At 35.4% G+C, this 242,776-nt stretch overlaps 13 protein-coding genes, 1 long non-coding RNA gene and 1 other non-coding gene across 24 annotated transcripts; 12 read left to right on the plus strand and 3 right to left on the minus strand.

Moving 5' to 3' along the window:
* Nucleotides 1-16,499: 16,499 nt before the first annotated feature.
* On the plus strand, nt 16,500-18,645 carry LOC132203298 (BTB/POZ domain-containing protein 3-like). Its single transcript, XM_059630964.1, has 5 exons — nt 16,500-16,675; nt 16,802-16,958; nt 17,149-17,288; nt 17,346-17,547; nt 17,603-18,645. The coding sequence occupies exons 1-5, from the start codon at nt 16,650-16,652 to the stop codon at nt 18,467-18,469; spliced, it is 1,392 nt and encodes a 463-aa protein (XP_059486947.1). The 5' UTR covers nt 16,500-16,649; the 3' UTR covers nt 18,470-18,645.
* Nucleotides 18,646-19,428: 783 nt separating this feature from the next.
* LOC132203117 (kelch-like protein 41a) lies at nt 19,429-23,379 on the plus strand. 2 transcript variants are annotated; one of them, XM_059630619.1, is made up of 5 exons: nt 19,429-19,660; nt 20,159-20,312; nt 21,205-21,353; nt 21,434-21,635; nt 21,698-23,379. In XM_059630619.1, the coding sequence occupies exons 2-5, from the start codon at nt 20,169-20,171 to the stop codon at nt 22,562-22,564; spliced, it is 1,362 nt and encodes a 453-aa protein (XP_059486602.1). In that variant the 5' UTR covers nt 19,429-19,660; nt 20,159-20,168; the 3' UTR covers nt 22,565-23,379. The 2 variants fall into 2 exon arrangements, with proteins under 2 accessions (XP_059486602.1, XP_059486601.1); XM_059630618.1 differs by having other exon boundaries at nt 19,430-19,660; nt 20,152-20,312; nt 21,698-23,378.
* On the minus strand, nt 22,850-26,836 carry LOC132203119 (acyl-CoA Delta-9 desaturase-like). The gene is made up of 6 exons (XM_059630620.1): nt 26,612-26,836; nt 24,663-24,952; nt 24,478-24,608; nt 24,219-24,424; nt 23,738-23,923; nt 22,850-23,647 (listed from the first exon to the last, which is right to left on the minus strand). Exons 1-6 carry the CDS (start codon nt 26,656-26,658, stop codon nt 23,329-23,331), a joined length of 1,179 nt encoding a protein of 392 aa, XP_059486603.1. The 5' UTR covers nt 26,659-26,836; the 3' UTR covers nt 22,850-23,328.
* A 22,049-nt stretch (nt 26,837-48,885) lies between these two features.
* LOC132203116 (BTB/POZ domain-containing protein 2-like) lies at nt 48,886-51,727 on the plus strand. 3 transcript variants are annotated; one of them, XM_059630615.1, is made up of 5 exons: nt 48,886-49,124; nt 49,548-49,697; nt 49,873-50,021; nt 50,097-50,298; nt 50,364-51,727. In XM_059630615.1, exons 1-5 carry the CDS (start codon nt 49,083-49,085, stop codon nt 51,195-51,197), a joined length of 1,377 nt encoding a protein of 458 aa, XP_059486598.1. In that variant the 5' UTR covers nt 48,886-49,082; the 3' UTR covers nt 51,198-51,727. The 3 variants fall into 3 exon arrangements, with proteins under 3 accessions (XP_059486598.1, XP_059486600.1, XP_059486599.1); XM_059630617.1 differs by having other exon boundaries at nt 48,887-49,114; nt 50,364-51,726; XM_059630616.1 differs by having other exon boundaries at nt 48,887-49,118; nt 50,364-51,725.
* Nucleotides 51,728-52,326: 599 nt separating this feature from the next.
* Nucleotides 52,327-55,093, plus strand: LOC132203236 (BTB/POZ domain-containing protein 1-like). Its single transcript, XM_059630861.1, has 5 exons — nt 52,327-52,580; nt 52,972-53,187; nt 53,387-53,535; nt 53,658-53,859; nt 53,921-55,093. The coding sequence occupies exons 1-5, from the start codon at nt 52,578-52,580 to the stop codon at nt 54,737-54,739; spliced, it is 1,389 nt and encodes a 462-aa protein (XP_059486844.1). The 5' UTR covers nt 52,327-52,577; the 3' UTR covers nt 54,740-55,093.
* Nucleotides 55,094-57,584: 2,491 nt separating this feature from the next.
* LOC132203191 (cholecystokinin receptor type A-like) lies at nt 57,585-224,128 on the plus strand. Of its 5 annotated transcripts, XM_059630775.1 has the most exons (7): nt 57,585-57,780; nt 109,738-109,799; nt 196,913-197,190; nt 197,757-197,903; nt 198,031-198,182; nt 198,237-198,441; nt 198,508-199,523. In XM_059630775.1, exons 4-7 carry the CDS (start codon nt 197,769-197,771, stop codon nt 199,411-199,413), a joined length of 1,398 nt encoding a protein of 465 aa, XP_059486758.1. In that variant the 5' UTR covers nt 57,585-57,780; nt 109,738-109,799; nt 196,913-197,190; nt 197,757-197,768; the 3' UTR covers nt 199,414-199,523. The 5 variants fall into 5 exon arrangements, with proteins under 5 accessions (XP_059486758.1, XP_059486757.1, XP_059486760.1 ...); XM_059630774.1 differs by lacking the exons at nt 196,913-197,190; nt 197,757-197,903; nt 198,031-198,182; nt 198,237-198,441; nt 198,508-199,523 and adding exons at nt 212,157-212,545; nt 217,378-217,575; nt 220,016-220,192; nt 222,042-224,128; XM_059630777.1 differs by lacking the exon at nt 109,738-109,799.
* LOC132203248 (achaete-scute homolog 1b-like) lies at nt 66,049-68,711 on the minus strand. The gene is made up of 3 exons (XM_059630883.1): nt 67,867-68,711; nt 66,954-67,180; nt 66,049-66,853 (listed from the first exon to the last, which is right to left on the minus strand). Exon 1 carries the CDS (start codon nt 68,645-68,647, stop codon nt 67,871-67,873), a length of 777 nt encoding a protein of 258 aa, XP_059486866.1. The 5' UTR covers nt 68,648-68,711; the 3' UTR covers nt 66,049-66,853; nt 66,954-67,180; nt 67,867-67,870.
* Nucleotides 112,292-112,741, plus strand: LOC132203605 (uncharacterized). The gene is made up of 3 exons (XR_009442451.1): nt 112,292-112,366; nt 112,429-112,490; nt 112,546-112,741. It is a non-coding gene; the product is annotated as an uncharacterized LOC132203605 (long non-coding RNA).
* Nucleotides 130,010-133,346, minus strand: LOC132203443 (uncharacterized). The gene is made up of 18 exons (XM_059631245.1): nt 133,132-133,346; nt 133,031-133,082; nt 132,819-132,976; nt 132,726-132,759; nt 132,609-132,673; nt 132,473-132,560; nt 132,318-132,420; nt 132,138-132,267; nt 132,004-132,057; nt 131,927-131,948; nt 131,799-131,863; nt 131,638-131,740; nt 131,361-131,581; nt 131,234-131,293; nt 131,153-131,183; nt 130,587-130,663; nt 130,410-130,518; nt 130,010-130,344 (listed from the first exon to the last, which is right to left on the minus strand). The coding sequence occupies exons 1-18, from the start codon at nt 133,180-133,182 to the stop codon at nt 130,061-130,063; spliced, it is 1,707 nt and encodes a 568-aa protein (XP_059487228.1). The 5' UTR covers nt 133,183-133,346; the 3' UTR covers nt 130,010-130,060.
* On the plus strand, nt 148,292-148,373 carry Trnal-aag (transfer RNA leucine (anticodon AAG)). The gene has a single exon. It is a non-coding gene; the product is annotated as a tRNA-Leu (tRNA).
* Nucleotides 152,506-154,860, plus strand: LOC132203750 (uncharacterized). The gene is made up of 12 exons (XM_059631747.1): nt 152,506-152,525; nt 153,358-153,382; nt 153,431-153,464; nt 153,519-153,583; nt 153,635-153,725; nt 153,778-153,880; nt 153,931-154,060; nt 154,116-154,166; nt 154,225-154,246; nt 154,312-154,376; nt 154,436-154,538; nt 154,610-154,860. Exons 1-12 carry the CDS (start codon nt 152,506-152,508, stop codon nt 154,858-154,860), a joined length of 960 nt encoding a protein of 319 aa, XP_059487730.1.
* LOC132203496 (uncharacterized) lies at nt 154,902-155,752 on the plus strand. 2 transcript variants are annotated; one of them, XR_009442442.1, is made up of 5 exons: nt 154,902-154,957; nt 155,008-155,032; nt 155,128-155,207; nt 155,262-155,370; nt 155,428-155,752. XR_009442442.1 is itself a non-coding variant. In XM_059631307.1 (4 exons), exons 1-4 carry the CDS (start codon nt 154,993-154,995, stop codon nt 155,709-155,711), a joined length of 513 nt encoding a protein of 170 aa, XP_059487290.1. In that variant the 5' UTR covers nt 154,907-154,992; the 3' UTR covers nt 155,712-155,752. The 2 variants fall into 2 exon arrangements, 1 of the variants encoding a protein (XP_059487290.1); XM_059631307.1 differs by having other exon boundaries at nt 154,907-155,032.
* On the plus strand, nt 200,377-202,927 carry LOC132203287 (uncharacterized). Its single transcript, XM_059630948.1, has 6 exons — nt 200,377-200,503; nt 200,563-200,681; nt 201,229-201,384; nt 201,529-201,683; nt 201,734-201,932; nt 202,001-202,927. Exons 3-6 carry the CDS (start codon nt 201,247-201,249, stop codon nt 202,835-202,837), a joined length of 1,329 nt encoding a protein of 442 aa, XP_059486931.1. The 5' UTR covers nt 200,377-200,503; nt 200,563-200,681; nt 201,229-201,246; the 3' UTR covers nt 202,838-202,927.
* LOC132203357 (uncharacterized) lies at nt 204,702-207,150 on the plus strand. 2 transcript variants are annotated; one of them, XM_059631074.1, is made up of 5 exons: nt 204,702-204,918; nt 205,347-205,480; nt 205,634-205,782; nt 205,833-206,031; nt 206,087-207,150. In XM_059631074.1, the coding sequence occupies exons 2-5, from the start codon at nt 205,349-205,351 to the stop codon at nt 206,543-206,545; spliced, it is 939 nt and encodes a 312-aa protein (XP_059487057.1). In that variant the 5' UTR covers nt 204,702-204,918; nt 205,347-205,348; the 3' UTR covers nt 206,546-207,150. The 2 variants fall into 2 exon arrangements, with proteins under 2 accessions (XP_059487057.1, XP_059487056.1); XM_059631073.1 differs by having other exon boundaries at nt 204,705-204,918; nt 205,340-205,480; nt 206,087-207,148.
* LOC132203124 (BTB/POZ domain-containing protein 8-like) lies at nt 207,666-210,505 on the plus strand. The gene is made up of 5 exons (XM_059630638.1): nt 207,666-208,007; nt 208,666-208,812; nt 209,152-209,300; nt 209,360-209,558; nt 209,627-210,505. Exons 2-5 carry the CDS (start codon nt 208,672-208,674, stop codon nt 210,470-210,472), a joined length of 1,335 nt encoding a protein of 444 aa, XP_059486621.1. The 5' UTR covers nt 207,666-208,007; nt 208,666-208,671; the 3' UTR covers nt 210,473-210,505.
* Nucleotides 224,129-242,776: the final 18,648 nt, after the last annotated feature.

Here is a 242,776-nt window from a genome sequence, read left to right on the forward strand (position 1 = left end):
ATTTTTGTTCAACTATAAAATTATTCGTTATTAATAAAAATAAAATAGCAAATTTTATAAGTTAGTATCAAATGAAGCAAGTTTTTAAATTCTATTTTTATTTTTATTTTTTTTTTTTTTTGGAGATGAAGCAAAAATGAAAGATTTTATTCTGCAAATCGAGTAAACTTGCAAAAAATTTCCTTTCATAATGATTGGCATTTTAATGCTTTTCGCTTCCATCTTGTGCCTCTCAGAATAATTTAAGGAATTTAATCATATTTGAATCGCATTTAGGTGATCTCGTTTTAGACATTTTTATCTTTTATTTGTATAAAAATCCAGATGAGTCCGGCGAGGAATAAGTTTAAGTAGCAAATCGTGTATAAAAATTCGCGAATAATCTTGTTTGTCGCCCAAACATTTGGAACTAAATTGGCTTTTAGGATTACAAAATTCCTTCTGCCTCACAGGACGCGCGCTATATCAAGTTTTTTCGCGAGATTTGAGAGATCTGCCGATAACGTGCCGTGTCGTCCACCGGTCTAGCCAGAAACGTCAAGAGGATTTAGGGGGCAATAAAGTAAGCCCCCGGTGTCACATCATTGTAGTAAAACGAAAATAAATAAATGTATTCAAAACCAAGTCGAGAGTGAATAAATAATTCAAATTCACGTCTCTGCCGCTCTATTCACACCATATTCGCTCATGCGAATTTTTTCCACGTTATAACAACAAGACGCGGATTTATCAGCAGCCGAATTAGATTTGAACTCGCGGGTATATTTTGTAAGGAAGAAAAAACTCTGAAAAGCAGTCAGTCGGACGTTGAAAATCGAATCCAGCAGTGTGCGCTGGCTGGCAACGACGGGGGGCCGCTAATACTTCTGCTTGATTAGCCGTCCAAGATTAATTAGACGCAGTCAAATTTTAATTGTGTGAGTGCTGCGCAGATTATTTTATTGCTTGTAAACCGAGTGTAGCTCTAATATATTTAATTAGGTGGACGAAGGTTGAATAATTTGCGGCCACACAATGTGAAAATTATTATCATTCTTGGCTAACATTGAAAAATTAAAAGTTATGTGTATTACATTTTTTTTTTTTAATCAGATTTAATGATTCCGTCGATTTTTTCTAATGCTGTGAAGCGATGAAAACTATGACTATTGCCAAAGGAAAATTGGCAAACAATGAGATTTTTCATAATAAATAAAAATTCTACAAAATTGAAATAAAATTAAGGATATTTGAATTTCTGACGACACTGATATTTTTAAATTTTGCTAAATACTAACTTCAATTATAATTTCAACTGCCAATTTACAACATAAAATAAGCACCCACATCCATAGGCAAAAAATAATTCATATTTTAATTTTAAATTTGAATATATCTAAACACCCTGAAATGATAAGGGTTCAGTCGGCGCGCATGAATGGGACCAGTGACAGAAATTTAACGAACATAAATATATCAGGATTATTTAAAATACCATTCCTAGACGGAATCAATTGTTATGGAAATTAGCAGAAATCGAGCGAGATTCCCCGCTGCTCCTCTAATATTTACTTAAAAGCAAACTATATGCGGTACCAACCCATTCCGCTCTTGAATATTTATTTATTTTTCCGCTCCAGAAGCATAAATTGTATATAAATCGCTATCAAAAATTTCACTCTGCGACTTTTGTCGGCGCAAAGAAAAAATATGAGAGAGATTTTATCTGATAGGCCGCGGCAAAGTGCGCATAAATAAATAACAAATAAGCGCACAGCTATGCCAACCTGCAATATTGAATTCGCGTACGTACAAGCAAGTTGTATTGTAAAAAAAATACGTAATATACGCAGCAGAGTTTTTGTGATATAATATCTCGCGCCGACACACGGCAGCCGAGGTAGAATAGGGTTGAAAAATCTGAGGGGGTGCACTGGATTGTAGATAATTCCGGCGACGAGAGCAGCTGCAACGGACAAAAAGCCCTCGCGGCTCCCTCCCACCTCCCCCTTTTATATCAAATGATAAGAATTTATTGTGTGGAGGTATACACGGAGAGTGAAAAAAAAAATGAATAGAACTCGCGTTGAATTCCCCTGCCTATGCGTCTCGCCGCTGGACCAAAGCGTCGGTTGGGCTGCGAGTCGGCAGGGCGCGCCACTCAAGTCGTGTGCCCGTCGCGTGCCCATCCATGCACTTGGATTGAAATAAAATAATATGCACTCGGCACACGTTTTGCATATTAGCTGCACCGGCGACGCGTCCTTTGTTTGTCGCGATGCAGTAAGGATTTGCCACCAGCTGGGTGATCGGCGCAAAATTAACGTGCAGATTGGCACTTTATGCAAATTGGCGGTGCCGGAGATTGCGTACCTGCATTAGCATATAAGTAAAATTTTGGGATTATATTAATTTTTTAAAGTGTTTTTAATATTTTAACTGTTAATAATTGTAAATTTTTTATGTATATTTAGTGGTATAGTTGAATTTTAATCAGAATTTGTCAACGCATAAGTCTAAATATTGTTTTTTTTTTTCAAATTAGAGATAAACTGGGAAATTTAAAGGCTTCTTTATTGTTCTGTGCGAAGTTTTACAGCCAAAATGGAATACTTAATTTTTAAATATTATTCGAATAAGCACATTAACAAATATTTTATTCCCCAACTCAAAAAATTTATTTTTGTAGGTCTTAGTTTTCTTATCACCGATATATCCGATATATGTTATAATTTATTTTCTTTTTGCCATTATTTGGATGAGTTCATGCATAGTTGCCCTGATTCAAACCCAATTAAAATTACTTTAGACTAAAAATGATAGGATATTGATTTCTTTTCAATACAAAAATAAAATACTAAAACACAGGAAACGCTGTCACTCGGACCAGAAATCCATAATTTATTCGTTTTTACAATTTCTTGCTTATCATTATCATCATTATCATTAAAACGTGTAATAACCTCATTATTTTCCTCTTGCCTGAAATATTTTAATCTATTTCTCGGCGTGATGAAGGACGACGGATCTTTAACTATGACAACAACTCAGGTAAATCAAGCTTCATTTCACTTTTGCAATTTGTGTTCACAATCTAGTCACTCAACTATGAATTTTAATTGATTTTGGTAATGTAAAATTATTTAATAAAAACAACTCCTTTTCTTAAACTACATTATATTTATATTGCATAATAATTTAATAAAAAATGAAAATTAATTATACTTTCAACTATAACAAAAAGTCAAAATTTATTTTTAAATGAAAAACGTATATGATTTCAATTGTGTATGTATGGAATTTTTAATTTGTTTAATTGTACTCTTTAGAGTAAGAACGCGGGCAACTACTTAGCCTGGTTTTAATCATTAAGGTGTACAATATTGATTATAATGTCATTATTCCGAGTTTCACCCACTTGGAACAGACAAAAAAAGGGTCCGTCTGCAATGATTACTGATTAGGAACAGAACAAGGAGGCGCGGATTCAAAGAAACATGAAAAAATTGAATCAAGATCCACCCCTGCGATGGTTGAGTGAGCGAGCGGCCTTCTCTTATTATCAAAACAAGGCTACAGTATAAATAGTATCAATCTAAGGGCGGCGCACACACAATGGGATAAATACATTAAGGCGCGCGGGAGAGAACAAAGAGACGCACAGATCGTGTAAGAGATGCATGTATGAGAAAGAGAAATAAAGAAATATAAGAAAAGTAAGGGTGAATCTGAGACGAGATGAAAAACGAACCGCAACCAGCAGTCTGGTGCTCCCTGATGCTTGGAAAGGATTGATGCGTGTATTATAAACAGTCCGGTCGAGGGAAGTGTTTAAACAAAATAAGTTTATGATAAGGCAAACAGCGTTAACCATATATGCATAAATAATCCAAGAGCAGAAAATAATTTTTATTTTTAATATTTTCATTTATCTATATAGCTAGGCACAGAAAGGCTCCCTTAGTTTTTTATTATTATTTAATTGATATATCTGATATATTAAGAAAAATGTATTGTTTGTTTTTTAATTTGTGAGCATTTGTAATTTAGATAAAATAATAATAAATGTTATATTCCAATTAAATTTAAAACATTTTTGTACTGCCCTCACCAAGTTAAGGTCTTAAGTGTGCTGTTCATTTTTTTAGGCGCCCAACAAGCAAAGCACCCCTGCTTGAGAGATGATGATTGTGATTGCACCCAACCCTCGGAATAAAAGTGAATCTGATGCGCCTCGGGACACACCAGTCTCAGCAGGCACTATATCAGACAAAGCCGCCTTTCCTTACATTCTAAAACACATGTGTATCACACTCACTGGTGGAATGGGCGGGTATCCGCGCACAGATAGATCTCGTGAAATTCGGAATTTATTTATTCGTATGTGTGCCGTCGGCGGGGCAGACAATGGACTCTGTCAGCAGACGGCTGATTTTATATTGTGGCAAATGAGATTAAATATTTGACAGTTTTTGTCTTTCTCAAGGCAGCTGCTGTCACCTCTCTCACTCAAGTTTTTGAATGAAGGAACAATTGGCCTACAGATTTTGGATCTCTCCGACGTGACGGGCCGACAATTATGCTCGAAAAACAATTTCAAGCGTGTGCGGCGGGAGTAAAAAATTGGAGGAAAAATACTCGTGCGTTTTTGTCGCTTTAGTGCTCAAAATAAGTTAAATCTCTCTCTCGCATGAGCTACGCAATTACCGTAGATTATTTCATTGATGAACTTTTCGTGGAATTTCTTAAAGAGCAATTAGAAGACTGTTGGGAAGATTTTGACGGCCGTCTTGTCATTTTATTAGTCGGCAAACTTATATTCAAACGATATAATTTTCTCTCTACAACGACCTAATTTCCAAGAGTTGTAATTTATAATAACACATTTTCCTTGCATTTTTTTGCGATCATATAGCAATATATTCAAATGGTCAGGTTTGTATCTGCCTTGAGAACTTCACACAAAATATATTTTCAGCCGCAATTATCACCTTTGAAAATTAAAAGTTCGTGTTTATAGGTGAAGCGGACAAGGTGTCTGTCATGCAATGGCCTTTTTAGATGCCTATAATCTATAATACAGGGAAACTGGAGCCATCAATGAGATGAAAAAATTCAAATTGTCTCTGGTTGTTGAAGTTATTGAGTTCAGATCAAAGGAGCAATAATGTAAAATTCCTGCCCAGTTTATTAAAGCGTCAATTAGCTCGTTAAACAAACAACACATCTGCAATTATCTAAACGCGAATTTAATTTTTTCCTTTGACGTACATTTAATTGTTCTTTTTCGGCGCAAAGATTTTGTGTTTTTCTTATTCAAACAAAAACGAAAGTTACATATAATGACCAAATTTTTGTTCTAAAGTAAATTGCAGGTCTAATTTGAGAGCAAAAAGAGCACAGGATATTATACGTGCTTATTTTTGGGTACTTTTCCTTGAAACAAAGTCTGCTTTTCGGCACTGTAAACAGACATGGTTCAAGGACGGTTTTGGAAAAAAATTAAACCGCCAGCGTGCTACGAAGAGTCGTAGAGAGAGATAATAAAAAGCAAAACAATTTGTCATTGAATATCACGTGGAAGTCATCATAAGTCACTATATATATCAAAGCATCACTTTTTGTTCGCAGATTTCTTGCGCATTAGGTTAGCAGTCTGACTGCTTGTTTGTTTTGTTGATTAGGAGCAAAAAGCCGGCGCCTCGAGAAATGATACTTTTTGCGCAAACGATCATTACTATTTGTGTGAATACAAGAAGTGCCAGAGGTCGTTAGGAAAACACACACATTCAAAGTGCTATGGGTGCTAATTGGGCTTGGCACGTTTGGTACACAATTTGGGCGCAAAGAGGAGCTTGTTAAAGTGGTATTATCTGAGAAATAAAGAAGACCATTAAACCGCGGCGGCGTACTTTTTATTGCCAAAATTGAATGTCCTTTTATTTGCCCTCATTTATGAAGTATATTTTATTGTTCAAAGCAATTAAATCTTTGACGCACTTAAAATATATAAAAAGCCTAGGAATAAATAATTACAGGGCAGGCTAAAGGTTTTATTGTGGAAATTTTGATGATTAATATAAAAATACTGAATAATGTTGAATTAAAATTATCAAATCGTCAAAAATGTGACTTTATGTATACAATAATAAATAATAAGACATAAGAATAAAAAAAAATCAAAATAAAAATGTTTGAATTTTTTTTGCCAAAATCGAAGTTATTGAGTAGGCACAATTTTCAAGGCACTGCAATAAGAAATTTAAAAAAATAATGATAAAAATTAAGATGTCTTCAAATGTTCAACATGTTCAATTTTCAATTTGAATTATGTTCAGCCTTCGACTCTCGCAGTTTTTGAAAATTATTTTCTCGTCCAATAAAATGCGATTATTTTAGCAGTGTATTTTATATAGATGCCATGTGACAAGATTATCGTACAACTCATAATATAAAAAAAGAAATTAGTTATCATTTTTTTTAATACGTTTAGTTTTAATTTTATCAAGGTCAACACATGTTGAATTTAAAATTAAATTTCTTTTGATTATAATATCAACCTATATATTTCATTTTTCATTCTTGAGCACCACTTAAAATTAGAAGGAACATAAATATCTGCCCACCTTATTTCAACTTTGTGTGTCACTGGTCGAGCGCCGCTTTTAATAAACAGCCAATTTGTGTTTGTGTATAGCAGAGAGATATCATAATATTCTCTAAAATATTATATACCAGACAGGATTATTAATAATAACACTTTGGCCAAAATAAAGACGATGTAGACATTTGGCCGCGGTTTTACTCTCTCAAGGTTAATTATCTGCTGCGAGTGAGTGTATAATCTAGGTTAGTAGTTATTTCGCTTACATAGTGCCGTAATGAAAGAGTCTCTCAAAGACTCGCCGCGAAAACAGATTTGGCAAATTGTTTTTTATATGTTTACTCAGGCCATGTTTACATAGCAGGGGCGTCGATAAAAAGTGTATAGGAAGCCAATCGAGAGAGCGAAATTACCATGCTGATAAATAGCAAAGGTGTACAACATTGTAATTTGCAATTAGGCCAAACTTGGCCGTAAGCTTTTTTTACAAATGTAATTGAAAGTGGCCAATTCCGTCTGCAGCTGAGAAGCTTATGTTTGTGCTTATCGAGTTGCGATAAGGAGAGCTGCTTTTTTCGTTTTCTTTCTTTGGTGGGCGCGTGGCTTTTTATCAACAAGAAAAGCTCGGCGCAAGTTCTCCCGTGGGGCAGGTGGGTCAGAAGCGAGGAAGATTCACCTGGACATCACAAGGGGTTTATCAACCTTCAGATATCTCTCGGTTGAAATTGGGATGAGCAGCGGCGGCATCTGCGCCGATAGCGAGACGGGAAAAATATATAAAACAAGATTCAATAAGGTACTCCCGAAGTAATGTTATTACTAACACGAGTCTCCACTCAAATCGGCCCAATAAATTTCTCTAGTGCAATTTAGATAAACCACAAAACAAACTGAAGAATAACTCAATCCGCGTCCAGATAATGATATTCCATAGAGCAGTGTGTTTCTTTCGCTCCAATGAAGATTGACTGGTGAAATAAATTTGTTTTTCCCCCAACGGAGGAGAATATTGATTTAAAAAGAGGAGAAGTTTAGATAAAATAGGATAGGTCTACAGTGATAGATAGGTTCGCAATAAAATTTATTGTATATTTCCAAGCTCGGATCCTTTTCAGGCCTCTCTCCAATTTATTTTCCTGCTTATCCAAACAGAATTTGCATTGAAATAGACGCAGCAAGAAAGAGATAAGCATGTCACATTAAAAACAAGAACCCCTTTCGTATATAATATTTGATAAGTATTATTTTTTCGCACGCAGCCAGTTTTTGCTTTGCTAAGTCTTTTTGATGTGTGTGCTTTTGGCCGAGTGATCTCTACTCGTCGTGGGTAAAACGCAATTTTTCCATTCACGGCCGGATTTCTGCTTGCGTCTCATTTAATTTCGGCGGTGCCGCGCCTTTATTCGAGTTGACACCTAAATTGAGTCTCATTAAACTGGTAAAAAGAGCGGCATCTATCACTGACAGCGAGCAGCGACGGGTGAAAAATTATCGCGCCAAATATATGTATTAACGCACAGCCATTAAAATTGATTAAGAAAAATATTCACAGTTCTTGTGTGTGTTCTCGGTAACATGGAAAGGATTAAAAAGCTATTCAAACGAAATATAAAAATTGCCGATTCAAAATTTAAACGCTTTTATTTAAGCACACACGCCACGCTGGTCGTTTTTGTCAAAAATTTAGTGATGAAAAGACAGAGATGATGACACGTCAAGACGAAGAAAAGGATGAGTGTGATGCGTGTTGATGCAAATAACTCACAGAAGCGGAGAAAGGGCCCTATATTCTCGGACTGTCAAAATTTGATGACCGTGTCCACAAAGCTTCCGCAGGAACAAGTTTATGAATGTAAGATTGATGGGAAAAAATTACGCATTGGCCGATTGACGGCAGGAATGCGAATTTTCAAAATATTTTTCGTACCAACTCAAGAATTTTCCTCGAAATTTTTACATAAATTATCTAAAAATAAGAAAATTATATAAAAAAGTTGCATCTTTTATTTTACTCAATGTGATTTTTCCCTAAAAAAAAGTTAATCAATCTGAATAAAACAATCTCAGAATCCAAATTAATTTAACTATCTTAAGACATTATATCCTGGGTCTGAATTATATGATCTAGGTCCATTTAACAAAAACACACAATCCGCTATCTTTTTCATAATAAATATTTTTTCCTACTCCGCCCTCGCGCAGACCGCAACTTTATTCCCAAATACAAATTTCAGGGTAAATATTTATTTTACATCTCAAGAGAGAGAAAACTGTCTGGCAAGATAGTCTAGACACGCGTCAGGTCGGAATCTTAAATAAACTTTTAATGGATGTGTGATTATCACGTGCATACACAGGTGAGGGGGAGGAATAAGAAATAAGGAGAAAAAGGTGCCGCGCGGCCTGTACCAGAGACCCAGCCTAATACCCCCGGTGCAATATAATTTATTGCTACCTCAGAGGGTAATAGTTTTGGTGTGAAGGCGTTACTTTCCACATCAGCCGCGCGCTCCTCATAATTGATATCACCTCTGAGTGTGTTTTCTTGCGGGCAGAAACCCTTTTGTTCTACAAAACAGCTAAAACGAATAATATATTGGGGTAGGCGTAATTAATTCAGGGACGGAGAGAACGTAAAGTTGAGCTGGATTTTCAATTTCTAACTATGTGTGTGTGAGCATGTATAAATTTTTACATTTTTAAGGGTAACTTCATCAAAAATTTTGCAAAAAAAGTCATGACGTTATAACTCTGTTTTATGTACAAAGCAGGATAATCTATAATCTAGGATTATTAAATTTAAATTAAATCAGCCATCAAAGTGGCTGATGTCAGTATATTTAATCAAAAACCTTGTAAAACCCTCACCAAATTTCATAGTAAAAGAAAATATTATAATGTTTAAAAATTTAACCAAATGTTTAAGGACCATTTATTATAATTTTTAATAACTTAAATTGCTCTCCTCAAAATAAACATAATTAATTAGAAATGTGCATCATTAAAAAAGCTTTCACTACAATTTTTTTTTTTATTATTATATGGTTTCGTAAAATAAAATTTGTTCTTAACAAATTAGAATAAATAAATTTGAGAGAAAAATTTGAAATGTTATTTCTTGCAGGTGCGCTTCTTGACCGTGGTTAATAGTTAATAGTCTGCGGCCGTGGGGTTGGTGGGCTGGCTGCCTGGCCCGCTTTTATTTCGTCTTCCACCCCGCGGTTCTGATCTGCATCTCATCTTCCTGCGATGCTAATGATAATAAAAGCAGCCCGCCGAGGGACTTTCTTTTTCTCTCTAGCTCCAAAAAGGCCAGCTCAGACATCCATCATTAAAAAATTCTCCTTTCTGCACCTCATCAACCCTTTTACGCGCCTCTTTATACATTCAACCGCGCATTATTCTCCATCCCTCTATAAATTTCCAGGGCCGCTTGTGACAAAAAATAAATAATTAGGCGCTCTTCTTTCCTTGTCAACCGTCATGTTGGACAAAATCTAAAATTCCACCCTGCCGCTTTTCTGCATTGAGGGTAAAATCTATAAATCTCAGGAAACCAAGCTGATGAATTAACCAAAGGTATCGTGCTGTTTCTCATTTTTTCCTCCACTTCTGCGCCAAAGGATAAAATTCGGTCTTATTAAAAATAATGATAGTGCTGCCGTCCGACACACTCGTCATAATTAATGTAAATCGCATTTGAATGTTGCACGGAGCCTTGGAAACGTAATAATTATTATAATGCCACAGGTAAGACAATATCTCATTAGGAGCGGCTAAATGCAGACAAAAAACGTCTTAAACGTGCAGACCGTTTTTCAGACGTTGCAACCCTTATTATTAGATGCAATCCAACCCCTTCATGTAATCACGGTAATTAATAGGAAGTCCGAGAACTGAGTTATGACTGAGGGAGAGCAGAAGAGATTTCGGCGCCAGGTAAAGAGAGAGAAAAAAAACGGAGCGCGGCACTCTCACTTTTATAAATTAACCAACCCTTTTGCTTTTGAATGCCAGCACGATATTAGGAATATTATTTTTATTCAAAATTGTGGCGGCAAAAAATGTATCCTCCTGATCCAATTAACGCCCTGTAATTTTTGAATGAGCTTGGTTCTCGTCGAAAAATGCACATCATGCTTGGCGATCATTAATTTTCTTTTAACTGGGTAATATTACAAGTCGGTCTGAAGGACGCTCGCCTGATTAAGTAATTCTTTAATCAAATTTGTGCGTCTCAGCCACGGGAAGGCCCGCGTGAATTCACTCCATGCACGTGTCTGAATATATTAAAAGTCGGCAGCCACTTTGAACGCTCAATTTTAATACTGTGCATGCATAATGTAATAAAAATACAATTTAATCTTCGTAGTTATATATAATTGCAGCATTTAAAACTCTACTGTGTTCAAAAGGTGCAGATAGTGCACAAAACACCAATTTCAAATTAATAGTAATTTAGAAAGTAACAAGTTTTGTTACTTCTTGCTGGTTTACAAACTGTTAATATATGTTTTAAGTTTTCACTTTTGTATGCTGACTTTGAAAATTTGCAATTAAAATTTAAAATTGGTCTTTTCTTGCAAATTAAAAATAAAAATTAGACATTTAGTTTTTTTCGTTCATTTTACATTTTTGATTAATTAAGATAATACCAATTTACTCGACTGTTTATAAATTTATAAACAAATTTTGGAAAGGCAAATTACTGGCAGAAAAAACTTTAGAAATTATGCGCTCAAAAAGGACCTTGAAGAGTAATCGCGATTACGTTATATTTTTAGGCACTGCTAACCTTTTCAGGAGTAATTTTTTTCTCAAATGTTCACCTCTTTGCTTTTTTCTAAATGCTGAAAGTAGCAAAAAGAATTAATTTATAGTTCCCATAAATTTTCGAGCTGGTCTTGACGCCGCCGACTGCTATATACGTTATCGACGCGGACAGGGGAATATCGTCGCTGTAGGTAATTTCAATAATTTGTGTCCGGCTGTGGAGAAAAGTCTGAAAAAAGTAAGTGGCCTCTCGCGCGCGCATTATTACCCCGCCATAAATCAGCCAACAGCCTTGGGACAGCGCCGAGATGGAATTCTCCTATGCGTGCATGCGTAAGTTAAAAAAATCAGATTAAAATATATAGGCACCCATCCCTGATTGCATCTTCGATTATAATTATATTGATCCCCGACTTGAAAAAAAAACATAGAAAAGGGATGAGAGGAGAAAATCTCGGAACTCCCTCTCTTCTATGTTATTGGATAAATAGAAAGTGCGCGGAAAGGTGCGGATTTTTTAATTAAACAAAAAGGTGTTGCGATCATAATCAGCAAACAAGGGTTGAAAATCAATTATCCGTTCCCAAAGATTTGTTTTGGCGACGGCAGGGGGTTTGGCGAAATTGAGTTTGGTCTGTTTCTTTTTTTATAATATGTAGTACGTGGCGGCAGGCCCGTTCTATCTTTGGCTTGGGTTTGGCCCGTGGGCAAAGGCACGCGCCTTCCAGTAACGTGTGCCTCCAACCCAAAGGTGCTGCCGCTGGTCCTTCTCTCCGGCAGCACAATATTAACTCGAACGGCTCGAATATATTTTTTTCTTACGAATTTATCTAAATAAGAAGAGATATTTGAAGGCCAACCGCTAATTCGTCTTTGATGTTTTAATGAAGCTCCTTTTAACACGGCTGATTTTTTAACTTACGAGCGTAAGGACTGCAAAAATAAGAAGTACTTATATCAGCCAATTGCCAATTGGATATCGTTGGAGGAAAATTCTCTTCTCTTTATTTACTGCTTAAAAATGGCTTTATTTGCTATTGGTGTATTGACATAATTTTGTGGGAGCTATGAGAGGATTACAATATAGCGAGTGCGAAAGAATATTTATAAATTAGTTACAATTTAAGGATATTGTGTTAGTATTTAAAAAAAATCATATTTGGTAAATATAAAGTTTAAGAGGTAATAATGAAAATAATGCATTTAAATTTTTTGTTACATTTATAATAAATTGAAGTAAAAAAATTGAAAAATTAATTTTTGCCTTTCATTTTTATTATAACAGATTATTAAATATAATACATATTTTTTGTATAACTACGTTTAATTTTTTTACTTTCTTTATTGTAACTTATTTATTTACTTAAAACAATGATTGTAGTGATTGATATATCTATTTTAAATAATAAAGAATAAATATCAAACTATCATATTATGTTGTTCACATAAATTAAGAATTATTATGAATTGATCATACTGATCCTTGTTTTTGCATTATAAATTAATCCATTTAATTTTAATTTTTAAATTTAATTTTAAATCATTTTTAAGACAATAATAATATTTATTGATAAATCTTTGTAAAAGGGGTTATTTAATTTCAGAATCAATATTTATTATTGTTTGGATGGGCCTCACAGCGAGAGCCAAGGGCTCTTCCCTACAACATTATATCCAATTTTTGCAATATCATATTTTCAATTTACTCTCCGCATCCCATTTTTTTCTCTCTCTCTCTCTCACATCTATCTATCACACGTGCGAGCTCGAATCTATCTACAAAGTGGATTTTTTGCGGTCAACCATCAATAACACAATTTTTGACACCTCGCGCAGCAAGGAGTGCGCGCGATTGCCAACAATAAAGGCGTCAGTCGGTTAGTTTTAAGGCGAACTAGTGCCCAGTAATGGGTGCTATCTCACCGCGCCGGAGATATAAAAACTCGCACAATCGATTCTGCGCTGAGCCTCTCCTTTGGACATAAATTAGTATTTTGCCAGAGAGTTGAAATAAAAAGAGAGGCGCTCGCTCAAACGAGCAGCCAATAGGTGGTAAAATTGATAGCAATCAGTTTCAATAGCAAGGTCGCATCCCGGCGCACGTTTTATAATAACATTATATCAAAGGCGAGATTTACTCTCTCGCGCGTTCGAATCTCCACTTTTATTTATAACACATTCGTAATTTTCTCTCATCTTAGCGCGATATTACGAGTTGATAAAATTAATATCGCCGCTGCCGCTCTTTGCAATAAACCTTCCTTGCTATAAAACAGATAAAGCAAGTAGTGGCCTAGGATGAAATTCCTTTGCTAAGGTACACACTAATTATTAGACCGTAATTAAAACATTTGCGGCTTCCTCTAATTTAGCAAATTTTAATTTCAGGTGCCACATAAATTTTGCAAGCTTTCAGCAAGTAATTTGTAATAAGTATCTAGAGATGCGTGTACGATAAAGCAGAAGATTTATTTTTGTGTTATTAAACTTTAATTTGGTTTAAAGAGTAGAACCACCAATTATTTTTTTCAGATAAATTATTTACAAGTTGCGCCATAAGGATTAGAATTTTAAAATATGTCAATTTTATTTGTTAATTTTTGAAAAAATTTAATTTGGAGTTAAAAATAATGCCAAAAATCGAAATCAATTGAAATGTGAAAATTTCACATTATGTTATACATAGAGTATCAACTAAAAATTGGCCTGTTTATTTTTATATAGATTTTTATATAGAAAATTGAATTCCAGGCTACGAAGAAAGGAACAGTAAAAGTACAAAAATGCAGTTTTCATTCATTCTTCTCATAGAAATTTCTTATTAATTTAACAAAATTTGAATTGTAAATTCTCGTATTTCGCTCCGTTTCTTCACGCTGAAACTTGTTCTCCACGCCGTGGACCAACATCTCACAATGCCGCGAGTCGGATTTTCACATGCAACCGCCCAAGTTAATCACACGTCAATTTTATTCTTTAAACTCTCGGAGCAGTGCGATAAAGATCCATGCACGAGAGAGAATGAGCCAGATTATTACCACACGAGATTCATAATAAGAATAAATAATACATTTTCTATCTCTCACGCGCATCACTTATACTTATTTTCTGAGTCCAGTATTAAAGAAGAAGTGCGTATCCATATCATGCTACCTGTTGGTTCTCTCGCGCGGTAGCAGATCAAAATCAGCGCACAATTTCGACCGTCCGACCGGCAGCGAGTTTGCTTCTGGTTATGTGAACAACGAAACTGTAATTTATTCAAATTCCATTGTGTGTTGTTTGGTCAGAGATTTATATACATGAAGGAAAAGAAGGAGGCTTTAAAGGATGAGAGAGAGATGCCCGAAAATTATGTTTATGAGGTGGCGCTGGTTGTTTTTTTAGCACTCGGCCAGGCCCGTTGCCTACCAAGAAGTGATTATTTATTCAAAGCAGACACTCGAGACGGCCATTCAGTAATTCAAAACAGATTCCTCTCTTGCAACAAATTAACAGAGTGTGGTATTTAATGAAAAATGAAACATGCAGAAAGTTTCTCAATTCTTTAAAATGGTTGTAAAATGAATTTTTTTTTACCCACTCAAAAAATTTCAGTTCAGTGGCTTTTACACAAAACATTATATTTAAATCTGCCAATTTTTTTTCAATAAATCATAGTTTATATGGCTGAAGCCCGGAGCCAAAATATAGAGCAGAATTAATTGTTTTTTCTTTGACCCAAAAACTAAATACTCAAATTGGCGATGAAATCATATTGCAAAGTCAAACATGAAAATCAAAAACCTTTTTAGCAAAAAAATGGAGTTGAAAATTTTTAGTATTATTTATCTATTTCAAGGATGGAACTTTTCCTAACGACGTTTATTTTTTGCAAATAAAAATCTTTTGATGTTTCCTCATCATTGCGTGTGGTGCTCTTTTGATCAGAAAAACAATGCAAGAGCAGAAAAAATTTCGGAGCAGCACCGCAAATTATTACTTTCAGAGAGACGATCCCATCTCAAATACGGCAGCTGAGAGGGCATTTATATTAGTTATTGATGTGCTCTATTGTATTTATGCTTCCCGATCCTACATAAAAAAATTAAAAAAAACACACTTGAAACGATAGATGGATAATAAGCTACGCATAAGAAATCAAACGAAAAACAAAATTTGCAACTTTTTTTCTAATTAAAAAGAAAAAAATTAATGAAAAAAAATGGAAAACGTTGCATTAAATAGAATAATCAAGCAGGACGGATTTCAGACAAGAAAATAAATTCCTCTTGGTCTACAGCCAGATTCCGCTTATGTATAACTTTGTAAAATGGAAATAATGAGGTCTCAGCGTGGTGTTTTCATCCCGAGCCAATGCGGGGAATAAAAAGTAAGAGTTATTTGTGAAGCTCGAATTAAAATTCCTGGACGATGACTTTTAATTAAACAAGGCAACATTTTGTGCACGTGGATAATTTTTTACAGACCACAAATTTGACGCGTTTCAAGAGGTCTCTTAAATTTTATATTATATATAACTACTATTTTTCCACAAAATTGGGATAATTATGCAACCGAGATTAAAATCACCCTTTACCGACGTCACAACTATGTCCGTGGAATGTAAAATCTATGAAAAAACTCGTAATGACGCCGGGCACATTAGTCTGTGTATATAAAGGAAAATATCAGCAGAAGGAACTCTCTGGAGTGGCCTACATTGTTGACTAAAATAGTGCATTCAATTTCAATCGAATATTTGTGCACATTTTTGCATCAGTGAAAATATCAATTTTAAAAATTCTTTTTTGAAAATAATACAATTTTGTATGCTCTTTCTAACTTTTTCAATTAAATACGTGTAGAAGTAATAAAAAATAGAATCATAAAAATGGTAAAATATCATTATAACTATACATCGCTATACATAATAAGTAATTTAGATAAAATTAGATGATAAAATGTGTACTTACAGTAACATCCTATCTCCTCTCTGCTGCTCGCTGCTGCACATTTCAATTCAAACTTCAACACGCTTCAAAATTCAAAATTAAAAAATTGTCCAAAATGAACTGTTCCGCCCTCAAGAATTCCTGCTTGCAGCGCCATAATATGTAGTAACAATTAATTAACCCAACAGGCATTGAACTGAACTAAACAACAGGCGTCGGCCCCACCCCTTTCTTTTCTCATCCGTCGCCTGGAAGATTTTGGTGCAAATTCACAATCCACGTATTATTTCTGCGATTACTGAGGAGTCTCTGGAGTCTTCGGTGTAAACGTGCCACCGTTTTTTGAGTAGATCATCAAGATGCTTCCCAACAATCAAATAAGCAGGTAAATTCAGTTGTTGTAAAGCGCGGACAACTGCGAACAACACGTGTGTTTTGCACGTGTTTCATTTTTAATTTGAATAGTGTTGAATTAAAACGCATGAATAAATTTGCGTGACCACTTTTTCAGGAAAAGAAAATCAGATGCAGAAAACAATGCAGATCCACTGCACACTCACTTCTGGCCATCGAGGATGGGCGAAAGACTGAAGGACGAACTTACCCTGTACACCGAGGGCTATTTTTATGACTGCACATTTGAAGTTGGCTGTAAAATGTCTACAAAGGTACATAATTGTAATACACTTTTAAAAATTAACAAATATATTAACTGTTCATATATAGTGTTCAATATCATATTCCCTATTGCCCTGCCACAAAAATATTTATTATTTTATATTGAATTTCATCATTAATGTTATTTTTGCAACACATTTGTAATCCATATTCAAATTAAAATATTTAATTTTTTTAAAGGTCTTCAAATGTCACAAAGTGACACTTGCTCGAGCGAGCCCTGTTCTTGGTCAAATGCTGTATGGCAACGAGTCCAATGGCAAAGATGATCCCATTCAGTTGAAACATATACAGCCTGAAGTATTTGATTTGGTCATGAGGTTTGTTGTAAAAGCTTAAGAAAAATAGGACATATTTTTGAATCAAAAAAATTTCAGATACATTTATGGTGGCGAAACTGACTTCAAAGATATGAAAACTGCTTGCAAGATCTACATGATTTCTCATGAGTGGCTGATGAATGACTTGACAAAAGCTGCTGCAAATTTTTTGCAGAATCCAAGTCCTGAGGACGTCATTACTGTGCATGAATTTTTTAAATCGATGAATGACAACTCGTATTGCAAAGCACTTCTTCAGGTATAATTTTCTATAATTTTTATCTTTTGGAAATTGAACCCATTTAATTTTGCAGATTGTTGCCTCTAAAACAAGTGCTGTTTTGAAGTCCAACGCTTGGTTGAAATCTTCTGCCTCTACAGTTTTGGAAATCTTTCAAATGGATCATCTTAATGTTAAGTACGAGATGGAGCTTTTTGAGGCTTTGTACTTGTGGGGATCTGCTGGTGGTATGAAGGAGAACGGGATTGAGGCAGAAGAAATCAAAGCTAAGACCGTCAAGGATGCTCTTCAACTAATCCGTTTCATGACCATGGATGTAGTTGAATTTGGAGAGCTGTGCAAATCTGAGGGTGCCAAAATGCTGACCGAAGACGAAAAGGTGAAAGTCTTCATGAGCATCAGCTTGGCTGATCAAAAACTCTTGCCAGAAAATTTTGCCTCTTCTCGATTTTACCACAAAGTAGACCGAAACAACGTGTTGCTGCGTACCTTTGTCAATACTACGGACAAAATCGTTCATAAGCAAGTGCTCTTAAACAGCAAAAGCAAGAAATCGGTTTTCACATTTGCATGCAAGGAAAATAGCTATTACCTGGGAGGTGTTTCCCTGGAATGCTTAAGCCACAAATCTGATGTTGAACTGATTTGCTATGTGACCTGTGCTCATTCACCAAAGATTCTCACTTCTTTTCACTTCAAAGGCGAGTATGCAATGTATGATTACAAGTGGCTCACTTTCCCACATGAGGTACATATCAAGGCAAACGTCTTTTACACCATTTCTGTTGAATACCTTCATAAAAATCCTGTCAAATCCTCCTCCTCATCTCATAGCTGCCAAACTTTGCAATTGACGGATAATTTGCAATTTTTCATGCCCGAGACAAATTTTTCTGTGGCTGACATCAGTGGATTCCTCTTGTATGTGAGCCCAGAATAAATTGGAACAGTGACAGTTTCAAGACTACCTAGCAGAGAAAAGTGGCCAAAATAAAATTTGATATGAATGATTATAATTATGCCTAAAAACAATAAGGTTCTAAATGCCTCGAGAATAGTGTAAATAATTTTTTAATAAAACTGCAAGAGGATCAAATAAAATGTACATGCACATTATTTCTCTAATTGCAGAACTCTATCGACCAAGTAGTGAACATTCAAAATTTTTTCCTCGAAATAAGTCATAATTTCTGAAAAATTTAAAACGCACAAAAATCAAGAAGCATTAAATGAATAAACAGTTCACACAATTAGGATTTAATTATAATTATATCAAAAATAATAATCATGATCCTTGCACATTTGCTGATTTTTATTCAAATTTTTTAGCCATGAAGAGAAAAAGTTTTAATAACTATGTAAATTTTCAACCATGAAAGAGCTAAATTGTGCATATGTCCCGAGTTTCCAACCCATATGCTCGACTTTGACCTTTTTGCACATCTGAATTTTCAGATTCATTGTCTATGTCTATTATAAGATTATATTAAAAACCTGGATTTATTTGCCGCTGCCACAACAATTAAACAAACCTCCTTGAACAAACCTTGCACTGTGACCTGCCGCGCCGCCAATCAGAGCGCAGCAGGCAGTGAACTCCTTGCAAGCACCTGAGCGCCTCGCCCAATCACATGCATTCTCGCACCGACGACCGACACCAACAAGACCGACACCTTGTTGACCGACACATTGACTTAGCGTGCACCGCAACCAAACCGCAACACTCGCGAGCAAAAACCCTCGTCTGAACCCAACTTATGGGTTCGAATTTCAATTCCACAACATCCTGAATGTACAACACACGCCTACTTCAATACATATACAACTAAAAAGAATCTTCTGGAGTTTAATTTAATTATTATTTTCCCTTTTGTGTTGGCCAGCCTGGCCCATACACCCACCCACAAGAAGGACAACAAAAGTACAACACCCTATTACACACCCATAGCAAGACAAAAGTTAATTGTTTTGGTTGGATGGATTTCGAATTTTTAGGATGAAAACATTCCTTATCTGTGGTTCTCAACTATCTTAAGTGTAGAAATTAATTGTAGCTTGTAGGTATATGTATGTACCAGTGTTAAAAGCCTCTCTCTGTCAAAAACAAGACCGTTCGGATCTTGTACACGAGGTATGTATGTATAATTATGTAGTATACTCAAATCTCAAACGACGTCGTGTGCAGGACCTCGATTTTTAAACGACAAATATTTAAGGACAATGTTTGCCACCTCGGTCTCGAACGGCCTTCGAGACCGTTCGAGGTCATCGTTTGACACCTTCGGCTTCGGGGCCGTTCAAAACCGTCAGAGGCCGATCGAGGTAGTTCGAGACCGAGAGATGCAACAGGTGCCCCTAAATATTTGTGATAAAAAAGGCTTCTAAATTCTAAAGGAAAAGGGCGACAGTTAAGAAACGTCTAGTCGGTCTAGTTAAATTGCATTTAAATTATTTCATTTATATTTTTGTGTTTGCACTGCACTGAATATAGATTAAAAACTCGTGAATTTTTTTGCCAATTACATACTTTTATGGATTTTTTTTTTGCTATCGCGAAACATAGTGTGATCTGGCGTTGCCATTATGCATATATATAGTAAATTAAATATATGAACTACATAGTATATAGGAACAAAACCATGGCTACGGAAGGCAAACCTGATCCGGATCCAGCCTCAACTGATTTGTGGCCATCAAGAATAAAGGAAGAGTTAGCTTTATTGTATGCTGAGGGCTACTTTTACGACTGCACATTTGAAGCAGGTGGTGGAACTACATCCAAGGTTAATTTTAAATTTAGCTTGACTTGAAATCCTGGAAAATATTCTCTAACCCTGGCCCTTCTGCACATTTATGATTAACTATTTAAAAAATTTTGAACCTTGTCCAATCTTGCATCGTAAATTGGATTTTTATTTAGGAAATATGTATAAAGATTTTTTTAAAGAAATTTCACGATTGGAGTTTGATCCATGGGGCTTGAATTTAAAATCGGCTCTTCCTCGCGGTGGGTTATTTGAGTATAAATAGTATAATTCGTATAATTGTTCTTATTTTGTAGGAAAACCATTTTGTCCTGCCTTACATGTTTTGGTCCTAGAGACAGAGAGAGTATATGGGGGAGACGAACGCTACGCCCCCTTTTGAGTTGGCTGGCAAGGAATACATGGGAAAGATAGGACGCGACCGCAGCGCCGACCTGGTGGAATTCATTTCAAAGCTCAAATCCGCTCTATCATTTTTCATGTATTCCTTGCCAGCTAACTCAAAAGGGGGCGTAGCATTCGTCTCCCCCATTATACTCTCTCTATTTGGTCCCTAGGGATAGCTGTTTTAACAACTCGAAAATACCCTCAGAGGAAAAGCCGATTTTAACTGTAAACAGGAAGATAACATGAGAGTTTAAATATTTTTTTTTTTTTCATAATTGTAAATTATATAATTTTATTTAAACCTCATTACTGCAATCTTTGTTACATTATAAAAGAAAAAAATAAAACCATGAGAGTACAATAAAAATAATGTTTTTTGCAACAACGTATACATATATTATTGATATTATTGAAATGAAAATCATTACGTGATTATGTTTTTTGTTTGTTGAGTTCAGTTGAGTTAATCCTATATTTTTGATAAAATAAAATATTTTTAATCGTTTTTAACGTATACTTTTAGGTCTTCAAGTGCCACAAATTGATGCTGGCAAGAGCGAGTCCTTTTTTTGCAAAAATGCTGTATGGGTACTTCAGTGAGTCGTTCAGAGACAAAGATGACCCCATTCAAATCAGCCATGTTCAACCTGAGATCTTTGATCTGGTGATGAAGTGTGTTTAATAAATATTTTTTAATTTTTAACTATGTAAGGTAATCGCCTTAGTGGTCTACTCCATAATTAATATTACAGATATATTTACGGTGGTGAAACTGACTTCAAAGATGTGGAATCAGCCTGCAAAGTCTATGTAATTTCTCACGAGTGGCTGATGAACGACTTAATGAAAGCTGCCAAGGATTTTTTTAAAACGCCCAGTCCTGGAGATGTCATCAGCGTGCATGAAATGTACAAATCCTTGAACGATAAGTCGCACTCTACATCGCTTCTTGCTGTACGTTTTTAATAGTGATAAATTAAATTTGTAATAAAATTTATTTTCATTTTTCTCTACAGGAAATTGCCTCTAATGCGAGTGCTGTTCTAAAGTCAACTGCTTGGTTGAAATCGTCTGCATCTACGGTGCATGAAATTTTTCAAATGAAGCATCTGAAGATTGATTCTGAAAAAGAACTATTTGAAGCTTTGTATGCTTGGGGAGCTGCTGGTTGTAACAAGCAGAATGAGGAGAAAATCTATGTGGAAGAAATCAGAGCTAAGACAAGGGATGCTCTGAAACTAATCCGCTTCATGACAATGGATGCAGATGAATTTGGAGAACTTTGCAAATCTGACTGTGCCAAAATGATGACCGACGAAGATAAGGTGAAAGTTTTCATGAGCATAAACTTGGCAGACAAAAGCCTCTTGCCTAGTGAATTTGCAGCCGTGCAGTACTTTAGAAAATTAGAAAGCAAAGAATTGCACAAGTTTACTATAGTTAATGTTAGTTCAGGCACTTACAGTGCAATTCAATTGAGCTGCAGCAGCACTAAATCAGATTTCATATTTGCATGCCAAAATAGCAACTATTACTTAGAAGGTGTTCGCCTCGAATGCTTACTCCAAGGATCAGATGTAGACCTCATTTGCAATGTTACTGGTGCTCACTCACCAAGAGTACTTTCTTCTATTTCTTTAAGAGGACAGTTTCAAATAAAGGGTTCGAAATGGTTAACTTTCCCACAACCAGTGCATCTTAAAGCAAATGTCTTTTACACCATATCTGTTCAATATTTACAAACGAATCTTGTAAACTCCATCTCATCCAAATGGGGTCAAAGGTTAGTTTGGAATAGCTGCGACTTAAACCTGTTACTGCCAAATTTAAATAATGTTCTGGTAGACTTCAGTGGATTGGCTGCTTTCAGGTGCCCAAAATAGTTTGTATCAAATCTCTTGGCAAATAAAGAGTAAAAAAAAAAATCAAATTTTATGCTAACTATAGTATTAGTAGCTGAAGAAACATATGAAGCAATGAGAATTAAACAGTGCAGGGCCAGACTGGGGCTCTGCGGCCCATCAGGCGATATCATTAAGGGAGAGGGTCCAGTTCGGCAGTACATTTTACATCACAAGACTTTATGTTCAATTTTGCCACAGCCCATAATTATACTGACTGCCCCACCATCCGCAGTCTAGGCCCGGGATGATGAATAACATATTTAAAAAAAAAATTCAGAAATGTTCTACTCATCATCCTTTTCCTAACTTAATCTTATAATAATTCAAATTTAAAACAAAATCAATATCACCTTCACTAAAATGCCTTGCATTGTTGAAGAAACTATAAGTGCAGCAAAAATGAAAAAATAATGCAGAAATTTATTTTCAATTGGATGGATATTGATGCCTCAAAACTGCTTGGCCTTTTTATTGAAACAGGCGTATTACAACATTTAATTCCGCGCTCAAGTTTATTATATGTTATGAAAGTAATCAAATTATTATATAATATCAATGACTTCGATCACTAAAAGAATCCAGCCAGCAGACCCTGTATTTTTAGGCGAATCTTTTCTATTCGAGAACCACCTTGAACTTTTTACATACAAAAATCAATTAAAAAATCTCAACACAAAGTATGGTTTGGCGCAAATAAATTATGTTCCCATGTACATGCATTCAAATAAAAAACTTCAAGCAGCTCATTTGTCTTTGCTGTTCAACTCGACAGTGGTGTTTTTCTGCTCCTCTGTCATGTCTCTGTCGCCCCATCCCCACAGGTAGTGGGTGCCATCGCCGGTTCTGAGCACACGCTTCTTGACCACATCACTTGGCACGGTCTTCATGTCGTAAGCCCATCCAATTTTACCAAAGAAGTCGATGAACGCCGTTGTGGCGTTCAACCTGTAGTTGCCGAGTTCAGCAGTTTTGTAATCCCAGGGAAAGACGTGGTGATAGTTGTGCCAACCTTCACCCATCGCCAAAGCAGCCACAGAGAAGTTCTCGGAAGGATTAATGCTCCTGAATAGAGATAAAAATAAATAATAATTTTTATTTTTATTAATCTACCAGGAAATCAAAATAATAGAATGTAAAAGAAAAAAAACTCACTTGTCGTAGGGCTTGTTGCCAAACATGTGGGCAAAGCTGTTGACCATCCATGTCACATTCAGGGTGATAGTGTATCGGAAAAGGGTTGCGCCGAACCACGAAACGGTCCAAGATTCATTCCACATGAAGACAGGAATCAAGGTGGGAATAATGAAGCAGAACAGTGGCATGAGATACAAGTAGTATCTGGAACAAACAAAAATTATTGATTATAATTTTGTTCAGATTCAGAATAAAGTTAGTGTTAAATTTTAAAAGATTTTAGCAGATTTTAGATTGCGGTTTTTAAAATCTGATTTTTCATATTATATAATCAATATATTTATATCAAAAATCAAGTTTTATCCAATATAAAAAATACTATGCAGATAATTCCCTTTTAAAGAAAAAAAAAACTAATACCTAAAATATCATTAAAAAAAATTAAAATCAGTTTTATATTTCAATAAATCTCAAATATTATATAATTTAATACACATACTTCTTCTGGAACATGACAATTTTGTCTTCCTCAAGGTCCTTCAAGCTGATTCCACTGCCCTTTTCAATCACCAAGGGGTGCTTGCGGCAGACGAGCCAGCCAACGTGGGAAAAGAAAAATCCACGCTTGGCGTTGTGAGGATCAGCATCAGTCTCACTGTACTTGTGGTGCACACGGTGGTCGCGAGCCCACTCATAAATGTGATTCTAAAGATTTTCTTAATAAATTGGAACAAGAGAAGGAAAATTTTTCAAAATACTTGAAAGGCAATTGTGTTGAAAATCATGAGAATAATTCTCAGAGGCCACTTTGCCTTGTAGCCGCGGTGAGCCCAAAGTCGATGAGCTCCAGCTGTAATGCCAAGAGCACCAGCTTGGTACATAAGGACAGCTGTAAAAATTAAGTTAATATTTGCATGGAAATTTATTTTAATTTTTTACTTACTAAACAAAACGGTGGCAAGTTTTGCTGAAGTGCAGAGCAAGTATAGCCCGTAGGGAGCAACCAAGTGCAAATAGCCAAGCAGAAAGACGTTGCGCCAACGGATAATGACGCGGTATGGTTTTGTGGTCGCCACCTTCTCCGAGGTCACAGCGTTGTCCTCGACGGGATTTTTGATTTTGAGTGCGGACACCATGTCCTGGTCTTCTTCCTCGTAAAGGACGCCGGTGGGGCCATCAGGCTCTGTGGCAGGGCGTGGTGTGATTGTGTCTGGGCCAAGGGAAGCAATGACGCTGAAAGCAATGACGAGTTCCAATATTACAAAAATTTGCTTAGAAATCATTTTAAATTATTTAAATAATAAAAAAGTATAAAGATGTTGAGCGTGCTCATTTTTTTTTCTTTATATAAAATTGCACATTCATTATATTATATAATAGGCCATGCCACCCTGGGTAGATGGTGACGGCGACCTTTGACCCAAGGTTATCAAAGTTCAGGAAATTATATAATTGAAATATTGCTGTATAATGAGGATTATTTTGTCATATCATTTGTAACTTTTAAATCTCATCTATCGCACCGTCTCAGAAACAAAGCAATCAGGCAGCATTAAGTATTTACATATTGACCTAGGTTTTTAAGGAGCATCGAAAATCGCTCAATCAACGAATTTTTTTTTAATCAACCAACATTATTTCTCATAAGTTAAAAAAATACTGTACAAATTAAACGTATTTCAATTAAATATTTTTTCTGTGCCTAATTTTCTTTCAAATCGTATTTAAAAATAATAAAAACAAAATTAAATAAAAATCAATTTCTATCAGTATAGCAAACAGGTATGCAATTGATTGAGCAGAAAAATTGATTTGGTGTCATTATGTATTCAGCTGAACTGTGACCGTGCGCATTAATGTAAGGAGCAGACTCTCAAAGCATGCACAGCCATGCACAAACGGTGCTCTAAGCACATGTAATTTGACCTCAATGACCTACGACTCCTATACGAGTCACCCTAAAATGTAAGAAATCTCATTGGCACTCATTGCGAAAGAGAGGCTTGTACCGAATTAGAGCAGCTAGCGGCTCTGGAAGCTTCTTAACAGTCCATGCCGAATAAACTACAAGCGAGTCCACTGCGTTTTAAATTGATCGAATGTTCCAGAACGTTCTTTCCAATCCAGAGATTATTTAATTCGCATTGCTTGTAGGTATGACCTTTGAACCGATGCTCACGTTATATGGTGCAAACTGAGAGATTAATCAATAAATCTTGTACAAAGTCTGAAAATTTACGCCACTAATCGCGTGTCACACCCATGCTCAGATTGCTCAGTCTGATAATACTAGATTATATTGCATAATAAAAAAATGCAATATATAGTTATTTATCTATAGATACAAAATTTCGTTTGCGTGTTAATGATAAAAAAATTCAATAATGATAAAATGTGATTAATTTCATATAAGAAATATTTCTCTCATAATAAAAGCAAGATACTGAAGAGATGTGAAAATTAAATTATTTACCAATATTTCTACATAAAAATAGCATTTTTTGGCAGTTCTTAACAACGAAATTATTGCATGATTGAAAAGGAATCCACTTTTTTAATTTTTATTGGGAAATTGTTAATTATTTTCATTATAATATTATTTTTATTTCCTAGTAGTCCAGAAACTAGTTTTATTACTTTTAAAATTAATCCACTGGAAAATATTAAAACAACTTTTGAGACCCCAAATAAAAATCCAAATTCAAAGATCTCAAACTTGTATCAGAAATTGCAAAATTTTCTCAAAACAGTTAATGTGGATTGCTCATTATTTGGTTTTTAGTACATAACTTACATAAATCAGTCAATTAAAAAAATAGCAAAAGTAACCCATTAACATTGAACGAACAAAAGAAGATTTGTAAATTAAGATAAGCTATTTGTATGTCTCACCTTTCAACCTTGTTGCACAGCTTCTGCAAATCTTCGATGCTGGCCATGATTTTTCCTCCAGAGGTGTTTTCAGCAATCAAATAGCAACTCGGTATGGGCGACTAATTATATTTTTGCAATATAAAGCCGGTCGCTCATGCCACTATCGATGCAGCACCAAGTGCAGATGCAGAAGTGAAGATCGATGAGATGCAGAGCACGCGAGTTGAAAGAAGAGAGAAGCGCGCGGGTCGCAGACGATATCGACTACCCGTGGTGCTGACACGGCGTCACGTGACGCTCCTCCGCACCGGCATTCATTGGCGAAAACGCAACGCACCACGATCACCACATGAGCAGCGACCAAACCAGCTCTCGCTCCCTTTGGTCCCCGCACTGTGGGGCTGCATGTTGCCAAGTAGTGGCTGCTGCAATTAAAAATAAAACTTATGCAAGACAAGGTCATTGACTGCCTCGTAACCACTTTTTTGCACCGCGCCAAAAAGAATAAGTGCAATTTTTTTTTAAATTTTTGTATCCATACCAATACCAAATCTACACAAAATTTCTTTCTACATTTTATTGATTAATTTCTCGGAGATTTTTTTCATTACCGATTTAGAGATTAAGTTTATAATGACCAGCGCCAATTGAATAGTGCATGTTTATTTTACTTTTTTTAATGCTCCATTTTGCTGATTAAAATGTTTTTCGAAGCTCTTTCAGTGACTTATTGAGAATAATAAGTTGAACGTCTTGTTGTTAGGTAAAGTGGCCAGGGTCAATATCAATACGTCAAGGTCTGTGCGTTCTGCACAGCTGCAAAGTGTGTGATGAGATCGGGTGATCGCATCACCCACTTATCTCGTGCGCGCGGCAGTCACTGCAAATAACAGTGGCTCCGGCGATGACGTAATAGTAACTTGCATTGTCTTTCCTTTGTTATTATGTAGAAATATAATAACATTATAGTCGATACTTGTTTTTATTGTTGAAACTTGATTGGATTTTGCGTAAAAGATCTATGCTTGAGCAATAGGAGAGAAAAAAATGAAAAAGAAACATGAAAAGAAAATTTCAATTGCTTAATTCATCAACGTCAATATTTTCATTTTGAAAGTGTTATAGTTTGATAAGTTCACAATTTAATCACACATTGGCAATTTTTTATATTTTTGTCTAATTTAAATATTTTCAACTTTTAACTTTTGTAACCTCATTGTGTAAATATAATAATTTAAAATTCAATTTTAGAAAATTTTCAGCAAATTGTTTTAAATCATTTTTTACCAAATTAAATATAACAAAATAAGATAATTAACTAATTGTAAGTAAGGAAATTGTTTACTGGGCTACAGCTTGTTGATGTTCAATAACTGTCTTTAGTGGATTACTTTTTTTAAGAACATTATTTTTTAAATGTTTTAATTTTTAAATATAGTTGAAAGCATTAAAACGAATGTAAAATATAATCACATGTGCTGAGATGCCAGATTTATTACTATTTGAAAAAAAAATGCTTTCCCAACAGTACTTTCCTTGTTCTGTGGTTTTTTTTCTAAATTTGGCTAGACAGGAAAAGCCAAAAAAGAAGTCATCAATTCCAACAGTTATAGATATCAACCGCACGAAAAAGGTACCGACAGCTCACACTTAACTAACAAAATCGCGCAAGGAAAAGTATTCGTGGCTAATTTTTTATTATACTCTCCGATGCCGCCGAGTGTAATTATTATTAGACTGTCCTAATTAGTTCAGTGAACCCAACACTAGTTTTTTAATCCCAAGAAATCATCTGCGAAATTAATTTGTCCAAATTTAATAATAAGATGTGGAGAAAATGAAGCGTGTACCTGTTGAAACGAGAAAAATAATTGAATCACAAAAACAGGCGCTTTATTTTTGCAAACAGGCATTAATCTTAAAGTTGGTTTTTGTCTGGGCGTAATTACTCCGGCAAATACATACGTTCACGGAGAGATGAAGCAGCAAAGCAATTACTGGCTTCAAGTATACGCGGCAAAAAGAAGTTGCGCCAAAAAAGCCTATAAGGGCTCATCACCAAACAATACATCATGTTCGTATTCACATTAACCACATCACAGGCCCGGCAAGGTCGGAGCGCGGCTTCCAACGTAAGATCTTCTCCAACGTTATTGTGATAATTCACGTGCCCTGCCGCCCGACGAGATCGAGTATTTTGAAATCAGTGGTCCATGGCAAAGTGTGAATAATGCCGAGCAATTGAATTTTGCGGTCCGTCTGCCCAATATACACTCCCGCGTGCGCAGACCGCAGGCTTTGATTTTCACGTCGAAGAAGCAAATTCACACAATACCATCTCACACGTGATCAAATAACAAAAAGAGAGGATAATTTGTTTTGCTCTGGTTGCGCCACACACGTCTCAAATTATTGTATACAATTTTCTCCCTGATGCTTCATATCACTCTCTGTCGGAGCCAATTTGCGTCAGTTTGCGAAATTGACAATTATTTGCAAATGCGTTTGCAAAAGTGCAGTTATACGCAAAGCCCACTGATAAAAAATGCATGGCTTGATCACAATAGTTTTGGTAAAAATAATTTTTATCACAACTGTATGATCTCACCAATTTTTTGCCATTAATTATCTTTTCATTCTGCGCATACAAAAAAAAAACGATTATAATATAATATACCATTGATGAGAACAGAAAATTTCAATTTATACATTCCCCATTTCACCTATTGAGCTTTTGGCTTCATCCGCCATCGAGTACAACAATCAAACAATGCCACACATGACTTTATTTACAAGGTCCCTTGCCTTAATTTACAAGTGATTTAAATAGATTGAAATTAAATTTAAACTAATAATTATTTTTTTTAGATAGAGTCGTGTGGATTTTAAAGATTTACAAACACTCTTGACGCACCACCGACTAAGTTTGTAAAATACTGAAATTGTGATAACTTAGCCTAATTTTTTTGTTTTGCTTGAAATCATACAGTAATAATTAATTTCAAACTGAATATCAAGGTTCGCGCATCAGAACAATTGAAAATTTTTTCGATTGTTGTTTGAGCTCTCTGATTGGGTGCATGTAAAGTTGCACCCAATCAGAGCGCTCGGCAACAATCAAAATTTTCTAGTGCGCGAACCTTGCTGAATATATAATTGCGGTAATTGCGTTGGTTTAATTTTTCCCTCTTTATTTAAAAGCTAAACCAGAGCGTACAATTACTTTTAAGGTTATAATCTTTCACAAATTATATCACTCATATATAAATGATTCAATTTTTATTTTATGCAGGTGGTGCTGTTATATTTCCCCAGTTCATGGAAACCAGAAATAAACGATGTAGTTAATCGTCAATAAATTTCCTCAATCCTTGGGCTAAACCGCAAAGACAAATATCTCAGGCCGGCTGGAGAAGCAATTTTTTTTGCCGGGGAGTTAAAACTGTACGCACATCTCTAGTTAAAACAACCAGTTTTATTCTTTCATTCTCTTTATTCGGCAAAGAGAAAAGCCATTCCGTTAAATCTCTGCCCATTCCGGGTAATGGAGAGTGAAAAAGAAAAAGACGTGTTTTCGGGCGCAAATTAACATATTCATCAGGTGCGCGCGGTGGTCGTGTGTCAGGGCGTGCTCCTGCGCCGCCGACCGACTCCTCTCTTCTCAATAGATATGTGTTCACTAGCTCTTTTTAGACCTCGCAGTCGGCACTCACTCCTTCCCAATGCGCTCATTATTCTTTTTTCCTCTATTTGATCGCTGCCAAAGACGAGCAGAGCACCTGCTCGGCACTCGCCCGCCGCACGGCGCGCAAGCCCACATTACTTTTGGTGCCTCCTTAAAAATAAAGCAGCGTACAAAAGAGTACTGAAGTATTTCACTAAAAAAAATTAGACCTCCCCATTAAGACTTTAATAAAATTGAGGGACAAACTTTCAGGAGCTTCAAGGTCTTGAAAATTTTCATATACCTTTCAAAACTAATTTTGAAGCTTGTGCAAATAAGTTGCAGACCAGGTATCAAGCAAATTTCTCTTTTCGTTTTCTCGTTTTTAAAATTTTTTGTTAATATTTTTACTCTCTGTTATTTTGTTGGAAAATCTCTCATTAATCATATTAATTTATTCAAAAAATTAATACATTTTAAAATGAAGAACGGGCGGGAGTGTGCTGGATTGTATATTGAACGAATAACGAATCATTCTCAGCATTGTATGTTCATGGCGGCGACTGCTGTCTTTTGCTTTGCCGTCTTTTATGATTGTGTGTATTGTGAATATGTGTCTATCCGAACATACGCATGGAGCCAAAGCGGCAGGTGCCACGAGAAAGAGAGACGGTGCGCCACTGCAGACACACTCTCGCGCAGGATGCTCCTTTTTATCTCAGCCCAAGTGAGTGAGAGGAAAACAAAGCCACGTGCGGATGACGCGGTGTCCACGCGCAAGCAACCATTGAATATGTTTTTAAATGCTTTTAATTTTAATGCGATACTTTCAAACTGCGAGACATCAAATGCGAACTAGAAAATTGAAATTTATTACTGTCTATTACATTTTTGCTATTTTTTTAATTTTTGTTGCCTCAGAGGAAAAAGCATCAATTTTAATTAAAATGCTTAAATAGTAATAATAAAAAAGCAACTAGATTCTATTATAGGCTGCAATCCTTATTTCAGACAAAAGGATGATTGCTTTTGATGGACAAAAGTAGTGTATTTTTGTCAATGATGCATTTATCATCATTATTAATTTTTTTTTTATAACAAATAAAGAAGAACTCGGACAGACTATAGTTCATCTTAATTTCACTCACTCCTCCATTGTTGGCTTAATTTTTATGAACAGCAAGTTTCCAATTTTTTAAATTTTGAATGTATACCAAACTAAACTTTTCTTTAACATTTTACGTAATATGTGATTTACTTGCAAGTTTCTCTCGAACCTTGATGACCGGTCGAGAGGAAGAATCTCAGCGGTAAAAAGTGGCCGGAAGTGTCAAGGTAGGACATATTTATTTTAAAATATTATAACTTTACTCTGATTTTTCAACATTATTTTTCTTGATCTCAAGGTTCACGTGCGAGCCATGCATCATCCACGGCCGACTTGCAATGCGCTTTGCTTGAATTGAAATCTCCTGCGCGCATTCCACGCACAAATAAAATCATCCGTCTCATCGAACGCACTTGAATTTACTCTGTTGAGCGTGCGAAATCGCGCTCTCGAAATGGCACCGACACAAAGGCAGAAATATCACGGCTCATAAGCTCTACGATTTGATTTCTTTTCTTCGATTTCAAGATTTCTTCCAAAGAGCCGAGTGCAGTTTAAAGGTCAAGAAAACACTTCTATTTTTTCTTCGCAGATCTCTAGAAAAAGGACCTACCGATGGCACCTCCTCTATTATATATATTTTATTATTTATATTCCTCTCTCGATCTATTCCTGGTAAAACGTTTCAACTCTCTGCCATTCTCATTCAGGTGTTGATGAATGGAAGTGCACAGAGAGAGGAAAATCTATGAAATTCGGAGCCTCACGCCTGCTCCTGCGTTTACAATGGCTCGCAATTACGCGCACCCCTGGCTGTGCGAGAGGAGCTTGGGACAAAAAGGGGACTCCTGCGGGGACACGGCAGTCGGTGCCACTGACGGACAATTGAAGATGCATTCCGCTCAATATATATATAAATAAAATGAATAAAATAAAATAAAAAAATGTAATGCGGGAGGCGTGAATGGTGTGGACCAAAAATCCTCTTGTGCCATTCTTGCTGACGCTGACAATGCGCTCTCATTTTCGTCGTTGAGGTTAGTTAGGGTTTGTTGTTTATTTTTTGTTGGTCCTGATCTACGACCCATGCAATACAAGAGATTTTGCAGTAAGTAATGAATGGGATCGAAGATTTGTACTGTCTTCAAACGTTTGCTGTTGGTGGCCCTATATAAAAAAGCATGTAATAATAGCTATAACAAATGCATGTTTCACAGTAAAGAAAAATCATAAAATTAAAAAAGTTATAAAATATTTAAAAATTTTGATAATAACTTATTGCAGAATGTTGCAGAAGTTTTTTTTTATCTATTTGAACTTTTAAATTATGTAATTTGCGGTAATTTGTAAATATTTAATTTTCATAACCTATAACAGGCTCTGGCTGAAACCAAACAGTGAAATGCCAAAAAGAGCAAAATTTTTTCTTTCAAATAATCAAGTCTATTTTTATCCTTATTGTAAAGATGTACTTGAGAGCAACAATAAAAAAATAATTGTAACTTGATTTTCATAAAAAAAACTAAAATTTAAAATTTACTTGTCATAAGTTCAATAGTTAATGCCTTTGTTGTTCCGCTAATCAAATTTTTAAATAACAGTCCTTTTAAACTTGAAGGTCCAGCGGTTTAAATTCCACCTCTGGAAATCAAAGAACGCATCAATGTAGCTGCTTGTGAGGCCCCTTGCCAAACGCAAAAAATCGCCCTGACCATACAGCCATATAAGTTGAAAAGCTAAACTACAGAAAAATAGACTGCTCATTCACTTTGGTCATCTTTTCTCTTTCTTTCAAAGCCAGAGAAAATTGTGACCCAACCTTAGGCGAAAGACGCTAGGTTGTCTTTGCTCAATGGAGCATGACCATAGAGAAAATCTCGGGGCATTGCCAGCGCATTCTTTATGGTTTCGCGGACAATGAGGGAGCTAATAAAACAGTACAATGGGGACTTCTTGCGTTGTATATTTTTCAAGAAAGAAAATTTCCCTCTTTCCGAAAAAGCCAGCGCAGCACCTTTCCAGGTGGTAAACAATGCTAGCAAAGTACACAAGAAGTACACGGGGCCTCACGCCGTCTTTTCAACCCCGCGAGAGATGAAAAGGGCAGCTCTTCTGTCCTCATCAGGGTAGCATTGTGCACTTCTGGCGCCCGCCAGTCTCGCTTAATGTGATTTTAAGTGACTCTCCACGGGGCAAGAACAAATTTATGGCTCGAGATTCAATTCAGAAAACACACAAGAATGATGGACTCGGCTTTTTTGTCATTCGCTTCAAGAATAAGAACTTTTATTGAGGAAAATAAATCAAGAAAAGCGCGCGTGCAGTACCTCTCTCGGAGCTCCAAATTTTTACAGCGGTAGGTCTTTTTTATTGTAATAAAATTAGTTTTGGTTTTTGAGTGTATATTTTTCGAGGAAGGTGAATCGAATTGGTGGCATTTTCATGTACCCTCCTCTCCTCCCGCGCCTCCTCCATTAATGAAAGCAAAAAATTAAGAAGCCAGTTGAAGGTCTATATTTGAGAGTTTGCCGCCGCCTCATTAGACAATTGGCCCGGCAGCAGATTCAAGCACCTGATTAGAGTAGCATGAGCCTGGGCGCGCGGCTCTAATATAGGACGACGATCATCAGATCGCAGAGATCGGCGAGATGATACGTAGACTCATGGGTGTGGCGCACTATTTTGTAAAAAAAAAAATTAAGGAAGACAACGAGATGAGGCTGCGGTTTAGGGTTATAGGTCACTTTTATGGGGGCTGCGCTCGTGCTTATTAGGGATTATGTAATAACAAGGGTGGCGCGCCGCGCAATCAGTGGCCGACAAAATATAAATTAAGCCATCCGAAATTGGGAAATTGCTTTTATTAGGGGTCCAAATGAGGCTGTAAAAAGTGTGTGCTTGGATTTGAGTTTAAAATAGCTATATGCCTATAACGAGGTTCTTGTTTTGGTTTATTAGATCTAAAGGATTCCATTCACAAATTACCAATTATTCCATAATGAATAAAATTTTACTAAATTTTGTTATTTAAATTCTCACTGTATGTTATAAACTTAAGCTCTTATGAACGTTTTTTTTTGTTGTTATCAATTAAAAACCAAAAATATAATATTTAGTAATAAAAAAGTCGAGAAAAAAAGTGAAGTAAATACTAAATTATGCATTTTTAATTGACTGCTTATGCCGTTTACGTATTGGTTTTAATTGTTTTAATTACTACAAACTCAGCAGATAAGTTTAAGAGTTAATTTACCCAGGAAATAACTATCTGTGGCCTTCATGATGATGTCAAACTGATTGAATTTAAATAGATACAATTAATATATTTTTTAATCTTCAAAAATTCACTGGAAGCTTTATAAAAAAATTACAAAGTATATACTATCACTATTATATCGGTCTTAAAGTCTGGTAATTAACTTTAACACGTAGCTCTCCTTTTAAAAAAAGGTTTAAGCGAAATTGTGAATCTCCTGCCTCTCCTCTAAAATAGAGGTCCAGGCCAAATTAATTAATAATTCAGAAAGGCCTTGCCGACTGCGCAAGAAGCCCGCTTTTCGCAGCCATAAATCAAGTCGCTCTCGGCCCGCCAGTTTATTTGCCATATCCTCAGTAAAGTAATTATTTACACTTTTAATTTCCATGCACGCCACACGGAGAAATAAATATAACGTAACTCTCGGGCTTTGTTAAATATAAATCGCGCGACTAGAACACTTTTGTTTTGTTTTCTCGGTTTGATTCTCGAGGGCATGTTATTGAAAAGTAATTCCCTCTATTTATTATTTGCACGCGCAGTTCCATACCAATGGGAATAAATATATAAATTGGCACCTTGGAGCTAGCGGACGTATTTGCAAGAGGGTATTTTAATGATGAATGTGAGCAACGCCGCGCTTTGAATTTGCTTATTGTGAGATGGAAGATAATTTAAATATTAGTTTTGCACCGCTCCACTCCGCCATGCGAAATGGGATTTGCACGCCGGATAAAAAGAAACATATTTTATTGTGTGTGATCGTATTCGGCGCAGTGCAGCGTGCCAATTTATTGTTTGGTGATTTATTTGCGTTCGCACGTGCAGTACCAATAAAATAATGGCTTTATTATTTGCAAGGCCAGCACTTCAAGAACAATCAAATATGTTTTCCCTATAAGAAGTTTTAAGACGAAATTCAGTCAAAATTGTTCCAACATTATTTGTTCTTACTAACAAAAAATTAAAATTAATGAAATTATTAATATGATTTAAATGATAAATAAATATTACTTTTTATCCTCTCAAGAATATGTAACAAATTTTTCTAAACCTTTATAAATGAAGAGATTGATTCCTAAAGCAATCCTTTTATCACAGTAAAAGACGCCACGCCTAACTTTAAAAAGTTTATTATGATGTTTTCTAGCTGCCGAAATATTTTCGAACCCCAATCCCTGCTTTCCAAATCAGCGCAGTAGCCTATCTTTCTTGCATCACTGCGGCAGCTCCGTTTTTTTTTTTTTTTTAGAGGCAGAGAGTCATTTAGGACGAGATGAAATGGGGATTGGGAACCTTGCACAGCAGAGAGAGGAAGAAATAAAAGCGATAGGGTTTGGTATTATTACGAAGGAATTAAAAGATTGCCGCCGCTTCTGCATTTCGGACCGCGAGCGAGGGATTGAGTTATGACTGGGCGGTCGTGTAAGGGGTTGGAATTAATGTCAGATTTCTGAGCAGACGATCGAGAGAGCGGTGCTCAGGCGCAGCTAGACGAAATTCGTTCTGCATCATTGGAATTTATTAATACCGAATGGAATCAAATGCTCGGAATGAGAGGTTTTTGTTCTTCTAATTTTACTTATGTTAAGGAAAATCAGGGTTGCGTGAAAGAATTTTAAGGGCAGAGGGGATCTATACAAATTTAACAGTTATAACCCAATGACTATTGTCAACAGCTGTTATAGTTAAAAAAATATTAGTCTACTCATTAATTAATTATAAAATCAAATGACTTCAATTAGAAAAAAGGAAAAAAATGTAGTCATCTTTTGAAATAATTTTTATTAAAAAAGGAGCTGATTTTTATCTCCTATTTTGATATAAATATTGTAGTGATCATTGTTGGAATACAATTATAACAGAACATTATCTTCATTTTTAAAATTTAATTTTATTAGATGAAAGCTGCAGGATAAAAATGTAAAAAGCTGCAAGATTGCTTTTTCTAAAATCAAAGAAATAAAATTTAATAGATTAAACCCTTCATCATCGCGTTAGACGTATGAGCGCCATGTTAAAAAAATAAACTATTTTTTAATCCTGCAGAGCTGCAGAGAAAATATATATAGGAATAATTTTGTCAAATTAGCAGATTAATTTTTATTTTATTTTATAGGTTTTGTATTAGAGATAATTAGAAAATAAGAATAGGAAATGAACACGATTAGATTTGCATCAGAATTTAAGTTACTCTTCTGGGCTGACGCTTTAGCAGCATATCAATAATTCTCTCAGGGAGTCTTCTACGGACAGGCGTATAGCACCATAAATAAACCCGCAGCAACCGTGCAGCAGAAGCGGCAGCTTGGTAAATTTCCTATACATTCTAATATCGCGGGTGCTGCCGAGAGATTTATGTCGTGGCGAGCGACGTGGCGGAAAAACAATTGAGTTTAATAAGATGTATTTACCGCAGCACATCTCGGCGCGAGTGATTATCCCGTGCGTGATTTATGCGGCGAAATTCATTCGGCGTTGATTGGCTCTCGAATGGGAATTTTCGGCGCAGCAATATATTTATCGGGGAGGTGTGAAAATCATAGACCACCGGGGGCCAAGTGAATCCATAAATATTGCCGCTCGTTTGCTACTCGCTTGTGTGTATGGAGAAAGAAAGGGTCTAGGGTGCTAACAAGGCGTCATAAATATGGCCAGCGTGATTAGAGCCTCAAATGAAAAGGCCGACGCAACAACAACCCACCTCATTATGCAAAGCTATTTTTTACCATTTTTATAACATGCGCCATTCGATTGTACGCATTCGTTTATCTCGCGCCGCGGCTTTTATTGTAACGTGTAATTTACCCCGGCCGAGGAAGATGATTTCTGATATCCTGCGCCAGACGTGCACGTGGTGCGATCGTAAATATCTTCAGAGATAAAGAGCTGATAAAATTATTTGTGTCAAATTATCTGGTGAAATATTGGCAGTGTATCGATTTTGATCACATTAATTTGCATAATTCTCCACATATTTCAGAATTATTTCAATAAAAAATTTAACACCCAGAGGCATGTTTTCCTTCTTCTTCCCTCTGATTGTGCTTGTGTGGGTTTTTCGATTTGAAACGCGTTCGTTAGTTGTCAAAATATTAATGAGCGCCCACCAGACCATGTTCAATGCACAAAAGTAATCGTTTTGATGAATCGACGCCGAAATTACACTTCTTCTATTTGAATGGACCCGACCCTTTTGTGTGACCATGTTAATATTTTAAACGTTGTCTGCTGGCAAATCAATAGAGGCGCGTCTCTCTTTCATAAAGAAATGAGAAGAGCCAGCAACTCACAATGGACCTAAAGGGCGGCTCATTAAGCCAATAATAAATGAAGCATTTGTTATCAAAAGCGCTCGATGCGCGCGTATTCTTTTTTCGAATTAAAGTTTATCAAGACCCAAGAGGAGAGTGTTATGTATATGTGTGATGACGAGTAACGAAAGCTTGAATAGGCCAAAACAAACGATAGTTACACGGTGATGAACGTCCAGACGGATTCATGTGTTATGGTGAAGGTGTCTGTTTTCGTTCAGGCTTACATAATGTAAGTAGTTAAATTTTCATGCTTGTATGATAAATCAAATAAAGTTTATATTATAAAATCAGTTAATTTATTGAACATTATTTTATTAAATTATTTAGTCGTACAATCAACAATTTCAATAACTAGCAACCCCATGAAGGAAGAGTTAAACTTTTGAATTCAGGATACAGATGACAAGATCACTTCAAACAAGAGTATAAAATAATCGAAGAATATTTTAATTTTTTCTTAATCAAAAAGATTTTTTGTTTTTATCGAAAACAATTAAGAAATCGTGAAAACTTTTTTCTACAAAGGTAAATAAATATGAACAAAAAACTTTATTTTCCGTAAACAAAAAAATTAAAAAAAAAAATAATCAAAATTATTGTACATTTCTTAATTTTTAATTATATAGATATTTTTTTTAAATTTAGTAAAGCATTTTTCTTCTGAAAAATATAGCTTTTTCAACATCATTATACGATATTTAAAATGAAATATTGAATTTTGCAATAATAACGGAATCTGAGGTAATGACCATAATGGTACAGCGTCTTGTCCCTCTGAATTATTTATCACGAGACCAGCGCGCATAATGACTCTTCACTTTTGATGAAGGCACGCATCTCAATTGAAATCTTTCCTAATATCCTGATGCACAACTCGCCGCGGCGTGTGTGTTAAACACATAATAATCATTCTTCTGATGCAGCAGACGAAATTTTAGGGCACTCGGCAGGTCGGACGCTTTATTAATTTTCAAATATAGCCGCGGTGATCGGAGAATATTATCATTTAATAAATAACATCCTCTAAGATGGGTTCAAAGTGATTTTTGTTAATAGTCAGAGCCGCAGCCGAGTCTGTGATTATTTAAAACGCTGCATTTATGGAGAGGCACAGGAAGCCCAATATACTATTTGAATTGGGCTGATGGATTTTTATTCAGCACAACCAACAACCATAAGGAAAAAGGGGCTCATCTTGGGGATCATCTGTATGTTATTAGATGCCGGTAAATGGAAAAGCCTTAACCTAATTAAAGATTTCTGTTTAGTCACTTCCATGAGCATAAAAAGTTGCCCTTTGTGCGTGGTCAGGATTTTTTTCAATTTCGTCAAGGCGTAAAACTAATAAAGTTTAATTAACTTGATAAACGATCAATATATTAAAAATATTATATCCGGAAACACTCGAAAGATGAGGAATGTTTTTTTATTGAATTTCTTGGAAGGCTCGCGTTTGAAAGTTGCAATTTGACTGCTTGAAAGGTGCAAAAGTGACAAATAACAGTCCGTTTGAAGAGATTTTGAAAGAGAGATAGGCGAGTCGACATAATGGGTTTTGGCGGTGATGGCAGGGTCCTGGCACAAATGAAGTTATATGGAGACGGAAATTTGAGGCAATTTCTACAATTTCCATCATCAACATCTGCTGTTTTCGTCTCTCCACAAAGAGATAATAACAATGCGGTCTCATCCCTTTGGCCAAATCTGTAGACGCTGCTGAATTTAGCCAACCATGAATTTTTAGATTTGCTGCCAAGTAGTTTTGTGTTCTTCTAATATCTGAGAGAGGAGGCAAAAACAAAGAGAATGACCGTTTGTATATGCGTATGTGACTGGAGGGCATCGTTTGGACAGAGATGGGGAAAGGAATCAAAAGAGGCCGTTTCGGGAGCGGCGCGTAGACATCAAGAGATTAAATTAATTATTTACGCTCCAGTGGCATATTATTTGTAAAATTGTAGGAGTGGCTGCGGACGAATTCGCAATAAAAAGGAAGCGAAGGAATAAAAAACTTAATGCAGATGCGAATTTGTTTTATAATCTTTTGACCGCCGAAGATTTCGATGGTAATAATGCCTTGGTTTTATGGTGCAAAATATTATTATTGATATATGACTCAATCAGCAACAGGCTTAATTTAAAATAAGTATTTATAGCAGTGAGCTGCAGTGCGGCGGAGGTTGGGTTCTTTCGCGAAATGGACTTTTAATTAACTTGTTGGAGAGAAAGAGAGAAACCGCTGAGAGGATTAAGCAGCAAATTAAGTGCTGCTGGTGGCGAGCTGATAATGCGCACGGGCCTTTTCACACGAACATCCTAAAGGTTCTTATATAGGTAGTCAAATTCTAAATATAAAATAAGGAGAGAATATTCCAATACCATGCTCTTATGCAAATAGGTTATTAAATTTTAAAAAAAAAAGAGAAAAATATTAATTGCACTAATTTAATGTTATGAAAATTTTATCTATTGCAATAGATTATTTTACATTAATTTTTTAGACGCTATGAACATTTTTTTTCATTAATTATTTGCAAATTTTTAAAATTCAGTGGCGGTTCTAATCGTTCCGAGATAATGTTTTCTTAATAAAATAATATTTATTGTAATAATGTCAAAAATATCTATAAATAAAGAATTATTATTTTAAATAATTGCTTTATAGCAACAATATTTTTTAAATAATGAAGGTAAATGAATAACAACCTATTTTAAAAAATAGCGGATGGCTGAAAGAAATAAGCAGTAACATTCAAAAATGTTTTAACTTTTTCATTGCAGGTTCAAAATGCCTTCAAAAATTTTTCTTCCTGTGAAAATTCACAAGTCATGGGTAAAAATCAATTTAGAGCGTGGAATTATGAATTGAAAGGCTGGGTCGGCGGACACATAAATCCCAAAATGATTCGCAGCTGACCACAAACGTGCGGAGAGATGACGCGTCGCCACTGCGATATTCAATGCATCGCCGCAAAACGTGCACACATTATTTATTTTATTTCCAACAATAGGCAAGGGCAGTTTGCTGATAAAATGAGAACGTTCATTTATTGAGGCTGAAAGAGCACAGCGTGCACATTACGATATTTATTGTCCCCGAGCGAGCAGCAGGGGGTGTTTTTCGGCGCAGCATCCTTTTTTATCTCTGCGGTCGCGTTTTATACAAGGACAGAAAAATGCAACGCAGATTTCCATTTTATGGATGGAGACACGATGACTGGCCACAAAACGGTTCAAAAAGTATACTAACGCCCAGTAATCTATAAATAAATGCGAGGCGCGCATTCATTGCACGTGCTCTGTGACTGCTGGACGTTGTATTTTTATTATCGTTTGTGTTGCATCTTTTGCTTTTTCAAAGGACCACACAAAATTCAGGGTCAGCGCCGAAATTGAATGATCATGCGATCAATGAGAGATACCAGTTTTCCGCACCACTTTGTGTGACGTGCGTCCGTGCCGTGCACTTTTCAGCCGAGAAACATGTTTTTGGCCGTGAAAAGGTCTTTTCAGTTGCAACCCTTCCTTTTTGCGCCGGACAGGCAAAAGCTCGCGCGCGGGCTGACCAGAGAGAGACTCGCAGCTTTTCAATTGAAAGTAAGAGTGATTTTGACAGGTGACACGCTGCGTTTGCGTCTCGCTTCTAAACATCTATGTATCTCTTTTCAGACTCTTGATCAAATCGCAATAATAACCGAAAAAATAACTCGCAGCTTTAGATGGACGCAGCTTCAATGTTGAATTGAGTATAAAAGAGGTAAAAAGAATGATTTTAAAACGAATTTTTGATATCGCATTTTTTTTATTATTATGTAGCTCCGGTTTATAATTGTTAATTGAAAACAAACTGATTCTTTTACGTCGCAGTGGCAGTTGTTAGGTGTAATATTTATTAAATAAATTAATTGTTATATAAAAAGTGAAGGTATAACAAGAAAATTTGAATCTATGTGATGTGCAAACTGGTGAAACATAAAACATCTTATGAAGAAGGCAAAACGCATTGGTTTTTAAATGTTAAAATACATATTTATATTATAATGCTTTTATCATTTTTTTTAAATGAATAATTGAATAATATGGGATTAAAATTAAATTGATAGCATAATATTCCATTTCAAGTGCTTTTAAAATTCATAAGTTAAATAAGGAAACGTCAACAATATGCAGTTAAAATGCAATGTATCTCTCATTTTTGTAAGTAGTTTTATTTAAATTTATTTCAATTGAATAAAAATATCAAATGAATAATTTTAGGCTTGCAAAATTTCGCACAATTGATTTACTAAAAAAAAAATAAAAAAAAAATGAAAAGTCTCCTGTAATTTCTGATTGTGAGTCACATTTCTGTCAAAGGAAAAATGCATTTGATAAATTTGGATGACCCCCTAGACGATCGAAGGGTCAAGAATCTTGTCATGCGGCGCCGAGCGCGTGCTGCTACAAATTTATTTTGACGCGGGATAAGAATCTTGTTTTCCGCGTGTCCCTCTTGGGTGTTGTGGTCATCGTGGACATAAAATAAATTGCGAGTCAACCCTCCGATCGCTTATGATTTTACTGCGTGCGTCAACGGCCCCAAAATAAAATGCAACTTGCCAGTATATAACTTTGACCTCCCATCAGGAGACGGTCAGTTTCGGGAGATACAATCGTGCAGGCGGGAGATTTGTCTCGACAACTTTTGAGGGTCGATTAACATCAGTAACATACTGGACCTACAGCGAAGAGTCAAAGAAAAAGTGCGCATCATTTGGACTGCGGTTTTGTTTTTGACTTTATGTATAAATTGCGATTCCTGCTCATGGTGGCGGAGGAAAAATTATTATCATTGCGCGAGCGTGCAACCAGTTTTTACTTGAAGAGTAATGAGAGACACCGGCGCGCACACTGAGTATAAATGTGTACTTAAGGAGCTCATGCAAAAGTAATGTGTTGGTACAAGGTATAAATGGAGCAGTAGTTTAAATAAAGTGATAAATCCCGTCAGTTTGCATAAGAGACGAAAAATATAGCCTTGCTATACAAATGAAAATAATTCAAACCTATTTGAAATTTTTCAGTCTCTCATTTAAATATTTCATCGCAATTTTGAAGAGGCGCATTGCTTAAAAATGTTATTTCAAAATTAATGTGGAAATTATGCGAGTTATATTTTTAACAGGCCAATCAAAGCACTCGTTTGTCATTAGCTATTCCTGCCTTAATTAATAAAAATTCCGCCCATGGTCAGGAATTTTCTAAAAGGCATTCGGCGCCCATCAGCAGGAGGCATTCGGAAAAGAGTGGCTGAAAAAAAACAGGTGGCAATTTATCAATTTATGCAAATTTCATTGCTTCATTCGTGGCTTCTGCTGAATATTATAATAAACCGCCTTAATGTGTCTGTAATATTAATGGGATGCAATTTAATCGGGTCAGTAACGAGGAGGCACCGTCCAACTTGATACCCAATCCATCTCCTGTGTGTGTAATTTTTTTCGCAGTTTTGGGCGGTGTGTGATATCCTTTGGGGAAAAAATTTAAAAATAAGAAGAAGCAACGCGAGAGAGGCTGAGTGCAAAAATGAAGAGGAAGGTGCTGGTTATCATAAGTGATGGCCGCGGGGTTGTGTGGATTATTTCTTTTCTGCAGAGAGATGGAGGTGAATTAAAGAGCCCGCGCGCTCCATCATCAAAAGAGAGCACGATTCTTTTTGTGCCGTGTGTGTATTTTGTGCAGCCTCCGGGAAAAAAACGACCATCCATTCTCATCAGCCGCGAGAAAAGCCAAGGACACTCTTAAGCGAAGGGACTGTATAACGAAACTATACCAAAATGAGAGAATAAGACGAGGAATAACGCGTGGGTTGGGACACAAATCTTTATCAATAATTTCATCTGAAGAAATTCTTACAATTGATCAGTTGGTCATCGCAGAAAATACAGTTAGATTGAAGAAAGAAATGCTTAAAATATAAAAATACGTAAGAAAATTTATCCAGATTTTTTACAAAAAACCTGCTGAAATAATAAAAAAAAGCATTGTTCTAGGTTAAAAAAAAAATAAAAAATGCACAGCAAATATTAAAAATTTCAATGGCATCTTAATTTTTTTAGTTGACGCAGTTTATTTTAAAATTTTATCGCCGCTTCAGTGAAAGACAACTTAAGCAGAATTTGCATAAATTTAAATATCAACCTATGTATTTATTTGTCACACGGAAATTAATAAACGCAGAATATGTGAAAAAAAAATATATATATAAAAAAAAACAAAAAAAAACTTTCTTTTGATAATTTTCTGATTCAAAACTTAGTGTTTTTATATAAATGAAATTAAAAACCGAATACTTCATACCGTTTATTATGTAATATCCAAATTTTGACCTTTTATCCATAATTCTGACCATATCATGGTTTTTAAATTAATTTTTAAACAGCTTAGCTTTTGCTCAGAGTGTCTTGACTTTCTCGTCTTTTCCATATATTTTTTTTTAAACATATAACTGTAAAAAATAAAGTCAGAAATGTATTCTCACTCCACACATACAAAATTGTCTTTTTCAGTGGCGAGCTGCAGGGAGCACTATTTTATAATCATTAAATTTGGAAATCCACGCACCCTTTAACTTTTATATTCAGGTGTGTTGAGACTTTTGAGAGGGCTGCTGTAATTTAGTGTCAAGGGTATAAAATCAACTTTTTATACATCGAAAGAGACGTAATTGTCGCGCCGGGGACGAGGGGAAAGAATGCGCGCGGCTCGCCGTTGTCTGCGGCAAGGTTATAGTTAGTTATTTTCATCTTTTGCAGCACAAAAATCGGAGAGAAACCCTTCGTTAAGTGGAAAGATAGATATTTTCAATGGGCTCGCGAGCGCGCGGTTTTTCTTCCAGGAAGATAGGAATTCCCCGATTTCGCCCTCTCGCTCCTGCAACTTTACCTTGGCTGATCATCTCGACTGATACACGCACTCGGGACTAATCACCAACATCTCGCTAATTAATAATTGCGCGACCACCTAGGAGTCCCGACGGGTTTGAAATAACTCGCCACCCCTCTTCCGCGTGCGGTCCATTGAGATGTTTCTGCGGGTTTATTGCCCAATCTTTTTTCTCGGCCTATGGAGTAAAGAAAAGTACTTGAGAAATTAGGCGGCAGGTCAAATTACATCATCGTAAAGAGGTTTTAATACTTTGAGGGTTTTCGGGTTAAGTCTTTAAATCATCTGGGAGAGAGATTGCAACAGGGCGGCGAATTAATTTGTAAAAGGGGTTCAAAGGCTATTACTTTCGAGGTGGGAAATGGAAACATTAAAAGTGCATTTTGTGCGGTAGGTCGGAAATTGTGGAAGCTGTGGAACCACGTAGCTGATTTGTAATATAAAAGTATTCAAAGCATTATGAAGCAAAATAATAAGAAAAATATTTAAAGTATTAGTAAAAATTTCCTAATTTTTCTCATAACGTTAAAATGAAGAAATTAATACTTTGAAGGCCGCATTGTAAGAACAATTTGATTATCAAATAGAATATTTTCAGAACTTAAAATAATGTTTTCAAGAAATTCAAACAATAATTTTTCTTTCCTTTCCTTTTCTTGATTAATTTGATATATTACGCTTCACAAATCTGACTTAAATTAAGGGATTTTAATACCGTTCAATGCATAAAGATGATCTGACTTTTTTGCAATTCATGCATGCACTACTGAGAGTTTAATTCGCTTAAATATCCGTCTGCCTTGAGGGTTTTTCTTGTCAACGAAGAACTGATTTGCAAATTATGCACGCCAGCACTGAAACAAGATGCGCGGCTCCCATTTAAATTGATAATTATTGCATGTTGATTTAATAAATTATAGAGTATCACGTATTCGCGCACTTGAAGGTTCAATAAAATAAATAAAAAGTATATACGAGCGAGCATAAGTGAGCATCTCATCAGATGCGCCTTAATGATAAACAATAAATTCTGCCCAGTCCGATGGCGGGCACTTTGTAATTAAGGGTATATATTTATTTTTAACATTATTTGAATCGCCTTATCTTTAATTGCTACCGAGACTACCAAGAGTGCAAATGTAACGAAGAGACTGACGTTTTGATTGATGCCCGTTCGGAATAAATCTGTGGGGAAAAAAGTAACCGAAAATAATTCGGCAAAAGGTTTTTTCATTACCACTCTCTTGCACGAAAAAGGTATAAAATTTTCCATGGATTTTTTTGCCTGCCACACAGGTGGAATTTTTGTGTACTTTTCTTGAAGGGTTGGTAAATATCATTAAGGTGTGACGAAATCGTGGAAAAAGGTGCGATTGTTTAAGGGCGCCGCGGCACGTAAAGGTAATTAAGCAGAGGTGCGCGGGCGGCGGCGCTTTTGAAGGGACCCCCTTCAAGACGCGTGACAACTCTGATCCATCCTTGGAAGCAAATCTTTTGTGACACCCCGCCGGTGTTAAAGGATAATTAATGATGTGGAGACGCTCATGCTCGCTCACTCAAATCGAGGCTCATTTTGATTGAAGAAGCGCGCCGAGCATGTTCGCTTATAATTTTTATTATTGATTGAAAAAGGGCTATACCGCGCGGCGTGCTAATTGAATTCCTTTCTAACAAAATCCCAAAATGTTCCCACCATCACAAATACAACACGTCAGCAAACAGGGTGACAATAGGATTGATGATCCCAAAGAAATTTTCACCAAAGTGCAGGAAAATAAAAAATATATCTATTTAAATTTAAAAAAAAATGGTCTTAAATTTGCAATATTATTTGAAAAATTATCCTAAAAAGTTTTAACTTTAACTAAAAATAAAACAATTTGAAGGCAAATGTAAATTCTTCCATTCTCAAAATGAATGCAAATCAGTTCTGCTTTACCCTACGATGCAATTCTCGAAACCAAATTAACATAGCAGGTAAGTGATTAAAAAGAGTGATAACTTTCTTACAATTGTGAAATTCTTTCATTATATTTTCATATTTTTAATAAAAAATTATTTTTATATAACTTTGGCAGGGAGTGATAATAAATTAAAATTAAACGTCCAGGCACTTCCTTTTTTCAATAATTTCATACGAAAATAAAAATCAAAACAAATTCATTCAGCCAGCCAGCTTTTAAAATGATATGTATAAATTATACTGTTATATTAAATTTGAGGTCCCAGCGTATCCACGTTATTTTGTGCCTGACGGAACAGAACCTAAGCTGCATCGCTGCATATAAACAATCATCATCATTTTCGTGAGGTCGGACCCAATTATTAAGTTTATTGGAGGCTGTTTGAAACAATTAATTCCAAATTAATCAAAATAATAAACGTTTCAGAGGCATCAACCGTCAGCCCAGCACGTGTCTTGGAAAATTTTTTAATAGAAAAAAAAATATCAAAAACGCTTCTCTGAAAGAGAGAAAAAGCTCATCTAAGCAGAGAGGGTCTCTCGACGTTAAATAGCCGCGGCCGATAATAGGCTACCGCTTTTTATAATATTTTCATATAAAAGAGATACACGGAGAGGCCGCGCGCAGCTCTAAACTATATAAAAGCCACCGAGTTTCTCATCGAAAATATGTGAGCAGCTCCTTAAACATAAGCATGTTATTAAAAGACGCCGGGCACGTGGCCGTCGTATGAAAACGCCGCGCGGCGTAATCTCTCTTGAAAAGAGTTAAGAACACAAACATAAAATATAGTCGAGTGTTAGAGATTTGAGCAAGGCTAACCGGAGCCTGAAGGAGCAGCCAAGAAAGTGAGCTCTTGGGATTTTTCCCCCGCGGCGAGTCACTCTTTGACTGCGCACCAAACAGCCTCAATTAAACACAATTAAGCTCCGAGAGAGGAATTTATTTTGGCACCGCAAAACGCAACTCGTATCATAGCTTATTTCTTCATTCATTAATGAAATCGTCGCCCATGCATTTGTATTTCTATGAATTCCGCGTGCTGGTAATAATTTTTGTTACATTTTATTTCCACCGCGACCCAAAGAGACAAAAACGAAGCATTATTATTTCATCTGGTGGCAATTAGGATGGCTTTTTGTGGTTGCCGCGCGTGGATCATCTCTCTGCCTTTTTTTTTAAGTAGGTTAGCAGGCGCGCTGGAAATGAGAGCGAAAGGATATTTGCAATTATGTAACACCGGTTTTTGTCGTGCGCCAAAATTGCGGTTTTGAATTTTATCTTTTATTTCTCTTTGGGCTATTAAAGCGTATTTTGATGTATCTTTTGTTTAATTTTGCTTCTCATGAATAAAAAATGTTATTTTAGTTTTTTAATCTTTATAAAAATATATAAAAATTAAAAACCATGTGAACGTCCATTGTAGGTCCATTATTTGAATATTTAGAATTAAGAACCGTTAAGAACCATGCAATAGCCCGCAATAGCCTATAACTTAATCTTTTCAGTAGATTTCCATCTTTTTCTTGGTGCAGGTGAATAGAAAAAAATCGGAAAAAATATTAGGTAAATACAGACTCTATAAAATGCTATAATAAAAAATTATAGGTTGATATATCCTAAATATTGTTAAAGTTTTTCTATTATAATTAAATATTATTGAAGTGCGTAAAAAAAAGTAGCTTGGGATTCAATTTCACCAGATCGGTGCAAGAAGTGCAGAGTTGCAGACAATATTGAGCACATATTGTACTTTATTGCGCTTTTGTATAGTCTGCTGGACTGCTGCTGGAGGCTGGAGGCAGCTAAGAGCCAGTATGGAATTTACTTCAGTATTGAAATTCTCGAAATTCTATTGAAGCCCAATGCTCCGCTCGCACAAACGAAACATAATGTAACAAAATTAATATACATGCGTGTACTTGCGTTGTGGTGCCATGATGAGTGATCGAATTCGACGAATTCCCACATTCCCCAGTCCCCACCCAATCCTTCACAATCCTTGCTGGCATGCAGTTTTCGCCAAATTTTTCATGTTGCTCTCTGCTCATTTATACATTACATACCTACTTTGCTGACTTTGCTCTGCGCACTTTCAGTTGCTGCAGCTGCAGTTGATTTTGGTCGCACTGATCTGGTCTGCTAGTGACGACCTCATTGTTTTACAGAGATAAAGAAACAATCGCACTGCGAATCGCACAGGACAACAGAGTTGGCGAGTCTGACGATGCTGGATGTTTGGATTGGATTAGAAAAATGAAAATAATCAGACATCAGAACATCATCGCGTATGTATGTGTACATAAGTTCCAAATTTTTCTATACATAACTGACAAAAAGTAAACTAATAATACTTAAATAATTATTAATATGTGTATTCTCTCTCTAACCACATTCATATTTTAGATAATTTAATTTAATTACGCCAAAAATGCCAGATGCGTGAGCGCTGTGTTAATTTAGAAATGTTTTATAAACCTGATTTTTTTCTGCGTAGATATGTAATCATTACAATTATATACCCAGCAACTAAGATATTATTTTTTAGGGAATGAAAATTTTAAGTAGATTTTTTAAAACCAAGAAAAATTAATCCAACACATTTAAATAATTTTTCGTGTAATATCATAATGTAAACTACTGCAATAATTATCCTCTTATTTTATCAATCATGCAAAATAATAATAAGGGAAAATTTTTTTTCTATTTGTGCAATTACAGGAAAAATCTTTGGACTCCGAAGTACTACAGATGGAAAAAGAAGAATTGAAGCGTACAGGAGATTGGTCCTCCGACCTTCTGCATCTCTACGAATCATTCTCCATGTATGACTGCACCTTTCGAGTGGGAATCTCTGCGACGACAAGCAAAGTTTGTTAATTGTGATCTCCTATTATATCTTCTATTTGACAGTTAAATTTTATCCAAATTAATTTAGTGATGAGAAACAATATATCTCTTAACATCAATTTAAATTTCTCATGAAATTATTATTATTTTAGTATTTTTGCTTTCATGATTGTCATGTTTACTTTATGTTTCTTAGATCTTCAAATGCCACAAACTGATTTTGGCTGTTGCTAGCAAGGTGTTTGAAACTATGTTCCATGGGAACTTTGCAGAGGCAAACAAAGGACCTGACGACGAAATCAAGATTGATGACACAGAACCAATGGCTTTTGATGCTGCTATGAGGTAACTATTAGCTGAAGTAAAAGAAGAACGTGCTGCTCATTTCATTAATTTAAAATTCAAATTAAATGTTGACAGATTTGTCTATGGCCGGAGAGTAGATTTTGTAAACGATTTGATTGCTGCTCAAGTGTACAAGTTTGCCAACATGTGGCAGATTCAAAACCTCATGGACGCTGCAGACTTGTACTTAAAGGAACCATCGCCTGGAAACGTTGCATTTGTGTACGAAATTTTCAAACAGGCAGGAAATCAGAAAGGCTTAGGAAGATGCATGGAGGTAATGTATTTTGTTGCATTCATTTCTTTGCCTTTATAAATAAATATTAATATTACACGTCTCAGGTGATGTCCGCAAACATTAAAGAAGTGCTGAGCAGCTCCCATTGGCAAAATGCATCCTTGGATTTGATTATGGATGTTTTGAGCCAGGGAGACCTCAACGTCGACAGTGAATGCGACTTGCTTGAAGGTCTTTATCGGTGGGGTGAAGCAAACACAAAGGACAGAATTGGGAAGCCTTCAGATGCCATGGTGAGAGAGGCCATCAAAAAACCTTTGGAGAAGATCCGCTTCCTCTCAATGGAACATCAAGAATTTGCTGCCTTTTGTTCAAAAAACAAAAACAATATTTTTACTGCTGAAGAAAAGTGGAACATTATTATGAGTATATCAATTAAATCTGCAGAAAATTTGCCTGAAAACTTCAGCAGTGAGATGCAACCTAGAGTGAATGTAAAAAAAGCAGTTTGGCTCGATTTGCTGACGTTTCATAGTGGATACAGGGGATTTGGGTATCCTGTACACCCTTCTTTTATAGATTTCAGTGTTAACAAAAATATCCATTTTTTTGGATTAAAGTTCATGTCATTTGCTCACTTTGATTGCAACTTTATGCCAGATTCTCAATTTGAAATAACCAATGAGGGAGAGAGAATTTGGGAAGGAACTACTAAAGATTATGATGTGAAACTCCAGTACTACAAAGCAAAGAAACCACCACTTCTTAAGGAGGGAGTTAGATATCAATTATCTGTGAAACACTCGTTTGCAAGCCTCCCAGATCAAACATTTTTTCATCAATCATTTTCTGAGTGGAGCATTAGCAAGGAAAGCCTGACTGTTACACTGCACAACAGGAACAGTAGTGCTGCTGTTGGCTTTCTGATTATTGGTTAGTATTATTGTGTTGCATGACTATTATACAAAATATGTGCAAAATAACCTATTAGATTACATTTTTAAGGTTATTGCACTTGGTGTTTCTCGGTGATTCTTGGAAAATAGCTTTGTGTTTTTATCTGGATCTTGCCGTTTCGTAAATATGAAGAATAAAGGCAAATCTCCCAAAATTTAATTTTCTTGTTTTTTAAAGTTAATAATAATAACTGGCACGATCATACCCATCATAGATTTCTTTTAGTTACAGTTACAATACAATAATTAGTTCCTGCCTTCTGCCAGCCTTAATGTCTTGTATATAGGAAAGTATAATAAATATTCCTGATTGTTATTTGTTTTAATCAATGAAGAAACATAAAAAATGAAGCATGGAATTAGTCAACAAATTATGATAATTCTTATGTTAGAAAAAAAATTTGTTTCGCGATTTAACGTGTTTCAAGGAAATATAATGTATAATTATGCGTCTAAATCCATACTCTCTGCATTTGCAACCAATAAACTACAATTTAGAATTCTCAATGCTCCTAATAAAAAAAAATTTGAAAGCGAATTTTAAATTGTGGTGTTTTTAATTTAGCGCTTAAAAATCCGAGAATATAAAACGTATTTTATTTTACGTAACACAAATTTTTTTTAATTATAATATGTCGTGAGCTAAATTAACATAAAATAATGAAAAAAATCGTGCTGAAGCTTAAAATTAATTTAAAATCCATTGATATTTTTCACACACGAACGTTAGCATAATATTTATGTATTTATACATTAATTAAGCAGTATAATATAATATTATATTGATATTATTGATAAATATTTTATCTATTATAATTTTAATTTCTGTTTGTATCGATCACATTTTGTGATACACTAGGGTACTGCTAGGCTATAGGGAAAAGACGAAAAGAGCAGAGACAACTAAAAGAGAACAAACGAATTGAATTCAATGTTGTAATGTGTAACTGTACGCCCTTCTTACGCCCAAAACATGCACAAACATGCTCAGACACCAGATACCATTCCGGCTTGAAACTTGAAATAATATGTATTAATTATAATTATGCTATAATTTATTGCCACCTTCACAGACAGGCGCTGCGATCGCGCCGCAACGTGTGTGTAATTGTGTTTTGTGTTGACATAATTCGGTTCTCACCTCGCTCTCACTAACTCTAACTCACTAGCACTACATAACATACTCATCTTCTCATCTTGCGGATCTTTCCTTGCCAACGCGTCACGCCGTCGGCCGCATTTTATCAGCCTGCTGCCGCCTGCATTCTTATTTGGCAAATTTTCGAGAGATTTTTTCAGTTTCAACTCTTCCCTCTTCATTCCAGTCCACTCACAATCAGTTCAGATCAGACGGATAAAAAAATGGTAAGAGTAGGAAGGAGACTGCTTTTTATTGTTATTACATAACTACTTTTTTGTCATCTCGATAAATCATAACCTCTTGATTTGTTCATGCATTTAAAATCGGATATCGGCTCCACCCTATTTGTCGGCTAGTTTCATCTTCAAAAATAAATAAGTTCTTAATTTGTATGGTATGTATTTCAGTAATTCAAAACGTGCAATAATACATAATTCTGATTCGTTTTATGTCGGTTTTTATGACCCTCTTTTTCTGGTACATCACCAAAAACATTTTTGCTGTTTATTATGTATTTGCACATATTCCCATTGCCAATTATATATTAGTTAATTATTTTGTGAAGTATTTATGTTAATGAAACATGATAATAATTATTTATGATAACGTTCTCAGCCAAAAACGCGTAGCAGGAGCAGCCACCATGAGTCAAATCCGAAACCAGCAGCCAGCAAGAAATCAAAACCTGCAGCGCTTGACAAAGAAGAATGGAAGCGCTCTGGAGATTTGCCCACAGACTATCTTCATTTGTTTGAATCCTCGTCCATGTACGACTGCACCTTCCGAGTGGAAGCTACACCAAAACCTACAAATAATGCATCTCACCTGAAGGTATAAAAATTTTAATTGACACCGATTAACACCTTAAAAACACTTAAAAATAAAATGAATTAATCATTATAGATACTTTTTTCTTACACACATAAAATTGATTAAACTCCACCAATATATTTAAAAAATTTATCAATTAGATTTGAATGATTTATTCCTTATTATTAATCCCCACATAATAATGCATGGTTTTCTCCAGGTCTTCAAATGCCACAAACTGGTCCTGTCTGTTGCAAGCAAAGTTTTTGAAGTTATGTTTCATGGAGAATTTGCAGAAGCAAGCAAAGGACCAGATGATAAAATTTTGATTGAGGACACACCACCCGCAGTTTTTGAAACTGCTATGAGGTACGTAGATTAAAAACAAAAACAAAATATTAAACTAAATTTTTAAAAGTTCAATAAACTTTCAGTTGTGTGTTATTAACTTAATTGGTTCCTAATTTGTTTGCATCTTTAAAAATCTTCAGGTTTGTGTATGGCCGAAAAACAGACTTCAAAAGTGAAGTGATTGCAGCTGAAGTGTATAAGTTTGCTGACAAGTGGCAAATTTGCAGCCTCAAGGATTCTGCAGACTTGTTCCTAAAGGATCTATCAACTGAAAATGTTGCCTTTGTGCATAAAATTTTCAAACAGGCTGGAAACAAGAAAGGCTTGGAGAGGTGCATGAAGGTGATTAAAATTTATCCTCCATTGTAGTTCAACCAATTTTTTTAATAATATAACATTCCAGGTTATTTCTGAGAACACACAAGAAGTGCTAAAAAGTTCCCATTGGAAAAATGCAACTTTGGACCTTGTCATAGATGTCTTGAGCCAGGAAGACCTCAGCATCGAGAATGAATGTGCCTTGCTCGAAGGTCTTTATCGGTGGGGTGAAGCAAACACGAAGGACAGAATTGAAAACCCATCAGATGCGATGGTGAGAGAGGCCATCAACAAACCTCTGGAGAAAATCCGATTCCTCTCTATGGAATATCAGGACTTTGCTAACTTCTGCTTGAAGAACAAAAACTGCATTTTGAGTGCTGAAGAGAAATTGAACATCATGATGAGCATTTCAACTGGATCAATGGAAAACTTGCCAAAGAACTTCAGCATTGAGAAGAAATCTAGAATTACTCTTAAGAATGCAACATGGCTGAATTTGCAGGCCAACTATTGGGGAGGCAATGCTGGCAACACCTGGTTGGAGTTCACAACAAACAAGAGAGTCAGATTTTTAGGATTTCAATTCATGTCATTTAATGCTTACTTAGGTGCTGGTTATCAGCCAAAAAATGTAGAATACGAGTTGACCAATGCACAGGGAGTAAAAATCTACAAAGGCACCACTAATGATTATGATGAGAATCTCAAGTTTTACAGAACAAAAGGAGCAATTTATCTTGATGCTGGTTTCAGGTACAAAATTTCTGTGAAACAGATGCAAGTAAATCAAAAATGCTTGTCACAATATTTCTCAAACTTGAGCATCACCAAAGACACATTAACAGTTCAATTGTTTGCCAATTACTCTGGTGCTGGAATTGGCACTTTGATTTTCTCTTAATTTTGCCATGCAACAGTTACTATTTATCTTAAAAGTACCTCTTTTACTCTTTGTGGCCAATTTGATAATGAATTAAAAGATTGGGGGTTATTCTATTTGGTATTCCCCCTCGTGGGGTTGCATTTCTTTTAGCACATGATTATCTCGGGAGGACTATTGAAAACAAAAGCCACCATTAAATTTTGGCACTCTAGATTTTCAAAGCAGCGTTTATAATTATAGCAGAACCATAAATTTACATTTTGATGCATTTGTCTTAAATCGTTTGATCATTTTTGCGGTTTAATTGAATAATGTGTTAATTATGATAACACGGCCACACTAATATTTCTACTAGGTTTATATGAAAATAATAAAATATCAATCAATAAATTATATGTGCTGTTCATATTCTTACTATCCATAAATATTTTATGAAATAATAATTCGAAGGATTTTGAAATGCAATTTCTATCTTAATTATCCACAAGTATAAACGATTTTCTACAACGAATTCATGATTATAACAAAATAGGTATGCCCTGGCATATCTATCTATATATTTATTTTATTATATAAGTTTTTTTTTATTACTTTGCAATATATTTCATAATTTAGATAAATTTAACGAAATTGCAGAGCAAAAGATATGAGAGCGACAGGAATACAATAAATAAATCCAGCTGATGATAATGGACTTGCACGGCTGTTCATATACAGAGCGGCGAGTAAAGATCATGCCTTAAATGGCATTATCCGTCATATATAAGCTGCATGTGCCCATGAGATAAAAAAATGCGGCGAATATATCGGTTAGTCTGCTCGCGAAGAAATTGTGAACAGGTTTGACTAGCCGCTTTCTTTTCCGGCAGACAATAAAAATCCGTGCCCAGACATAATGGAAAAGAAAATAAGGCCTAGAAAAATGGTTATTTAATAAATCGGATGTGCAAAAGTTGCCCCCTTTTGTGACACACCCGGCTAGACACCATTATTCTTTGACGCCGCGAAAAAGAGTTAAAGCCTCTCGAAGCGTAATAGGAAATGCAGCCAGGGGCTCTCTGGCGAGTCGCGCATTGTTGAAAATGCAACTTTTCAGAACAACAATGCGGCCGCCAAGAGGACTCTTGTAACTTGATGCATATAAGCAAGTCAAACAAAAAACATCAGATCCCTCTATATAATTTTGTGTTTCCTACCCCACTCATATATTTGTAACGAATTTCACAAGAGCCACTCCAGACCGCAATAATTATTTTCCAATTTGCAAACGTTCGAGCGCCAAATTGAATATCAACCGATATTATTCCCCCTCGGGAATACTAATTATCACTTCGACGCGACCTTGGGTGCCGAATATTTATAATAGGCACAGTACAAATTTTGATATTCCGAGCACGCAGTCGGGCTGCTTAATTTGCTATCTATTTAGTAATTAATTAGCCCACACGACGCCACACACACGGGCGCTCTTCTTATTAATTAAAATCGCCTCCAACCAAAACAGCTCGAGCACAAAAACCAGCAGCCGAGGTGCATCACTCTCGTTCTCCACAAGCAGTTTTATTTCTTTTTGGTGTATGTATAATAAATAAGTGGAGGAGCTGCGAGCTCGGCTGCACAAACACAGAAGCTTTCTCGCAGCATCTCTCGTTTGTCCAAACGACACACAACAGAAAAGCTGAACGGACAAGAAGTGAAATGGAAAATAAATTAATCAGAGAGACAGACCGCCGCCCAAGGTGATGTTTTATTGTTATTGCTTTGAAAAACCACAGCTAAATTGAGACATTATTTGACTTGAACTATTTTCAGGAAAATATCAGGCTCAATTAATGAGAACAGGTGCTCTTTGGAGGAACAAAATTAACAATTAGAGGACTACACTATTGTAATTAGAATATTTCAAGTTGATATGGAATAATCCATCGTTCGTTAATTGTGACGGCTCAGGGAGTTTTTATCTATGTCAGAAAAAACTGGCTTTGCGGCGGTTCATCCGTGTCATTTTGCATATCTACAAGTGCAAAAGATTGAGGGCTCAGAATTTTGACGAAAAAATAAATTATTATTGCCACACAGCCCATTTTTGAGTCGCCATCCGGCGTGCGCGCCACCCGCACCCCTGAGTATCACCACAAAGTGCCCCCAATTCTTGACCTTTGTTTGTAGCCACCGCCGCAAGCTGGATTTGATCTCGTCTTCTCGCGCGTCAGTCAAAAGAGTCTGTAATCACATTTAAAAAATTTATTATCAAGTTGGGCCTCGATTTTTATCAATATATTCAAATATTTTCTTTTGCCCAAATGAAAACGATGACTACACATAATGTGACATAATCATTTTATTCAAAGTTCACGTCGTAATCCGATTAATGTAAACAATATAAAGGGCAGTTTGGAAAATTAAGTTATTGATTCTTTTCAACAAAACATTTTTTGTTGCTTCTCAATGGCGGCCAATCGTCTTTTTGTATTGTCCTGTAAATAACCAAAATTGTCCTCCTGCGGATGCCGAATATTTTTCTACCCATAATTTTGCTGATATTAATATTACTAATAATTTAGCCAATTTAGCCATAATATAAATTTAATATTGATAAATTTTTTATCAAAAAAAAATTAAAATAATATCGGAATCTAGCGTACAAGTCATTTATTTGAATAAACACCCGATAATTAATAATTATTATCAATTATTAAAAGTTTTATTCAGAATGAACTGTCGGCTCCAGTAGCTCCATGGCCATTATTGATTGACGCACATCTTTTGAATATATCAGACTCAATAATCACACGATCACACTGCCATCTGCGGCCGGCAACTGGCAACTTCCAGTCGAATGTTTTGTTTTGATTGAGCCAGTGTATCAAAATGTGTCTTATTCATTCATTGAAATTAAATTGTGATCGTGTGGTGTGCTAAAGTTTGGCGTACAATGAGTGAACAGTGATTCGGGATATATTTTTCATGGGTTCAGTTCAAGCTCGAGGACTTCAAGTGCGAAATCGCGACGCCCGATGGCCCGACCAAACTCTCGGAGATCATGTGCGCTCGAGAATGTAAGTTCACTTTAGTTTGTTTTAATTTTAAATAGTTTTAACTCTGGGACAAATATTTTTGTATAAAAATTATTTTTAAATTCAAGAGTTATATAAACAAAATTTAAACATTATTTTTTTTTTCACCCTAAAAACGGAAATGTGTTTTTTTTACATTTTATACTTTTTTCCAATTTTGCATCACTAAAAATTAATTATACTTTAAAAACATTGAAAGAAATCATTCGATTTTTTTCCATTTATTTAAATATTGACAAAGCAGATATGTATGTAACAGAGACAAAGCAATATTGCCAAACAAGTTATCCAAACAAGCAGCTTATTATCACACAAGATACTATCTATGAAGCAAAATATATTTTTTCACAGATTCTGAGCCTCTTTAAATTTCCTTTCCAATAGCCATGAGCCTATATGATCTCAATTGAAGCTGGACAATGAGAGCATTAAGAGTCTCTAGTTGAATTAAAAGCAGAAGAGTAAATTCACTAACTGAAAAGAAGCACCAGTATGAATTAAATAGTGTCTGAATCGCAAAAAGATTGAGAATTCTCGCATCGTTCAGCGCGAATGATTTACTCCGCAAAAAAGCCGTCCAGGTTTTGAAAAAATGAAATTTCACGCTGCACCGAGTCCGAATGGCGCGGCGCGGCTGCCCATCTCCATATGATACGTAATGGTTTACCAAGTCGTCTCCAGTGGCTAAGTGGAGTATGCTCTTGCCCTCCATCCCGGAGATTGAGGGTTCGATTCCCACTCCAGGCGGATTTTTCTCGGGGGAACCTGAGTGATTTCTCATGCTGGGACTGCGAGTGAAGGGTTGAAAGTCGGCCGGGGGCCGCAGGATTTCGTGTTGAGAAGGGTGTTTGCATTGCACCCTAGTTGTACGCAAAAGCGTTTAATACAAAATCCTTTAATGGTTTACCAAACACTCGGTGCATCGGTTCGCGGAATTTGCATCGGAGCAACAATAAAAGCTCGTCTGAGCGCGAGTGTCTTTTTGTGCTCTACGTGGGGGCTATTCAGAAAACTATTTCACGTGCACATCCATCTCGCGGCCAGTTGGAATTATTAAACCAACCAACTGGGCCGACCGGCAAGAGTGACACGTGCACATCTCGCACAAAATTTTATTTACACCCATTAATTCTACTGTATGGCCTTATTATAGTTACCCCTTTTAGCACGCACATGCATCCATCCATTCACTCGCTCTTTCCGTCTAGATAATTACGATTGTGCAACTCGCTGGTAAAAAATTCAAAATTATATTGAAAGAGTTTGGCTCATTGCGAGTCAGAGATTAACAAACAAAAAAACACCCTCGCGTTACCAACCCTGTTATCGCCTCGGGTGTGCGTTTGGTGCTTTGTTCATAACTGCTGGATTAGCTTCGCTTTCATTTTTAATATAATGCAGTTTTTATTTTCGCCCGCGCGCTTTGCTATTTTTTGTATTAATAATGCGCTCAGAGCTTGCTCAGCTGTATAGGTGCTGGGCAGACTTGAACGTTAAGCACTGCACGTATGCAAATTTTACTGACACCGGGACGAATGACTTTAGTTATAGGGGGTGAAAAATTGCATAACTCCTCAACAAGACATAAAAATTTTCATAGATGCGGCCAAAAAATTTAATATTATCACCAATTTTTTTTTGCAATTTTTAGAAAATCTTATTTAATTTATTCCAAAACTCGGTTTTAATTTAAATCTACAAGTTAATATTCCAGCTGAAAAGTGTTGATTGGGTTACTCAATATATTTTTATTCATAATTATGTTTATCTACAAAATTATATTAATATTTCCTGAAAATTGAAAACAAATTTTTTTAAATTATATCAAGCGCCGTTAAGCTTAAAAATGGTAAAAAAATAAAAAAAATTAGAGATATTAGTATTTTCCAAGTTGTTAGGAAACAGTAAATTGTGTAGAAAATCTGTTTCCTAATATTTACGATTTGGGAGCAGACTAATGTTCTCAAAAGTTTCTATTTTAAATTTTTAAGCCTTTTGCTCATGCTCAAGTTTGAAGCTTGATGCCCCCGATAGCAAACCCGATCCGCCACCGCTTTCACTCTCGTTTTAGTTTTATCACTCCAATTCATCATGCATGTGCATATACCATAATCATTCGGCTTTATGCGTTCTATAGTTCCTTTTTTTATTCCATTACACTGCTCAAATAATATCAGACAGAGCAGAGAACTGACGCTACAAGTCCGACGCATAATGAGCCGGGGCAGCATCAAGTCAACTGCTGCACCCTTTTACGTCACCGAATGGAAAACCTCCCTCTTCAAAATTCACCCTCTCAATGCGCGCCGGGTCTATTATGCTGCCATAGGCAAAAGCGTGGTGATGCCGGCTTTGGCAAGAGGGAAACTCGTTTTATTTTGCGCTCGGTGAGGAGGCCTACCTAACCTGTACTTTCACAATAATCACCGTCATCATCATACACAGAGGGACGCGGCGAAATGCTTTGCCGCGAGTTAGGGGTCGCGTGTTTTCAGACCCCGTGCTTTTGGGGATCAGCACACTTTGGAGGGATGTGCTTGGTCGCGGGTTTATACAAATTTGAAACTGGGAAGCTGTTGAAATGATAGAAGATTTTAATTTCTATTTTTTACTCAAAATATTTAAATTTTTATGAATGTGCATTATTTTTTTTATTTTTTATTTTTAATATATTTGGGAATATTGGTACATAAATATAAGATAAATCAAATTCTTTCGTAAAATTAAAAAAATATCAACTTCAAATTTTCTCAAATTTACAGAATTTTTTATTTTTATTTATAATATCTTGTCGCACTATGTAGCTCAAAAAGCTTAAAGAGAAGGATTTAATTCACAATAATATACATAACTAGCATAACCACCAATTTTTTTAAAATAAATATTATTAATTATTAACTATTTTTTACCTAATGCTCACAGTTTTCTATGCGTGAGTTAAAATGATACATAACAGAATAAATAATTATGCATTTCATCTAGAAATTTTTTTAATGCAATATAAATAATAAAAGAGTAAATAAATTATTATTTATACAAAATTGATAAAAAAAACATGATATAAAAGTATTAATTTCTTAACTTTTTTTGCGAAATATATTTTTATTAAATTTTGAGCGTGTCCTCAGAGACTTGCATGGTAGTTAGAAGCGAGATTTCAACCCCCTGCTCGTTCGCCCGCTCTCTCCCGCTGAATAAAATTACTCCTCCTTTCTGACGCAGTAGCTTTTTTGAAAAGCGGCTCTACAAGCCGCGCCTGAGAGTAATCATGATAATAATAAAACCTCCTCTATACCACTATACTTTGCTGTATACCTTTTCCTCTCATCTCGTTTTATATTCTTATATTTTTTTTCACCAGCTCAGCATTTTATTATTTTCATACAAAACAACCCCACCCTCTCGGTCGTGCCGCCTTTGGACTTTTACTACGTACATTTGCCCCCCTCCCGATTTCATCTCGCGGAAGATCGCGCGACTCACGCGTGCCCCGCGATGCTCGGCTCTCTCGCGGCATCAAGCGGCGTGGTCCCCTCCGCCCGCTATTTATTCAGCCACGGCGTCGCGCACCTGAAGACCAACCTCGCGCACGCTGCAGCTGCGGAATTCGGATGACTTTCAACCTGACTTGCACGTGCTTTTATATGATTTCAGCGAGGGGATGCGTATGAAAAATGAATCTGGCTGATAAATTCTGATCAATCCTCAAGGGTATTTTCACCATTATTTGCTATTTCATATCAAATTGGATTTCAATAGCAGAAAAATTTAAGTTCTTTGTGCTGAATAAAAGTTAAACCTTTCGATATGTATATCTCTTGCCAACAAGGCATGCATGGAAATAAAAGGGAAAATAATTCGCTGTTTATAAATTAACAAAAGCGAGGCATTTTAATTTTTTTAATTTATTTTTATTTTCTTGAAAATTAAAAAGATTATTTTCATGCTTTTACTCATTTTAAAATATATTAGGTATAGTAATATTAAGTTAGATTTTTAAATGCCTTCCCTATGCAACTGCATGTATTGTTCTGATTAATTTACTTTGAAATTTAATTTTGAAAAATTAAAAAAAAATTGTACAATTCTTACATAATATAAATCAATATTTTTGCATGTTGATTTTTTTTTTTAGCGAAACAGTTTTTAAAGATCCAATATTCTCATAGATTTAATCTAAACAGTTTCATGAAGTTTTTTTTTTGTAGTATTGGCAACAATCTATTTCTTGGATTCCATTGAAGTGTCAGAAAATTTCAAATATTCGACCACATTGGCCCGATCAATGGTATCTCCACGATTGATCGACGCGATTTTTTTATTCAAAACTTTTTACATAAGAATCTCACACTCCACACGCGCACAGCGGCGTACCATCTCTCCTTCGGCTCTTTTATTGATAAGGTGGCAAAAGAATTTTATATACAAGGTGAAGACGACAACCAGCTTTTCTTTTCCTCGTTCTCTCTCATTCCTTTTTACAACGGGGACTATCAATAATAAAACGCGTTGCGCCGGGTCAGGGGATGAAGCAATAAAAAGACGCTCCTCTCTTTGTGCGAGCGCGTCGACTATTTTGATTCATCTAACTGTTCAACCGTGGATTTTGTCGCACTATACGAAAATCGGAAATATTTTTTCATTGTCCACGATTTTGTGTGGAAAAAAATCGGCGCATAAATCACGGGCGCATTATCTGCATTCCGTTGTTACGCGAATGAATCAATTATCGAGAACGGCAGCGCATCGGATGAAAAAACTCTGGTCAGCCAAAAGTAAGGGATGTGCTGCTGAAAAATGGAAATAAAAATGAATTACGATGTGGAAAGGGGAAATTCTGAAAAGAACCGAGTAGGGAACATTCATATTTTTTCTTTGCTTTATTGCAGCCATTGGAATCTCCAAGGCTATCATTTCTCCAATCCAATAGCGCGCGCAGTATCAAAAATTTCCAAAAGTCTTTTGCAACATTTGTCCTGATCAATTTGTAGGATTTAGAAGCGGAGATTTTCGTTAGAGATTTTGTATATAATTTTGTCTCCTTTTATAAAGTAGAGATGATTGATCCAAACTTCTGTGCCGGCTGACTTAATCTGTGAAAACAAATCAGTCTTTTTTACCAAACCGCCTTCTCTTTTGTGAAGAGCGATTTTTGTCCTCGAGCAGCAAAAATGAAACAAAGTATATAATAATATAATCCTGAAAGCAAGGAAAATCCCTTTTCGGACCTCCCCGTAGCCAAGGCACTCAATCCGAAATATAATAATTGTGTTCCTGTCGTTACGAAACCCTTTTTTATCTGCTCTCCAAGAAGTGCTGCGGGATGCATCATATTCTCTCTTATCGAGCCTCCAGATCTGGCCATCTATCTTTTTTACATTAATAGGTGATTCGGACTAGACGGAGAGCAAAAGTTATCTGCGGAGCACTCAACCGGAAATTTACCAGCACACACAGACAGACAGACAGAGTGCTGCTTTTATATTATTTGAGAGAGAAAAGGAGGTAAAATTAGTAGTGACATTTTTTCTGGGCAAAAACTGCGGCACTCGCGCGCGGCGTCTGATGAGATGCGCTCTGAGCTTTTATTACACGCTGCTTTGGCCTTCAACTTTTGCGGCACAACAACTTATTTTCCGTTTAAAAAGGGAAGTAGTGCTTCCACGCTATTGCATCATGTATATAAGTGTGCATGCATGGAAAAGAGCCGCGCTTATAAAAAGTACCGACGAGCTGCTTCTCCTTTTCAATTTGAGCTACTGCATCTCTTTTTACCTTGAGTGACGGCTAAAAAGAAGCTCAGCGTAAATAAATGAATAAGTAAGTGTGCAAAAGTATCGCTTTTTGTCTCCTTACTGCTTCATGTAGGACTTTTCAAATCCGTGTCTCCGCGCCGTTGAGCTGCTCCTGAGACTAAACGGGGTTTTGTTTGCGTTTCGTCAGGCCAAATGAATATTCGAGCCGGTGGGGATAAACGGATTTAAAGTCGTGCCGAATATTTCTTTGATTGCCATTTGTGACAGAGATCACTTACTTGGAGGAGCAAGAAGAATGAATGTTCATGTCGCTAATCAAAAGAAAACGCGGCACAGATGAGTAACACACCAACTTAACATTGATGACACTTCAGGTTTTAAAATTTGTCATAGTTCTCAGTTTTGAAATGGAACGGAGAAAAGGGGAAACCTCTCTTTGACTTAATCCAATTTGAATGAGGAAGAAATTCTCAATTCTGTCCATGCTGATGAAATTTTGTCTGACAAAAAAAAACAAAAAAAGTTTTATTTTAAGAAGCAATTCAGATTTTTCACTCAGGTGCACTTTGGAGTTCACAATATTTTCCAATAATATTTGTAGTATTTTTTTTCTTTTTAGTTTTGAAAATATTGTATCCGTTGAAAAATATAACTTTTAACATTTTTTATTACAAGAAAATGACTTAAGTTAACATTTAATTTTATATTTTATTTTAAATTTAAACTAAAGAGACTTTGAATTCAGTAATATTAACCATAAATATATAAAATTTAAACCAAACATTAAAGATGTGAATAGAAAATATGCCGCCATGATTTTTGCTGATTTTTGCTTTGAAATTCTCCATACTTAATTTTGTAATTTCAGTGGAATAAATTTTTTCAATTAATTGAAAGTGAAATAAACAATTAGCGAGGTGGCTTAGTACTGGTGATTGCCGTCGGGTCGCGTTTGCTGGAAGCTGCGTTTGCAGAAAGAGCAGATGTTTTTCACTCTCCGTCGTCGATCTCTCTCCTGTATTCTGGTGGCATTCGCTCGCCTGCGCGAATAAAATAATCATTATGAGCGACGCCGAAAGAATAAAGAGAAGAATCGCGCGGGCATGCACGCGCACAACATTTCTCCGCACCCTCGTTTTCATACATAGGGGGAGGCAATTCCGATCCACCCCACACTCGCGCACCATATTATAATACCTGCACGCAAAGAGCTATGAAAAGAAAGAAAGAGAGAAAAGTGTGCCTGCGTCGTTCAAATGATGCAGTCGAATAGAAAAAAGCCGGCCGGCGTTTTGTTTGCCGCTGGCAGCCGGGAGGAATATATAAAAAGTTCCAGTGCCCTATTCTAATTCCCGCTCTTGCATGCATAATTATTAGAGAGAAGCACAACAGGTCTGTTCAGCATACGTTATATTTTGCGTGTTATTACTTTACTTTGTGATCAATAATAAATTTCGGTCCAGCGGGCGGCTCGTTGTGCTCTCCACCTCTCGCCACCCCAACTCACGCTGCATAGCAACAGAGTCTATTTGCAGCAGCATGTGCGCGCCTCTGGAGCTAGAGCATTTATCAGGTTTCGCGGCACTCTGCAGCTTTTCTCGCGCACTGAACTCACTTCACAACAAAAACCCACTTTTTGTTCTTCTGGCCCAGACTCCGCACGCGTACACACGTGTCACTCAAAATTTCAATCAGCAGTTATAGAGAAAAGTTCATTAATTGTTTTACTCTCATTGAATATTTAAGCGATTTTAATTTTTGTGTTTATATTCAATGTTTATTAATTTTTTCTATTTTAAAACTCATTTCACTTGAATTTCAGTCTGATAATTTTAACTTCATGATTTACATTGAAAAGTTTGATCGGTTTAAATTTGATTGAAATCGTATGTTCTACTCAGGAAGCATTGATTCATGATTAAGACTTCATTCATCAAACTTGAATAATATTTCAATTTTATTTTACATGTAACCTAAATCTAACATCAATAAGACAAACTAACGCATAATCAGAATTATTCTTGCATAATTGGATATAAACGTTTAAATATTTAATATAAAAAAATGTTTGGAGCTAAAATATTATCAAAAATATAAAAACCATAATTTTTTAACAAAATTGTTTTTACTTCACATTTGCATCTATTTTTTATCCAATAAATATTTTACTTTATTATCAAAAAAATGTTTTGCGTTTCCTATTAGCAAAGTTATGCAACAGGCAATAGAGCTATGTCTATCGGGTTGCATAACTCGTCGCTTGTCAAGGTCAGGGCAGCGAGCTGCGCTCTTGCTTTTCTTTCACCACAGACCCACTTCCTCCTCTGCTGAATAGCGCCGTTTATTTTTTATGATATCGCCGGCACACGCAGCCTCGTCTTAAGAAAGGAGTCTGCCTGCTCATCTTTCCTCCAACTTCCCATTATCTTTTTACTTCAGAATTTCTTTTCAAAGGGTATTTGAGAGAAAGAGCGGAAGTTTCATTTTGATCAAATACAAACATGTATTTTCTTTTATTTGTCAATATATAGAATAAACATATAAAATACAATGTACACCATCAATAATAAACTGCGGATTTTAAACATCTTTTCCCTTCAACTTTCCTCTTTTTTGCGTTGATAAAAAGTACTTCACCTCCTCTACAAAATCGAGAAAGTTCCAAAAATACAATTTGAAGTGGGTCGCTTCAATTCCTTTAAATTCGTGTTTGTACAGGCAAATACAGAACCCACCGATTTTCAACTTAAACAATCGAGATCCTTTTGGAACGAGAACAATCATTGAGATTTAACGGTTTTCGAATTCAAACTTGGCAATGTTATTTAAGTAAGGCACCTTTGGGCGGTTTACAATTGTTTTAAATAGGGCAAAGGTGTTTTCAATGGCCTCTAATCACAAACAAACATTTTGAGCATCATCATTTTTTACAACAATCATTATTTTATAACATTAAATGAGATGTCTGTGTGGCTGATTTTGAGGAGTTATCAATTTAAGCCTAGTCGATATGCAGAGTATAAAATAAATTATAATATAAATACAGGGCAAAAATTTACACAAAAATAAATGAACGGGTGGCGCGCCGACGCGCTTCAGAGCAATGCAAAATTTGACTAGAAACAATTTTTCTGCGTATGGGCATATAAATGCTTTGAGAGGAGTCAAAGTCACCAATTTTGAATATTTACAGGAACAGGTATTTAAAAAAATGCGTACTTTGTTGATATGTTTTACTGTTCTTGGCTGAGATATGTAGGCGTTTCTGAGGTCACAAAGTTCACGGCTTTTTAAGGCACCTGAGAACAAACAAAACAAACACAAATGTTAATAAATGGTTCAAATTGAATACAGAAATTATTTACAAATTTATTTTTTCTTTCTAATTTTGAAACTTACCATTTTGATAAGATAACTGGTCGGCTGCAGCTCTTGAGCTATTTGGTGGTTGAGGCAGTGTGTTCCGCGGTGAGGTATGTGTTTTGAAAACTATGGGTTGGAGGTGATGAGATTGTGCTGGCTGATTCGGCGGTGGTATCACATGGAAATTTGCTACTGGAGTTGCCATCCTGCTGCGCAGAGATCGACTCGAAAGAAAGACTCCTCGGCCAAAATAGATCAAAATTCTGTAACAAAAACAGGACATGACGGATTTAGTATACATTTTCGGTAGACAGCTTTATCAGAGAGGTCATGACTGACAAAAGGTCGCGAGATGGGTGGGCGGTCAGCTCAAGAAAAAAAAATGGAATTTCCCTGCACTCCCTTGTGCAATAAACAACACCGGCGGATTTCTTCCGGGCCATTCAGTCTTCCCCTCACGCGCGAGCAGTTTCTTCTCTTTTTCTAATATAATGCCGCATTCTATTTACTTCCCTCAGAAAAGAGATCTTCACCCCAAGGAAGAGGAGAATTTTTTACAGGCAGGAATTTACTATTATTCGGTCCAACCTGTTTGCTGGCTGCGATTATACCTGCGTATACCGCGCGACAGAAGGGAAGCAGCAAAATTTTTAATGATCCGCTCGGTCCCGTTATCATCAGCCGAAATGTAATAAGATCGAAAGTGAGAATGAAATTACGAAACTATACGGCGGCAGGAAAAGAAACACAGAAAAAAAGAGTTCAAGGTTAGACTCGGTAGCCTCCAGTGCGTATTATGATAATGTGCTAAACACACGCGATGCCGGTCTAATAAAACCAGACGCTGGGTAAAAATTAAATTTTCAAACAAAACTCGCGAAAAATAAAATAGAAATTAAATATCAATTTCTAAATTTTGATACATATTGAATATAAAAAAGGTTTTTACCTGCTTATTGACTCTGTTGCCACCAGGAGATTGCGTCGAGGAGCTCCTCGTCCTCAGGACTCATGGGCTGGTAGTTGTCGTACGCCTGCACAGGGACGACCGTGGTGGTCGGCTCAGGGTACATGGGGTGGTAGGACGTTGTTTCCGACTCCTCGAAGGACGGTGTCGGCGACGAGGCGGGCTCGCTGGCGGCGCTGCACGGCGGCGACAGCGACGCCGGCTGCATCAGGTGGTGCATCAGGGGCTGCGGTTGGAACTGCTGCTGGTGGTAGGACGAGACGCTGCTGTGCTCGCTGGTGGTCGGACTAAAGGCCGGCGCGTAGTGCTGTGGGGCCTCAACTTCGGACGGCGCCGGCGACGCTGCCACCGGCAAGTCCTCCTTCTTCTCGTCCAGCATCATTTGCAGACTGCGGATGTACTCGACGGCGCAGCGCAGGGTCTCCACCTTGCTCATCTTCTTGTTGCGGGCCGTGAAGGGGATGTGCTGTCTGAGGGTGGAGAAGCCGTTGTTGACCTGCTTGACGCGATTGCGTTCGCGGGCGTTGCGTCGGGCCACGGACACCGGCTGTCCGGGCAGGTTTCCGTACGCCAACTGCTGCTGGAAGTTGATCTTGCGTTTGCAGCGCACCAGGTCGGACGACGCCGAACTGGAGGAGCTGCTGGACGCCGTGCTGGACGCGGACGACATGGGGCCGTGGCCGGACATCTTCGAGGGCGACGAGGTTGGGCTGGGGCCCAGGTGCGGGGCCAGGGCAAGAACCCGGTCGACCATGGCTGCCATTTGAATGTGTGCGAGTGTTTTGTTAGCGAGAGAGTAGGTTGAGGGCCGATGTGCACTGCTCGGTGCCAACTCCCGAAATGCTGCGCCGCTTGCCGCCGCTCCCCTACTTGTACCCTGGTGTTTGCGCCGAGGCCCCGCCTCTCCTCTACCTGCTTTGCAGCGCCGGCTGCAAGAAGTCTGTGAGCTCGCCGGCCGGCCGCTCGCCGCCGCTTGCTCCTGAGGAAGGGAGATCTATCCCGAAGCGCGTGCCTCGGACGTGAGGCGCATGGCTAAAAGTGGTAGACCTCTAAAGCGAGCAACACCTTGAGATGAGATTCTCGCTCGTAGCCCAGCCACCGAGCGCCGGCTGCGAAGATTTTGTTACAATTAATGTGTCGCCGGTGCGCAACATTTTCGTCAAACTGGTTTAATTGCGACAATGAGAGTGTCGGTGCGTGCCGCTTTTTGCCCACTGCCCACTTGCTCAATAAATCAATGAATTTCTCTTGCGATAAACATTATCACAATTAAAACGGAAATACCTGTACAGGACCAATTAATAAAATGTTACAAATAAGAGTGAAGGGAAAATTCCAAAAATCATAATAATAATATTTTACTTTTGAAAAGTGAAATGAAGTTTATTCTTTTTCTTAAAACCGTTATAATTTATTTCCCTAATCATTTAGGAGTTTTTAATTTAATCCCAGCAAGCTTGATTCAATTATTTGTACCTTCAATCATATAAAGCGTGCACAAAAAAAGTTTACATTTTAGCAATTATACTTTTATAACATTGAAGTTTAAAACGTAATTAACTTTGTACCGCAATACTACATAGCTTCCTTCTTTATATGCCGGCCGGCCGGCTGCTTCACTTTAGGCCGGCAGCAAAAAATTAAATCTCCTCTCGCTCATTCGAAGAACGCCTGCCACTTATGCAACTTGCTCGCCACGCGTGCTTCTCGTGTCTGCCGCTCTCTTTTCCTTTGTAATCTCCTCCAGACGGCGGCGGCGGCGGCTACTCGAGCTAAATGACAGAGCTCGGCACGTCATGCACGTTTTTATTGAATTATCTTTATTCGCTGCGCGAACAATTCAATTCCATTCTCGGTCATGTAAATACCCACCCACGCAATATTTTACACCTATACCAAGAGATGTAATCGGTTGTGTATAGCAGCGGATTGAAACAAACAAATGCGCCGCGGAGCAAATTGCTCTTTATTTATGTGAATCTTGCTGGAGTAAACGTGTTGTGAATGAACCTGTTCTCAACTCTCTTGCAGCAGTTGGAATTTAAAACAAAGCATTCATATCTCCAGCTCGGTGAAAATTTATTTGTAATGAAATTGCCGCTAAAGGGAACTAAAAACAAATTGTTATTTTTCTCAATCTGGTTTTTTTTATTATAACACTTTTTTTTGACAAAATGATAGCAACATTCAACACACAAATTGAAAGAAAAAATTAAGTTTCTGTCAGTTTCTCACCGGTTCTCTCTGTTGAATTTTACTTATTAAAGGTCTGACAAAGTTCTTTTAATTTTAAATGAAAAAAAAATGTATTACAACTTTTAATCATTTAAATTGTTGAAGTGATTCATTTGAACCTTCTCAACTAAAGCAGCTAAAGCAGGAAATATTAAATAATTTCACTAAAGATTGATATTTTATCAAAAATTAGAAGTAATGCTTAAGGATTTTTTAACAAATAAGCTCAAACTTCTTTTTACGTTTATAATAAGCTACAATTTTAGGTTAACAACATCTTGATTATTTCCATTGCTTGCTCAAATCTCCATACCATTGAATAATTATTTAATTTTTACTGCATGACGAAAAATAATTATAAATAATAATAAAGAACTTGCTCCATAATAAAACACACATTTTTCTCAAACTTATCGGCAACCAAATCAAAAATAAGAGGATGTTGCGTTTGCAACTCCAGTCGAATATTTGGCAATCTCGATTTAGAGAGCAGCACACTAACTTTGCATGGAAAATAATAATACACAATAATTCATTTGACCGAGCTCGGAGCGAGAGAGAGAAAGAGATGCTCTCGGACTGATGACGAAACCAGATTCATACTCGGCGTCGAAACGAGTTGCGGGTTTTCTTTTTGGAGCTGGCTAATATTATATCAAACTCGCATTTATACATGTATAGAGAGCGAAAGAAAGAAAGAAAGAGCGAAAAGAATGATGTATTGCTGCAGAGTGCCGGCCGGCGGAGTTTTGTTTCTGCGCCGAGAGAACAGATCGCGCCGCGAGAAATGTACGAACGTGTGTAGTAGTTAGACTGGTTTTTTAGAGGCTTTGAGGGAGTTTTGAAGAAGCGGCAGCTACAGCCAGCTCTCCTGCGTGCCAAACTTCTACCTTTTTGTGTATGTCACCCCGCTTTTTATATTACGTATTATGTACCCTTTAAATAAATTCAGCGTGTGTTGAAAGAAATGTATTTCCTCTGCGCTGTGCCATGAAAAGAAATTCTGCACAATGTGTCGCATTCATTCAATTGCATATCTACAGACATGCAAAAATTCTCTTTTGCTCTCATTATTATTTTTTTCTTCTAATTTTTATTCACTGCAGGCAATGCGCAGTGCGTGGTGCGCAGACTCAAATTAATATTATCTTTAAATTATAGGTCGGGGAAATCTATTTGAATGAGATTTATTTGATTTGGCGTTTCCTCCTTATATGTAACTCTTTCATTCTTCCTCTGTGGCTCTCACCGGTGTATTATTACGCAGACCATAATCTGCATGTCGCGATAAAATGTATTACATTTTTCAATGGTCAGCCACGGCGGCCAGCAAAGTTGGCGGATTAAGTAGTCGTTTTGCTTTTTGCTCTTCACCTATATCATTTTCGATTCATATGATGATGCGTATGCACGCAGAGTAATGGAAAAGATGAGCATAGTGAGTGACCCACATGTGAATCAAAGAGAGGAAGATTTTGTTTGTCTCTCACGACGACGACGAGTATTAGCGGTTGTCATGTGTGTGTACCTTTTCATTCATTGTATGGCTGCTGGAGACCCTTCAAAGAAAGGATTATGACATTTTATGACGCACTATAAAATCATTTCAAAAACGTATGCGTCTCCTCTGCTTTGATATATCTCTGTGTATGAATGGTGAATATTTCGATCTGCATTATACGCTGCGTGCGTTCCCATTACACTTTGTAAGCGCATGGGATTGCCAAAATGCTAATGTCAAACTGTGTTTGTTAGAATCCTGTTGCGGTTGGTTACAAAAAAGAAAAAATATGTACAATATATATATATAATAAAACATTTAAAATATATTAAAGTAGCTGAAAAATATATTAGTTTACGCTATAAGTAATCAAATATTTAAATTTATAAGTCATAGTAATTTTAATTTTAATTGCCATTTAAATATACACAATATTTTAGTTTAATTTTATCTTTTTAAAGCTATGGTATAAAAAAATTTAACTTCTGCCGAGTTCACTTGATTTAGTCTGCAAATAGTTATAAATAAATAAAAATTAGAAATATAATATAAAATAAAAATTAGGCTCAGGTTTTTTATTATGCATATATAGAAAGAAATGAATTTCTGGTTTTCCCTAGATCGCATTCAGAATTTGTTGATTATTTTTTTTATATCAATTTTTATATAATTACCATAACCCATAACCATATCAGATTTATTATTGTATGCCTACGATCTACAAAAATTAAAATGAAAAAAAAACGAGCCATTTGCCTATGAAAGGAAATAAGATTTCAACATAAAAATCCTTGTTCCCATGCTCTCAACTCTCTCCCACTGCATATTATTTACGTTGTCGCAATACATCATGTTTGGCTACTACCTCCAGCAGCAATGATCGTCGTTGTAATAAACAATCTTGTAATTCGCGAGCAAACACTCTCCGTGCTCGCTTCACACACAACGAGTCCCACAATATATCACGCCTTGGAGGAGTCGCGCCGATTAACAAGGAAAAGAGGTGCGGTGTGCACATTACACTTGGAGCGTGTTATTATATCTTGCCGTGCCAAGATGTGGGCGTATCAGCAGCACATTTATTCATCTCAACTCTTCTCTATGCTTCAAAATAAAGAACTTCTCTTGCCCTGTTAGTGCTGTTATTACTCATGTAGGCGCGTTATTACACGTTCAATTGGCCATTTGTTGCAAACAGTTACCTGCTTTTATCGCGTTATGGCTTCTGTGTATGAATGATTTATACGGAGATGTTATTTTTTATTTTTTGGCAGCGACCAAAAATATTAATTTTACTTTTTAGTGTAATTTTTATATAAAGAAAAAAATATGTTATTGCTGTATAATCTTAAAAATTGCAAAAAAAAAAAAAAAAAATGTTCCACAATGTACATTTTTTTTAAATTAACCAAATTGGAAGCTAAATGAAAGCTATTTTTTTTTTGCTGCAATTTCCATAATAGAAATATTTTTACAAGCAGAGAAAATAAAACCAATGCATTCAAATGAGTGAACGAAGGCATGTATGGAAAGTTCTTATCAGAAAGAACATTATTATTTTAAATATACATATTAAAATTTGTTCATTTTCTTTCATCTTGACCGGCTTTGCCAGAGATTCCGCGGTGATGCTGAATAAAACAAGAAGTGCGTGCGTGTCTTTGGCTTCCCGGTAATATTAAATTATGTCTGCAACGCGTACAAATACGCAAACTGGTATTTTAGGCAATGCATATATAAAAAGAACCTGTTATTCAAATAGATAAACGCGCAAAATTCTTCCCTAGCTCTCATTCATTTTTTGATTAAACGCATAGAAAGCGAGTTGTAGATGGATGTAAGGGTATAAGAAAAACTGAGTGAGAAAAGCAGGCTCTTGATTAAAAACGCCTGAGAAGAACTATTTAGAGGTATAAATAAAATGAAAAGACCGAGCTCCTCCTCTTTGTCTAATGGCCGTTTGCTAATTTTTTATTTCGTACTGCGTGGCTAAAAAGCGGACACATTACGCGAGCAGGACGCGTTTTTTAAAACGGCCTATGTGAGCGGCTTTCGGCATTATGTTTAATTCACACACATGTATGAAAAGGTCTCGTTGCCGCATTTTCCATATTCAAAAACGCTTGAATTTGCATATCAGCTCGACTGAATTTGAATAGTGAATTAATTTCACTTCGTTTCTCCCTTAAAAAATATTCACAAATCGGAACCTCTCGAGTTCCGAAACTGTTTTTAGAATTTTTTAAAAAAGGAACAGGATCCATTTCGGCAGAAATTATCACAACAATATCGGCCCAAATTAAACACCAGACTCGCTGAATTATTTATTTTTCAGACGTGCCTGTCTGGAAGTAATCCCGACGCATATAAAATTTTTATTAGAGTGCTGCCGCCGCTCGCTCTCTTTTCACTCGCTGTTGGGTCGAGGGTTCCTATACCATTGTGTGCGTGCAAAAGATTTCCTGATCACTCCCCTGACGCGCTTGATAGATTTTCGGCTGCAGCACAATTGAGAGAGAGAGAGAGAGACGCTGTCGCGAGTTGCGCCTCGCGATCGATCCCTAGGGAGACGTCGTTTTTCAATAACTTTTTTTTTGTATTCTTTGTTATTTTTTTTTTTACTTTGCAGTGCGTTGAAGGTCTGTCAAGGTAGCAAACAATAATTCATAAAAATACGAATCTTCACGTGTCGCCGGTGCGAAATCAAAAATTGGATAGAGAGGTGACAGCTCAATCGGAAAAATTATCGCGTGCTGATTGAATAATAATTTACGATTGGAGAGAGAAAGATAAACGATTGATGCCTGCTTACGAATAGTTATGCATGAATTATTGCTACTTGATTCTCGCTTGAGAAGTTTATTTAAATACAACAATTGTTTCTTTACATTTTAATGATAATTAATTTCCATCCTAATTGATCTTGGAGGTCAAATCATGATTAACAAGGAACGTTGCTTTTTATTCCTTATTGATAATATTTTCGTTTTATTTTTGTTTGACATTTATTTGTAATTTTTTAGATACTGTGGTCCTGCCTTGGTCATTTTTGATGATGCGATGCTAGCGGTTGAATCGTTGTATTTGACCTGTTTATTGAAAATATTATATTAAAACTGATTAAAACCTTCTAAAAATATATACTTTTTAAGAAAATATAATATACAAGGAAATTAAATTCTATTTTGAATTACTGCTATAAAATGTTATAAATTTCTATTGCGGTTATTAAATAAATCATATTATTCTTTTTAATTAAACATATTTTTATATGTTTTTAATTTATTTTTATAACATTTCTCCTAATAATTTCATATTGATGAATAATTATAAAAATGTATGCAATGTTTCATGATATTATTTAATACTGTACCAAAGAATTACAAATATCAAATGACGTATGACGTATAGTATGAGACAAACAACTGTTAACTGAATCTATGCCTTTATTTATGCTCAAACGTTTTCTTATGTTAAATTAAGAAAATTTGAGAAAAATATCAGTTATAATAGATATGCATTCTTGTCTCTTATGGCATCATATTTTTATTAATATCTGTTGCAGACCAAAAGAAAAGATATCACATAATTTTCATTGCAATTGCCTCTTTTATTCCAAGTGCATTTTTGACCCTTATAAAAAATATTAAAAATAATCATCCTTGCCTGCAAAAAATTTGAAAATTTCTTTTGCTTATAACAGCATGTCGAAGGAATGGAAAAATCGTTAAACTTGCAACTTACACGGTGTGCAACAACCGCTTAAAATTTTATTAATCAAGTCTGCGTTCATAATTTCGTCAGCAGCTCGTCTTCTCTTCAGCAGTTTAATTAGAATATCGCAGCTTGACATTAAAAAACCAACCAACTAGCTCATCTATCACATCTTTTGAGCAGTCAAGCAACTCTCAAAATCGTTTTTGCCACTCAGCGAAACCCACGGCGTTTTTTTCCGGCTCATCCGAAATTGAGTTTTTTTGGCTGCAGAAAAACACTTGAAGTGCATGCACATCCTTTTAAAAACTCGATTACGCTTCCTGAGTGCAAAAAAATCGAGGAAATATACTGCCGCGTTTACATTTTTTCTTTCGTTTCCACCAAAAAAGCTGCCGATTTATCATACGCATAAAAAGGGATGAGAGTATTTTTTTTTTCTTTCCTAGGATCGGAGAAAAAGTGCTGCTGGTTGGCTTGTGCCCCATTCAAACTACTTTTTGTCTCGCGCCAGGTAGAAAAAATTATAATAAATTCGGGTCTGGTAAAAACGCTCGGAGGCTTTTGAGAGAATCCCTCAATCCTTAACTACCAACCCTTATTAGACGGATTTCGACGAGAGCAGCCTCACCCAGAGCTCCTCTTCTTTTTTTCTCTCTCTCGGCGCTACCCCCATGCGATAACACTTTTTCTTTTTGTTGAGTTATTCGTTTTTTTCCATCAACCCGGCGGGGCCGCCGCCGCCGCCGCTGAATAGCTATTTTCTAAAGGCTATTGAAAAAAATCGGGAAGATCACGGTGATGGCTTGTTTTTATATGCTTGATCCATAATTCTTGTTGGAAATAATGCCGATCGTGCGCGGCGCAGTGTTTGTGTTTCTCCTCTTGTTTATGTCCCGAGTGCGGTTCCTTCCAATTTATACGCCGTGCAATTTGAATCTTTTCTTTCCTTTCAGCGCAGCACAAAACGCCAACGAATTTTTCGGAAGTGGAAAATCGAAATTTACCGCCTCCGTTATTCTTGTTGAACTGCAAACAATGCACATTTTTTCCTTAACAATGAAATGTATATGAAAATTAATTATGGGTCGGAAAGGGTGAGGGTATGTGGAAATCAGAAAATTTATATAATGCATATCATGAGCTATTAAAATTCTTTTCCTCTATTAATAACTGTAAACCTGCCAATTGTATACAAAATCTGGTATATTTAATTTGAATGCTTCAATCATTAAATTAAAAAAACTCATTGAATAAGATTTTGTTAAAAGCTGACATGTTTTCGTTTTCATTATTTAAATCATTAAAAATTTTAAATATTTTCTAGTACAATATTGAAGCTTTATAAATATATAAATGACGCTTTTTTTTTAATTCGCAATTTCGCATACATTTCACACTGTCCTTTTCTTTATCAAAGCAATTAATATTATTTCAAATGAAACGATCAATCATACCACGTTTTGGATTGAATTTTGATGTAGAGTGAAGGAATTGGTATAGTTAATCAAATTCTCTTGCCCTCGAAGATAAATAAACGACAACGACGCACGTGCTCGGCTCAAATTTAGCATAAACAGTGTAAATCTGCTGACTCACTCCGTATTCAATGAGAGTCTTTTCTTGAATGCGCGCAATTGTATATTATAATGAAAGGAAAATACTCGCCGCTAGCAGCACCAGCGAATTCAACGGGCGGTAGTCGCAAAAAAATTAAGCCGCTGAATATAATTTGGAATCGACGTCGAATCGGACGAGTTGTCAAGCCGAAGAGGTACTGTGTTGATTAGCGCGAGAATTTTTAAAAAGGCTTGGCAATTGACGGCTCGGTGAGATAAAAGTTTTTTGCACGAGGAGAAGCTTCCACTTTGGCAATAATCGCGCGCACAAGACTCGCTTTTGGCAGGTTTGAAATATTTGCCGGACACGTGCCTCGACAGCCATTTGGCAAAATAAAGTTGTTAATTCCTTTGAAGGTTATTTTTCTCCGTACTGCAAAAATATTTGGCTGGCGCCGCTGCGAGAGTTTATTGCGTTAGTCATATTAAGAGTCGTTTGATGCAAATCTCATTTCTTACAGTGTGAGAATAAGATAAGGAAATATAATGTAATTATGGAGCTTGCAATTATAAAAAGAACTTGGAGTTGCTAGCAAGTTTTCTTACATGTTTTTTGTCTGCCTGTACCAAAAATGTCTCCACAGATTCCAAGTTAAACCCTTGTTAAGGAAATTTATTCAGATAAATACATAAATATTTAAAAAATTAACATTTAAGTTTTTTAATCCTTTTTTTATATCTTGAATAAATTTTGACCGAAAAGTAAAAATGGTAAAAATTCATTTAGAAAATTGTAAATGATATTTCCATAACAAAATATAATCTTTTCTCCCAAAATCAGCAAACAAAAGAGATAATGCAAAGTGCCTAAAATTTAATTAATTAAAAAAATTTCAAATTTCAAAATTATAAATTGTATTTTAACTCGAAATAATTTATTAATCCAACGTAAAACTTTTATTAGAAATACATTACAATAGCCCAATTCACTCTTTCTTGGTATCTCTCCAAAGATAGGGCAGGTGTAGCAAAGGTTTGCACGCGCTTTTGAATCGTTATTTGACAGAGTTAGCAGAATACACGCGCGCCGAGTGTTTTTCTCGCATTTGAGATCGTGCCCGCAGATTTATTTAGCAGCGCCGGAATTATTAATGGCCAGACTCTCGCGCTTGGTTTATTTTTATTTTTCTTGCTTGCACGCGCTCGTGTCTCTGCTTGGCTATTTGCGCGCAAAGCACCAAAAATCCTTCCTGCGTAAACCGACTTGTTTATTATTGGCGCGTATCTTATGAGGAAGACGTACAAATACATGCATCACGTCGACAAGATGAAAAGCGAGCATAAATTAAAGAGGCTCGCGACTGCCACTTTAGAATGTTAATACGATCTTTAGCAATGAAAAACGAGACGGCACATTTCAAAATTCGTGGAAAAGCTTTGCTGCTTGTGAGGTATTGCGACTAAATTTGTCAACAGAATCTCGATAAATTACACAATTTAATTAACTTGAAATAATTTCCAGGTGCTGCTGCGGTCAATAAAAGCCAAATTTAAATTAGGACGGGGTGATTATTTTTGCACATTTGCAATTAATCCACCCATTAGCACGTGCGTCGGATTCAATTTCAGAAAAGCTGCAAAACAACTAAATAAATTCTCATTGGATTTTAACTTAAAACTCTTCTCCGCAACCTAAACCGGCGAATCACTGTCAGATTTTTCCGGCGCGTTTTGCATACGTACACCCAAATTTAATCTTACACACTCGAAATAATTACTACCTTCGATCCCGCAGTGCACGTACGATAAATTCATCGATTTACGAACAAGCCCCACCTGCTGCGCGTCTCTGACAGAATAAAAAAAAAATAAGTAGCGCCGAGCGGCGGTGAATATAATATTTGCATACGAACATTGAGAAATTTTATTACTCCTAAAAGGTGTGAATGAGCATTTTTTGCCGGCAGCACCCAGGAGATAATGTATTAAATTTATGTTTATTCCCATACATCAAAAGCGCGGCCCGAGTGAAAAGATTTGTCTGCTAATCCGCCGAAATTTGCGCTGGGGTGTAATAATAAAGTGCCATAGTCCAAACCTGATGGTTCGACTTATCAACGGGCGAGATTAGCACGACTTAATTTCGCAATTTAAATTTCAAACCGGCTGTCACTCGGCGATATAATGTGATTAATGGCCGAAATTTCCTCGTGCGCGCTAAACGCTGATAAAACTAATAAAAAGCACTTTTTCTTATATAATAAAAAAACTCCTAGGTTGTTCAAATAAATTCCGCGAAAAAGCAGCCCGGCGGTGCAGGTGGGGACGAGCCGAAAAAATAATTGCCGTGGATAATTCGGTTGTTACACTCGCGCGCACCGAATAAATTTTAATCAAATAAAGCGTGGCTGGTGATTATTTAATTGTGAGAGAAACTCTTCCCAGGAACCACCACATGCAAAAACGAGCGTCGCAGGGAGGCACCGAGTAATTTGTTTAAGCAGCACGCTGCGGTGTTAAATATAAGAATGGGACGGGATTCGTGGTCGCAGCGTCTCTGAATAATTGTGCTCTCCGTGTGCTGTTTGCCATTATGCCAAATTTTTCACGCGGCCACGCGCAAATCATTTATTATCCTCCGCGGTGGTTTTTCAAAAAGAGATGGAAGCGCTTTTGTTAGTTTTGTGTCTTCTACCTGCACCCACACGCTTGTTATTAAACTTTTAGAACCATCTGACAAATATTTATTTGGATTAAATTGAAAATTTAGTTTTCATTATTTTGTTTGCACTTTCATGCATAAAATTTAGAAATAGTAATACAAAATCAAAGTTTGTATGTAATTTGCTTGCAACTAAATAAATTAAATAGATACTTTGAAAACAAGCTTCATTGGTGTAATTAATTAACTTTAAGTTTGTAAACATTTTGATGTCCGTTGAAATATATCACACAAAAAATCGCCAAAATTTAAATATGAATTTCAATGCTTTTGAACTTTATTAAATTTAGGATTATTCGAGAATTTGATAGTGGCTCGCGCACGCACAGCAGGACGACAGAATGAATTGTTTGTTGGTGATAAAACACGTTCCCCCAAAAATAACGGCGATAAGCTGGGCGGAAAGTAAAAGCGTGCCTTTCTTTATTGTGCATGTGGGAGTCGCAACACCTGAATTATCTCTCTCTCTCTCTCTTTCCAGTTTGTGTGCAGTTCAACTCTAAAAACCTTGCTCGTGCGCTCTATCGCGTTTAATAAGGCACCCCCGGCCTGGTTTCCGGCACCGGAATTATGTTGATTATGCACAGAGCGCGCAGATAGGAAACACTACTTTTATATATGCGCCCCCGCAATGAGAAAACGTTCGCATGTAATAATTTCAGGAGACCGTGAACTCGCGGCGTTTCCTTCTATTTTTCGCGTTCGGCAATCAAGCGTTTTTTATTACGATTGGATACATTTGCCGCACCGGACGCGTGTGTTTCGCTTCTGCCATGCTTGGTGGGTTTCTGAGAGACGGCTTAGGGGTTGAATAATTACATCAACGACGAAACATGTTTTTATTTTGATCACACAAGACCTGCAAATTCTGTTATTTTGTTTTAAAACTGCAATAGAAAATAGTCTTCTATAGGGATTATCGGGATTATATGTCAATTAACATTTATACAAATATTTTTTTTTCATAATACAAAATTTTAATTAATAGATTTATATTATTTACGGATATAAAATGATGTATAGTAAGAAGTACAACAAAATTAAAAATATAAAATCTTAATTTTTGATTTTAATATTTTGAATCTTTATTATTATTTTTTTTTAATTTTTTCTTTTAAAATCGGTTTTTCTGCTAGCAGGTCTCAGGATTTAGATAAATTTCAAGGTGCGTTTTTATTACTTTGACGTTAAAATTTGAAAACAAATTTGGAATTTTCTATATTTTAAAGGAAATTTTTATAAACAATTTCGACTGCTTTTTTTATTTAGGTTTTAAAAATAAATCTCTTATATTCTTAAAGGTGATTAAATCGGCAGCACCTGAATTTTCATTATTATCCTGTACTTAGAACGCCCATGACTATTTACAAAAAAAGGTCGCTTTACTTTTTTGCATTATTCTCTTTCATGTCAGCGGCTGATGCAAGAGAGCTAGAATTATCATAAAATGATTTGAATAGTTTGGCTTTGAGGTACATAGAGAGGCGGAGGGCGAGAAGAGCAGCAACAAGTGCGCTCGCTCGCTTTGAGCATTATTACACTCACACAAAGTAATGCAGCATTATAATAATATGGGCATGCTGTGTGAGGTGGAGTATCCTGTGCAGATAAAGAGGTGTTGGCACCAGGTAAACATAACTCTGTGAACTTTTTGTCAACGAAAAATGGAAGAAGCAAGATTCAGGCTGAAATTAATTTCGCTCAAAAACTGTTTTATTTTGCGCATAAATTAGGCGGAATCTTTATATGTACTAAATTTAAGAATAATTAACGGGCGACCTCCTATTTACTCTTAAGAATAAAAAGCAGCAAACCTTTGTGCGTGTGCGATGTTGTTTATAATTATGATAATCGTCATTGTAATCACGTCATTTCTATAACATGCGTAAATATGAGGCACGTTCCGAGCGCAGAAGGCGCGACGGCAGCTGCCTCTGTCGCGGCTCCATTGCTTATTGCGAGCATGTCCGCCGAGTTTTATGTATCGTTGGTGCAACTTATACAAAACTGCCCGTATGCAAAGTAATTGGGTTGGCTTTTCCAAATTTGGAAACTTCTCAAACTGAAACATAGTCAAAGCGTCAAACTTAGCATTTATTTGAGATTTATTCATAGCCGCGAAACAACAATAACGTATAGTTTTAACTCTTTTTTAATTCTAATTTTTAAAATAATATTTTCAAATTAAAGCAGAGGCATAAATTAACTCTGCGGCTCGACTCAAACATGCGGAATAATTGAGGCGCATCAAAACTCCGCGTCTCTCTTCTCTCGGAGTTTGTTTGCTGATGGAGATTTCCAGGCGTTGAATTCCTTTCTCCTCTGCTGCGGTGATAAACCCATTCATTCATTCCTCCTTATGAAAGAAGTGCCGTGGCCGCCCACCGTCATTTGCACGCGCCGGGCGTGGCGCCCAGTGTGTGTTTTTCATATAACCGCACACCGGCTCATTATATTCAAGTGAGGAAACTAATCACAATTACACAACATTAGCATAAACGAATATTATATGTATGCTGGTTGAATGGTCGCAAAGCGTCACAGACACAAACTTCAATTATTTTAAAATTGCTTCAAAGAATAAAATGAAGTAAAATTACAGGTTCAAATGATTAGATCAATTAAGAAAATGAGATAATACTTCATTCTCAACAAAAATTTTTTTAATTAGAAGCGGATCGGATGAATTTTGGGATCTTTTGAAATTAGTTTTTTTTATTGCTCATTTTATATTATAATAAATTTATTTTTAATTAAAAATTTAAAACCAATTGATTTCCATAATTTTGGTATGTGTGTCTCCCATTTCGAATTATGTTCAAATTATTTTTATTTATTATTTGGTATTAAAATAACCGCAAAAAAATTATTTTAAAACATCAATAAATATAAAGAAAGAAGAAATTGAAATTCAACTAATTTTGTTTATTTAATATTATACTAAAAAATAAAAACCATAAAAATTTAATAATCATATAAACAGTGTAAACCAAGCGAAAATTACTAAATCAAATATTTTCACTAATCATTTCAAGTTATTGAGCGAACAGAATTACTGATATGAATGGACCAACTTTAAAATTTTCAGTTGCTTGCTTACTTTGTCGCACTAAAGCCGACGACGCCTCGTGCACGCGCCGCGCAGCTCTCTCGGAAAGCGCGAGAGAAAGATGAATGCACACAAGCAAATCAGTCGCGCTATTGGCAGGTGAAGATCAAAAACACCTTGCTTTTTCATGACAATGGGCAGCGCGAAAGAGACGAGAATAACAATTACCCGGTTTTTTGTTGTTTACTTATTTACATGGCATGTGCAGCAGCCATGCCCCACCTCCTCCTCCCCTGCCGCAGCCTCCACGCGACCAACGTGAACTTAAATTTGCGACGCGACACACGAAAATAGCCTCGAAAGGTGCAGATGCTCTAAACTTTATAACTGCACACGCACAATAAATGTGCACGCACGCTGAATACGCTAAGGTTTCCTCCGAGACACTTCTTGATAAAGATGCGGGTTTGATCATGGCTGTGGAGAGGATTAATAAATAATGAGAATGAAATTCGGCGCTTTGCCAATTATAAATTTAATGGACATTTTTGTCCACGCTTTTCCTTGTTAGTAGAAAAATCACTTCAGTGTAAATATCTAGCGTGTAAAATAAGATTGTTAATTGTTATTTTGGTCAGCGTGAAGGACATGCTGGTTGATCCTGCGCATATATAAGGGCCACCGAAAAACCTGCCTTTTCATATAAGACTGGACGGCGTCTTTGATGCAGGTTGTGATTTTGAAAATTGCTTTCAGTAATGTCAATTATTATGTGGGCACCTTAAATTGTTTAGGATAAATTATATTCTTAGAGAACAGCGCAAGGTATTTTTTTTAAGTAGTTTTCAAATCATGCCCCTGATTGTGAGCATTTCTTTGCCCATATAAATCATCAATATAAATTTCAAATTTTTACTAAAAAGAGAGTTATTATAAGAAACAATAAATATGTAAAAGGAACAATGTTAGTAATCCATAATATGCATAAATTTCAAGAAACTGCTATCAATTAACCAAAAGATACAAAATGTTTCAAAAATAGTTTAGGACACCAGTGGTGATTTAAATTATTTTAAATATCCAATCTGTAGAGAAAAAAGTTAAGATTGTGGAATTTTAAAAATAACAATTATATACAAATTGTACTGGGAGCTTTTGTGCATTACACTTTCTGTAATTTTTTTACCATGAATTTTTCTCTCCTTATTAAAAAGACCGTTTGCAAGTTCCAAACGCATTATATTTTTTTTTGTGCGAGTGTGTGATGGGAAAGTGACACGACTTGTATACAAAACATGATGCGTATATGTCATAATGAAGCAGCAGCTTATATTTTTTGCCAACACACATTCGATGTCAATTTCGCTCTCATTTGCGGGCCGCTGCTGAATATCGAATCAGCCCTGCTTTTTTGTGTGGCCCCCTGACAATGGAAGGTCTGCAAGTGGAGCGAACGAAACAACTGCGAAACAAACGTTTTATATATTCGGGAGTGCAGCAGGTATCAAAAGTGTCCGCGTGACATCAGAAACAGAAAAGGAACTTGTGAATAGCGCAACAAACTATACGCGGGCAGCAGCGTGATGATTAAAAAACGAACATCGGGAATTAAGAATGGTACAATCGGGTTTTTGCCTCCGCTGCCATTGTGCGTGCTTATTTATTGTCCTCTGTACGTTTCTGTCGCATTGTTGCTTTTCCAGGGGAAACTTTACTATACTGCCCCGCTAAAATGTTCAAATGGATTCTTCTCGGGGTTGCGAACTGGATTTTGTATTTTTTATATTTTATTTTATTGCTTTCCCATTGCATTGTTGTGCGATTGGAGCGTGTAAAAGGAAAATTAATAAGCTGAGATTTGGAGACAGTTTGAATTTTTTTCCATCAGTGAAAAGGGCAAGGGGGATTTAAAGGTTACTGTGCGGCTTTTCAGTTGGACGACCTTTGGAGTGCATTTTTAAAAGTTCTCAAGGGATTCTGCTCAAGAGATGGGGTTTCAATTTTGAATTTTCAAGTATAAATATTTATATTTTTGTGTAACTGGACCAGGCATTTGATCCAAATGTAAACTGTTTTTCTTTCCCACATTGACTGAAATTTCAGTTTTAGAGATAATTTTTTCATGAATTCTATAAGAAGACATCATTAACCCAAGCCATCTAGTTTATGATAAATCGGAAAATTCGATTCCCCTTTCGAATCACTTGAAAATTCATCATTCTAATAAGCTTGTTTCTCAATGCTTTCCCAAAAACAAATTTAAATAAGTATTTTTTTTTATTTATTTTTTTTTATTTTTAAGAAAAATCAAGCAAATTTTGGGAGTTGAATACTAACTTTAATAACTTTACAAAATTTTTTGAAGTATTTACTCTAATCTAATATTCACTTCTTTTGCTTCTTAATATTTGTTGTTGACTTAAGTTTGGCTCGTGTTTTCGTTGGCTTTTTATGAAGTGGAATGCGAGAATTCTTTTTTGGCACAAGCTGATCGGAATAAAAATTGACGTGAAATCGCCCCGATTTATCTCTTGCGCAAGGATCCACATTCTGGAGAGGTATAGGTCAAGAATTCGAGTTTTGCTCCGTCAAATGTTGGGAAAGGTTCTCTTTTCGAATGCTGGCAAAAGGCCGCAGACGCCGGGTGATTTTTTCTCGATCTGTCTGGGTCAGTTCAGAGGTCAGGCTTGTGCGCGGCGGCGTTACGCAGTTTGGATAATTCATACGGCGTCGGATGAATTTGGCTGTTCCCGCATCCAGTGAGATACGTGAGAAGCATCGACGCCGGCCACAATCAATGTCACCAACAATACCACACATTTGGCACCAAATCACACAAACAAACGCTACTCGTAATGCCCATTCTCGATCCTAATTTATTACACTTCTAACGCGCAAAATTCACAAGCAGCACGCGATAAGGATCTTTCTTTAACACACGAAGTTTGTGTATTTTTGGCGATCGCATAGATACATCAGGTAATTAGAATGCGAGGCGCGAAAATTAAGTTGCTTTTATTCAACGCTGGGATTTTGCATACGTGATTTTCGCCACGGAACTTCTCATTTTCCTGGAATTCACACCCTATATAAGATGATGGGTGCTGATTATGAATGAAGTCATTTGAAAAAAATCTTCGCAATTTTTTTTAAAGGAGCTTTCATGGATTTTTCAAATAATATTTTTATTAAATAATTTGTTTGATATAATTACAGTCTTTAAAGCCAGTATATTTTTCAAAGCGACTTTTTTTAGTCTACTTTCGATGTAAACTAGTTTATTTAATGAGTTAAATTTAAAAGTTAAAATAGAAGTTTTAAATGGATTTGTGGCAAAAATTAACGTAAAAAGATTTGAATCAAGAAGAATAATATGGTAATTAATTTATTAATTAAAAAATCTTATGTAATTGTACAATTAAAGCGCAGTTAATAAATTGTAGAACAATATTATTTAATTTCTGTATGTTTGTTCAAATTTTTACACGGGATTGTAAACGAAACAAAGAAAAATTCTAGACATGAAAATAAAAAATTAAAAAAACTTCCAACCGTCTGTTAAACAGTGAAAATTAAAAATGCGTTGAATTCAGTAGATTTAGAAATTTATTTATAAGCTTTTGATTTGTTCGCATTTGACATTCTTGGACGAATAAAAAAAATCGATGAACTAAAATTCGCAACCATGTATAAAAATTACTCTTAATTTTAATAAAAATCAAAGCAATTTGGGAGTGGAATTCGAGTTGTTTAGTCACCCATCTAATTGAGACACGAAGAATCATATATCGATTTTGAAAGCTGGTCAGGTGTCATCGCGATCGTCGTAAATTATTCAAATTTGGCAAAGCAGCCAGACGAAGATTATATTTGCCTCTGGCACTTGGCACCGGCGCACTCATACACGCATGAAAATTTAATTTACGTGCGTGCCAGGTGCGGAATTTCAATTTCGCATCTCCCACGATTCGTTCAGGATGTCGTCTGCTGCCTTTTTTCGCCACTTCTTGCGAAATAACGTCAGCCTTGATTAATTAAATGATAATTATACGATTGTCTTGATTTTCCTCTTCGTGTGCAACAAGGCCAAGAGAAAAATAAAACTCCTCCGTATTTTTATATAAATGTAAAAAAAAGTCCAAAGAGTTGTTTCATATTTTTGTGATTGATGAGTGCCACCGCCTGAGCGATTTTCTCATCAAGATAATATTCTAATGTAACAAAGGACCTAACACGAATTTCAGGCTCAGCTCGCGCGACGTGACTTGCTTCTTGATATATTCCAAGCCACCATGAGCGAGAGCGTGCAGCGTTTGGGCCTCAAAATTATTAGATTTTATCGCCGGGACTTGTTTAATGATCGATTTTCTATTAAAATATTAATACAAAGTGTGAATTTATATATTATGAAGGAGAGGGTATGCGTTAATTGGCATGCTCGCTGTCAAAGCGGTTTATCATCAAAATAAATATAATGTGAAATTTGGCGAGTTTTTTTCTCTGAAGTCCAAACAAGAGATACCTGCACATTCAATTAAGCAGCGGAATGAGGCGATAAAAAGTAACGACTTTGCGTCACAGGACGTGTATCTACGGAAAATCGATTTTCTTGTTGATTTTTCGCGATAAAGATATTGATCTGATAATAATCATTCAAGACTTTAATTCCAGACCAAAATATTGAAGAAATTGTTTCAAGGATAAGACGATAATTTATAATTAGTATAAGTAGTAATTGGAACGAAAATTGTTGCTCGAAAAATGGAAAAAAAATAATAGCCCCCATAAATCTGGCAAAAAATTTCAACTATGAAGAGTCTGCGTATGTTTCATGAATTAATATTTAATTCTTCATTTGAGAGCACTGTAAGTGATTTTTTTATATTTCTTTTTCTTTTCTTTTTTTTCAAATAATTTTTCACAATTAACACATAACAAACAATGCCAAATAAAATCCGTATAATTGCCTATTAAGTTTGTTAATTTGATACTCTTGTTATCTATTTTTTTTTTTAACTCAGAAGTTGAGTGTCAAATGAGTTTATAATACTAATTTTGAAGATGATTTCGCAGGAGCAATTTGCATCGGCGAAACAAGAAGCCCCGCCGCGCGAAAGGCATGTTATTTATACGCAATATTAAAATACAAAGGCGAAGGTTGCGTTTCTCGAAGCCAACAGCAGAGGAGCAGACGCGAAAGGGCTTTTTGCGTCAGACCGCTTATGTACTTCATGCTTCTTCATATAAACCATATGGTGCGAAGCAATGTCACGGCTGTCTGTGCATAATAATATCGCCCACCGCCTCATTTGTTCGCCTCCCCCGTGTAATTAGAATACCGACAAAAAATTCAGTTTTTGTATCCCGGCGGGTGCGCGCGCGTGCATGCATTTTTGAATTATCCACTCACTGGTGCCCACCGCCGCGAGTATAATTTTATTGAGCTGCAGTATCGGTTCACAGTGAACACGGCTGGGAAATTCTCGTGCTTTGCCCACCCACAAGGGGCACACGCTCAGCAAATCATAATTTTTACCTTAAACTCTATCTGTAACAATGATTTATTACGCAACACTAATATAATTTTTCTAATGGACACAACAAAATCAGGATGGAAAACATTGTTTAATTATTAATGATTGATTGTAATCAACCTTCACTCATAACATAATAATTATGTATAATTTTAATTTAAAACCATATGAATTCTCAAAATATAAAATATAATTCTGTTTCAAAACAAAAATTATAAGAAAAAATAGTAATTTCAAATAATAAAATATTAATAACATATTTAAAAAAAAATGAACTTAATTTCAACTGTACGAATATGAATATTATATTTAAGACATTTTTTTTTTAAATAAATAAAAAGATGAACCTTTGCTGCTCATGCTCATTTGGAAATTTAATAGCCATGTCAAATCACCTAATTTTGCGTTAAATTTGAACAAATCGCTCTAATCTGCATTTGTCACGCGCGTCGGAACAGCCGGCGAGTGAAGCGAGGGTGGGCGTGAAATACAAAATCTGCATCCTTGGCTGGACTTGCTCATCGGTGGCCTTTCCATTTCGAGTGCGGCGACAGATGGTGGACGATGTAATAAACGCCTCTACCATCCTCAAATACATATAAAGCGCATAGAGCGGCAGACTGGCGCTCTGCGTTGCTGGAGCACGATCAAAATTCTGTGGCGGCGCGTGTGCCGGAAAAAAATAATATTGCTGACGACGCGCATAATCCAACGGACCAGTACAGTATAGTTTATTCGGACACGACTCGTCTCTTAATGTAACCGCCACGCCAAACAATGAGTTGTAAAATGTGTGTGTATAAGGATGGACTTAAACAACAGTCTCTCCTTTAAGGCCATAGTGGTGATGAAAAATTTGAAGAATTAAGTCATAGTAATACGAATTTAATAATAAGAGTACAACAACAGTGAGAACAAGGCCATGTTACGTTAAAAAAATCTAATTATGAATCTATGGAAAATGGTTCAAAAATCCATTACTGGCTGGTTTTTTATTAGATTATTAATTTGTGACAAGAATAGGTCAAATATAGAGCTAATAAATTGCATATTATTAATATTATTTGCTGTAAATTTAAAATTCAAAGTTACAATTAATTATCTTCATTGTGGAAAAAATGACATGAAATAACAAATTTTAACATTTTTAATTATTAATCTGCATCTCCATTTTTCCTGAGACCAATTTAGGGAGAGTGTGTCAGTTTGATGTATGCCGCCGTGGAAGGGGTCAGAGTTCAAAAAATTAAGGAGGAAACGCTCAATTTCACGCAGCCCCGCATTCCCAGGCGTTGAAATTCCCCATACGCGCTCTCCCTTTTCCCTTTTTTATTTTTTTTTCAAACTCGGAAGTTGTGCGATTCGCTGCTCCATAAATCGCTGCAGCTGCCTGCACAAAATGTACAAATCCGTGGCCCAATTTAATTCATTGCGCGTGTGAATAAATTTGGCCCGGCTTGTGCGACGGAATTAATGATGTGGCTTTGGCACGGCGGGTGATTAATGGCGCACCCCCGACGCGGGGTGCTGCCGGACTGATTGAAATCTGATTTCCACCTGAAAGGCCGAGCAACAAATTTTATGCACGAGACCTCAATAATCTGATGGAAGGGTTGAATAAGGCAACATGTGCGGTCTGGCGAAGGTGTGAAGAATTCTCCTCTGATTCACTCGATTCCCTCCGTTCTACACCTGGTGTCTGTAAAAAGATGAGCTGCGCTAATTTCTATCGAAATTCCAATTCATTTAGCAAATTGTACAATTAATCAAATTGATTACGTGATTAGTAAAAAATTAAAAAAAAAGCACTGGCTTTCAGGAAAAAAACTATAACCTGAAGTTAAATATATAATTTCAAATATTTAGGTTGGTTTTTTTAATGATAATAAAATTTTTTTTTATTTGTTTTGCCTGCTTTGGTTCCCATGCAGTTAATTAAGGACACAAATTTTGTTCTATCGTCTATCATAAACATAACACCTTTATATGAAAGAAAGGCATCAATTGTTGTATTTATTTAAAGCACTATAATAGAATTTAAGGGGAAAAATGAATATTATGATCATTATGTTATATTCTATCGCTCTTCTTGATAAAATTACTGTTCGTAGAATGAAAAATTAACAAGAAAAGTGTTTTCCCATATTTTAATATATTAAACACCGTTCTATTTAAATTAAAGTAGATGAAACCTTCTACAAAATGTTTTTCAAATCCTTCAAATTTTAATGGAATACAATAAAACATACTCAATTTGTTTAAAATATGATGACAAAAGCATCATTTTCTAATTTTTAACTCACCCGAACGGAATAATTTCAGTCGTTCGGACCCTGTTTATAACTCAATAATATTTTCTAAACGGCTTGTTCAAAAATTTTGAAAATTTGTATTCGGATGCAAAATGACAATGCGCATCTAATGGCTATCTTGGATTTTTTGTCAGATTGCCCATTTTCAAGGGGCATAAAACTTTATATTTTGACCTTTGGCCAGGGTCAATGACCTTTGACCTAGAAACTTGCTGACCATTGAGAAAAGATACCTTGGTTCATTAACTCAATTTTCCTCTCAAGGAAATTAAAAAATCTTCACCCAAATTAATTTGGCAGCAGTTTTAATAAACCCTTAAGTATCTCCGGCGGCCATATTGAAATTTGACAAATATGAAATTTTTTAATTACTTGGGTATTTTTGGAACCAAAATACGAACTATCATGAAATTTATATGTAAAAATAAATTAATTCCAAGCGCTTAAAAATTAGCTTATCTTTCTCGGAAACGAGTAAAATGAAAAAAACCACGTTTTTTGACCTTCAATCAAACTTTTCTCAAAAATTTACGCGGTGACCCCCAATTTTCTGGTGCCAAATCTGTGGCAGGGTTATCAAGGAACATGTTGGTGGGTCACATACCTTTGGCAAAGTTAGTTTCATTTACTTAAAATGGGATTGAATGATTTTCATAAAAATTGTCCATAAGCGAACCATGTTAAATTCAAACGCGTTTTTCTCAAAAATTTATGGGGTGACCCACATTTTTCTGGTTATCAAAATGATCCTTATGGCCTAAACTATCAGTTTCTGTGGAGGATATTGCTGCCCTAAGGTGGTACCATCCTCTTTAAATGAAGTAAGATGGCAGTTTGTATTCATTTTTGGTAAATTTTTATGCAAATATATAATTCATTCAAAGTTTACAGCAGGCAAATTTTGGTCCGAACGTGCCACACTTTCATGATGTTGTACAGGTGGATGCTGGGGACCGCTCGTGCCAGCAATTTTGCTCCAAGTTCTTTGACTCTGCAAGTCTGTAGCATCACACGCGCGCAAACTAATTTGGATTTATGCAAAAGACCCAGCAGCCGGCGCTATTAGCCACTAGAGGAGTCGTCGCGACGCAGATCCCGCCAGAGAGAGCCTAATTGCCGCGTGCTGGTGCCCATATCGCTGAGCCCACCATAGGAATATTCATAAAAACAGAGGCAAAGGGTTGAGAGCCGCCACAGACTCTTAATAGCCACTTCTCTGCTCACATCATATGTGTGCCGCATAATGAAATAACACGCCTCTATCACTGCGGATAGTGTATTATGGTGGTGCACGCGTGGTCCACCGATAAAGAGTGCAGAGGAGAGGCGTGAAGATCGGATGATCTGAAAATTTAAAAATAATTTAACGAATTTAAAATAAAATCTGCAAGTATACTGGTATATGAAATTATTATTTACAACTAAAATGAGAAAGATCCAATACAACTTAAATCATAATTAAAAAAAAATTGACTAAAAATATTGTTCATTAGTTTTGATCACATTTTTGCAACCATTAAAAAATGAAATTTAAATTTTATCACAAAAATTCATCTTACAACCTTTTAAGTTTATATTTGATGACAAAGTTTGAATTTTTAAGCTTCTCTTCTTCATCTGTCAAGATATCCTTTTCTGACAAAGGTAGAGCAAGTGTTTTTTTTCTCTCTCTCTCTAATTGGTGACTGTGACCGGCTATATGGCTACTTTGTATGCTTTGGCGACCGCGCGGTGCCCGCATGATGTTCTCTGATGTGCATAGTGGAGGCACACTCATGACTAGTCCCTTTTCTCCGTCTCGCTGCTGCATAATTTTTGTCTAATCGTGCGGCGAGGTGATCAATGTGCGGCGCGCGCGTTGAAATTCTAAATACGCATTTCATTTCGGGTGGATGCTCCGTGGATGGGTCTCTGCGGAGCGATGGGGGCACCGAGCGATGCGGGTCGTCGCAAGGTCAGCTAATCTTGTCCTTTGGCGCACATCGCGCCTGATTGTTATATACACTTTGTTCTGTTGCGTGCGCCGCCGCGTTTTTATTATCGCACGCGAGCTGATATCAAATGTACATACATTTTAATGCAAAGAGAGGGTGTGGGGAAAGAGCGACGCATTTCCTACCCAGGCAAGTGCATGTGCAGCGCGCTCTTCTGATAAAAAAGCGTCAAATTGTAATATGCGTTAATGAGCACAATCAAAGCAACAGAAATAGGAAGTTACGTATTTTTTCGGCATGCACATCTGTATTTTTTAATTTAAAATTGGTAATTTCATTTTTCTAAATTCAAGTGTAACCGTAGATTTTTTTACTAAAATTTTAGAAATTAAACTATCCACCTTTTATTATTTTACTTGGTTCTTTAATTTAAGCGATATTTTGATAGGAAAGTGATTAAACTATTTGATATAAAAAAAATGACTAAAATTCTCTCAATCCTCCCATTTTAAATTTTAAATTATGCGAGTTATTTTGATCACCTATAAGTATATGAAAATTAACCTACCTCTCCAAAATGCAGTAATTTTTCAATTTTTTAAGCCCATTTATCAATTTTCAACTAACTCCCTATTTAGGGTTTTTTTTAAATTCATCTAATCAGACATTTTTTATTTAAGCAAAAAACCTAGCCGGAAATCTAATTAAATTTGAATTTTGAAAGTAGGTAAATCTGTATTGCTGATAAAAGCTAGCGCAGATTTCTCTCCCGCTCCCTTGATTTTTTCGCTTTTCTAGCTACGACGTGTCTCTCTTTGATGAGGCGTGGGTGTCTGTCTGCTTCCGGCGGGGGTGGAGTTGCTGTAAATACGAGAGAGATTAGGCGCACAAGACGCTTCTCTATAATACACGCATTTTATGTGCTGCTTTCGTCGGCCTTAGTATCGCTGGCAAACATTAAAGAGCTGTTTGTTAATATCGAAAAATAAATTTTATACTCACGCACGCTTAATGTGCTTGAGCACCGAAAAAGGGCCACGATCGGCACTACTTTGAGCTCGGCTGCGCTGTCACTCTCTCATCAAGCGCCTTTCAATTTACACAATCGCCCGTGACTATTACTCCCACACTTTTTATCTTTATGCGTTCTTTGCTTTCGGCTGACTGCCAGATAAACTCTTCCCATCGATTTGATAGTCCAATGTTTGTAAAGAGATAACAATTCGATATCAGTTGAGGTGAGGGTTGATTTTATAGCCAACAGTAATTTAACGAATTAAAAAGAAAAAACGTTGTGAACATTTTATGCTTTCATGTGTTAAAAATCGTACATAATTATTTTATTTTATAGCAAAATTTCAATAAAAGTAATATAATAACACAACTTTTATAAATAATTTAACAAATATTTCATAAATTATATTATTAATGATTTTACTTTAATTTCAAATTTATATTTTACAAAGAGTGTTTTAGAATTATTCATCTCAAAAATTTTTTTGTTAAAAACAGTTGAAATTATAAAAATTTGAAATTAGTAATACAATTTATAGATTATAATTAAAAATAGATATATAGCTATTTTCTAAAAATTATTTGTGATATAAAATCTGCTGATTGATGTGTCTCTTACTTGTTCTTGGTTATTACATTTATTTTAAAAATGCATTAATGCTGTTAATATTTTACCGTCATTTTTAATGCACCTGCAATGTATTGTGATGTGTTCCTTTTTCTCTATATGCACAATTTTTTGCTATTGATTTAAAATTTCTAATGAATACAGAGTAAATAAATAGTATAACAACAATTGTTGAATATAGATCTGATATTATATTTAGCATTTTATTGACACTATTAAAGTCAATTAGCACAATGAAATTTGTTTTTGTATAAGAGACTTAAACGACCGCACGAAACATTTTGCTCAATGAATAAGGCATTGAAGTCTCATTAGCCTCGCGATAAATGCGCTTGGTTAGATCGGAGACGCACATTGTGCCTTCAGATCCGAACTGGTCGCTCGATAAATAGGCAGCTAATCTATCAGTCCATCCATCTACCATTTTTCAGATCTGTCCGCTTTTTTCCCTCGGATGGTTACACGCTCTTCACACATCAAATGGTAATTTGTTTGAAGGACCAGCAGCAACGGGCCAGACTCGTCGATTTTTGTTTTGTGCGAGCCCTTTTATTTCGTCCGGTCCGCCGCGGCCGAGCAACAATGAGCGCGGCATGATTAATTATTATCGCGCCGCATCTCCAGCGGGCTCATTCTTTTATCGGGGATTATCCAGTGTAAAATCACATTTACATGCTAATGCGGCGTGCAATTTAACCGAGCAGCAACCCTTTCGGCGCCCTATCAACTATTATACATCAAGCTTTGCCGTATTACGTCACATAATATTTTTTCAGACGATAACAAATTCATTTTTTAATGGAAAATTCACACAAATTTTCAACAACAACAACAACACATTATCAAAATAATAGCAAGCGTTCTTTGTGTTGTATCAATTGAGGTGAATAATTATGGTCTTTAGCCTTTGTAAGTTAATTCTTGTGTTTACTTAAATATATAATTGCAACAAAATTTTGTAGTCATGCACCATTAATTAATGTTTCACAAATGAAAACAAATTAAAGGAAAGTAAAATTTAATTAAAAATAAAGAAGCCTCCAATTCTAATACTATCCAATTTAACCAATGCTGAAAGGTCAATTTTGTAATGAGTTGTAAACGACACTGATACTTTATATTAAAAAAATATATATTCCTTGAACTTTTTTTTATGTAACTGCTACATATAATTAATGTTGTTTTCATAAGTTCTTTGTTAAGGTGCATACTTAATTTGGCAAAAAATAAATAATTTAAAACATTTTATAAGATATATTTTGATATATTTAAATTACATTTTAAAATAAAATGAACTTAATTTTTAATAACCATAAAAATATGATTATGTAATTAATTATATTTTAATTATTAAAAAATGCAATGATAAAAAAGAAAATGTGAAATGACTTACTTGGCGATTTTGCAATAAAAAAAGACATAATATTCCAATGTTTCTGGCTTGATAAACACTTAATTTAAATTCTGAACTATTTTAAGACAATTATGCAAGCCTTTAACGCATTAAATGTGTTTATAGTTATTGTTTGCCCACTATAACAAGTTGTGACAAATTTATTGTAGAGCTTGAATATTTTTAATATCTCTATTTTCTCACCACTATGCCATGATACATTGTATAAATTTAGTGTAAAAAATATTCGCGCACTTTATTTCTCATTGTCACTGTGAGCCTCTAATTAATTTTTTTTTTCAAACCAGTCTCTAAATGACAAACCACACACTTTTTGGAACTATCTCAAACCAGGAGACGTTTTTCATACAAAATGTTACAAACTGATTCACATTGAAATTTCATTTTGTTGAAAGCAAGACAGTAGCACGCATTGGAAAAAAGATAATTAATTGCTGTTTGTGTTCGTTGAACAGTTGTGTGTTAACACAAAAACGCACAACACGTCTCTCATCCCTCCTTATGACTGGAAGCAAAACCAAAATGGGTGTGATGATGTGTATTAATGATGATCGGGGGTCAACTCCTATGATATGTGAAGTATCTTTTGAAAACCACCCGAGAGAGCCGGAGCAGCAACAAACCGAATTTAACTAGGTTTGAATCGGCGTTATTAACAGTTGATATTGTGCGCGTTGAAAAAAAGCAAAGCACTATACACTTTGTCCAACAGCAAGACTGTTAAAAAGACTACCTGGCTAATAATAAGAGAAGAGAGGACAGGCAGCAGCAGGACACAAGTGCTGCATGATGCACCAGAAAAAATGACTAATGATCTGATATTCACTTAACAAATGGCTCCACTTGAAATAAAAAAGCAGGCGTGCCAGGCATTTATAAATAACTCAAGCGCCGCGTGAGAACCAAACCGGAGCATCCCGACTTTTTGTTTCTTTCTTCTTGTGATGTATGTTGCATTTATTTTGTCAGACAAAATGCAGCACAAACACAAGAAGAGAGGTTGCCGAAGAGAAGAGGTGAAAATAATGCTGACAAATAAATTCATGTGTGCGGCCACGTACCTTTTATTTTTATTATATTTGACAGAAAAAGAAAATAAAACTGCCAGAGCTGCCACAGATATTCCTGCTTTCATGCTACGCCACTGAAGTTTTGTCATTTCCTTAATTTATATGATTTATAGATTTTTTCATCAATTTTCTAATTGTGATTTACAGAGCTCTTTTGCATTAAAATTTTTTTGCCATGTTTTTTTTTATAGTATTGAATGTGATAATATGAAATAGGAAATTTTAGAAGAATTTACGGGAATTAAAAATCATCATTAAAATAACAAAACTTTATTTTCGGTCATCATCTTTCCCTTTTTCCATTCCATTGTTCCTTTGAGTCGGTTTAGTATATTGTTGGGTTAATATCCATTTCACTCTGGCATCTGGCGTGCGGTCAGGAGCCGACGATGTCCATAAGTCAGGCGGAGAACAAGGGCCGCGCCGTGATGAAGAGCCTTACCCAGCACTTCATCATCCGAAAGTGATAATAACAAGGTTTTCCGCTGAATTACGGCGAAAGTGTTGGAAAAAGACGAGAAATTCAACAAATGAAATTCCCTCCCTCTCATCTCTGGCACATGTTGCATTCATCCCTGCTGCTCACGATGCTTTCCTTTTAATCTTTTCGAAAAGAAAAGCGGCTCGCGGATCTAATTACGTTTGTGGAAAGCTCACAACAGATGCGACGCTTTATCCAGGGCGTTTTCTCTTTCTTCCGCATACCCTCTGGAGCAAAAGTGAAAGAGGGGTGGTTTTGGGTGGCGCATTATGTGGGTCAGGTATTACATATGGTTTCGCGAGGAAAGTTCTCAAAAATTAGAAAAAAAGAGAGGTAATTAAATTTACAAAAATTTTCAGCCGTCTTCCTTCGAAGGCTCTTCATTCTGTTTTCATTTCCCACTGGACCACCTCAGAGAGAGACCTCGTCTCATCCTCTCTATCTCTTTTTCATTCTCTGTATGTGCCACTTCCATGTACTTTTCCTTTCATTCTCGCCGGCCAACAATGGGGAAAAAAAGAGTGAAATGTGACCTTTGTGGCTGCGCGCACATCCCTTTTTATTTCGTTAGTCAAGGCTGGTGATTCCAAATGTTTGCTGAATGAAACGCGCCTGATGCGGGCACGCGGAGGACACACACATGCAACCCCATCCTCCCTTTTCCGTCGGCCAAATATATAATAAAATAAATTTCGATTTTTCTCCGCGATGTCAACCAAATGTATAGATATAGAGGGGGAGTGAGGGCGAGGGTGCTTTGTATTTGCACGCGCAGGAAGCATGGATTGAAAAAATCAAACGTTTTCAAGAGCACCTGGAGTGCTCTGGCAATATTTACTCTCACTCAGGGTGCAGGTCATCCACATCAAGGTTTATGTACACACAGGATAGGAAAAGTTCTGTACGACTTCTAGATGTAAAATAATTATACTTTACGTTCATGAGCTATAAAAACTTAACCTTATAAAACGAAACACATCCATATATCCAAACAAAGATGCAAAAATGAAGAAATCAATTAAATTGACTCTTGTAAAAACACCGAAATTTCCTTTTTCAAGATATAAAGCCCACTTTCCACGTTTATAGCAAACCTTGAAATCAGTAAAAATATCAGTCCAATTTTTCTCAAAAGAGACGTGGATTTATTTTTGGCGAATAGAAAATTCCTCAAGATGCAAATCGAGACAAATTAATCCCGTGTAGCTTTTTAATGGCCAAAGAAAACACGATCTTGTGATAAATTTGAGTTTGGATTCCAATTTTGGTTCGTCGCGAACGTTTACAAACGGCTTCCAGATGAAATCAAATACTTTTAACGACCCAAAGGCGAGAAAAATGAATGCCACCGAAACAATCGAGCGTCCGATCTTCCCTCAACGATTTGTACCAATTTATTACAAAAGAACCGAGATTATCAGGCGTCCGCGAAATAAATGGCCCAAGTTTAATTTCCTTTTATTCCAGAGGGAAAAACAAAATCAGAGCGAGGAGATCTCTCGCCTTTTTCGACGTGGAAAAATCGCCGCACGCACACGCGCATTTATTTGCTTAATCACTTTGCTGCTCATGCTCAAACAAGGTGTCGTGATTGAGCATTCAATAAATGCACCGGGAACGAGGAAATCAGAGAGAGAACACCTTTACTTTTTATTTATTATTCCTATGGCTGCATCTCTGCACGGGCAGGTGCATCTCTCAAAGTGCATGTGCGGCACACACGCAGCCGCTCTCGATCGCTTTTCATCTTCCGCTGCAATATTTTATTTCTCTGTTTCCAGCACGCGTCGAGTTTTATTACGCTGCACTTTTCAGCAGAGAAAGAGAGCTCGACGCCTGCAACTCTAATCCTATCTCAATCCAGACAATCTGAACCAAGGTTGAAAAGCTCTTTTATTTTTTTTTTAACAAAAATTAAAAATCATTTTTTTTTGTTCAGTAAAAACAAAACATTTTTAAAAATGTAATTAGACTCAATGAGTTTTTTTCTAATCAGTTTTCCCAGGTCAAAAATCCACCTGTTTTCAAGAAAAAAAGGGAATACTTAAGTTTATTTAAATGTGAATCATTGAAGGAATCTCCCAAAGTTTTTTTTTAATAGAAATACTGTTAATTTTAATTCTACATTTCCCCAATAAATCTGATTCCGCTCCTCTTTCTGAAAACATTTTCTTTTATCATATTGCTGTTGTGTTGGAATTTTTTTTTTAATTTCCTGAAAAAAATTTAATTATATTATTATTTTTTTATTTGAATTTTCCAATTTTTAAATATTATACCAATCTTTGATTCATATCAGATGATTATAAACCAATTTCCAAAAGCAAACGGAAATTTCCTTTTAAAAATTACAATGGATCAATTTTATAGGACGAGGCACTCGAGAAGTATTTTGTAATCAATTTCCTGCTCCAAATCTAATCCTCGATCCGGAGCTTAAGCCTTTTTCTTGCTTCTAGATACGGCAGCAGCGGAACAAACATGTTTTCAAAAACGGAAACATAACGCCCTGGGCTGCAAGAGTTGAGAGAGCATTGATACAGTTTGGAATCATTACAACATCTCTCTCACTTTTTAGTCTCGGCGTGACTATTCAATGGTCCGCGCTCATCACGCTCGGCAGCAGCAGCGAGAAAACAGGGATTTGCTCCCACGAGAGAGATCTTTTGTTATTCTTCGCTGTCAATAAATTCTTTGTCGCTGCAACTTGGTCTTCTCTCTCATGGTATATATCAATGAAAAGACCGGCACGGAAAAAATAAGCGCCGAGAAAAGAGCAAATAATATAAAAACCCTTTTTCGCCCTCGCCGTTGATGCGGCGCAAATCCTTTCCCTCTTTCAAAAAACTCTGTTTTTCGCTCTTATAACACTCGAAAGAGCAAATGCCATTCAAAAAATTGCTGATGGATTTTGTTTGCTTCCTCATCTCCATTCATTGTCCCGTCAGACGTCTTTTTCAGTTCACGGAAATATATATGTGAGCAGGGAGCAGCGTGTCATTCACTTTTATTCACAGGAACTCATCACCGATCGAGTCTGATTGTGTTTGATAGGCGGACACAAATATATCAATCCCCGAAAGGAAGGATCAAAATGTGCAATTTTCTATACGTTGAGCGGGGGCCAGTTCAATTCAATTCATTCAATGCTGCGCTGGACTAAATCTAAAAATTGCGCACACATAAAATCCGGCGATTGGGGATTTGAACGCCCGAATACTTTCAATTATATGGCAAAATTATATTAGATAAGAAGTATAGAAAAAAGTTCCGAGGAAGGAAGGTTAAAAAATACTTATTTTATTTTGTAAGTTACTATTGCTGCTGAAAAAAAATATCATTTTCTAGTTTAAAATTGATTTCTTTTGCATAATATATTTTCTTCATTAATATATAATAAACCATTCAAACTTTAAAAATAATGGAGAAGTAAATATTTACTAAAAGTCTGTTCCGCGGGAGAGGAGCAACAAAGAATGTGTGATGAATCGCCGCCTCTGCCGTTTGACGCTTCTTCATCTTCTTTTGGTCCCGTGTGAAACAATGCGGGTGGGATTTATGAGACAGCTATAGGAACGCGACGATGCAGGCACGCACCAAAGCCCCTGATATCTACAGAAATGCCATCAAAACTATGAATAACGATCAAACACTTAAATTTTCCAACGGAAAATTTGTATAATTTTTCTCAAGCTTAGAGTTTTCATTTCCATTAATTTGAATATGATTTAAAACGTGAAATTTTATACTTTTCAAATTAATCTGCAAATCAATAGAGGCGGAATATAATAATTTTGATTCGCTTCGGTTTGGGGTGAATATTTTTTAGCACGTTCCAAACCCATGCATGCAGGTATATCCGAGGTGGCAGAATTAAAATAAAATATTCCACGCTCGGCTGCTGGTAGATGAGCTGATTAGAATCACAAATGATAAAAGAGGACATCACCGTTCGTGTCACATAACAAACCCGCGGGTCTCAACAATGCGTGTAAGTTTTTGAAATACATTTGAATATATACCTGCGGCAGTAGAATATATATTAGAAAAAAATACAAAACGTCTCAACGGGTTGATGCGAATAAGATAGGCGCGTGATGAATAGTTGGATTGAATGAAATCAGCACTTTTTGGCGAAATCGCTGTTTTTCCTGGAAACTCCCATTGTGTGTACAGAAAATTAATACGTTTATATACTTCCAGGGAGGTAATAAATATCCCCTGGGAAATGGTCGACGGCAGAGAGGAAATAAAGACGGGAAACCTGAGGCGAGTCTCTTTTTTATATAATTCGGGTCCAAGAAGACAAATAATTGAACAAGAAAAAACATCGGTGTTGGATTTCGTCGTCTCCACTTAATAAGAAGAGAGAAGCGGAGAGGAGCACTTAGATGGCAAACAGATCAACAAAAAGAGAACTGACCATCCAGTGTGGGTTTTTATTGAGGCGGCGCATGTGAGAGACACAGTCAAGGAAAAACTTGCACTTTTATATACATAATGCACTTCATCCTCTTCAATCAATGTCTCGTTCCTCCCAGCAAAAAACCGCACCTGAATGAAAAGAAAAGAGCATTCATATTTTCATGAACTTCGCGGTGTCTGACCGACGTGGAAAAAAAATAAAAACGCAAAAGATGATGGACTAGCCGCTTTTCATAACTTATTTTATTTTTTTCTTGACAGATTATATTCGTGAATCGTATATGTATTTCTTTAAGCCTGGCGGGAGACCAAAAGTGAAAAAATTGCGCGCCATATGGACCGCTGGATTATTTCGATGCGAAGGAGAAAAAAAATACCGACGCGCGCCGTTTTCGTCTTTTGTGCCGAAAAATGAAAATCTATCGATCAAATGGCGCTCTTTTCTCATTTTGCTTTCACTGTGCAGGCATTTTTTTTTCTGCTTTTCGAATCAACCCTCGTCATTCCACCCCCTACACACTCGAATCGTTTTCGAAAGCCGTGGAAAATCGGGTCTAATTACCATTGTGTTTTGAGAGCCACGCGCTTTTTAATAAAGAAAAATCAATATAATATCATACAGAGGAGAGATGGGGGTTCAGTAAAAAAAAAGATTGACGGAAAATGTCTACCTGGAATTAGGACACTTTTACCAACCACCCTTTTGTCAGAGTGAAACTTTCTATTTGCTCAGAAATAAGAGTTTTCGAAAGCAGAAGGTGTACGAAAGGGGATGAAATTTCTCAACTCAAAAGAGAATAAAAACGGAGAGCTGGATAGATGAGAGATAGATTTTATACTTTCAATTATTTTTTAAATTTTCCTCCTTCCTGCCAATTCTTTATTAATAAGGAAAATAAAAAAGGAAGTCAATAAATTTTTACTTTCTTTAACTGGTACCTGATTGAAAATCTTTGTTGAAGATGAATTGATATAGTAAGATAAAAATCAGGAAAAAATTATAACTCTGAGAAAGAAATTTCTCAATAACAGCAGATTCAAATTGTTTGAGCATTTCAGTTCTTAAAAAATAAAATTAATTTACAAATTCCTCATATATTATAGAACTATGCAACTTTGCATACCTATACCTCATTAATTCTATTGATATTCAATCATGATCGGTAGATCAATTAATTTAATCATCACTATAAAATATTTAATTGCAATTTTTTTTAAATTGTTCATTAGATTTAAATTGTCATTTTACATAATAATTCAACTTTTCAATCTTATTTAAAAAAGTTTTCTTCTCCTTTCTTTCTCATTGTGGCAATTCAACTGTGCCCTTGTCGTAAATTATAGAGTTTTTCTCTACTGTTTCTATTATGTCACTCTTATTCACGACCGGCTTGTTCTCAAGAGAGTGTGCGATATTCTCCACGCTCATTAATAAGAGCGGCGAAGAGACAAGCGAGCAAACTGTTGGCGAGATGTCACCCCGTGTTTGGTGAGAGACGCGTCCTTCGAGAATACGCACGCCTCTTAAGAGCACGGTAATTTGATACTGCGCGACCCGGCGACCGCCGTGCGCACAAAACACTTTGTCGCGTAATAAATGATCGCGCTGACTGACTGACTGATGATTCCTGCTCGCTCGCGGCGGTGCCTCTGCAATGCTGATTTTTTTAAGGATGATAAAATGTATAAAAATAGTATCACAATGCGGCGAGTTTCATCTGCGAAGTTTAAATATGGACGTAGCGCACCCAATATAAAATTATTATGTAATTCATTGCCAAGCTTCAACAGATATTATTTTACTTTATACAAAGAAATTTTTTTTAGCGTCATTATTTTATAATTTAAAATAGTTTTTTATATTATTTAAATTATTTAAAAAAAAAAAAATTTACATTATTTATATTTAAAATTTTATTTTTTTGAATTGCAATTACTTAAACAAATTAGTTCTAATAATAGAAAGAATATCAAGTAAAGTTTAAGTACAAAATATATACATTTATTTTAACAGGCTGAAAGTTTTATTAATGTATTATCATATCTTACCAAAATAAAATACTCTCATTGATTCCCAGTTTTTAATTATATGTTAGTAAATTTAATATTCAACATTTAAATTCGTGATACATGAATAAATATTTCCATATTTAAAAATCTATTTTCAATTGTGAGGAATTATTATATTACAAGAAATAAATTTTTAGGGGTTAATGATTGAAAATTTCTATAACGATAAAATGCTCTTTGTCAGAAGAACTTATTGAGACATATAAATTTTTACCACAAGAAAATTGATCACATAATACACCAAAAAATATTTTCATTCACCTTAGCGAAGCATCTCTTTCTATGTTTATTCGTATTCAACTCAATTTTAATTTCGTCAATTACCTCAAAAGCATTTTAAATTATATTTTTGCTTAACATTTTTTTCTGCGTAATCCAAAAATTATATTATGGAATACCTGAACTCTCATATTCTCAGAAAAAAAAAAAAAATCCCATTTTATTTTTATTTTTTATTAATTCCTCCCACTTAGTTTTAGTCGGACACAAGAAATCCTAGGTTTTAAAGTACCAGCAGACCGCAGGTCGCCTTTGGGGTCAGTTGTCCTTTATTTTTTCATTTTTTCTTTGCAACGAGGTTCGCCCGGTTTCAATCTTTTAATAAAATCTCTATTATGAATATGATATATATTATGTGGTTTGCATCTTTGCAGGAAACGATGTCAAAAGTTTGTAGATAATAATTTTTGTTAAAAAATTGGTCTACATGTAAATTTTCTTTAAAGCTTATATCACTTTTTTCCATAAATAATTCGAGCAAGTTAATATCTTTTATGTAATATTCGAAAAAAAAAATCAGCCATGCGAAAGACTTTTAAAAAACGAATGGCCATTGTCCACGTCAAAGTCTGCTTATATTGTTGTTTAGTCAACTGCTGTCTCGCATCAAGTTTCATGTTCGAGTCGACGCATTCAGAGTGACATTTGCCTGTGCAGCGAGTCTCAGCGACCCCTCCACATAATTGCGCTCATTATGCGCGTTTTCGCATCAAAAAGGATTTGGAAAACGGTCAAAACATACACAAGCCGATCTTGATTTCCAACAATGCGAGCGTAATTCAGCGAGGGTTCTTTTTTTCAGCGGAAAATTTTCGCAACACAGCAGCAGTCGCTCTCAAATATAGGGAGGCGCGCCTCTGCGAGATAGAATAAGAGGGTTGAGAATTAAAAGAGGTAAAAAGAGAGTCGAGAACCAGCTCGCCTTACAAATATTGCCGCACAAAAAGCGGAGCTTCGCAAATAAAAAATATGCAAAAATATTACGCAAACCAGTTCTTCTTTTGCATGCGCGCATAACGAGGAATGTATTATAAATAACACTGCACATGGAAGTAAAATGAGGCGAATCGAGTTTTCACACGGACATGCATGCGCTGAACTGTCAAAGATCCATCTCTGGCTACTGCATCGCTCGTCGTCTCGGAACCGCTAGTTAACAATAATGGAAAACGATGCTGCACGCCGAAGACCGCGCAATATTTTAATCCCTTACTTGACGAGTTATGAAGCTAAATATTATTATTGCTGCCGATAAACAAACCCAGCGTGCACATCATCATTTTCGCTGGAGATGCAAGGGTCGTGGAATAAAGACGGAAATTTTAAATTCTTCAGAAAAATTAAGACAAACAATTGGATATTAAGAACAATAATTAAATAATATAATTTAATTATTAGATTGAAATAAATAAAATTGATGAAAAAAAATTGAAAAAAGAATTGCGTTTTGATGGAAATAAATCACTACAAATATCGAGGACTCTCCAGAAGTCTATGCATAAGGGCTATTCATGTTGGCCTTTTTATTAATGAGCATATTGTCATAATCAGAACAAGTCTTTACAACAATGGTCAAAATTTGCAGGTATACTTAAATAATATTTAAAACCGTTGTTGTATTTACTAGAATTTTACATTGCCGCTCTGTTGCTTTTTAAGATTTGGTAGAGATGTGGAAATAAACCCAAATGTTCGAAATAAAAAAATTTGTATCTTTATATAAGTGGATGAAACGCTTAAAAAAAAAATATTTTTAATATAAAAGTGTTTTGAGTTTAGTGTTCCAATAATGTGGTGTTTTATGCGTTGCGTATTTAGCTCAAACTTTTATTTTTAAAGTGTAATTTTAACGTTCAAGAAATGTGACATTGAAAAATAATTTAGAATATAAGGTTTTATTTTCTGCTTTCTTTGGTTACTTTCAGAGTTCAACGCAAAATTTTACAGCAATAAAAAAAATGGAAACTTCAGTAATTAATAAAATTTTATCTTTAAAATTAGTGAAGAAGTTTTTTAAATTATAGTTTCTCTCGTTTTTCTATATAAGCAGCATAATTTCCAAAACCCCGTGTTCATTGTTGTCGTCCCGCTCATCATCATAATCGCCTTATTCAAAGCTCGCTGAATTCTCTGCTGCCGGCACACGTGGTGGTGCATCATCTTTTCTGAATGCACGTCATAGTAAAATGCAATATGCAGCGCGCTACATTTGACATGCATCATTCTCTCAATCGGGCGCGCACCATAGAGTGGCAGTTTGTTTGCAAATTGCTAATCTATTTGCAAATTAGATTTTTATGCTTGTGCATCAATGCGTGTCTATTTGCTAAGCCTCTGCACTGCAGCAGCTTTTCTTATGTACACTCTCGCATTCTGTTTATATCACGCGAGAGTCGCAAACTGCTCCACATAATAAACGAGCAGCATAATAAATTTAAATGTGTATAGCGCATGAGAAAATAATTTTGGCATACTGAAAAAGAAAAACGAGAGGCCGCGAGCCATAAGGGAAGGAAATCTTTCCAACGAATGTAATTCGTCAAGTGCGAGATGAACTTTTGATTTCGCAAGTTGAGAGCGACCACTTGGTGCGTGGGAGATTTGAATGAATGAACTTGAGCGAGTCAGGGAAGTCAGCACTTGAGGTCGGCGGATATGCTTCCTTGCCGCACGCGCTCTTTGACTTTCGATTTATGAAAAAAGCCTTTTGTCCGAGCAGTACTTTGGCGAACAAAATAAAGAGCTGCAATTTGTATTATAAGTGAAAAGAAACAATTGGTATTGCTTATTATCATAATTATAATGCGCAGAAATAAGTATTGATTAATGTTGAAGATTTTTAAAAGCTTTTTTTATTTAAATATATAAAAAATTTTACTTTTCGTCATTAGTTGTTTCATATTTATGCAATTTTTATTAATTCAATTGTTTGCTTGACTCTTTTTGCTATAAAAAGAAATCTTAATTTTTATATTTAATATTAAAATCTTAATGAATTTCATGCTCATATATTTTTAAAATGACCAGTACTTTTGGATGATCTTTTAAACCAGTCACCATGTTTGCATGGTAAGTCGTATTTCAATTAAAGCAAAGCAGTTCTTTAAAATCCGTTTGGAGCGTAAATTAGTTGGTAGGTGACAGTGGAGTGCGCACATTTCTGCAACAAAGACCGAAAGCCACAAAAGCGAAGGCCATCAAACTCCAATACGCATTTTACTATTTATTGGAACCAGTTCCGAGACTGTCTCTCGAACGAGCAACAGTGCAACTCACGCCTTTAGCAGCTCCAGCAGCACAATGTAAATACAGTGCAGCGGAGAACTCGTTCCCGCAATGAATTTTTATGGCACTCTCGCGGATGGAGATCGATAAATATAACTGGTGACAAAAGGAACAAAACTGGAAGGGCTAATCATAATAAAATGATGATAATGGCGCAGCGAGTGATATAAATTTCGAATCACAATGAGTGAAGAGGCTGTTGCAGACGTTTAAATACTGTTTTATTGCCTGCTCGCTATAGTCATGATGTGTATCCGAGAGAGCACCGCCGAATGGGGAACGTGCATATCAAATAAGCTCTATAAACCTAATATAATGTGTACGTGAAAGAGAGGAAGAGGCTCTCGCAGGAAAGTTGCACCGCGTTTATAAATTAGTTCGGTTGCTATCTTGAGAGTGACACCTCGTAAAGGGGCCTCTTAGAAATGCGGTCATATATTGAATTGATGATGTATGGAGTATTGTCATCAGTGAAATTGAATTATTAAATTTTTTTTCTTACACAATAATATTTTCTTGTTTTTTGTTTATATAATTGTAACACATATTAAAGAGAATAGTTAAAAATAAATTTATTGTCACCTATTTCAATTGCATTACTAATTTTAATTCATATCATTAATTTTTAAATTTATTGTTATGTATATTAATGTATGATATAATATCTATTTATCTGTAATATGTGTTTATATGTGATATGTAAATTTCAAACTTCAATTAATTGAAATAGGATGATTAAATATTTAATTAAAAATACAAAAAAATACATTTTAAAATAAAAACTTTGCACGCAACAATTTTTCACAATCATTTATCATGAATAGTGGCAGCAATAAGGGTGTTGGAGGCGAAAGTTTCCAAGGGCCCCGCGGCCTGAGCCCTCAGGGGCCTAAATATTCATAAAAAAAACGTGTATCAATAAATTTTCAATATGCGATTTCAGGCAAATTTATGCTTTTTTCTTTGTTCACAAGCTGCACTTCCTTTTTCAAAATATTGCTTACAAATTTCTCCATATTATATAATTGACCTTAGAGGGCTCTGAACGATAATTTTCATATTTATAATACCTTCTATGATGTTGGGGCCCCATTTACTGGAACGCGCTTGAAGTTGCGAGAGGAAGGAAAGTTGGAATTCCCATAATATATAATATAAACTTCAACTCTTCAGCCTCTTAGAGGAAAAGAGAGTAAAAATACTAAAGCTAACTAAAAAAAAACAATATTTCCCAATAAATAACAATAAATATAAAGAAAATATATTATTATCAAACTTTCCCGCCTTCTGCCACGCCCACATATACGCCCACATATACCTTGCAAGCGCAGGCGGAGCTCAGTTGACGGCCAGCCTAGCTGGAAGTCATCTTGGTTGTCCGCAGTGCCGCAGGAGTCGATGGTGTCCCGAAAGTCGGGTGACCCCCCGGATATTAAATCGTCGACATCCTTAACTGGGGGGCGTGACCGGGAACAAGGGGCCCTTCCGGAGGGCCCGGAGACGAGAGCGGGGCTCGTGTCAGCCCCTCCGCCACTCAGGACGACGGAAACCTGCCCTTTGCTAAGGAGGGTGAGACGGGTGGGTTGCGTCCGGGTCATCCTGGCACGTTGACCCTGCGCAGTCCGAGAAGGGCAAACCTCCTGGATCCTGGGGGCGGGGGACCCCCTCCTCTTTCGCCCCAAGCTCCTGGTTTAGGGTTAGGGCGCCTGAATGAGTGGCCTTCGGGCCGGGAAAGCGGTGGGTGATAGGAGCCCTTTCCTTAAATCAGGAGTTAAGGGCAGTGATTTAAATGTTGAAAGTTTTAAGTGCCTGGTGTGGATTTCTGATGAGTGCAGATTTAAGAGGTAAGAGCCTCATTTTTTGTGTGGTAAAGTAAGATTTTCCAATTTCACAAATTTCATCAAGAAGTAGTTTTTAGTTTTGACTTTTCACTTCAGATAATTAAAATCTTTGAATTTGAAGGGTTTTTACTAAAGATTTGATTTTTGGTGCAAATTTAGTTGGTTCAACCTTTATAACTTTTCCCAGTTTTCCTACCTACATGTAGCAATCTTAATGATAAGTATGATTTGAATTTAAAATAAGCGTTCCCGCCATGGGTTTTGTGAGCTGTTTTATTATTTAAGAATACAAAACAAATTTACATCCTGCCAGAGAGATTTCACAGAAAATTATTTTCAGTAACCATATGCAGGCAAAGTCTCCTGCGAAATAACAAATAACTCATTTTCAGAACTTTGTCTGATTTTTCTGCTGTTCATAAATTTTGGAGAAATCTAATACATAAAAAAAAATATTTTTCCACTCTAGCTGGAATAAAAAAAGAGCCCTTGTTAAGTTTTGTCTGTAACTAGCATTGGGGCTTTGATCGCAGCAATTAGGCTTCAACGCGCCAGAGAAGCGATGTAAAGTTGGCAACCCGCACAGCATACAAATTAGTCGTTGATGCACTGAAATCCTCTCGTCCACTGGGATTTTAAAATTACAGCTACATATTGAGCAGCAATTTTGCTTACTCAGGCGGAAAATCAAACTGCATGAATTCCCGTTTGACATTATATTTGACAATATAATGTCACGCGCACGGAAAATTCTACCTTTTGAATGATTGGTTTTTCTGTTCGCAGGCAAAAACCAAACGGCTGCCGCGGGCTGCTGCTATTTGCAAACACTCTCTTCTGTCACAGAGGTAAGCAAAAAAATTTGGTGCGGGAGAGCAAATATTATTGGAATAACAGCACGATGAAAAATCGACCCATTCAACAATGCTCACAGGGTCGAATAATAGACAATGGCAGACAAAAATATATGTGTGTAATTTTTTGTCGCGCTTCTACCTAAGTAAATATTTGAAAAAAAAAAATTGAACAGGATAAAACAAAGTCAAACAAGGCCTTGCTCCTGGTCGTCAGCAGGGGCCGCTCGATCTTTTTGATCAGTTCAATACCCAAATAAACTGAAAATTTCAATGATGCTCAATTTTTTTCGCAGGTCCCGTTAGCCTCTTTTGATATTTTCAGAACTGATTTGGACAGTATGACTAAATTAAAAAAAAAATCTTCACGGGTTAGTCCTATTCTTTACTTTGTAAATATGGATTATTTTAATTATTTGAGGAATAAATTTTCAACGTTTTTAAACCCTCCAGAAAATAGGATTTCGCCCGCAATTATGAAGAAATTCTTATTAAAACTTTACCGCAGGTTTTTCTCTCTAAAACGCATAATTATTTACTTTTTGCGACGGGATGTCTTTTAATGTTTATAATTTAAAAAAAAAAGAAAAATACATTAATTAATATATGCGGGAAATACATGAGATAAATATTACATCATTTTTGGAACACTGACAAAATGTCATTGGAAATGTTGACTTAATTTTCATGAGCAATGAATTTAAATGTAATCGCTCTGTATGCGAATAATTATTACACTGTTTTGAATGTTTATGCATACAAATTTTAGAAATATTTCAGCTTCTTTATAGTTTTCGTTAATTGAAAGCGACAGTTGGCATTGTAAATTTTAAATTAATTAATTATTTTGTAAACCTTCACAGGAATCCAAGCATAACAAGCATGGAAGAAAGGGAATTTATTTTTTGAATAATTTATTGCCACTCGACCTAGGGTGTGTCCTTTTTAGCAACCGTCATCACATTTTAATTATGGAGGCCATTAAACAATTAGAAAAAACGCGATCTCTTATTAGGGAGCGCGAGCGTCACTTTGGGTCGAGAGACGTGAGAGCGTTTCCTTAAGCAGGGCCTGTCAACGCAAGCAGACACAAAAGCGGCCGCCTCTCTCTGATTTACAATCAGCCACCGTCGATTAGAATATATTTATTTTTTGCCTACGCCGCGATAGCAATCAAAACAATAATTATCAGCAGGCGTCTATAGTTTCGCGATTAAAAAAATTATCGTCAGTCTCCGATCTAAATTGGCAGCGGTGCCATGCGAAAATCTATAGATCCCCCTCCGATCATCCATTCCATTTTAGGAAGCCGAATTTTAATCGCGCTTCTGATTTATTTGCCCGGCCGTTGATAAATCTGCCGCCGGTCGGCACCGCAGCATTGGATGCAAATATATAAATAAAAATTTATTTATTACAGATCAGCGGCGGCTGAATTTATTATTGCGATAATTGAAAAGAAGATGATTTCATCTGTGAGCGTGTTTTGACGCTAATTTCCTTTCTCTTTATTTCGGTCGGGACGGCGCGAAATTTGCATTGAATGCGCCTCTCTTCGTGACATCAACAGGAACAAACACGATAACAATATCATTTGCATTATATTCCTCCCTATTCAATATAGTTTTGTATGCGGCGACGGCGTGCGCCCCGAACTACTTTTCTTTGCTCTAATCGCGACAGCGCGTGAGAAACAGAGAAGAGTCCTCAAAGGACTTGTATGGAGTTCTGAGTTCTGAATCAAAAGCAATATGATGTATTCACTTCACTTGGAAAGTTTCTCTTCTATATACGATTCGATAAGCAAAATTAAATTGTCTTCACATAAGTTTGTACTCAATTTCTGAACTAAAAGAAGCTTTATTGCAGGATTGTTGTGACACAAAAGGCAATCTCTGCATGGCGTAGTATTATTTTTTTTTATAAAAAAAATTTTACAATAAGTGAAACAATGTGATGTAAAAATTAGACAAATGAAACAAAAATAAAAATAATTTAATATATATTAACAAAAAAGTTTTTCGCGAGGAGAGAAAGAAAATTTAAAAATTGTTTTTTTGAGAAATCTCTTTGAAGTGAGATTTAAATCCAAATTTAAATATCAAGAGCTTTTAAGAAAGTTTCACCATTGCTAATTTGATGTACATCAAGTATCTTTAAAAAAATTTATTTTTCTGACATCATAAAAGAAATTCTAAAATTTAATACGATTTTCCTTTTATTAATTTTAAGCGTTTTCAATCTTCAAAACTATATGAATTAATGTCTATTTTACTTTGTATACCTTTCCACTAAGCACTCAGCCTTAAAAATGCAGTTGTTAGGAAATTTTTCAGTGGAAAAGGACACAAATTACCTCACAATAATTATGCCCCCATACGAAGTAAAACACAGAAGACATTTTTTATAATCACCTGTTTCCTTTCACGTGACTAAACAATCTAGACCGACAAAAGTTTTCTTCATTTTGCGTTTCCAGTCTTTTCCTTACACCACTGCATTGCTGACCAGATTGAGCACCATGTTGCCTTTTCTAATAATGCTCGTCGCTCTCATGCCACGTACATAAATATTCTTCAAATGATATGAGAAAAATGCAAAATGATGCGTCTCTATATTGCAGCATCGTTAGCGACCTTCGGGGTGACTATCGGAGCTGATTGGGCCGGTCGATATTCCTATGTCGTAAGATTTCTATATCGTTACAATAATAAGTCAGTTTATTCAAACTCCTATAAAGGTCAATACTTTAAGCTTGTCTGGCATCGCGGATGGTGTCGAGGTGAGTTTACCGGCGCTGATTGTGAGTGCCAAAATGGTTATTTCCTCTAATGATTTTGAGTGAGTTAAAATATATAGTTTCATTAAATTGCAATTTAATTTTGTTCGTACGCAAAAATTTATTAAATGTTTTACGCAAATATTTTTTTTTGCAATAATGCGAAAAAAGCAGCAAAAATCTTGAAAAAGAAAATTGTTCTCTCTTAATTTTTTTTTAAGATATCGCGTGGCTGTCATTTTAAATATTTCTATGTAAGCAGTTATTGGTGAACCAAATTTAATTTCATATAACATATTTAATCACATTTTTCTCATCTTCATTAATTTCTTTTATGAGGAGACGATATATCTTTTACATTTCACATAATAAAACCATATTGTCTTTAAATTGTAGTTTAAGTGTATTATTTTTCCATTTTCAAGCAGCTGCTTCACCGTATAATACAACCTCTGCAAAGCTGCTGCGCAAAAACATCCATTAATATAGTGGTTACGAGTTAAGTGTGCTTCATCCACCCGAGCTGCTCCAGTTAGGAATGCGCGGGATACGCAGAAACGCAACGCGTGCGGTATGAAAACAGAAAATCAATATCAATAAAATAAACCAGCCGAGAGAGGGAGAAAATAATGAAAAATTGGTCTGCTATTTTCTAAATTGCAGAGGGATGAAAGAGAAGAAAAAGCGCCGCTTCCATCCTTCTTCTAATTGCAAAGAGAGAAGCAGCATTATTATTATCATTATAGACTCGCTCCCATACAGATCCTGGGCCGCGTCCTATAATAATCGCAGAACAAAAGCAGCCGGCGCAGCTTTGGCGCCTAATTTATAGCAGCACTCGCCGCCAAAATTTCAATTAAACTGATATTATGATATATTGCCTCCCTCTGGCTGATAAATCATCTGCAACCACTCAATGGTGCCACCCCAAATAATCGAGCTTTGATATAATTATTGCCGCGGCTGCTAATAATGACGAAAGTTTCGTGTTTGCTATCGCAATTTTAGACAGAATGCACAGTTATAGCGGCAAAAGGGATAATTCGGAAGCTCCACCAAAATTCCACCAGCATACGCAGAGGGAAACAAATGGTTTGCTTGATTGGGAATTGGGGATTGCTATAATAATGCCATAGTTTGAGGCAAATTGCAATCCAAACAAATAAATTTTCGAATGAGAGCTTATCCTGGAATATTATCGGTCGCAAGTTTTGCCAACTGAAACATTATTGCTGTTAATTTTACTATTGAAAATTAATGGTTTGGGGAGGGGGGCATTTTGTTTCAGCTTATTTATAAAATTTTATTTTTACAAAAATTAAAATTTTGTTATAGAGGCAGCTTTTTTTAACGAAGCATTAATATTTTTTTTCTTATTGTTAGTTAATTAAATTTGATTTATTTCAATTATTTGCTTCTATTTAATATCATCATACATATATTTGCACAGTTCAAACACATCTTGAACGTAGGAAATGTAAATTTATTAGAAAATAAGTTCATAAGTTGGTATGTATTAGCAAGCACACATTATTTTAATGTCACTTTAAATAAAACATTTAAATAACTATTATAATTTTGTTTGTTCAATAAAATAAGTTTAAAGTTACTTCTTAAAAAAAATATTTGTAGAAATCTTATATAAATTTTTAAATGATATTAAATATAAAAAATATATTTAAAAAATTAATTAAATAAACTTTAAAAACATTGAATAAATTAAATGTACAATGCAATATTATAAATTTACAACAAAACATAAGCAATAAAATTAGTTAAAGTTTATTAGAGCAATGACCCGTTTGTTCTGTTTACACTCTGAAGCTTGAAGCTGCTCTGATTTTCTTGGTGTTTTGTGGCGGAAATTTTTCATCGATCTGACACAACAAACCCAAGTGAAGAGAGCTGCACCTTCCGAAAAATGTATTATTTTTCTTCATACTCGGTTTCTCTTGAAAAAGCAACCCAAGGGGCTGTCTCTGCTATAATGGGTGCGGTGGTTTTTATTCATCTCTTCTCTCGTATATGTGTTTTCCGTAACACGGAGGCGGCGGCGTCGTATGCACGCTGCGGTTCGCCTTAACCTCAAAGTATCCTTTTTCATCTTCAAGGCACGCTCGTTAGAAAAATCATTAGACAGCAAAAGTGAGACACTTTTCGGGATTCTCGGGCACTAATTGATAAAACATAAAAAAGCGGTGTAAATTACGCGAAGGGACATTTTTTGCCCAAAACGAGTCGTGTGCTGCGGTCTCCTTTTTTTGCTGTTTTAAATACTCAAATTTCCAATAAAAAAGTGAAAACAATATTGAAAACGAAAGGGTTCAATGCCCTTCCTGGCGTGGACTAAAAAAATTAAAACTCGCCGATACACAATTGAAACATATTTTGAGGGAGCACAAAACACAAAAAAAAAAAAACTGCAACTCAACAATAAAAGTGAAGGAAGCAGATAATCAGCTGTAGGAAAAACGCCCAATATCAGCCATAGTGATAAGAAAAACCACCTCAATAAACCGGTTAAAACCAGCCAGTGCATAATTATGCAGTGGTGCCAGCCCAAAAAACATAATCTGGAACATACTAGATAAGTACGGTTTTTTTTTTAATTTTGTGACTTTTTCAACAAATAATGTGATAGCCTGCAAAAATTATTGCTTTTTAAAACACAATTTTTTATTCATAAAATTCCTTCGGTAAATTTCGTAATATAAATCATTTTCTAACCTTTTTCATCACCATTCAAGCAAAACTTTTATGTTATTTCACCCAACCGCTGGAATTTATTTTTCAGCTCCCAATGCATTGTCGGGGGCATTTTTCAGGCGCACGCCATCAATAACAGCAGCGCCGAGTCACCCATTCAAACAAAGTTGAGATTTATACTTTTTGTCACCCTTTTTCTCTGATGCAACCCTCTCACTTCTGCGATGAAAAATGTTGCGTCTCCTCCGCACAAAGCACTCTCCGCGCGGTGGAGGCAGCTGAAAAAGCTCTCTGGACAGAAAAATAAAATACCTGCTGCTCAACGTTTTTCCTCTTTCTGACGGGTCAGTCACCTCTTTGGCGCGCATCAGGCACGCGGTCAAAGAGGGTTGTTAACCCTCATGTGCCTTTTCTACTGGAAATACGATCTACCGGCATGATTATTATTTTACCCGAATGAAAAAAAGATGTTTTTCTGGCCGAAAATTGCTGGTTTTTGAGGCGAGACGCGGCCGTCGCGCGTGGGCGGCAGATGTGGACCGGCCGACAAAGGGGTGGTTGAACGCCAGATCGCCACCCCCGGGCAAACGGGAGGCAGTTGCGTTGGCCTTACATAATAGTAAACCTGTTTGTCAAGGGTGAAATCATGCACCTTGGATAGATTCAAGGCGAAGGTCGAGTTACCCTGCTTTTCTGCGGTAAACAGCGACCCTTTTATCTAATTTCTGGGGACATTTCTGCTTTGTTAAGACTAATTCAACTTGATTTTGTTGTGGTTGTTGCTGCGCTCTGAACTAGGCTTCAGAAATAAATTGGAAACATTAGGTAGACAAAAAAAAATAGTGGATTAAACATATTAAATTAAATTACAAGAAAAAATATTTTATATATTTTATTACATAGACAAAAGTAATTAATCTACATTTAAGTTATTATATTGGATTAAAATAGTAGATTGTATATTATTAAATTTCATGCATTTTTTTTCTCTCTAATGAAATTGATTAAAATTGGAGATCATAAGAGTGGCAAAAAAAATTTTCTTATAGGAAATCTTTAATATAATGAATGAAAAGTTAATTTTATATTTAATAATTAATTTTTTTTTTGAAAAAAAAAGTAAATTTTCTAACATTTATGTTAATTTTTTTAATCAAAAATGAAATAAAAGTAAGATGGGACCATAATTTATAAATAATTAAATTAATTTTGTTTTTTTAGTATTATGAAAATTATATGTCAGAGCTTATAGTAATAACATCATTTCCGCCATATTTTTATAAATGTTCACCACTTTTCCACTTTAAACCATGGCAAAAATATTCTGCAGGTGTGAATGTGAGCACGAGATTCAATAACACGTGCCCAATGCTATATGTTTTTTTATCTCTCTTGGGCCGCGTGTGACAAAGTATTATTCAAGCCGTTCTTCTTGAGAGATTATTTTCCGGGTGAGACGCAATGATGCATCACAATACCTTCAAATCCATCCCGCTCTTATTATTCAATCCCTGCTTTTCCTGGCTCACGCGTGTATTTCGGGGGAATGTAAAAAGCGTGCGCAGATCATTCACCCTTGGAATCTGTCAATTCTCATGTTTGCGCCGGTAAATAAATACAAGGAATACGATTTCGAAGCGGCACCCGTTGGCGAGGCAAATTGAAAATATAGAGAGGATATTCGAAAAGGGGTTTCCTCCTTTTCGCTACAGCAGATGTTGTTTTGAGGGATGTATAAACAACCCTCGGCCAAAGGGGCAACGAACTGACGGCATGACTGACTGAAAAATGCGGATATTTCTTCATCTGTATCAAGAAATCACAAAAATACGTTAGCGTTAATTTTTATTATTTGTAAAACATTAGGAAAATTGAAATTTGCTGCAAGTGCAAATTAATAAAATAGCGGGCATAAAAAGGTAATTTTAAATAAATTTATAAAAATTTATGATACACAGTACTGTGTTGCGCGAGTTGCGTATTAATGACGCGCATGGTAATTTTTAATATCTTTCCAATGGAAAAAAGTTCAAATAAAACAACTTATTGTTCATGAATATCAGATATTTTAACCTATTTCTCAGTCTATAATGATAGTATATTATCAATCAAATATTTTGTACATATTTAACAAAGAAATCTCCAATTTTTCAAAATTTCAATGTTCTGGCTTGAAAGTAAGTGGCTAAATAACATTTAGCAAATTTTCATGATCACTTTATTTTAAACTTTGTCTTCTCTCTCTATTATATTATATTTTATGTAATTTATCGGTCTGTCAGCCCGATCGGAAACGATATGGCCGGCAAAATAATAACAATGTTGTCAATCATACCTCACTTTTGTATAGAGATGTAATGTTGCATCGGGTAATTTGAAAAATAATAATACTTGCCGCCGATAACTACTGTTGGAAAACGATTTATCCTGGTCTTGGGGAGCGCACGATCAGTGGCCATTTGGGGCAATAAATAAATCGAGAGCCGACCATCAGCAGCAACAAAGGAGATCATTTATATCTTCATCGTCCGTTTCATTATTCATGCGCTCTGGTATCACAGAAACGAGGAACAGATTCCAGCCATGAGATAAAATTAAACCAATTCAGCTCCACATAATTCATATTTGCAACGGCAGCGCAGCAACGGAATTCCTCTGAGGCATATTTTACATTTCGTATATATAATAATCTATGTTGTACCTTATGGCTCTCTGCTGAAACAAAACGACGGGTCTAAACAACAGGTTGTTTGTTATAAATTAAACTATGGCCGCGAGGAAGGAAAACGAAACTAAACACCGGTGCGCAATCTAAAAAGCCGTCAAACGTTCCAGATTGTGCGTGTGGATTTTGCGTTTCAATTTGGTGTTTTCAACTGGGACAGCTTGTCATTTAGGTGCTGTATTATTAACATCAATTCCTCGTTTTGACAGAAAAAATTCATCAAAATTGATTGCATTTTTATTCTAGAAATTTAATTCAGAAATAAATAAATAAAAACAGCTAGGGATTTAGTTTAAAACATTTTAGACAAATTGAATTCATTTATTTTAAGTATTAAATAAAGTAAAGTAAACGCTGATAAACTTAAAAACGTTCAAGTTATTTTGGTGATCTGCATCCTTTTTATATGAAACAAGAATTTCAGTTGAATTTATTTAAATTTAATAATTCACATTTTTTTCTAAATTTTTTTTTATATTTCGCAAATTTAATTATAAACCCTAGCATCAGCTAAATTTTTGCATTAATCTGTTCAAAATTTGGATTAAAATAAACAAAGTAACAGTATAATCTTCCTTGTCGTTGAATATTGTTGTTCACTTCCCCAAGAAACAATGTTTTAGAAGGGTGGCAGGGTTGGTCTTGAAGAATAGGCACTGTGACAGGGATGAAATATTTTAAACAATTATTATGTAACAACCGAACAAAAACATTTACAAATACAGTTTTTTGAACCTTCAATAGGCATTAAATAACTTTGGTTTTTATATGTTCTATATTTCGTTTTTAAAACTTCAAATAAAAGTTTTCTTTAATATTCGCTTGCATCCAACTGGAAAAGTTTGAACTACAAAATTAAAAAGAAAGTATAATAGTTATTGAAATGAATTATAAATATATAAATAAATATGGTTAAATTTTAACAATATTAGTACACGTTGGATATTACTATAATTATTTTATGTATTTAAATATACTAAATAATTAAAAATTACTACTATGAAAATAACAATATTTTTAATTTCCTCTTTCTATCACTTTTCTCCCTCTCCCAATTTTGCCATCATACGCAGTCGTTTACAAAGAACTAGGCGTACGGGTGATTAATTCTCTGTTAGGTTTTCGCTTGAAATATTTTGAGCAAACACAAAGCTGCCAGATTAAACGCTCAATTTATGGCCGGCCTGTCTGGATTAAATAATTATGAAATATCATGCGTCTGATCTTGGCGTCGATTCATCATCGGAAGCAACCGCCGGCCTGTAAAAGAAATCCGGCCACGGGACCCTCCGTAGCGACACAAAAGTGGAAGCGTCGCGTCCCGCACTCTGAAAAACGAGTAAGACCTCTCTCTTGACGAAAGAAAGAAAGAAAGTGACCCCAGCCGAGCGTACATAAAATTATTTATAAATTATAAATGATTTTTCCCGCACGTCCAAGCGAGCAGGACCGTTAAATAAAATGGCCCATTGTCACCGCGAGGGGGCAGTATTAAAATTGCATTAGAGGGTAATTTTATTACAAGAGAGGATCCGCGTACGGGACACCATTTGAAATTCAACAGGAGCAGCTTTTGTTCGACTCTAATTTATTACATTGTGGCTTTATCTTTATGACCCCTGCTCAAATCAAACCTGTCTTTTCTCAAGAGTCTCCTTTTTAATTCGGCCGAAATTATTCATTAAACGAAAAAATTCAAGTTCCCTTCGTTCAGCAACCATATAATAAATTTTCTCAAAAGTCCGCTCTTATATTATTCCACAAAGTCCTATTTTTCCTTGAGATTTATCCCCGATAAAATAATTTTGTGCTCTATATGAATGTGCAAAATGAAGACGTCTCTATGCTGCTTTTATCTTCGGCACGATCACGCTTTGTTATTGACTCCTCGATCGCAGCACAACATTTGAATTTATAATCAGCCCCAGTTATATCGGCGTGCACTATGATTAATAATCCGCTAATCAGATTTCCGACTGAATAAACTTTGCTAACTATTTAGACAACAACTTTGAACAGCCCTTAAGGGAGTCTGTTTCTCACGTCTGCATAGTTCACTCCTTGGCAGTCAAATTAATTAATTAATCAGGACGCGACGAAATTCCAGAGATTTGGTAGTGATCCTAGAGAGATGTTTTGTTTGCTCCTATAAAACAAGGGCAAAAAAAGCGCGCCTCAACTTTCAACAGCTTCTTGGGTGGCTCAACAAGTGGGCGGAATTATAATCCGACACGTCACTCGCGTCTCAAAGTCACTCATTAACATTTTGATCTGTTTTTATTTGTTTCTTGATGGGAACTTTAATTGAAATGGTGCAAAAATGTGAGAGGATATTGGATTGCAAAGAACGGAGAAGATTTTGTTTAAAAATTTTTTTCATGCATTTTTAAATTTTTTTAAATTTTAGTAAGAATTTTGCTAAGACTTCCGAGATCGAAGAACACGTCGCTGTGAGCCTTGGTTGACTTCGTATTTTGTTCTTATCCCTTATTTTTTGTCCTTAACATATATTTTTTTAATATCTTGTAAATTTACATTTACCTACAAAAAATTCTTAAAATCGTGTTAATTCACCATTTGCGAAATCGAATACCATTGGTTCTTATGGCAGCCTTATCTTAGAATGATTGAATCTTTTCAATCCTAAGATATGTTGTAGTAGATGCAAAATAAAAAATATTGACGTTGGAAAAATCAAAATTGGTTCAGCGTGGGGCTGTAGTCAGGCGATCAAAGATTTGTAAAAACTCAAAAAATTGGCTTTGGTTGCCTACTTTACAAATCTTTGATCGCCTGACTACAGCCCCACGCTGAACCAATTTTGATTTTTCCAACGCCAATATTATTTATTTTTCATTTTGTACAACATGTCTTAGGATTGAAAAGATTCAATCATTCTAAGATGAAGCTATCATAAGAACCAATGTTATTTGATTTCGCAAATGGTGAATTGCAAATCTTAAGATGAGTAAAATACATATTTTAATATAATTTTAATATTTAAAATTGTGCTTAAAAAAATACCTTTTAAACTTCATATTAGAAAGTATTTAATGGCGCTATAATATTTACAAATGATTAATTACTTTAACAAATTTATACCAAAAATATTTTCTTTGCCACTTGACATAGGTTATCGTCATTTTCATGTTTTGAGTTTGGAGACGTCCTCTTGGTCCTAGAGAAGCAAAAATAAATTCTGCGTTACTTTCTCTGTGGCTTGGCATTATTATTTCCCCTTTTGGTATCACAGTGGACAGACCCAGGCAACGTGCACAACCTCATAATCCACCACTTTGCAGAATTTTCCTTGAGCCCTTTCAATGTGTCGCAACTAAAAAACGTTTGGTGGACAGCAGGGCTTGAGAAATAGAATTATATATTTTGCGGCGTCTGCGGACAAGCGAGCGGGTTGTTGTTGAAGTGCGCAAATAAAATATTACATTCGGCGGCGGCGGCAAAGTAATTTTCCGACCCATTGAGCCACAAAGAGAGCGGTGAGATTTCAAAATATTTAGTTGTGCGACGGAAAATCCGATAATGGCCGGCGCGAAACACGGTGCAATGAGCGATGACCAGTGCAGCCTCTCGTATGGTAATTCAATACGTCTTGCATTTGCATCTGATATCAGACGCTATACTTTTGTCCGCGCGCGGCCGCTTTTCAACTTGATATCAGGCTTATTCCTCTCGGCTGCTGTTTGAATGTTTGTGTAATATCTCTTGTGCTCTGATGGATATCTGTTTGTGTTTTGTATTATATTATACGCGCGCTCTTTCTTTCTCTGTATTACGAATCCGCTGGCTGCTGCTGGAGATAAGGGTTTGTTGTTTTGTTTGGACAATCACTTGATGCCAGACGTGTCCAGCCAGATCAGTTATTGGCTCTTATTTCATTCTTTTTTTGCAGCTCATTGTTGCAATCGTCAAGAAGTATTCAAGATTCAGTTTTTAGTTTATGGTATACATCGTTGGTATTATATCGGCTTGAGAATAAAAACAAGAATATATAATCCTTCACGTATGTACCGCTTTGCTAGTTTGATATGTATAAAAGAAGCTCTTCAATTTCCTCAATAATAATTATCAAATTATGATCATTAATAATTTGCTTGCATCATTCAATATAACAGAGGTTTCAGCAAATACATAAATATTTATGTTTTTTTTTCTATATATTTTCCGTAAAATGTAGTCCACCTTCCACTGCGATTTAGAACTATTTTAAAAATTATGTTTAAGTCGCTGATGAGTTTTTACATTGCTTTAATTATAATGGAGAAGCCGAGAAGGAAAATGATCAAGAAGAATTCTGATTTTTTTTTTAAATCTGAAATCAAAATTTAATTTATAGATTAACAGCAAATCAAGGAGATATACGAGCACAAAACTTTTTACGTAATTATTTTTCTGGGTTTTTAAAATGATATCTAAGATATACCGAATAAATTGAAAATTTATTAACATTCTATCTTCCATGTAATGAAGAGCTATTGAAACATGTTCTTAATTAAAATGATTGAGCTTGTTCATCAAATATCTATTTGTATATGCAAAACTTGAATTTTTTTTTTACAACAATGTGGTCTTACGATATTGATCGGTGCTTACTCATTTTTATAGTAATTTTTAATTCGACTTCTCTAAAGGAAACAATCCAACTATGCAAAATAAATTGATTAATGTAATAATTTTTGATAAAATAAATTAATTTACATTAATAAACCAAGAAGTAGAAATTAAATTTTTTTCTATATTTAATTATTCAGATTTTCTGTTTTCAAAAATTTGATTAAAAAAGGTAAAATTACACCTGTAATCAAACAACAATAAATAAGCCATGTCCATATTTCACAAAATGTTCATCGGCAAAATTTGCCCAGACTATCATAAAAAAACAAAGCCGAATGAAAAATTCGATTTCCCATTCAATTATCACAAATGAAAATAAAAGGGACCACATAAACCAACAACAGAGAGGATTTATGGCAATCAGGCATAAAAGCCTCATTCATTAGTCACGCCAAAAAACAATTTACCCTCTATTACGACCATCGCCCTAAATTCATTTATGTCGAGGTATACAAATGGTAGCAAAATTCTGTTGCATTAAAATTTCCAACCGGATTAATGCTCCACACCGCAAATATCTAGCCAGGCCGCTGTCAAAATTGTTGCTGATGAGTTGAAGCATCAATCACGCGGAGTTCATACCCTGCATGCATTACTATAAAAAAAAAGATAGAAAGATGCGCCGTTTAGAAGTTGAGCGTTTTCATGCTCGATTTCCAATAAATGAACATAATGAGAAGCAAATTTAAGCAGGCAGTCTGAATATAAATTGAAAACTGTTGCCGAAAGTAAATTTATGAACCGGAGCGGCACTTCTTCGAGACACAAAGGTCAGCAAAAAAATAACGCGCACTGCCTCGTATAATGTTCCACTTATTGGCCACCTCATGCATGCGAATATAAATACTTTTGTATTATGCGTGCGTAATCTATAATGTATGCAACCCCACATGCAGCGAGTTCGATAAAGCTCTACTCGCTGCATTGTTGCGGACGAAACCTTGAGTGGATCCCGCGAGCTCTTGAAATAAATATAATATAAAAAGTGTACTACACGCGCAGATAAGCGAGAGCAAAACCCTTCAGAGCGTAATAAAGGGCCTGTCAATCTGCGCGAACCGCTTCTTGGGAGGCGAACCAAAAGGGATAAATGTGCTACACTCTTGATACAATATCGTGTGTGCACACTTTTTGGCCGGTGGTGCGCCTTCTTCCTCACGGGCAGTGCGTCAAGTGACACGGCTAATTTATGCATCAATTTTCAACGGATAGGAAAGATTAATTCGAAAAAAAAACCATGCGGATTTAAAATTCTTTTATTTAATGACACGTGGAGTGTTTTGCATTAGGTGAATTTAATTTCGTCATTGAAATTTCTTTATAAATAAAGGAGTTTTCATTGTATATTATTTATTTCAGAGCTCTCCAATTATTTGATTCCAAATAATTTAATATAATTAGTCAAATTGCTGGATGGGATGATAATATAATTACATACCTCATAGCTCATATTCTAAGAGGGTGTTATAGTAAAAAAAAAATTACAAACAGACTGATCATTAACTTCAAATCTAACCAGGGCAATACGTCAAAAAAGTAAATTATTGCAAGAGAAATCTTCTACATTTCATATTGTTGGTTTCTAAATTGTTTAAATTTCAATACATTCTCTGAATAGCAAATTATCTTTTGTCGTAAAGAATAAAAAAAAACTGCTCATTTAACTTTCTTCAAACGCCACGATCTTCATAACCTTATATCGTGAGCAAGGAAATTGCCAGAAAAATCATCAAAATTTGATAAAGTATCTTACTCGAATACAAATAAATTATTGAATAATTGATCCTCTTGATGCTTTTGAGCACTGCCCCTTTGCGGTGCGCACTTGGTTTGTGCAAGAAGAATAACCGGATCATCCCCTTATTACGTTGGACTTCTCAAGTGCGGCCACATAAATCTTTCCCGACTACAGCTCTCGCTTGAATGTAGCAGCACACTCTAGGACGCGAAATACATTCATACAAACGTTATTTTATGGCCTATCGCAGCACCAAATTTCATACACCTCGATCTCTAATATCAAGTTTGCGTGTACGGCAAATGAATTGCGCGTTATCACGACGACACGACATCACATAAGGCAAAACGAACAAAATAGAAATCGACGTTTTTTCCAATACACCGGTGCGTCCAGTTATAAACTTTATTTCACCGCCCTTTTGAATAATAAAAACACAGAAGCTCACGCGCTGGAAAACGCCATGCTCGTTTCACAATCACGGCGTGAAATTGAGCTGTGGGAAAACGCCATTCTATGCCAATAAACAAAGAAGACAGACGTATACAGAAATGTTTACTTTCCACACGCCATGTAAGTGGAAAAATCTGCCGTTTTTGCGCCTTTTTGTCGTCACTTTGAAATAAAAACATCACAACTTCATTCAGCGTCACTCATCTGAATTTTGGACTGGGTAAAAAACCCAAGCTCACTTTCACTGTCATATTTTATTTCGAGCACAGACTTTTTAATATTGCGGACCGGCGCGACAGCAAAGAGATGCAGTGGGAAATGAAGAGATGTTTTTCTGCTTAGGCGCATTTTTGCCAGGCATTTTATAAATGTGTTGTGCTCCAAACGTCTTTCAGGGACCAAAATTTAATTTATAATGTAATTGAGAACTCCAACGCTTGTCCCGTCCTATATTAAACTTCAGTAGTGACATAATTATGCTTCAGTTTTTTCTGAGCTTATCCAAATTTGAATATAACTGTAAAAAAATAATTATATGTATGTAGATCAATTGGAACGCTTTATTCAATTTAGAGATATTGCAGTATGGCCGAAGAAAAATATATGTTGAAAATAGGTGAATATTGCTTTATTATAAGAGTGTAATTTGATTTTCTAATTTTTTTTTTAAATTTTATTTGTAATTTCATTTCACAATTTCAAGTCAAATTGTGGTATTCGTATTCTGTTTTAGTCGATTTACCTCATCAATAAATATATTTGAGTGAATTAGTCGGAAGAAAATAATTATCTTTTCGGGTTGGGATCATAACAGGAAAACTGAACACTCCTTCCGCCGCCTCTCTCGCAAAATAAACCTTTTCGTCTGCGACTGTGTCACCGTCGTCCGCAACGATTTTCTGATTTAAATGAAAAAGCACAGCAGCAATAAGAGAATCGTCTTCTCATTTCGCTTTCCACTCGGGTCACAAAAGACGCAATCTTCCGCAGAATTTTTGGAGAATTGCTGGAGGGCCTTTCATTTTTTATAAGTAGCGTCGTCGAGTTTGAGTAAATCCCCGCGAGCTTCACTATTATTTTTGCTTGTGCATTGTGATTTATTCAAGAGTAAACCGACTCCGTTCTGGCCTATTCACTCCATAAAAAAGAACTAGCCTCGTGTGGTTGGATAAAAAGCGGCCAGGTCTCCCGCTGCACGCCGTCCGGGATAATCTTCCATTATTCAAGGAGAAAAATTTATTTATTCCCTCGCTCTGGCTGCTGCTTTGTTTTCTCTGAGCGTTTTAGCAACTAGACCCTCTCTCCTGGAAAGCCTTTTTGTCTAGTTGCTTTGAGAAGGTCACGTCGCCGAGTCGTCACTCACATTTTGCAAAGGCGGCGTGACTTATTGTTGCTTGCCAAAGGGAAAATTCGCACCATTGATCTCAGCTTACGATGCGAGTAGTCCCGACCGGGATCAGCCAGCTTTTTCCAGGAAACGCGGTTTTGTTTTAAAGACATGTATTTTTATCTTTTTTTTTCAAGCAGGTAGCTCATTTAAATTTTATTTGGCAATTTATATAATTTTAATTGAAAACAAAATGGATTAAGATTTTATGATCTCTTTTTTTAAGATGAAGAATCGCTTTGATACACAAAATTATAACTCTATGAATCTTTCACCAAATTTTAGAAATTATGAAAATGCGAATTTTCATTAGATTAAAAGAGATTTTAAATTCTAACTAAAAATTTAGGTAATGAATATGTATTATTTAGAAATTCGCGATATAGTCCAACAAAATATATTGAAAAAGTAAAAAGAAAATTGTTTACAGTTTTCATTATTTTAAATCAAGATAACATGATTCGCAAAAATAAAAATAAAATCCTGTTATAACAGGGAATGAATATAAGAGAAATAAAAAAAATATTTCCTGCAGCGTGTGAGCGTGGAATTGTGTTTGCAATTGAGAAGTTTGAATCATTAAAAACAATGTTGCTATGTGAGCTCAATAATTGATTCTCATCAATCATAATACTTATTAGAAAACAAATTGAAGTAGCTCGATTTGATTTACATTTTAAATAGCAAACTGCATTGATTAAATCTTGAAAAAAAAAGTTTTTATCCAAAGAAATGAGTGTCAATATCAATAAGATCATTGAAATGGATTCAATAACTAATCTAATCACTCTGGTTATGTAATGAAAGCAAATTTTTTCTAATTTTAACCTCAATTAAAGACATTTTGTATAAAAATAAATTGTTAGTTAACCTTATATTTATATTTTTTGGAATTTACCAATAGACAACTACTAATTTGAAGAATTTTTTTACAAAAAAATTCCCACAAAAATCTTCAATCCTAACAAAATCTCGAGAGGTCAAACAGCGACCAACGAATTCAATGTAACAAAAGAAACACCCTGCTTCACCGCACGTAGACTCAATATCAATTTCTGCAAAAATAATATTTACTCTGGAAATTCGTTACAATTTCTTGGCCTACATTCACCGCCCATGTAAGCAAGGACCCTTCCTTTTTTCACGTCACCAGAATTCGGAATGAGCTGCGGAAAGCACAATGGGACCCCCGTTTTCTTTTCCATTGTGACATCAACCCTAAACGACTCTCCTATGCTTTCGCGCGTATAAATTAATAACTCGCCGATCTCTTCTTGCTCGCAACTTGTAGAACGAGCCGAATGATTAATTTCCGCTGCAATAAATTCCGAGTTGGGCTTTGCCAAGTATAATCGGTTCCGCCATGCTTTTTGTGCAGCATCTCTTTCTGCTGGATAGACGAGATTTATGACGATGCACCTCTTTTGTCCGCGACTCGCAGCCTCGCCGTACTTTGCACTCGAGCGAAAAAATAACTTCGAGCAGCATCTTTTCTATTTTCCCAACCCCGGCCGGATTTAATTCAAAGGCTGCAGAATTGCTTTCCGGTCTGTGTATGCAAATTGAATTATGCGCAAGAAGTACTGATAATTACAATGCGAATGTGTAAAGTGGTCCATAAATTAAATATGCGGTTATTTTTAAGTGAACGATTTTTTCAAATGGGCACGTGTGCCGCCCTGACCGGATTTTCTTCCACCGGCAGCTAGGGTGCGAATGACTGTGCAGAATAAATCGCAACAAATGCACGCCGCGGACAATGGCGTCCTTGACCAAGGGAATACTCGCTGCACGTGAAGTCCAGCGTAATAAATCGGAAATTAACGCTTGCAACCCGCTGCTCCGGCAGCTTCCCAAGCCATTATGTCGTGTCCATAGCACGTGCATCGTCCATTTTCAACTGGATGCTGACCGAGATATAAAAAAATATACACTCATGGAACTCTTTTCTGTAAATAAAATTGATGGGGCTTACAGTTTATTTAGAACAGTAAATTTAAAAAAAATGCTTATTGAGACTTTTTTACTGTTTTATTAAACGATTGAGTAATTGAAGTAAAATTGAAAATTAATTTCATGAATAAAAAAAGCATTCAGAATATAAACTGTAGAAACATTAACAAACACGATAATAATTTATCCATTGTGTGACTTAAAATTAACTATACAATAAAATAATAATCAAAGAGCTTTGGTTGAAGTAAAAAAATTGCAACCTTGCTAAATAATGTTCTTAATGCCTCTTTGTTCCCGATTTTTTCATTTCTCTTTCCCAGCATTATAAATCCTTGTTTTTGTTTAAAAAAAATTATGATGCAAAAGCAACCTTTTTGTATTCCCAAAGTGCACAGTCAAATTCCAATATTTTTCATCTATTGGAAAAACGTGTCTCAAAAGCAAATATCTATTTTTTTTTCTTTCATATTTGTATACTTCTGTTCTGACATTAAATTCTTGTACACGTGCGTGTTCACTAGATTTGATATTTTTACTTCGATTTTTGCATTGAACAATTAAATGTTATGTAAACGACGCAATCTCGACAGGCAATCCGGAAATTTAAATAAAACGGCGTCGCGTCTGTGGAAACAACGATTCATCGATTAAATTATAGATGAGCGGATTCCTGCTTATGAAAATCAACTACACAAAATTCTGGTTGCAGAATTTATGGCTTTGCGACCGCTGAAATGCTTTTCGAGTGCCGCTCGGCATATGAACTTCTTGGGACTTGAACTGGGTATTTATGTGGCAGCATGTGGGAACTATCGACTGTCGACGGACAATAAAATTTGCACGAGCTCCGACAACTTTTATATACAAAGGCGAGACCATGACTGAAGTGTGCTCTTTTTCAGCCAGAGGAACAGAAAATGGTGTGTGCTTCCAGCGCCGGAAAAAATTTATCACGATTTTGCTAATTAATTCGTTGCTGCTGCAATGATAAAGTATTATTTTGTACCAGTTTGGAAATTGCAAGATTTCCATGCAAAACAGGTACGTGAATTTTGTTATGTAAATTGCAAAGAAATTTGTGCGAGCTTTCCTCGTACTGACGTGATTTGGGCCGGGAAAAGCTGCTTTTCCGCCTTCTATTTGGCGAAACCCACTGTATCCCTGTTTACACTGCAACAACATACGGCTTTATTTTCCATAGCTTCCTCTTTAAATATAAATTCCGTCCTTGATTTCTCCTGTGAATTTCAATTTCTGCGAGTGCAGATATAAACTCAAGACTTTTAATAATACGCCTTCCCCTATGAAGACACCCAGCTGGAAATAAAATAAAGTTCAAGTAATATTTTCTTTATATTTTAATCAAATACTAATTTAATCGAGTTGTGCCAAGTGAAGAATGTTGTCACATGCATATTTTTACTGGAAATTCGTGTAAGTAAATTACAGTTTCAGTATAAATATATATTTATTAAGTTAACAAAACATTCATTACAGCTATTATGGGAAAAAATAATAAAATAATTATAATAGAGAGAAATAATGAGCTAAAAACTTATATATTCTTAACTCTTTCAATATAATTTTCTTTGTAATTTTTTTCCCTCTCATTGGCTTAATTAATAATTCTATTTGAAGTTTAAAGCTAAAGTGGTTTTAAGATAAAAAAAATATCGGGAAATAATAATTTATGGAGAACTGTGTATCAATATCGTTCAAGGGCATTTTCCATTCTAAAACGTCAAATATAAATTTTTGTTTCATCAGCTGATAAATCGAAATGGCTGCACGCACTGATGAACTTTGTGATTATGTATCTCGTAGATATTTGAGAAATTTCATTAAAATAGTCGATATATAATTTTCAAAAATTGATGATCTATTTTATTCCTAATGTATTACTTTCAAAGGTTGACAGACTTTCAGTCATAAAGTTAAACTCTGCTTTGCAGTTAGTTTTTGCAAAAGTAAACTCTTTCTTGGCAGAATCATAGTCGACGTAGACGCACTCCTTAGATGGGTCTGTCGACGGTTCTCCTTTTGCCCATTTAATGTAGGAGTCCTGGACCAACGGATTGTCCACGTAGTTGCACCACCTGAGCGAATTCACGCATCCTAGTGAAGTTGCCGAAACGTAAAATCTACTGTTGGTCATATTGTAAGCTGCAAAAATAACAAAGGGAAGAAAGGAAGTCTTAAATGATTTGATCGTTTATTTTAATGCAAACCTTTAAAAAGCTCTAAAACGCAATCTAGTTTTTCTTTCGTCTCAAAAGATATTAATTTGTAATTGTAAAAATCCCCGCATGCCCATTTTGCACTTTGGTAGTAAGAAAACTGGAATATGCAGAAAATAAAATAAACCATATTTATTACTGTTTCAAATGACGGCAGTGACAACTTACCTTATTACCAGAACCCAAACAAACAGTAAATTCTTTTTTGCATCCTTTCAAAAGCGCGCAACCTAATCTGTAGAAAGCTGGAATCCAATTATCATACAATAAGAAATAACCAATTTTGAAAACAAAAATCTATTCGGGATCTCAAGGTCCCTTCTTTAGATACCAAGTTGTATCTCCGACTGACTCCAAATTTTAATCATGTTTCGAAATTTAACTCCCTAATTTTTTATTCAAAATTTTAAAAATCTCAGGTTTTATTCAAAAAGTTGTCGCAGCTTTCCATGGCCACACAAAAACTGGATTTAAGCTCTCTCATCAAGCTCTAAAGTTTTCTGTTTGCCATTAATAATTTGTGCACCAAAGATCAAAGTGTAAGGTTTGATTTTCAAATAAAAAAACAAACTCAATCATACCTTGACCAAAATTAGAATTTAAGATAGCGACATTAAATTGTACCAAAATGATAGTTTGAATTTTTTTTAAAAAAAAAATATATCTTTCGAAGTCCATAGGATTGTATGTTTATAATACAGCACAAAATTTTTGTGTGCAAATGTAAAACTTACACTTTCCTTTATTATCCGCGTTTGACTTGGCCTGAAAAATGAAATTAAATTGCGGAAAAAAAATTCCATTTTTGTAAAAACTTCAGTTTTGCATCCAACAGGGAAACACGACGAACTTTTACACAGTGATGGGATGGGTCGCTGCATATAAAGAGCGCATTACTATTAACACTGTGCTATAGTAGCGAATGCATCTTTGGGAACTTGCCTTGCAAAGCGCCCTTTTCGTCCCCAAGCCATCCTCGAATTCCCAAGAGAGAGAAACATTGGGGGTTGCCATCGGTTTGACTCCAACAAACGGATTCGTCGATTTCCATGGAAGGTAACTTTGGTCAACAATTTCTGGATTTCCTGAGCACCAAACAAAAGTGTTTGGGCACGTGGTGAGGCGAGCGGAAGTCCAATATGAGGCGCCCGTCATGTTCCGTTCTACAATAGTTTGGTTGTATTGAAAATCGTGGCATCGGAATGAATAAAAATGGTACTGGCTGATTCGTTGGCAAAACATGTCATTTCTTCGACGGACATAAAACTTGCCACCTCCATATTTCTAAGGCAGCAGAACGTTTGCGAAGCCTTCAAAGAGTACTGTAATAATAATTAACATACTTTTAAATTCAAGAGGATCAATATTTTATAGCTGAACCTTGGATACTTTGGGGAAAAAGTACTCAAAGCCACACATTTGAACTAATTCCCCATCACTTTGCACTAAGAGAAAAGTAATAAATTAGCTAATATTTATGTTATAGCAGAAGTTTTTTAAATTCTCACCAAATCCAAATTTATCGCCAGGCTTTTCAATAATTAAGATTTTCATTTTGTTTTATAATGAAATAGGGCAATTTTACCTCCTCAGAACAGTCAACTTTTGTACAGTTTGCATCACAGTCTTCCGCAGCCCTCTAAATAAATTTAAAAAATTAATAAAAAATAAATGATCTATTAAAATTCAAATCATTAATAAATCCATAAATTTTAAAACCTCAGTAGCGCAATTTCCATTCAAGCATTTGGAGCTGCATTTGTTCAAATGACAAATTTCTGGTAAGGTGCAGACAAAGTTGTTTTCACTGGAACAGCTCTCATTTTTTATTACGACAGTATTGTTTTGTCTGTAGTTGATGATTAAATATTTTTTCTATCCATTGTTTAAATCCCTTACTTGTGAAAAATAGTGCATACAATTCCAGGAGTTTTGAATTGCGGATCGGACTTATTTTTTGCTATCTGCACATAGGTCGCCCATACTTTGATATCAGTTAAACCTGCGAAGACCAATTTTAAAATTTTAAATTGTACACAAAGCAGTGAAGAAACCATTTGTGATTTTGTCAATCATAGTTTCATTGATGCCGAAATTTAGACCTTGCCTAACACAAAATCTTTCAGCCATGTACTTGTTCGCCTGGATTTTTTAAATAATTAATTTTTCAAATCAAATTTTTTTACCGACCTTTACAAAAAGTGGGAAATAAAATAGAGGCACATCACCGGCCTGATTTAATTCCAATCCCCTAACTGAAAAAAGTTTACATGTTGTAGTCAAAATTCGACAAACTGTTTCACTTACTTTTTGATTTGCAAAATGAAGCAACATACCTCATCTTTGAAAATGTGATTAAAAACTTTGCAAAACACTAATTTGAAATAATTTATGTTCAACCTCTTTTTGGCAGTCAATGACGCGTCTAGATGGAGAAAAAATGCGCTCCACAAATTTCGGTCTTAGAGATGCATCGTCCGTAGTAATTTTTTGTGCAGAACTGCACTTTGAAATGCATTGAAAGATGCTGCCTGAAGTCCTCCACAAAAAATCAGATCCTATAAAAATACGCTTGTACTTTTTTCGTAAATTGTATGAATAAAGTCACTTACTTTCAAAATATTGAGATATTTCACAAACATTCTGATTTTGTCTGCCTGGAATCTTCAAACAAAATTTAACCGCCTGCTTGAAAAGATAAAAAAATAATTACCATGGAAAAAATAAAGTATGCTAGCAATAATATCGCTGTATGTAGTGTCATTTCAGAAATTTACTGCGTCCGAATGCTATAGAACAAGCTGTTGAATGCTGCTGCGGAAAGGTCTGCGCAGAGGAAATGGAATGATGACGTACACATTATCATTTATGGCTTCAGAGTTTTGTGCCTGTTAAGTATTTATTACTGAACGAGTTTGTGTTTTAGACTGACACATATTGTGGAAATAATTTTTTATATATCTTGACACTGATTTTCGTATAAATAAAATCTGGTAAATTTGAAAATATACACTCAAGCGTAAGGCTTGCACAGATATATTGTCTTTAATTCATAGTAATCATATTAATGCTTAAATAAGTATTAGAAACAGTGTTATTTTTATTATAAGATACAAATATAAGTCAATTTATAAATTTCTATACCAACAAAATATGAATATAAGAAATCAAAAATTCATGAGAAAATGTTTCAAAAACATTTTTGAAACCATTCGACGATTGGTGTTTGTCATGCTAAATTAAAATGAGTTGATAAAATTTTCAAGTTTAAACATTAAATGCATAATATATTCACTCAGTCAGAGCAAGAACGAAGATACTTTTATTTACAATATAATTTTCACGAAAAGAGAAATTGCAGAAAGTTCACTCCGCGCAGCTGGGATGACCTCCACGTGGTTGTCTGTCTATGAGGTCAACCTATCTTACAAACACCCCATTTGCTAATTGCGAACCTGCCAGCCTATTAAAAGAGCACTTTGTATGCACGTTGGAGCTGTTTGTGTATTAAAATAAACTAGCTATGTGCGAGTACCCCTATATATGTCAACGCTTTTCTAAGCATTCAGATTATCTCTGTAATTAAAATTTCAAAACCCCGCAAGGGTTGTTCTGGAAAGCATTTTACAGTAGTTTGACCCTATTTTGCACAATAAATCCAACGGCATACATGCAATATTGAATAAATGAGACTCTTTTGAATGATTTTAATTCAATCAAATTTACAATTATACAATTAATTAGAAAGAAAACCTTGTAAGTGTAAATAATAATCCACATCCTATTTTAGTTTAAAAATCTGATAAAATGATACTTCTACAAAAAATAATATAGAACACAATTTTTAAATAACGGCAATTTTGTAATATTAAGAAAAAAAATTTATTTAAATTGCCTGGTTATGTTTAAAAAAAATTTATATTTAACCAATTCGTTTTTAATTTTTAATATATTCTTTAGGGATTTTCCTTTCATAAAACCACATTTATGGAATGGTGTATAGGGTATATGCTTTTTTTGCACCCTGCTCAATATAATTTCAAAGTTGGATATTTTTTCATTATACACTTTGAATCGTTCCATAAACCTATTTAACATACAATCTTATCTGCTCCAGGGGTCTAATTCTGTAAGATAGAATCGTTCCATTTCCATTTCTATTTCATTTTCCATTTGCTCACCCATTCTATTTCGTCGCCTTTTTCGATTACGACTTCTATTTCGCAGCCTATCCATTTCCATTTCTATTTCGTCGTCAATTTTAATAGTTGAGCCATTTATTTATTTATATTTAATTTAATTATTTCCTATGCTTACAGTGCTCTTCGAATGGTTTTTAATATTCAGGTTGATAAAATTATATGAATTATTTAATTTTTAATGAAAATGAATATTTATAATTCTTATATGTCTCTCGCACCCCTTTTTAATCAAATCTTTTTATGGCTCATAATTAGGGGGGATCAAGATAATTTTTCCTTTCACAAAGTTAATTAAATCAATTTCTTAAAAATTGGTTGAATTCAAATACAATTATAATATTTTTTTTTAGCAAATTAGCAACCATGTATTTTATATTATTTAACTCATCGCGTGCGCTGTTTGGTACCACAATTTGCTCCCACACTGTGGTACCACAATTTTCGCCCACACTGTGGTACCACAATTTGCGCCCACACTGTGGTACCACAATTTGCGCCCACACTGTGGTACCACAATTTTCGCCCACACTGTGGTACCACAATTTTCGCCCACACTGTGGTACCACAATTTGCGCCCACACTGTGGTACCACAATTTTCGCCCACACTGTGGTACCACAATTTTCGCCCACACTGTGGTACCTCAATTTGCGCCCACACTGTGGTACCACAATTTGCGCCCACACTGTGGTACCACAATTTGCGCCCACACTGTGGTACCACAATTTTCGCCCACACTGTGGTACCACAATTTGCTCCCACACTGTGGTACCACAATTTTCGCCCACACTGTGGTACCTCAATTTGCGCCCACACTGTGGTACCACAATTTGCGCCCACACTGTGGTACCACAATTTTCGCCCACACTGTGGTACCACAATTTGCTCTCACACTGTGGTACCACAATTTTCGCCCACACTGTGGTACCTCAATTTGCGCCCACACTGTGGTACCACAATTTGCGCCCACACTGTGGTACCACAATTTTCGCCCACACTGTGGTACCACAATTTTCGCCCACACTGTGGTACCACAATTTTCGCCCACACTGTGGTACCACAATTTTCTCCCACACTGTGGTACCTCAATTTGCGCCCACACTGTGGTACCACAATTTTCGCCCACACTGTGGTACCACAATTTTCGCCCACACTGTGGTACCACAATTTGCGCCCACACTGTGGTACCACAATTTTCGCCCACATTGTGGTACCACAATTTTCGCCCACACTGTGGTACCACAATTTGCTCCCACACTGTGGTACCACAATTTTCGCCCACACTGTGGTACCACAATTTTCTCCCACACTGTGGTACCACAATTTGCGCCCACACTGTGGTACCACAATTTTCGCCCACACTGTGGTACCACAATTTTCGCCCACACTGTGGTACCACAATTTTCTCCCACACTGTGGTACCACAATTTGCGCCCACACTGTGGTACCACAATTTGCGCCCACACTGTGGTACCACAATTTGCGCCCACACTGTGGTACCACAATTTTCGCCCACACTGTGGTACCACAATTTTCGCCCACACTGTGGTACCACAATTTGCGCCCACACTGTGGTACCACAATTTTCGCCCACACTGTGGTACCACAATTTGCGCCCACACTGTGGTACCACAATTAGCTCCCACAATGTGATACCACAATTTTCTCCCACACTGAGATACTTTTGACTAAACGCCTTATTCAAATAATATTTTAGACATTTTATTGACTTGAGTATATTAAAAATCATTTGAAAATTAATGTAAGTGCATATGCAATAATTAAATTAAATATAAATAAATATATATATTTATTTTATATTTATATATATATAAATATAAATATGGCTCAACTACTAAAATTGACGACGAATTAGAAATGGAAATGGATAGGCTGCGAAATAGAAGTCGTAATCGAAAAAGGCGACGAAATAGAATGGGTAAGCATATGGAAAATGAATATAGAAATGGAAATAGAAACGAAAAAGCTTACAGAATTAGACCCCAGGTCTCAGCTTATTTAAAACGCCGACGTTGAGATGAGACGCGTGCGACTTTCGCGTGCGAAATCCTCAAACTGCGCCGCACCGAGAGAGCGGATATCCACTCTGGCAATTCCGAAGCGCATCAGGCGCGCAAAGAAAGGGTTCAACCAATTATCTTCCACTCAATAATTTTTCCCGAGCATCCTTTTATTGCCGAACAATATTTTATATTCTTGAAAGCAAAAGGGATACAGATTTTTGTCCAGAGAGCAGTCGGTGTGTGGCCCTGAAATAACGAGAAGCTCCCTTTTTAGGATGGCAGTGTGTGCCATCTGCCAAAAAACGTGCGCTTAACTTACCCTCTCTGTGTGCTCAACTGCTCCCTGCGTGTGTAATTCAAGTAGGTGTGTGTAATCGAATTGCCGGCGCTCACTTACTTACATTGGGCTTGCTGCTAACTCAGCAGATCATTTGGCACAGGCAGCACAGCACGCTTTAATTTAATGTTCTAAGGTCTCTACAGCTGATAACTAAAAGAGAAAGAAATAAAGAAAGAAAGGGATCAAATTTATTTGAGACACTGAGATGGAAATTAAATCAAATCTTTTCGCTGTGTAGAATAATTTAAAGTCATGGATAATTCAGGATAATTTTTTCTATTGCAAACGGCTTTTTTTTTGCAACGCTTCAACGCTTGTTAACAAATTCAAAAAAGTAATCAGCTATTATTGTGTATTTTTCTTTAATATTTTATTTTTACCGAACAGAGGTTTTTAGTCTTGTCTTGTTAAGATGATTATTGTAATTAATTATTGAGCTTTGGGAACATAGAAACAATAATTTTGTCAAATAATAAGAAATTTTCAGGACTATTTTTTTGTATTTATAATGAAAGTTTTTAAATTTATTTGGATAGACGATTTCTTTGAAATAGTTCTGTATTTTGCTTTTCATAATCCACGTTATACTCTTTTCACTTTCAAAATTTTTAAATTACCTTTTTCTAATTTTTATTATTATCTTTTTTTTTAAATATTAAAGCACAAATAAAACTGAGCTATTAAAATGCAGGAAGGAATATAGTTGGAAAATTATTGTATGTCATTAAGTTTAAACTAGCTCTGATTTAAAAAGTTGTAAAAAGGCCAGCACAATATACGCGAATTCCAAAGCGTGAATTGCGATGATGCGAATTAATCAAACTTAGTTTTGCATCTCCTTTCGCAGAAGTTCAATACAAAAAGTATAAGTCACGAGAGCTTCCATAATTAAACTTTTGCACTACATTATGATCTGACTATGATGGTGCTCTGTGGTTATCTTCGCCGTCTGCATTTGAAAGGTAATTGCAAAAGTTAATTAGCTTGCCTATCTCATTATATGCGCTTGCACGTCTTCTACAGGCATTGGTGAACTTTTAATGGAGCTCGCTGGATCGCATATTAGAATTTGCACTTTTAATTGCATTGGGTCGCTTTCTGAGACACGGTGTTCAGACCATAAGGGTTGCGCTCTGGTAATCTAAATTCCTTAACTTAACAACTCGCTCCAAGGTTTTGTAGTGAATGAAGATTTCTTTGAAGAAAGACAAAAGTTTTTCTCTGTTTGAAGAGAAAAGCTCCTCATGCCCATCTTACATTGTTGTGTGAATGAAAGGTTGCTTCAGAAGGAAGAGATTTTGTATGAGATGCTTTTTTATCATCACGTTGGATGAAACCTGAGGTCAGATTTAGCTTTTCATCAAAAAGTTCAACGGAATTTTTTACAGCAAAAATTAACAATAAAAAACAGGATTAATTATTTTTCATAAAAGGGCTGAATAATTAACCTGATACACAGTTTCCCATATTTTAAATTTTTTTCGTCATAATAATAATAATAATAAAAAGATCGACACCCCTCGGAATCTTCAATCTCCGCGATTCGAACAGTTATTTAAGCCAAGAGAAACGATCTAATCCATCACACAATCATTTTTTTCCGTTCTTTGTGCCACCGCACATCTCATTTTCGGCAGAAATATTATACATTTATTTATAAGGAAAACAGCCGAAAGCTAAGAAGCGCCACAGATACACACAAACGTCTCGCGCGCAAGGTCGAGTTTCTGGAATCACGCCGTAAAAAAGATCATCGCATGAATGGTGAAAAAGGAGATGCGTATCTCCATTTCGCAGCGCACGCTCTCCGCAGGTCCAGCAGTGCAGTAGTGGCCCTCGCACCTTTGCAAACGCACTCTCGTGTGAAACACAATCTGCACAAAAAGCTTCCAGAGCGCCCGCATTTTCACTTATTTTTTCATATATCTTCCAAATGTACGTTTCCTAATCCGCTCTCGTTCCAACAGACATCAAACGGATCAAACTAAAATGCTGCTCGGACCAAACGAACCATTGATGAAAGCATCAAATTTATCTCTCAAATATAGGAATACCATTCAAAGGAAAGAGACGGAATAAAATTTATCTTATATACTTCTCCCCCGTAGAATAGAAATTTCTTACTCATGAAAATTTCCTAAATTCTCAATATATTTTAAAGCTTGATAGATAGAAAATAAAATTTAAAAAAATGTATCTTGAACTTTAAAGATCTAAAACTGAAAATACTATTATATAATTAAATCTTAAAATTGCATTATAATATTAACACACCATACATATTACATCTGATCTGTATTAATAATAAATTCTTAGGCCTAAAGCTAAAAAAATTTGGAGTCAATTTTGGCACAAAAATCTGGCTAAATTTCAAAGTAGTCTCTCTATCCTGGAAATTCTGTATTTAATGAAATATATCGGCTAAATGTTAAAGCCCAAAAATATTTTGATGAAATTTCTCGGATCAGTTAGCTCATGACAAATTTGCTGTCTACAGGAATTTTTGAACTTTGTAGAAGACGCAACATTACTCATAAATAAAATTCCTTCTTAGCGACAAAAAGCTCCATTCAGTGTCAATACGCTTCGATCTTGTTGATCGGGCTGCACGTGGGTCACTCTTCAGGCCAATAAAAAAGGAATTTCGCGAGTCAGTGGTTTGATTGAAAGAAAATACTTGAGCTTTTTTTCCACCACTCTTGGGCTTTAGAATTTTCAAGAAGCTCTCTGGCCATTGTGCCGTGACAATTGGGCAGCGCACACTCGTGAAATAAATCATTAATTCCATCCCTGCGCGTTTATTTCCACATTTTTGTGGTCTGGCGCGTTTTAAAAATATTCAGTCAAGTGACACCGAGAGGGACTCGCGCGCATTCAGGTCCGATTCCTTTGTCGCCGCCATTCAACAACATTTTCGGCACCTTTGAGCAAAGCGAGTACAAATAATTTATTGGTCACGCACTCTCGCCTGCTCCAAGTGCAATCACTTGGAAAATCGGGCCAGAGTGATGTCTTTAGCCTGGCCGTGCCTAATTGCTCTTTGCGGGACCACCGATCTGCCGCCCCGCACACTCTCTCACCCCCAACAGAATTTCTGTTCGTGAAATATGTACGTTGGGGACTCAATTCTCTTTGAAGTGCGTAAAGCTCTGAATTCGAGGGATGAATGGGCTTTGTGAATTAATTGCAGAGGCGTCTTGCAAGAAGCTTGGACGGCGGTGACATGAAATCTCCTCTCAAGAAATTTAACTTTGAACCAGAGCTCACTAATTAGTTGCGTTGGTGTAAAAGGCTATAAATAGCGGTAATGTTATAGTACGCGCGACGTGTTTCCCAAAATCCCTGATTTCAGTTGGCATCACTTGCATTACGTCGCGCGTTTAATAGTGGTTTTACGTCGCGCATACAATAATGGTTTTACGTCGCGCGCTCAATACTGGTGGCGGTGAAATTGTTAAGGAAACCGATTATTCCATCGATACCTCGGCAACCTGTATAGCACGAGCGACGCAATTCTTTTCCTACAATCTTAATTAAGGGGACTGCTAGGAAGAATAGGGGCCCTTGGGATGGGTTCAGAATGGGGCAAGACGACCTCTGGAGGGCCGTGCGCACCCTTATAGCAGGCGCGACGTATCACTATGGGACGCGCGACGGTCGAAAAGCGAACTCCGGAGGGCGCTTTTCACCATCGTCAGAGGCGCGACGCATGGTTATAGGACGCGCGACGTATGCTTATAGTACGCGCGACGCATGCTTATAGTACGCGCGACGCATGCTTATAGGAGGCGCGACACGCATGGCAAATTAATTGAAAGGTGTTGCACGCGGCCGGAGTTGTGGGCACCCCACGAACCGGCAACTCGGAGGTGGGCAACCCCCAAGATTAATTTTTGCAGAAGCCGCGAGCGAGGGGTGGAGGCGCAGCGAGGTCGAGGACGTGGGGAAGGCCGTGCGGAGGGCGAGGACAAAAGGGCGGCTGTGTTCATGAGGGGGCTCCGCAGGAGCCCCCTCATGAACCCCGCCCTTTTGTCCCGCCCGGAGCCGGCCTTTACCACGTTCTCGGGCGAGCGCGCCTCCAGCCCGAAGCTCGCAAACCCACAACGGAGTTGCCCACAAAAGGTGTTGTTTGCAAAGGGAGTTGTGGGCACCACACTTTTTGCTTTCTAAGCCCTTTTTGCAGACGATTCCTTTTGTAAGCAACTCCGTTGTGGGTTTGCGAGCTTCGGGCTGGAGGCGCGCTCGCCCGAGAACGTGGTAAAGGCCGGCTCCGGGCGGGACAAAAGGGCGGGGTTCATGAGGGGGCTCCTGCGGAGCCCCCTCATGAACACAGCCGCCCTTTTGTCCTCGCCCTCCGCACGGCCTTCCCCACGTCCTCGACCTCGCTGCGCCTCCACCCCTCGCTCGCGGCTTCTGCAAAAATTAATCTTGGGGGTTGCCCACCTCCGAGTTGCCGGTTCGTGGGGCGCCCACAACTCCGGCCGCGTGCAACACCTTTCAATTAATTTTCCGCGCGTGTCGCGCCTCCTATAATCGTGCGTCGCGCGTACTATAAGCATGCGTCGCGCGTACTATAAGCATGCGTCGCGCGTACTATAAGCGTGCGTCGCGCGTACTATAAGCGTGCGTCGCGCGTACTATAAGCGTGCGTCGCGCGTACTATAAGCATACGTCGCGCGTCCTATAACCATGCGTCGCGCCTCTGACGATGGTGAAAAGCGCCCTCCGGAGTTCGCTTTTCGACCGTCGCGCGTCCCATAGTGATACGTCGCGCCTGCTATAAGGGTGCGCACGGTCCTCCAGAGGTCGTCTTGCCCCATTCTGAACCCATCCCAAGGGCCCCTATTCTTCCTAGCAGTCCCCTTAATTAAGATTGTAGGAAAAGAATTGCGTCGCGCGTGCTATAGAGGTTTCCGTGGTAATCGGGAAATTAAATCGGTTTCCTTAAAAATTACACCGCCACCAGTATTGTACGCGCGACGTAAAACCATTATTGTATGCGCGACGTAAAACCACTATCGAACGCGCGACGTGATACTTTTACATGGGAGCATAAGTGCTGCCAACTTATGAAAAAACACGTCGCGCGTACTATAACATTACCTAAATAGCTATATTCAAAGTGCTGCTTTCATTCTGAATGATTGTCGTTTAAGGAAGAAATTTATTAAAAAGAAATCACCAAATTTTCAAAAGGCCCTTCCAAAAGAAAAAGTTAAAAAAAAAGAAGAGCAGTAATTTCATGCGAATAAATTCGTCAATTTCTTTTATTGGTTTCTGGGTTAGAAACATGTAATTGGAAATGGTAAAAAATAAACTAAAATTATCATTGTCAGCATAATTCCAAAAAGAAAAAAAGGGGCGTTCTAAAAATTTTAATGACAAATATTTTTGCATGTGCTTGGCTTTCAAATCAGAATTCTATAAATTGTGAATGCAAAAATATACTGAAGATAATGTAAAAAAAAACTTATGTTTAGAATTCTGTAAAAATTATTTTAAAACAATTAACTTTGTTCATTTTAAGACTTTTCTGGCTAATGGGCTTGTCAACAGTGAACATTATTTTTATTCTGTAGCCAAAGTTACAATAAAAACTTTGAGCTAAATATTTTTAGAATTAAAAATGCAGAGTGAAATATGCAAGAACAAATGTAGCTTAAATCTTTTAATTATCTATGACCGTTAAAAAAGATGCTGGAAAAAAATAGCATTTGTATATAGCTCAAATTTTCGTTGGACAAATTTTTATAGAAATAAATGTCTTTTAATATTTTATGCGATAACTTAAATAAACAACTCAAACCTTCAGCTTTTTTTTCTTTTACCTAGAGAGCGATTGAAAACTTTCTCTTTAAAAAAATCTTTTTTTACTTTTTTACTGAATCCTCTTTTATTTTTTTGCTTCTGTAATGTGCTGGTGCGGTAGTGGAGGTCTTGCGGCAGCGCGCATTTCACAGTGATTATGGGCTCTTTGGTCAGGGGCATTAGCGGCTGAAAGCAGTTCATTTTGTGCGTTTTCGCCGCAAATGTGTGTGGTCCTTTTCAAGGGGCTCAAACACAGCAGAAAAAAGGCAGCCGCCGCCGCGTGTTCTTTTTAACACACTCTCGTCATTGTCAGGCCTCGCGCCATTCAATTTGCGTTTGCGCCAGGTATATTTTTGAATTTATTTATCTTTCTTTGCAGGCGATGTTTTGGGAAGAACGGATGGTTATCGCGTTGTGCGTGGGTCCACTGCTCTGATTAAATTTGATATGCGACGCACGCGATTGTTTTCATTTTTTTCTGTTTAATAGAGTTGGCTGCGCATGATTGTGCGTTTTTTTTTCATAGGAGCGCAGACACTTTTATTTTCATTTCCTAGGCAGCTACCAGTGTTTTCCTTCCCCGAACAAGCTTATTGTTTTCGCAACAGCAGGATATTTGAATATTACGTGGCTCTTGCTTGTTGATTTCTTGCCGGAATAATAAAGAGGAGAGACGCGCGCACAGAAGCAGCAACATGATTTTGAACAACATTATTAAATTTACGATCAAATAACGCTTTTAACATTTTGTTCAAAAGATATTAATATTAATTATGCATACATACACTTTAATTATGAATTTATTTAAAAATCTGGGTGGCCTTTGCGTGCCAAGATTTACATATTTTGAGTGAGCTTTTATAGTATTAATTGAATTCCAAAACTTGAAGGAACGACAATCGTAAAAAAAGGATGGAAAAAATTCATCATTTTTTCTCTTTTCAATAGTTTCGGAGAGAGCATTGGTACATAGTGAAAGAATCGAAGTTACATTTTTTTATGTTAATTATTCTTTAATACCAAAAAATCATTACGGTTAATTGAAAATATGGGAAGAAATAAGTCAAATTTAGAAGAAACAACTTTGATTTATGTGTTAAAAAAAATTTCACTCAAAAACCGCGGTGTCATGATAAAAAAGTCACCCTCAATTTTTGAGATTTAGGGAAGAAATCTTTTCAATTTATTTACAACTTCAAACATTAACCTTTTATAATTTTGCATGATAGCAAAACTAACATCATTTGAATTTAAACTCAAATTAAATTTCCAACAGAAAGTCCCGCATGTAATCAGAGCTATAGAATTGTGATGAATGAGCCATCAGCGCAAATTTTGCAACAATTTAATCTCATTAATACATCTCTCTATTACTACGCAAATATATGCGTATTGCATATATAAATATGAGCAGCCACTCTCACAGCGCACGAGGGTTGAAATTGTAAATTTCAGTCTGACGCGTTGCGCTTTTCATCTCATGGATGTAATCAGCAGAGTGTGCTGCTGTCACACACATCACTGTCCTCACGGCCGCGGGCCGACCTTTAATCTCCTTTTATTAAACAGTGCCATAAATGTCAACCTTTCTTTCGAGGCGCATTTCATGGTGGAGAGAACGTTAAGTAAAAGCGGCGAGAATGACCAGCGGCAACGGCAACACGCACTTCAAAAGAGCTACAGGGATGCGCAGCATCACCTGAAGCAGGGCAGTGAAAAAATAAATTCGTCATTATAAAATTCGTAATTATCAATAAAGGTCTTATTTTCTATTTAGGCATTAAAAAACGTAAATTTATAAATAAAATAATCTTCTTGATTATTATTATTATTTTTGTTTTTATGGATCAAGTTGTGAATTAAATTATTAACAAAACTGAATTGATAATAAATTAAAAATTTTCACTAGATTTAACAGTTAATTTTTTTTTAACTATTTTCATTATAAAAATTAGATTTGAAATATTTGAAAAAATATATAAACTTACTTAGATTTAAAAGCTTTAAGCCCAAAACAGCGGCTAGTTTTTCTTAAATATCTATTTTCCTAAATATGAATTTAGTTATATTTCTACATCACCAACGCAGCGGCTCTCGCTTGTATCTAAATAGAAATATACGAACGAACCAATGGGAAGCGCGGAAATAAAAATATATGCTTTCCACCAATGAGCTCGCCAATAAATATAATATAAATATAATTATACCAGCGTAATAACAAATCTCATTTTGTTCTTAATTGGTTTATGGAACTTTGTGTATTTCAACAATCGTTTGTTGTCTGCTCGCAACTCCTGGTAGGCATGAGCAAAATGTCCTAAAATGCAATTTGACAATTAAATATTACACTTCATTAAATTAATACGACGCTCTGCCTTGTTGTTCTCTTTTTTGTTGTTTATTCATAGCGTGCACGCCATGTCCGATTTTTTTTACCAGATTTTCTTTTTCGCTTCAGTGTTGAATTTCAAAATACACTGATGCTACCACTGATATAGCTTCGAGACCTGCTAAAGTTATGAGATCTCTCCGAATTTCAGAAACAGCGTTAAAATTTGCCATAATTATTAAATGTTCGTCTGCGCGTTTGCGGAAAGCAAAGTTGTTTTCACTCAATCCAGCCTCACTCAGCTGCTTTAAAGTTTCAAGAGTTGCCGCGCTAGGCGCTCGAGCCTAAATTTTTATTTCTGCCTCTCCCATTGGTCTGTTCTTATATTTCTATTTAGCTAATTTGGAATCTCCAAATAATTTGGACGGAGAGGCCTTTTCTTAAAATTTTATCCAAGAGCCAATCAGAGACCAGCTTCCTTATATTTGTATTTAACTAAATAGATATATAGAGCCGCTGTTTTGGGCTTTAGTTTAACGGCCGAATGAAAATTTTTCACTTCCCTTTAGTGATGCCTCAAAACGCTTTGGCAAGTATTGAAGCAAATTGGCTTGATCACCTGGCAAAGAGAGGTGTTCTCGATAAAGGGGACAATTTCCCTTTTCATAAAATAATCCGCCGAAAAGAAAGGCTGGAGGGCATTTCATTTTCCTTTTCTCTGCGCTTTTCACTGCTTTTGCCGCGAGAGAGAGATGCGCGCGTGCTGCTGGAAATTGGATTAGCGCCTTGAAAGAGAGCAGATGCCGCGCTGGAGCAAATAAGCCGCTTAATAATTTCATTGAGGAATAATTAAAAGTGCACGCCACTTAAGCCCTTCAAAATCTGATACAACGCAGCACACTGCCAAAGAGTGAAATCATTTCACTCTTTCCCGTTTGAAAGGGAAGCGTGTAGAATTAACCCTCAGTGGAGCAAAACTCTCTCTCGTCTCCCAACTGGGAATTTCTTTTGTCGACCGTGAAATCATTTCCTCTGCTCGCAAGCTGGTGACACATGTTTGCGGTGAATTCAAAAGAAATAGAAATTTACGTTAAAACGTGAGTAATTTTGTCCAAAATTTCTAATAACAGCACAATTCTAAATTTTTTTATAATTATTATTTCACAAAATTAATAAATAAATCATTTTCAAATATCATAAACTCAATTATTGTGTGCCCTATTTTACTATTAACATGAGATTAGTGCAAAATATAATAGTATAATTTTTTTAATTGTTTATCTCTTTTTTTATTAAATATAAAAAAGACCTAACAATAAGCACACTTGACCATCATCTTTCAGTCATTGAAGCTGTAGGCTGATTGTGGCTCTGTTATAGCTCAAAAAATTAAATGCACGTGTGGTGAATGAATTTCAGAAATAATCTCTTTAATGATTCATGAATTCAAAGTCCGTATACAAAATTTGATGCATTTTGGAATCTTATAGAATCAAAACAATGATTTAAACTTAAATTTCCGAAAATATTATTCATTCATTTAGTGAACAGATAGAAGCTCTAAGTGGTTTGTGGGGTCGGTCCTTTGATGCGAGACGCATAGATCAGTTGCAAGCCTCTAAATGTAGGGAGCAGCACAAATTAGTCTGGGGGTTGAGCGGCATCTGTCTAAAAAGTGCTGCAGTTTTCTCCCCAGCCCCCAGTGATAGCGTTGACGGGTGCTGTATTTTTAAAATTTAATTTTGGTAGCACCATCCTAAAACAGTTAATTATAGTTAATTTAATTAATTAATCCAAGCGTATAGTATATTTTATGATTTAAAAAAAATTGTGCTTGCAATAAAATGACAAAATTTGTATTTTAAATAACCACCTGAAGTGTGAATATAAATTTTAATAAAATTAATTAACCAATCAATTTCCAATAATTTATTCTTATCGATATTATCAGAGCAAATATTAATATTTGTGCCTGGAAGCGTTTCTACCATAATTAATCATATGAAGCCGAATGAAACGGTTTGATGAAATTGATAGGTCCGTGTAAAGCGAACATGCAAATAATATGAGTTAAAGGAAGTAGGTGATCAAACGAACGTTGCTAATTGAAAACAGCAATAAAACGGTCGTAAAGTGTATGGTGGAAGCCACACCACTGGCATTTAAATTATAACCTCACACGTGAAATTGATCGCAAATAGAAAATTATCCTCCAGCAAAAAATTGATCTCTCGTGTTGAAAATTTGAATATGTAACAGTATCAAATTTCAGGCCTACATTCAATCAAAGTGGACGGTTATATTTACCTCCTTTTTTGCGCACATTTTCGCCACTGCTAATTAAAGGCTGGTCAACTGACGGCGGTCCATCTCAAATAGGGACGATAATCAGCGCGGTAATGACCGCAACGGCGTTTTTCGGCGAGCACGAAATGGGCGACGGCACTTAATAAAACTGACCACCGTCATTACCTGCAATGTTATTTTACACGTATCATCTTTCTCTCGGACCAAGTCCGAGTTATGACCCAATTTTTTACGCGTACGCCTAGTAGCGCCTAGCCGGTGGCCTTTTTTCATTTGCAACAAAATATGCCCTCACTAATTTGGTGATATGCAAATTACAGCAATTTGGTTAAAATATCACAGCAGCTGAACATGAGTCGCGGTGTGATTTTTTACTCAACGCTGCTGGAAATTAACATCTCAATGCTTTAATCTAATTTGCTTCCTCTCATGGCAAGTGGAACAAATTCCACACTTGATTGAATGGGGATTCCAAAGGTGTAATTAAGAGCGCATTATAATTGTCGTCTTCCAGCATCTTTCACACTAATATTTTTATCATTTTTGTGTAAAAATGTGAAATTTGTTGATGTTTTCATGTCTCAAATTTTTATAATTAAGGCCGAAAATTCAAAAATTTTAAAGTGTGAATATAAATGTGATGGAAAATAAATTTAAGAAAGTTTAGTTTAATCTTAAATCAAACTTTTTGTCTTGAATATTTTTTTTTGAATTACAAGAAAAAACATTTTTTAAATTAAATATGATTTTATGAGTTATTTTTTTATATCTTTAGAACGAAGAGCATGAAGTTCAAAGTGCGTCCGAACCCAAATTTAGATTACGAAGATACGACCGAGGCTTCACTTGTGATGCAAATAACATGGTAGCGTGGCCGAGCGGTCTAAGGCGCTGGTTTAAGGCACCAGTCTCTTCGGGGGCGTGGGTTCGAATCCCACCGCTGCCAGATATTTTGCTTTCAGAGGTCAGGTGGTGGGCACAAACGATTTTTATGGTAGGTCAAACCTAAAAATTGCTTCGCCCTTTAGTCTGAATTTAAAAATATAATATTTTAGCGGTTCTCGTATTTAAATGGTTAAACAAATAAAATATCTTGTACAGGCTTTGTACTATTTTTACCAATTGAAATATTTTGTCCCAACAAGTTATAACCAAATATTTTAATGAATTAAGAAAAATAATAATATTTTCTTAACTTTCCAAAGTAATTTAAATTAAATCAAATTTCTCTCCCTCAGAAGCAATCAAGTGATTGGAAATAACAGAAAATAAATTAGTACAATCTCACTCAATCAGCATTAGAATTTTCAGTTAAAAGTATTTGTAACTAAAAAAAGTTTAATTTGTTAATAAACTAAAATCCTTGAACCAATACAAAATTATGATCTACATGAGTAATAATCAGATAAAAACACAATTTGTGGTGTTTGCAGATTAGATTGTTCGCAGTTTTAACGAGATCAGCCGGTGTATCAACAAGGAGGTGCAAATTCAAACACTTGCTGCGGCGCCTATCTGATTATTGATCGAGTCTGCCGTTCTGTCCACTGATTAGTTTTCAATTTGCAATTAATGGCGTGCGATAATTTGATACTAATCTCAAAGAAGGCAACCCCAAATCTAATCAATGTCCTATAGATGTTAGTCTGCAGCACGCAATGAATATTAATGCTTTGTTAAACAGGGCTGATAATTGCTTTTAAAACGAATATTGAACACTTTCATTTGATAAGAAAACAATCATTCAAGTTTATACTGCCTTAAAGATTACAGATTAAAATTATAAAATTTTATATAATACAAAGAGGAGTTTTCAAAATTTCATATATAATATAATGAGAACTGTTTCTGCTCAAAGTATAAAAATTAAAAAAACTACCCCATTAATTTTTTGAATTTAAATACTTAATATTTTTTGTTTTTTTGAATACAAAAGAAACCCAATTAAGATTCTTTTGGTTTTTGTTAAAAAGCGTTTAAATATATATTATCTGCAAAATTTGAAATTAAAATCTTTTATCTTTGAATTTATTTTAGGCAACCTATTACCATAAAAAACTTCTAAAACTTAACGACATAAACTTATAATCCGTGGAACTGCTGTTTTATACTAAAATAATTCCTTCTCGTATTCAATGTTATAAAATAATAGAATATTATTCTAAAAATAGAACTGCCTGATAATATTTTGTAAATTTATAATAATTATTCCCATTTCCTTTGTTCTCTTTGTACCAAAATGTTTCACCTATCAAAACTCTAATTAGTCAGAAAAATGATGGTGCGCTGCCAAAGAATGAGCGAGAGAGATGTTATTACAGAGCAGAACAAATTATGTGAAAAGAGAGGGCAACAAAAGAGCCGTACGCAAATGAAAGAACAATAACCGTGTGTAATGTTTAACAAAACACACACAAAGAGCCACCCTTTAACGCTCCTCTGGCAGGAAAGGAGTGAGAGTGTTTTTGCTCAACCTTCGATCGCAATTCCTGGAAGGTTTACCACCAAATTGAATGCATAATAAGCAAAAAACGACTCAAAAGAAGGCAACTGACAAATCAATCAATATAAAACCCGTCAAAACGAGGCCGCCTTCAATAAGGGTTGTTTTAAGTGTTATATAAATTTTGAATAAATTTAAATACACGCTTGACGAGTGGAAAATTGGCTGAGTAATTTCTTCTCGCTAACCCTCAGTGGGGTTGAAATAGGAATTTAATTAATTATTTCTCAGAATTCTTCTTCAGATCGCATCCCTATGTTTTAGCCCCCAACGCGTTTGACGGCCAACTTTTTGTATTTACACGTTGCCGATTATACAAAAAACTGGATATTTTAAGCCATAAAAAGATCCGCGTTAAGGGAGTGCGAGAGACTTGAAATGTGCATAAGATGGATATTTTAATTCCTGTATTCCGAGTTTTGGTTTTTTCGCTCAGTTTCTAAATGATCCACATTATATTTTTTTTTTTTTTTTTTTTAAAAACCATGATTAAAAAACAATCTTTCCTTTTTTATCAACACCAGACGCGTCTATATGATACCCTAAGAAACTCCACACAATTTACTCAAATTTAAGTTTATGATAATCCAATAAGAAATTTAATAACGCAATTAAAGTACTCTGCACATAATTATAGTCAAAATTTATATTAAAACTATGTAGATTTGGAAAGACTTGTAAGGAATACAATGATGTTAATATATCCAATTTTATTCTTACGAAATTCGTAGGAATTTGTAACAAGTAATGAAAAAGTAAACTAAAATAATTACAACTGTTTTGATTATTTAATTATTGTTTATTAATATATTTAAGTTTATCTGCAGATAATTAATCTAGAAAAAATTTTGTCAAACGATTGTTTATCAATTTTTAACGAGTAGAACTTTTATTCTAACGTATCCCATCATCTTCATCCTTTCTACCATATTTGAAAAAATCAACATGGATTATCTTTTAAGAATATTGCGTTGGAGCCAGGACGCCAAATGTCATGTTGGGGCTGCAACATGCGAAATATCTGACGCACTTTATTTTGCCATGCTTTTGTTAACTTGCCCCTTTATGTAATTTTGTATGAAGTTTTTGTTAATGTCGATAATATTAATTAGAGCAGCACACGCGTCAAGAGTATAATAATATAGCCTTTGTTTGACGCTACTCTTGTTTTTACAACCCTCTCGCCTCTTCATGGAAATCTCCAAAATCAAAATAAATTTGCACGCTTTGTAATTATTCCCAACTCAAATTGCCCGAGGCACTCGCGGCGCTACTGCTCTTTTTAAGTGAAGCCTTTTTCCTTTGTTGTTTCCTCGCTGCGCTTGCAAAGATTTATTTAGAGCAGCATTCGAGGCAAAAAATAGACTTCGTAGCAAATCCGCGAGCTTCGAGCTGGGTGGTCTTTGCCAAGTTAGGGCAGGTCTTTGCAGTTAGTTATTATTTTCTCTTCAGCGTCATTTACTCGCGTTTCAATGGTAATTAAATTCTTGTTAGCGAAACGCAAATAGAGCTCAATATAACTTCGATCGAATGGGGTTGCTGCGGGCGATGTCGGAGTGAAGTGTGTTTGCTAGTGGGCTCTGTGCCAGATTTGCTGACCGGCCGGATTTAGGCACATATTCATCTCTATACAAATCGCAATTGCAAAAGACCCACGACCCACCCTCATAATATGCTGGTATTCAATTTTCGTATGTACTCAGTCCAGTTCTACTGACCTGAACTTGATAGCAATCAATATAACCATAATGACGCAGGCTCAAGGACTGTGTTCGAGAGTTTTGAATACTTGTCATTATTAATCCATATCGACAATTTATTTTTAATCCGCTATATACTGGGAGGAAACGCAACTCGTCAATAGAAAAAATTGTTAAATGCAAATTTTTAGCATCTAAATTTGGCATGAACCAATTTTATTTCATTTTTTTTTTTGTAACTTGTAATGTTTTCGTTAAAAAGTATGATATAAATTTTCTAAAATTTTCCATTTCGTGATACTGAAGTAAAACAAATTAATTCATGTGGATTTTACCGTATTTAGCAAGGAAATTTACCTTTAGAGCAATGGAATCCATGGAATCTAGCTCAAAATAATTTTTCGGTGGATCTGCTATAGAGGAGTGGAGTCAATTTTATTGATAACCTTGGCTTAATAAAAACTTCGTCTTATCCAGGTCTAATATAATTTAATTAATTTGCCGTAGAATTAAGACCTACAGCCAAATTTATGAGGTTTTTGCACCTTTCCACAAAAGCTAATTGGATGCGGCTAAACCATAAATTGTTAAAAATTTGCATAGAGCAAAATTGAATGGCCCAATTTCACATTAAAAACAGTCTTTCTAATGGAATAAGGCAATAAAGTTTGCTCGATGATTCAATTAATTAACGACCCGGCGGCCTTTTTTCAACGCGACAAATTGCTTTTAATCCATTTTATAACTGGCGTTTTAATGTCTCTATTTTGCAGAGAAGTTTGATCATCACAAGTTATCTCGTTAAAAACAAAAAATGAATGTTTATTATTAATATGCTATTTATTGCTAATTAGCAGCTAATTTCCATCATATTCATGGACATAGTGGGACAGAGGTGAGCAATTTTTTCTATAACTTAAAAAGCAAGCAAAAACTCCAATTGACGGGGAAAAATTTTGACTTATAGATTATTATGAATTTTTAAACGGTATAAAAATAACAAATAACAAAGATGAGTGCATTTTGGGCAAAATTTGAAAAATAATACTGCCATGAATAATGATAAACATTATAATTCAGCGTTTTAAAAAAGATCATTGACATCATTGAATTATAATTATGAAAAATTTATTTTCTACCTGCTTCATTTTTTGTGTAAATTAATTTCAAGTTCCAATAAATTAAATATGAAAAATATTATTTTCATAATTCGCTTCATTTTGAATCACAAACCCGTTCACTGATAAATACCAGATAGACAAAAAAAAAACAAAGCAATTACGTCATCATGCCATCATTCCATTTCCTCTGCAGACCTTTCCGCAGCAACATTCAACGGTTAAGTTCTATAGCTTTTGGACGCAGTATATATCTGAAATGATGAATCAATCAGCACTATCATTGCTGGCGTACCTAATTTTTTCTTTGGTATTTTTTTTCTTGTACATTTCAGTCTTTTCATGAATGAGATTAAAATTTGTTTAAAGATTCCAGGCCGACATAATCAGAGTGTTTGTGAAATATCATCCGAATATTTTGAAAGTAAGCGAATTTATTCATTAATCATTAGCAAAAATTAAAGGATTTTGCATAGAATCTGACTTTTTATGGAGAACTTCAGACAGCCTCTATCAATGCATTTCAAAGTGCAGTTCTGCACAAGAAATTACCACAGACGATGCTTCTCAAAAACCGAAATTATTAGAGCGCGTTTATTCACCATCCAGACGCATAATTGACTGCCAGAAAGAGGTATTTACTAAAAAAAAAAAAAAAAAAAATGCTTTACATATTTTCCAGAAGAGGTACGTGGCTTCGTTCTGCAAATCAAAAAGTAAGTGAATCAGTTTGTGGAATTTTTACTGCAAGATGTTCAATTATTTTTCAGTAAGGGGACTGGAATTAAATCAGGATGGGGACTTGCCGCTATTTTATTTCCCACTGTTTGTGAAGGTTAGAAAACATTATTTTATTAAAAAAAAATAATAATATAATAAAATCCAGGCGAGCAAGTACAAGGCTGAAAGATTTTGTGCCAGGCAAGGTCTAAATTTTGGCATCAATGAAAGTTCTATACTTGAAAAAATCACAAATGGTTACTTAACCGAATGGGGTACAACTTGAAAAATTAAAATTGGTCTTCGCAGGTTTAACCGATATCAAAGTATGGGCGACCTACGAGCAGATAGCAAAAAATAAGTCCGATCCACAATTCAAAACTCCTGGAATTGTATGCACTATTTTTCACAAGTATGGGATTTAAACAATGGAAAGAAAAAATATTTAATCATCAACTACAGACAAAACAATATCGTCGTAATAAAAAACGAGAGCTGTTCCAATGAAAACAACTTTGTCTGCACCCTACCTGAAATTTGTCATTTGAACAAATGCAGCTCCAAATGCTTGAATGGAAATTGCGCCACTGTGGTTTGAAAATAGAAATAAATTAAGTGATCATGAATTAAATTATTGTATTTTTTAGAGGGCTGAAGATTGTGATGCTAACTGCACAAAAGTAGATTGTTCTGAGGAGGTAACACTCGCACCCTATTTTGTAATTTTGGTTGAAGAAAATCTAAATTATTGCTAAGCCTGCTGAGAAGTTTGGAATATGTGAGAATTTTACCTTAGAACAAAATTTTTTTCCATATCTGTTTGTTAATTATTGACGTTTTTAGTACAAAATGACGGAGACTTGGTTCAAATGTGTGGTTTTGAGTACTTTTTCTCCAAAATATCTAAGGTTCAGATATTAAAAAATAGCTCCTTTTGATTTTAATTGCATGTTAATTTTTATTGCAGTACTCTTTAAAGGCTTCGCAAACGTTCTGCTGCCTAAAAAACATGGAGGTGGCAAGTTTTACAACCGTTGAAGAATTGACGTGTTTTGCCAACGAATCGGCCAGTAAGGTTTATTTCGTTTATTTTATATTAATTTCCAATGCCACGTTATTCCACACGATGAAAACATTGAAGGACGGAACACGACAGGCGCCTCATATTGGACATCCGCTCGCCTCACCACGTGCCCAAACACATTTGTTTGGTGCTCAGAGAGTCCAGAAATTGTGGACCAAAGTTACCTTCCATGGAAAGCGACAAGTCCGTTTGTTGGAGTTAAGCCGATGGCCACCCCCAATGTTTCGCTCTCTTGGGAATTCGAGGATGGCTTGGGGACGAAAAGGGCGCTTTGCAAGGCAAGTTACCAAAGATACATGCGCTACTAGCAAAGAGTTAATAGTTTAATGCGCTCTTTATATGCAGCGACCCATCCCATCACTGTGTAAAAGTTCGTCGTGCTTCCCTGTTGGATGCAAAATTGAAGTTTGTATGAAAAATGAAATTAATTTCACAATTTAATGCAATATTCAAAGGTAAAGAGAAACACGGAATTCACAGGTACATTTTTTAGATCTCTATTTCTTCAAAATATATGTCAACCTTTCAAAAGCTAACAAATAACTTGCATTTTTTTTCTTGTGTTTGGATTCCAGGTTTTTACAGGTCGGGTTGCGTGGTTTTGAAAGGATGTAAAAGAGAGTTCGTTGCTTGCTTTGGAACACCCAAAAATAAGGTAACTCGATGGGAAAGTCAGGATTTGAAAAACTATATAATTTGCATATTCCAGTTTTCTTATTACCAAAGTGCGAAATGGGCATGTGGGGATTTCTACAAATACAAATTAGTGTCTTTTGAGAGTAGAGAAAAACTAGATTGCGTCTTAGAACTTTTTAAAAGTTGCACTTCACAATTTATGTCTCGCTTTGTTTGTTTATCCATGAAAATTTTTTCAGTCTACAATATAACCAACAATAGATTTTACGTTTCGGCAACTTCACTAGGATGCGTGAATTCGATAAGGTGGTGCAACTACCTGGACAATTCGTTGGTCCAGGACTCCTACATTAAATGGGCAAAAGGAGAACCGTCGACAGACCCCTCTAAGGAGTGTGTATACGTCGACTATGATTCAGCCAAGATAGAGTTTACTTTTGCTAAAACAAACTGCAAAGCTGACATTTTTTCTATGACTGAGAGTCTGACTTCCTTTGAAAGTAATACATTAGGAATAAAGTAGTTTTTCATATAATTTTTTTTTTAGTTTCTAAGCCAGATTTTAATGTAACATACGATATACATAGTTTCAAAATTCATATGCGTTTTATCACAAAGTAAGCAATGCTATAAAAGAAAATAAAAAAGTGTCAACTGCTGAAAATTTGAAATTGATTAATTTTTTTATCACATTTGTGTAAGTTTTCAATGCATACTTCTAATACATAATTAATGAGGAATAAATCAATATATTAGTAAAAGAAAAAAGGAATAGTAAACTAATTTTTTAAATAAACCGAAATAAACATTTCAGATACAATTTATGAAAATATTATCTTTGTCTCTACTACTAACACAGAATTCAATAAAAAGTTGTTGAAACAGAAGTTTAATTGCTCATTTATAACTTAACTGCTCACTATTTATAATAACTCAAAGAGAGATAAGTAAATTGACCTCTCCTTGACTTGGAAGTCATTCATTACCTCAGCAGATAAAGTCATTGAGACGTGCGCTGCGAATGCTACTTTCCTCTTATCTCTCTTTCTCAAATAGTCGACGTTGCACCGGCAGACTTAAGTGAGTGAATAAATTTCCCTCCGTTAATTCCCCTGCTGCTCAACTTGCGGCCGCAATTTTGCCGCTCCAAATAAATTAGACTCATCAACTTTTTGGTCGCATCGCACACTCACAGGTGCAAAGAGCGAAAGCAGCCGCAGTTTAATTGTTTGCTGGGGCGCCTTTTACGCATGTGTGTGCTATGCGCAAATTTGCACCGCCAGCGACTCGATTAGAGGGTAGAGTTTTGGGCTAATGTGTGCGTTTGCCAGTTTCTCGCTATAATTTCCGTTGCGCAAAGGGAGAGATTAACAACTGACGCATATATGGGGGCGAAATTACGCTTGAAGTGCCCCAGAGAAAATTAGCATAATATTGACAATTTTTATTGGGGGGCTGAAAACATGTCGAGAAAAATAAATCGTTTATTAATTTTGAACGTCCCAATTATTGTTATTATTAGTGTTATTTTTTTATGAATTTAAAAAAAATCGTATTTTTACATATTTTTTCTTCTGAAAATTGTCTGCCGGCTTTCAATATTTATGTTCAAATAACCTGCCAATTTTAATTTTGTTTATAGGTGATAGTTTAAAAACAACAAGAACTGAAACGAAAGTCATCATTTTGCTGAAAAAACGTAAAATTTTAGACAGCCTATGTGAAAAGGAGCAGGTTTGTTGAAACAATAGAATATAAGCGCTTTCAGTATTTAAAAATGAAAAAATTATTCCACAAATTCTGTTCAAAATGACTACATGCGAATTTTATTTTTTGTATAACTAAAAACCGACATTTTTTTCTAAATGAAGTAAATGAAAAGGAAAATAAAGTAATAAAAGCGCAATATTTTTATAAAACTTTAACCCAACTTTATTAAAAATGAAAATAAAATGAAATAAATGGTAGAAAACTGATAAATTCAAGCAACTTTAGTAAAACAGAGAGCTTGGAAGTCTGTCACTAAATTTGCAGCAAATGGAAAAGACAAATTTAGCTTTGCTTGCTTGGCCAAAACCCTATTGTTATCTAGTGTGTAGCTCTTTGAGGGAACAGCATTTGTCTGAAAGTATTCAACAGTGAGAGTGTAAATGACATTTTTCTTTATGCGCACCTCACGAGGCAGTTTCAGGTATTTCTGTTTAGGGAAATTGCAGGCCCCTTTGTAGGCAACAGAAACAACTGCCTTTTTCAAGGAAGCCTCAGTAACTTTGCAAATCAAATCGATTTCAGGAATTTGGGCTCCATCGGCATTTTCATGCAAACTGTAGAGCTGCACGCCCGTCAAGTAAAATTTGCTGTTCCCACTCACAAATTTGAGTACCGACTCGCTTTTGGAACAAGTGACGTCAATAAGTGATCCATTTACTATTGGAATGCAATATCTATCAATGTTCAGGTCAAGATTGCGGAAATGCCGACACTTGGAGAAATTTTCTGGCAGCAGTTTTTTGTCAGCCAAGTTAATGCTCAAGAAAATCTCCAGCTTTTCTTTGTCGGTCAAAATCTGGGCACATGAAGATGTGCACAATTTTGCAAATTGCACCGAATCAAAGGTCATGAAGCGGATCAGTTTCAAAGCGTTAATTATAACTCTGCGCTGCATTTTGCAGTCAATTGAAGTCCAATTTGCTGATTCACTGGTTCTCATTAGCCAAGTACGCTACATCCGTCACGTGGTACAGGCGTAAGGTGACAGCTTCCTTGTTAGAATTTCCCACATAGAGAGCGTCCGCGACCGCAACTCGTTTGTGAATTGCAAGCTTGCACAGACACTCAATTTGCAAGTCCTGCTGCAAGTGCAAAAGCCGCAGTGCGAGCGTGATACAAGATTGTATTTTAGATTAGTACAATTATAAATTCAGCGATGTTTTTTTTTAGGAAAATTTAGGTGCGGAATATTTATTACAATGGCCTTTTGCACTTTGGTAAAGTATATTAATTAAGGTGAAATCCCTAATAAACTGCTGCAACAACGTTGTCATATCAAAATTATTGATGTTGGTGCGAACTTCCTGTTCACCGAGATTTTTTTAAACATAACGGAAAAATTAGACGTGTATTCGCTTGATAAAACTGATAAATCCTTATTGACATTGTTAAATCTCATATCATAGCCAGTTACAGCTTGAGAAGGATAATCTAGAGATAAAGCTATTAATTAGGATTTTTGTCACACTACTTGACACATAAAATGAATTTATTTGCGTTTTCGTGCATTGCTCACAGTGGGTCACAAATGTAAATTCCTAGCATAATTATTTTTTGTCAAATATATCACTCCAGCATCTGGACCAGCAGGTTTTTTGGAGCACTTATCATCGTCAAAACATTTTTGAAAATTGAGTCTTCATTTGCAATTTATTTTATCCTCTGAGGATGCTAGATGCAGCTGAAATCCACCTTTATTAAGACATCAATTTTTTTTAGCAATATAATTCATGAAAAACTGCCAATTTTGCAACCTTTTTTAATAATTTTTAAATTTTTAGTCTATTTTTCATATAGCGCTGGTTCAAAAATAAAAAATTTGATTTGTATTTTCTATACCTTCAACATTTTGGCATGAGTGAGCATTGCATAATTGGAGAGTTCATCAAAATCTGAATTTGTCCAAAAATTTATAATTTCAGAAATTTATGAATTTATTGTGCTTCGAATTCATTAATGACATACAAATTTTATATTATTTTATTTTACATTTAAGCCAAGGGAAAAATTCCACTATGATGACTGCACTAATTGCAATTACCGCTTTGTTTATAAAAATCAAAGTGACATTCAAACGTCTCTTCAATCAACTTTTTGGAGAATCGATCGTCAAAATTAAACCGCAAGAAAGGACTACCCTGCCAACATTCCGAGATTTAATGGAATTGAGCTCAATCAAGTTGGAAGAAGCGTAGAAGGGTTGAGACACGCAAATTGAATTCAATCCCTTGCCGGAGTCGCGCGCAATAATAATTGAGTGCTAGGTGCGGAGACTTACTTATATAGCAAAGTTTGGCCCGCAGCTCGTTATAGCCGGATTAAATATTCCGAATGCGTACTTGGCGTTAATTCCTTGTATCGTGTTTCCACCGACGTGCCCCACTCGTCAATTATCTTTTACGGCCGCGCCGAAATCAATTCCTGAAAGCGAGCAGCACGATGATGATTACGTGGGAAGAGCCGCGAAAATGAGGTGCCACTTGATACACGCCAAAAACCAATACGGCCGCCGGCGTTTACTTGTTCTCGACGCGACAGCCGAGAGAATCTTCTTAATAAATTGCTAGATTATTCTGACGGGCGTCAATTTGGGAGGTGCTTGTTTGCCTGAAGCCTAGATTGCTGCCAATAATTTCAAGTTCTATATTTGCCTATATGCGTATAATTCAAACAAGCAAGGTCGACATAAAAAATGTACGGTCGCACATTGTATTTATTGTTGGTTAGGATCACAATTTTTGATAATATCAGAGCCCCAGAGCAAATTAATTGTCTGAATAATTAAACATTAGAAATCAAGTATCATAAATTAAATTAAATTTTTTTTATCCATCAAACCATTTAAATGCATGTACTATTTTAGAAATAAACCTAATTTAATTCGAAATAATGCAACAAAATGTAAATAAATTAGCACAAATGTTATATTATAAATTGTCAACATTTATAAAATTAAATAATTAATAAGAAATTGTTTTAATTTTTACTTTGTTAAAATTAAAAAAGCAAAAATATCTTTATTAAATTAGAATGTAGAAACTTTACCTTGCCACCGGTCTTGAAATTGGCACTAATGTTTCATAATGACAAGGAGGGCAGTTAATTTTTTTAACTGACCGTCTGCGATCTATTTTGCTGCAGGGGTCACTCACTCGCTTGTGTCCGGCGGAAAATTGAGATCAACATGCACCTGTAAAACGACACCTTGTGCCACGCGTCCGCTTCAAAAGAAAGATCTCACAAAAAATCTTGTCCTAACTATAAGCCCAAATTATGCGTGAAAACGCGTATTCCTTTATCATGGCCTGATTACGATTTTTTGCGTCAGTTTAGAGGCTCTTTGATTAATTTTTCGTCGCACGCACCTTGCGCCATAAAAAAAGCCGGGTGAAAAAGTAAATTAATGCAGCGTCGCTTGTGCTCCGCAGCTTTTTCATTTCGCCTGTCGTCTGCGCTCCACCAATTAGCGGGTCTACTTTCTTTCTGCACAAACAGATTTACATTCAACGTTTTTGAATATAGATTAAATCTTTTGATACCCTTCTAGCATTTATGTTAAGGGATTAAGGATGAAAAGAAAATAAATATTTATAAAATGTCGTTGATTTAGAAATATTAATTACAAGCTAAGAAATTGGAAATTGTTGAAAAACGAGTAAGAAAAAACTTGTAATTCCGAAAGAATACCTTTAGGCTGAGGTGTAAGGAATTTCTGTTTCTTTTTGCGTTAGTGTTAATGTCTAGTTTTTAATATTATGATTTAATCGCATCAATTTTGTTTTGAGAAATATTATTTAAATATATCCGTGATGCCTATTTTTATTTTTGTCACACTTTTGAGACAATAATTAAAAAAGATAATTTGATTTCAATTAAGCAGCTCGGTAGAAAATTTTATTTCTGCCAAAATAAACTTATCTAAACGAAGATACCAAAACATACAAAAATTAATAAACTCTAAGAACTATTAAATAAAAGATAAATTGATAATTGATACCAATTTTGTTTACTGATTATTGCATCCACGTTAGAAGATTTTTGCATAATTTTTTTATGCAGAATTCAATAAAATATATCCAAATGATCAGCTGCCTCACTCTCTCTGTTACTGCACTTGCCTTGCCATATTACTGCAAGGTTGATTGAAAATGGGGAAAAAATCATGCGCCAACAATTACAATAATAAAAATGCAGCTGGAGACCTATATTTTTAATATGCCATTCTCGGGCTGCTTTTGTGCGTCACCTGCTGCTACAGCGGCTGGGCGGAATTTATCTTTGACCCAAGCAGCCGAGTGAATGCAAGCTATGTTTTTACTTACTTAATTCAACCCTTGCTGACAGAAAGATCTACTTTATCTCACTTTGACCCCAAAGGAATTCAGAAAAAAGGATAAATCTGCTCTGGATTTGACGAGGAACGTTAATGAAAAATGAGTGAGGCGGAACAGTTTGGAAAGTTTTTTCCTCTCACTTTTGGAGAGAGAGGAAGGGCGCAAGTCCCCAAAGGAAAAATTTTCCAGCAGTTTCACTGCAAATTTTATTTCTGCTATAAAATGGAATTTTCATGCGTGGGATTTCGTTTTTCCTTTCTCATCCTCTCTGCAGCAAAAGGTTATTGATAAAGGGAAATTATGAAAAACTGAATTTATTTTACAAAAAATTGTGTACACATTGTTATATAGAGGGGAATTTTTATTGCGTATTTTGAAAGCAACTTAAAAATAATAATTCTTTATTCAACATGGCTTTTCCTCTGTTGTAGTTTTTTATTCACCACAACCACGTTAAGCTCCTGTTATGCGTTCATCCTCGTTCTCTGCTTTTGTCTGGTTGTTTTTCTCTCTTGTCTTCCCTGCAATACCCAAAACGTATTTTCCCCATGACATAAATTTTCATTTTTCACCCGTTACTTTTGGTTGGTAACTTCATGTTCGAGTTGTTTATATTTCTGGTAAAAATGTTATGTTTTAAGGTTCGAGTCCATCAAGATACTTTTTTATATTGCGTTCGTTTTCCACTCTCTATTGAGCTTCATTTATCAAAAAGTAATACAGTTTTTCAATGTCTGGAAAAGCTTTAATTTTACACATATGCAGTCATAAATCTATCATCGGTGCGAATGGACATGTGCGACAGTCTACTTCACAATTTCCCGGAGGAAATCACTTTTAAAATTAGCGCATTTTTTCTGAGTGGTTGTTTACATTCATTATTCTGTCGCACATCCACGATTGATTGCCAGGCGGTGACAGAATACAAAATTAACACACGATAAAAATGCATAAAGCTCTCTATCGTCAGATTTCATGGCAAGCGCCAGACAATGATGGAGGGCTATTCAAAATCAAATATTTCAAGAGATAAAAACTCTTTTAGATGCAAAAGTATGTATTGATCTATCACAGAGGCAATCACTTCCCAGAATGAAATACAATCAATCAAAAATTTTCATCACTCATAAATCTCTTAATTTTTCTAAAAAAGATTGCCTTCTTTAAAAAAAGCACGTTTTCCCACTTAAAAAAACGAGAGATCTTTTTAAACTTAAAAACCTGGAAATTCAACTTCAATCATTAATAGTAATTTAAAAGTGATTTGTTGTTACATATTTTGAATTTACTTCTTGGTGGTAATTGATTTTTAAATAAGACATCCTAGCCAATTTTTGAATTATGATATCAAATAAATTTATAGTATGTGCTTATTGCGCGTTGCAAATCGCCCTCATTTCTCGATTTAATCAGATTCATATTTCTAGCTCGACATGGAGGAGTGAAATAGCAACGCATCATATATGTATGAAACCTCTCTTTAGGGATTCCATTAAATTTGCGAAACTTTGGGATGTTCATATATGGCACTTTTCGACAGTACATCGTCATAAATATTAATTTTCCATCCCCAACTGTAGCATTATCTGAACCAAATTTAGCTCGGCAGACGATAATAAGCTCTTGAACATTGTAATTCGCACGGTCGCCTGGGCTAAAACTAATCCTCGTCTCGCCAGGCAGCCGCCGGTGCCAATTTTCTCACAGCGGGAAAGTCTTTCTGCCAGCACAAATTTCCTCGTCTTTCTCAACACCCTTTTATATTATAAAAAAAAAAACGAATCAAGACCAATCACCCTTTGGCGGCAATTTCCGATAGAAAGAATTGCAAATGAGCAAAATGCTTGAGCGCCCCTAATAAAAGTAAAATAAATTCAACTTGAAAACCGCAGTGAGGTGATTTTTCTCGGTCGTCAATTGGGCTGGAAAAGTGCGACTATTGATCCAAGAGGCGGCGCCAGGAAAAAAGCAGCAGGGAGTTTTGTTTAAATTTAAAAGAGTTGTATAAAAATAATCCTGGATGCTTGAGGTGACTCGTTTAATTAAAAACTCCATTCAACAGGTTGGAGAAAGAATGTAATTAAAACTGGGGTGGAGGATCACGATGAGAAAGGGGTAACAAAAATAATCTCGGAAGTTACTTCGCTCTGAGGGAAAATTGGGTCCGTGTGGGAGTTGGAAGAAGTTGAAGATTTCCGGCAAATAAATCGCTCCAATGAACGATTACTTTCCACCTTTTTGAACAAATGGTGGCAACTGGAGTATGCGGGAAATTTATTACGTTTCACGCGTGACCTCTGCATTTGACAGGCAATGAATTTCGACCTGGGGATAAATCTGTCGGCTGCCTTTGAGCTGAGCCTAAGCCAATATTTTCTCAACCGAAGGGAAATTGGCAGGCAAAAGAGCTGCAATTTGTCATTTTTGCATTTTGAAAAGTTCATTATTTTACGCCCACGTGCATTACGAAAGCTCAGCAGATGGAACACATGCCTATTTTTAGGTCCTACTTTTAGTGCACGTTAGTGTTGCTTGAGAATCGTTTTCCCATACAGATTTTCATTCAACACCTATGGCTTTATTGGCATCATCAGCGAAAATGGCCAATATGTTTAAAAAGGGTGAATATAAATTTTACGCCTGCGGAGAGGCCGCGAGTGCGTCAATATCAGAAAAAGGCCGATAAATTCGCACCTTATCAAGCATCGCCTTTTGCCTATATTCCTGGGCTCCATTCAAAGAGGCGTGGCGTGCCCCTTTATTACACGCACGCACTCGCTATCTTGTTTAAGAAGAGCAAAAGGCGAAGTTGGCGAGGATCAAAGGCAGCTATAACTTGCTGATTCGATCGGCTGCGTATAATAACAAAGAGCGAGTGTGTTTGCCATGAAACTCGCTTTATAATGAAAACGGCGGCAACAACACCAATAGCAAGGGCAGTGTTCAACTGACGTATTTAAAAAATAAAGCACACATTTTAATAAAGTAAAGATATGTAAAATAGTTTTCAGCTACATAATATGTATATATGAGGTACAATTTTTTTGTTTATTTTAATAGTAACAATAATTTTTTTTAAATACTTTTGACACCTTTTGATTGCTTTGCTTATAATAATTTACTTTTATTGTTTTATTGGATCATATCTTTAATTAAATATATTTTTTGTTGTACTGAACCCTAATTCTTATTCATGTAGATCTAAAATTAATATCTTTATCTAATTCCGACTCCTGACGTTTCCACGTTAAATTAATTACATCTAATATCCAGAATTTATTCATCTTATTTGTTAGATAATTGTGGACAAAAGAAAGAAATCGAAAGTTTATTTTTATACAAAATTTTAAACAAAGCATATTGCTGACAGATTTTTCACTGCCCCAAACCAGCTGCCGCCGCAGAAGTGCTTTTGAGTGTGTCCATAAAATTATGCGCTAGCCACACCAACGTCAATTTGCACAGGTTTAAGCACCAAAACGGTTCCAATCAACGTCGATAAAGCGCCGATAGAGCAGCCGCGTAACCGAGGGATTCACTGGAATTAGTGTCAAAAAATCTTTGTAATAATTTACGAAAGAGCAATTGAATTTTATTTGACGCGTCCTTCTAGCTGAAAAGTGATAGCATAAAAGTTAATAGTTGGGCATCGAACAAATTTATTTGACGCAAATTGAAATTGATATTTATGGCCTACAGATGTGAGATTAGCATCTACATATTCATCTTATAATCAGGGGCTGATAGCGAGTTTGGATATCTTTCCGATCTATTATGTAATGATACGATCGGTACATACATCAGCGAATAAGGTTGCAATTTATTTTCATGTTTGACTAGTTTCGTGCAAACTATTCATTATTTAAATAAATTTTACACCAAAGCATGTTCACAGCAGACCCCGCCTAAAAATATAAATAATTTAGTGATAAAATTAAAATTTAGAGAAGAATTTTCGCCTTTATAGTTTGGTGCCAAATATACAAGCGTTAGAAGATTACACGGTAGTTGTTGTTCTTGAACGCCGACAAAACTTCATTCCTCCATGCATGCGAATCGTGAATTTTATTTCTCTCTCTGCTTGAAACTCGTCACATTCCCCTGAGAAACACATCAAGAATGAAATAGAATTACAGTCGTGAATCAACGCATTTCGCAGAATTAAAAGCACGAGAGATGAGTTAATTAAGACCAAAACGTATGGGACTCACTAAGCCGGGCAGCGTTTGTTGATGAAAAGTTGCGTCCAAACTACTAATTGAACGCACCAGACCAAACCCGCTCTGCTCGCCTCTTCGCAGGAGGTTTTTTGCTCACCAGTCGGAGAAGACTTTTAATTAGGGACGTTCCTTTCTCATAATGCCGCCGTGAAGAGAGTTTGGGAATTTCTAGATTTGCTTTTATTCTTTTCGTGACTGGAAAAGTTCTGCTAATTGCCTTATTCACTAAAGAAGAAGCGCACTATTCAGTTATCTTCCTGTCATTTTAGTGTCTTCTTAAATAATTAAAAAATAGATTAAGTATTCATTATTTATTACAAGCTTTAATTTTCTTCCAAGAAATTTATTTATCAGTTTGGCAGAAAAAAATTATTTTAACAAAAAAAAATTACTACTTTTTGTGTCTAAAATAATCTTTTCTATAGCATTTTAACCTTCATGTGTTACATTACAAGATTCCCTAAAAAAATAAATCGTACTTAAAAGTGTCTTTTGTAAGAAAAATCATGTATGAATTTGCAGGCCAATTTTATAAGGCCAAACGAAAATTTAGGAGTAAATAAACTATTTAATGAATTTTTAATAAATTATATATAAAAAACTGCATCTAGATCTACATGAATAGCTCTACAATATTAAAGCTAATGAGCCAGAATAAAACTTCTGCTCCTGCATGTATTATACGTTTTAATGGGTCGCGCAATTCTATGTAATTTGACCACTGAACTGCTTTTATGTAATCTGAATAATCTCTCCTGGTAATTGCACAGAGCGCGCCTTGAGACTCTGAACAAAACAAATTGTTAGACCCAGCAAGTCATCAACGGAGCACGTCTCTCGCAAAATCGATGCGACTGCTTCGCAAATAGATTGCGCTGCCTTCAGACGATGGAACTTCTCATCGGCAGAGTCACTTGAGAGTAATTGTTGCTCGGCAGTCATTATCCAACTCTGCACATAGCCACATACGTAGATTGGCGATGTGTGAGATGCTTTCATCCCCGTCAACACACGTGCGCCATTCATCTTGTCACAAATGTCACACCAAGTTTTGTCCCAGAATTTCACGAGAACCTTCATTGGGGTTTCGCATTTGAGGTATTTCTGGGAAGAAAATTTATTGTGAATTCCGAAAGTTACGTTAAAATAGGAAATTTAAAAAAGTCTAAAACCAAGTGGCACTTAAAAGAATTTAAAAATTGATTTATATCAGATTATCATTGTAATTATTTAGTCCTCTTTTTACCTGGGCAAGACTCCATATCATAAGAATTTGAAAAAGATGATGAACAAAATCTAAAAAAAAAAAACAGTATTGAAAAAAAATAATGCATTATTTACTACGCAAACAAATCATTTGAATTAATAATGAGGTATTACATCACTACAAAAAGTAGCATTACAAATGAAAGTGAATTATTTAAATAACACGTGTACTCCATCGTCATGCACTCTAATTGCAAAGAAATAGCACAAATGCGGCTAATGCTTCACGCTTTGCCACTAAGCTTGAAACACATTAGTCGGATGCTGCGGCTACCACGCTCCGAGTGTATGTAATAGCGCTATAAATTACTTCACAGGCTCGCCGAGACAAAAATAATTACGATCCACAACCCCCACAATTACGAGTGACGCGCGCAAAAATGCCCGACTTGGCTCGCGTTTGCCACGTTCGTTAATGACAGCCCGGATTTGCTCGGCGTATCAATGATTCAATGGGCATATAATGATATCACTCTTGCGAGCCGAAAATAATACCGTGCGTGTAATTTGATTGCTGCAGGGCTAATTAAAGTACAAAAAGGTCGTTTCATTAGAATAATAAAATAATGACAGCTGGAATGGTCCCCGGCCAGGAGAACACATAAAGAGATAATCAATAATGAGGCAGCCTATCATTAGGCCCGCCCGGGCTAATAAAAAATTCAAATACGTACAGCATCTCCCGACGAGACCATCATAATTAGCGTGTAAAAGTGCAAGGTTATTGAACTAGATTTTGTTGGTTCGATTAGCAAGAGAGCGAATGAGATGATCGCTCTCGGCCGAAATTTCCAGATTGCGAAGAGAGTGAATAAAAAATAAAATAATCATCTGCTCTTCTCTCTATTATTGGGCAGGCGAAATAAAAAAAAACCTCGGCGCACGAGTTCCAAAGTGTGTACTCTCGCCACGCTAATTTTCTGGTACTTACAAAAGTTGTCTGCATAAATTATCATCCTGGGCCCGCCTTTTGGGATCGAAATATTTTTGCGCCTCGTCTCTGCAGAATGAAATAACCTGTTTCGGTTTCAAAGACCCTCTCTTCTGCTTAGAAATATAAATAATTAATGTAATAAAAAATAAAGAAAGAGTTTCGTGAGCCGAAATTGGATTTGCATCTGATTTGAATTTCCACGCAGCTGCGGCGCCTCCGAAAACCACCGACTTAACTTTCATCCCCGCACCAGCATTTGCAAATGCAATCAATTTTAACGAGCACCGCGGTCAGATGGGGTCACGTACACGACGGTCGCCGCGGAAAGGGTGAAACGCCCACTGCAGGAGACAATGAAGAGAAAATGACAATTTCCAAGAAAGGCAAATCAACAAAATTAACTCAACTCTGCAAATTGGTAGGGGAATTTGATTATACCAGGGTGGCATTTCATGACGAGCAAGAAATTCAATTAATTACCGCACTCACAAAGGACAAAGAGTGGTTAGATTAAATAGAATTAGGGGTAGTTCACGTTCCACTGCAGAGATTTGCTCTTTGAAAATTGTGCGAAATTCCAATATTCTGGCTAAACTCTGACATCAAGCATGATAATTTAATTGGAGCTTGAATAGTTTTATGTTCTTTGTTAACTTGATATGCTTTTGAAACATTGTTAATTAATTAACTACACTAATTTAAGGTAATAACTATACTTTAAAAAGCGCTGAATTTTGGTAAAAAAATTGCTTTGAAACTAGAGTTGCAAAGAAAACTTGAAAACTTGATTTTTATCCTAATTAGAAGAAAGAAAAACACAACAAAAATTAATTTTTCAACTTCAATTTACGTATTTTTTAGATGAGATTTTCTAAACATAACAGTAAATCGGATCAAAAACTCAAAATCATTAATTAAAAGGAAATCCTAAAGAACAATACTCCCCATACAGTTTAAAAAATTTACTAAAAAATATTTTAAGCAGGTTTTAATTTTAATAATTAATGCGCCACTCTAATAATATCTATCAATGTTTGAGATATTATATGTTATTTAAAACATTTAAAATAAAATAATATTTTCTAGTCATAGTTTTGTATATGGAAGTGACTATGTTGCCAAAGACTTTTTGAAAATGCCAAAAAAATATTCATGAAGAACATAATGATTTCCGCGCAACCATTAAACGCTGATAATGACTCCTGCAAATTTTCAAGCGCATTCTAAGAAATACAAACACCGCGACACAATGAAAACCCAAGCAGAAGTTTTTATTTCACTCTCGCTTTTCCCCTTTGCAGCCGCACACACTCACACTCGCTTGATATTCAAAGCAGATCCATTATGAGCACCACTCACTCACGGTGGCTCTGATTTGCACACAGAGATAACAACAAAGGCGGTGGTCGCCGAGCGTGACGGATTTTCGGCGGCAACCTGATCGTGTGCCGATGGCTCGGTGCCTCTGAGCGAGAGGAAGAGACGAGATGGACCACCGGCTCCGGAGAATAAGGAGTGTGGCAGGCGCGTGTGAGGCCCGACTTACGTAAGAGAGTGATGCGCCGAGTCCTCCTAGTGGCACTTTTTCTTTCACTCCGACGACTTTTTGCAGTCAAATCCGATTGATTCACGCTCCATTAGTCGCTCTGAAAAAGCATAAATCTCTCCCAACGTTTGTTTTCTATCGCTTGCAATCAATTTGATGGGTTTTTTTCCCATATAATACAGAACACATTGGACTTCGGCTGTGAAGTAAAAAGCCAAAAAGTAGCCTCTGCTACAAAAAATAATAGTAATCTCAGTTGCCTATTTGTAGTTCTTCTTAAATCATTATTTTTCAAAAAATTATGAATCATGATATAAAAATGAAGATAGAAATCAAATTTATTTTAAAAATAGAGTTTAGTTTAAATTTAAAGTAATTTTTGATTGAATTTTTCCAAGCTATTGGTCCATTAAAAATTGAACATGACTCGCTTTATTAGTTTGGTCATTAATTGGTTTGTAGCAAGAACAATGATGAACAAATTATAATAACACCAAATTAGAAATATAATTTTGGGACTTTCTTGCTGCGGAATTTTTGCTATTTTATCATCATGAAATAATTTACATTTCCAAAAGTTCCAAATATGCTTTCTATATTAAAAATTTTGAAAGCTTTCTTATATTTCCCAGTCTTCTTTTTCTATTTTTACTTAAATGCAGAAAACACAAAAAAAACAAATAAAATATTATATCATAATTTACAAAGTCTGCTGCTAATTCCAAAAGAAGACTTTAAACTTCTTGCTGAGCAGATTATCACATCAGAGAGGAGCCTAGGATGAAGTGCTCACACCGCTAATGGAGTGAGAAAATGCTCCTCTCGAGATCCACTGGCAAAGTTCGGGCTGGCCTTGAACTTGAACTCGCACGCCGCGCGAGCACCCATACTAACAACATTCAACTAATCGCCTCGTTAATCATCGAGCACGTCTTCATTTCGGCAACCGTAAATTTTGTAATTGATTCATTACACGTGCGCGCTCAAATATTTATTTCAAATGGCGAGGCCTTAATTAAAATTAGCCTCGCGCGCCCAATTTATAGCCGAGCTGGAGTCGCCGGCGGAGTGAATTTTTCAGTCGACTTTTTCGGCACCGATTTTATTGCCTCATTATGCAAAATGGTGTTTATAGCTGGGCTGCCACTGCTGACGCGTTGTAAAAACTTTTTTCGTCTCCAGATTGCTGCCTTTGATGGTAATTTTATACCACTTTTGTGGCTAATCCTGCAGCATGCGAGATTATATTCCCCGACCAAAAGATGAATCGACGTGTAAAGTGAGGATTTTCGAGACTTAACAAAACACACGCGAGCACACCCACTTGCGATTGACTTGCTCCATCCTGCTGTTCAAACAATTATTTTATCCATCGTAAATTCTGCCTCTTCAAAAGAAAGAGGATAAAAGTACATCAACTCCCACGTACTATGTATAAAAATTCTGAGAAAAGTGTATAGATTCAGTCATAAAAGATCTGTTTATATAGCTTCTGGAAAAGCTGAAACACTTCAATTTGTTCAAATAACGCCGAGAAAGAGTTTCCAGACTTCATTTATGTATTTTTAGTTTACCATATAAAAAGTTCTTATGATTATTTCTTAATATGCCTCAGGAAACTGTTTTGAGTGAAGAAACCTACTCTAAATGTTCTTACTTACCTCAGGTACTTACTTATTCAAAAAATCTGAAAGGCAACAGCCGCCCTTGGGAAGAACACTGCATACCTGAAATTTATAAAAAAAGAAACGTTAAAATAAATTTCTTAATTGTTATAACTTAAAACATATATCAAGTTTGCACGATATTTTAAAATTTACTGCAAAATATTAGGTTGGTTTTTACTGGTTCCATTCTACAAATAATACTAATTTGTATGGAAAATTTATGCTCAGGCTAATGTCAGTTTCGATTTATTTTGATCATCAAATAATCATAATTGATTATTATTTTCTCTCTCTGATAAGTTACAGTCTTGATTCATTTCAGGCAAACTCATGGCAATCTATTCAAAAAGCAATTTTCTAGAAAAAAAATTCAATGCGCAACTTTCCGCTTCACATTCTCCGCCTACGTGAAGATGTAAAATTGCACGTTGCATCCTTGAGCATAATATGTTTGTGTTGTTCTTCATTCCCTGCAAGTACGTGCCCTATATTTTCTTGAAGGACTCGCCATGCACTGGTGGCCTAGCGTGTGTCGTTTCCTTCATTAATTACGCGCCGTTTTTGTGACGCGTGCTGAATTCAAGAAGAAAATCATCAATCTTCATTACACTTATGATACCCGGCTGCATGACGATTAAATTAATGTTTCAGGTGTAATTAATTCTAGCGCTTGGAATCCTACTTGTGACGAGAGCCAAGCTAGGAAGATGGAACGGGGTTCACGTTTTTTCTTTCATTTACATAATTATTGACCAGCGTCCAGTTCTGCAGTGGCTTTTAGTATTTTTTATTAATTGGACTGACCAGTGGTCTAGTTAAAAATAAATTTTTCTACTGACCCAAATAACTCTTTGGGTATATATCTCGATAATTAAAAAAAGCCCACAAAATAAAATTTAAGGAAAAAAATTACTTTTTTGTTAGATTCTTATTTTTTTTACGTGGCTCAGATGAACACAATTTCCGATTTAAATTATTCAAATTTTCCTCTGATATATTAGGTGATAAATTTTCAGATTTAGATTAAATGACTTTAGAAAAAGGGCAAAAAATTCACTAAACTAGAAATAGAAGCTAAAAAATATTTTTGTTAAAATCAATAACAAAACAGCGTTGGGCCCCATTTTTTTGGAAAATTTAAATTAGCAATATAATGGTTCACAGTAATTCCAGATTGGCGGAAGTTGATAAATTGGGCGTTTAAGAAATTAAAAGAAAATCTGTCTCAATCGAGTTAACAGTAAAAAAAAGAAAAATATAAACGTTTTATAAAAGTTTTTACAAATTTAAAAATTTGTCTACAGAATACTGGCTTCCATTTTATACGCGCCATTAATTACAAATATGAAAGGATTGTTTCGAAACAAATAAGCCCATCGATTGGTGCTGCAACAGAATTAATATTTCGCGACCAGTGATTTAGGGCTCACTTTAACAACAGGCTGTTTCATCAATAGGTTGGGGAGAGATGGGGCCCGAGGACGACCAATTTATTGCTGCGCCATCCATAATAAATTATAATACGACGCATTAATGCTGCAATATTGCCCCTGATGTAGTCGTTAAATTCCTTCTCCAGCTTGCTTTTGCAGCAGCATAAGTTAGTTTTGCTTAATCTCTTCACAAAATAGATTTCAACGCAGTCGTTTGGCAAAGTTTCTTAATAGTTAGAGCCACACGTGCTTCATTCAAAGAAGACATTCAGTTTTATGTACCAAGTTTTCCAACTCAACACGCGTTTCAGATTCACTTCAGCTGTTATGCCGTTTCATGGAAAATTTACTACAACATAAACACAGAGAAAAAGTTCTTTGTACAAATTTTATATTACATTATAATATAGAAACTCTTTTGTGGAAAAAAGAAGTGAAATTTTGCTTTCTAGTTCTTCTTAATCATTATGAAATTCGTTATAAATATCAATTATTGAATTGAATTTTCTTTTTTGTTCTTCCCAGAATATGATGGACCTTTACGCAATCATGCAAGATCGCTCATTAGAATGTTATTTTTTTTACCTAAACATCAAAGTTTTTTTTATTATATTTCCCAATTGAAAACTTTCTTCCTTTGTAATTGTAGTGGTATGGTTTCCACACGGCAAATAAACTTTGTAAATTAATTAATAATTCAATCAATATTTGCTCAAAATTAATTTTCTAAATGCTTTTGTGAAGTTGCGTAATATGAGCCATATTACTTCCTTGAAGCATCAATTAAATTGCAATTAATTTCAGCACCCATGATACTGAATGATCTTTTGGTTTCTGCGTCACTGAGTTCGTCAATATTTAAGCATAATTTACAATCTGGTTTTATGAACAACTTTTACAACCCAAAATTGAAACGTTGCACTCTGTTTAAATATAACGGAGCTCGCAGGGTTCGTGTACAAATTCATTTCATGGGATCTTAAAGCACGCTTCTTACTTAAAACTCCCGACGGAGCAGCCCGATTACAAGCAACTCCACTTACTGCGGAACATTTTGCGGATAAATTGAGTTGAATTCTAAACGCATCACGAGGAGCAATAAAGCAAGATGATCATTATGTTTGTAATATGCTGATGGTGCAGAAGGGCAAATTTCTTTTCAGACACCAAGGCACATATAATAATAAACTGTTTCAAACTTGTATAACATAAGAGCTGCTCAAGGATTGTCGGAGTTTATTGTGTGTTGCTCTCTCTGCCCTCAGACTAATCCTTACATTACACTCTCCGGAGATTAAGTGCAGCGATTACGTACTCTGGCTGGCTGGTGAGATAAGGGCTGCTGCAACAGACCCACACAATTTTCTTCCGGATGGGAATTATTGGTACTTGAGCAAAGCGCCTTGAAACTTGGTACAATTCTCTGTGCCCGCTCGTGTATGCGAGTTTACAGATTTTCCGGTAGCAAGTTTGTCACGGTGCATGAACTTGCGAGTTGTGCTTTCCATGGAGTGACACCCCTTGTTGATGAAACACGGTTCGCAACCTGCAACATTCGCGCTGGGTGTTATAACTTTTCAAGACGCTTATGCATAAATTCCTCAAAAGTTACAAACGAGAGAAAAAATTCCATTCCATTTTATTAAATTAAAAAAATCATTATGGCAACTCGGCGCTTTTCCTTTACAAAGGCCAGTCCTGTAAATTTATTGCTTTATACGTATCAAATTTTTGAAAGTATATAAAGGCATAAGCAAAAGGTCTGTAAATAGCATACTTCAGCGCTCTTTGAACTTTGAAGACGAGCAGAATTAAATAATGACTCTCTGCCAGCAAGTTTTCTACGTCGGAGACACAAATTTAAAAAGTTTAAGAGCAGATTCTTTCTTTGACATCTGGATTAGTTGAAAAAAATGAGCTTTCATGGTGGTATGCGTTTGCACAAAAGTAGTATCACGCTTTTTGGCTGCCCAAATGTGCAGCAGTCTGAATGTTAAGAAGAACATAAAATATAAATCAATATAAATTAATAAAAACTACGAATGCTAGCAAAACTCAGCCAAAGGTATGAATAATTTATTTTCGTTGCTTTTTAATTCAAAAAAAAAAAAAAAAAAATACGCCATGGAATTTTTTATGTTGGGCTCGAAGTTTGTAAGTCAAAAAATTATGTAAATAAAAATTCTTCAAAAAGGAGAGCGTCAATTTATAATTGAAGTTAAGAGGCTTTCATTAATGAGGAATTGAAAAGTTATTTAGATATATTGAAAGAATTTTTTTTAAACGCTTACTTGGCAAACACTTCTTATCTTTATTATAATACCCAATAGAGTTTAAAGCAAACTCTAGTTTTAAAAATTTTAAAATTTAAATAAAACCTTTTTTATAGCAATCTGCAATAGCTGCTATAACTCTTTGTTATTAATCAAAGGATTTTCCCGCCCAATGGAAAGCTAGTTTGCAAATTTTACTTATGGTTCATCAGAAGCATTTTGTAGTTTCGTCACGCATTGGCAAAAAAAAAAACATCTCTGTAATTTTATCGTCATGCATAATGAAAATGGTAATTCGGGCAGGCCGAATAAAATTTTAGTAAATTACGATCATACTAGGGGCGCAGGTATATGAAGAGGAGCGCACGCGAGTCGGCAGGATTACAAACTGGAAAGTTATTGCCCGGCGAGGTATGTGCTGAGGTAGTATTTTTCACCTGCTTCCCAGGTGAACTAAGTGAGTAAGTGAATTTACATACAGGACCGAGCGCGCAGAACGAGCGTGTGCCCTCCACGCGCCTCAATTGCCTTCCTTTCTCTCAAACGGCTTAACTTAATTACTGGCTTTGCCCCAGACCTGCAGCCGTTCGCAAATTACGATCAGATTTGCATCCAGGGAGTTTTTATTTTAGCTTTAGCAATTCAAATATTCAACTCACTGGAATTACTCTAGGAATATAATAATAACTTTTGGAAATAAGATGAATTTTTTTCAGGGAAAGTTGAATATGAACGTGTCCTTGGTTGATCTAGTAGAGACTAACTCCTATATTTTTTCAAAATTTTAAATTTTTTTATAAAGAGGTGAAAAGTATTAAAAAAAAATGTGTCTTTATTAATTTTATTCTATAGATAATAAAATTAAGGAAAATTAATGGCCGAGATGATTTTTAAACAAGACAAAACACCTATAGATTGTAAAATAAATAAGGTCGTCTATTCTATTAACTTTTAAGAAATTAGAAATAATTTCTACATATTTTTAAACTACATAACATAAATTTATTAAAATCATTAAGAGCGCTATTTTAAGTGCGTGATTTATGTTAATTAAAATTTTATGCGAAGTTCACGGCAGTAATTAAAAGAGAAAAATAGTGTTAAGAGTGAAACCGAAACAGGTTTTACGTTTGTGCGGTCAATTTGATAAATCGTTTGGAGTAGCTCAGCAAATTAAAAGACGCGCCGAATCTAGTTTTGCGCCCCGGACCACCTCTAATCGCCTATAAATAAAGTGTCGCTCAAAAGTCATGCGCCGGGGCCAGAAAATGAAGTAAGAGCGCGCTCAGTTAATATGCTAATCACATGCGATGTAATCGCAACCGCAAGTCATAGACCTCAGCTGAGCATCATAGTCGAGCATCTTAAACTCGGTGTCAAACTACGAGGGAGAAAAAAACTTGTCTTTTTCCAATCTAGTCGACGAAGAAAGAAAATAAATTTTATATACACCTGCTATTTTATCTGTGTGTATAAAAAAAGATCCCCTCTCCTTACACTTTCTGATGACTTAAAGTCGTCGGCTCTTATTTTCCTAACTGCTATGCAACACCTTTAATTTCAGCACGCATCTGCTTGCCATTTTTTGCCCACTATAAATGCTCGAAACAGCCGTGACGGAATTCTCCTTGTCCAAATTTTGTCTAATGGTGCCGATTTCTAATCAGATGAAGAGGAGCACTGGCAGCAGGTGGGTATTTTAGTTTTATCCATCTCTCTCTTATTTAGTGCTAAATAACTTAATAAATATATATTTAAACTAATTATTATTAACCAAAGGTAAACTGAAATGCCATAATTTTATCATTACTTGGAAACTCGTGCAAGATGAAAGAGGCATGTTTCTGATGTTTGGTTTGATGTTTGATTTCAATCTTCCTGTGATTTCCTTTGAGTTTTGAAGAGTCTCAAATATCTAATGACAATCGCAGAATAAACTTTGGGCTGCAGACACCTCTGTAAATTGTGCTTCTGTGAAACGATAAATCAATATTTGCCAGAAAATGCCTGTCTCGTTTGATATTCGAGACGTTTGAAAGCATCTCGCTGTTCTCCAAAAGTGCTATACGCATCGTTTCAAACTTTCGATTTAATTTAATTAATCACAAAATAATTTGTTTGCTAAATATTATGGTCTTTTAGATTTGCATATCTTAGTAACTGATGTGTCTAGGAAAAGCAGTAGGGCAATTATTTGTTTTGGAGAAAAATGAAAAACAAATTTTCATGAGATTCTGTTACATTGAAGCAGGAAACCCTCAAATTCTGACACTTTCATAACAGAAACGTCAAGCAGATGTTCCCGGAAATAGAAAATTTGGAAAATTTGATGCAAACACATGCGGGGGTTTGTGTTAAATTATTCAGTGTTTGCTGCTACAGGGAAGGAAAAATCTGGATATGGTTACCTGAGAATTTAATATAAGGAAAACAACATAATATATCTAACAGGAGAGAAACTTTCTATAAAATATCAAATGCTCTTGTTTTAATTAGTATAATTGCAAAATCTTTTACTTTAACTATTTAAAATGGACCAATTGCTTAAAACTGTCATAAACTAAATTATAGATACTTCAGATATTTCTAATTTTCGCTTTCATGGAAATAATGGCATTTCGATAGCTTATATTGTTAGGAGTAACTTTGAGAAGCTAGTTTCACTAGGACGTTGGAATAGGAAAAAAAGTCATTCAATTTGTAGGCTTTGAAAAGAGACCTGTGAAGTCAGCCTCAGAGTGGGTGGGTTCAATTGCAAAAGAGCCGCAGAGCAGCGCGGGTGACTGACGAAAAACGGGGTAGTCGAGCTGCGAGGGCTTATCGAGCATTCCTTTTGTGCCCGCTGACAAGGACGCATTATCACTTGACGCTTTTTGCGTCGGAGCTCGAAATTGAGATTCACGCGTCGAGCTATCTTCTTGTGCAGGGCCAAATTTTCACAAAAGCTTTTTGCAAGTTCAAAAACCGTACAACGTCAAATGCAGACTGCTCTAAAGCGCGTTTATAGCTTGCGGCTTTCCTGCGACATTCCATAATCTGTCGCGTGGCAAAGAGGATTGAAACCGGGGTGTTCCTCATTGATTTGCCATGAAAAAAATGTTATGTTTTAACGACATAAGGTTTCTGAGGAGGGATGAAAAGTTTTTTTTCTACTGTATTTGTGTTTTTCGTAATTTTAGCAAGTATTGAAAATTTTTGCAAAACAAATCCAATTTAGCCGAGCTCAAAATGAAATGAAGACGAAAAATACTTGATTCAAACTAAGCACGCTTTATAAAAAATTACAAATTAATAAATTAATTATCATCGTCATTATCCGCTTGCTATTTTACAAAGAAAAAATAAATATAATTGTTATTACGAAGCAAAAATCTGATAATTCTTTGATAATAAAAAATCAAAACATTATAGGTGCCCAGATTTTTCAACACGTACCTGAAAAAGTAAATACCTTCTGTTTTTTTAGCTTCTATTATTTGCATAAGTTGGTACACCGTAAGCAAGTATTTGAGTGTTTGGGTAAATAACTCAACAAGTTGGGTAAACCACAACATTTTGTGACGTAAAATCATCGTAAAATGATGTATCCCGTTATGGGCAGCAATTGCCTTTGTGATATATCAATAAACACAATTTGCAACTAAAATCAAATAACGATCGTCAATAATTAGATTTAAACCAAAAAAATTGACTCAAAATATCAAATTTCCACATATGCCATTTTATGAAAGAAAAGCTGGAACTTCCCACGCAGGCTTATTCAAAGGCAAGAAGTAAAAAATATTTAGTAAAGCACGGCTGCCCTGCCGGTTGCATACCTGCTGCTCGTCGACCCACGCAAGCTGAACGTCCTGTTCCATCCCCTTTACATTTTGTCCGTGCACACAGTATGGTGCGCGCTTCTGCGATATCGATTTTCGCACAATGTGTGCGCTGCAACTTGCAACCGGTCGTCCCAACAAACGCATAGCATGTGCATCTAGCTATTGCGAAACTTTGAATTCAATTCTGTGCTTAATCTAAATCAGAGAAGTTGCACAAAAGCAAGGTGATGTAAGGCCTTGAGGACGGCGTTGGCACACTTTATTACGTGCTTGTCTTGTGTTGGCTTCGCACCGTTAATTGGAACTGCAAACTGTGCAAATTCATCTTTAATTACACTGATATGTCAATCAACCTCGATCTTGATGGAATAATTGGGGAATAGTTTATCGCACGAGAAACGCAATATTGGTTGCTGAAGGGCATATCAAAATCTGTTTCATGTAGTGTATTCCCAGAATGACTTAATTTTTTCACATAGGTTAAGACTTATTTCAATGTAATTAGGCATAAAGCAAACAAGAGAGCCTCAGGATTGCTCCAAATTCTCAGGATAATATAGGATGAAATGTTCCTATATAATTGTAAAATAATACAGTTTAAAAATATTTTTTGACAATTTCATTTACTAAAGTTATTGATAAATCATTAAATTATGAAAATATCACTAACAAATTTATGGACAATGGACAAAGAATGACCAAATTAAAAATATCAACTTTTGCATTTATAAGAAGGGGAATAAAAAAAATATAAGTACTTATTCTCGCACGCCGATGATGAAATGAAAAAGTCTCTTCACTTTCCGTGCAGCGAGAGTTTGAATTTATTTTTTTTTTATTGAAACGGAGACGCTTTTCAGATAGATATCCTGCCTCGATTTCCCTCGCAAGCAAGCATGTTATCCAGCATCATGAAATATTCATTTTGCGAATGTACTTGTCAGCACAAGCGCGGTTGCCATTTACAATCTCATGTGTAGTGAAAAACACCCTCTATTTTCTATCAATAAAAAAGTGGGAATGGAAACGGAGAGCGATCTCGTTCGATTTTCCCTTTTGTTCCTCTCTTGGAGCTGCGAGTGCCTCGTCAAAGCTGATGAGGAAATTGGCCTGAAATTGTTCTTTGATGAAGCGGTGGCACTTCACATTAGCATAATTGGTAATTTGCAAAACACGCCACTAAACGTCCTCCACAGAGTTGCAACAAGGTTGCTAATTAAATTTGGCACGCGTTCCTGAACAGCAACTATTGCGGGCGCAGACAATATGCTCGGTTGATTAATTTTGACCTCCAGCCAATTAATTGGCGTTTGTCAGAGAGGCAGTTTGGAAAAATTGAGTGGAGTTATAGGTGTGATTTGCGATCCTACAGAATATCTCTGTGTGGAAAAAACTCATCGCTCATCATATTGATTTCATTAAATTTGTATTATGTCAAAAAATTTAATATATGTTGATTTTATTGTTTAATTAAATTTTAAAGTATTCAAAAATACAAAATTTAAGCAGATTTGAGTATATTTTTAATTAGTTTATTGATGTAGGAAAATGGCTTTGAGAAACTCTTGAAATGTGTTAAAGAAAAGTATTGAAAATTTAAATTATTGAAATTAATGTTCATATAATTGAACAAGGTGGCTTAAAAAAAGGAGCAATTGCATTGCAAAAATAACAATATTTATTGCATCTCTTACCAATTTATTTACCTTTTTAAATAAAAACACTTAATAACGAAAAATCAGTAATGATATTTCCAGAAACTTCATTAAATTCATAATAAGAAGCGCAGGAATATATTTTTTCGCAAAAATGTGAATACTGAATATGTATTTTGCATTACAGCTTCATTTTCAGTTCTCTTACACTCTTTTAAAAGGAATCAGAGAGAAAAAAAATGCATGCATACTTAATTCTTCAGAGCGTTTAAACTGCGTCCGTGCTCTCTCGTCATAAAAGAAACAATTTTGTCACGCCAAGCAAAAAAATAAAATGCGAGAGCTGCGGCAAGCAAAGAAATAAATTACAAAATATTCACCATCTTTATTCCGCCCACTCTGTCTAGATTCATTAAAAACTTTGCTCTCCCTCTGGAGAGCAAAAAGCGTTAAGGCCTCACTCCTTCTTTTGTCGTTTTAGATCCAACTTTCTTGCCAGCATATTAAAATTTTAATGAAAATTCTCCCGCGAATCCTATATTTTATAGCATCAGACGGAAAATTTGGGTTTCCTTCTTCTATGCTAACTTCCAAGATATTTATGATTTCGCTAAATGAAACTCAAAACTTAGAGTAAAAAAACTCTGTTATGCTGGTGAATACTTAGATTTCGGACAACAGATCATATTTCTAGGTACAATTCTACTAAATCTGCATAACTGATTTTTTTTTTACAAAATTTCGAGTTAAATAAGTAGGCAATTTGCATTAAAGAAAATGTACATTACCAAAAAAACTTGAATTTTGCATACAAAAATATTTCCATTATTCCCATAGCTTTTGCCTTTCCTTTTGTCGTTTAATGATTATAGGATTTAAAGGAGCTTTGCTGAAAAAACAATTCTTTGGGCCGATTAGACACTTCAGTCTTGCATTTTTTATTGTTATAAAACAAATTTGTCGATTTTAGTACAATATTTCTAATAAAAATTTACTCAAAATCACTTACTATGCAGTGTAAAAAATCCTAAAATAATCTAAAATACCCATAAAAATGCACGACGTTTTTAAAAAATGGTTTAGTTAATTTTTGTTATTCCTAATGCTACGCACTGTCACGAACGAAATATTATACAAATTTCATGGCATGAAGTAAAAATCTTAGTTTGTAATTTAAAAAAGTGATAGAAACCAATTTTTAATTTGGCAAATAGTTATTCTTTTGAATAACTTTCAGGCTTTTTGGCAAAGGATCAATTGCAGCAAGAACATAATTTAATATGATACAAGTTGAATGTTCATTGAGCAGCGTAATTACACAGCCAGAGCAGGTGTTTGTCGGTCAAGTTTTGAGGCGCAGCAAGAGAGCGGTCGGATCGAATCGGCGGTGAGTGGTTTTTGCGAGTAGCACGCGACACCGCACGCCAAACCAAGACCGTCGTGTCGTCGAATTTGCCTATACGTTGGATCAAATAAATCACTTTGGTGCTTCTTCTCGCCGCTTATTTTGCCGTGTAATTTGCAATAGGGTCCGATTTGTATATGCTAACGACGAAAGTTATGTTATTTATGCTGGCAATTTTTTTCAAATCACGCGGTTTCCATTAGATAATTTAATTATGCAAAAATATGGCAGGTGATGAGAATAAATTAAATATGCGCTTCTTCAACTGTTTCTGTCAAATTCTCAAAGAGTCACGTGCGCATAACTAATTTACCATGAATAAAAATTGAAGGTCAAAACCTGTCCGGGGATTCAAACTTTGGCAACAAGTGAGCGGTTAGCGAGTGAGCAGGATTAGGCTAATAGTTGGTGTTTCATGAGAGCTCGTTATTAATCGGCCAAAATGCGGTTCCGCCCGCAAGCATTAATTTTACCAGCAGACAACTTTAAGCAGCCGCGAGCTCGTCTCGTGGAAACGTTTCTACCTCTCAGCACTCACCACTAAATCTGACAAAGCAAAATACAGACAGCTCTCCAGTCTCACAATCTGCTCCACTTACTTCAGTGGTAATTAAAGGACGGTTTTATCGGCACTGTCGTTTTTGTGACTGTCATTAATCCCATCTCTGTACTTCTTCCTTCTTCCTCTAAATGTGAGATCAAGTTAGAGAGGAACAAATAGTAAATTACAAAGATATTTCAAGTGCAAAGCATCTCATGAAATTTAAATTTCCATAAACCAGTACTGGAGTAGTGTACCTATATAGTTCACTCTCAAAAGGTCAGATTTATTTTGGAGGACAATAGTTGAATTTTACATAAAATAATGAAAAATTATGTTCTACATTTCACAATTGATTTCTTAACCCCCTCTTCCAATCAACATTTTTGTTTAATTGGTATTACAAAAGTCCGTCAATCTAATTGTAAGGGTAAAAACTTAAGACGAATTTTGAGATCAAATTAACTTTTAATAAAAAATTTATATGCATCTTTTTAACAAAATTTTTATAACATAGAATAGATATGATAATTTTTCTTGAATTTCGATAAACAATGCGCAATTCACTAGTGTAAAACAAAAGAAAACAAGACTTTTCTGTTTCTTTCGCCTCGATGCTCGATCATGAACAACAGAAATTCACCCCACTCCATATATACATGTTGTACGTTTTATAATATTGGAAAAGTCGGCCACAGCACCATCAAGAAAAGATTCTGTTTGATTGATAGTTGTTGAGGAGTTCTCTATGCATAATGCATCTTTTTTCAAGCAGCAAGGCGAGTTCTCCTCGCATTCCCATGTTTGATTCCACGGCCGGATTATACTTGCATCGCCTGCACGCATCCGCGGGATGAAAAGTAACCGTCGAAGCAGCAAAGGCACTGCATCGCCTGGCGCAGTTGTGCAATGTGTACTTGCACCCTTGTTACACGAGCAAATCACAATGGATGTGAGGGATAAGGGAATTTGCTACTAGTGACCTAGAAAACAACTTGACATGCGTCATGATGAAATTGAACCAACTGCACACATCTCTATATAATGGGTCTAGTAAATGTTTCTTGCCCAGCTGCTCCAATGCCAACAACAACCCTTCCGCTTTTTTCTGCAAGCATTTTATATTGTGGAACTTATAAAAAAAATATTTAAAATTCTATTAAATAAATAAAAGAGTTAAGTGATTTTGAACAAAACATTATTTGTCCATATTTTGCAATATTAAAAAAAAAAATGGGAGCGATTTTATATTTTTTTTTTTCTAATTTCAAACCATCCATATAAATCATTGAATATAATATAAATATAATTGTATAATTATCGATGCATCAATAAAAATTAAATTATTAATCTTTAAGTAGAAATTTTTGAATTTATAAAAAATAAAAATTTGCGAATGTTTTTTTTTAATTAAAATTGTTACTTTTGTCGTTTATTTTTTAGTTGCAAAATGTGTTGATAGTTTATAGTGTGCAAAAACCATCAATCATAATAATAATTTAATAATAATTTTCCGGCCAATTTGTCATAAAATCAAGAATTCAATAAAAACGGCGTTAGCTTTATAGCAGAACAATAAATCACCAAAGTTTAAACGCTTGGCTGCGCTCGCCTAGAGACCTAGTCACCCATATAAGACGTCTATATACAAATAGCAAATTCATCACATCAGGCGCACTATTAATTTTCTCTCAACAGCCAATTTAGCATCGCACACACGCTGTCTGTCTCCGCCGGAGCGTGAAAAACTCCAGCACATTAGGAACTTACTTTTATTTGGATAATTAAACTGCGGCAAAGATAACAAGGCACCGTACGTATTTTACCTGGAATTGGCGTGAAAACAGAGCTCGCACGTAATGGCAAAAAGGGCACCGCGCCACTACCTCGCGATGCTGCCACCGGCGTTTTTCTCTCCTCGAAGGTCGGGGGATCTTTCTCTCTTCAACAAATTTAATGAATTTCCGCACATGCAAAATTTTAAGCTCCAGTACTTTAAAAGAACAGAAAATCCTTCTAAATCAGTGGAAATTGAGAAAAGGAGAATCTCATTTTAAGTAAAGATGAGTTTCGATTTAAGGCAGATCTATTCTATGCTTAAAATACATTAAACGATTAAACATTCCACAAGCTACTTTTTTCTTACTTATTCTCTTTTTTCTATTCCAGAAATAAAGATGAATTATGAATTGAATGATTTTATTTTTTTATTATTCTTATTAGGCTATTGGGTTAGTCTCCTGATTTTAATTTATTTATCTTTTTACGTTTTTATTATGATTTTTTTAATTGGAGTAGCTCTGTTAAAAACAGTCTGAAAAAGAACCAGAGATACATTATATTTATTTGAATGCCAAAAATACGACGTTGGGGAATTTTTATTCATTACACTGTAACACGCTTGGATGCCTCTGTGTGTGTTTTCAGAACAACTGGGGCAAAAATCTGTTTTTGCGCCACAGCAAACACGCGGCTGACAAATTTCGGTCGGCGTGGCATTTATTGTTCGTGGCCGGCTTTTTGCACAGAGAACATAACCGTTTTGTCATTAACTTGATGGTTATTGTGCTGGCGGCGCGGAATCTCTGACGGTAATCAGATATAATTGTTAAATATCATTTTCAAGAGGAATGATATCTAATGCAAAACAATTTCCTCTGGGCGGACCACCCAGGCACTCTCTCATCAAGAAGGCATTTCATTCATCCGCTGCTTGCGCCCGAAAATTTTAATTGAATATTTGCATATTCACTCACAGAGTTTCTGCACGAGCAATTTGCATGTTTATGAGCAGTTGAAATTCGAAAACCATGTAGAGTAAATTTCTCACTTCAAACCTTTTCTAATGGTAATAAAAATGATAATCAATGACCCGTTTCCCGGCAGCAACTCTTAAAAGTAAAAAATCTCAAAGGTAAGCACATTATGGGGTCTTGCTATTTACAAAGAATGTAATAATTTTCCTCTGCAAGAAGTTCCTACAGTTGGCTCCCCAGACTTGGTAATTCAAGATTACGAGGAGCACTAATTTTCAAATCGATGACCCGTAAAACAGTCCAGTTGAAATTTCAAAACAAAATAAATAAAATTAAATGTTTTCTCACTTCTAATTAAGAGAATCAATGACCCATTCCCCGGCAGGTGGCTCTAAAATGTAAAAAAAAACATTTTTGCTCAATAGTATGGGGGAAACTGTGCAGTTTGTGTTCTTGTTATTTATAAGGAATATAAGTTTCCTTTACACTGCAAATTTGGTAATTTGAAATTGTGGACGAACAGTAATTTTCAAATTGATTAGTAGCAATCAGCAGCTAAAATCTAAAAAAAATCAAATGTTTTTTCTCCTCAAACTTTTTTCTGTAGTTTTTATAGCTTTGAACTATTTTCTAATTTGAATTAATTTAATTAAACACGAATTCGTGCAATATTAAATAAATATTTTCTCATTGCTATTAAAAAATAATGAGAATCGATGACCCATTTTCCCACAGCTGAGACTTAAAAAATAAAAATAAAATATTGTGCTCGGTCTGTGCTCTCATCGTTTTGCAAAGAATGCAATTTGACTCCGCAAGTGCCTTAATTGCTTGCAGTTGGTAATTCAATGTTACGCTCTCTCTGTGTATAATTAAAAATGCCACAGTAATTCGTGGCAAGAACAGATGCGCACCTCTTGCAACTTGAGCTGCAGAATGGAAAATGCATCAAGTGATACTTTCCGACAAGCAAAAGACAAATTGTTGCAGCCAGCTTGACAACGCAATAACGTCCGGAAACAATTATTTTAACAATCTCGCCATTATGAAACGAAAAAATGCATTATTAAAAGTTACAGAAAAAAAGTTTTTTGATTGAAGCTTTGTCAAATGTAGTGAATTTCTACACAAATTTGTTGCGGTCATAAAAGCTTTAATTTTTTTTTTTCAACATTAATGTACAATTAAATTATTATTTATAATTTTTAGACTCAAATAACTACAAATAATATTTGCTGCATTAGTAAAATTTTAGTTTTTACCAAAAATAATATTTTGATTATGTTCTATGAATGTATCAAAAGTTCTACCCAGATGGCTTTAATAAATAAAATAATAATTCATTTTGATTTGCTTTCAGTGGAACCAAAAAATTTTGAACTGAAATTGAATAAATAATTTAGCACTTGCACACAGTAAGAGAAATAAACAAATAATTTTGATAATGCCTAAAACAAACTGATTGAATTGTTGCTCAAAATTTACCATAAAATCTCAAAGGTGTATTAAAATTCACCAACTATAAAAAAAATGTATATGAAAGAAAATAAATTTATAAATTAACTAACCTAGGTTAAAATGTTAAAATATTAGTAAATAAAACCCAATGCATTTGTCAGTGTAGAATTTTGAAAAGAAAATTTGGACAAACCCATTTACTTGATGGTGGAAAATGCGCTTAAATTTTTGACGCATATAATTTTGAAGGCTAAAAACATACATGATTGTGTTGAATATAATACAGGTTCATTTTTTGAGGCTCTCTTCAGTGGCGAATTTTTTTGCTACAAAAATTGTGCGCATTTCAACTAAGTCAGTTTTTTGTTCTGCATTGCTCGCGCTGAGCACCAACATGTGGCCTGAATATTCATTCCAGCGATCCACCGCCTGCCGCCGGTTTAATCATTTTAAAAGTGGCAAAATGAGAGCTTTTGCGTTTCCACGAACAACCCTTCTTTCTTTAACAAATCAACGACTCGTGCAAATTAAAACTCTCGCCGGCCATGCATATTCATATCAAAAGGGTGTGTAGAGCAGAGCGACTTTTCACTCCCGCAACTTATCTGAAGTCCTGAAGCGCGAAAATGCAAATGTTGACGCAAAATTTAATGTAATGAAGGCAAGCTTCACGCATGGCAAAATTAATATTAGTTTTAATTTCCAAATGTGTTTTTAACACGTTGACAACGAATTTTTTAATATCATAAAAGTATTAATTACAGTTGTAAGAATAACAAAAGCTTGCGAGGTAATTAATTAAATTGCAAAAATGTTTATGAAGAAAGGCTGTGCTGCGAATTAGGAAATAAATTACTTAATTTTGTACAAAATTTTAACTATTTTAAATATTGAAGCAAATTCCAAATTATATTTTAATCTTATTGAGAAAGATCAATTTTAGTGTGTGTGGAGAATTGCTCAAGTGGATACAATTTAATTGAATGTTGCGTTGATCATGCAAAATTTAGCAAAGACTCCATAATTTCATTTGTGCGGAAAGTTTTTAATCCCAGCAGAATTTATGCTTGAAACTTTCTGCTTACCATGAAAGCACGTCCAGTGCGCTCAAAGTGCAAATTTAATGCACTTTGTAGCTCCACCATAATAACTCTTGCGTTTCGTACGCATGAGGCGGAGGAATGTGTGCTTTGCTTGATATGTACAAGTGGAGAGGATAGCATTTAGCAGAACAAAGCGCGGGGTTTTGTGAATTTATTTTTGGCACGTGAGCACCCTAAAGGGCAGGAAAGGGTGGACCATTTATTTCGAGCCACTGCAACGCGTGCTGACTCGCCAATATCGCTCTCAGCTTGTGGAGAGCAAAACTTTTCGCCAGCCAGCGCAACCACTTCGCTGACATGAAATATATTTCCAACGACATATTTGCCTTTCAGGCCTCTCATTTAACATTTCGCATTTTGTGGCGGGTGATTTGTTTTTGTCAACCGAACAAGCGTGCGGTGAAATTTTTGTGAAAAATTGTGCTCCACAATTTTTTTTCTGCTCTTTCAGCTCTGAAAATGTAATGAAAATATCGGAAAATACGCAAAGCACGTGGCAATCATTGCCAGTTGAGCATTTTTGGAGTGAAAAGTCACGTCAGCAGTTTTAATTGCACTTTTAATCAATTTTTCAACACATTTTGCCACTCACTGTCACACGAATAATAATCAATTAATTCAGGGCTACCAGCGAATTTTGAAAGTGCTGACGTCAATCATAAATAAATATCGACAAATATGCAAGATAATTAGCATCTTGAATCGGTCATTGGTTTGCTATCGCTGCATGAGGTATAATAAAGAGCCAAAATAGGTTTTGGTTTTAGTCACAATAATTTTTATCATTGCAACAAGATTTTTAAGTAAACGAAGATAAGTATGCAGCAGTGCTAATTAACGACTAAAAAATTATCAAGGCGAAATTATTGCTATCCTTCAAACTCACCTTTCCGGCATTTTGAGCAATTCAGACGTGAAATTGAATTTTAAGACAAAATCTTTTTATTATTAATCACAAAACACGAGTTTCGGACACGGTATGCTAGCCTATTTCAATTTCACAGAATAAAAAAAACAGCAAAAATTGAGGGTTGAGGGTAAACTTTACTTTTCCTGCCCAGGATTTAGGTTCTCAGCCCGTCGCCCGAAACTAAAAATGGTAGAGTATTTTCTTATAAAAACAATTTTTTAATTAAGAAGTTTTCCATCTAAAACAAAACTTTATTATGGTGAGATATTGTCTATGTTTCAGTAAAAAAGAATATCCTTTTGAGGAAAACCCGACTTTTTAATCCAAATCACTATGAATCAACCCTATAGGTCATGAAATTCTACCTCAAAAAGCTTTATTAAAGTGTTTGAGATGTTGAAGATCATCAAAGAGGACCGCAATGTGGCTAATTGCAAGAACTCTACTGAGCAATTGCTTGTAATTTATGGCCGTGACACAAGACAGGAATCGCCTCGTTTCGCCCAGCAATTTAACACGTCTCTCGGGAACAACAAAAAGCAAACTAGAAAACAATAAAATATAAGCCACGCGTCTGCTTATTGACCCAATAAAATCAGCGGATTTTCCTCTTTGGAACAAAGTCGCCGAAGTATAATTTGAGCAGAAAATTACCAGACTGTGAACCGTATCGAGTTAAACAAGCGCCATTTACGACGAAAGTGAGCATTTTCGTGACCTTGCGACATGCGATATCGCCTCCGTGTGGATATACACATATAATTTTACAGTCAGTGCATAAAATAAAGAGGAGCAAAATAAATTATACAATTGCTGGCGCCCGAGGTGTGAAGAGAATATGTCCGCCTTATTCGTTATTATCATTTGATACGGCCGTAAAATTCAAATCGCCGATGACGGACGGCAAATTGAATATTGAAATTTCATCGCACTTTTACGGCCGAGCAGACGATTTTTATATGCGGTGGAAAACTCATTTCTGCGCCGTCAACCACGACTTATTTTTATGTTGCAGCTCATCTTCCTCACACACACAATATAGTAAGCCCCATCTGGTTTTATTATTGTGCGTATATTGTTTGTCATAAAAGCTGGAAATTCCCTCTACTTTTTAATGAAAGATAAAAAAAGGACAACTTTTTTATAGTATCTGTGTGATTAGTTTTAAAAATGCACTATATCAAAGAGGACTGTCAGGTATGAAACAAAAAACATCATCAGGTGTGGTCTATCCAAATGATGATGGTATTAATATTAATAATTCAAAGTAAATCAAAGTTTAGGTTTTGAATCATTCACGTCATGCTGCGTCTCTTCATTTCGATAAAAATGGATACAAAAAATTTGTATAATTTATGCAAGAACAGAGTGTGGAATGACGCCCGTCGTGTTGGAGCTTCATAAAATTTTAATTCCGCGCTTTGAGCATTAAAGTGTCAGCACGGAGCGAATATTTTTCGCTCCACAAAATCATTGATGGTCTCTCATCGCACACGTTTATAGCCGCGGCGCAAGTGGACACGTTTTTGTATACGCGTGTTTCGTTGAGGAAGGGTTAAATTATTTATTGGCCGGCAATTCGGCAATCATTATATGGACTGTGAGCAGAAAAATAAGCACGCGTTTCTTTATTATTATGGCTGGATTCTCGCTCTCTTTGTGAAAAGTAATTACACACGATTTGGCCGGTAGCCATAAAAAAGTGTAATTTTTACGATTTGTCCGACGCTCAACGAGAGAACAGCTTGCCTGACCCGTGCGGCGCGCGAGCCACCAGAGTCAGTGACTTTTTGGCTCCTTGCTCGGCCAGAAACAAAAGGAGCAATCGAATTTGGCCACGTTCCACTCGACTTGCTTCAAATTCAATTTGTCTCTTTCGGGTATGAGGTCTGTGACGAGATTCTCTGATTTGACCGGCCCAAAATAAATGAAAACGTCACCGGCGTTTGTCATTAGTCATTGTTGAGAGAGCTCTTAAATGTGTATTTTATGCTTGGATGAAACCGCACCAAGAGTCGGTCACGTTGAGATGTCTGCAAACTTTGGACCAACTTTTCGATAGCAATCAATTATAGAGTTCAAGAAGAGGCTAGTGGTTGATGCTTCTGCTTCAATTATCAAACTGTAGACCATGCAAAGCCATTCAACTATTAACTTATTCGTCTGTGTCAACAAAAATATATTATGTGATTCGATCGTTTCAACTCTAAAGTTTGTAAATGACTTACATAAACTGTATAAGTGAACTATCTATTTACAAATTCACCGTAACAAATGTGGTGGAAATATAAAAAATACATTTTTATTCTAAAGGTCACTGAAGCAGATAAAAATTAATATCAATAAATAAATAAATTCATGTAAATCCAAAAAATACGGAATATTTTTTGATAGTTTTTTGATGCATTATTATGCTTAATTTAATCTTTGTTTCTAAATCAATTGGTATTTCGTGTTTATTTTACATGTTTAAGGTGTGAGGAAGTTTTGTTTGTTTTTTATTCATTTTTCCCGAACATGCATTAAATTTAACCAAGCTCCAGTTTAAGAAAAAGTCAATTTAAACGATCAAAATGTATACAACAGGACAGGGTTGAATGGGTTGAAATAGCTCATCATTAGCAAAAAACCTTGCTACCTCTGTCATTGTTAATTTCTTATTTAAAACTAATTTAATTTTTTTTTAGTATTGCACGACGCAAAATTTCAGCATTTTCAACAGGTCGGATGCGCTAACAGGATAAACGTGGCAGAGAGAGTTACGATAAGGGCATTTCGCTTCCGAAATCAAGAGTAATTTATTTCATTTAAACTTCTATCGTGTGCGTTTTTGCGCGCGAGAGATTTTTGATCTAATATATTGTGGCGGATTTCGCGGTGTCGGCGGAAAAGTTATTAGATTTTGTTTTTTTGTTGCATGCGCGCGCGTGTGCGAAAGCGAGCGACTCTGCGAAATTGATGCAAAATGAAATTCTGAGGCACGGAGTGAAATAGGGTTGACGAGCGTCGACTAAGAATTTGGAGAAGACGCTTTTCACAACCGGTGGAATTTACATACACGGCATACCCTTCATGCACGAAAAGCGCGCGTTAGAAATGCTTGGAAATTCTGATTTGGTGAATTGAATATGACGCATGCCTGATATTTGACTAATATACCAGCACGTCGGCAAAGTCAATGTAGTAGAGGTAGAGCCAGTGCAAAATAGATGAAAACAGACAGGGTAACGTGAATTATATGCTCCCTATTTTTAAATAAGCGAGGAAAATTTTTGGGATGAATCCAAAGGTGGATTAAATTTTCAATAAAATTAAAATTAAATTTTAGATATGCATTTAAGTGATTTAAATTTGGAAAGTTACAGAAAGTGAACTTAAGAATTACTTAGTTAAATAATTATGTTACAGCTCATTAATATAATTATATCCACGAATTTGGTTAAATTATTAACTATAATACTTGTGCCGTTGATTCTGCATGTGAAAAAAAGATTTTCTCAAAATAAATTGGTTTAATTTTGCCTAACATATTACTAAAGGCAGTACATGCAGTGTTATTTTGTCCAAATAGTCATCTCAACATATTTTTATTTAATTTTAATGGAGTTTTAAAGCGAATATCTAAGGATAAAAACTGAATAATTCATTACAACGAAAAAAACTATGTTTAGAACAATTTAATCCATTTGATTTCAGCCTTGTAGAATTAGATCTCTGCAATTATTCCCAGATCAAATTGTAATATATATGTTGTAATGTTAGAATAAATTCTTTCTTTTTATTATTCTTCTCAGTTTCTACAACTCTAATGTACTGCGTATCTCTTGCTTTTCTCTTGGGATCTAAACCACGCTCTGGCTTTACAGTAACCCCATTATTTTCTTGTTTGCTTTTCCACAATGGCTTTTCTAATTCGTTGATCTCAATGCTGAGGCTGCTTTCTGCTGAGCTAGCAAACAAATTATATCGAATGGCCTTATACGATTTTAAATTTATTTGCAGAATTCCACGTGTTGCAGAGGCGGAAACCTCTGGTGCGTATATTCATATATGTGCGCACGATCAATATGTGCGCAGTTGATGTCGAGTTTTGAATGCAAAATCTGGAGGCAGCTCTAATTTGAACAAGGAAAAGCAAACAGCGGTATTGCTCAGTAAATATTTACACTTTTTCGTCATAAAAGTTGAAAAAACGTTTATTTAAATTATTCAATGGTTTTTATTTGATTCGCCCAAAATTTCTAATTCTGGCTAACTTTTTCTGCTGAGGAAATAACGAATTACAATTACAGCGTATTTGCCATGAACTCGAGACACATCGTTTTGTCATCGATTGCAAAGTACAAAATAATTCCATTTTAACAAGGCTGCGATGGAATTAATTATTGATCCTTTCAGTCTTTGTTGATTTAAGTTGATTTTCCTCTCATTGTTGGATAAGAAAGAGGCGAATGAAAAAGCTCTAGGGAATACTGATTGACACTGAGCGAATAAAATTCAATTCTTTGATATCGATCCACGTAGCCGTACTTTTAATGAGAAAGGTATTCTCTTTTTCAATCCAATTAGTTTTGCTCTCGATATGAGCCAACCCAACTTTGCTGAGTAGGTCATTTCATCCCGAGGTTGCTTTCATCCCTTGCATTATTCATCATTCATGTTGGTAAACAAAGCGAGATATACAGAGGTGGTTCAAAACTTTGAAACAAAAAATTCAGCAGGATAGAAATTCCCTGGTGGAATGTTGTAGAATAGTTTCATTTGTACATAAATAATATAATTTATAATATGAGAAATAAAAGAAATTTTATGCGTATGAGAGATAGAAAATGAAAAAAAAAATTAAACAAAAATTTATAATTAATTTTCCACTGACAATTTTTTTAAAACAAAAACATTTTTAGTTGAAACGTTAAAATTACAGAAGTTTTTTGTTGCCAAATTAACTGTTCCAAAAATAATTTCTAATATTGAGGAAGGCTCTTGTTGTTCTTTTTTCAATGGAGCAGCAAAAAAAAATAATAATCAAAAACTCTAGATGAAAAGACATATTTATAAAAGTAACGCTAATTATTATTTAAATCTTTTATCACACACAAAACAGCGGGACAGTCACACCCGCTGTTTTGTGTGAGTGTAATTAATTTAAAAAAATTTTTATTCAATCACAATTTTCATGAAATAATTTCTTGTTAATTTACAACCGTAAGTTAATTGATTTATCCACTACTGTGGCATCTAAGTGCAATTTTGATCTGTATGTGAATGATAAAAAGTGATGTTTGAGACCGATTTTGAATTAAAAGGAGTATTAATCTAATAAACCCAAATATAGATTACGACGATTCAGACAAATGAACCGGGCAAAAAAAAATGGAGCGAGAAATGAAAGGTGGTGAGGAGGAGTCATTGCACCGTTGACGACGTGCGTCTCTCTCGCTCTCTCGCTTTCTGCAAAGAGCAGATGAAGAAGATGCGAGTTTTTCTCGAGGGCAAGGTCCACCGGTCGCGGCCGGCGCGTGGTCCTGGCCGCCCGCTCGCTCGCCCGACCCACCGCCTAGCCGCGACTAGGCGCGAGCGGGGCGTCTGGGGGGCTACGCCAATTTTCACCTGGTACAGGTGCACACTGATCACCGTGTCCTCCCGGAGCCCCTCGTTTTCTCTCCTCCCTGCTTTTTCCTTCATCGCCGGCAGCCGCCAAACACACGACTGAAAATACCTCCGTTGATCTCGTGGACCACCAACTTGCCTTGATTCCGGCTTATTTTTATTTTCTCTCTCTCTTATTCGATTTTCCTTCTTCTTTGCCAAAATAAAGGCAGCGCAGCTTAAACTCTTACCCTCTAATCTTGAGACTCTCGAGTTTTGGTGTATTCTCGATTTTCTCCTCTTTCAATTCAACAAAATATTCGACGCTATAAGCGGATTTTTTGTTTGTTTCTCTTAATTGGCCATTTCAAGATTCTTGTTTGAGGGATGAACAGTGTTTATTTGATTTTGCTGATTGATTTGTCTCAAGTACAAAAGCGGACAATTTCAGAAGAAAAAAAAACCTGCAAGACTTGATATAAACATGCAGGGTCAAATTTAGTATGAATTGTATTAAAAATAACAATGGAGACATTTGCCTGCTATAAAACTATTAAAGAAAATGTTTAAAAACATTTCAGAAATTGAACACAAAAATTTAAGTAACGTCTTTAATTAGCAAAGTTGTTTAAATTTTAATGACTATTGAGATAAGGATGCTTTTACTTTTTGACCTTTTTGTAAATAAACATAATGTGAAAATTGTTGTAACTAGTTGAAATTTCAATAATTCTTCTGATATAATGATTTTTTTCAAAAACATCTGATAAGCAAGCTCTGAATAAGAATTTTTTTTGGATATTGGGATTTTTATTGCAGTTCTATACCAAAATATAATTTGAAAATAGTTAGCGACCCAATAGCATTATCATTATGTAATCTGATTTATTTGAAGATTTGTGAACAAAAAATGTAATTGATAATACTCGCGATCAAGTTCAAAGTTAATCAATAGAAATGAAAATAAAGCATTAAAATTGTACGGCACAATTTTGAATTTTTCTGAAAATTTCAAAATATTTTTTTTCACGATAATTGATCATTTTGACCTTTATTCAGAAAATCTTATTAAGATGAACAGTGGACAGCTGATGAACATTTCAATCTGGAGCGAAAATTTCTTCCTTTGCGTGTAGAGTGAACAAAGTCTCAAAAGCAGACGTTTCATTAATAATTTTTCCAGCTGATTGTTTGTGCTCTCAGTGCCCTATATATTTTTTGTCATCTCTTCTCGGTGCCGAGAACTTTGATAAAAAAATTCACTCCAAGTTTTTCACACAAATGCTGTGTAGCACGCACGAAACGCGGCGCGGCTAATGATGTTTGTTGTTGGGCTGTCACTCAACAAATTCGTAGCCAGAACATTTTTATTAGGCGGCGGCGGCGTGTGTGTAGTTGTCGCAAAAAACGCGCCCACCGTTAGAATTTAATTGTCATTGGCGTATCAAAACGTTGAAAGGTGGTCGTGGCATGCGATGCGCGAGCACTGCGGATCCACTTTTGATGCCAATTCGCTAGCGCCGGAGGAATGCTAATTGCCGAGCACGCTTTCTTCACACCTTTTCCTCGCGTTTGAATTAGCCACTCGTCGAGATCCAGTTGTAAAAATGCCGACAACGCTTTGCATGATTTAGTATTTTATTCTCCGTTAATAACCTAACTGCACTGTATAGTTCAGCTATTTCTTTATAGGAAACATCGTCAATATGTTTTATTGTTTTGAATTTTTTTTTTATAAAAATTGGGTTTCATTTAAGTTGCAGATGAAAATTAAAAAGCTCAACGATTTTTGCATTGCCATAAACTATTTGTAGTTTTCTAGAGTATTTGAGATTGATAATATCATACAATGCATACAATTACCTTTTCCAACTTTAATTATTTGCAAGCAGAATTGTTAAACCTTGTTAACATTGCATTAGGCAACTTGCTTGGCTTTCAAGTACGTCCAGTTGCATACATAGCAGATATCAATGGTATGCAAGTTGCTTAGTTTTAATTTTTTCCGTTATATTTAGATCAAAGTGCTTCAAGAAATAGAATTTTCAATTTTTATATTCCAAGTTCAGAATTTTAATTGCCAAGTTTAATCAAATCAAATCAATGAATTTACTAAATTATTTTGAAAAATGCTCCTCGGCCGGCTCGGCCCCCCATCTCCCCAATACCATACCATAAAACGATGTAAAACAATTGTCGACCGCTATTTTTAAACGTAAGAACTAGACTAATTATTTACATGATTAAATTATTCAAGCAACGATAAACAAATTTTCCCTTGCGTAATAAGTGTTGATTTGAATGAAGAACTAATTTAGACCCGTAGATATAGGCAACTTGCCACGCTTCAGCGCAAAGCTTGTTGCCCAACAACCTGCATTATTTGGAATAATTCACAATGTTTATTATTTATTGTCGATTTTTTTCTCAATCAGGCTTTTTAATAGTGCTAATAATATGCTCCTTTCTGCTTTCATTTGCTCAACGACGTCAAACGACATAATATCTCTTTTATTTGTTTCAAATTACTGTTTAAACGATAATTTTCTCATAGTAGCAGTATTAATTTTATAAAAAGATCATAAATAGGTACGAGCGGTATGAGAATCACTATAAGGCACCTCAATTTAACAATTTTAAGTTTTTAGGTTGTTCTTATTGAAATCATTCTGTGTTAAATATTGAAATTTTTTAGCTCTTAATTAGAGGTCAACTAATTTTTATAAAAACTCGAGTTACAATAATAAATTTCTCCAGTGAAAATATAAAAATATCTAGATTCTAGCAATTATTATTGCTACAAAGATTTTAATAAGTCAAATCCCTCGGATAATGAAAAATAAGAAATTTTGATTAAAAAATAATTAATTAAGTTTTTATCGCACAGTTTTATTAGAACCACGTGAAAATTACCTCTTAAAAATAGCTAAGTATTTTATGCTTGTACTTTTGTTATATTTATGTGTGTGTCAATTTTTCCTTATTGGCGAGGAAAAGATTTTTAAATTCTTACATTAAAAACCATTCTTAAATATTCTAGCGTACAACGCCACCAATCCATGACGCCAACACTCTGAACTTTCAACGCAGTTTCAGGGTGCATTCACCCTACCTCGGCGTTGACCTTAGCACGGCGCCACCGCGGCGGCCGCCAGGCCACTTTTCAATCAAACATTCATTTGATGATTCATATTTGCTTCCTGGACTTTGAAAGGTGCTGACGTGCTCGCTTCCTGTTTCTCACCAGTAGCCTCACGACGAACGACCCACGCTTGAATTTCCAAATTGGAGATCCATCTCAATCGGCCCAATCTTTTGGTAAATACTATTTTTTTGTGGGGCTTACGCTAAGATAATTTTATTAACTCTTACCACTGCATTTAGTTAGGCCGTAAGAGTTCAAGTTAATTCATAAAATCGTTGAATAAATCCTTGTTTGTTGGCGCATTGGTTTAATTAACAATTAAAAACTGTTAGTGCTTGAAAAATTTAATTATAAAAAATATTGAGACGAAATTTACGCTAGTTGTGGTATTTTTTACTATTTTATTTTATTTTAATGTTCAGGCGGCCAAGAAAGTCTTCTCGGTCTGTGTCTTAAGTCATGGCAACATTTTAATTTTTGCTTAACTAAATGCTATAGTTTAATTCCCTGTCATTATATAATTAAACCTTCTGAGTGAGATGACACACTAGCCCCCTCATTAATTTATAATTTTATAAAAAAAACCTAGACCAGAAGGCAAAACGCAACGGGTTTTTTACGTTTTTCCTAGTTATAAAAATTTATACGTTGATATTTAGCTGATTTAATTATTATTTACCTATAAAAACCTAGAATCATCACATTTTTAATTTTTAACTTGTTCCTTTTGCCATTTCAGGCCATTAGCGATATGGGTGATCAGATGAGTAACCAAGCTGATCCCATTAATTGGAAACGTACTGGTGACATTGCTCAAGATCAGCTCTACCTGTACGAGCATGGATACTTCTACGACTGCACTTTTGCAATTGGTGCTGATAAAAAGGTATAAAAATCAACAAGAAAAAAATATTTATCTTTTTAAATTAATCATTATCTAAGTTGAGAATCACTGAAGTTAAACATTTAGGATTAAGTTAATTCATTACTAAAATTTATTATTTCTTTTTCAGATTTTTAAGTGCCACAAGGTGGTCCTTGCCAGAGCTAGCAATGTTTTAGCTGCAATGATGAAAGAGCATTTCGAAGATGAGTCAAGAAGCAGAGATGATCCGATTGTCAAATTTTCTAATACTTCAGCCGAAGCTTTTGAATATACTATGAGGTAATTAGCAATATAATCTATATGATTAAAAAAGTTAAATTTTTTAAATTGCAGATTCATCTACGGTAACGATAGGACCTTGAGAAGCGTCCAGGTTGCAATCGAAGTCTACAGATTTGCCCAAGAATGTTGTTTAGACATGCTTCAACAGGTCGCTGCCGACTTCATGGCCAAGAAGTGTCAACCTGAAGAGGCCATCACAGTCTATGAGTGTTTCAAATCATACGGGGATGACCGCCCTCTAGACACAGTTGCTTCAGTGAGTATTAAAAACTTACGACATAATAAACCATTTTTTTTCTGAATGTGTAAATTTTTATTCTAGGTCATATCACAGGAAACATTTGCTGTGATTTCATCTGAATCCTGGAGACACGCCTCAGTCAAAACTGTCGAAGAAATCCTTCAATTGGAACACTTAAACACAACAGAAAGTGGACTTTTCCGTGCTCTTTTAAATTGGGCTTTTGCTCAAAAAAAGACTACTTTGCCAGAGAATCAAAAAATCGTTATGGCTTCTTACGGTTCCAATTTTTTCTCTGACAATGAGAACTATCGAGAATTGATTGACAAACCTTTAAAATTAATACGCTTTAGAAATTTTGACGCCTATGAATTTTTGAGGTCTCTTGCCCACAGCAATAATGTGTTAACTGAAAAGGAGAAGCTTCAAATCTTGATGAACTTAGGGAATGGAAATCAATTTCCTATGCCCAACGGCTTCACCAATGTGCTGAGATTTAGAAATCTTCGTCCAGAGAAATACTCTTTCTCTTTCCATCACCTCGAACGTGTTGAAGACATTGAGCTGACCAAAAACTGTCCAATGAGTCTAATGTCATTTCAAGTGAATTCTGCCGGATTCATCTTAACTGGCGTCAAACTGCACTCACTGAGCTATGCTAACAAAGGTCAGGTGATGGATGTGTCCTGCAGATTGATAGCAGGCGATGCATTGAGAAGTTTGGTCAGTGTGCAATTCCAAGGAGCCAACACGTTTGGCCCTCAAGATGTTTTAAGCTTCCCAGAGCATGTGCCCCTGAAGAAAGGTGTCCTTTATATCCTGCATACCAATTACTACAATAAGGAGACCTGCAAGTCGAGAAGATTTAACTACGGAAAGAACTTGAGGTGTGAGGACACCGATGACTACCACTTTCTGTCCTTCAAATCGTGTATGGACAATTCCCACGATGATATTTCTTCATTGATCATGCGTCGTTTCATGTGAAAAATTCAAACAAATCTGCGCTCTAACACAATTTCAGTATAATTGTTATTAAATACTAATCTATATTAATTCGGCCATTCAAAATATTTAATTGTAACCTGCAAAAAGAATTCTTTTGTATCCATTCGTCATAAAAAATACAAAATAAAGTTTTTAAATTGATATAGTTTAGACTGCATTATTTCATAAAATTTAAACTTTTTGTGTAGAGTTTTTATTTTAAATGTACCTTGAATCATAAAAGCCTCTATGTTCTGCAAAATTCTTTGGCAGATGATTAATATTAAAAATTAAACAATTTTGTTGTCCTCTTTTTTTTCAAAAAGCAAATCCATTACATGTCAACATATTTATTATTTTTTAATTGTGTCAAAAATTTCTTTATTGTAAATGGCACCAATAGCATTCAGGCCTGCTCTAGGGGCTGATATCACAGGCAGATCTGCCTTCCCAGCTGTAAAAAAGGTTGTCCTTGGCTGTACGCCCTCCTGGGCCATGATGTGACGGGTTTGTTTGGTGTGTTGTTGGGAAGGGAATTATCATACAGTAAAGAGTTAAAATAAATATGCATTTTAACAAAATTAAATGCATTTATGTATTGATATTTCACGGTAAGATTGTTACAAATAATTTAATTTATCGTACCTCCGAGTAAAGTAGAAGAGCAAAAGTAAAATTAGGAGATTTTTAAATATTGTAAAATTGGTGTTTTATGTAATCATGAACTTAAATTTAATAATTATGAAATCTTGACATGTTAAAAATATTGAAGGAATATTATAATATATATATGTTTATTACTATGTAATTTATATTATGCCATTTTCATTTAATTTTTGTGGAATCTGATTGTTTTATTTAATTTTGACCTGATTGACCGCTCGCGAGTGATAATTCAAAGTCTTAAAAAATTGAAAAAAAACGCCTACAACGCCACCGCACCAGCAAAGTAGCAAATCATCTCAACAATTTAATGTGCACATGTGCTTTCTGATTGTAAACAAACAACAAGCGGCCGCAAGCAATGGCACGGCGCCTTTACCAGCGTCCAGCAGCCTCTTTCTTCGTCTTCTAGTTCTGAATCTCATTAGTAATTAGTATCCTAGTTCCTAGAGTATCATTTCTCATTTCATTCCTGTTCCTGAGCAGGTTTCTGACGTGCTCTCTATGACTGCTCATTCTTCCGCGCTCAATAAAGCTCAATAACAAAGGGCCCACGCCAGGAATTTCCCAAATTTTAAATCCATCTCAATCGGCCTAATACATTGGTAAGTTATATTTTAAATTTTATGTAACCTAGAATTATCTTGATTTAAATATAACACTTGTCACCGCGTAACAAGTTAAGGTGGAATTTCATACTTAATGAATTCATAAAATTCGTCAAAGATTTTTGGTTGATAATAATATAATAATATGAATTACGCCTTTACGCCCTTTTGATAAAAATCTATCGAAATTTATTATTTTAACCGCGCGCACTGTAAAAATACAATTAAAAAAATTACGCCGGCTTGAAATTTTTCTTTCGATCATTTTCGTAAGTTTATTGCTCTCGACTCTTGATCCTCATGATCATAATTTATTTGTTAAGCAGGGTAAAAGCCGGAAAACGGAACTTTATTATGGTGGGCTAATTAAGATATTGATATTGCAAATTAAGCAAGAAATTATTTAGAAAAGGCGCGCTACAGTGGCTGATTGTGAGTGGTTAATTTACGATTTTGAAAACTTAAATATTTATACCTCTTGGAAATGGCACCAGCGGTAGCAGACGGCCCTGCTAACCCTTGCTTGTTCCCTTTCTGATTTTAGATTGCTTCAAAAAGAGACATGGGTGAACAGGCGATTAATAACCAAGCTGATCCCATTAATTGGAAACGTACTGGTGACATTGTTCAAGATCAGCTCTACTTGTACGAGCATGGCTACTTCTACGACTGCACTTTTGCAATTGGTGCTGAAAATAAGGTAATATTCTTGGCAATACTCATCAATACTTTTTAATATTTTATACATTATTAATAATTTTTTGCTACACTAGAAGTTGAGAATCACTTATTTTAATTTTTTAAGATAGAGCGAGTTATACTTAATTAAATTTACTATTTTCAGATTTTTAAGTGCCACAAGGTGGTTCTTGCCAGAGCTAGCAATGTTTTCGCTACCATGCTGAACGAGTACTTCGAAGACAAGCAGGCAAAAAGCAGGGATGACCCTATTGCTGTTTTTACTGATACTTCAGCCAAAGCTTTTGACTTTTCCATGAGGTAATTTTTTTTATAAATAATATTAATTTTATTGAAAATTTTGCACTCAGATTCATTCATGGAAATGAGGGGACCTTGGAGAGCATTCAGGTTGCAATCGAAGTCTACAGATTTGCCCATGCATGTCGTTTGGATTTGCTTCTCCAGGTCGCTGCTGACTTCATGGCCAAGTGTGGACCTAAAGATGCCATCTCAGTCTACGAGTGCTTCAAAACATACGAGGATGACCGTCTGGACTATGTCATGTCGGTGAGTTTTAAAAACTTTTAAGCTGTTATAATCTGAATATTAATCCAGTTGTAATTTCTGTACTATAGGTCATTTCAAAGGAAACCAGTGCAGTATTTTTATCCGTATCATGGAGACAAGTCTCGGTTCAGATGGTTAAAGAAATCTTTAAATTTGAAAATTTGAGCGTACCAGAAGAAAGAATTCTCTATGCTCTTATTGTATGGCTACGTTTCCAAAATATTGAGAACCGAAAACATTTCAGAAATCTTTTAAAATTAATTCGCTTTAGAAATTTTGAAATAAGTGCCTTCTGTTCTCTAATACAGAGATCGAAAAATAGTTTGTTCACTGATAAAGAGAAGCTGCAAATCTTGATGAACCTGGGCAATGGAAATAAATGTCCCATGCCAGATGGCTTCACCGATGTGCTGAGATTTAGAAACCTTTCTCCAGATCAGAAGATTTCTTTTTGCCAATTTACAAGTGATGAAGACTGTATTGAACTGTTTGAAAATTCTTCTTGTCTGTCATTTGAAGTGGATTTTGATGGGCTTTACTTAACTGGCGTTCAACTACACTCACTGAGCCATGCCAACAAAGGGCAGGTGATGGATTTGTCCTGCACAGTTACAAGCAGTGCAACATCTTTGAAAACTCTCACCCATGTGCAATTCCAAGGAGAAAACAAATTTGAATCGAAAGATACCCTCAGCTTTCCCGAGCATGTGATTCTCAAGAGGAATGTTCGCTACACCCTGTACATCATGTACCAAAATAAGGAGGCCTGCAAGTCAAGAAGGTACAGACACAGAAAACGCTTTCGCTTAGTGGTAATGGGCCATTCGTTGTTGTTCACACTTTCTGAAAATTTCCATGACGATATTTCTGCATTGATTGTGCGTGCGCGTAAGCCCATCTCATGAGATGTGCATGCATATGTGTCAGTGCCTCAAGGTGTATGATTTGAGTTTAGTTGTAATATTTTAATAAAATTCCAACAGGAAACACAAATAAAATTTATATTTGTCCATTATCTCCTATCTTATTTTAAAAAATTTCTTCAAATAAATATTTGATATCACTTTTTCCCTTGTGCCCGTTTTTGTTCCTTTTTAATTTTATTGCTCCTCAAAATATGTAAAATATATCATGGAAGTTGAGTATTACAAAAATAAGTTTTTTTGCATTCTCGTTGAAAGTGCCAATGGTCACTGTCAGCTTCTATTTTACAACGGGAGAGCAAGAGTAGAACATTATATAACAATTCTAGTTTACAATTTTTCTTGTAAAGTTTAATAAATTTCCATTTATTTGCTTAATTTACTTTCGAGAAGATAAAAAAAAAAATCTGCCATTACATGTGTTTGACCAATTAAATAATAAAAACTGCCACAATTGCTCTGTATTAAAACAAAGTAGTTGTCATTCCTTAACAATTGACTTTGCGCAAAAGTAATTTTCAATAATAAAAGATGGTTACATATTTGCAGGTAAATTCTATAAATTTAAATTTGTTCAAAACTAAGTCACACGTTTATTATGTGAGCTCGTCAAACTAATTCTTTGGCATAGCATACTTCATATGAGTTGCAAAATTAATCTAAAAAAAGGTTTAATAGGATTTGTTAAAATTTTTGTATTCCCTACAAGAATATTGAAATATAAAAAATAAAAAAACACCTAACAAGAAAGGCCTAAAAATTCAGGTCTGGCCTTTAATTACAGGAAAATACAAAAATTAATTTTTTTTTTTTTGCAAAAAATTTAATTTACCCTTCAATTGCTGAGGCTTTATTAGTGCGCGTATTTATTTTTGTTTAGTTCACGTCAGAAGTTACAATAAAGTAATTATTTGTGGCATTTGTGACCTTGTTCATTGAGAATTTGCAAATTAGCAATTAAATGACAAAAAATTATTTCAATTAATTTTTATTGCACTCAATAGTTTTCCTATTTTGTGATGGTTGTTTTTGTTGTCGCTTTTTCTCGGGCGAACATAATATTAAAAAAAAGTTAATTTTTCAAAACCCACTGTAATTTAAAGTCAGCGCATAAATATTAGATCGAGTTTTTATCATGATTAATTATATTAATTACATAGGGTTTGAAACTATAAAATATAAAACGTGTTAATATTCACTTACCTTTTGAAGCATCCAGCATGGGCTCTTTTCCATCCTCGATTGTTCTTGATTCCACTTTAAATTAATTGATAAATTAATATGAATTTTCAGATGCATCAAACAAAGCCTTGATAAAAAAAGACACTTCACAATATACATAAGGAGGCCACCGTTCACCATAATATCAAGTTTTAATGAAAATGTATGAAGAACACAGGACCGCAGAAGTCGCAGAACAAAGAGAAGTGGAACGAAAAAGCTAAAAGCTTCCAGAGTAAACAAAACTGGATAATGAATGCGTTGCAAATAAAGCGAGGAGACATTATGTACAGTACAGTACAAGTACATACATCGATAGAAAATTAGGCACCGGGGCGGAGCTTGGATGGAATTTAATTTCACATTCCACAAAATTCCTTATACATAAATAAATTCACAGAATAACACTAAACTTCGAGGACTACACCAATATTATGTACTAGAGCAGATATACATAAGAATAAGATAAACAAGCCTCTCTCCCTCCTTTTCCTTTCTCTCTTTATAGAGCGATGGGTAGGTATTTTCAATTTCAATCCCTGACTGGCGGAGTGGCGGCTGCACGAACGTGTACGAACCCCCGTGCAAAACGCCAAAATCTGCTCCGCTTCTGCTCTCAACTTTTACTTTGCTTTCTGCTCCCTTCCCTGCTCAACCATTGAAACCATTCTTCATTTTGCATTCCAACTGCGCGCTACACATAATCAAGTCTTCCACGTGTTAATTAGGTTTTTTTGAACAAATCGCCAGATAATTATATTATTAAGAGATTTCACCTCTTAAATTGGTCCTGTATCAATCCGCCCTTTGAGTCCAACATTTCCAACAGCTTGACACATAAGGTAATTTTCGTGAAATATAATTAATAGAGATAAAATAAGGGATTTAAAAAAATTGGGCCATCAATTCTTTTATTTAACAGCTAAAATATAATTAACTACGCAGCAGTTTAAAAATGATTGTTGAAAACGGTTGAAAATTTTTAATTTCATGCATTTTTTTTTTTACTTTTAAAAATGGTATGTATTTATAACAAGGGTAACAAGGAATAAAAATGAAAGGTGGTGGTAACTGTGATGCCAGAAAATTTTAATTATAAATTCACTGCAATTCAGATTTAAAAAATAAAATTACTGCTTCTGTAAGATTTAAAATAATTATAATACAACATATTAGAAAATTTTTATGAAAAAAATAAATATTTATAATATATTTTCCAGCAGCAATTAAGAATTTGATTCTTTAGGATCTGCTTTTTTTTAGGATACAGTCATGTCGGAGGTACGAGATAAATTTCAAAGCGAGTGGCATCGGACTGGTGACAGAACTCTTGATGAACTTGCTCTGTACACCGAAAGTTACTTCTATGATTGCTCATTCCTCGTCGGCCAAATAGATCAGAAGGTATAAATCCCACTCACCTTATTCTTTAGTAAAAAAGTGTATTATTGGCTTATCAAAATTTTGAGAAGCCAATGTGAAACTAAAATTCAAATTATTGATAACTCGATAAGATATAATTAAATAAAATTCTCTGACCTTTTCTCAAATTTTTAGGTATTCAAATGTCACAAAGTGATTCTTGCAAAAGCAAGCCAAGTGTTTGCTGCATTGCTGTTTGGACATTTTAAGGAATCGTCAAAAGAGAAGGATGATCCAATTACAATTCAGGATGTCTCACCCACAACATTTGATCTAGCAATGAAGTATTTTAAAAATTAATTTCAACTGTTTTGTTTTAAAATTTTGTTTACAGATTTGTTTATGGAAAAAATGAAAACTTTGTGGACATTCATCAAGCACTTGAAGCCTTCAGATTTGCCCACAAATGGCAACTGCTTGATTTACTCAAAGCTGCATCTGCTATTATGGAAAAATGTGGTCCAGAGGAGGCTTTGCCAGTTTATGAGTGCTTCAAGATGCTCAACTGCCCACAACTGGAATTTCCCCTGACTGTAAGCCTGTATTTACGAAAGTAATTAAAAAAAAATTATTTCTTTTTTTCCAAAGGTCATTATGGAAAAAACCAAGGCTGTAATTGTCTCATCATCTTGGCTGAAAGCTTCAAAGCAGACCGTCATCGATGTCCTTCAGCTGGACTTCCTGAGTATCGCTTCGGAGACTGATCTCTTTGATGCCATTATCAGGTGGGGAAAAGCGCAAGAAACGAATGCTGAGCAAATCAGACTTTTGATTGACGTGCCTTTGAAAATGATTCGTTTCCGCAACTTGGAGCCCTCCGAATTTGTGTTGCTGTGTGAGAAAACTGAAGACGTGCTGACCGATGGTGAAAAGCTGAAGATTCTCATGGCCATTGAAACTGGCAAAGACCACTTCTTGCCAGATGGCTTCTGCAATTTGTTGATCTTTAGAAATCTTGGTTTGCAGCCTTACATCAGACATAATTTCACCACGAGAATCGTTTCTGATGTGTTCTTATGGACAGAGCGTCTCCCTTTTCAGTGCTGAAATTTCAAACGCCTTGCGAAGGCCTTGTGTTGACAGGCGTTCGGCTCCAATGCCTCTCGGCCACAAATAAAGAGAAGAAACTACAAATTTACTGCAGTGTGTCCAGTGCCCTGTCTTCTCATAGAATTCTTGCCTTCAATGATAAGATCAGGAAGGAGTCAGATGATTGTCTCATCTTCTCGGACCATGTCTTGATTAAAAAAGATGTCAGCTACACTGTTTCAGTTAACTACATGCAGGAAGACACTGTTATGACTAAAAAATACACGTATGGATCACAGCTTACTTGGTGCGACAAGGAAGTCATCTTAGTCTTTCCTGAACTGGAAAATAGTCACAATGACATTCATGCCTTGATCTTCAAATTAGTAAAAGCTGTGTAAGCTGGAACCCTTCCTAACATTTTTTTCTGTAGTTCAGACAAATGCATTTTAAAAGATGCATAATATGATATTTTAGAATGTCTTTACAATTTGTCTAATTGACAGATTATTAATTAAATTTTACTTTGTTGTAATCATCTTCATTTATATAATTATATAATTTTTTTTATTATATGATATTATGTGTTTGGAAAAATTATAACTATAATTTATAAAAAAATAAAAAATTTGTTTTTCAAATTGCTGTGTCAGGTAGAGTAGCAACCAAATCTAATTTTTCATTTTTCAATATATATTTTCATAAAATATAATAACAATAAATGTATATTTTATTTTCATTTTTGAGTTGTTAGGTTTTCTCAAATGAAATATCAACATCACTTAAAGGAACCAAGTCCAATTAATAAAATTAAAAATTTATGACGAAATTTAGCCAAATTTTAAAAATGATTCAAAATGGAGATAATCATAATATTATTCTAACAAGTCAAAGTCAATAAAAAATTGACTTCATTCTGAACATTTTCAGGTAATATCTCAATTACCTGTGCATACAATTCTTATTCAATTGAAAAACACTAAAGAACCCAAAAAATCTTATCGTGTATGAGTTTTCACTCCTTGCACATGTGCAGGAAATTTTTGTTTTGAATTTTGAATATGATTGAACCGAAGGCGCCACCTGCCCACCTGTCGCCAACTACATTAGTTACACGCCTCACATGCTCACATTACATTGTTTGCCTGTGATTGTATTGTGATTTGTGATTCATTCATGGAGAATTTGATGAACAGCGCCAGCATTGTCTTTTGCCGATTAAGCATGGTCGCCACGGTCGGTCAATGAGTGGTCGGAGTTGAGACCTATCTCCCGGTACAATCGCACCTTTATTTTGGCAGAAAATAGGATCACTTCCCCCGGTCACTCTGTTGTCTAATTTGAATTTTCTGGAAGCTCTCGTTTCATCCAGCAAAAACATAAAAATTGTCCTTGTGATTAATTGTGAACCTGCATAACATTATTATCCTGCAACCCACGCCGAGAGTCCAAAATCCGTCTCCATCGGTTTAATCCGGAGGTAATTATCAATATTTTGTTACAACTGCAGCTTCTGTTGAGTTCTTCAATTCTTATTTCAGCATTAGTTTGGCTAAATTCGATCTTATCATTTATATAAAGTTCCGGCAAAAAAAAAATGATTTTTTTTCGTGGATCATAATTGGTTTTATGTTTTATGATTCATAAATGCGTGTCGTTGTAACTTTATAGAAAAGAAATGATAAAAAGACTATAAAAACTGTCAATTTAAAATTAAACATTCTCATCCAATAAATAAGCTATATAATTATGTGTATGCTGCTTTTTTATTTTATCAGCAGAGACTTCGGAAAGCGGCAAATCTAATTGTTTAAAATTTTCAGCTTTCATATTATAATTTTCCTAATATTCTTATCAAAGTTGTAATTTACTTAACTTTTTAAATGATTTTATTTTAATATGAATTAAAAATTAAATAATGTCATTTTTTCCAAAATCTAATAAGCATCATGGTATCTTGGTGACAGTGTCTAAGAAGTTTGGCAAAATCTTGTTAAATAATAAAAAAATATTTATTAGAAAATTATGGTGACGATTTTCGATTAAAGTGTATAAGTACGATAAGTACATATAATACACCAAAAATTTGTCACAATTGAAAATTTTTAATTATTTTTCTCGTCACATTTTTATTCCAGCTATCAATGGGTGACCAAGTAGTGATGGACCGAATTGCTGACACCACGGATTGGCAACGGACTGGTGACATAGTTCAAGATCAGCTCTACCTGTACACTCATGGATACTTCTATGACTGCTCTTTTGCTGTTGGCATCGAAAAAAAGGTATGATAATTTTAAAATTTTATAATTTAAATTTTTTTGACCGGGAATTAATTGACAAATTTCTAATTGGAATTGATTTGAATTATTGATAAAAATCGCAAATCACTTGACAAGTTGTTTTACTAAAAAAAAAAACTACTGACAAACTCTAATATCAATTTCACTCGCACGCAGTCTCAATTTTCATAAGATCAGGGAAAATAATATAAAAGATAAAATTCCGTTTCGAAACCAATTAACTTCAATAATTTCTTCAACGATCCCATATATTCCCTTGCAAATAAAACAATTTTTGTGTTGCAATAGATTCAAACTTGAAAATCATTACCTGTGTTTCAGATTTTCAAGTGTCACAAGGTGGTCCTTGCCAGAGCCAGCAACATTTTTGCAGTGATGCTGACTGGACATTTCAACGAAGCATCCAAAAACAAGGACGACACCATAAATTTTTCTGACACATTACCAGAAACATTTGACTTTGCCATGAGGTATGAATTAAAAAGATTTTCTTAGCAAATTATATATTTATGAAACTTTTTAATCATAGGCATATATACGGAAATGTCAACCAGCTAGAGGACCTTCAGCTTGCGATCAAAGTTTACAGATTTGCCCATGTTTGGCAGTTAGAAAAACTCCTAAAACTTGCTGCTGATTTCATGGCCAAGTGTGAACCCAGAGAGGTGATTCCAGTTTACGAGTGCTTCAAAATGTATAGGGATGATCGTCTGGACTCTGTCCTTTCAGTGAGTTGCTTTTATCTTACATGCTCAAATAACTTAAAACATAAACTAAAATACTTACAACCATGCAGGTCATATCAAAGGAAATTGAGGTCATTTGCAGTTCTCCTGCCTGGTACAGCGCCCCGATCGAGACCATAGCAGAAATTTTGCAAATGGATCATCTAATGACCACGGAGGAAAATCTTTTTGATGCCCTTGTGTTGTGGGGTACTACACAAGCCATCGAAGAACAGAGCGTCAGAGAATTGATCGACAAGGCCTTGCGATTCATTCGTTTTAGGAATTTTGACTTCTACCAGTTTTCGAGCATGAATTTACATGGTGATCTTTTTCTCACTGACAAAGAAAAGGTGCAGATTTTTATGAATTTGGCAATGGGAAACAAATGTCCCATGCCTTTTGGCTTCACTGATAAGCTAAAATTTAGAAATCTGCATCCGAAGAAGTTCACTGCCAAGTTCAATGAACATGGAGACGACAGTGTGATTCAACTGGAACAAATATCTAAGACCGATGTGTATTTTGTAACGGAGAGTGAAGGATTTGTCTTGACTGGTGTTCGATTGTTTTCCATGAATCGTGACAATTCTGCTCAGGAGCTTGATATTTCATGTCAAGTGACAAGCAGTGCCACATCATTGAAACCCCTGGCTTTTGTGGAATTCAAGGGATTGAACGAATCCAAATATGAAGACTTTCTTTTGTTCCCTGAACATGTGCTTCTCAAAGAGAATGTTCTGTACACCATTACTGTCAGTTACGCAAAACCATGCAGAACAAGGAAATTTGAATATGGGAGCAGCTTGAAATGGCACCACGGTGATCTCGTTTGGTCTTTCCCTTATTCCGACAATAATTATCACTATGATATTTGTTCATTGTCCTTGCGCTACCTTGTAATGCCTGAAAACTGATGCCTTATTAATAACAAAAACAAAATACATGCATGAAAAAATTAATAAAATAAAATTTAACTACAACCTCATTTTTACCTCTTAAGTCGTGAGCTAGCAATAGATAATTGAAACCAAGAATAATATCTGTGTCTTATTTTTAGAGAAATGTTCACAATCAGTAACTTTAAGACGGACCACAAACAGGCAAAACAAATATGTCGCCAAATTTTTAGTGATTTTTAGTTGTCATTTATATTGAGAAATATTGTACCTTTTCAGCCATTATCTGCCATTTTTAAATTTTTATAAATAATTTTAAGTGTTCCATTATGATCTTGGATTAATTTAATTTTTCATTTACATCCTCTTTTGATTTTATGGATTTAGTATGCAATTCTCGAGTTACCATTTATATTCCATGAATTTAATCTGAAATAAAAATTGCATGATTTACATTATACTGTATACTACTTAAAAAAAATCATTATCCTTCTCCTTCCTATTTTATGTTAAAAATTAATTGCGGCGCTCTCTCTTTCTATTCAAGTCAATTTTGTCTGTTTGCCAACACCTTTTCCGGTCCCGCCATGCGACAAAACTATTTCCTATGGAGAAAAATACTTATCATATCACTAAAACAGCAGAAAAATCCCTTGATTATGCCTTTATGGATTGCCACACCTGTCTTGGTGTAAAAAGTGTTCATCCAACATGTTTGCCATTTGAATTTTACTTGTTGACATTAATAACGCAAAATTTTGATTAATAATTAAATTCTCATTGATTGTATGATTTGATATAAAATTTCAAAATGAATATTTTTGATTGCAGCAATATTTATTAAAAAAAGTGTATGATTTAAATTAACGTTCAATTATAATACATTCATTAAATATTTAATTTTCGAATTGTGCGAGTTTTCCTCTTAATGCGGCCAGTGAAAGCGAAAATGCAAAAGGCTGCTTGGATGGGGGGTGCGCGCTGCGCGCAACACGCTCGCTCACTCAGACCAGTGGGTATGGGTAAAACCAAGCTGCAAGAGCAGCACCCTCGTCAGTTTTGTTCGACCCCTGCTGCAGGATACAACGTACGGGAGTGGTTGCTGTGAGTGTTATTCCCAATGTCTTAACTACAAAAAATTATGTTTCAACATAAAACTTCAATTGTTTTATTTTAAATATATTTTGCTAATCAAATTTTTCTATATTCTGATCTTCACTGAATCAAAAATAGTTTCCATAATTGTTTGCTCTACTCCCAAAGCATTTTAAATTTATTTTTGTATGATTTTTTTTTCTTATAAAAAAATCGACATGATTAGTTTGCTGATTTGTCACAAATCATGGTAACTAGTAATTATTACTTTTACAATAGAAAATTAGTATTTTTTTTTGCTTTCACTTTTTATTATCCTGGAACAAAAATTTTTGAAAGTTCAAAGTGCTTAAAGTTTTTCAATCCAACAACCAGCAAAGAGGAGAAGATTGCTTCTTGCTTAGGAGTAATTTATCTGACCCAGAGGAGTTAAAAATAAATTAAAAGAACTTAATTTACCCCGGTTGAGCCTGGAGCCCGCGGGGACCATACATTTTCTTGGAGAGAAAGAAAATTTGTAGCTGACTTTTGTAAATTCTCAAAATGTTAATATTTTTGAATTTATTCATGCAAAATCCATAACTTTGCAACATGTTTGTTTTCGCAGATGTGAACATCGAGCAGGAGCTATGAGTTGGAATGTGACAGACTCGGTGGACCAGTGGGATTTATTAGGCACTAATGAGTCCCTCGAGTCCAACTGGAGCACCAAAGTGTACCAGATGAGACCAGCGGCTGCCTGGTGGGACGCGGGCCGCGTCCAAATTCCACTCTACAGCCTGATCTTCTTGTTGGCCGTCGTGGGCAATGTGTTGGTTATTCTGACGTTGGTGCAGAACCAGCGGATGCGAACCATCACCAACGTCTTCTTGCTCAACCTGGCCGTGTCCGACCTGCTGCTCGGTGTGTTCTGCATGCCCTTCACCTTGATAGGCGCACTGCTCCGGGACTTCGTTTTTGGCGAACTCTTGTGCAAACTCATCCCCTACTCTCAAGGTAAGTTTAAGTTAACATTATTTTCAAAGTTTTAAAGTACCAGCAGACCGCAGGTCGCCTTTGGGGTCAGTTGTCCTTTATTATTTTTTCATTTTCTCTTTGCAACGAGGTTCGCCCGGTTTCAATTTTTCATGAAATCCACCTCGAGTGTTACCATTCAATTGATTTAAATTTATCTGAATATCTTCAGAATATGTAAATGTATTTTTTTAGTGATTCCTTATGCCGTTGTACCTATATTTCAACATTCAAAGTTTTCCCTAAGGTTTTGTCCTCTTATTCTTTTGGGCTGCACTTTATTTCCGTCAAATAATTCCTTTGTATAAATTAAAAAATAATTATATAACAAAGAAAAATTTCATAAATTAAGAAAAAAATGATTTCTTATTCGCTGGATCACTGTGGAGACATTATGACTTTTTTTCAATTCATTTATTTTTCTCCAACAAAGCAGAACAATCAATTGTAAAAGTGGTTGGCAGAAAAATAGGCACACAGTGTCAGTAAACAACTCACTGAAACTCGATCATAACCGAGTATTTATCAAGAGGCGATAAATACCCGACTACTCGCCGCTCTGCAGCCTACACTTTTCGGAGTTAAACTCTCAATAAAAAAAATTACAGAGATTTAGACGAAAATTGGTTTTTGCAGTGCTTTCAGTAAATTTTGTAGTTTAACATCATTTTTTTTTTTTAGCAATGTTCTTTTACGACTATTTTGCAGCAGCTTAGCGCATACACATATTTAATGGATGAACGCAATATTCAGCCGCCGACTAGATTAGCGAGTGAGATTGAAAGACTTATAGCGCTCCCTTTCATCATGGACGGAAAAAGTTAGGCAACCTTTGTGACACGCGAGATTAACGGGTTAGCATAAATTGGAAACAGTAGGCGTTCAACTCGGGTTTAATCTTTATAAACGAATTTTAGATGGGGCGAGAGGATGAAGTCAAGAGCAGATATATGCTAAAGCGGTTTATTAACTTTTTTTCTTCTTTTAATTGAAACAAAGGACTTTTCTGTGAAACCCTTTGTGAACACGATGCATAATTTTAGTGCTTGAAAACTTACATTTTTTTATTCAAAATATTTAATAAGATCTTCATTTAACAATAATAAAACTTCAAAATAAAGACAATTTTTATCAAAAGAAATCTGGTTTCATCCCTCATTAAAATCTGGTGAGTGCCATCCAATTTGGTACAAAAATATTATATTCTGAAATTTTCAATATGCACTGTTTGATAAAAATTAAAAGAAGTATAAAAATGCAACAGCAAATAACAAATTAAATATCATCTGGCTGAACGTTTTACATTACAAAACCATTGTTTCTAGCGATTTCTAGATTCAGCAACCTTCTAACTCTCATACTTCATGCTGTGAAATTTCCCTCGATATAACCTTCTGATATGTATTAAATTTTACCTAGATACCTAGAAACAATTTAAACTTATCTGCGAGTATAATTAAACTTTGGAGGCGAAAAGTTTCCTTACCAAACAAAAAGTCACCCAATATAGAACAATAGTTTTTCTTCAACATAACAAAGCGAAAAGTAAACAAAAGCAACCTTTTCTGCAATAGAAAAATCACCCGTCAAAGCCGGTCAAAGCAAAGGTTTTCTCTTTTTGTGTGTGCTTCAACCCACCTCATTATTTTGCCAGCATCCCTTATGGCAAAGGCATCACATTGACAATAGCTGACCAAAACGAAATAATGCGGTTTGAAAAGCTAGTCATTAAAATAGCGTAACGTGTAAATAGCCCTTCACTGCCGTTTCTGCAAGAGAAGAGCAAATATTTATCAGGGACAATGAATTCCAAGTGGCACACGAGCGGACAGCTAGGCACAAATATTTGCTCCGAGCTCCGAGCTGTGGCCATTCCATTGTGCAAAGAAAGCCAACAGAGAGAGAGACAATATAGAATCACGAGGGGATATAGTTTTAAGCCGCTAGACCCACGTTGTAATCCCAGGCTAAAATCATTTGAGCCGCCGCTTGTTAGAAGAGATTTTTGTCGTTCACACGTTTTCCAGAGTTGACACGTTTTGATGTTTTGATATTAGAGAAAATTTGACAAATTCGCCATAATATAAAAAATTACATTTTAAAAATTCCAATCAGGATTCTGCCACAAATAAATAATTTGTGAGCTTTGAAAAAACTATTTTTGTAGTTCCACTGAAAATAATTTTTCAAACAAGATCATAAAACGTGTATCTTTAAAATTTAAAACATTGATGTATCTTCTTTTTGTAGGTATTTCTTGCTTCTTATTGTTAAATGAAATGTAACCAAAAGAACTGAAATAAACAGTAGATATAAAATAAAAATATATAATATTTACATAATTGTCTAAGAAATCAAAACACTAAAACCACCTGAGGTGAAAAGTTCTTTAATAAATTAAGAACAAGCTTCAGCAAGTTTAAAATTTATTTAACGTACATTTAAAACTTTTCCAAAATATTTGCTTATAATATCAAATCAAAGTTGAAAGATTTCTTTTACCACTAATATTTAACATAACCTGCAATCTGAATTTTTTTATGTATATGCAGAGTTTATTTGATTATGGAGAGTTCTGAATTTTAAATTATTCTATGAAAAATGTGAAAAATAAGCAGGAAGGGTGGGTCCACAAAACTTTGCCATGAGAGTCGCAACATCATCATTACAGGCTGCTTGGGAGTTTTTTCACTTAATGTTAGAAGGAAAGCTGTAAAAATTTATTAAGAGAGTCTAAATTATGCTTTGGGTTGGAAGTTCGCAAACTCTCATTTCTGGACTTATTTTTTTATCAGCACAAGAATTTGCTGGCATAAACTTTAACGGCCCTCGAGCGTCCAAACTTGAGAAGTGTTTTCCTGTCGGATTCATCTCTCTGAATTTGCCAAATTTGCACAAGAAATTCCGACCAACCAGGCGATTATTTAATTTGGGGAAAACCAAAACCACCGACTCGTGAGAGAGAGTAATGCAATATCTAGAGGCGCAATCAAGCGGAAGCAACTGGTGCTTTATGTTCGCCCCCAGACTATCCCCGTACAATGGAGGGCTAATGCACCCTTCGGGAGCGGATCGCGAACTCTGCCCCTTTCTTCCGCGTCAAGAGGGCCACAGGCTCTCTGCAGTCAACAAGCAGCAGCATTGTGAACCGCCCCACGCGCAAAACCAGAATACCGTTTCTCTCTTATTTTTTGTGTGGTTTTTGTTTAGGAAGTTAGAATGAATATCCTGGAAAACACGTCCATTCTATGTGGCCTAATTGTTTTAGGCACCGGTTTGTTAAATTGCTTGTGAAATGTTAAAAGCCAGCCAGTTTTACTCTAGTGAAAATCATCACGTTTTTTGCTGCATCCCTATTGTGTACATTAATTACAATTCTGCTTTGTTAAATTATGGTAATTCTTTTTAAATTACATGTGTAATATTTTGCTTTGAACTTTGTATAATTTTACCATTTTTTCTTTTTACAAATTAGTGTAATTTGTTGAGGTGAAATTCAAATTTCAACTGCATTTTTAGCAGAAGTAAAAGTTTGTAAACACCCTTAAATCACCAAAAGAAAATTTCTTGAAAAGGCTTCATAAGAAAGCTATAAATTTGAAACCATAGGAGGATTTTATTTAATTTTTAAAATTTTTAGACTATTACACTATACGTCACTCAAAATAGTCTTTAATATTTTGTGTCTATCTTTCTTTTAAGAGATTTTAAGTAGAACAACAAATTTCCTACAGAGAAAACTCGATCCATGGAAGGATTATTATTTATGCACGCACTTCAATCTCATCAATTATTGAAAGCAATTCTTGTCCAAGACTGAAAGGAAATAGTTGGTGGATGCGAATTTATGAGCGAAAACCGCCTCCCAGCTTTTAGGCCTTTACGGCCTTTACATAAAAAGAAGCATAAATGTAAATAAACGTGTTTCGCATGGCAACCGGTTGAACGCTCTTGCTGCACCGGTTGCATACTTTTCTCAACAAAGGCAGTAAATTCTAGTCCCTGACTTTTTATGCGACTGGTCATTTTTCACAGCGAGATTGTTGCGACACCCGTGGAGGAGAAGTATTAATATCATAGAGTATTTTCATGTTTTTCCTTCTTACAATCTCCTACAGTTTAGTTTACATAGATTTATGGTTATGTGAGAAAGTTTGGTAAAGTGATGAGTATGATTTATTTAATCACTCTATTTGCGTTAAAAATCTGTTTCAATCGAAAAACAGAATCAATTTTATGTTCTGACATTTTCTAGATTTTTCTTATTTCTGATAAAAGTATTAAAATAAATTCATCACTCTCATATTAAAAGTCAATGATATTTTTTTTTATTTGTAAATTTATCAAAATGTAGCCCACCAAAATTATGAACTTCAGTTAAATATAATGTGCACTGATAAGCTAGCAATAAAAATAAGCAGGAAGTAAGAACTTTAAAAAAAAACTCACCACCTCTCACAATTAGCATGATATTTTGAGCTTTTTTAAAGCCTCCAGAGAGAACCAGTTAGTCTTTGAGTGAAGGAAAAGCAAAGCAAAGGATTTTAATACCTGGCGTTTCAGAGATTTTCTGAATCTTATATTAAAGCACCAATTTCTCCGCAATTTCCATGCCATTTTCCTCAATTGAGAAGATTTTGAATAGTAGAACAGATTTCCTTAGATGCATCTATATAAATATTCCTAATTAGTTGGTTCCATATAGCGGCTCTTGATTTTACCGCTCACCAATATGGCCACTGGAAGCAATTTCCTTGGTTGTCAAACATCATTCATCTGGTTTTGTTCTGATTGAAATTTAATTTTGTCCGCAGCCGTTTCCGTGTCTGTTTCCGTGTGGACGCTGGTGGCGATTTCGGTGGAGAGATACTACGCCATCTGCCACCCGCTGAGGTCTCGCCGCTGGCAAACTCTTTCGCACGCCTACCGCCTCATCGCAGCCGTATGGGTAGGCAGCCTGCTGCTCATGACGCCGGTCGCCACCCTTTCCGAACTTCAACCCACCAGTCAAGGCAAGTAACCTCAGGCAACACTTCATTATCTACTGTGAAAAACGACTCTCAGGCGAGTTACGCCTTCAGTGGTCCTCGCACATATTATTCACATAATAATTATTATAATCTCATAAGAAAGCGGAATTCATGCAATTTTTCATAGAATCCCCTCTCGTCAGCTTCTTCTTTTTTTTTTAATAAAAAGTCAATTATGAAATATTATAAACGGAATTATAATAATGAAAAATACTGAAAATCTGATTTATTTTTACTTATATCCTTATATGATGTGTCTAAAGAATTATGAAAATACATAACAGAATTTTTTTCAAAGATTGAAATAGTTTCGGTACAAATCGCAAAATCGTTAAAAGAGGTTGTTATTTTGTTGTTAATCCATCAAAATTGATATTCGCTTAAATGGTGTTGAAGTCAGACCGTTCTTAGAAAATACATTTTGAACATAAATTGAGATTTTAAATTTTTTTTACATTTTTAAGTTTCAAGCTTTCACAAAACCAATGTCGAAATAATAGCTCACTCCTGTAGAAACTCTCCTAGAGAGAAATTTTGAACGTCATCGATTTCTGTCAAAAAATAAACGTGACCACATCGGCAGCTAATGTCTTTGAGGTTCTTTTCCACCCAAATAACGTGGTCGTTGGGCGCATCAATCAACTCAATTTATATTGAAGTAAAAACCTCTTTGACATTCGCCAGTGCGTGATATAATAATGCCGGTCTGCTGGTTCTTTACGCTTTTATCTCTGTCGCCGCTCTTAATCACTTTGATCTTTTGAAATTTTCATTTTAAAAGCTGATTTGCCGGTTTCGCTTTTGATCATTTTGGCGATCTTTATTACATTAATAACTTCCAGGTTTATTTTTTGAAATTGATGCTGCTTTCCCCTAAAGCTATCACAGAATTGTTGTCAATTAGGTTTATTTGGAGCACAAATTAGATCGTAGTAGCCAATAATTTTGAGAATTTCAATAATTATAGCATACAAGCCTACACTACCTTTGATGTTTTTCAGTGATTTAATAAACATGTTTATACAAAATAAACTTCTATTACATTATTTAATTTTTAATGCGGCTCTTTTGGCAACTTTTTTTAATTGAAAACCGATTTTAATTTACACCAAAAGAATTTCAGAATTGAAGCTTTGGAATCAATTTATTTATTTATTTAATATTCAAATTTCACATGATTGTTGCATATAAAATAATTTTTTTATTATAAACATTAAAATTTATAGTTGATATAAATTTTAAATTTATGATAATTAAACCTGTCGGTTAATAAACAAATTTAAATCACAGCAGATCATGTGTCATGAATCTCAATTGATTGAAGTGACCCCCTCGAACATTTAGAAGAAATTTACTTACAAAATATGACGGGGAGTTAACAGTCCTCATTTATTTGTTTCGTTTTTATTCACTGCTCAAGACTTGATAATAGTTGACGTAACCTTAACGCGAAATTTCCATTATCCCTGTCGAGCAAAGGGTCTCACCGCCCTCACCACCCTATGAATATGTAACTAAGCAGCATGACAAGTAAAGCCAACAGCCCGAGCGGCAGAAGTTGCGAGATAAACATCATATACAGTAACATCACTTTGGCATCCCTCCCTTTCAAAAGACCGCACTGGAATCGCAAAACAAACATACGCGTGAATAACTCCTCAAAATGCATTCAACCATCCCAGACCCATTTCCTCTTGCAATGGCAGATGCGAAAGCAGCCCAATCTGAATTGTGGCGAGTCCAAGTAGCGGTGAACCATCTGCCACCTCGATTTCAAGCGTCATGAATGCCCTTAAACCGTGGCGTAATTTTAAAGTAGATACCGTAGATACGCTTGAAAGAGCTTTATTTATTTTACACATATAATTGAAATAAGACATTTTTCTATATATAATTCACCATTTGCGAAATCAAATAACATTGGTTCTTATGATAGCTTCATCTTAGAATGATTGAATCTTTTCAATCCTAAGACATGTTGTACAAAATGAAAAATAAATAATATTGGCGTTGGAAAAATCAAAATTGGTTCAGCGTGGGGCTGTAGTCAGGCGATCAAAGATTTGTAAAGTAGGCAACCAAAGCCAATTTTTTGAGTTTTTACAAATCTTTGATCGCCTGACTACAGCCCCACGCTGAACCAATTTTGATTTTTCCAACGTCAATATTTTTTATTTTGCATCTTCTACAACATATCTTAGGATTGAAAAGATTCAATCATTCTAAGATAAGGCTGCCATAAGAACCAATGGTATTCGATTTCGCAAATGGTGAATTGGAGCAAACTTGCACTGCACTTAATCTGCCTTATCTGGTGTTTACTGTTCAATATTCCCATCACGTCAGTGCATAACTTTGTTAGCATCAACTTTAATGAAGTGATATAATGAAGCAGAACCCTGTTTGGCTCGCACTGTTTCAGGACACCACAAGTGTCGGGAAAAGTGGCCTCATCTGGATTACGAGCGAGCGTACAACTTGCTGCTAGACGCGGCGCTGCTCGTCGTGCCCCTCGTCGCGCTCACTGCAACTTATGTCTTGATTTCGCGCACCCTTTGGCGTGGCATGAAAGCCGAGGCAAGATACTCGAACAAAGATGGTGAGTTTTGAAACCGGCTGCTATTGTTTTAGATAAATTGTGCGTTAATTTCATAGTTTACTTAATTCTTTTAACATAAACAATGAAAAACTTTTGAAATCTTTTGTTGCGATTTTGGCTTAAAGAGCTGCTTCAAAGGAGCCAGTCCTTAATTGGCGTTCGTCTTTGGTGAATTATTAAAAACAACAACGGTTATTTGAAGAGATGCGGAGGCTTTTAAGTTGTTAAGGAATATTTAATTGCTTCGACTCTCGCAAAACTTTCGACGGCGCCGCGTACTTCACAAACCCAGCACAAAGAGTTTTACCAAGAGGCGGAAAATCGCGGCAGTGAATTCCCTTCAAAGTTTCTCAGAATATTTTATGCTTCTTGAAGAGAGTATACTTATTTGAAGTGTCGGTGTTCTCAGCGTTTCTTGGAAATGAGGAAAATTTAAAATAGGAAATATAATATTATTGTTGTTTATTTGTACAAATTGTTACATAACAAACATTGTTTGACATACAATTGTTGAAAACATTTATTTGAGAAAGAAAGGAATTGTTGGACAAAAAAGCACCACCACTAGCAAGAAGTTTGCTAAAAACTCCGAGATCAAAAAGACCCCATCCGCCTCAGTGAGCCTCAGTTGACATTTTTTTGTTCTTATCACTTATTTTATCATAAAAATTAATGAAATACGAATATTTCATAAATGCTTTCATACTTTTACATCATTATTATTGTTAACTCTCATTGATGGCAGGAAAGGATAATATAAAGTAATCTAAATATCCATATCAGCTTGTTTTTTTAGGTCTTTTGAAATGTAAAAGCAGTCGACATTAAAATGTGTGTTTTCTTTTCCACTTTTATAGGAATCTGAGCGTTAAATTGTACCGTTTAACACGGAAAATTACAGCCATCCATTTCCAGATCAAACCAGCGTTAAATTTGTCCTTTTTATGCATTGCTCTCATTTTTTTCCGGCGCAACGGACCGTTGAGATTTAAGCCTTGCTCGCGTCGCGTGCTATTAAAAAGAAAGATAGACGTGTGCTAAATTATCGTCAAGCTCAGGTTGCTTTTTTGACGCCGCTTTTTCATGTCTCTCGAGAGTCGAGAAAAAATTACCCTCAAATCTTTGCAACGTGAGCTGAATATTGCCTGCGCGAGCCCAATTAAAGTCACGGACAGCCGTTCTTTGTCAGCACCAGACTTCTTGCTTTTTTATTCGCGCCCGCATGCAAACAAGCTGCTTTATTCTTTGTAACGAAGTTGTTAAAATTTTTTGCTTGCAAGCAGTTCTTATTATAAAAAAACCGCAGTCTTTTTGAAATTGCTTTTCAAAAGTATGTCTAATTAGCATCCCTGAAAGTTCTGGCAAATTTCAGCATGTTATTTGTGTTGAAAAGGTTTGAATAGCGTAAAGTTCTCTTTAAGAAGGGGTCTTTAGCTTCTTTTTAAATAAAATTGGGTTTTCATTTGTAATTCAAAGCAAGAGTTTCTTCGTACATTTCGCACCCATATTTATATTAAACCATTTTCTTTTACAAAAAAAAGTAGCAAAAAACATAATCCAACTATGAATTTTTTTACTAAAAAAACCGATCCAAACAAAGGCTCAACATACAACTATATTATTATTTATTTTTCTTGAGCGACGCTTGATTATAAAACAATATTTAGTTTTGTTTAATTGATTAATTACATTTGATTGGATTGATTAATCTGATTGTTTGATTTAATTAGCGTTCCAAATACCAAAGTTGAAGAAAGTTGGAAATAGAAAAGAGCAACAAATATGAGCAAAAAAAACCTGAAGATTTTCGCGCAAAATATCACTAGTTTTTATCTTTTTGATGTTGCAGGGAACCACGAGGTGTATGTGGGTCTCAATGGATCGGCGCTGACCAGGCGGCAGAGTTCTTTGCGCGGCAGTACAAGGAACCGACCACGCGCCCTTCAGCAGGATTCATCGAACGGCAACAGCATGTTGCGGCGGACCAACGCCGAAAAAAGTCTGATGAGCAAAAAACGCGTCATCCAAATGCTGTTCGTGGTGGTGCTCGAGTTTTTCCTGTGCTGGACGCCGCTCTACGTCATCAACACGATCGCCCTGTTCGACAACATGGCAGTCTACTCGGGCCTCGGCTACACCGGCATCAGCTTCTTCCAACTGTTGGCGTACAGCTCGAGCTGCTGCAACCCCATCACCTACTGCTTCATGAACGCCAGCTTCCGCAAGTCGTTCCTGAACGTCTTCGGGTGCCGCCGAGGCTCCTCTTCCGAGAGCAGACTGAACGCCAGCGGCGGAAGTCCGTCGGAGCCCCGCCGCAACGCCAGCATCCGCCAACGGCAGGGGGTGCTCCTGTGTTCGTGGATGGAGGCGGCCGAGTCCAACAAGCGCCGCGACACGCAACGTCTGGATCCGGACGACAACCGAAACGGCAGCAGCTCGTCCCATGGTGACGCAATCATTGTCACCGGACAGCTCTAATTTTTCAAAGAAAAGATAAGCTTTTTGTGATTGATTGGCCTGTGAGTTTAGTTCAAAATAGTACACATCAGAGGGCTATGAAGTATTAATTAAATATAAGGAACTGTAAGAATGTGAAAAGATATTTTTTAAATTGGCTCGATTTTTTTAACAGGGTAGAAATAAGAAGATAAGCGATTAAACTAAAAGATGGTTTTGGCATATTAGTCTCTGTTTAATTTATTTTAATTCAATTATCAAAATGAAATCAGCTATAATAATAAATTCTCAAAATTGGTCCCATTTAAAAAGTTTTTAATAATAAGAAATTTATTTCTTCCCAAAAAAATTTCAGTTCTATGCTTAAGTTTTTTAAGCAATGCTTGGTTAGTTTTTGTGTAATAAATAACTCTTTATTGACTTGCAAATTGAAGTCGATTGATTATTTTTACTCTGCTCATATATGCAAAAATCATCAAATGGATACGAGTAATGCAATTTTAAGTTGAAATGTTTTCAGTGAAAACCACATGCTAAATTTGACACAAACAGACCAAATTGACCAAAGTTACCTACTAAATTTCTAGGAAACTTGAAACAATACAAAATTTTATTTGTATTGAAATATGATTTACTTTCGAAGAGAGAAAAATTTGATGTTTGGAAACTTGCACACATGAATCTAAATGTTTTAATTGCAATTCTAAATTAAAGTTTTTATTTTAGTTTCTCTCCACTTCAAATTAATTTTGATTTGGCTTATTTTTTAAACTGACGAGCTTGATAGTAAAAACAAAAAAATAAACCAAATTATATGACTTACCAAGGATAAAAATATTTCTTATTTTAGAAAATATTAAGCGCCTGAAATTTGCGTCTATAAAAAACTTCTTGAAATTTAATAATTTTAATATTTTTTTTCTTTGTGATGCCTGGTGATGGCAAGGCCGGCTGAAAAGCAAATTATTATTATTTAAAAGGTGCTTAAAACACTTGAATTTTTTTTTAAATTGAAGTAATTGAAAATTAATAGGCCGTAGTGATTTAATGACAAATTGAATTTAAATTTAAGAGACGTGCGTCTTTAAACAAAGTTTTATTCTTCCTTTAAAACCAACAATCAATTTAACTTTGAAGCAAAAGTGGAGCAAAATGACTCATCAGATAAACAAATGAGCTCTCTAAAATATTATTTTTCTGTGATGTAAAATTAATGCAGACAGTTTCAAGAAGTGTTGCTTCTATTATCTCTCTATAACTAACTTTACATGTATGTAAACAACATACGTAACTCTCGAGCTGTGGGAACAAAATGTTGCATAACTTTTCCGCTTGCTCATCCCTTTCTCCTCTTTGCATGAATCATGTAAATGTTACACGCTAAACAACTCCATCTCTCCTTGCTGAATTTGAATGTGATGTAAAGTCGGGCATAACTGTGTCCAAAAAGTCAAAATCATTTTGCTCAAAATAGATAAAAAATTAATATAAAAAACTAATAATAAGATTCAAAATGTTGAGTGTATATTAAATGTTGAAATCTATTTGGAAAAAGTGAAATTTTAACTGGTATCAATAAATCATAATCGTTGAAAGCAAGAAAATCTTTTGTTTTTCTCTGGAATAAATGAACAAAGCAGCGTGTGTTTGGCAGAAAGACGAATAATATAATTTCGCGTCGGGTGCCAAGATTGAATTCTTGCTGAAATTGGACTCCCGTCGTAAGAATAGCTGATCGAACTTGACTTGAACGCGTCCCTTTTGAGTTGTGCGCCTCCAAAATCAACCCTCCAGTGAGAGCCAATTTGCATTTTTATTGCTCACGAGACGAGTGTGTCGGCACTACGCACTGCTAAATTCGTTTTACTCTTCTGTGTTATGCACATGGGTGTAACAGAGAGGCCACTTGAGTAAAACACACACAGTGGATGGACGTATTTGCTGTCCGCACAATAACCGGAAAAAAACAAAGCCATTTTTCATGCTTTGTTTCTCCTCGGCTGCGCAGCAAGATGCATGGGTGTATTAAATTTATTTCCATCCCCCAGGCGTCTGTGCTCAAATGGAGGCTGCCGGTGTAATCTAGCTGACTTATATTAAAAAAGTTGGTGGTCCGCATACTTCAGGTTATTTGCTTTTAGATTCCTTTTTCCACGCACTGAAATTCTCCTTTGCGCGACGAAGGCAATATTTTTGAAACGGCGCTGGCATAATAAAATAACAAAGTGACTTGGAATGCCATAAAAAGATTGAAAGGAACTGTAAACGCAAATATTAATATTGTGAATTCAAAAATTTTGATCAATTTTCCTTTCAGCATGATTTATAATTTACTACCTTTCAGGTAATTGTTTTTTTTTTCAAGATTTTTATTGCTTTTAACAATATTAAATTCCTGTCTGTTTAAAAAAATATGCGAATTCTTAACCTTTTATTAGATGACTTTATTCCTATTCGAAATGTTAAAAATTTCGTTGGTAAAGTTATGAATTCACAATTCATGTAAATTTATTGTAAAACTTTCTAATACAGAAACCTAGAAATCTTGTTCGCAGAATCAAATGCAATATTTACTCGGTGATGTTTGTACAGTTTTGCATGAGATAGCGCAGAGAGAAAACTGCGCCCTTTCATTCACATTACCACACCAAAGTCAAGATTTTTTTCTTGCTGGCTTGACGAGCAGTTTGTGAAAAGTTGTCAAAAATTCGTTCACGGGTGAGGACCTGGTGGACGCTGAGAATAAACTTCAAAAGAAAAAGCAGCGCTTCTCCCTAGCTACATCTTTGGTTCGCGAGAAGAAAGGCCTGCAGATGTGTGCGCTCCTGTTTTTTTTCTTCTTTTCTTTGTGAAAAGACTTGCGAGAAATTCGCTTTCATAAAGATGTGTGAAGGGTGCCGCTGTCCGTATTCTTTGCCACATGCGTATATTCTGTAACTGCAGATCATGGAACAAATTTCTTTATTTATTTATTTTCTCCAACATATTTCATATCAAAATGTAAAAGAGATTAATAAATTTTATTGTAAAATCACTGCCAATGTTTGAAAATTATCGAAAGAAAACAGTTAATTAACAAAATTTTTCATATAATTTTAATGTTAATTTCAGTAAAAGAATGTTTACGACGATCAGTTGCTTAAGAAATATAAAATTTTTTGAAAACAGAGATTAAAATGGAATATTTTCCTCTCACTCCTCTCCATCAGTCATTTTTTCCATCAATAAGAGGCGCAATTCTCTGGCGTGTCTTGCCTGTCTTGGTAATAGTGGGCGAGCGCGCGTCTTTCTTTGGCCAGGCAGTATGAAAGGAACGCAATTTCTAGCCCCGTCACAACACACAAGCTACATTCTCGTAGCGACGACACCCAGCAAATCAGTTTTCTCAGACATTGTCACGCGCACACTGTGCAAAATCGTATTTCGTTTCGCCCTGTCAACAAAAAGTTTGCAATATTGAAAGTTTGAAACCTGTTAAGTTTGAACTATTGCAATAAATGAACTCGTTAAGATCTGTTAAGATTGGAGCTTGCCTTTGGAGAAGAACACAAACCAATAAGACACTTTATCATAAACTCGGGCAAATTTTAGTCTAATGTAACAAATAACGGCCTAAAACCTCACTATTTATTTGTGGTCGCAAATTTATTCTTTAAAAGTTATCATTTTAAATTAATTAAAAATATATTAATAATTAAGGTATCAAACTCTTATATTAATCTCTTGGGTGGTTGTAGAAAAAAATATATCCTCTTCCTGAGGGATGTGGATTATAAATAAAAAGTTGCATAAATTTAATGCTCGTCAGACAAACGCGCCAGTATTTCTCAGGAGAGTATACAGTGGTGCTTTTTTTAATAAGGGAATGTGCCCCATGGTTTCCACAGCTTAATTATGAGATTGCCCTGGAAAACAATAAGGTGCCTCCACTTTAAAGGGGAGGTTTGTTTAACCTTTTTATGCCTTTGCGCCATTTGCCATCGTGAATTAACATTTTTGTAGTTTGCATGCAACTCCAGGATATTCATTAAATTATGCAGCGCGTGGCACTCCGACAATGGGCTCATTAAGAGCGCTCTTGTCACACGTTTGCCCTCACCCACAACGCACCTGCGTTGGAAATAGTTTGCACGTCATGTTTATTTACGAAATCATTTGGCGCGTGTGTGACCAGTCAAACGGGAAAATCTCAAAAGGTCCGATTCTAACCCACGAACGGGAAAAAAAATGAAAGCTGGAACTTTCCAACCTTCTTAACTGCTCTTTTTCTTTTTTTCATGAGTACCAACATTTGAATGAAGTGAGGATTTGCTGTTTGCAGCTTTGCAATGCTCTGAACTCTCAAAATTTCCGCTTTCTCAGGTCTGAATTTTTCTTTTATGTTTTACTTTTTCATTTTATAGTTAATGAAATTGCGGTGTGAAAATTTGGGAAGCAGACGAAAAATTTGTTTTTAATAGGCACTTTTATTGTAGGATGCTATATATAAGGAAAATTCTAGAGAACGTTAAAATTGGTATATTATGAAGTCTCAAGTTCTATAGTTTATTTTTCTAAAAAAAAAGTGTTCTGTAAATTATTATTATTTATAAAAACAAAGATATTTGCCACGTCTGCCTAAAATGAAGCCTATAACTGCTTTACGTAAAGTAATGAACGTTGCTGAAGCCCACAATAATAAATTCGGCTCTCTATAGCTCGCGAGCAATTTATAAGGAACATTCGCAAGTCTGCTTCGTAAATCAATGCGACTTAAAAACAAATGCCTCCACGCGTAACAAATTTTCCAACATTTATTTGGCATGGTTGGTTGGTCTTTATTGTTTTTGCTGGTAAGTTTATACACCAGACATGAAAGTCAATGGAGTTGAAATTTCTTCAGAAATACATATTAAAACGGATGCGTTTTTGTGCCCAGAAATTTCAATTTAAAAGCATAATATTTACTGAAGTTAGTTGCAAACAATGTTTATTGAACTATCACAGAGAACACTGTCCTTTATAACGTTCAGAGCGTGGAACCTTAAAAAAAGTAATTAATGAACATTTCATTCATTATTTTCTTTTGAAAGTCAGCTTTTCATCGATAGCATTTAGGAGTCGCTTACTTTTTATTTTCTGTGTCTACAGACGCGAAAAGCAAATCAGGATGGCCCAGAGCATCTCTGTCAAAACGACATTTAATGTGACATTTTCCTTATAGACTGCGGTGGCCTGTAGTCGTTTGTCTTCTCGGAGAGATTATACGTGGCCTTTGCAGAGGTTTTTTCCACGTCAACGCCCGTTCGCACTTTTATTGAACTTGCCCGTGGCGACTGCGCGCCGCTAAACGAAAGGCTTGTTTGCTCCTATGCCCATCTATATGCGTCAAATTCGAGGAATAAAACTTGATGAGTGGAAAAAATACAGCCAAAAAAATCAAACATCTGTGAATAAGCTGCAAAAAGGTCTCTTATGACTGACAAAACAGGGAAAAGATTGGACGAAACTGATACGACAGCAAAGAGAGTTGTTTGGCTTGTTAAACTCTCTGATGAGTTAACCACGTTTGCTTTTTTTTTGTATCAAAAAATAAACAGTGAAAATAATCTGATGCCCGTAATATTTGATATATTTTCAAGTAAAGGCTCGTGAATTTTTGTTTTTTTAGGGCCTCCTGTGTGACTTAAAAAGTTGTAAGTATTACTGAAAAGAGCTCTTTGTTGTCTTTTAACTGGTTAAATTTTAATTAAATATAATTATAAAATAAATAAATATAATTTTTTTTTTAATATTATAAATCAGAACACAACATTGACAACGGACAAATAATTTTTTTAAAGTTTGCAAATATTTCTTGCAAATCCATGCAAAGTCCATGAAAAACTACTTTTGCTAGAAAATTTAAAAAAAAATCTGCCTTGAAGTCTCTTTGAGCTGCTTTGTAAGTGGGTTTTAGTCAATTTCAAGGTGTCACTCGGCATAAACTAACTTAATTTGTGCTGAATTCCATTAGAGCAGCATTTTAGTAAGATCACGAACTATGCAGAAAAAAAGTGTATTGACTGAAGAACACCAGCCGACCAGCCTGTTGTGACGCTAAAAAATCAATTTACCAAGTTTAGTATATAATATTCTTTCAGAGCATTGGTTATTAACTTTTACCCTAATTTATAATTAAAAAAAAAACATATGGGCTATTATCACGCTATTAACGTTATGTAGGAATTTGATTGTTTTATGCGGTCTTTTGGACACATTTGATCATTGAAAAGTATTACTAACTTGCCACCAGCTCAGGGTGATTTGTTTTCGAACCAAATAATCCCTCCATTCCTTTTACTCAAATCCAGTAAATCCACTCATAAATCCAGTGTCACCCTCCACAATCCCCCTTTCAAATTCACACAAGACTTTTACTTTTAATCCACCTAAACCACCAAAAGGGCCACGCGTATGTCTCAGAGCGACGCAAAACTCATTTTAGCTCAAAGTGAAAGTGACAACATGACGCCGGATGCTTTTTTTAATACTCGCGTTATCACGAGCAAATTGCTGCCGGCGAGCAAGTCAAGGAGTTTAAATTTTCTCACAGCACTCAGGAAATTGCTTGCGAGGCTTGGCCTTTCCGGAGTCATGCGTGGGCGCATCATTGAATGGTGTGTATCACACAACCGTTGTTTTATCTTCACGTCGATCTGAAAACATCTCACACCGTCTGAAAGTTCGGCAGTGGCGTTTAATTGTTTAATTATGCGATTATTTGGGGCGGAAGTGATTGCTTTAGTTGACGCGATAAGTGTTTTTGGTAATTCCACTGTCATGTGGTATATATGCCTAAATGGGTTCTTTAATATTTTATTATTTTGCATATGAAGGCTAAAATTTTCAATTTGGTTTTTGCAAGAAATTCCGTGTAAGTTGGTAATTAATAATTATCATCACTTAACATAATTCAAAATAAATAATTCAAAAAGAACACAGCGTTCTTTCAGTGATTGAATTTGCAAAACATCACTTCGGAGTCATCATATCCCAACTACTGATGAATTAGAATGTCAGGGAAGTGTTACGCTTTGAGTTAAAAGTAACTAATCATTAAGAGCGAAATTCCGAGTACATATTTAAATGCTATGTTTTTCAAATTATTTCAAAACTTTCACGTTTGCATAAATCATTAGAAACTTTTGCTTCAATAAATATTATAGAGAATATAAGGAAAATTTACTCAATCCACCTACAAACAACGTCAGGATAAGTAAACAAGACAATTCCAGTTATCAAGAAGCGGTCTTTACTGCAAATAAGGAAATCACATGGAGTTGTTTGCAAAATACCCACAAATTATAAACTCGGAGCTTTTTGGTAACAACTAAACTGTCACCATCAGACCACAAAAATGTCTTTTCAGGTAAAAAATGTATTTGTGCATAACAAATTTGAAAATGTAACCACATTCACGCGCAATAAAAAAGCTCCGTCTCCCTGGCACTTGTTGCTGAAAAAGAACTTTTCTCCCAGACAAAATAAAAATAACGCTTGAGGATAAAAGACCCACCTCAGATTTATCGCGACTTTTTTGTCATCCAGAGTGTGGCTGCCTGCTGGATAGTTATTATTATTTTTTTTTGTCATCAAATAGACAGAAAAGTTGACAGAACCTTTAGGAAGAATTGGCATGACACCGTCATCCTTTTCTCGTCATTTCTTGTAATACAGGATTATATATTATTTTGTTTGACGAAAGGCGCAAAAGTTAGCTCGGCGACCGGAAAGCGGAACTCGGCTGATGAATTAAGGTTTGTTACGGAAAAAAGTTGCAGCGAGATCAAGTAATTATCAGCGAAAAGTTTCTAGTTTCCGTTGCGACCGTGCTGCTCGAATAATTTCCGTCTTTGCGCTCTCATTTCCGGCAGAGCGAATCAAACAATTCAGAAATATAAAGGCAACACAATCTCATCTGAAAAGCTGATATTTTACTTCCTTTTTGAATGGATTTTTTTGCATTCCGATCACGACCTCCAGCTTTTGTTTTCCTTTAACAGATCAAGCAAACAAAAAGGAGCCGCCCGTCCAGATGATTAATGCCTCTCGGCACGCTTTTTGTATTTCCCTTAAGACGGTTCTGCAATAAAAAGGGCTCGGACGTACTGGAGTTGGAATGTCTCTCTTGAAAGCCGCAGTGGTATATAGTTTCTCATACCCAACAACTTGCAATAAACGCATGCTAATATTTTCCCAAAGAATTTCCCTAAAGAGAAGAATGGGAGATTAAATTCCACATTTTTTTTTATAAACTAGTGATTTTATTTTCATTAAGAGAATTTGAAATTATTTCTCATATGCAGATTTAAAGAGCGACAGTAAAAAAATTATGAATTAATTTTAATTATTACATTACAAAATTAAATTGAATTTTCGAAAAAATTATGAATTAAACATGAATAATATATTAATTGTTATCTACCAATGCAAGATTCATTTTGGCTGAACAATTATTTTCAAATTTGACTCATTATGCATAGAGTTCTAAAAGCTATATTTTTTTAACTAATTTTTATGTTCTTCGAATGCAGATTCAAACAAGGAAGCGTAAAGTTTTAACAATTATGATGATGAATTCAGAAAAACAACATTTGTATGAAGCTGTTTGTGTTTACTTTTCCTGTCATGGGGACTGAATTAGTTAATTAAATTATTCCGTTGGATGCTTCGTTAAGCGGAGAACGAGACCCGGTCTCTCCATTCAAGCAATCGATCAACATTGGGCCGCGCGCCTGAATATTGCCTGATTAATGGATAAATTGAAAGCACGTCTGGCAAAGAACTTTTGGGTGAGTGAACAACTTCGGAATGCAATAAAGCAGTCTCAAAAAATCAATCAACTAGTGAATTTTTAATTAAACAGGAACTTTCTGTTTTCCTAAGCTCAGTGCAGGCTGGAGCTTCATCTTACAGAAAATCTAATTTAACTCTGGAAACTAGAGTCTCAAAGGGTATCGGCAGCATTCCTTAGGGTGTACTCTCTGCGTTCGTTTTGATCATTGTCATTGATATAATCTAGAAACCCATTTTAAAAAATTCCAATTTTCGTTGCTTTATTTAAAAAAAAAAATATTTTTCTAATTAAATTCAATTAAAAACATGTCTGCGTGAAAATTTCTCCACTGTTGATATTTAAAAAATAATTTTTAAGTGTAATGAGATTTAAATTTATTATAAAACTACATTACCAAATTATTAATCATTTGGCAATAAAAAATCAACTCAATAACCATAATCGAATCACTCTGTCAGAGACGTCTGTTTGAACTTTGACGAGTACTCTCGCTCAATTGTGTTCATTTAAGCGGGTTGTCTGGCTGCGGGGGATCAATAGAGCGCCTGCCCCAGAGAAAGATAGGCATCTTGCAGAGCATGTCAGCACGGCGGATTGCATAAGGTGAAAAAGCGACTAACAGGATATCGTGAGCGTGCGTGTCCACGCCAGACAGACATTGACAAATAGCACCGTTTTGTTGAAGAAAATTTGTTCCCAACAGTCAAGCTCAACTAAAAGAAATTTGAAACAGGCAAAAAAATTTAATTCAAGGTGAATTGCCGATTATTCGTGATATTGATGATGTAAAATTGAGAGAAAAAAATGACTTTTTCCAACAAAAGATTTTTTAAGTTAAAAATTTTGGGCAACATTCACAGAAAAATCTTTTAACGAAAATAGTCTTTTTTAATGTCATTTTCTCTCTCTCAAAAGTCTAACATAATTATTTTGAATAAGAATTTGAAAAAATTCGTGAAAATCACAAGTAAAAAAAAAAATAATAATAATAAAATAAGACTTTCTATATTATATATATATATATATATATATATATATCTAGTCTATATATCTATACATTGTTATTTCTTAAATTATGTAACGATTTCAAAATTATGATAACACAAACACCATCCGTTCATCTCTATATTCTTTTAACGTCCTCAAGGGAGATCACGCTGGCGGCAATAGGAGGAGAGATAAATTCATGTCATGTGCTCTGCCCTCTGCTGAGAAATTAATTATGCCCTTTGCTGCAATTAGTGTCGGGAACAAGCTCGGCTGGCGCGTGAAAAACGCGGACACGCTAGCAGTGGATGGGAAAAGGATCTCTGATTTAATTATCATTTGCTGTTTGCATTTTAATGAATGCCGTGATTCGTAAGGAGTGGCTTCCGTTTATCAAGTTCCATCGGGTTGTTTGGAAGATTTATTATTAGTTATTTAGCATGAAATTTACATTTTTTTTTTTTAAATTTATAAAAACTCCAAACGGCTTTATTTGAGTTTGTTTGGATGATTAATAATATAAAGCAAATTGAGCAGATTGGTATTGTGGAAATAAGGTCACTTTGAGTCACTGGTACACATTTTATTCTCACAGATTTGTTTTATTTTTTATTGAAGACCCAATCAATGTTCTCGGAACTGGAAGCAGGAAATACACTTGCACGCGTCTCTCTTTTCTATGAAAAGTAATTTTCACTTGACTCAAATTGACCAATTTCCTTCCCGTAATGAACGCTTGCATTTTCCTGCTACGTTCGTAGTCACTTTCAAGTTTGCTCTTGAATTTTTTCATCATAACTGAAGCGTTATACGCAAACAATGAAGATCGTCAAAGTGGTACTCTTCTTGATGGAGACGATCGTGAGTAATTTAATTAATTGATTCGCTATAATTAATTTCCCACAAAGTCACTTCTGCAAATGAGCTCCGCTCAGTCCCTTTTGTGGAAAACGAGCAAAACCTCTGATCGATTGATCATTTTTTCTAAAATTTACTCTGGTAAAAAAAAAAAATATTTAATTATATGACTGAAATTAAACTCTCTTTGATTGAAAGGGAAAAAGGCAAGACGAATGTACATAGCAAAATGTTGTAACGACTACCGCTGCTCCACAAATTCCACCATCCAAGGAAGTAGTCAACTATTATTGTGAGGTTTTTATCTTCCTACATCATTTTCGCAGATCAGCAGACATTTGCTACGACTTTTCAACCAGTAACTGAAGTCACGGCAATGGAAACTGAAACTTCTCTGTTTGAATCAATAACAACTAGTATGGCAGAGACAACTTTGCCACCAAGTACTCAGGCACCAACTATAACAACTTTAATGACGACTGCAACAACCCCAACGAAAACTACCACAACCCTAACAACTACTTCAACCCCTATAACAACTTCAACCTCGACAACTACAACAACCCCGACGACAACTACTACAACCCCTACAACAACTTCAACCTCGACAACTACAACAACCCCGACGACAACTACTACAACAACTTCAACCTTGACAACTACAACAACCCCGACGACAACTACTACAACCCCTACAACAACTTCAACCTCGACAACTACAACAACCCCGACGACAACTACTACAACAACTTCAACCTTGACAACTACAACAACCCCGACGACAACTACTACAACCCCTACAACAAATTCAACCTCGACAACTACAACAACCCCGACGACAACTACTACAACCCCTACAACAACTTCAACCTCGACAACTACAACAACTGCGACAACAACTACAATACAATCCACGACCACTAATAAACTAACAACCACTACCCCTGGGGATTTAATAACCACACAAGCAGGCTGCACTGACGTATGTGCTCCTCATACATGTTACGTTGATGTAAGGAATGACGAATAACCCATAAAGTTTGATCAATTGAAACAAGGATAAAATACAATTAATTGTAAGAATTGTAATTTATTCTATATGCATCATTTCATAGGCAACTATCATGGGAGCAGATGGATTTGTTAACAGTAATATGGCTTAAATTTTTTAAATGTTTAAACTTTTGTTTTGCCTTTCATAAGTTACGGCCAATCCTGACAGCACTGGTGGGACGTACATGATTGCATGCGACCGGCTTTATTACCTCAGCGGCATTAAAGTTTACCCCTATAAAAGAAGCCGCTAAAAAATTTCTACTGATATATTTTACCTGAACAGAAATCGTGGCCAGCCGCGTCATCAGATTGCTGTAGGCGGAACATGACCCTGATGATGGTGGAGTCGGACGATGAAAAACTCTGCTTTGTTGACCACATGTACAGAAGTATAAAAAAAATCTTGTTTATTGGCAAAAAACAACATAAATAATATTTTTACAAGGGTTTATCGGAGATTACCAAGAGTTCTTGTGGATAGGTGGTACTGATTACTGCACGGAGGCAGATTTTCTCTGGTGCTACCAAAACAGGACGGTTCGTCGAGCAAAATTCTCTTTGGTGCGCCGTTTTGACACGGGGGAGCCAAATAATTTTGGCGGTAACGAGGACTGCTTGCAATTCCACACTTGGATGAGCACCTTCCAATTCAACGATAATAGTTGCGAGAAAGAATACAACTACCTGTGCGAGGCAATTTTGTGTTTCACTTCCACCAGAAAAAGAGGAAAATTTAATTTAATTTTTTTTTTAATTTTCAGGCCATCGCGCCTCGTCCACCGCCTACCCCAAAATGCCCAACAACAGCGTGCACTCCTGTTGTAATAAATTAAATTTTTTCGCAACTTCCTAAAAATGCCCTAAAAATTAATTCTGTGTAGGCAGCAAAACTGACTACCCTCGCAACCGCGAAAACAGCCTTGGCAGATCCACTAAAGCTTTCCATCACTATCGGAAATCACATTTTCTTCTACTCTTGCGGCCGCCTGTACATAGCCATCATTAACGAGATGGATTTTACGACAGTAAGAATGAGTAGCACACATAATTATCTATAGGTTTCCTTATAGATGGTGTTTTGACCAAATATAGCTTCAAACTATTTTATTCGATAATTTTAGGCTAATACGGCAATACGGGCTAATAATGGTTGTTAGATTAATTTAATAGTGTGTCGAGTTTGCCTTGTTATGTTTATTTCAGTTTCGGTTTTAATTTCCAAAGAGTGATATTAAATTCCACTCTTCAAATATCTCTTTGATAAAGAAGATCGTTATTATCTGCAAAAAATAAATATACAAATTTTTACTTAATGAAAAGATGATCTTTTTATACAGACGCCTTTTATTATTATTTCGTCACAACTAGGCAAAAATTAAAATATTTCAGTCACTTTCACTCTAAATAAAATCTTCCAATAGATCAAATATCTAAAATTATTGCAGTAGGAATTAAATTCGCCATAATCGATTGTTTTCTAAAAGACAAGAGGAAAGCTGGGAAAATTTAGGGATAATACAAATTAAAAAGTAAATACAATTAACGAGACTTGCAAATAAATATTTATTATAATGAATTTTTTAAGAAAAATTCTGATTTATTTTTATAATTTTTACTAGGGTTATTCAATGCCTCAAGCTCAAATACAAATTAAATTTTACAATTTTTAGATGGTGACACACAATGCTGCGAGGTCAAAATGTTGCGCTTTTGGTTTCCAACAGGCAAGCTTTGCGACAGTTACTGATTTGAACTGCTTTTACGATAAATTCAAGAGTATGATTGAAATAAAGAATTTTATATCCTAACAAAATTTTTTTTCAGTCATAGGGGTGGATTTCTTCGAAAGCATATTTTGGACGTCGGGAACAAATCAAGGACTAATGAGCGAGGCGTTTTTTTACTGGTGCAGCATTGGACAACCCGTCGACAAGGCGGTGTGGAAGGTTGGAAAACCTGAAGCGATCATCAGTGGCGAATGCGTTGGGATTTATTTCGAAGGCGGCAATGACTTAAATAGGGGAGTTGGAGAATTTCCCTGTACAGATCAATACTACACACTTTGCCAATTCCCTTGATTACGGAACCCAAAATGGTTTATTACAAATAAATAAATTGCAATAGAATGGAAATAATTGTGTTTAAATTCTACGTTTTACAGAATATAATATTTTAATAAGAAAACTCGAAAATCAATTATTTAATATTTTTGTATAATTTTTTAATTGAATGGTGACACTAGAAAAAAAATAGCTATTTTGAATCAAAATATGATAATAGACAAGATAATTTACTGCTAAAATTGTTTTTTTTTTTAAATAATAATAAAATATTTTTTAAATACATTTATGCATTTATTTATTTATTCAAATTATTCTCCATTCGATACAGTCATGAGTCATGATACAGCAAAAAAAACTATACAGAAAAAGTACAGAAAAAGCTGAAAATACATTTTTAAAAGAGACATGAGATAATAATAATATTTAATAAAACTTCGAATTAATGATCAGACAGTATTATAAGTACAAGCTTTGATGCTTGAAATATTTGCTCTAGTTTTATTTTGAAATAAAAACTAATTAATTTGTCGTGTTATTAGTTTGGACACGTTAATGGAAGCAAGTAGAACAAGGCAAGCTGATTAGAGATTTGAGCAAACAGGGAGGATCAAAATTTGTCGCTCTCATTATGAACTCGCAAAGCAGCTGTAATCTTCGTGGCTCAACTGGACGAAATAACGAGTTATAAAATAAAATTTAAGTGACAGTTGCACTCGGTGGCAGAAATTCACAAATGGCGAAAATTGATTACATAGCAAGAGTTGGCTGCTGCGAGTGGGCTAAAGTTTATTTCAGGAATGAAGGCAAATCCATTAAAGGATTAGCTTGGACTGCTTTGTTTCAGGCACCCGGGGAGATTTTAATCCCTCGTAGGTTGAGAGGTAGATTTGCACCCAAAAGTTCGGCGAAAAGTAAGGTCGAGTGATTTGGAGTGGCATTCGATTTGGGAGAGGAAAAGATTTCTGGTATGCAAAAGTTGTGCCTCGGTTTGCAGAAAGTGAATTATTCAATTTGAACCAGAGTGGTACATACGCGAAAAGCCTCTTTACTTTCCAACGAGAGCACTTGGTTTTTATTTATTGCAAACTTTTGTAAATAAGAATAAATCCGTTTGAACGAGTGTACGTGCGCTGATAAAACTGTATTTACTTTCAGCTTTTGCAAGTAACAGTCTCGAGTGCTTTGCTTGGTTTTCTTTTGAAAACAATTTGAACTATATTCACTTCGGTACACATCACTCTGTGTGTGAAAATTTTATAACTTCTATCACCTGTTCAGGAACTGGTTAGGAAACTTTTGCTTAATTTTGTGGAAGTTTTCAACACTTGAGGACGCGATTTCATGGTGCAAGAAACAAATAAATGGAGACTTCTTTGGTTCTTTGTTAACAGTGGTTGCCAGATTGTTACAGATCTTTTAAATTTTATATATATATGCACTATAAGAAATGTAATTTTTATCTTTCAACTTATAATTATATTAAAAATTTATTGATAATTATTATATAAAAAAAAACTTGGAAAATTTTGGCATTGCTAACTTACTTATCAACTAAATTAGCTGAATTGAACAAAAAAAAAACAATAATTATTCTTCCAGGCAGATAAAAAGACTCGATTAAATTTACATTATTTTATTTTTATTATATTGAAAGTAAATTAGTGTACATAATAGAAATTTTGTATCAGCGATCTGCTATGCAAAAAACATCAAAGATCTAACATTTATTTTATCCTTTAATTACCAGATAAAAGAAATTTTTGCATTTCATTCCTATGATTAAATAATATTTTCATGTCATCATAATAAGTGAGCAGATGTCTGTCAATCCAAGTGAACTTTGGCAGGGTCAACCGATCATTACCAAATTTTACAGGGTGATAGACCTTGTTAAGAGGTTTCCAAACATATATAGGTTTACCCCAATATCTCAAAAGTTCCGGGTTTTACGGGCCATTCAAATTTGGATTTTGAAAATTTTTAAACGTCTGTATCTCGGCTTCTCGTAGTCGTAGAACAAAAATCTTGGGTGCTTTGGAATCCTCTTGTTGCCCTCTACAACTTTGCTTTTAAGTGCAAAATAGTAGGTCACAGGTCAAGGTCACTTCCGGTGACCTCGTGACCTTTGACCTCAAATTTGAGGGTGAGCCGTCACTTTTTTCAAAATTCTGAGATAGCCATTTTGTAGATCGCAATATTTTACGTAGTATAAGAGAATAAAAAAAACGGGACCCCTCTTAGTTTTTTTAATTAAAAAATAAAACCAATAAAAAACGTGGTTTTCCGAGCTCCGAACTTGGAAAAATAACTTTGAAGCTCTGTAACTTTTTATGTGTTAGAGATAGGTAAATTGTTCCAATGACAAAAAGTGTTTATTTTTAGACGGGCTATCCAACCATGTAACACACATACTGATCAGGTCACAAAAGGTCATTGACCCTGGTGACCTGTGATCTTGAAATTATTTTTTATGCAAGTATGATACATCGTTGGAAAGAAGAAATTAAGAGGATCATTTTGGTACCCGGAAGTTTGTAGTAGCTCAAATAAGAACAGAGTTATTGCAGTTTTTTAAATTAAAAACAATAAATATTAATGACGGATAACATTTAAACGTTAATTACATCGTTCCTCTTTGGGCTACTACAAACTTCCGGGTACCAAAATGATCCTCTTAATTTCTTCTTTCCAACGATGTATCATACTTGCATAAAAAATAATTTCAAGATCACAGGTCACCAGGGTCAATGACCTTTTGTGACCTGATCAGTATGTGTGTTACATGGTTGGATAGCCCGTCTAAAAATAAACACTTTTTGTCATTGGAACAATTTACCTATCTCTAATACATAAAAAGTTACAGAGCTTCAAAGTTATTTTTCCAAGTTCGGAGCTCGGAAAACCACGTTTTTTATTGGTTTTATTTTTTAATTAAAAAAACTAAGAGGGGTCCCGTTTTTTTTATTCTCTTATATTACGTAAAATATTGCGATCTACAAAATGGCTATCTCAGAATTTTGAAAAAAGTGACGGCTCACCCTCAAATTTGAGGTCAAAGGTCACGAGGTCACCGGAAGTGACCTTGACCTGTGACCTACTATTTTGCACTTAAAAGCAAAGTTGTAGAGGGCAACAAGAGGATTCCAAAGCACCCAAGATTTTTGTTCTTCGACTACGAGAAGCCGAGATACAGACGTTTAAAAATTTTCAAAATCCAAATTTGAATGGCCCGTAAAACCCGGAACTTTTGAGATATTGGGGTAAACCTATATATGTTTGGAAACCTCTTAACAAGGTCTATCACCCTGTAAAATTTGGTAATGATCGGTTGACCCTGCCAAAGTTCACTTGGATTGACAGACATCTGCTCAAGTCAGTATCTACAAACAAACAATTTACTAATGCTTTAGTTTCTACCTAATCACATTAATTTTCTGTCCCGTTTTGAGCTTACTTTGATACTTTGTTAGATAATTCAATCAACGAAGCCATCTCGGCTCGCTCGTCAGCTGCTCATAACAAGATTGCTATTAGATAAGGCTAATATCTCTTAAGATAACTTTGACCGGCGAGCTAACAGATATCATATGGGCCCGTTTGCGTCTCATGCAATTTGGAGTAATTCGATTACCAAACACGACTACAGTAATTTGCTTTGGCCGAAGCTCAGCGAAGCGTGATCCACTCTTGGTTATTGCTGCCGGAGTGAATTTTCGATTTTCGAGCTGGCGCGCACGCGAAAATCAAATAAACCCAAATTTAAGCTAACGATGATCGCGAAAAAAGCTTCTACCTCGCTGACGGAAGATTTTATTTTTATTTTTACATTAAATATTTTTGCGCTCAATGTGATTTTCCAGGCAAGCTCAATTAGTGCAACGTCAACAGTATCACCATTTGACATGTTTTGCTTGAAAAATTTTATTCCCGACCAAATACAAGACCATGGTCGCCTCGGGCAGAGCGCTTTGATGTACTCGTTATAAATAATAAATATTCAATGTTGTTATTGAGTATCGTGATGGGTTTGCTTTTGGTGAAATAATTATCAATATTATTGTTTATTATTTAATCTATAATAATTATGTACAGAAACTTCAAAATTATAGCGAATCTAAATAAATATTTTTTCATTATCACAGGACTTTTTTTCTCTCGAGAGGAACGGCTGGAGTTATTTTTGCCTAGCATTTACTGCGGAAAGTTGTCGCCGGCGGCGAACGAGATAAAGCAAAATAATGGTGGCGGCAGAAAGTGCAAAAGACACTCTTCGGAAGCGAGAAACGCCTCTGGTTTCAGTGACGATTAAAAAGGTGTCTCACAACCTTAAAAAGAGACGTGACTGCAGCTTTTATCGCAGATAAAAGGATGCGACGCATCACCAAGCAAAAAAACTGCAGGACTATCTAAAGCGGCGGCACGCATTGCTTCAAATAACACCTTCCAAAGGAAAGATGCGATGCTGTAAGAACAGCGCTAAGTATAGTATGGATGGAAGTGCAGATATCTACACTCTGATCGATTTTTTAATGTGGAGATGCCAATTTCATCACTGACGTTTTTTTTATCTGGAGAGTATTTTCTGATTTCTCAGCAAGCTAATCCTCTGAAGCAGTTGCCAGTTTCGAGAGGCTTCTTCCAATATATTTGAGCTGCAGTTGTTCCAATTATCCCTCTGTCCCTCTTTCAACTTAAGATTTCTATAGATTCTCAACAACCCTTGGCTCAAAGGTACGCAACTGCCCACGCTTTCGCCTTTCGGAGAAGTAATAATTTGTGAATTATTGATCTCTCAGCCGGCGCTCTTCAGCAAATCAGTGTTGCATCTACGTATTAATAGTAAATGTTTCGAGCAAACAAATTCTGAAGAAAAATTGATTGAATTCTCTCTTGATGTAGTACAATTAAATTACACCATAGACTGATAGAAGATACAGGAAAAATTACAGATTAAACCAATTTTTTCCCCTGGTTATTTGCTTATTTCGATTGCTGACGCTGAAAAATAAAGTTAAAATTTTTCTTTAAAGTTTTAAAGATAAGCAGGGTTTTCTGATTGAAATTCAAATACCCCAAATTGAAATCAATATAATAGCCGAGCCAAATTTGTGTAAAGCGTAAAACAAGCAAAGAGACCATATTAAACAAAAAAAATAATTATATCATGTTCCCACCACATTAATTTAATGTATTTAAGGTGGTTCTTGGAAAATTATAGTTATCAAAAGTAAAATTTTGTGCGCATTAATAAATTTATCATATGTATAGTTTGGCTATCTTCATGCAAACTTCCTTCTTTGATTAAAATGTGAATTTAAAAAAAGAATACACCTTTTTTAACTAGATTTATGATAAAATTTAGAATTGATAAAAAGTTTAATAATATCAACTGAACCGAAATTTCAATTACGAATTGTTAATCGCCATAATGATTTTATCCTTTTTACAAAATCAAAAGCTACTTTTTATTATTGAAAATGACATTATTTCCTCTTCTGTTTTGAGTCACGGCACTAGCAATAAATAAAATTACTTTTTTTAGTCTCCACGCACTAATTTCCCCCAGGCAGTCTGTAAATGAAAATAATAAGCAAAAGCATCGCCGATTCAATTTTTTCCTCTCTACTGCCCAGTGAATTTCAAAATCAACGCATTTGTCCTCGCTTGCAGAAAAAATCCCACCGGTACGTTTTCGTCGGAAACATGGCAAAAGCATTGACGAGTTCATGCAGCCGGCTGATAAATTTTGAGTTGCGTGCTTTTTTCGATTGATCGGTGGGACCGAGAATTGCGCGAGCTCTCATCCATTAGCTGGAGCAATGGGAATGGCTCTTTCTGAGCGAAAGGAATTGCAGGCAGAACAACAGATACGAGTGTGGCTGCAGAGAATTCCGCAGCCCATGAATGAGGAAAAGACAAAGACTCTTGTTTCCAGAGAAAGCAAAAGCCAGTGTCGAACATTGTCGACTTTTCTCATGCGTTCGCCTACTTGAGTTTTCTTCAAGAGAAAAACGACAAAGACAGAGGAGAGAGCTAGGGTGGAAATTAATTTGGGCGGAATGAACGAGCACGCGTCGTGTTTTGTCTCACAACTGAATGAAACTTTCCCTTATTCCAAAGTTAGGGTACACAGGTATAACGTCACTAAAGTGATTTCATTTTCCATTAAACCTTTTATGAACTCGTTATTTAATTAATTTAATTGTATAAACGGAAAATTAATTGCATCAGACTCTTCTGTAATTAGTTGAATAACAGATTATTTAATTGAAAACCTTAAATATTTCTAAGACTTGAGAAGTTTTGAATATTATTTGAATGTGTTGATTATGGCAGAGTAATTCT

The sequence above is a fragment of the Neocloeon triangulifer genome, unplaced genomic scaffold (genome assembly GCF_031216515.1).
Source record: "Neocloeon triangulifer isolate White Clay Creek 2 clone unplaced genomic scaffold, ASM3121651v1 ptg000017l, whole genome shotgun sequence".
NCBI classification, from domain to species: Eukaryota; Metazoa; Arthropoda; class Insecta; order Ephemeroptera; family Baetidae; genus Neocloeon; species Neocloeon triangulifer.

Excerpts from the sequence above, each read along its gene's own strand:
- LOC132203496 (XM_059631307.1), top strand. The coding sequence starts at position 154,993 with ATGCAATATTCAAAGGTAAAGAGAAACACGGAATTCACAG. Across the intron at positions 155,208-155,261 it reads TTGGAACACCCAAAAATAAG|TTTTCTTATTACCAAAGTGC; the intron begins GTAACTCGATGG and ends TGCATATTCCAG. Across the intron at positions 155,371-155,427 it reads CGTCTTAGAACTTTTTAAAA|TCTACAATATAACCAACAAT; the intron begins GTTGCACTTCAC and ends AAATTTTTTCAG.
- LOC132203124 (XM_059630638.1), top strand. The coding sequence starts at position 208,672 with ATGGGTGACCAAGTAGTGATGGACCGAATTGCTGACACCACGGATTGG. Across the intron at positions 208,813-209,151 it reads CTGTTGGCATCGAAAAAAAG|ATTTTCAAGTGTCACAAGGT; the intron begins GTATGATAATTT and ends CCTGTGTTTCAG. Across the intron at positions 209,559-209,626 it reads GTCTGGACTCTGTCCTTTCA|GTCATATCAAAGGAAATTGA; the intron begins GTGAGTTGCTTT and ends ACAACCATGCAG.
- LOC132203119 (XM_059630620.1), bottom strand. The coding sequence starts at position 26,658 with ATGGCCAGCATCGAAGATTTGCAGAAGCTGTGCAACAAGGTTGAAAG. Across the intron at positions 24,953-26,611 it reads CTGTGCAACAAGGTTGAAAG|CGTCATTGCTTCCCTTGGCC; the intron begins GTGAGACATACA and ends CATTGCTTTCAG. Across the intron at positions 23,924-24,218 it reads ATTGTCATGTTCCAGAAGAA|ATACTACTTGTATCTCATGC; the intron begins GTATGTGTATTA and ends TGTTTGTTCCAG.
- LOC132203287 (XM_059630948.1), top strand. The coding sequence starts at position 201,247 with ATGGGTGAACAGGCGATTAATAACCAAGCTGATCCCATTAATTGGAAA. Across the intron at positions 201,684-201,733 it reads GCTTTTGACTTTTCCATGAG|ATTCATTCATGGAAATGAGG; the intron begins GTAATTTTTTTT and ends TTTTGCACTCAG. Across the intron at positions 201,933-202,000 it reads GTCTGGACTATGTCATGTCG|GTCATTTCAAAGGAAACCAG; the intron begins GTGAGTTTTAAA and ends TCTGTACTATAG.
- LOC132203357 (XM_059631074.1), top strand. The coding sequence starts at position 205,349 with ATGTCGGAGGTACGAGATAAATTTCAAAGCGAGTGGCATCGGACTGGT. Across the intron at positions 205,481-205,633 it reads TCGGCCAAATAGATCAGAAG|GTATTCAAATGTCACAAAGT; the intron begins GTATAAATCCCA and ends TCAAATTTTTAG. Across the intron at positions 205,783-205,832 it reads ACATTTGATCTAGCAATGAA|ATTTGTTTATGGAAAAAATG; the intron begins GTATTTTAAAAA and ends TTTTGTTTACAG.
- LOC132203191 (XM_059630774.1), top strand. The coding sequence starts at position 57,739 with ATGGCCCGACCAAACTCTCGGAGATCATGTGCGCTCGAGAAT. Across the intron at positions 109,800-212,156 it reads CACTCTCTTCTGTCACAGAG|ATGTGAACATCGAGCAGGAG; the intron begins GTAAGCAAAAAA and ends TTGTTTTCGCAG. Across the intron at positions 220,193-222,041 it reads AAGATACTCGAACAAAGATG|GGAACCACGAGGTGTATGTG; the intron begins GTGAGTTTTGAA and ends TTGATGTTGCAG.
- LOC132203443 (XM_059631245.1), bottom strand. The coding sequence starts at position 133,182 with ATGACACTACATACAGCGATATTATTGCTAGCATACTTTATTTTTTCC. Across the intron at positions 133,083-133,131 it reads CATACTTTATTTTTTCCATG|ATTCCAGGCAGACAAAATCA; the intron begins GTAATTATTTTT and ends TTTTGTTTGAAG. Across the intron at positions 131,294-131,360 it reads CGAAAAGGGCGCTTTGCAAG|CGACCCATCCCATCACTGTG; the intron begins GCAAGTTCCCAA and ends CTTTATATGCAG.
- LOC132203298 (XM_059630964.1), top strand. The coding sequence starts at position 16,650 with ATGCTTCCCAACAATCAAATAAGCAG. Across the intron at positions 16,959-17,148 it reads GCTGTAAAATGTCTACAAAG|GTCTTCAAATGTCACAAAGT; the intron begins GTACATAATTGT and ends ATTTTTTTAAAG. Across the intron at positions 17,289-17,345 it reads GTATTTGATTTGGTCATGAG|ATACATTTATGGTGGCGAAA; the intron begins GTTTGTTGTAAA and ends AAAAAATTTCAG.
- LOC132203117 (XM_059630619.1), top strand. The coding sequence starts at position 20,169 with ATGGCTACGGAAGGCAAACCTGATCCGGATCCAGCCTCAACTGATTTG. Across the intron at positions 21,354-21,433 it reads ATCTTTGATCTGGTGATGAA|ATATATTTACGGTGGTGAAA; the intron begins GTGTGTTTAATA and ends TTAATATTACAG. Across the intron at positions 21,636-21,697 it reads ACTCTACATCGCTTCTTGCT|GAAATTGCCTCTAATGCGAG; the intron begins GTACGTTTTTAA and ends TTTTCTCTACAG.
- LOC132203116 (XM_059630615.1), top strand. The coding sequence starts at position 49,083 with ATGAAAATAATCAGACATCAGAACATCATCGCGTATGTATGT. Across the intron at positions 50,022-50,096 it reads GCTTTTGATGCTGCTATGAG|ATTTGTCTATGGCCGGAGAG; the intron begins GTAACTATTAGC and ends AAATGTTGACAG. Across the intron at positions 50,299-50,363 it reads GCTTAGGAAGATGCATGGAG|GTGATGTCCGCAAACATTAA; the intron begins GTAATGTATTTT and ends TACACGTCTCAG.
- LOC132203248 (XM_059630883.1), bottom strand. The coding sequence starts at position 68,647 with ATGGCAGCCATGGTCGACCGGGTTCTTGCCCTGGCCCCGCACCTGGGC.
- LOC132203236 (XM_059630861.1), top strand. Across the intron at positions 53,536-53,657 it reads GTTTTTGAAACTGCTATGAG|GTTTGTGTATGGCCGAAAAA; the intron begins GTACGTAGATTA and ends AAAAATCTTCAG. Across the intron at positions 53,860-53,920 it reads GCTTGGAGAGGTGCATGAAG|GTTATTTCTGAGAACACACA; the intron begins GTGATTAAAATT and ends ATAACATTCCAG.
- LOC132203750 (XM_059631747.1), top strand. The coding sequence starts at position 152,506 with ATGGACATAGTGGGACAGAG. Across the intron at positions 152,526-153,357 it reads ATGGACATAGTGGGACAGAG|ACGCATAATTGACTGCCAGA; the intron begins GTGAGCAATTTT and ends TTCACCATCCAG. Across the intron at positions 153,881-153,930 it reads GTATGCACTATTTTTCACAA|ACAAAACAATATCGTCGTAA; the intron begins GTATGGGATTTA and ends CATCAACTACAG.